We start from the raw sequence: 284590 nt of genomic DNA on the forward strand, positions 1-284590 counted from the left end.
AATAGTAACTTCCAATCTGTTTCATAGAGTCTGACTATTGTACGTGTTAGTTTACATTCGTCTGTTAAGAGCATTTTTCCGGTATCCCACACCTCTCTAAGCTAAATTATGGAGATTTTAATTCTGGGCCGGGGCGCTGCCCCGCAGTTCTCGGGCATCGACTGCTCTCGCCTGCCCTCCGTCGCCCCCGGCGGCGGTGGAAGTCCTCGTCGGTCGGCTGGCGCTGCCTGGCGGCGTTCTAGCCTCGGCTGCTCGGGCCTTGCTCCCGCGCTCGGCGCCGCCGCCGTTGGGCCCCGCTCGGCGCTCGGCTGGCCCGCCTGGCCGGAGCTCGGCGCGGCGGCGGCGACGACCGACCCCGGGGCCGCTCCGCCCGCCCGGCCCGGCCCCGCTCCGGCCCCGCCGCTGCAGGTACGCTCCGGGCCTACGCGCGCCGCCGGCCCCGCGCCGAGGCCGCGCTGCCGCTCTCGGGCGGGCGCGGCCGGCCCCGCGGCGGCACCCCGGAAGGCGGCGGTACCGATCCGTGTGAGGCCGCGGCCGGTGGAACGCGGTCGGGAGGGAGTCGGGGAGTCGCTGCCGGGGGCTCTGTACGGGAGTTCCGGGCTCGCGGCCTTATGCTGGGGGGAGCGGGGAGGCCGGCGCGCTGCCCCTGGCCGGGCGCCGCGGCGGGAGGGCGAAACCCGCGGCGCTGCCTCCCGCCGGCCGGCGGGGACGGGAGCCCCGGGGAGAGCGGCCCCGGTCCCGGCGAGTAGCCCGTGCCCCGCTGCCGCCCTCTTGAGCGTGCCTCAGCCGGATTTTCTGTCCCAGCTCGGGTGCCTGGTGCTTCGCCGTCCGTCGCCCCGCTCGCTGTCCCCGCGGCACCGGCCGGGGCCCGTGGTCCGGGTTCGGTCCAGTTGCGTTCTAGGGCTGTTGCTTCGAGATGTGTTTTATCGTTGTTGGTGTTTTCCGGCCTTACCCAAATAAAATGTGCGGCAAGCGTTGTCTGCTCTATCTCTCCTGTTTTTCATCGTGTGTTGCAGAACGCTTGTGAAAGTAGTGTTTGGCATAAAATGCATTCAGGTGTGCCTCTGGTTACGCCTTGTCTTGTGAGGAAACGAACCCAGCTAATTCACCGGCTATGGGAACGTTTTTGTTGTCATCTCCCATATTTTTCCTGACAACACGTACATTTCTGTAGTGTTCTTGTAGTGGTTTTTTTTTATTACTTGTGATCCTCTCAATACCATGCGTTCAGCTGCCTTTAGAAAGCAATTTTTCCTGTACTTAATCAGTGTTTCGTCTTCAAGAGATCCTGTAGGTGGTTATGAGTAGCTTTTCTCACTACACACTTTTGAGTATTGTTCTGTGGTGATAGACAGATTTGTTATCTAGATGCAAGCCTGTCTTCATGAAGATAGGTTGTATGCATGTGAAGTCTGTAAATATGGTCAGTGCTCAGTGCTGCTCTGTTTTCTCCTCTGTATGAAGTGCTCTTTGGTCTTTATTTAAAAACCCAGTGTGTTTTTCTATATTTTTCCTTGTTTACCGCTCCACCCAGCTTGGTGTCCTCTGCAAATGTCATCTGGCTTCTTTGCCTTTGCCACTCCCATCCTCTTTCAAATTGCTGATGGGAATGTTAAAAAGGGACCTAAGAATGACCTGCTGGTAGTGTGCACTTATTGCCAGTCCATTACCGGTCTCTTAAGTTTGTTGTTGGGTCAGTTTTCAAAATGTAGTATGAGGTTAAATCCATGCAGATTTGAATGCTTTATGGGTGATGGAGGCAACAGGACCTGAAATTCTCAGCTAAATTTAAAACCCTTTCTTGTGTTCTGAAGGACTGTTGTAATGCACTTCCTAACATTCATAAATCTTCAGTGAAGCTTGTGTGCCAGTTCTGGAGTCCACAACTGGTGCTTCTCTGGGTAATTTTGTTTAAAAAAATTGGTCCATTTCTATTTTGATGGTCACAAATAAGTATGGGTTTTTTGTGGCAGTGTGGCTCTTAATGAGTAGGGCTGTCCACTAGCATTTATATTTTTCCTGATGCTTGGAATGAAGAATGTATTTGGATCCAAATGTTTGGACATGCCTTTTCAGATTGAGTTGCTGGGAGTTTCTGACGAATGTTTACTTTGCTGACAGCTTCTTCTCAGTTTTCTTTCTTTTGCCCTTTTCTGAGTCATAACTGACCCTCTGGATTCTTGTTTGGTGGTTTCCTACTTTTCCATTTTCTGAGCAGCACTTCTAACTTTTATGCAGCTGTAACAACCAGTTCTAAAGTAGGCAAGCAATGATCCAGTCTGCTGCTATCCCTCTGCCAGAAGTTTGGCATTTGAATAATGATTTTTTTAAAAAACTTCTGTAAAGAAACTCTAGTACTAATCTTTTATGCCATGGTTAGCAAACTGACAGAACTCATGGGTCTTGCAGAGTTGATGTTGATGTGAGTATTTACTACTAATGCAAACAGCACTAAGGTACTTTTTTTCCCCTCTTGGGTTTCTGGGAGCCTGATACAGGGCATAGTATATGATAATAGTTACCTTGTGTGTTTTTGTGTTAGTAGCCCTGTGCTATCCTAGCAAGGAGGGTAATAGAAACAAAATATTAGTAAGGTAAGGACAGAAGAATTTTGATTTGCAAAAGTGAATGATGATGTTAGATGCAGTGGAAGAGGATTAATATTAGAAATATCTTACTGGAAGGTTATTGCAGGATATAGTAGTAGCCTAATGAAATACCCATTGATTGGGTTGCTTGAATCAAGAGGAGACCTGCTTTCCTCTACAAGAGGAAGCAGTACTTGTCTGCATCTCAGGACTTACTTGGTTGTTAGGAATTCTGACTGGGATTGTTGTCTGGTAGCTGCTTGTTGCCTCCAGTTTTTGTAAGCTGTTTGTTGAAGGGGATGATGAGGTGTCAGGCTGGAGTGTGGAGAGCATCATCTTAATCCATGTGCTCACTCAGCTCCACTCCCCATGCTCTCAGTGAGGGGTTTTGGGTTGTCCTTGCAGAGTGATTCCTGCTTCCTTCTTCCTGGTATGTGTTACTAATTCTTCACCTTGGGCAGTGCAGAATTGCTGAGAGGAGTCTCTGACTCATGTTTTGGACAATTTTCCCCCTCCCTTTATATTTCTCCTGCAGACTCAGTCTGAGGCCAAGAAGGGCAAGAGTGTCAAGAATTGGCTATGTTTCTTTGTTCAGAATCTAAATCTTCATTGTCTCCCACCTCTTCTATAATTCTGATGCATCTTTGTGTGAAGACTTCAGCTTCTGTGTGGATAATTTTTGCTTTTTGTCTTGTTACTGTATTTCCATGTGAACAAGAAATTATATGACCTATATTTTCTAAAACATGTTCTTGGTTCCAGATGCTTTTTCTTTATTACTTGGATAAGGTGCATGTGCCTTAAGTGCAGCCTTGAATGCATAAAACACTTTGTCTTCACCTTGCGGGTATGTGATGCTGGTTCTGCTGCTCTGTAGTGTTGACAATCCCACATTACTATGGAATGTGTGATGTCACTTGGGCCACTTGGCTGTGGCCCTTGAGCTTGAAGAACCTTGATGTGACTGTTAATGTAAATAATGGAATTTTGAATTGAGAATTCCTTTGTCTTCCTGTCTAAATGAGAATAGTTTTTTAGGGGGTTAATCTGAATTCTGTATTGCTCTGTCTCTATTGCTCTGGTTTATCTTCTCTCTGTCCTTATTTCCTCCTGTGTATAGTACTTAACAAAAGATGCTATGGTTTGAGTGTGGAATTGTGGAAACCAACTGTTAATCTTCCAGATCTCAGTTCTTCTGTTTGACTTACCTTACAGCTTTGCGAAATCATATTTATTCTCTTCCTATCTTCTGGATTGAAACTAATATATCTCTTCTCAAGAATTCATTAAGTTTATGTGGAAGTTGTAATAATAGTTATGAAAGTGCTCCATATTCTCTTTCGTAAATGAAACTGTCAGACTCCAGACATGGGTGATCACTTACATTTTTTATTATTATTACTTCCCTTTTTATATTTACTCTTCATTTTCTGACCTTTAGGAGTTGAGATCTGCAAGTTTCTCTTCCATGTCTTCATCATTTTGCTGTAAATAGCCAGAATTTTAATGTACTTCTTTTGTCTAAAAAGTTCTTTTATGTGTATTTAGCTCATTTAATTCAGACTGGGAAGACAAATTAAGATTCTAATGGCAATTAGTTACTTGTTGCAGTCATACAGGATCTTGAAATGACAAAGTACTATTGACATCTTTGTAATGTAATTTAATTTCCTGAGCTGTTTGCAGTTGCAGTTTAAAACACAGCATTGAATTTTTCAATCATGAAGCACTAAGACAAGTTATTTTTCTTTAGGAATCCTGTTTTATGTGTCAACACTTATTGCAGTGAGTGCAATTTAGAGCAGTGTGTCTACTGCATCTACAGAAAATGTGCTTTTGAATTACTTTCCATCTCTCTCTGGCTTTAATCAAGGCAGAACTTCAGCTTACACTATAATACTTTGGGGAGTATTTAAAAGCTTGGAAGAGTAAAACTGGGTCCGTATAATGGAAGTGCCTTCATGGTATTAGTTTTGGGTTCTCTTGGATAGTTGCATCATAAACTTTCTTTCACTTCTCCTGACTGTTTTTTGTTCTCCATGTTTAGGGGCACTAACTTGAAGACTGACTCTTGTTCTAATTAAATTCTTAAATTCAGCAGCTTTTTTTGTTTTTTGAAGCATAATCAAGCACACAAGTAGAAACAGAAAAAACAATGGGTTGGAGTTTAGGGGTTTTTTTTGTTTTGATTAATCATGCTTAAGATAGTTGTTGTTACCCATCCATAGACTGTTTTTGTTTGTGGGTTAATCTTGTTTAAAGATTCTAGTCCAATGTAACTTTATTTTAAATTTTTGTTCATTTAGATATTACTACAAGGTGTCTTGGAGTTTGCTCTATGCAAAATGTTTTCTGGTGTTTGGGATTGGGTTTTCTGTTTGTTTTGTTTTTTGTTTGTTTTCGTTTTATTTATTTGTTTTTAACCCAAGAAGAGTTAATACGTCTATAAACAGTCTCAAGGTTCATCTGGAGGTACCACAAATGGAGTTAAGGAAGACAAATCAAATGTTGTTTGAAGTAAATTTAGACATATATAGCTAATCAGATATGTTGCCAGAAATTCATATGGCCCTGTCTTTTAAGAATGAACATAGTCCTATTCTTCCAATACTTGCATTTTGACCCATGCTACTATTTGGGATATGAGTCATATCACCTATTTTTACTGATTTTGTTGTTGTTACAGCATTGTTCAAATGCCAGTGCTACTGGTAAACTAGGATTTACCAAACTAGGACTCCTTGAGTTGTCTTGTTTGTTAAGCTGAGTTGATGCAATGCAAAGAGGGCAAATCAGCTTTTTAGTTTTGGTTTTACATAAACATTTTTTTAAGTTTTCTCAGTTTTTCGGGCAGAGACACAAAAAGGGTTAGTGGCAATGGCATGACATTTGATATGGATTGAATCAGTATTTTTAATAAAACTGCAGGTATAAGTCAGGTCTTCTATCTGGTGTAGTGTTTGTTGGGCTTCTTACATGATACAGTTTCATGCAATTTAGGAAAGTGATGGCCTCAAAATCTCCACATTGCAGAAGTCAGGGAAACACAGATTGCAAACAAGGAAGGGAACTAGAAAGTCCCTGGAGCTGTGTGATTGCTTCTTTATATTCCAAATGATGTTCTAGGCATCTGGTTTGTTCTTGGAGATCTCCTGTCTGGGTGTCAGAAGCAGATTTTATTGTTTTATCAATGAAGTGCCTGCAAAAGGAGGGGCTGTGTAGTTCATAGTCTTTGGCAAGATGATATTTGCTGTTTTCAGTGGGCACTTTTTGCTCTTTTGAACTTCTGAAGAGCACAAGGGGTCTTGGTAAGGCAGTTTGCTTTAAAATTAAGCTGTGTAAAATACAAGGGGAACTGACTTGAAGAAAATCCTCAGAGGAAATAGCCTGTCTTGTGACTGTAGCCTTCATTAGGATCACTGTCAGCAAAGATAAAGCATTTGGGCTGTAGTGCTGCATACACTCTTTTCATGCCTGTCTGATGATCTGATTGGTCTTGGAGAACTCACCCACATGTGCAATAGTGGGAATGCTAAATTATTGCTAGTATTTATTAAATGAAAGTTAAAAATACTAACATTTATTAAATGCAATAAACAATTCTCTTGAAATTTTTAGTATGTTGCTGGTGTTAAAGCCTGAGATGCTGCACTTAATTTGGAATAACTGCAGTGGCATTGTTAGGGCTGGACACGCTTCTTCAGAGCAGATATTTTGAAAACAGAAGTGACTCTGGCTTACAAGATAGGTAGGCACCTGGCCAGAACTGGGGGAGTTGAGTGTAATAATTTGTTTCCTCTTCTTTTCTAGAGACAAGTTGGCTTGTGGTTTTGCAGGACAGTGATATGCCTCATTGTTCACCACAGTTTTGCTTTTGTTGTGTTTTGAGTCCTTTTTTTTCCCCATGCATGTCGTTTTAATACAAAGTATACAGCCCTGGCCCATCAGCTGTGTGTGGATCAGGGCTCTTTTACAGTCAATACATTATGGAAGTCTTACAACTGACAAAGGAACTTGGAGACCAAAACTACTGGCATGTGCTTTTTTCCCCCCTGGTCTCTTAGAGGGAGTCTTATAAATGCATTCTCTCTGTGGAACCCAGATTGCAAAGTCAGTGACAGCTTTAATATTTCATTTCATATTGCCTCTTTCTTCATCAATCACATGAGGTCTCTTTGGGCAGCAAAATTATCTGAAATTATTTGGACATTTGTTTCTTCTGGATAGATCTCCCGTTGTAAATATCATTTACTGATTGCAGCTTTTTTTCCCCCTTTTTAAGCACTGATATAGCTGTTTACACTGACTCTGTGCACATGCATTAGGAAAGGCTTTTAGTGTTGGGCTCAGCACACAACCACAAAATTCTTTGCAGTGGTAATAGATTAGTCTGAGAGCTGAAGGCCACATGAAATAACAATTTTCCCCCATGAAGAGTGGAATAACTTGAAGGTAGTATTGCAATATTCGTCTTTGTATCAAAGCCAGCTGTGCTCCCAGCATGGTGGTACCAGAATAAAATTAATATCAACAAAGATGGGGAAGGGGCACATTAGGAAATGGAACAGTCATCTCTTTAAAGTGCTGAAGTTTTGAACTGGAATGGTGAGCCATTGCATAATGCATTAAATATTTTGACATCCTTTTTATGTGGTAAATTGAATGTGCTTCTTTTTATTCCTCTTCTCTCCCTACCTTTCTGTCAGTGTTTTCAGGGGGTCATGTACCACTACAAAGTATTACCAATTTGCTGCTTCACTTTGGTTTTTTAGAGCTTCAGCATCTGTAAAAGTGACAATTACAAGTAAGCCTGCATTACTCTAATGCTGGGAATTCTTCAGGCTTCTTCAAGGATGGCTGGTACAGAGCAAGTAAAAGGCTTGGGTTCGGGCTATGTAATGCTCTTTCCAAAACTGTAAACAGCCCAGCATGTTGTCCTGAAATGCCCTGAAGGGAAAAAACTCTTAAGGAAAGGAAGATGCTGATCATAGAAAAATTTCTTGATTCTCCATTTTCAGAATTTTTTGTGGTCATCTGCATCACATTCAGGGCATCAGCTAATCTTGCAGTTGTTGGACACTTTTGGTCATCCTGATTAAACCAACCATCCAAATCTCCCTCCCTCCCCCCAAAAACAAGTAAACAAAACTAAACAAACTCAAGAACAAGAAGAGAACACAACAATCCCAATCCCTCTTTAGGAGGTCAGCTGTTTATCACTTATGATAGTTGTGGGTATTTGTAATAGACACTGCTACTGAATCAGTCCACCACTCGCCTCAACAGGTTTGATCCAGTGAGCTGCAAGTTTTATTTATGCTGTGTCCCAAGAAGTATTTTCAAACCCTCTGCATTTAATTTCGATTTTGTTAGTCAGATGGCTAACGAGTGGCTGTAAATACAGTTGGTACTTCAATGGTTTTTCTGCTAATGGTATTTAATAGCATGCTGTCATTATTCAGCTTATATTTGAGCAAAATGTTCGGAGTTGGTGGGTATCTTTACTAAGTTAGAGAAAAAACTGGCTTCTTTAACACCCTCACAAAAAACCCCTACACAAACAAAAAAACTAAAGGAAAAACAAAAAACAAAAACTCCACACCAAAACAAACTGAAGCTGAACACATAATCCAATAGAAAGGTTAAACTCTTCCTGCTAAAATGAGCAAAGATAATAGCAGTGTTCACTGCATTGCCAGTGCTACACTACGTCTGTTTCTGCGTTTGAAGGCTCTGAGTTTCTTTGCCTTCTGAAATGTTGCTGAATGTGTCACCTGGTAGAGAAGCAGTTACTATGTTCAGGCTAACTCAGAGAAAAGATAAAGTTTGGCCCCTGAAGGATCCGAGGTAACACTGGAATCTCAGCATTACTCAAGAAGGATACATTTGGTGTTTTCTGAAGAGATCCTAGCATTTAAAAATGTTGAGCAGGTTAACAGGGTACTGTGAAGGCATTAGAGCCCTGGGTGTTTCCTTTGTTTACTTTTAAAATGGGATAAAGACATGAGTCAGAAGAAGCTGAAAAAACAAGGTACAGTCCCTGAGGAAAAAATGTGAAGTTAAATGCTCAGGCTCACATATGAAGTGTTTGGTATAGGCAGATTAGTTGAATAAATTAGGACACATGCAGAGATTTAGGTAAGCTGTCTTAAGGTATGTGCTTGGTTTTATATAGTGGAGATGACTTGGTCCTTCAGTAAGGTGAATACTAGAATTTCACTGACTGCAGTTGTAGGAGTTATCTCCCCATTTATTTTACAATATGTAAGCTTGTCCATGGCATAAATAAAGTCGCTTGTTAAACCTCTTGTTTTCCTTGTTGCAATTGTACTTTAGGGAACATTAGTTCTGATAGGACTGAAATGTTGCTAGGTTGTCAGAGCTTGTTCTTTCTCATGAGTGATTGTTATCCTGCTTGTACATTACCATGATCTCAAGTTATTTATGTGGTTTGTCCTTCACAGCTATTGACAGGCTGTTCCAAAGTTTAAATCTTTTTGAACTTCCAATTTATTCCAGCTGCAGGACCAGTCTTCCATTAGTGTCCTGTTTATATGTTTATTCTTGGGTCATTGCAGTCCAAATTCCTTGAATACACCCATATAAAATATTCAGCTACTGTTTTCTTAATTTTACTAGATTAAGAGTTAAACTAGATGTACAGTTTCCTCCTGTAAAGCAGACTTTTTGTTGCCTGATATTGTTCTGTTCTTCTCCTCCATTCTGCTCACCATCTGAATCTTGTAACTTCTGGACAGGGGTGCCTGGGGGCTGTTTGCAGAATCCAGATCAGGATTTATCAGCATTTAGCTAAAGAAGATTTTTAGTATAGGGATTCCTGTATTATATTGTGCTTTTGGATGTATCTGTTCCAGTTATCCTTCTAGCTTTTTTGGATATGGGCTTTTTTTAATCTGTACAGTTATTTTTAAGAACTCTCATGCAATATGATATCTTTCGTTTTTGTGTTGCTTTCCAGTAAGGCTTTGATTTTGTAGAATAATTCCTACCTAATGTTTGGCTAACTTTCACAGATTTTCAAAAGAAGGCTTATTGTGTATCATGGAGTTCAGCTTCTCTAAAATTCATTGTCCCCATGCTGTTCACATTAAGCATCAGGGAATTTCCAGCTAGCTCAAAATTCACTGTGGAGAATTTATTGTCTAGGAAGGTGGATGCCTTTACTTGTTAATTACTTCAGTACTCTTTATTTTACTTCTACAAATAAAAACTGGTGTGCTTTTTTGGAACTAATTTTCCTGGCTTATCTTTAGACAGCTCCTCTCTATAAGCTGCAGCTGTCGTAAATGATCTGTTCAGGAGAGTTTTTTTATGGAAAGTGGGAGGAAACAAAATATTGCTACTGACCATTCTGAGTTCTGTCATTTAACAATTTGTCTCTTGTGCACATGAGCCTTTTTTCTTCTTTATGTGTTGTTTTTTTTTTTTTTTTTTTTTTTTTTTTTTTAGTTTTACTTTTGGGTTTTTTTTGTGTTATTGTTTTTTGTTTTTTAAAATGGCTATTTCCTTCTCTATTGAATATTGATGGTTTTGTTCAGTGTAACATGAACTGAGCAGGGTTTGTCTTTAGATCTTCATGTTATCAACAGATGGCAGAGTAGTATGCACACTCTGCTGGGATCAGAAGGTAGCATTACAGCAGAGTTTCTTGGTTTATCTGTTCTAAAAAACTTTTCTGGAGAGCCTTTTGTGGTACTCCATAATATGACACCACTGAAAAGCTGTGTGACTTGGTTGTTATTAGAGTCACTATATTATTTATTTATTTTCTTTATTTAGCTTTTTTTTTTTTTTTAAGACAGTGGATATTAAAGCTTTCCTTTGCAGGTCAAAGTGTTCCAAAAGCATTATTCTTTGCCAGTGTGCATTACTTGGGTGAACTGCTGTTCTAAGAGTAATGCAGATTGAAGGGTGATGTGCAGGCAATGGAATAATCGTGGTGGAGCTGCCCCATACATCATTGTTTTAATATTTTTAAACTGTTGATGGAGTTGGAAATAATTTGGATTTGAGGTCTATCAGTTGTCTGACCTTTAGAGTCAGACCTGTTACTGAAATTTGAGTAGTTCCTGGAAGATTCTTGTGTCATATTGTCAGTATTGGTAAAACTGTTCCTCTGGCTTTCAGACACCCTTCCCAGATAGGACCTAAATCTTCAACGTGTAAAGACTGCATCTTCATAAATCTTTTTTCCCTTATTATATACAGCAAGAGATGAAGGGAAGGAGAAGAATTTGAAGGGAAGTTTTTAATTCTCCATATGTGTAGTGGGGCTAGGGCACGTGTACGAGGGAAGAACTGGATGCTTTTGAAGTAATCTTTGGCTGCAGAAATGTCAAAGTGGGGCCTTGATTATGGAAGCAGGTAGCAAAGGCTGTGTAGGAAGAAAGATTTGTCTCTCAAATCTAGTATTTTTGGGATTTAAAGCTTTTACTTCATCTGGGTAATTGAGGTAGAAGCTGCCTTCCTTATCAGTCTCTTATCTTTTTAGGTTTCCATGAAGATAAACAACTGAAATGTGGATAGCTTATTTGTAGCTTGGTGGTGGTTGTCATCTGGAACGTGCTGGTATCTCCTCTCAGTAGCAGGCGTGGTGTTGGCAGCTGAGAGCCATGAAGGTTGTCCCAGAGAAGAATGCTGTCCGCATCCTTTGGGGTAGGGAACGGGGCACCCAAGCCTTGGGTGCTCAACGACTTCTCCAGGAGCTGGTGGAGGATAAAACTCGATGGATGAAATGGGAGGGCAAGGTAAGGTTGTGGGATAGAGCTGCATAGCTTGATCTTGGAATGGGGGAAGGGAGGCAGGGATTTGAAATAAATTGTCTTGTGATTATACCTTTGATGTGTTACACTTGATATGCTCTCTGGCTCTGTTCAGTTCCTGCAGTGATATGATACTAGATATGTTCCTGCAGCGGGTTCCCCTTGTTGTCTGTGTGGCTTACAGTTAAAGTATTATCATATGACTCTTGCAACACTTCCTGCTTTGTTGGCTTTTTCAGAAAGTTGAGTTACCAGACAGTCCACGCTCCACCTTCTTGCTGGCGTTTAGTCCAGACAGGTAATTAACTCCTAGTTCGTTCCCTATTTCAGCAGTCTCCCTACACTTAGAAAAGTGATGGAGGCTTGTGCCCATTGAGTTGTCCTTTCCTGAACAGCCAGATGAAACTTCTGGTTCCTGACATGCATGGATGGAATGTGTGCACCTTCCTAATCTCACAGCTTCGAGCATAGTTGGTGTTTAATTTCTGAGGTACCCAGGTGATACGAAATTGTAAGGAAAAAGGATCTGTGCAGGCACCGTGGGATTTCATAAGAAACTAAAGGGAGTAAAGGATATTTTAATACAACATGCCCAAATGATGTGACACATTCACTGGGATATCTAGGAATAAAGAACAGAGCAGGATGATGTGTGTATTGGAAGCAGAAATGGAGGTGGGATCTCTCATAATATCACTTGATTTGACAGTGTGGAGAGTTGGGAATATTGATTTGCCCCAGACTGTCAGTCAGGAGTGCCTTCTGAGCTGCATGTTCACTCTGACATTCAAGGTCAAGTTTGTGCTTGCAGATTCAGATGAGCTCATGTTTGCATGGACCCTGAAATCTGGCTCAGAAAGCTTTGTGACATTGGTGCAACAGTAGCCTCTTACCCTTTGAGCTCTGTGTGGGAGAGCTGCTGGGTTAAGTGTGAACAGACCCCGTTGAGATGAAGCTAACCATGATCTAATTTTGCTGTATTCTTCTCATGCTAATGTTTGTCATACCTTCTGCATTCCCAGGACCCTAATGGCTTCCACGCATGTGAACCACAACATCTACATCACAGAGGTGAAAACGGGCAAGTGTGTTCATTCCTTGGTTGGACATCGCCGCACTCCCTGGTGTGTCACCTTCCATCCCACCATTCCAGGCCTCATTGCTTCAGGATGCCTGGATGGGGAGGTCAGAATTTGGGATTTACATGTAAGTCTTTCCTGAAACATATGTTCCTTTGATATTTGGTGGGTGGTGACTTTTTTTGGCTGAGTTTGTTTTCCAAATGTTACCTGGTAAGAGAGCTGTTTGGAAGCTTTTCTGGGACCTGTGTGTAAAAGCATAGAACAGACCATAGCCATCCTCTTCTCTCTAGAGAGGAGGTGACAGCTCCTTCATTCAGTCCTGCCAGGTAGGTCATGCTTCTCAGCAGCACCAGTTTTATTGATTGCAGTGGTACAGGTAATTCTGGAGAACACTGTGCAAAGTGCCTGTTTAGCCTTTGTGAGAGACATGCTGTTTGTTATTCCACTGAGCCTATCTGAACTGTTCATTAGAGAAGCTGCTGCTCTACCTAATTTGGTAAATGGCACAGAGACAAAACACATGGGCTTGTTTGTTTTGTTTTTAATGAAGCATTTTTACAGGCTGCTTGAGACACTTACCTACAAAAATACATCTGTGGTCATTGTTGCAAGTAGCATTACATTTTAGACATGGCACAGACCTTGTATGGCAATAGCTGTTGTTGCCGAGGGAGCGCAAGTTCACTTGCGATGCTTTAGGCGGGCTGGGAGGTATGGCAAGTACATGGAAACTTAATGATAGCAAACTTTGTGACAAACTGCTTGTGGTTCTTGACTCCTCACTCTAGGGTGGAAGTGAGAGCTGGTTCACAGATAGCAACAATGCCATTGCATCACTTGCTTTTCATCCTACGGCTCAGCTCTTGCTGATTGCCACTGCCAATGAGATACATTTCTGGGACTGGAGTCGTCGGGAGCCTTTTGCAGTGGTGAAAACAGCTAGTGAAATGGAGCGGGTCAGGTGAGCTCCTACTTCTGGGTGAAAAGAACTTGTGTGTGAAAAATGGTCAGGTTTAGAAAGTGTGTGTGAGGTTCCTCTGGGATGCTGCACCCTGTGCACTCAGGCAGTAGAGTGTTGCTTGCAGCTCGTTGATTCGGCTGGTAGAAAACCAGTTCTGTGGGCAGAAAGAAAAGCAATTGAAAGTCATAGATCAGCTTGGGTGTTCATATTTGTAATATGGCATGTGTCCATTAAATGTCCAGAATCTACTTCATGTTGAATTGTAAGCTTAGTAATTAAAACTTGTCAGCCATAAGGATGAAAAAACCCAGGAACTGCTGGAACAAAATGCTGAGCTATTACTTTAGCACACTTGTAGAGGAAACTGGATTGCTGGAAACCTAACGGCTGCTTATGAGCAATTTAAAATAAGACAAAGATGTGGCATCAAGGCACGTTAATCTCTCCCTTTGTACCAATTCCATTTTGTAATCTAAACACTTGTATTCCTTTAAAATTTCTGGCTATTTCAATTGATACAGCAGTACTTACATCCAGCTTTTAACTTCAGTGTAATGTTGCTGTGCACTATAAAATAACTGCAGTCTTCAGCTCGATAGGTACATTTTGTTCTTCTTAATGCATAAACTCTTTGATGTCCTTCATAAAAATATGGTGATAATGTAGTAATATTCTCACTGCAAACATGTCATGTGGGGTTTTCTTCCCTGCTGTGTTCAGCTTCCTGTGTCAATGTGGAATGTGAACTGATGATTGATATTCTGGCACTGCTTTTGTTTTAGGCTGGTACGGTTTGATCCCTTGGGACACTACTTGCTCACAGCGATAGTTAATCCTTCTAACCAGCAGGTAAGGGGAATGTCAGGACTTGTATTGACTGGCTAGCTAAAAGGTGCTCTATGTACTTTAGCCCTAGTCTGTTTCTAAGCAGACTTGTGTTTTTCTGAAAACCTGAAGTCTTTTTAAGCTGAGTTCTGTCTCACCTTGTTTGGTGATAAAATAACAACGTAACATGTTCTTATGTGCATGGCTAATAAAATGCTTTCCAAAGTGTGTTTGTTTTGCCCTCTCTGTCTGACTAATGGTGGGAAAAGGTCTCAGTGGTCTTGTTCTTTCAGTTCTTTCGGTTGTGATGTTCTTTTGGATTTGAAGCTATTTGAGGTATTAACAATTCTTCCCTCAGCTTTTGACCCTCAGACGCTGATACTTCTGTTTGTATGAGCAGTGTATTGTGAAAGCTCACTGGGCTGTAGGAAGAGGTTGTCTAGATCCATAAAATGAACTGAGAAATCATCTCAACTAATTTCCTCCAAGTCAAGGCCTTTAGGAAGGGATTTATCACATCCTTTCATCTGTCTGGGCTGGTAGCTGATTTCTGCTGTTTTTCTGGAAGTATAGGATTTTGCCTTGAGGTGACTGAACTTTGCCTGTTTCCTTCTGCAGAGCGATGAGGAAGTGGAAATCTCCGTGGACAGCACAGAGATGCCGCATTATCGTCAGCGCGCTATCCTTCCATCTCAGCCTGTGAGGCGCACACCCCTCCTCCACAACTTCCTGCATATGTTGTCCTCCCGCTCCTCTGGCATACAGGTGGGAGAGCAAAACAGTGTTCAAGACTCTGCTACCCCATCCCCTCCACCGCCTCCACCACCACCACCTCCGCCTCCAGCCAGTGAGAACACAAGGGCATCTGTCTATAACAGGCTCCGGGAGCGAGTCAGCTATCCCACAACAGAGTGCTGCCAGCACCTGGGGATGTTGTGCCTTTGCAGCCGATGCTCTAGTGCAAGACTTCCTTCTTCTCTCTTCCCACACCAGGAAAACGCACCCTCCACGTCTTCTGGGGCCACTGGCACTTCCTTCTCCTCTGTGCAGACAGAGCCTTATCAACCCCCAGAGCAGGCATCCGTAGCACAGGAGGAGCAGGGGATACTTAACAGGCCCTCTGCTTTCAGCACAGTTCAGAGCAGCACTGCTGGCAACACCCTGCGCAACCTTAGCCTGGGCCCCACACGGCGGTCCCTCAGCGGGTCCTTGGCAGGCCACCAGTCCCGGTACCAACAGTCTGCGAGAGAGATGGCTTCAGGCTTGGGTGGGTCTGACTGGTCCAGGACAGTGCTGAACATGAGCTCTCGGTCCGAGCTGGAAGCCATGCCTCCCCCTAGGACCAGTGCCTCCTCCGTGAGCTTGCTGTCCGTGCTCAGACAGCAGGAGGGGGGTTCCCAGGCTTCAGTCTATACCTCTGCAACGGAAGGGAGGGGCTTTCTGGCCCCAGGGGCTGAGGTGAACAGTGGTAGTAGTGCTGGCCCGAGCAATCAGGCCAGCATTCGTAATGAGCTCCAGTGTGATTTGAGGCGATTCTTCCTGGAATATGACCGGCTTCAGGAGTTAGATCAGGGGATTGGTGGGGAGCCCAGCCAGTCGCAACAGGCTCAAGAAATGCTCAACAACAACATTGAGCCTGATCGACCCGGTCCCTCCCATCAGCAGACTCCACAAAGCAGTGAAAACAATTCCAATTTGTCCCGGGGTCACCTGAACCGCTGTCGTGCTTGTCATAACCTGCTGACCTTTAACAATGACACGCTGCGCTGGGAAAGAAGCACGCCTAGCTACACACCAGGGCAGGTCCAAAGCACATTTGAGGGTGTGCCTCCAAATACCAGCCAGGTGCAGCCTGCAGAGAGAACCGAGGGCAGAGCTCCTGCCTCTAGCAGACTGCAGCTGGGCAGCTCTTCCACCCCGCAGGAGGAGAGGACCGTGGGAGTGGTCTTTAACCAGGAGACGGGGCACTGGGAAAGAGTTTACAGCCAGTCGGCTTCAAGCAGACCTGGGAATGTATCACAGGAGGCCTTAAACCAGGAAATGCCTGAGGAAAGCTCAGAGGAGGATTCACTCAGGAGGTAAGATACATGCTTGCCCTTCCTCCTCTATTTTTTCTTAAACCTTTCCCATCTAGTCTGAGGTTTTTCAACATTTTCAGAGTTAAAAACCTTTTCTCATATGGCCGTGTGCTGTTCATGTAGATGAAAGTAAAGATGTTGGTGTTGATGTGTTCATAGCTGCCATTGTCATGCTGCAGATGGGTTCTGAATATTGTAAGGGCAGACTGGACCTCTCAGTGGTAGTGCAGACAGGCAAAAGGATGGGCTATTTTAGCAGATCTCTGGGGTGAACTGTGTTCCTGGTGTTTCCGAGACCCTGCAGAAGCATGGAAACTCAGGATATGTTAATGCTGTCCTTTATTCTCCCTGTCACACACCCTGTCATCACGTGCTATGCATGGAGAATCTGCCCAGGGTTGGCATGGAAAACTGGGCATGAGTAAGTTGTTAAGGTAAAAGGGTTAACAATAGAGTTTCCTTAGAGTTGCCCAGAGGGGGAAAAAAGTCAAAGCCCTGTGTCAGTGGTTTGGGTTTGCTGCTGATAAGAGAGGTTAGTTTTGAAAGTGGCTCCTGTTGACCTGAGCTGGTTGGAGACATGCTGATCACTGAAAATTTTAGACTTTGCTGTCTTCTTTTTTAAGAAGGTGATTCTTTTTTTTGGAAGGATATTTTTCTTCTGCTTCAGATATGATACAAGAAACTGGATAAGCTAAATTGAACTTGTGTCAGGAAAGACCTGTCCTTTGTGTCAGAGTGTCTTCACTGGCTTGTGTGGATGATTCAGCTACATTGGTATTTCGAATGGGGTTTCCACACTGGGTTTCAGTTTCACATCTTCTCTGTCAAGTGGTTTGTGCTCTCACCAGAGGAAAGGTTCAGTCTTTCTGTTTCTCTGAAACAGATGCTTTGAGTGTAGAAAAGCAAAATTTCCAGGTTGCATGCAGATGTAACTAAGAAGGCTTTGTACATAGGAGTGCTTGAGGAAAGGGAATTCTTTCCTCTGTCCTGCAGATAAGCTGATTATACTGAGGCTGGAACAGTGACTGCCTTTCTTGTTGTTGTAGTTGCATAGCAAATAAGTGGTGGTGGTCATAAAATTATTAATCAGTTTCTAAATCCTTGCCCCAGTTTTTACTTTTGTTTTTTTTTAATAGTCTGCCATAATAAGACTCTCAAGCTGATTACATGGGAGCTACTTTTTGGGCCTGAACTTACCTACTGTTAATTTAAGTCAGGTATCCTCTTGTCTCCTATTAAAGGGCATAAGAGTAATAAGGAGCTGACAAATTTAGCTTTAAAATGGCACTTGAGTAAGTCTTGTGTTATCTTTCTTTTGAAATAGTGGTACATACTTATGTCATCTCCACTGTGTCTCGTTTTCTGGGATGAGTCACTGTAGTGTCAGAAATAACAGGGCAAATAACCTTCTTATTGATTGGGCACTTGGCGCGTGTTTGGACAATGAGATGTAGTGGGATATGTAGATATGATCTTTTCTGTGGTAACTATAATTTTAAAATGCCCTGAGGCATATAATTGATCCACCCCAGCCTGCAGGAGTCTAAGGAGAGTCCTATGACTAAATCTCTGGGTCACTTTGCCTGTCATCCATGGTGATTGCTGCTGTCTGCTCCAGTGGCTGTAGCATTTATGAAGGGTTACTTGCCTACCTGATCAGCCGAGCAAATACGTGCTTTTTGCTGAGGCTTCTGATTTGGAGTGGGTAGTTTGATGCATGAGCTTAATTCCAGAGGAATTCCTGTAAGATGAAACCTTTAGTGAAACCTTTCTGGCAGAGGTTGTTTCGAATCTCCCAGGGACTCTTTTGTTTTCCCGATCTCCTGCTTCTGTTATCAGGCCTTTCTAAAGAACAGGCACCGCAGGGGTTTCAGCTTCCCTTCTAACTGAAGTTAAGGTTATCTGTAGAGTTCTGAAGCAAGAAGCTGGAAGCAGTGGGCAGTCTGGTATTAAATGCTTGTGGCAATTTCCTTGAAGTAAAACTTTATTTCCTTTCTTGTTAAACACATAGGGTGGGTTTGGGGCTGGCTTTATGAAATCTTTTCCCTTAAAAGGAACCCTACATGCAGGATAGCTCTGTCCTGCAGATGTAATTTTCTGCCATTCTCAAATTAGCTGTTTATATTTTTCTTTATAGAACATGGGAGATGAGATTAGCTCAGTTGGGTTAGAGCGTGGTGCTAATAGCACCAAGGTTGTGGGTTCAATCCCCATACAGGCTGTTTACTTAAGAGTTGGGCTTGATCATCCTTGTAGTTCCCTTCCAACTCAAAATATCCTGTGAATCTATTAACAAGTCAGCAAGCACCCACTTACCTAAATTTTGCACAGAGTGAGCATCTCGTACCAAGCCTTTGTGTCTCCCAGACCTAGGGCATGCTTTCACAGTGGGAAGTGCTGAAACCAGGTCTGCACAGCAGAGTCCAAAATGTCTTTTAACCTTTGGAGCTACAGAAGCATGCAAAGATGGGATCTGAGGGTCCTGAGATATAAGCTGTGTAATGCTGAAAGTGCTGACGAAATACAAGGGGGAGGATAAACCTTCAAACCTGAGGGCAGAAGTGGTACCTGTATACACACTTCCAATTAATGTAATTTTGTGCCTATCAGAGTCTGTCTAATTCTTAGTGTTGGAATCCAAGATGTGCTCATAACCTGTTTTATAGTTCTGTTCTTCTTTGTCTCTCCATTAGATGTCCTCATTGGGCAATTGAGCTCTATATTCTAAGGTCAGCCAAAAAACATAAGATAAAAATTGTGTCTGGAAACTGTGTATGTTCTCATTCCCTGTCCATGGGCAGGATTCCTTCCGTGACATGACCTTCCTAGTAGAGAAGTAGCTTTCTGGGAAACATTGCCATTGAGGGTCAATTAAGTTAAGAGGGTAGTTTAGTGAAGGCTATTCTTTGAATTCTGTTGATGCAACTATGTCAGCTGGGTAAGGAGAGAATTCTACTCTTTCTGATGGTCCTAGGCTAATTATCTTGGAATAATCACAAAACCATTAATAAGCATGTAATGGCGCTATTCCTCACTAACAGCTCTGGCACCTCTGTTAGGAGAAGCATGTCACTAGGAGCCTCAGCAATACAAGGAATCCCATCACGTTCGGCCTGGCCTGAAAGCAGTGTGGCATTGAGCTGTGTGCTTCTTGAAGTTGTGCTGGCGAGGCATGAATTTGGGGAAAGTTTATGGTCTATGTTAAGCACAGATTCTTGAGACTGAGCTTCAGCTTTTCTGAGTTTCTCCACACTGATCTCATTAATTCAAATGTAGGGAGTTTTCCCCTGTGGATGTCTTTGCCTCACTTTTAACATCGAAGTGAAAAGAATCCCAGAAATCTCTGAAGTTGCCATGTGAAATGTGCTGCATGAAATTGGTCATAGAAGCTGTTGGAAAGATGTGGATGAAGGAAGGATAACTGAGCAACAGATGACAGCTAGTTTAATTTTTTTATACCTAGCTGTTAATTTAAAAATGGGTTCAGGAGGTCTTGTATTAATACTGTAATCTCAGTGAAGAAAACGATCCTCTAAGTACTTAAAGCTATTGTTGCTTTGTGGGTCAATTCAGGCTGATAATGAAAAGTTGAAAGGGGAATGAAAGAGGATTCTTCCAGTCAGCTGCTTGTTTGAGAGGAGCTGGTGCCACTTTCTTAAGACAGTGATACACAGAATCTAGCAGTGATCCCTGCTGAAATATTTATCAATTCAGCAGTTAATGCTAGGTATGGTGCAATGCTGGCTAATAAAACTGATTCAGATTTTCTCTTTGGCTATTTTAGTATGACACAAGTAACATCTGCAGAATTAGTGTGGGTTTTTTCCGGAAAAAAAAGGAAAATAATTAGGTTATGAATTAATTTTTGTTACTGAGTTCTGGATGCAAGGAGCAAGTAGTGATGTGTGTCCCTGCTAACATATTTCAAACCTTATTCAGTGAAACAATTCCTACAGATGCAGAAAAGAGGGAAGAGGAGAACTGTCCTCTGTAGATTTAGCTGCTTGTAATACATGGAGGGGGACAATTTTTATATGGTTACCTGTTTATTTTGAGTACATAACTGCAAATGAAAGATGTGTTCTGTTCTATTGTCAGGCAGGTTTGCATGAAACTTATGTTTCACAAGGAAATGCTTATTATCCTTATTCTTCCATGAAGAAGCTTTGTCTGGCAATTATGTTAAACTTCTCTAACCACTCCACTGCACTCATTCCAGAGGTCAAATTCTGTAGGCTGTGGTATGAGTAACTCTGTGCCTGCATTTTATGAATGTATAATGTTTTCACCTGGCCTCACCTATGTAGTTTTACAGACAAGGTACATTATTGAAGCTACCTGAAAATCTGAAAAGTCTTTTGAACCATCCTGAGTGACGTTTTTGTCATGCATACAGGCAGAAAGGAGTGAGCATGTGTGAAGTGGGGAAATTCTTGTCTGGGGACCCTTGTATAAACTCCTTTATTTTGTTTGTGAGTGTATGAAAGGCAGAGGCCACTGTGCTGTGCAAATATTTGATCTGTTGAAGTTGGCACGGCTTACTAAAGGCTTTGCTGTATTTTAGTCTGTTGGATGCAGTGTGCACAAGTGCCGTGTGAAACCATCTTCCCTGGAACCACGTACCAGGGTCCAGGGACAAATCTGTGTCTTTCATTTTGTCAGGTCTTGTTTGAGGACTCTGGTCCCTCCTACCTTGTTCTTGCTGTGTGATGTGGACCCAGTCACATGTAGTACAGTGACTCCAGCTCATCTCCTCAGTGTTGATGACCTTCTGGCCGCATACAGTTCTCCTTACAGCAACTATGAAGAGAAACACCTAGTCTGTTCCCTTTTGAATTTCTCAGACCTCATTTCCATATTGCTTTGCTGCCACAAGGGGGTAATGTTGCTTCTACTCCTTTCTGTCTCCTTTCCTAACCTGAAAGTTTCTGAGTTCTTGTGCGATGGGTAGCTTGGGGACCCTCTCCACTCCCAAACCGCAGCTTATCTCTGTAGTAACCATACAATTGCAAGTTCTTTAGTGTTTGGAGAAAGGCGTAAATGCGGGGGATCCAGACGGGAAATGGCTCTGTTACAGAATGCAAGCAAGGGAGGAGCTTATCCTTTTGGCTTTTGTAAGGGTTTGAAAGAGACAGATGTGGATCTAAGGTGAGGCAGGTATTTTGTCTTTCTGATATGTAAATGCTCATGAGTTAGAGCTCTAAAAGACGTCGGCAGCCTTGTAGAATTCGTCTGGACTTCTTGCTTACTGCCTACCAAGCCTATCTTTGGAGTCTCCCTTCTCAAAGGTTTTGTTTTTATTTTAATGGCTGTTCACCCTCTCGGAGGACTTTTGTAATACGGAGCTTGTTTTCTGGAGGATTGCTTGGCAGATGTTGGTTGGATTCTGGGCAGTCACTTTTCCCCCAGGGCTCTGTTTATTCTCTTCTTCAAGTATGCCTTGAGCTATTACCTGAATTTTGGAGCTTTTCCATAAGGCAAAGAATATGTTTGGGGATTTTTTGTGTTGGGTTTGGTTTTCTTCCTAGTGCAAATGTGTATGGTTTGCTCAATGCCTTGAGGGGATGCCTCTTCCTGCTCTAAGTTGTAGACACAGTGCTCACTTGTGATTGAATTGGGACCAGTCTATGGTTAAAGTAGATTGACAGGGTAGGAGCAACCCCATTCCTGCCCACCAGTGATCAGTGCTGTATATGAAATGGAAAAGCATACAGTCACTTTTGCAGCTTTTGTTCCTGAGTTCGTGCTGGTGGAGCCTGAGCTTCTTATGTGCAGCTCTGGTTTTTGGTGTAAATGACCAAGGCTGATGGGATCTCTGCATGTACCGAGTTCTAGTAACTTTCTCACTGTGCAAAGCACTGAATGAAAGGGTGTATGTCACTCATATCCTTGCTTTAACAACTAAACAACCAGAACACTTCCTTGTCCTCTGCCATGGATACAGAATTGCCTGGCAAGACACGGTTCTGTGACTGACATTGACCATCAAAATCAGAGAGGAGGGTAGTGCTACTTACTTTACTTTTTGCGGGACAGAAACTAAAACAGGAGGGAGTTACCTTATATAAAGCTACAAGTGTCTCTTATGGTGAAGACAGAACACATACCTAGTGTATTCTGCCTTTTGTCCCATTCCTTATTTCTCAAAATCTTTGTAGTTGCTATTTTTTTCCTAATTGCTTACAGCAGTTGTGGCTCACTTATTCAAGTCTTTAATGTATATTGTGGCAGTGGTGTTGAGTTCACGGAGAAAGGGAGACTTGAACAGAAGGGCACACCTGAGCTGTGGACAAGAGACTGGCTCAGACTGCACATCTGTGGGAATGTGGCCTGTGCTGAATCTAGATCTACCCAACATAATTTTCTTGACTCTTTTGTTCTGACCCATTCGTTGTGGAAACCTTGCTAGCCTTGTGTCCTGCCATTTGTAGTTTGAGCTCAGTATTTTGTTTAAAGTTCTGGTGTGTAGACTCTACCGGTGCTGTGGAAGGAAGGATTTTTCTGACAAGTCTTGTAGGCTCCATGTGCACTCTGATAGTTTTGGAAGAGTTTATACTGGGCTGTTATCAGGCTTGGTAAGAAATAATTCCAAAGATGCTTTGTTACTGTTCTTGAAAGTGGTGGTGATAGAGATAAGTAATATCTCAGCAGTTAGTGAGGGTATTGGGGTAAACAGAAGTTATAAATGGATTTGCCAGCAGAGAGAAGAGGTTTGGGTTTGTGCTTGGGAAGATGTGCTTGAGTAGAGAAAGCCAGAACTGTGTGATATGGGAATGATTTCTGTAAACGTTAGCCAGGACACATTAGAGTGAACAAAGATCTAATTTGTTGTCTGTTGTGAGCATAAAGTGAAATGATAGTCTGAAGGTGACATGAGCATTCAAACATGATAATTAGCATTGTTTATGTGTGAGATGTGCAGGCTGTGGACACACTTGGTGTGTATTGTTTGTTTGGCCTTTACAAAAACTGGAAAATACAAATTCGTTTTATCATGAGACTGTAAACATATTGTGATCTATAGGAAATGCTGCCATGATATCTAAATGGTCAGTTGATGCCTATGTGAGCTCTGGGTAATTACAGTCACCCTTCCAGCTTTGTGGTTTTTCCCCAGACCAAGCCTACTGTCTCTGTGTGGGCAGGAAAGATCGTTTTACTGAAGTTCTAAAAGTTTGAGCTCCTTAGTATGCTCCTAGTGAATGAAAGTGAAAGAAGTGCCTGTTTTCTTGCACAAATATTCCTTCCCCTGCCTTTGCTAGTTTCCTGATTTAAGAATAATGTAAGGTTGCTAGAGCCCTATTCTTCTTCACTGAGAGTAGGTGGGCACGAAGGATGATGCCTTGTGCTTTCCCTTCTTGCAGTAACTGATGGAGGTCACGCCCTGCTGCTGAGTTTCCCCCAGTGCTCTGGAAAGCTGGACATGTACCTGCAGCCTTCGCCAAACTTGCAGAAAGGCATAAGCTGCTTTTTCTTTTTCTTGGCCTGAATTTAAATATGCAGCAATGGCTGTAGCAGAGTAAAAGAAATTCATTTCCCCATGTTCCTCTTATAGCAGCTTGACTTGCAAACTAGGCAGATATAGAAATAACTCCTTCTCAAATACCTTCACAGTATTTTCCCATTTGAACCACTGCCCTTATTCCTCCTCTCTTCTTAGTCCAGGCACAGCAATGAGAAGTTCACCTATAAAAGAAATGGTTAAAGTTTGTTCCTCTGCAATCTCCGTGTAATAGAAACATCTTTCCCTACAAGTGTCTTTTCTATGGGAACTGTTCTGGAGTTTCACCTGCTGCAGTGTGGCAGCAAGGAAGCTTACTGAATTTGAATTCAAGTGATGTTTTAGTGAGCATGGAAGAGGTATATGCTTCCAAACTGGCTATTATTTTTGCTTCTGTTGACATCTAGAATTGGGTGGGGTTTTGGGGTTTTTTGGTGATGGTTTTGTGTATGTGTGTGTATGTGTGTGTGTGTGTGTGTGTATGGGTTTTTTTATTGGGTTGTGGGGGGTTTTTTTGTTTGTTTTTGTTATTTGGGTGGATGGGTGTTGATTGTTGTTAGTTTGGGCAGGTTTTTTTGTGGGGTTGTTTGTTTTTTTGAGGAATGCATATTAGAGGACTGTAGACCAAAGATCTTGAATAAACACACATTGCTCAGAAGTTTAAAGACAGCTGACTTCAAACAGACAGCTGTTTGAGGATACCATAAAACATATCAGTTCTCAACTTTCCTGCAGAGAGGGAAGAAATGTGAATAGCTTCCCGCTCTTGAAAGCCATTCTTTGTTAGGGTGTCTGTCTCTGTTGTCTGCACATACTTCCCCTGCAGCCATCTGATCCAGCTGCTGCAGGGTGGCAGCATGTCCAGACAGGCTCGCTTGACCAGGTACAGTTGCTCCTGTTTCTGTTCTTTTACCTATGTGTCTTGAGTTCATGTAATTGTATTCTGTCTAGGGGATGATGCTCAGTTTATGATTAATGGAGGTCTGTGACGTGCTTAAACTATCTAGCTGTGATTTTTAGAGCTTATAGTCTGGCTTCAGATAAGTCACATTAAAACAGTGTCTAAGTTTCAATTTGGTTTTGGTTTTTGCCAAGAAACAAGTTTTGGGCAGGCTCTCAGACCTTCTGTTTCAGATTTGCTTGCTCATCTAAAAGCTCTCTGTAGCTTTCTTCACTGTGGGGAAGAGCTGGAGATGTTGGCATTGTAGTGTGCCTTTTTATTGTAATACAACCCCGTAATTTTTAGATATGTATTCAATTTACATGTACTTCATGTGTGCACTCACTCTTCACGCTCTTTAGAAATTCTCACAGTGTGGTGTGTCTGGAGACAAAGTGCCTGTATCAAATTATTTGCTTCTTATTACAATGAAAATCTGGGCTGGAGAACTTGCAGTAGGGCAGCATTCATCTAATCTGTGGGCCTGGAGCAAGAGGAGAGAGGGAGACCTGTGGTCTGACTCAGTAATACAACTAACCAAGAGAGTGATGACTCTGGATTTCTCCAGTTGAGCTGTTCTGGTCTGTTGAATAGCTAACATGCATTTTAAACATTTTCCACATACATATTTAACTGATTGCACCAAATGGCTGTTTGTGTGATGATGTAAGTGACCTCCTCCCTTGCTCTTCTTGAGAGAGCACCTGCTGAAACTGAAGGCTGTAAATAAACAGGGTTCTTTATCTGCCAGGAAACTGACTCATTTTTCTGCTTGAAATGCATTAGTATGAAATCATTCCCATCTTCCTGAAGTGGAAAGGCTGGACTAAGTGACTGAACTACCCTGACAGTCATTTGTTGACCTGACTTTCTTTTTTACTCCAGCGTGAACAAGAGCATTTTAAAGGGATTGCTTGAGTTGTGATGAGACCTCTGTTTTCATAGCGTTAGAAAGCTATGGAGATAACAGTATGGCTTCTGCCCCCTCAAGAAAGACACCTCCTCTTCAATTCCCTATGCAGAAACATGAGTTATATGTAATTATCCCAGAAGCTGACGCAGATCTGTGTGTGTGGGTAAGCAGAGATTTCTGCTGTCCACAGAGTCTGTGGTGTTGGGAACTCCCAGAACAAGGAGAATTTGAAGGAGTCATACAGATGAAGGTAGGCAGAAGAGCCCTCAGAAGAGTAAAGCTGTCTGCAGGCTGAGGGAATTCAGTGTGTTGGCTATGTTCTGGCCATGCTTTTAAACCTTATGATAACTAGAAACCCATTACCTCCAGCTGAATTTCTGGTATAGTAGCATGTTGTTAAGAGTCTAGGTGGAGAAATGTGATGTCTGTCTTCTGCTTGGTGCAGGTACCTGCCCCATCCTGAGCACTGGTGTGAAACTGCCACTGTAGAGCAAAATAGCATGTGCAGTAGCTTGAACTGATTTTAATTTCTTTCCCCCTCCTGTCCCTCAAGCTTTGCCCCTGCAAAATGAAAGTGCAAGACCTTTCATTGTTTTTTTCATGTTGGACTTACTGCCAAAACTAATCAGTGCTTCTTGCTGTAGCTGGTCTTTACCCTTTTAATGTCTGTCATGGATGTGTGTTCCCTCTTGCTTGTTGAAATGATGAACTAATAATTCCCCAGATGCTGTATGACGAAGACCTCTCCATAATGCTCATTCATATTTTGTTCTGACACATGGCCTTTTTTCAGCAGGTGAAGTAATACATTAGCAGTGCAGCCTTGAGTCTTCTTAAAAGAATTTGTCACTTTCTGTAAAGTGACTCGCTTTCCCTGATGAGCTCTAAAGTTGCTGTGTAGTTCTTGGAGCAGAAAGTGGTAAATGGAAATTGGAGTTCCTAGTCCAAGAGGAGAGGTACAGTAATAGCACAATTCATCATGTGGTATTACTTTCTAGTTACACGGAAGTAACTTTAAAGGGTTAATTAACCATATTTTTCTTGAAACTCTGCTCCCCATCTTCTAATTAGAAGAACTCAATATCCAGTGCTCATTTCTGCTGTTCAAACTCTTACTGACACTTCCTTGTTTTGTGTAATTGTGCACTTTTCTCTGCATTCCTTCCCATGTTGGCTGAAGACCTTATGTGCTGTCTCTTTTCTGACTGAGAAAACCAGTTTGTTTTTTACAGGATTCTTGCCCAGAATCAGCGAAGTCGAAACAATCACTTTCTGTGGTAACTTCTGCCTTATATCAGACCTACTCCTCTGAACAACTCTGCACCTCCAGCTGGGAAGGATGTCTTCTCTGTCCCTAGTTGCACCTTCAGAGTTAGCACAAGTTCTTTCCCACAAGCAGGCCAAATTGTTCTACAAAGGCTGTGTTTGGAAGTTGTCTCTGATCACATATTGCATCTTTGATTTCCCTAAAAAAAGGAAATTATCTTGTAAAGGCTTCTCATTGTATGGAATAACTTAAAAAAAAAAGGTGATGAAAAGGATGCCTAACAGGGTTTGGATAGAAAGACTGCCACCAACTCTAGTTCCTCACTGAGCATGAGTTGTTTGGCACAGATGTGAACAAGGGGATGGAGGAGCTCACTCTGAACTTTAAAAGTGGCTGTTGAGGTTTTAATGAGTAGTGATATTTTCAGGTTATTTATCTCTTGCAGATGGTTAGAACTATCTTAAGAAAAGCTTGATCCTTTTGTTTGGCTATATTTTCTCTCTTGATCGTCTGTTTCTGACCTGTCTTAATCCAGTCTTGATGCCAGGCTAAATATGTCCAACCATAACCATGTGAAAGCTGAAGCAGTCTAGAAATGTTAGCTTAGAGGTATCAGAGCAGATTATGTTAAGAACTTAATTTTAGAACTCATTTTTTCAGGCAATCTTTAGAACTGCATACTGATTGCTTTTTTATTTTAAGCTTGAATATGAAACTGGTGAAGAGCAATAGTGTTTTTCTGTTTGACAAGGACTACAAAACTTTTATGGAAAATGAAGCTATGGAACAAAATGCTTGATGGTTTCTGCTTACATGATTTCAATTTGCTTTTTGAAAGTAGGCAACGCAATACAGATGTCTGAAATCATTTTTTCCTATTCCTCTGAGAAAAGGGAAAGAAAGAATATCCAAGCCAGTGCATTTGGTTGTTTGAGATTTTTATTTAAAATAGTTTTCTTGTGCTTTATCAAGGCTATAATTGATCTCCAGGAATGAATTTGGTTCGTTAACAGTTAATTGAGTTCAAGGTTTGAGGGAGGGTATTGGTGTTATTGGATACTGAAGAACATTCAGCAGTTCTCATGCTTTAGTTTTCTTACCATCTTTAGGTTACGCATTGCCTGGCTGTAAGAGGAAGATGATTGAAGGCAATCTAGTTTTAAACTGTTGCTATTCTTTACCTTCTTATGAGAAACCACAGGAGCACATTCACAGGGATGAGTGCTCAGGGGAACTGAGAGCTGGCTGTAAGTTGGAGGGCTGAAAAAGGGATGTAATATGTAGTGTGATAATTTTCACCTCCAAATGGGCAGTATGCAATATAAAAGTCTTTTCAGGAAAGACATAAAGCCAGGGGAGGAAAATCAGAGGCTGCCAAGAGTCATCAATATACTTTTCCTTCAAAGGATAACTAGGAATTTTCTTTTTAAAGCTCTGCTCATATCTGAAGACTGGGAGTAGGGGAGACATAGGTGTGATTGCTGTCCTTAGAGTGCTTCATTTTATTGGTTTGCCCTGGTTGTTGGTGTAGAGCAGCTTAGGAGGATGGCAGCTAAATGAACACCCCTGTGATTCTAAAGAAACAACCTCAGTGCTGTTTGTTAACACCTCCCTTTTTGGGGAAGAAAACCCTTCCCTCCGTGTCTCTTGGAGTAGCGTTACTCAGTAACGCTCATGCTGTGACAGCAAATTTGAGATGTGGTGTAGGGCTGCATGTCCTTAGAAACTATTGCTGAAAAGTGAAATTTGCTGCAGTTAAGTATCTTCTGAAATGAATCGCTCTGTCCCAAAAGGCTTTGGTGGTGATGCTCCTCCCTGTGGGGAGAAAGGGGGTATAGTCCAGTGGCTGATGTGCTATGAGGAGATTGCTTCATGACCTTTTTCCCCTTGAACTGCAGCTTCTGGCATTCAGCTTCACTCCTGAAAATTATCCCTTTTCTGCTTATAATGTCTTGTATCTGTGCACTTTTTCTCTCTCCCTTGCCTATAGGTGTCCTGTAACTTGAAGTCTGCTTCCTTTACCCCTTGCTAGTGATTGCTGCAGACCTGAGTTGAGAGAGCGAGTGTAGAGCAGCAGTTTCAGAGCTGTTGATGTCTGACAGAAAAGGAGCCTGATCTTAATCAGAGAGTTGAGATTTCAATGCTGCTGAACAGAGGCAATTTGTATCTTGTAGTAGTTTTAATAGAAAAAATAAACTCAACAAAAACTACAATCCCCCTCCTTCTAATTTAGCAAGCTGAAACAGAAGCATTTCTTAGGGTGAGCAGAGTTAATTTTCATCATTTGCAGGATTGACTGACAACCTGGAGGATGATAATGGGTGATTTTTTTTTTCCGGGTAAGCGGGGGAAGAGAGTAGAAATTGCAGTTTCTCTGCTAATTGTACTTTATATGTCATTTGTGACAATTTCATATTGTCTAGACAGAGATAGTGGAGCAATTGCTTCCATAGAACCTAGTGTTAGCCCGTTACATATCTGGATAGCAGAAATGGGGGATGTGGGAGAGGAGGAGGTTGCTGTAAGCTGCAGAAAGGATTCAGGAGTCAAGCATGATCTACTGAAATGTTTCAAAAAGAGATGCAAGCAATATGCATTTCTATTCCCTCTTTTCATGCTTCTCTGTTGGAAACTTAAATGTTTAGTGGCTAACAGTTTACGGAAACAGAGCTACTTCTCTTCATCCACGGATTATGTTTATCCTCCTTAGCAGAATTGCTCCCAACCTTACATTTACTGTGGTAGGATATTGGACTACCTTACACTTTGGCTTTACTGAAAACAAATAGTCTGTGTCTCTTTTGGGATTTCAGGTGCTAGAAGCTGTGAGTGTAACACCAAAGACTTGGCAGAATGCAGCATGACTTACTTTAAGAATCTTTATCTGCACCTTCCTGAGGGACAATACGTTACATTGCAGTGACACAGATGAGACGCTTTGATGATTATAGCAGAGTATCTATTATTGAACCCATTTGACAGTACTAAATGCATTTGGATTTGTAACTTTGGGGCTCAAGTGCTAAGTCTAGAATGAGTTAGTTAAAAATGGATTTAATGTGTGCTTAGTACTCTGCCTCAGTACAAGTATTGTTGTTCTGTGGAGCATTAAGCAGAGATGGTCTGTCTGGATCTCATGAGCTTGCTTGTTTCCTTGGATTGGATTTTTTGCCTGTTATGTGTATTTAAATCTCTCTGTTCATTGCTCTGTGATCTGAGAGGGCATGGCTGTAGGATAATTAACTACTAAACAGACTTAAAATCAGCTCTGGCTTTTAGCAGTTATTGTTAACTGAATTAATTATCTTTGTCCACGTGATCTGAATGTGGCCCTAGTATGTGGCCTGTGTGCCTCAGTGTGAGGTAGTGCAGGAGCTGGATTTGGTTTTGGCAGGCTTGGAAGGCTCTACTGGAAAGGCCATCTTAACTGAGACCATTCAACTCCGACAGTGCAAGCTCAAAGAGGGTTCTGGGTATTTAACAGAGTGTTTGTAATCCTGTTCCTTACAATCCAGTAACTACTGGTCTTCCAAGGGAGCCCTTCTGGTGAAGGAGATGCTCCTGCTGTAGCAGCTTCTGTTGCTGCATGGGATGGAGTTGCAGCCTGTTCAGGTAATGTCACAGGGCTGTTGAAGCCTGGAGGAAGTCTCTTTACCTGGACACTTGGCCATCCCGTGGCTCAGGCAACTGTTGGTTACTAAGGTAACCTGTACCCATTCTCATCTGAGGTTCCAAGTACCTGCTATTGCAAGACTCTTCAAATATATATTTCAAGGATCTATTGCAGTGTAGTGGTGAGAATTATAGATTTCTGAAAGTGCTGTTCCCAAGCCAAGCAGAGGGTCTCCTGGCAGACCCACACCAAGTTACAGTGGTGTATGCCCTGCCCCTGCACCCTTGTGGTGTCCTCTGCTTAGTATGCATTTTGATTTCTTTCAGCATAGCTGCTAGATGCTTTCTAAAGGTGATCCCTCAAAGTCAATGGTCATCTTAGGCAGTTATCAATTTTTCTAAAGGTGAAATGACAAATATGGGGGGAGAATACCAGGAAACTTCTTTCTAATAATGTTTGCTAGGCTGTGCAGCATGTACTGGTTGTCTTCCCTTGTGGCTTTGATTTTACTGTGTCACTTAGTGGACAGATACTGAAGGGCTGGGAAAGGAGATGGGATGTGTAGTGTGTAGGCATCAAGACTTTTTACAGGGGTGAGTTTGATGATTATTTGTGTGTACATATTATCAGAACACCATAGGCATTGCTGACATTAGGAGGAAGCTGCTGTTTCCGTTTCAGGTTGTGACTGTCAGAATCTGCATGCTCTGGAAGCTCTTTCTCCTTGGCTAAGTCCAGTGATCAGGCAGGATGTTCCAGCCTTGACATATCCAAGTTGCTTGCAAAATGCTGGTTTTGGAGCAGCTTAGAAAAGCAGATTTCTCAGAAGCATGTTGGTATTGCAGTGGCAGTAACCTAGTCTCAGAGCCAGTGGTTTAGAAGGGACCAGCTGCCTGAGTAGGTAGAATATCCCTTCTGCTAATTTTAATCTGTCTACCTTTCCCCTAGAAGGAATTAAAGCAGTTTATATGTGATGCAAGTAATAGGTATACCTGTATACCTCACAGGTATAGGACTTCAGGTATACCTCATAATCTGTAACACTGTTCATTCTGGATTGGCTGCTTTTTGCACATATGTAGTTGGAGCAGAAGAAAGGGTTTGGTAAGACGGAATTAAAGTATAAGGACTTTTTTGGTAACTGAGGGATTCAGAATATCTGGCAGTATTGAATGTTAGAGCTTTTGACTCAATAACCTAGGAACCAAGAGAATTAATTAAACTCAGAGTTTGAGAGATTTAATAACTGTTCTTGAATAAGACAAATGGTTGCCAAACAACTTTGTGCTAGAAAGGACAGGATTTCTTGCCTTATGCATAGTCCCAGTCCTTTGCAGCAAGTTTCTCAAGCTGACACACACCTTTCCAAGTGGGAAACTGAAGCAATTGCTTGCTGTTTTCTGTATTCTAGATCTATAATGTAATTTGAAGTAATTTTATTTTTAATTACTGGCAGACAGTAAATATTTTTCTTGAGATCCTGATGGCTAGGCTGCTGCTAGGAAAAAAGACTTATTTGCAATTCTGCTGTCTTTATGTGGCTAGAAATGGGAGGTTGGGTGTGGATTTGATCTGGTCCTTCTTCCTGCTTCCTGTGTTGATACTTGCTGTCCTGCACTGCCAAGGCTAATGGATTATTATGAGTGTGGGGCTGAAGATTCAAATCTTTCTCAACAGCTCTGTGTGTGTGAATGAGTAGAACAGATGTGGTGTTAGACCTCTTTGATTTTCAAACCACAACCACTTTCATTAAGTTACAGACTAGAAAACAAAATTTAGCAGGAGTTCTGAGGTAGAAAGGCTTGAAAGGCAATTCAGCAGTCTTATAAATGTGAGAGTTGTTTTTTCCACTTTCTGTACCTGCCCCAAATCATCTCTCTTGTGTTAATCTAATGGCTGCAACATGTTGGCCATGAGTCAGTCTTGAAACAATGCTGTCCTCTGGTTTATGACAGAAGCTAGACAGAGGTGCATGCAGAAGCCAGGGTGGGGGACATGTTCCTGCTATATACTTTTGATTCTGCTGCCTTCATGACTCGGTCTCACTTCTCGTATATTCAGGCTGTCTGGCTGCATTTACATACATTTATTTCTTGAGTGAATATTTGGTATCTCCCCCTGTGGCTGATTACAATACAGAGGAAAAGAATATTTTAAATTTTTGTAGTTTTGTAGAAAAGTTCTCTTTCAGAGCCTGAGACTAAGATTCAAGATCTTACTATGAATAGACACCAGTGGTGCCCTTAAAGTCCACATGTTTAACGTGTGTGTTCTTTGTCCCCTGCTCCCTGGCCCATTCCATGTGTAGCCACCTCTGAGTAGGTAAGAATTTGACAGATGGCAAATGCAGTGGTAGTGTTTATGGACCTGATATATTGGGATGGGTTGTCTCCAGAGGAGTGACATCTACATCTTTCTCTTTGAACTTGGAAGTGGCTCTGGGACCACTCTTCTTCCTTACCTGAGGTGTTCTTTCTCCTGTGCAGCGAGAATACAAAACTTTGAATACCTCTGTGGTGAAAACACTGATGCCGTCAGTGAATGGTTAAGTATGTTGCAAAATTCTCTGCACTAGTGATAGAAATAGTCTTAAGAGGTTTCAGAAAGTAGGTCATATATAGGAGGGATGTTCCTGAATGGTCTTTGATGTTGTAATTTGTTTTTCCTTTCTAGGAGGTTGCTGGAGTCTTCCCTCATTTCATTATCTCGCTATGATGGAGCAGGATCCCGGGAACATCCAATCTACCCAGATCCAGCCAGGTAAGATCTAAGTGCAGTCTAAAGGCATTTAAGTTTTACATGCAAAAGCATAACTTCAATAAAACTCACTGAAACCTCTGGCAGTAGATCTAATATTGGGCTTATCTCCTTAATGACTTGCCATGGGGAAAGAGCAAAACAAGTGAGCAGATGTTGTTAAGTCTGGGGGGAAGTGAGGAAAACAGGAAGGAATTGCTGTTGAAGTAAACACATAAGAATTCATGAAATCATTTGGGGTGGAGAACACTAGGTGGCAAACAGGTCCAACAGTAAATAAGCTGTATCAATATATCAAAAATCTCTTTTGAAGAAAAATGAATTAAAAAACAAATAGTCTTGAATGCAGTAAAGGGATTTAGGAGTTAGTGTGAGCAGACAACGTGCTTAGAAGCATGAATTTCATAAATGTATCTGTACAAGAGAGAGCATAGCCAGAAGGTTATGTATACTTAAGAACAAAATACTGACAATTATTTTTTGAGAAGTCATGAATCATTGACATTAGGCATAGAAGCACCTGTAGTGCTGCTTGATCTTCAAAAGAGGTGGGAGTGTTTCAGAGGACTAGAAAAAGCAAATGTGGCAGTTATCAAAAATGGAAAGAAGTGATCTTTGCAATTTCTATTTAGTACATTAAGAAAGCAACAGATGGGGTAATGTGACCCAAAGACTCTGTCAGAAGAAATGATAGAATCGTGAACAGCAAGCAGCTTTGGAAACTTTCAAAGAATAAATCATGACAAATAAGCTTTCTTTAGATGGGTTTAGGAAAGCTATGAATGAGGAAATTCAGTAAGTGTAAAATATATCTGATTTAGCCTTTTGGGGAACCTCTTGCATAGTTGTGTGAATTGAAGGCTACTAGGATTTATCATAAATACCACTGAAATACCACTGAAAATTAAATAGTGAGTTGCTGAAGGAGGTTTGTTGTTTTGTGAGGTTTGAGGGGGGGGAGGGGGTTGTTTTCATAATCATTAACCAGAAAATGTGCATTTTTATACAGATAATACTCTTAAGTACAAGTTCTGAAATAAAAGGCTGTGTTGCAAACTGGCCAGATATTATAGTTGTGTTGGTAAATAACTCCTTACTAACTGTCTCTGTGGATAAAGCCTCGCAGGGGTGAAATCTTATATTTGGCTTTTTTCCATTTATTGTGAAGAAAGTTGCCTTGTCAAGTTAATTCAAAGGCTTAGGAATGATGTAAACAAAACTGTAGTGAAGTAAAGTAAGGTGGAGTATGCTGCCTGTATATAAGATCCTTGGGAAACCAACCTAGATGACTGCTGAAGGTCTTGGCAGCTGCATGTCAGAAATGCTGATAAATGTAAAAGCTTCTAAATGGCAGTTGGTTAAATGACAGGGAAAGAGATTGATTTACCTAGAAAGAGGAGAATGATATTCTACAAATGTTAATTTAAAGCTATTATTACATTCAGATTAATTTTTGAGTGCCAAAAGCTGCTTTATTGCTGGAAGTACACCATTCATTGTTTCTGGAATGCCTTGTCCAAAGCAGGCAGATTGATAGAGCAGAGATTTTAAGATCTCATTCTAGCTCTCCGGGAGCTGCCTTTTAAAAAAGAAAAGGGGAGCCTGCCTAGGTATCTGAATTTTGTTTTCCCCTTTTGTAAATGTCTACTGTGATGAAGCTCAATAAAATGCAAGAAAATGGATCAATGCCTGAGTCATTTCCTAGCATAAGGGGCATGGTCAAAGATATTTTTCTACTTGAAGCCATTTTAGAACTGATACAGTGCTCTTCATGTGACAGTTCAAGTGGTTTTAGGTTGTGGTAGAAGCTATAGTAGCTTGAGTTTATAAAGAGCTTTGGAAGAAAAGTCTAGTTTTGAAACTCTTCTAAGAAGGTTAATTTGTTCTGGCAAATACCACTGTTCTTTTCAGAGGATGAGATTCATGGAGGCGTGATCAGTACCAGCTAGAAGTTTGAGTGGGATAGGATTAGAGTCTTCCTCCATAAACCTTACTGGTGTGCTGGGTTAGTAGGATATTTTTAACTGTCCCTTTAACTAGTTGGAAATTGAAAAAGTGATTAAAAGGAGTGTTACTGCATTTTGAAGGGTTTTTTTGTAGCATCATGAGTTCCAAATATAAAGTTATGGCTTTGAGAAGCTAAATAACAAGGTAGAAAAGTGAAACATAGGTGAAATAAACACATCTGTATCTATTAATAAGCATCTATATGTGTCTGTGCGTGTTTATGTGTTTTAAATATATATACCTCCTTAAGACCATGCTGTCCCCAATGGAGTAATTTTTTAAAGAGTACATAAACTGCATGATCTGAAAACTTATTTTTGAGAGCATGTGTGTGTGTTAGTTTTGTTTCTGCATTTACTGTCTGTAATGGTGCTATGTTTGAATAGCCTGGGTCAGCAGTGAGGCAGGGAGAATATTTTTTGAAGTTCCTTCAGATTTAGAATGAATATTTTGATGTAGACTGCAGCAGTATTTTTCAGTGGCCTTGCTGAACTTCACTGAGGTCAGCTTGGCTGTTCTTTCATTCTCCACAGTTTCCATATGTACTGGGCTCAGAAAATAATCTGCAGAAGAATTAAATTAGGTTATCATCAAAGAACACCTACAATAATGGTTTTTGTAATAGAAATACTCATTAAGAATTATATATGCTCCCAGACTCCATATATATATATATATATATGTATATATATAAAGCATCACTGAGAGTTTGTTGGAAATATCTCTAGAAAAAAATGTAAGCAGCTAGAAAGTATTTTATTCCTTACACCTTTCTCTCTGTGTATCAGACTTAAGCTTCTTGTGTTGTCTTTGGAGATCTTTTTCACAGTCTATTCAATGCGCACACCATGTGCTGTCAGGAAGCTGAATGTGACATCTTGTCATTGGTTATGGCCACTCTTTATTACCTACTCTTTCTTCTATCAGGCATCACCGTGTTTTTCTTCTGGTGTCCTGCATAATTTTAGAAGACTGCTAAACTCATTCTTAATATTCTTCTGTAAAATTCTCCCTTGGTGTGATATTAGGGAAAATAAAAGTTTCAGTGGTTACACTGCTGGACTGCTGCAACCACTGTTCATGTTTTCCAGTGTTTGTCTTGTTCCCATGTTTCTTTTTTTTCTCTCTGAATATATTTTGATGTCAGTTTTTTTAGGCATGCACAAAGACTTTGGCTTATGGAAAAGCCCAGAGAAGAGAGCAGCTCCTCATTTATTAATGTGCATCTGTAATGCCTTGCTTTTTTGTATTTGGCCTATTAAGTCTTATGGGGAGTAGAGAAAAGTGATGTGTTTGTCCAGCAAAGCTGCCTTCTTTTTGTAGGCATGAACAGGTTTAACCTGTTAAACAGTGCATAAAAGATTCAGGAGGAATCAAGCTGAGTGTGTTGTTCCTCTTACCCTTTTGATGTTTATTGGCTTAAGTTTTAACACCCCTGAACCTGTAATCTGTCTCCTAAACTTGTCCTCCCCCCAAATTAGAATTCAAGTCTTAACCAAATAAGGCTAATGAAATGATAAATCCAGCATCTGAGATGTCTGGATTTTAACACTGAGTAAGTGTGTCACAGAAAACATGTGTGAAGAGCTGTGGATATACACAGGGTGGGAAAAGAGAGTATGTGTTCACTCTCAAGAGAGTGATAGTGGTGTGTGATTGCTGATGCAAACAAATGCTAGGTTATGCATGAGAGAGAATTAAGAGTTAATTGCAGAGGAAAGGTTTCCTTTCAGGTGAGATGCAAGGCTTTTTAAGCTCCACTTAACATATTACCTAGTGGATCTGATAAAATTGCCACTATATAAAATCCCTACCATTTAGATTACAAAGTAGTTAAAGATGTGAAACTTTTTTTCTTCCATGGTACTCCCTAACTACCATCAAAACAACAGCACCTTCCTTCAGTGTTTATTTGAACAGTGCTGCTGTTTGGCATTGCAGGCAGAGTTTACATTGAGACTGGGCTTAGTTCTTTTAAGTGGTGCATGATGAGCTTACATGAGTGAACTGGTAATAAATGAATCAGTGAGCTCCAGAGAGTACCAAGAAGCAAATTTCTCTCTTCTGTGGATGAGCTTTTTGTCTGTAGGTACTGTGTGGTGCTTCTGTTTGCAAAGGGGATCATGTGGGAGTGTAGCATATAAAGGGAAATTACTTTTCCTTGGTTTCTGTGTTTAATCTATCTTACAGATAAAATACAGTCAACCTTGCGATAGGCTGTTACTGACCTGGTGCTTGCAGTTCAAAAGGAAAAATAGGGCTGGCTGTCATTCTATACTTATGTAATGAGTATTTGTGTATCTTTTTCTTGCTCAGGTTGTCTCCTGCTGCATATTATGCCCAGAGGATGATCCAGTATCTTTCCCGGAGGGACAGTATTCGACAACGCTCTATGCGATATCAGCAAAACCGTCTTCGCTCTTCCTCCTCCTCTGCTTCCACTTCAGAGAACTCAAGCCCATCTGTGGAGGGAAATGATCTGGAATTTGAAGATTTTGAGTAAGTGTGTGTGCTGCTAGCCCTCTTGCTTGCCACTGTTGTCAGAGGTCTGCTTTCTGGTTCCCTACTTGGGAATAAACCATATTGTTTATCAGTCACAGACACCTTAGGCTTCTTGTAGGAGCAGGTTAAGTAATTCAGTCAATAATTAGAGCACTGATTGCAAGAAATAGGTCTTGTCATTTTTGTTATGAAAATTAAGGATGTTGTAGGCTATCTTCAACACATTAGGTATCTCAACCACATTTAGAAGACTGCTTAAATAAAGAAAATGAGCATCTTTTTCTCCAATGGAACAGATGGGGAGACAAGAGTTTTACTTGAGTTGTCAAATCTTGAGACAGAACAAGAGTCACTAAGAGGCTTTGCAAGACTTAGTTCTTTGGTCTAAGGCTATAGGAGACAGACAGACATGTCCTGTAGCTTTTTCTTGCTCTATCTCTGTAGCTTTGTCCAATTAGATGACATTCCTGGGATTGGGGTTTTTTGGCTTGGTTTGGGATTTTTTTAAAATTTGATTGTGAATCTGTGTAAAGGCTTCGTTTTCTGTAAGGAGATAAAAAAGCCTCTTGTGTTAAAGTGAGGAGTGGATCTGCATCCAAACCTTAGAAGAATATTCCTGTTAGCCACTGTATTTCCTTCTGAGTAGTTCTGCTGGCAAACTTTTAAAATTTGTTCTCCAGCATCTGCTTTTGGACTTCCAGTGATATGCAGTGTAATCCCAGCAAAAAATTTATTGCAAATTTCTAATAAATGGAAGAGTATAGTAATGTATTCTTTAGATGGCATGTAGACCAAAAGCACAGGAATTTAGATTAAAATCCATTCTAGCAGCAAAGAGACTATAACCTTTCTAGCCTGTCTTCAGTAATTTCCTTTTAAATATGGGATTTTTCCTGAGTAACCTTAAGTATTTCACTGAATTTTCCCCCATTTGTGTATACTGCAATTAAAATATAGGATAATTCTGAGCATGGTTGTAGAAGTAGTCTATGGTTATACTGTAGTATAGTAGGGTGGTGTGTTTGATGGGAGCTGTGAACTCCTCAAAAAATCTGGGTTGTTATGTTGCAGCTGCCAGCAAAGGATGCTGTCAACTTCCCTACTATTTTAATTTGCACATTCACTTGCTGCAGTGGTGCATACTTGAGATCACATGTTATTAAAGCTCCATGTCCTTTGTTTCAGGATAAAGTCCCTTTCTGAAGGACACTAGCCACACCAGCTATTCCCAAAAGCAAGATATTAATCCCTTTCAGACTTTCAAGTGGTGGTGGACTATTTTTTTCTTAGAAAGTTGTTCTGTGAAGCTGTCATTTCATGCTCCAGCAATTGAATATTCTGAAGTACAGGGTCAGAGAATGTCTTTCCCTCTCATTGTGGCTTTGTTTGTGTAAAATGTAAATGAGGGCAGATAAGCTATTAGGCAGTGACTCTTCTGCATTTTCTCAAGCATCCTTGTGGTCTGGAAGAGCAGAAACACGGTGGATGCTGGGTCTATTTTTGTGAAGTGGGCGTGTTGCAAGCGTAGACCTTACTATTTCCATTATTCCATTTTATTTGTCTGGGGCAGCTTGTTCTGCTGGAGAAGTAAAAGATGGTATGTTCTTTGTTCACAGAGCCAGGCAAATGCCTGTAGAGAAGTGTGTTCCCCTGCAGATAATGTTCACACAGTAAGAGCACCCAGTCAGGGAAGCAATTCAATCAGCCATACTGAGGTTGTCTTTCATTTCATACTGAGCAAAAAGAAGTGTTTATTCCTTAAAGTGCAGTGCCTGAATTTGTTGGTTGAATATTTCATATCAAGTTCTGGTCTGTGCATTCAAGACCTGCTGCCTTTTTACTTCTCTGCTTCATTATTTCTCTTGGCTGATTAGAGAGGGCTGCTATGCGGGGGTCCTTAGAGCTGGAACTCCACGTGACTCATTTGATTTCTTCTGCTGAGACTTCACAATTAAATGTCTTACAGAGTTCTTGCTTCTCCTTTTGGCTCCTGTATCCCTCCTTCCTTGCTTGTTCACCTGTGCAGTCATGTATTGCTTCATGGATGATTTTTCTTACTGTGGTTTAGATGCTCTGATTTCCCCATGTCTTCAGATTTGATATGGGGAAGGGTGGTGTTGCTGCTGTGTTTAGCCGTCTGCAGCTCATGCTTTTCTCCTGAAATACAGGGAACTTTTTTTTCCATAAAAGCCAGAAAATTGCCTTGGTACTTTATCTTTCTAATCTGGCTAATATAATTGATAAATAATCTCTTTTTGTTTCACAGAGATAAGGAGAAGGATGTGAGGGACATTAAACACCAGTATGTTTCACTGTGCATAGAGCACTGGGCAAGGAGTGAATCCCGTGCTTGTGCAGGATGCCTGGGAGACAAGCCTTCCTCTGCTTTCATATTTTTTGGAATTCAGAGATTTTTTTCTCTTCAAAAATTCATTTTGTCTTTTTTTCAGTTTTCTTTACCTAATGGCCTATTAAGGGAAGAACTGGGCCCCTGTACTGTTTTGTGTGCTTATGGCCTCTAAATTTAAGTTAAAGCCTCTCCTGTGTCAGTCAAGGGTGAATTCATTCATAAATACATTTAGTTTGTGATGACAATAGAAGTAGTGTTGGTATAAGAACCTGAAGTAGTGTTTTTTATAGGTGTTAGTAATATCCTTCTTTTACACCAGCTTTTATGGACAGTAGAGGAGGAAGGAGGGAGACACACTATACCTGTGTTTTTCAGTCTAAGATGTTCTTTCTCTCTATGTGCTCCCTGTGTTTAATCTGTCGCTGTTGTCATCTTACTGCTTATTGAATGCAACTGTCAACTGTAAACTTAGTCATGTCTACATAAAAGCATTTAATACAGTTTGTAATATATATACAGATTGCAATATTAGGTTATTGCCAGATAGATTGATATGAGTGGGTTTTAAGTTTAGCTTTAGTAGAATCCTAAGCTAAAATGAAAAGACTTCCTGAGTTGTGGAATAAGAATCTCTGAATGAAGAATGACATCATTTTAGTCTTCCACCATAACTGGTAAAAATAGATTCTTTATAGACAAATTATACATGTTGAACTTTCTAATTTCAAGTTCTTATTTGAGTATGTCATGTTTGCATCACACAGTAAATTGAGATTTTTAAAGCTAAACTATTTTGACTTTTTCAAGAATTTTGATTTGATCTCTTCTATAGATTTCCTTTAGTCTAGAACAGCTCTCTGATGTTGAAGACTGTGGGTTATGCTTCTATGACTCCTTAGATAGTGCAATCTCTGTTATTTCATTTGTAATTCTGAATTTGTCACCATAATAAGAATGTGAAGGTGTTTCTGGAGGTGAATTTTGGCCATCTATGTCCCTTTTTGTTTGAAGTAACTGTGGGAACAAATACAGAAGTACAGGTTTGTTTCATCTGTCAGACTGAAAAGCAGATATATAGGAGAGTGTACCAGCTCTTAAAGCCTGAGTCAAACCCCTCACTACAGTTCAAAAAAGGCTCACAAGCTAAGGCTAAAGGTGTGACTGTGGCTGACTCCTCTGTCTGCTTTTGAATGTGGGCTGCCTAACAGAATATAGATAAGAAGGAGCTTGGAGATAACACTATTTTCATGTCTCCAACTTTTCCCTGTTCTGTTTTATCCTTTCTCCTTCCCTGTGGGAGGGTTTGTGCTCGCATGGGTGCACTCTGTTGTGCCATTGTCAAAGGCTAGGAAGGTCTTTATTGTGCCTCTATTACAAGATGGGCTTTACCTCACACGCCTGAAGTCTTGTTTTAGTGCTCCATCTGTTTAATTTCTTTTGAGACACCATGAGCATCCAGACAGAAAATATGAGAACTGTAGGCACTGTTTTACTGAAACCCTAATGGATCTTCTGGTGTTGCTGGAAGCAGGCTCTTGCTTTGTAAAGATGATTAATCACTTAGGGAAAGTTTACAAGATTCAGAGTGATGTTATTTGGCTTTATTTGTCACTTTAAAATCCTTTCAAGGTAAGTTCTGGACCAAGAGTTGTGGTTTTTCGGATGAGTGTCTTGCACGGGTCTCCTGATAAGTGCATGAGATACATAAGTATCCATCATACTTGCCTCCTGCCATTTTTGGTTGCTTTATTGACACTATCTTGGCAAGAACTGCCAAATCTAAGTTCTTCCAACAGCCTCTTGTCTTGAAAGGTTCTGAGATTGCAACCTGCCAGCCAACTGCCTTCTATTAAAGCTGCAAGTCTTACTTCCAGTGTCTTGTATGTAATTTTCATTCATTTTGGAGAATAGTGTGGTAGATTCTTTTTGGCCTCTTTTATAGGTGAAAAGTTTGGTTTGGGAGTCTGGTTTGTGTCATAGTTAGTGCTCCACTTCCAGCTGGCTTTCTCATTTAACTTTCTGTATCAAGAAGAAAAGTGCATGTCTGGTTAGACATTTGTGTGAGATATCCAGGCAATCACTCTTCTTTTGGAAAGTCTTCATTTAAAGTATATTTTGTTGTTAACTTGTTTAGGAACCTTAACTGGGGCACTAATACTTGACAATATTAATTAGTAACTCTCTGGATGCAATCATGTCTGAACTAACATAAAGCACTGTGAGAGAAAAGGGAAGACAATGGCTGTGGCAATGTGGTTACTCAGTAGTGTGTATTTGGGTAGAAGGTTTGGTTTTGGATTATGTTCTCTGTATTGCTCCTCAAGTGGAATGGTAGAAGTGAGTTTAGAGCAGGGATTTGTGTGTCATGGTGAGAATAAGCATGTGGTTTTCTTGATGGCTGACACAGAAAGATTTTGGAAAGTTTGAGTGAAGGGAGAGGTTGGAGATTGCCAGTTACTGAAATAACTTCTTCCTTACCCTTGTGACAGAAGTCCATGCGTGTGTTTAAATCCAGTCTCTGCCTTTTTAGCAAACAGTGATACACAATCAGACTGGAGACACAGTGCAATGGGAGTACTAACCTGCAGCAGTGCAATCAATTTGCTCTGTACCTTCTGACTTCTCTTAGCATACCATCTACTAAGAGCACATGGGTAAAACTTGGACTCTTTTTATAAAGTCTTGGTCTCCGCTGCCCTTCTTTACAGCTGTCCACCGTGCACTCATTTATTTCAGAGTGGTTTTTTTCCTACCTGGCAACCTTCATTTTCTGCAAAAGAAACTTCTTCAAATAGTAGCCGGGTTTTCTTGTCAAGAGAGAGGAAGGAATGGAATGAATAAAGCTTTTTTGTGACGTTTTAAATAAGTATAGAGTTTTTGATCTACAGCTCCAGAATGCTGAGACAAGCTCTGTCATTATGGAGAGAGAAGCATGAGGAATCCCAGAGGTAAAGAAAGAGGTTGACTTTGTTGGGGTCTGTAGGTTGATGGTATGCCAAGTATTCAGCTCTCATAGGACATGGTGAAGATGGATAAGAGAGATGACTTGATCAGTGGTACCCTTTTGTTCTAGAAATAGTAGTACCACATCCAAACTACAAGCATTTTAGAAATGCTTTCTAAAAGCATTTAGGGTGGGGTTTTTCATTTTTCTCCTTGCCATCCTGATGTTTACTTCTGAAGTTAAGAAAAGACATATAGGAGATGTGAGAATCTTAATAGGCTCTTCATGTCATTCAAGTGCTGATGGAAATGGATTTTTAGGGTCCATGACAGGTCAGTATACTGCAGAAAATGTAGCCTTTTTTCCTGGAAATCTTAGATGAGACAGTTTGTTATCTGTCTTTCTGGAACATCTACAAATAATGTTCTTGCTAGCAATTTGCTGTTTGAGTTCACATAAAGCAGGATCGCTATTTGTTTCTTTCTTCCCAGAGCTCCTTTATCTGTTTTTGTGGTTTTTTATCTGCCTTTGTTTCTTGCCTCGCATGGCACTGCATCATTGTTTTTGATGAAGACGAGCCTTTACAAAACTGGCTTTCAAAGCAGATGCAAATATGTGTAACTTGGTGGTCACTTTCTGGTTTTTTTTCTTCTCTGCTAGAGGTTTCTGAAGCAGTTACAACTGGGTTGTTGCTTCCAGGTACACAGCAACTTATGTTAACTGTATTCATCATCTTAAACACAATTTCAGGCAAGACAGTTGCAGGTGCTGGATGAATGGGAGTGATACTCAACCTACTCTTTGAACAAAATTTTTCAAGGATTAGTTAGAGTGTTAGTTTGTCTTGTGATCTACTCATAGTAGCCTGCAGCTTCACTTTCCCTATTCTTTTATCTTATATCTTTTGTGACAGTTTTCTATATCACCCTTGTCTTGGTCATAATGTCTAGTAATGCTGCATCGATACAGTGAACAGGCAATAACTGTTTCCTTGCAGCAGGACTGCAGGATTTTGCTAACCTCTCCACCTTAATGTTGCTTTACCATTAAGTCACATCCCAGCAAGGCAAGTGTCTTCATATCAGAGTGGTGAAAGAATGTGTGTCTTTAGAAAAGTGTCACTTGCCAGAAAAGCACCGTCATACTCTGTACTGTTGGTTGCCCGAGTCCGTAGAAACAGTTTGATGTCAAGATGGTACTTCTGAGTTTTTCTGACAAATCTAAACTCTGTCCATTGTTTTCCTTTTGCTTTTATTTTGTATCTGTGCAACTCAGAAGTCAAACAAGGTCACCTAGTAGGTGAAGTTCGCTGTTAATGAGAGTAATTAGGAAGCAAGCTGTTACTGGTTTGTTGCTGGCCATGCAATGCAGTGGTCTGCATTCTTGAAGCCCATAGGTCTAACAGATTAACGTTGCTTGTGAAGTTATGGTTTCAATTCTGTTTCCTTTGCAAGCATAACAGTCCAATATATTTTTTTAAAAAGAGACAAAAGTTGATGCCTCTCTAGCTTTGTTGGGCTGCCGATGTTTCTGCTTTCTAATGATTCACTATAGCTACAAAGTGTATCAGTCTTACTCTAAAACAGCATCATCAACTTGTGAGCCCACCACACAGTGAGCTGATTAAAATAGAAATAACTGGATCATGTGCCTAGAAAAGAGTGAGTGCCTTATTCTAGTTCCAAATCAGTCTTTCTCTGAAGCAGTTAATCTTTGGCATTTTACAGGCAAGTACTGCTATTTCTCTTACCTCTCATATGTGATACTTTTCTGAAACACTTGATCTTCTGAAGTGCCATTTTTAATCTTGTAAATACGTTTTCCCCTGAGCAGTGCTCTGAGAGGTAATCAAGGCTGGGGGGTTTGTTTCTCTTCAGTCAGCAAAGCCATTAGTAACTCAGCAGTCTGCTATTTTATAGGAAGTTTTAGTTGATATATAGATACACATTTTCTCTGGTGGTCCTTTCAAAAAGCTCCAAGTGAGAGATTGGCATTTCAGCCTTCAGAAGAATGCAGAATGATGGAAAGGCTTGAGTGACTTGTCTAACTTCTTTATCAATTACTGTGTTAAAAATCTATTCTAGTTCCTGTCTCTCCAGCTGGCCACCATCACTCTTAGTAGTTTCTCTACTATTTTTATTCTTCAGTTGGTTTTGGCTTCCAGTCTTACACTTGGGACTTCACAATCATACATTTAGTGCCAGGAAAGTCTTTTCATGTAACAAATGCTTTTTTTTTCCTTGTTTTTCTTGTTTCTTGTTGTTTCCCTCAGTTCTTCCTTAAGTACTTCTTCAGTAATGACTGTATGCTTCAAAGATGGGTTTATAAATGTATAACTTTTATTTTTACCAGATTATGTGTGTTCTTTTAGATATACTTTAAAAAAACTGTAGAGTAGTCATTTTAATGTGTGGATGTCAATATTTGTAACCTTTTTGCTAGAACCTATGCTCCTGGCTTCCTTCTTTGTATCTACTTGTGGAAATAACTCTCCTCTTAGATAAGTTAGTTGTCTTTAATGTTTCATCTTTAACATAATCCTGGTTTTAGGTGAGATACATTTATCCAAGGAGGCAGAAGTAGGGTGATCCTCTTTTCCTGGTTTGAGTTTGTAACTTCTCCAAGCCTTGAGGATTTTGAGTAAAGTAGCACATACTGTATGGAACGTTTATTTTTGAATAAGACACTAGTCTAACTGATCCAGGAGATATTATTTTAGCTACTATGCCCCTATGCGGAATTACAACTGTCTTGCAGTGTGGCTTTTTCCTTTTGTCTTCTGGGATGCCTGTCGCTCACTAAAATATTCAGGATGACAATGTTTTATGTTTGTGTTTACCTCTCTATTTTGAGAGGCTTATTTACTGGAAGTGCTTCATTTTTCTCTAAATTGATTTCTGTTAGATGCTCAGGATCTTGCCAGATCAGACAGATTAAAGTGTTAATATCTGGTATTTGCTTCTTCTCTCAGTGGTGAAGTTAGTAGTTAACTTTCTGTCATAGTGTTCCCAGCACTGTATGTTACCTTACCCATAAGGATGGTGCTGGAAAGTAATCAACATGTTCTTAGAACCACCAGCAAAAGTGATGTTCCCTTCCTCATCTTTTTTCCTACTTCTGTACCCTTTGTAAAACACAGTGCACACTTTGTCTTGGAGTACTATGTAACTCTACAAGAGTACACTCTTCTGAAGGTATATGTCATGTGTTTTCATTCAAATCAGCACTGAATCCTGTGAAGTGAGTTGCAAGATTTCAGGATCTGCTTCTGCTTTAGTATGGGCAGTTTAATATGACATCTTCCAGGAACCCTCTTTAGAGGACTTGCAGTGAGACCTGACCAACCATTAAAGCCAAATGAGTTTGCAGTGTCTGGTAACCTCCTCTGAGCTCTTGATAGGACCTTTGGGCTGCTCCTGCCCTCTGTCCTATCTCCTCTGAAGTAACCTACTGCAATTAGCAAAAAAACAAATACAGCAAGTCAGTAGAGATAATTCACCTTTTCTCAGTGCTTCAAACGTTGGTTCCTTCTGCTACATGGAGATGGTGCAACTTCCAGTGTCAACCTTAAAGGAAAGTAGTAGATTCCACTCAAACAATTATTTAGCATTTCTGTTGTATGTGAGTGTCTAACCTCTGCAATACAAATTGATTTAGCATTTTAAGTTGGATTGCATGAAACGCGATAAAATGCTGAAAATATGAAACAATTGGCTTGGTGTGATACAATTTGATTCCTCTGAACTTACATGGCTTACTGGTGCTGGCTTTGATAATTAAATGTCTTTTCAAAATGGTCATTGTTGACCTAATTCTATTGGCAGTGTAGTCAGTGGGAGTTTTAATATTGACTACAATGGGAACAGTTAGACCAACAGATTGCATTAGAAATCCCATGCTGTGTGTTTAATTTCACTTCCTGATACAACAATCTCTAAATATTAAAGTGAATTCTTGCCAAGACAGAAAAGCAGAACATGGCACTTTTTTTTGTCCTTACTGTCTTCTATATCCCCTGTTATTAGTGCAGTAGCCAAGTTGCCAGATGAAGAAGAATGCCTTTTTCTCCAAACTTTAGGATGCAAAATTTTGTATCTCTTTCTCTGTTTTCAGAGCTGGTATTGCTGGTCCATTAAATTTACATTAGTCAATTTTTCTCTCAACAAGCAAACAAGACAACAGGGGGATTTGACTGTCTTATCCAATTTAGGATAAACTTGCATCCTTCTTATGCCCTATTAAATGTCCATAGTTCTCCTGAATGTTTGGGAATTGCTTTCTTTCATGCTCCATTGTAGGTTGGTGTTAATATTATTTCTCCCCTACCAACTCTAATTCTCCACATCACTGTTTTGATTTGTCCCACCATGGTATCTGAACAAATGATGAATAACCTGAATTTTGAGCCAGACCTTAAAAGTTATTTTGTCCATTTGTTGGTTCTTCCAGTTTTCCTGCTGAGACAAATTAGTCTGTTAATAATTAGAGTATTACATTTCCCTTGTCGCCTTGCTGTGGTTTATTTCATTTACTTTAGCAAGGTTATTGAGTTGCTTTATAGCAGAGGCTTTTTTTTCTGTAGACACAGACACACACACACTGAGGAATTTGCTTTCCACTTCTGCAGGTAATGTTAATTAAACTATCCAGTGTGAATCATTAGCTAATGAATCTGTAGGTAGTTGACACTAAATAGAAAGTAGAGCATTAGATCTTCATCAGTACTTTAGGGAGCCTTGGAAACTTCTCATTTCTTGCTGGAGTGCTTCACGCTGGCACTGCAGTGTGCTAACATCTGCTCTCCTCCCTCTGTCAGCAGGCTGTATGTGGTACAGAAATAACACAAAGTGCCACCCATTTTCACTGATCGGTAGGGCGTTCTTTATTTTCCTTTTTAGAGGGTGCAGAAATAATCTTCAGCTGGCACCAGGGTAATATCAGCAGTTCTAGCTTTGCAACACTAGACTAGACACTCTTTCATGTAGTTTAGATATAAGTGGGAGCATGGGAGTTTAGATATAAATGACTCAATAAATTAGTAATTCAGAGTAATGTTTAGTAATATTCTTCTTTACCCCAGGGGAGAGTATCTTACACTTCTACTTACAGTAAATAGGAATTCTAGCATTCTTGAAGGATAACCACTGTTTCTTACTCCCTACAGTCTTGAGTTATAGGACAGGTGGCCATTGGGATGTGGGTTTGTTTTTTTTTTTTAAAGGGATGTTAAAAATATGTCTGTCTTTTGCATTAGTAGAGGCTGTCTCTGTCATGGTGAAAACTGAAAAAAATCCTAGTCTTTATTTTTCTCTTTTAGGCATTTTCCCATATTGTCAGGAGATTGTGTGCACAGTAAATACATAGGGAGGTACAGGATGGACTTCTCACATCAGAAAGTCACCTTGGTTAGAAGATGTGTTTGAAAGTGTTTTTGTGGATGCTAAGACCTGTGGCTAGTGGCAATTAAAAAAACTTGAACAATTAGTTCCTCTAGGTCTCTTGATTTAGTCTGTAGACTTTGCCCTTTTATCTCCTTATGTTTGCTGGAGCTAATTTCTCATTCCTTTTGAAACCTGCTGCTGAGATTCTCTTTAACTGGAGAGTTCTGTAGAGTGTAGTCCTGCTGTTGTTGCTCTTGCTGATATTTGTCCATTTCAAAAGTATCTTCCAATTCTAGTAAATGTCCAAAGTAAATACAAAGCCTGAAAGCGGTTTTGTTGCTTTTCTCACAGGGTTGCATATAAGTATCGTTTCAAAAGCTGCTACATGGAGGTTTTTAAAGAGTGTTTCTTGTCTTCTGCTAGCTCTTACTGTGTGTGGTAAGATCTGGAACATGACAATTTTTCCTTTGGTCTTTTCTCTTTAGCAACAAAAGTTGATATGTCAGCACTCAAGTTTGCAGGATTCCTTCTGTTATTGATCTCCATCTTAATAGGCTGGAGGCCTGTGATAAAAGAACAGCAGTAGCTTTTACATTTCTGATCTCAGGAACCCTGCTGGTTACACAAAATCCTGAGGGTGAGGTACTGCTTTGGCTGTGAACTGCAAATGCTGCATCTACAGTGGGAGGAGAAATGGAAGCTTTGAGCTTGGATTCAGATTTGGTTTTGGTGAAATAGCTTGAAACACTAACGAGCTTTGCAGAAGAACCTCTGCTTTTGTGTTCCTGGGTTCCTCAAGTGTGTGGGAAACAGCCACGTAATAGACTTTCTTCTCAGCCCACGTTTCTTGCTCACTGACTTCACAAAAGCAAAACGAAGAAAAATTATGAAATGCACAGCTTGCTGGAGTGGATTAGAAATGTGCTGCTAGTGCATCGCATAAGGAATATGTTGTTTCCTAGTGATTTCAAGGCTCTGCAAGTAATATTCTCCCTGCAACTGCTTGGGAAGGAGACAGGGCTGCAGTTACAGATGGGGATTTGGAATCCATGGAGAGCAGACTTGTTACTGGTGCAAGGTCATACAGAGAGTTAGTTTCTGAACAGAGAAGAAAGCACTGTTAAGGTCTCTTTCAGAACTCCAGAGTCACTAATGGAGTCTCATTATTTTCCTTGCAGTTTTTTAGTGCTGTATAATTACAAGACCCCTTATGGCCTAGGAATGCAATATCACGAATTGTGTGTGATGGGGATTCTGAAGGTCCTCCACTTTGATCTCCTGCTCGTTGTACAGGTGTCATTACCAAAATCAGACTGGGCCACTCGTGAGTTTGTCTAGCTCCTGTGTTGAGACTTACAAGGATAGCAGCTCTGCAGCCTCTCCGTGAAAGCCTGTTCAGTGTTGCATTGCTGGGGAAGTGCCTTCCTGTGTCTGCTGTAGGACAATAGATGCTAGACCCTTTGCCTTGTTCCTCAAGGCCCAGAAACAGAATTGTTATTGTGAAACAGAATGAGATGTTGTTAAGGAGATGCAATTTTGTCTGACACCACCTAACACTTCTGATTTAACTGGAAGAGCTTAACAAAAGTGAGATAGTTTTAAGATCTGGTGGCACTTAAACTGGACCTTCAGGGAAGGAACACAAAAGAATAGTTTGCAGATTATGCTTTTTTGCCTGCACTCCTGGGATTGAAAATGTGAACTTTAACACATCTCTTTGACTAACAGCAGGTTCTTCTGAGGACTGGGGTGAGCTTGCCTTTTGCTTTCCTGGTCAAAATTCTGATGTTTTTCTTTAATTTCCTCAGGTGCTGACATTGATTCATTGACTCTCTGTGGTTTTGTTGATACTTTTGAGACACTGTCAAACAATGAAGAAAGTGAACTTTAAGGTTACCCTTACATAAAACAGGCAGAGGATTTGGTACAGTTACTTGTGTGAATTTGGGACATTGGAAGCATAAGAATCGTTGAATCTCTGTAGCATACTCAGGTTGACTAGGTGGTGTCACTGGTGTTTTGTTTTCTTGGAAAATACTTTTATTACATAGTATTTTTAATGTACAGTAATTTTCTTTCTTTTGCTGAAGGGACAATGGAGACCGATCCAGGCACCGAGCTCCCCGGAATGCCCGCATGTCTGCACCGTCGCTGGGGCGCTTTGTCCCGAGGTAAGGCATCTATGGGTAAGAGCAAAAGGTGTGGAAATCCTGGAGGTACCAGCAGTACAGCTCTCTGGTTCTTTCAGGTGGATTCCTTTTCTTGGACAGGGCTTCTTTATCCATGGTTTGCATTTTCTGGGACTCCCAGGATGGCATGTTAGTATGAGCTGCTCATCCTGTGATGTTTGAAAGATAGCATGGTCTTAGTGCTTTTTACATACACGTTGAGGTCACAGTGTGAAGGCAGAATAGGAGGAGAAAAGAATCTTATCAGAGACTCTCAGCACAATGTGCTGGTTTGAGATGAGGAAACTATTGTGGGAGGTAGAGGATTTGTTTAATGCTGATCTTTGCAGCCACGTTGGTCAGAGGAGGATCTAATCTGTAATTTACTTTTTGTTTGAAGCAGGGAAGTGGTTGGCTTAGCAGAGGATTCCAGCCTTCCCTCTCCTGTAGTCTGCTGGAATGTAGTCATATTTCCTCAAAGCAATTGCAGTGGCTCTTCAGGGCTGTAGTACACAGGATGGCTTTCTCCATGTTTTACTCTCTTTGTTTTGCAGACGCTTCTTGCTGCCAGAGTACTTGCCTTATGCTGGGATTTTCCATGAACGAGGACAGCCTGGCTTAGCCACCCATTCCTCTGTCAACAGGGTCTTGGCAGGTAATGAGATTTCCTTGTTTGCAGTAGTCATGTATATTAGTGGTATTTTCTCATGAATCTGAACAGAGAAGGATTGATAAGGAAAATTAATTCCACCTCTTGAGGTTCTATTTAAGTTGTCTGAAGCAAGAGAAAGGACTTTTGGATTGGTGTAGTAAGCTGTCATTCAAGTGCTTGAGCATTGCAGATTCCATGCTTCAGGTATGTGTGGAAGTGTCTGCATGAATTGGGGACGGGTATTAACAATTCTCCCTTTATTTAACTTCTTTCCCTATTCCTAGATGTCTTTTTTTAAACAACCTGACAGACTAATGATCAGCTTGCTGCAGGTCCTTCTAATTGAATTATAGGGTGCCTTGTTCATGTTCCGGCTAGGAAGACGCACACAAGGCAATGTGGGATTCAATTAGGATCTTAATAAGCGCATATTAAGAAACTCAGCTGCCACCACATACAGCACACAGGCATTTGGGAGCCTTAGAGGGCAAGCGGAGGTGGAAAGGGAGGTGGGGGAAAGAGGAGGAGGAGTATGGCAGTCTGGCAGCTCATGAATGAGATGGTTATAGATGACACATATCTTGAGGGTGAGTCTTTTTTGGCTGGGTGTGAGTTGCTCTGTAATTAACCCCGGTGTGGGGGAGTAATTTTGGAGCTTGGGGAAGAACAAGAGATGATGTATGGACAGGTAGGTTGGGATGTGGTTTTTCTCCTTCCTTTAGGACCATCACTGAAAGGAGTGCTGAAAGGTTTTTCAAGAGGCTGCATGACTCTTTATCTTATCCTAAGGCACAATCAACTATGCCTAAGCCATTTTTGACAGGATTTATCTAACCTGTTTTTACTGGAGATTTCCCAATAATTTTGGGGTAGAACTGTTGCTGGTTTTGCAGTGCTGGTTTAATATGGCAGTGGTCTTGTCTTTGATAATAGATTTCCATCATCTTCCAGACTTCTCTCTCCCTGGACATTTTGGGCTGAGTGGTTCCCAGTGCCGTTGAGTCGTAAGAACTCAGCGAAAGTCTCATTCAAAGGACCTGTGCTTGTATCCCTTAGGAAACAGCGGAACTAACCTATAGTGTTAGCTGACACATGTACTTGCTTGTGCTTGCTGCCTGTGTGGGCTTTGGCTGTTGGCACGTGGAAGCAGCACACTGGCAGATAATTACTTGCTGCCAGGCAACACTGCAGAACTCTTGTGTCGCCCAGCTTTGCTGGAGACACCTGCCTTCATCCTCCTCCAGGCCTCCTTGGAGTTTGCCTGTTCCACTGTGGCTGGGAAATAGCCTGGCTTTTTCATCTATGCTTTTTGGGGAATTTGAGCTCCAAAACACATATGCTTGCTGTTTCTTGCACATCTGCCAAGAATAACAAAGACAGAAACTGTAATCATGGAAGTTTCAAAAATCAAGATCAGTCTTTTCTGTGTGATGCTGTGCTTAGCCTTCATAAGGCAAGGTTTGTTCACTCTGGCAGTGTTGTGGAACCTCACAGTAGGAATGGCTGGGACTCCACAGTAAATGCTTTCATTGACCTAAATATAAAATTTATTCTTCAAATGCATTAACTGCTTGTGTTCTGTTGGTTTAGTATTTGGTTTATTTTACCCATGCTTTCAGCTTTCAAAATGCTTTTATACATCCAAGCTCAAAAACTTGTTCATATGTTGCGGAAAAAAGGAGAGTTGAAATTGCAAATATTAGGTGGAGGCATGACAGGCAAGAACTAGAAGATGAGGTTGCAATTGTGGAATACCCAGAGAATTTCTTATACCCGTTATGTTGGTCAGCAGCATTGTAATTTTCAGTATTGTATTTCAGAGCCATTGAAAGTTACAGTGCTGATAGTATACTTTCCTTTATATTTAGCCTGTGCCAAGGCTTGTGGTAGCTCTTTCTTCAGTATCATGCTGAAAAACCTCTATTCAAACTCAAAAGTACTTTAACCCTGGCCTAGTAGTTATGGGTGAGGTTAACACCCTTGGCTGAGGAAAAAATCATCTATTTTCCCATTAACAAAGGCTAATCTAAGCTTGAATGCTTTGAATTGCTTCATTCTACCATGTATCCAGACTGTCATTTTTGAATTATGTTTAAATGCAAAAATGCCAAATGTATTTCTTATGTAACCTCTACATCATTTGAGAAGAGATACCAAAAAAACCTGCCTTGCTAACTTGACAGTTTTCTAAAAACTGACAGTAGACTCCTGTGATCAAGTAAGACTGAGAGCTGCTGTTTGGGAAAATACATCCAATTGTCCTTCTGCTCCTGTCCACTGCCCCATTTACTGCTATATGCTGAGAGGAAGTCAAAGGAGCAGATGGAGATCTTAGTGTGTGAATTACTGTGGTGTGCTGACTAAATTTCTTAATGTCAGAGCTCTTGCTGTCAAGTTCTGTCCATTTACTTTCAGCTTTCTGCTTAATGTGAACAACTTTCTGTTGTTAAAGTGTCATTCTCACGCAAGTGTTACACAGACAATCACTGCACTCTAGGGAGGACTGCCTTGAGACTAAATCTTTACAGTCAAGTTTAATGAACCCCTAAAAATTACAGGTTGTCTCTGCAGATGGACTAGTCCAGCAATGCAGTGGGTTGGGCAAAATGACTAACATGCCAGGCAGACCTTAGGTCAAATCAGAGCCCTTTGTACTAGTTGGGACTGGTGGCCATCCTTGTGCCGAGGCACTTCCCGGCGAAGCATGGGAATGGTGGCAACAGATGGGTAGAGTAGGTGGGAGCCCAGGGGGAGAATGAAGAGATACCAGTCAACATGATAGACAGGGAGATCTCCATGCCAGCAGCCTGATTTGCATGGAGCACTGGAAGAGCAACTCACCCCAGTAGCACCTGCCTGCCTCATTATCTGCTGATGCAGTTCAGATCTCTCTGCTGATACAGAATGCTGCATCACTGTGCTTTCTGGCACCAAGTAAAACACCATGTGAAAATATATTACATCAACATTGTTACCTTTAGCATTGAAACTTGTAATCACACCAAAAAGTGTTGGTAGTTTGACAAGTTATATTTTTCTGTAAAGTCTGCATTGATTGGCAGTAATTACACTGTCCTCCTTTAATCCTTTATTAACTGAGTCTTATATCAGCTTTTTCATTATTTTGTCTGGAATCAATGTCAGGTTGACAAGACTGACAGTCTCATCCTATTTCAACCTTTTAAAATACTGGTATAACACTAGCATATTTTTCAATCTTCCATATTCCCCTGTATTTCAAGACTCATCAAGAAGCCTGAGAGTTCATTTGGCAGCTTTTTTAAGGCTCTTGGTAGTGTGGGCTGCAAGCCACCCTCTGCACTCTCCTCTCCTTGGTGAACTGCCCTAAGTGATGGAGTTGTGGTCTCCAAGGAAACATCCATACAGTGAAAGCTAGTTGAAGTGGTTGGTTGCTAAAGTGATGATGAAAGCAGTAAATATATTTTGGTTTCTCACTTCATATGGCTGATTGATTGCATGTGGCAATGTAGGTGGAATACTGCATCTTGGGGCCATTTCAGTCTTAAGAGTCTCTTGGGTTCTCTGCCATTTGTGGGCCAACAGAGTGGGGGTTTGATTTTTGGTTTGGTTTTCTTTTTCCTTCTTTTTTTGAATGTCTTTTTCCCTTCTACACTTCCCAGGAGATACCAAAAAGATGTTCTGGGGGATGAGATTACACCTTTTCTAGTGGGAGTTAGTACTGCTGCAAAGCTCAGCAGCGTTAATACGTCCAAGGAACACACAGCTCAGTATTGTGTTTACTACCTCTTACTGCTTTTTTGAAATGTTTCTGTAAGCTGAGTATTTCTGCCCACTGTTTTGTTTAGGTTTGTTGTTTGTTTGTTTCTTTGGTTCATTTATTTGTTGGTTTTGGTTTGGTCTTTTTGTTTGTTTTTTTAAATAAATTTCTCTTTGTCCTAAGTTGCATTGGGAAGCAGGACACTGTGGTGATGGGCAAGTTACAGATATCTTTTGGCATCTGGTAGCACAGACCAGGATGTAAATTTTAATATCTTTCTTAAAATCCATAGATATATTCAAAAGAAAAGGTCTGCATCATTGCCACTGAAGTGCTTGTGACCTCTTGTTCCCCTCTGTGAACTTTTGCCTCAGGCTTTGTAGTAATTGACTGCTTTGGGATGGACAGAGACATGCTAATAGTACAGTGAAACAAAGAAGGCTTTAGTTTCAGTTCAGTGGAAGCTTAGGGGAAGAAGAGAATCAGCGTTTCCCAAGGAACTTTGCAGAAAGCTTTAAAAATTGACACAAATACCATTTTGTTGGCATTTCTGTTACTCATTAGGCGACGTACAGATGAAAGTTTATGGTGGAGTTACCTAGCTTTGTGAAATGCTTCTGTCTTGCCTCACTTTGTTTTAATAGGCTTCTATTCACTTATGTGTGTCTCAACAAACAAAATATTTTTCCTTGTGTGGTCGTAGGTTATGTTTATCTGTTCTGGCTTTGCCACCAGTCTTTTATCTGTTTAAACACAATCCAGCACAGTTGCTCTGAGTCTTCTACCTTGTGGAGAGATCCAGATTCCGCAGGGCTTAAGGTTTGAGTGATACAAATTCTACATTTACAGTTTCTGAATTATTTCGTTGCTATCTCAGGGTAACAAATTCAGACCAAAGACTGAACACTTACATGTAGTCAAAGAATGAGCTTGATTACAGATTTTTCCATATCCCACACCTATTCAGGGTATAGCCTGCCACAAGAGCAATAATGGTTCAGCTTTTGATATCTCTGCCGGCGTTGCCAAAGCAAGCTGTCTGTAGCCTTCTTACACTGGGGTGGGGCTGAGGCTATTGATGAAGCTAAGAATCAGTTGATCCATTTAATGGGAGTCTAGAATTTCGAAGTGTGAAGTCTGGCTGTTGTTTTCCCAAAATCCTATAAGCTATGCTGTTCTTCAGAGCTTTACTTCCTGGGAGAATTCAAAGTCACGTGTCTTCTGGTGAATTTCTATTCTTCAGCCAGCAACTGCTAACACACAATTGTTAGAGTGTATGAAGTTTCCTTGTGGTGAAAATTAGCTAAGATGGGTAATGTCATCCTTCTGGGGCAGGAAGGATGTGATTGAGCATGTGATAGTTCTCCTAATAAGAATTATGATCATGGCCTCTCACCAGTGACATGCACTAGTTAAGGTGCCTCCTGATGCACATTCCAAATCTATTAATCACTCTAGCTGTATTTAGGGCTGTTGTTCACAAGTGAATGGCTCTAACCTAAAGCCAGCTAAATGGATATCATTGAGCCTGTGGTACATGCAGCTGCATAGACTTTTGGTTGCCATTGCAAGTTGAGTTAGCCCTACAGTAAGCTTTCACTTCTGCTCTAATGATAGAAGTGATCATGATAAAAGGCTTCTTTGCCTTCAAAACCATGCTGAAGGCAGATCTCCAGTTCCTCTGGCATTTCAGGTGTGATTGCCTCCTGTGGCTCAAGTCATCTTGACCTAATCCTGTTCTGTCATGTACAGTATGCTGTTAATTCTGTTCTGAGATGCTCCCATCCCTCACATGTGCTTGTAGTGATGCACAGCTGGGCAGGGTAAGACAAAGATAACTTGAGAGCTCCAGAAAGCCAGCAAAAGTTGGTAGGAAGACTGATTGCCAGTTGTCTCTGATGTACTCATGTTTTTCTCAGTATTAGTAGTTATGTATTTTCTGTACAGTTCCCTGAGATTTGAGTGTTATTCTGAATCTGTACCTTTAGCTGTCTATCGCTGGCTTATTGATATTGGCTTGCTTCTGCCTTTTCATCCGAGACAGCTGTATGAATTTGTGTCCTGATCTAATCCTGCTTTTCACAGTAGAGAGTTCTGTAGAATAATAGAATCAATGAACATAGCTGTGTGGCTTTCTATGCTGCTTGTTTCTTTTATAAGTCTATTTGGTACTGCTAAATATGGAAAGATGTGAAGCTTTGGGTAACTTTATGGTCTTTCTGTGGTCTACGTCAGTGGACACTAAATGATATAAGAGGCTTAAAGTATGCCTCAGATTCTTCTGTGACTTGAGAGCTATAGATACCTGTCACCTTCATCACAGACTTGAGAACAGTTTATGATTTCTGTGAAAGTGCAGCCTTTCATGAAGAAATGTAAGGAAAAAAAGAGGCTGTATGACTGAATTGCAAATGAATGAACTTCTTACAGGAGGGAATGATGGAATGTTCCTTCATGGGACTGGTGAGAGGTATCCTCAGAGTTGTTGGTTTCTTCAACATAGTACTTGAGCTTTTGAAGATTTTGTGGTAGGATTTTGGAAATGTGGCAAAGACTTCAGTTGCATGACATCCTCTTGTCTAAGTGTTCACTTAAAAATTTGCTTCATGTATTCTAAAAACACACTTGCAGCCCTTGAGCTTTCACAAAGGTTTATTGCAGCACCTCAGCTCTTATCTGTCTTTGTCTCTCACTAGCTGGTGTTTTCCTAGATCAGCCTTCAACCATGAAAGTTTTTAATGTTGCTGCTCAATTACAGTAGAGTATCTCAGATAAAATCTCCTGATAGTTCAGTGTCCTATGTGCAGAATAAAGTCATGTACTGTGAGTTAACTTTCTCGTAGTATTAGATCCCTTCTTGACTCCCAGTTCATGGATTCTGTAGCTGTGGCTACAGGATTTTACATCATCATGATTATGGTCAGAAGGTGAACTTCTTATCACACATTCTTCAAATTAAATCCATCTCCCAGAAGATGGAGGACAGTTTGTCAACGCTTAAAAAAACAAGTGTAGAAAACAACTCTTAATACACAACTTTGTGGTGACACTGGGATCAGATAGCTGATCCACAGATGCTACATTCTTCCTTAGCAGGTCCATCTTTCTAGTACTTAAGTAATTTTTCCCTATATTGCAGGACACCAGTGAGTTTGTTTTTTCCGGCTCTGTGCTTTAATTGGCAGTCCAGCTGCCTCTTTTCTGGTGCTGTAATCTGTGTCATCCTGGATGTTGTACCTTGGCACAGTGAAGGCTGATAGGTAGTTGATGCAATTAGCCTTTGTATGACCTACAGGCAATCTCTTCTGAAATGCTAGTCCGGTGCAGAGACCCCCAAAAATGTACCAAAGCTGTTGGCATTCATTTTGATGTAGATAAATACTCCTCTGAGCTAAACGGGATTTAGTATCTATCTGTGTATCTAGATGTCTCCTGAAAGTGGGTGATAGGTGGTGTTAAGAGAAAGCCATTAACATATGCATTTATGTGATGGAAGATTTTGTGTGTGTTGTTTCCAGTTAGCCTTTCCCTCCCATTCAAAATACCAAATTTTGCATTGAGAGTCTGAGCAGTTACTCATCCTTATTTTGCTGTCCGCTCCTGCTTACACTGTCATACACAAAAAGCACAAACAGCCAGAAGGTGTCGGGGTACTTTCTGTATGGAATAACTTTACTCTGACTGTCTGCTTATTATGCCCTGCTTGCTCTGTGTCACTGTTCACTTACATCTTCCACTTAGCAGCAGACCTGCTCTGTGGTCACATAGAGTTCTCTGTTTACATCTGTGAACAGGTACATTTTGAATTATTTGGTTGAGACATTAAGAGTACAAAACACTAGAGATTGTGGGGCAGATGGAATGAACTTCCATCACAACCCTTGTAAAATATTATCCCCTATTTGGTTCCAGAGACTAGAGTACTCTAACGCTTGAGTGATTCCAAAATCAGTTTAATTTCTGAAACAGATTTTATGTATCAATGTTTTTGTATGCGAAGAACCTGCACACCTGACAAGTGGAGATTTTCCATGAGTCTCTTAAATATTGCACAGTAAAGGGTAGCTAGAGTCAAAATCATACTATTAGCACTTTAAAGCCTACTATTGCTCAGTCCTTTTTGTTCTTGTCTTTCCTTTATGCTTTTGTAACTCAAGCCATAGATTATCACAATCTGCTAAGTCTGAGAATGTGTTAATTGGGAGAACTATGAGTCAACTGGAAATAAGAATCCGCAGCTATGTGCACTATGGGAGGTATTTACACTGTAATTTTGGGGTCATCTGACTTGGGAGGCCAAGCTTCCTGTGTAGTTAGCAGAAGAAAAAAATACCTCTGCTCTGAGGATTCATCACCTGCAGTGAGCTGAAAGGAGGTGCTCTGAATATTCTGTGGAGCTGACAATATATCTAACACTGATTAGATAGGGAGTTTTGGAAGAGTACTTTTCTGCTGTGGGTTACTTAGATGCCTAAAATTAGGCAGGCTACATCCTGCTCTGATGGCAGAAAGGATGTTATCTAGAAGAGGAGATCTTCATTCATCACTTGGATGAGGGATCAGAGTACACTCTCAGCAAAACTGGGAGAAGTAGAGGATGAACCTGAAAGTTATGCTGCTGTTCAGTGGGGCTTTCATAGACTGGGAAATGGACCAGCAAATCTCATTAAGTTCAGTGAAGAGAGATACCAAGTCCTGCACCTGGGGGAGAATGACCCCATGCACCAGTACAGGCTGTGGACTTACTGTCTGGAAAGGAGCTGTGCAGTGAATGACCTGGGGGTTCTGTGGACAGCAACTTGAACATGGGCCAGCAAACGCACCCTTCAGAAATTAAGGCCAGCAGTGTACTGTGTTGAATTAGGAAGAGCATTGCCAGCAGACTGAGGGAGGTGATCCTTTTCTTCAGACCTGCTAAGGCCACATTTGTAGTACTTAGTCCAGTTCTGGACCCCAGTGCAAGAAAGGCATGGACATGGAGTAAGTGCAGTGAAGGGCCGCAAAGATGAGTAAGGGTTTACAGACTGACTTGAGAAAATAGGTTGAGAGAGATTCAGCCTGGAACTCTTCAGCCTTAGGAAGAGAGGGTTTGGACTGCATCTTGTCAATATGTATAAATAACTGAGGGAATGAAGAAAGCCAGACTCTTTTCAGGGATGCCCAGTGAAAGGACAAAAGGCAATGGACACATATTGAAATTCCATTTGAAGAAAATTTTTTCTTTCTGTGAGAGTGGTCAAATTCTGGAACCATTTGTATGTGGAGATTATGGGGTCTCTTATCTTCGGAGATATCCAAGTTTGACTGGAGAGATGTATGTGAACAAACCAGCAGTTAAGCTCTCTTAATTGCTGTTGACCTTTCAAAGAAGGTGTTTGGGATCTGGGGTCAATCCACTTCTGACTGTAGATAGTAAAATATGGAATGTTAGAGTGGCAGTCAAAATCTATTTGCTTGGAGGGCCAGTCTTTCCTGCTGTTGCTTTGTTCCCAGTGGTGATCCAAGCAATGATACCATTGTGACTATTATTACAGCCCAGAGTGAGATAAGGTACTTTGGGACCGGTAATGTATATCCTATTTGCAGTTTGTGACGTCTTGTTTTGGGCAATGTAGCGACTTTGCAAATGGCTTTGGGGAGCTGTGGGTGAACGCATAGAATATGAATTCCTGTCATGATGCTACAGCTCTACAACCTTATGTAGGCAGGCAATATCAGGGAGTATGAAGCTACTGTTATCTTTTTTATATAGTCTTATTGACATCATTCCAGATGATGTTCAAGTCAACGTGCAACTCTTTGTGTCTACATTTCAGAAGGACTTAGTATAGCTGAAGGAAGAATCAGCTGAGGAAAACTTCAGCTATAGAATGACATAAGCTTCATGTACTTAGCTAATCAAAGAAGTAGTAGGTAGTTGTTACTTGATTGGTCTAGATATAGCTGTGGGGGAAAGATGTCTGATAGAGCACCCTTTAATACAATAGACAAAAGGCATAGAAAGATGCAGAACCTGATACCAGAACAATTTAGCTTGGAAGAAAAAGCGATACTTGAGCAATGGTGTTGGCAGTTTTTAATTTCTTGAAGTTCTGCCACATAAAGTTCACCATTTGCCTTGAGGTAACTGATTGCTGAAACAGGTTTTTTTCCAGTAGATGGGGGGTTTAAACTAGCAAAATTATTGCCTAGTCTCAAAGGAAAATTTATGATCGTAGTACTGGTCTCAAAGTTCCTGGTACATGTACAGGAGTTTTCATAGGGTGTCTTCAGGGGTCCCTTTGCTGGAGAGGTTCTTCCAGCCATTTGCCTCATGTCACAAGTGCTGCAGGACTGGAAGCAAGCACTGCCTCTGAGAAAGCTTGTATAATGTGGTTTCTCATGCAAACTGTCCCAGTAAGCCTTTCTTTGTATTGGTGGCTGTGAATCTAAAGCTGCTTTTGAGATTCAGAAAGGCATTGGAGAGAAGTGATCATGTTCTTAAAAGTGAAGGGTGCAGGCTGATTCCTTTTGTGTGCATTGTTAAAGAGATGAATTTCTAGATATCATTATATCAGAATGGGTAAGGCTTTGCAGAAGTGCTCATCATTTGTGGGCGGTGAGGCCCCTTGGGGACCTGTCTCTTTGTGGGTGGTAAAACTCACTTAGCCATAAAAGTATTTTCCCAGAGCTTGCTGCCTCCTCTTAAAAGGGGAAAAAATAAAAAAATTACCCATGTTCCAGAGCGCAGAGGGGAGGCAGGAACCCGTGCTGTGCAGAGGGGTAGGAATCCTCAGTGGCCTGCCACATTTGGCTGTCATCTTTGAAGAGATTAGTCATGATTTTCACTGATGTGTTTTATGGGGCAGGGAGGGACCCAACACCACAAAGCAAATCCTAAGACAGATTTGCTGCACCCAGCATAGAATATTTTCATAGACATTTTTATAGCTACCTTGCCATAAAGATGGAAGAAGTTTTTGCTATGGCAACATAGTTGTGTGTTGAATAATGGATTTGGTAAGAATGCCATGTGATGATCTCCTGGTCCCTTTTGCAGGTAGATAGGTTTGTACCATTGGATGTTTTATTTGTAATTGAGCATTAAAGTCTCAATCTGTTATCACTTAATGCCTAAAATCAAAGGTTGTGTTAGCTATTAGGTTCTACAGTAGTGGTTTTTCCTCCACATAGTGTCATTACTCAGCTGGTACTGTTGGTTTTATGCTCCTGATCTGCTGGCTTTCCTTGATTGTGGGGGAAGATGTATGGGAAGATCTTGGCAGGGTTAGTAACAACTTGCTTGCTTTCTCGGAGTTAGTTTTGACTTGTGGGTTTATCTTACCTGGATATTTTACCTTAACATGAGCTGCTATAAGTAGCCCCCTGTGTGGGACCTGGAGGAGTTTTAGAAATGCCTGTGGCAAGGGCAGGGCCTAGGAAATAAATTTAGGCTTCAGACTTTCCCCAAAACATAAAGGCTGGATTTGTCAGTGCTTTTGGGTTGTTAAAAATGTGGAAGATGTTAAGTGTCTTGCATGAGATGGGGAAGTTCTTGAAAAAAAACTGAGCAGAGAAGCCAAACAGCATTTGTGCAGTAGCAAACACAGGCTCTAGTCAGGATAAGAGCACTAGGTGAGTTCATATTAGCTTTTTAACTCTTTGCCTCAGAACTCAAAAGTAAATGCAGACAGCAGGAGATTCTGTACACTAGAAAATATAAACAGGATCCAAAGGCGTACCTCACATGTGTCCCTCCATGCCTTGTTGTTTTTTTTAAATGAGTGCACCCATCACCTCTGGAATGTGGCTGAAGTGAGAATGGTCTCCAGTGCCTGTAGGAGCTCAGCGCTGGTTTTGAACTAAGCAAGAGATGCAATGTCGTGCTACTAAAGGAAGCTGTATTTTGCTTTCTTGAGCAGTAGGTTGACACACTCTCCTGTTGAGCTCAGTGTGGGCTGTAATCCAGAAGCCCTGGCAAGCAGGAGCTGTTTTGTTTCTGAGAGCTCAAAATCAGTGAGAGCTGTGAGCCAGCCTCTGCAAATATAACAGCTGTGGACTCCGAGTTCCCCCATTACCTGGCTTCTGAGTTCTACTCTTGCTGCTCTGGGAACCAGATTCACATCTCTTTGCCTTGCTTCAAGCACTGCCTGAAACAAGGTACAATTTCAGCTGTATCAATGTGCTTCAACCCACCAGGTTTTGCAGCAATAGGTGGGAGGGAGTAGTTAGGTGTGGCTCATGGCCCATTAGATAACTTCAGGGCTGGCAGCAGAGTATGCAAGAAGTTGGTCATAATTTCTTGGTTGTCTCTTTCAGCATCTTTGGGGTTGGTTAGAGTGGTAGTGGTAAGTAGAAGCCATTCACAGAAGGCAAGGGAAGAGCAATCAAATAATCAAAAATGTTAGTATCTTTGCTAAGAAAGAGTTAATGAGAATAGTAAGACTACTAGTCCTGGGTTTTGACCAGCAAGGGGATCACTAGAAGTAGAGCAGATTCAGTAGTAGTTGAGATGGAAGATATGCTGGAGCGGAAAAAGAAGAGTGACTGCCCAGAGTTCATATACAGTTTGCGAGCTAGAGGTAATAAGGACATATGGGACAATGCATTTCCTCTTCTCATCTTGGACATCCAAACCGTGATCCAGAGTCACTGAGAAATTTAGAGACACAAGAAATTGATGTATATTTGTATTGTGAGAGGGAGAAGAAGAGCGTACACATGTTTACCAACAAATGGCAAGGGATAGAAATTGATAGAAAAGAGGGAAAAATCATAGAGGCTGGTGGAGTGCTTAGAAGGACTGGGAACATGCTTGTGTCTGTTATGGGAAGAATTGCAGGAGGGGAAGGGAAGGTTGAAAAGGTAGAGGAAGTAATGTCACTTGGTAATTTTCTTACAAGCAGCTGAGATTCTGCGCAGAGACAAATGGAAGCTGGAGGAGGGGAGGGTTTGAGGAATGAGTCAAAGGTAGCTGGGATTGCAGGCGTGGGCTTCAGTTAAGCTGGAGAAACACTTTGTCTTCTTTCAAACAATTGTTCGTGTTAGCATTCATGGTGTGGGCATGCATGCACCCATCCATGTGCTGTCTCCTGGTTGCTGCACACAGAAGCTGTTTGAGGATCTGTCTTTTGGTTCACCACAGACCAACCAAGTCAGATCCCAAGGCTTCTTCGAGGTGTCAGAGTAGAAAAGTGTAGTGGAGGGAATTGGTCTGGTGGCAGTTTTCATTAGTGTTGTCTTGCAGTAGATGGAGGAATGGGTACTGGTATCACAGGTGGGTCAGGCTCAAAATCTGGTAGGGAGAGAAGGAGGCAAATACCCAGCATGTACATATACATCCCCACAACCCCATTATGAGGACACTGAAAAGTGTAAAGGAAACCCAAAAGTACTTTGCCAGAGTGGAAGGAAAAGAAGGAACAGGAGAAACAAGGCTGAGGGGAGACAAATAACTGACAGTGCTTATGGACTGGAAATCATAATAAGATGAAATAGAAGACAAGGGCTGGAAGATATTAAGTTGTGACGGAGAGGGACTCAATAATAAAGTTTAGAGAAAAATCTCAGGCCAAATGGAGTGAGCAGATTTACAAAGATTTTGAAAAGTAAGGTGAGAAAGCATTTTGCTGAGGTCTTTCTTGGAATCTGTATGTGGAAGTTATGTAAGGTATGCAAGGGGAGTGTGTTTCTATATTTTCCTGGCCCAGCTTGGCTGATGAGGTTCCATAGAAAAACGCTATTCATGGGTACCTGTCTGTCTGTTGACACAAGAAACAAGGAAAGCTGAAGGCAAAGCCCTGTCATAACTTCTCTACTTGCAAAGAAACTAGCTGTAGGTGGATGTCAGTCTCCCTGATCACTCCTGTGATTTTAGTGAACTACTGCTTAACTTCTGCTGTCCTATGACTTGTGAGGCCTAATAAAATTGTCATTAGGAACTGTAATTTTACACTGAATCCTAGGACTGAGAGGTTGGCTTGGAGTGTTCATCATCTTCTAGAATGTACCACTGCTGGTTCTTTGATGTGGTAGGAGCTGGACCTCTGACTGCTGCTGTGAGGGTGAGATCCTGGAACATTTCACCACAGTTCCTTTTTAGTTTGTGACTCCTATCCTCATGTAAAGCATGATTTGGCTTACTCCAAATCTTGATTGTGTATAATTGAAAATTTTACTGTAAACCAGTTGTCATTGCTGTATTTTCATCATATGAAATTTCCCTCCACTTTTGCTTGTAAATGCTGTATGGAATAGCTGTGGTGGTTATTTTGTACAGCAGCATCTTGGGGAGGTCTACTTAGGACCTTCTGGAAGCATTATGAGCTAATTCAAGATGGATTAAGGTCAAGTCTGCCCTAAAAAAGAAATAAAACCCACTTAAGTATCCATTCACTGTGCAGTGCAAGACCTGCATGCTGAGTGTCTAAGTACTTCTGCTGCCTTAGTTTTTCTGAATGTGTCTTTGAGTTTGCCTTTTAACACTTCTTAAAAACAATGGAATACAGTGGTAGTCTCCTTTAATCTTGGAGTCAGTTTTGTAATTGCAGTGGGTTGGAACTGTCTGTGATGAGCTGAGCTGTGGCACAGATTTTACAGAAGTCACTGCAAGGTTATGAGTTTGGCCAAACTTCTTGATGGAGTCCTGACTTCTGGGAGCCCTTATGCTGTGTCACTGTTCCAAATGTTGCATGGTTGCTTCCACATAGTTACACTTGGTCTGTCAAGTTGTGGACTATCGTGCTGTGTCCGTGCTGCTCTGCATACTCTGGGATCTGGGTCACCCCTTGAGCCTGAGTCTCTGCATTGGCTTCAAACAGAGATCCCTGCGCCCTGGCTGGGGTGCAGCAACGTGCTTTATGCATTAAAGCTAGTGGCAATAAGGAATGAGTCTTGTTTCCATTGCTGTCATCTACATCATGCCAAACCACCCTCAAAGTGGGTGTTCCATGAGAAAGTGTTCAGAACATTGTGATAGTGAAGTACTTTATTTGCTGTAGGTTTCTTTTACTTCGTTCTGTTTCAGTTGGAATAATGTGGTCTCCATATTACATTCTTCCAGCCTGGGCTTCCTCCTTTCCATCTCACCATGCTTTAAATTTAATCTATTTTAATCTGCCTTCACAAGAGTTAAACTCCCGTTAGATTTTGTGCTTTCTCAGCTTGCTCACTTTCTGCTTTCTTTAGGTTGTGTGTCTGTTCACTGCTTTAGCCAGCTAACAGCAAGTCTGTCTGCTTAATTTGTTTCTGTCCTGCCTTTTCTTCTTGTTCTTTAGATTGGTGATACTTTATGATGTGTCCTGCTCAGAAGATATTATTCCTGTGAAAATCCACCTCTGAACATGTTTAGCTAGTGCTCTGTATTGTGCAGATTCAGTCTGTGTCGCTAAACTGACACAGTGTTTTCATTACAGGTAGGGGGTGCACAGGGCTGGTGCTGTAATACAGCAGTCCTGAAATATGTTTAAGGATAGTAATAACTTTTGCAAGTCTTCCATTCACTGGCAAGTACAAGCCTTTGAATACATTTTTGTGCTTGGCACTTCTATTAATACTATGTGTGCTATTTCCACAACAAAAAGTGGCTCCAGTGTGGAAGCTTGTTGTTGTACTGATACACAGTTAAACCTGCAGAATTTAAACCCTTCCAGGGAACCTACTGCTTCTTGAATTAGTAAAACTTTGTATTTTTGCAATGTGATGGTTGATAAGGCATGCAGGTGCTCTACAAAGACATTGCTGAGGTTTTCTCTCAACTGCAGATGGGTGTTTTGTTATAAGACATGCACATTTCAAGTTGTGCTAAGCACACATTCTTGCAGTAAGAGCTGCAGAGGTGGTAGCTGGAATTTGGCTTGCTGATTTGTTTGGATTAATAGGTTTTCATGTAGTTAAAATGCACACTCACAATGGAAAGGGCTTTTCTGTAGAAAGCAGTTTGACTTGTTATTTTTGTGTCTATTCTACATCTGTCTGTTGGTGTAGCTATATTGGTTAGATGGGAGCGCTGTTAGAACATTATTTGAGCCTCTTAGGAAGGGGAATTACTTAGTGTGAACCAAAACTGTGGCCACACTAACAAACTATGGAATTGATGGATAAAGTATAACCTGAGTGGAATATATGGGCTAGAGGTGGCAACGCTCTTGGCACACGGTCTCAATGACAAGAAATTGCAAAACCTCTCAATTATCTTAAATTATATACAACAGTTTTGGCAACACTGGATCAGTCTGATACATGTTAACATCTATGTTAGATGAGTGAACTGCAGTAGACCTCATAGACAGTGCGATGTGGCAACTGTGGAGGGGCCAAGCATTAGCCTTGGGTGGTAAGGATATTCTGGTTAAGTGGCAGCAACCCTCTGAAGCAGTTTTTTGTTGCTACACTGGAATCCAAACACTACTAAGCTAGAAAGGCAACTTCTTCAATGGCTTTTGGCAGCAAAAATGTCTTAATAGCATACTGATTCAGTTTCTCAGTGCCTCTGTTACTGGCCGAGACCCTGCTAATGGAAAGGGCAACTGTGTGGATGTGCCAGTGGGACCTTAAAAAGTTTTTCTTTGGTAAGAGAGCTGATGTTGGGATATAGACAGGCAAATGACCCTTAAAAGATAGAGATTTTGCTTTTTTCTTTGACATATAGCAGCAGTATTTGAGGACTGCCCACCCTGAGTCAGGTCACACAATAAGCTCAGGTATGCTCTTGAGCTGGGAGGGCTATTTAGGCAGGAGAGGATAAGTCTTGGAAGGCAAGTCCCCCTTTCTGGTATAGCTACTTGTGGAAGTTTGTCCTTGTGTTCTTCAGAAATGTGGCAAAATGAGATGGGAGCTCTGGAAACCGGAGAGCTTAAGAGTCTGGTGCCTGCTCACAGCTGCTTGGTGGAAGGATGCCCCCTTTGTCTGGTCTCTGCGAGACTCTCCATCTGCAGCAATTAGGATTAGCAGGCACATTTCATGCTCTGAAAAGTCAGAAAAGGAAAGAAGAAGGAGTTTTACAAAAGGAAATGCCTGCCAGGCACAGATTCCACTCTGGTTTTGTGCAGAGAATAAACACAGATGTGAAGGTTAAAAAGCATTTAATGACAGGCTTGGTAATGGTGCAAGGGACTTAGTGATGGGAGAGAGCAGAGGCATCACAAGTTGCAGAGTAAGCAGAGGGAGGAACCCCAGACACACAGACCACACATTAGCTATTGAGACCTTCCTAGTTCACATTGCCAGGGATTTCATTGAATTCTGGCAGGAGAGATACGACATTTTGATTTGGAGAGTCACCTTCTATTTCTGGAAATTGACAACGAAGCAGGGGTGTGAACATGCCTGCATGTGTGGATTCAGAGGTGAAGGAAGTGAATACACATTTCTCTAGAGACTGCAGAGTTCAGCTCTCTTCTGCCTTTTCATCTATCAGCATGTCTTGGACTCATTCACTACTTTCCCCACCCTGCCCTTTATTAATTTGCAAAACTCTTTATCCTTTGCAGAATCAGTTGCTTTGGAGCAGATTTCAAATGTATTATCTTACTGGTTTTTTAGTAGATGTGGACCTCCAGATGCAGAAATGCCTGCAACCCAAATTATTGTTTATCTTCACACTGACAAGATAAAGACTGTCTTCATTTTTCCAGTATTTTCCAGTTAGTAGATATCAGACTCCCATTCCTGGGCAGTAGCTTGATGGCTCTATAGCTGATTTCTTAAGATTTCAGAGAATTTTGTAATAGAAATCATGAAGAAAGTGTAAATCCCTTTCTCCAACCATTTACTCATTGTTTTATGTTAGGGGTTCTTAAATGCATACAGACAAAACGCATAAAAGGCTGCAAGTATGCAGAAAAGGTCAAACCAAAACATTAGTTAAATGAAATGCAGACTGGAATATATTTTTAGTGCTTGAATCTTTTCCCTAAAAGGCTGTACTGAAGGAAACATGTTTTACTGCCTGAATCATATGGTAGTGTGAGGCATGCTTTTAACACATGCCACTACCGTGTGGAAATAAAGAAGGGATCTCAAAACAAGTTTAGCAGCTCCAGCAGTTTGCTGATATGAAGACTCCAGCTTTGACTATCCTTCCCAGCAAGGGGCCTAAATGAAAAGAGAGAGAGCTTGTTTGACCACCCACTTCTCAAACAGCTTGCAGATTGTTTCAGCCAAGGGTAATAGGTGTTTCTTTTATATCCATAACGCTTTCCCGCTAAACTCTTTCAATGTTGCAGCATCTCAATTTGCAGAAAGATTTCTTTTCACTTGTCTAGACCCATGACACTTATTTTTACTTGAGAGCTTCATGGAGCACCTGTATCTCTTTACATGCCATTCCAGTACTGTATCCAGCATCAGAATTCCAGGAGTTTCATGATGGTTCCTAAACAACTGGTGGTTTGCTCCTTTAAACGTGTATGTGTGCCTGCTGTTACACGGTGTAAAGCAATAGTGCAGTGGAGCCTTCCCAAGGAACTTCCCATCCACTGCAGGTAAAAGCATCATAAATTACTAATGAGAACACAAATAGCTGAACCTAAACAGGATTTTTCTTATAAAGAAGAAAGTAGCATTTAAGACCTTCATTTGAGTTGTACAGATGTAAGAGCATTACTAAGACTTAGAGCTCTGCTTGTTTTGCAAATAAGATTTTCGGTTCTCTGGTGAATTGCGCTTACTACCCTGAAAGAATGGACTTGCAAACTGTGCATAAGCTAAATAATTATGTATCACTAACAATATGCAACTGTTACTTTCTGTTCACTTACTTGGTTTCTTGCCAAAATCAAGATCTCGGTTGTGTCATTCGTCCCTTGTCCTTTCTAGCACTAAGGTGATGTGTAAGTAATACACTGGCCTGCCCATGGTTTAGGTGGTATTTCTCTCTGTTTTGTTGTGTTCTGGGATTGGGTTTTTTTGTCTTTTTTTTTTCTTGTATGGCATAAGAGATTATGAATCTTGCAGATAAAAGATAGGGTGCAGATACTGTTTAAATCCTGTCAGTCTTTTATTGTGGCAGCACTGTACTTGGGGTGCTGATTGGTAGAGATGTGGGAGGTAGAAGGAAGGAATTCTGTGTATTCCTCACAGTTTGTTTGAGGTTTTTTCTGTTCAGCAGTGCATACCTGATATTGGATGGTTGGAGAAAGTTCTTGTCAGCTGGGAGACTTAGGCCACAATCTGTTGCTACCAGAAGCTGAGAGGTTTGATGTAGCTACAGCAAGGAAATGAAACTGCTTGTTCTTTATTGGTCACCCTGAGTAGGATGAGACCGTCCTAAACAGAGACATTATGTATACACAAAGGCTGTAATAAGAGAATTTATTTTTCACAGAGTACAGAATTTGCCTCATCCTCAATTCTGTGCAAATATTATTGGCTCAACTTTTGCTCTTTCAGGAAACTGTCTGTGCTGTTGCATATCAGATTTTCCAATTTTCATGTGTAGCAGGGTGACATGAGATGGGGAATCTCTGTAGTGAACAGCAACAGAGTGTGAATTCTCTTAAGGAGAAGAATTGCCAGCTTGCTTGATGAAATGCAAGCAACACAGGTAAGAGGGGATGCATTTGAAAAGGATCTTAATGTCTTCTAGTTTCCCTGAGGGAAAACTGGACTCTACCATCAAAGACAAATGCTTGCTAGACACATTTCTCTATTAATTGTTAGATGATCCAACAAAGAAATAAAATATAGGAAGCTAAGACGTCAAGAAGCCATCTTGACTCTGTTGAAGGTGAAGGCTTTTGGCCAGGCATCTGTTCTTCTATTGTTTATGCTTGTTGCAAATTAACTGATTTCCTTTTGAAGTCTAAAACTTGTGGCTGAAAAATTCCCTTTCCTATATGATGTTTGCATTGTTCTCAATATAAGTGGACCCCTTGGGTACTTAACTGGCTCCTATTAGGATGGTCATCTTCACTTACCTACAGCTGAGCCCTGCTCCAGTTCCCATAGCTGATAGGTCTGTGGAACTAGGCATGCTAAGCCTTGCCCCTTTTGAAAGGAAATTTTGCAGTGGGAATGAACATGAATGGGAAATTACATTTCTTCTTATTTTATACATCTGGAATAAAGAAAAAATAATAGCCTTTTGAAGGTTCATCCTTCAGAGAGCATAGACCTCTTAGAGGCTTTCTCAGTTAATGTTGAATCTCAGATCCTTTCAGTGCTTAGCATATGCTGAACTACTCTTAGTAGCATATTGTGCATCCATTCATGAAAATCATTTTGTCCGTTTCCTATTTACAGCTTGCTTGTACATTGAAGAACAAGCAAAAGAAATGGTTGAAAATACCAGGTTGCTCTGCATACTGTTTCTAGAGCATTAGCCCAGTTTGAGATAGATAGCTCATCCACTTCAAAGGCTGTGCCTTCGAGGTAGCCTGGAACAGAGATTTGCTGGGGCTTGTCAAATTCACATTCAGAATTTAATATATTTACTGTCTTCAAAGGTGGTCCCCTAAACTAGGCTGTCCCATAAAATACTTGAGGGCTGGAAATGTATAAGAACCTGTTGCATCTCCACTAGACTTTAGAAATCATTTTGCCAGAATTCAAATTGTTTCAAACTGGTTGAGAGAATCTGGTGTATTCTTGCAGCAGAGAGTCTTATGCTTGGTTTGTCAAATAGATTTGTTCTGTGTTTTGGACTTCCTGGAGCCTGGATTGTAGTAAATCTAGAATAAGTAAATGTAAAACCCATCAATTCTGACAGATCCTTTCTACAAGTATAGATAAACCCAGTTCAGCTACAGTTGCAAATGGTTTCATAAAGAGAAATTACCTTTCAAAGGTACTCATACTTTGAGATTTGAGTACTAATCAAGGGGGAATTTTATACCAGGGACTAGTCACTCCCTCAAACTGAGTCACAAATTAGCTAAGGGGTTTCTCCAGCTTCCTCAGGCTTATCTGTAAGCATTATAATAAAATTTTCTTTTATTACAAGGGGACCTGATAGATACTAACAAATTAAGGCTAAAGGTTCTAGCCTAGAAAAAATTTGAATTCTGATTTCTGTTAAATGCATGGAAAAGAAAATCCCATGCTGTGTAGATGTTCCATGTTCCCAAAATGTGTACCCCAAAGCCTATGTAGCTCTAGAGTATTAGTTGTTCTTCTGAAAGTTTGATAGTAGTATTCTGAAGTTAGCCTGCTTTTCACTGAGGGAGTGCTGGAGTGCCAAGGGAACTGGTTTTGCACCCCTTTTTTCCTTTCAGTCTGAACTCAGACATTGGCTTGCATGGCTTGATTCATAAATGAGCAATAGTTGACTGGCAAAGGTTCATTTCTCCATATGCCAAGATATGTTGGATCCTCTGAGGAGGTTGAGACTGATGGATAAATATCTGTCACATGTAGGTGGCCTATAAGAAAAGATTTGAGGATTTTTTTATTTAAGTCTTTGTTAAGACTTTCTTCCCCCCCAACTCTTTAAAGTCTTTTGTCATGTGCTGAGTGGGAGTGGATGGAGTTCAGGGTGGTGGAGGGGAAAAGGGGGGCTGCTGAAAGCATTTATCTTCATTTCTGCCATCATCCAGTGTTTATTACGCAGTGATAGACAGACGCAGGAAAGCTGCCAATCAAACCTACATTCACTGCATTTCAATTGGCCCTTGCATTGGATTTCAGCATTTTGAAATCTACATCATCTCTGCAGAAAAAGGTCGTTCTGTTCGTGAGGATGACAAGCCCAAGACCCTTGGGTACCCACTGCAGTCATTTGTGATCCCATCAAACAGTGGAAGACCCAGGAATCAGGACTGTCAGGTGCTTGTAAGAGCTGATCTGTTGCTGCCCAAATTTAAGAAGATACACTGTGTTGTTTGCCTCTAGGTTACATATACTTGACAAGCAACAGCACCTTCTCCTCTCATCCACACTGAAACCCTGACTGGGCAAACCCAGCTGAGAATGAGTTCTCATGCTGCACAGTGAACAAAAGCTCTCTAGTGAGGATTTTAACTTTCCTGAGTCTTCCAGGTGTAGTCTAAAATGTTTCCCATAAGCCAAAGAGGACAACACAGGTTAGGATGGCATATTTCTGTGCTACGGGGTATTTTCCTCCCCTAATTCATTGTCTGAAATGTTTACATGCTTTTAATCATCTTTACTGTAGGACAGTGCATGCATGTGGGAGGCATCTGGCAGGACTTGTAATACAAATGTTATTCCACTTTGTTATATGTATATAGATATAATTTAATAATTGCACTCCTCAATTACATAATTAGTATAAGTGGAGATAATTACTTAATAAAAGATGTAGATCATGGATTTCTGATTAGTGTTAGTTACACTGGTTTGAAGCCTTCAAGAAATGGACCAAATTTTTCTGAACATGACCTTTCACACTAAGAACTGTGTTTGCCTGTGTCCTAATCTTTTTGATAAAGGTATCTGTTACCTGCAGCATTAGCATTACTCAACAGCTTGTGCTAGCTCTGAAATTTGCGTGGGGCTGTCCTGTAGATGGGGCAGTACTGCTTTTTTCCACTGTTAATTTCTCTGTGTGCTTTTTTCCACTGTTAATTTCTCATGTGATGTGACTGCCTTTGGAGGTGAAGAGGGTGCAAGGTTCAAATGAACACCATAACTTGAAGGCTAGTTATGGCGTTCATTTAAACCTCGCATCCTCTTCACCTTACAGGGAAAGGGATGCAAAGATGAGAAATTTTACAGAAAAAAACCAAATCTGCTTGCCAGCTGCTTTTAATGGTACTTTTAGCAGTAGGTGCAGCAATTGTGTGAGCCAGATGAATTTACTGTTTGTGGAGCAGTTAGTGATTTTGCTAAGCTTCTCTGATGTAGAGGGAGAGCATGATTGTTCTCCTAAGGTAAGTTCTTCTCCATTTTATATTTTGCTTGTTACACCTGTGAAGGTTGTTCTCATTGCAAAACAGATGATGTAACTTTGTTACAATCATCCGTGATAAGATCAATATTCTGGAATTATGTGCCCTTGGTAGAATTTCTGTTGCCTGTCTTCACAGAGTGTTTTCCCTGCCTTACTCAGTCCTGTAAGGCAGCTGCTACCTTGCTTGTGATGCGAGTTACTGTTTCCCTGCAGGAGGTCCCACTGCTTCACATTTGTAGAGCACCTGTTTTTCTCTTCCCTTCCTGAGGGCTAAAGGCAAGACAGCAGAAGAGCTGCCTTTGTGTACCAAATCCAGTGAGAAGACTTTTAAAGATGAAGCAACATAAAATTTAATTGTCCTACTTCTGGTTGCCAACTGTAATTTCATTAATTCATTGAATCTGCTTTCTCCAGTGCATATCTTCTCTTCAGAGGAGCCCTTTGTTTTGAGGGATATAGAAAACAAGGCCTTGGGCATATGTTACAGCAATGGAAATGTTTTTAATTCTGCTCTCCAAGTGATCCGTGCATGTCTGACAGAGGCAGGTACAGAGATGCAGCAAATGTACAATGGAGGTTGGTTGATTGCTGGAGGCCTCTGGAGACAGAGTTGAGTGCACAGGGTAAAGCTGTCTGCTCAGACAAGTCTTCTTCTTGGTATATTTCTGAGCTTTCCCTAGAAGCAAAAATCAGGACTCAAGCAGCTTTCTTGGTGTATTTGTTTATCAGCACCAGTTTAGAATTTGCTTACTTACTTTGCCCTGCTCACCTTGTTCTTTGCTTTACTGAGAAAGCATAAAACCTGTTGATGTATTTGTGTGTTCAGGCATTTTGGGTTTCTTTCTCTTCTTTCTTTTCTTTCTTTCCTTTCTCTTCTTTCTCTTCTTTCTCTTCTTTCTTTTCTTTTTCTCTCGTGCCTGAGTGGTCTTTTGGAATTTTATAAGAAAAGTAACTATCCAGCCATCCTACTCTCTCCATCTTCCTCCACACCAGTTTAACTTAGTAGCAGGTAGCAAGCTCTTAACTCTGCTCAGGTGTCTGACGGAGTTGTCTAAGTGATGTCTCTTCTATTACTGCTGCTGTGGCAGCAATGTCCTGAGCCAACCCTTCTAGGAGAGTGAAGGCACTGACTTCGCTGTGTACTTCCCACAGGAGTGGGGAGATGCTGAAATACAGACTGTGTAGACATGGAGGCTTTGCTTTTAGTCAGTTGTGCTTGGGAGTGATGTTGCTTTGCTCTCCCTTACCAAACTCTGTGACACTGGATTTCTCTGGTTGCCAGGATGTGTGTGTAGGACATGGGTTGCCTGTCCATGAAGGCCTTAGAGACTGCAAATAGCATGACATTTTTGACTGTAGTACTACCATGGATGAGCTGTCTCTTGTCTCCATCTCCCTGGGAATCCCATTTGATGTGTCTCAGCTTTCTCAAATGTATGCTGATTTGAGTAACCAGTGGCTGTTCCTTTGTGCTGGGAAATATAGGTTCTTTGTGATAGTTTCTAGAATTATGCTTAGCCTTTTGATTTTAGGCTGTTGCCCAAATCCTGGGGCTGTTAGGAACAGTCATGGTGTCAGAGCAGCCCTTGCCTGCTGTAGGCTGGGCCACACAAAGCAGCAAAGGGCCAGCTCCTAGGTTTTCCAGGCCCATATTTTGTTACAACCCTTACTATGTGACAAATACTGTAAGCAACCTCTATCTTCTGAGTGAAGTTTACAGTAGGAGCAGTGATTATGTCCACAAATCTGTGTAATTTCCCAGGGCAATGCTTTTCCTCCGTTGGTATTCTGATATGCCTTCATAGCTGTACTAGACAGTTTTGGATCTGTGAAAATACAGCTTCACTGTTGATAAGTAGAATGCATTTGCACCAAATGAATTGATTAGGATTTTGCCTTGTGTTCCTGGGCAACTCTTATCTCTTATCAACTTTATTTTCTTTCAGAAATGTGTTGCAGGGAGATGCTTTCCTGTTAATTTCCTGTTCTCTCTGGCTTGTTGAGGCCGTGCTGCCATTTCTGTAAATAAGGTTACTTTAAAAATCTAGATTTTTGAGTATTGGATTTTGAAAGGTTTTCTATGGTTTTGTCTCCCCAGCTTTTTTTTTTTTTTCTTGTTATTCTTGTAGAGGTTAAATTGCTAATTATTTCCCCCTGTTCTGTAGGTGCTGTGATTGGGGATGGACAATCAGCTGTGGCCAGCAACATTGCCAACACCACCTACCGGCTGCAATGGTGGGACTTCACTAAGTTTGATCTGCCTGAAATCAGCAATGGTAAGTTGGAAAAGACACCAGTGCCTTATTTTAAGTCTATGCTAACCAGAGCTAGGGTAAGCTCTAGGATCTTTCAAAGGCAGCTGTGTGTTTCAGGTCTTGTTTGTTGTGTTGCATTGGGAACTGTAAAATGCTTAGTCCTTTGAGGAAGTTGACTAAAAGCTTGTAGAGCTGTTCCACTCTATATACCTTGTGTATTCTTGCAATCAGCAAATCCATGTGCAAACAGGGCTTGTTTTTTGTGAGCCTTTTCGCGGGCATGTACCATTCTCTTAGAATTCTGTATTCAATGTCTTCATTCTCTTACTAACAAGTTCCTAGAGAAATACTGTCTTTATAACTTTAAATTAGAACCTGCGCATGAACTGTGTATGATTTCTCTAAGTTATTGACATTCGTGTGTGTTAAAGTGCTGCAATACATTTTGGGAATCAGGACCCTACTCTGTTGCTTACCAGAGTGTTAGAAGCCCAGGGAACTAAATGTAACTTCTAGTCATTTGCAAAAGCAGTGATTAGTCCTGTTTCTCAGGTAAAAGCTATTTTTGAATCAGCAATATTTGAGCAATATCTGAGCAATATTGCTGATTTAATTTATTTTCTCATTCATTTTGTGAAAATTAGACCACAGTTTCATATGTGTTCTATGGCATAAGCTAGCCCTCACATTGGAAAAGACTTCGTTATGCAGGCACAAGCATGTTTGATACTTGTGGTCAGCTGATCAAAGAATGACATTTTCAGGGCTAAAACTAACTTGACTAGAAAGACTATTTTTAACCCAGAATGCAATCCTGATATAGCTTGTTGCACAGCTGCAGAAATGTTTGTGGCAGCCTGGGATGATGATAAGAAGTAGATATTCATGAATGTTCCTTTGTGCAAGTGATTTTTAGCTTAGGCCATCTCTGTGCATATGTGCAACTCACTGCTCGATTTCTCAGCAAAAGCAGATTGGGTTCTACTTTAAGGGATGGACTTTTTTAGGGAGAACAGGGATTGATTCTGTTTTCAGAAAGACTTCTGCTTTCACAGGTAGTCACTAAAATTAATTGAGAAGAACTCTCACAGTCCCAGATCTGTGTGTTCTACATTTCCAGAAATTGCATATCTGACAATAGATGTCTCTGTGGCGTAGTGTCCTGCTGCTTAAAGAACCCGCAAAAGGAGAATGTATGGTGGCACTGCAGTAGGAGAGATGCAGAGAATCAAAATCACAGAATCAAAGAATAGTTTTGGCTGGAATGGAATTTTAAACATTGTCTCATTCACCTCCCCTTCTGTGAACAGAAACATCTTTCAGTAGATCAGGTTGTTGAAAGCTTCACCCGGTCTGGCTGTCATGGTTTAGCCCCATGCAGCCACTTCCTCACTTCCTTCCTGCCTCCTCAGGCTAGGAAGGGCAAGCAGAAAAAGGTAAAACTTGGGGGTTGAAATAAAACCAGTTTATAATTGAAATAAAGTTAATAAGAACAATAGCAATAGTAGTAATGAAAAGAGGGGGGTGAGGAAGGGTGAGAGGAGACAGAGGGGAAGTGGGGCAGGGAATAAAACCCAAGGAACACAAGTGGTGCACAACTCACCACCCACTGACCAGTGCCCATCCCATTCTCAAAGAGTGATTGGCCCCTTGTGGCAGACTCCCCCAGTTTATACTCTGGGTGTGATGTTCTATGGTGTGGACGATCCCTTTGAACAGTGTGGATCACCCATATGGACCACATTCCCTCACGGTTTCTTGTAAGGGTTGGTACTCAAGGCAAAGTTTTGCCACATGGTGGCAATATTTTTGGAGGTCCTGCCAGACTCTGGAAGAGAATAAAGATGAAGTCAGAGGGGGAAGCAACTTAAATTCTTTGGGACTTCTCTGCGAGGTGTAGAGTGATTGAAGAGTGCTTCAGCTGCTCATAGCTTATTTTTTTGCCTCATCTGGCTGCTGAGGAGAAGGCTGTTAATTAAAAAGAAACAACAACAAAAAAAAACCCAACATAAGATGTTTGTTTATAATTTATCACATTCCATAGAAATTAGGAACCATCTGCTGCTCAATACATCAGTGTTTCAATCTTCTCCCTTTCACCTACCAGGATGCTTTTATTCTGAAAAAGTTTCCAATTAGCTGGAAAGTGGGTATGGTTTCTGTTGTCATTGTGTCCTTCTTGTGGGCCGCATTCCAGCTACAAGTCCATCCCCAGCCCTTCCAACTCCCCATGCTGTGCTTCATTGTTTTTGGCTTGTCCATTTTGTCGTGTGACCATTTGGAAATATTCATTTTTACTCGTCTTTTATATGCTGAGCGCAATCCTGGCATTTCTAGTCTGTTAACCTTATCTCCTGCCAGGGTGTAGTAGGGATGTATGAAGATGTAGCAGCTGTGTTTATTCTAAGCCAGGTATTTGCCAAGCTTGCCTAGGCACAGAACAAAGGCAAGCTGCAAGTTTGCCAAGGTGCATGACTTAGAGATAGGAGAGCATGGTGCTGAGAACATCAGTGTTGTGGGTTCAATCCACATATGGGCCATTCACTTCAGAGCTGGTCTTGATGATCCTTGTGGGTCCCTTCCAGCTCAGAATGTTTGGGATTCTCATAATCTCAAATGAGGAGCAGTGGATTGGATGAGTTTTTTGTGATTCTTCATGATATTGGAAATAAACTATTTTCTCAGTAAGGTATATGACTTCAGTAGCTCCTTTTTTTCCTTCCATTGTTTCCTATAATTCAGAGGTGGTCCTGTGAGATAATCTGCTTACACAGAGAGGTCTGTTGTACCTCCTGGGACTGGCTTAAGCCACAACTGGTTTGGAGTTCAGGCAGATGAAATGATGCAGCTGAAGTTTGGGACTGCCTGCCAGCTCCTCTCTCCATCAAAGCAATGACTCTGTGGCCAACCTCCATCTCTGAGCAGCTCTTCTTCCTGTAACAGTTAAACAAAGAAAAGATAGTTTGGACGTAGGATGTTTTCCGCTGAAGCGGATGCATCTGAGTAGGTGACAGCAGTGAGATTAGTGCAGTCGTGTGATCTCAGTGTCTGGGCCCCAGCCCTCTTGGAAGCCTTGGGCTCAGGATGTGGCTCTGCAGCAGCAACCTTCCTGAGGCTCAGTCCAGCAAGAGCACACAAAAGCAGATCCTGGCAGTCCTAGGAAAATGGCTGTGCAGGGACTTGAGGAATTTTAGTCTCAGCCCTGTCTTTCTCTGTTAATTGCAAAATGCAGAAGGATAGCTTCAGATTTCTTTTCTCCTTTTGCCAGTTTTGCTTTTAATAGCTCTGAAATAAACATGACCCGGTCTTATATTGAAATTGTCAGTCATATCAGCATTGGGGTGGAGAATTTATTTGACAGCAGAGACACTGCTATTTCTGCATTTATTTAATATTCTTCTAGTGAGTGTTGCATATCCTTAAAATTCCTGCAACTAAGTATTGAAAACAGTGAAAACAGGCTTTTCATAATAAAATATTTGAAGTCTTTCTCTCTTGTTTATATTTTTAATGTAGTTTCTCTCATGCTACTCACTGCTCATAATTTCAGTTTCTTGCCAGTTTCTGGTGTTGAACTGGTCTCGTTTAGGAATCTGGAGTTCATCCCGTTCTAATACTGCTTGGGTCTTGAGGAAGGTGATTTGATCAATAGTTACTGATCCACAGTGGAATGCAGGGTAGCTTAGTAGAAGAAAAAAGAAATATTAAACAAATTTTTAAATAGGAGCAGCTGTTAGGAGAGTTGGGAGCTATCTCTAAGGGTGGCTAGGAGTGGATGGTGTGTCCAGCACAGTTTTCCTTTGGCAAACAGTGCTACTGCTGCTGGCATTCCAGGCCTTTCCCAGCTTCAAGCATAATTAATGTCCAAGTTGGCACAACAGCTTGATTAATTTGTTCTCTGATGTTTCTTTTGATCTGTTTTGTCAGTTCTGTGGTTGCACTAACAACAAAAGAAAACAGGAGATAAAAGGGCAGTCTTCTTGCAGTAGTTTCCCAAAAATAGCAATAATTTTCCCCCTAAAATCTTCCTTATTGGCTTAATCTTCGTAGATCAGGCTGCAAGTTCAAAGAAATCAAATAGCCTCTGGCTTTGTTGAATGCATGGGTATGTTTATCTTTCTCATCTCTTGAGAACCTTGTAAATGCTGTCCTTAAAATGAAACCTTGCTGAGATTTCCACCTGTCACATTTAGACTTTTTCTGCTTGCACAGTAGGCTCTCTTGGTTCCAGATGTAGGTGTTACCTGAATCCTCATCCTTCGTAAATGAGGGCAAAGCAGATAACAGTAATGCCAGTGTGAATCAGGTGATGAAAGAGTGAAATAAGTAGCACTCTTTCCTGTTAAGCACAACTTGCATCTGTAATATGTTCCCAGCACACATCAAGGTGGAAAGACAGTTCTCTTTTGGCAGGAGGGCTCACCTATTAGGTTTTGCTAAGAGACATTCAACGTATGCAGCAAACTTTAAAAACAGGATGATATCCATTCATGTTGATCTTCATTGTGGACTGCTCACCAAAAACCTCTTTGCTGTGCTGGAAAAGGAAGCAGGTGTGTGGGGAAAATCCATTAGATAGAAAATGAGTGAACATGTGCTATGTGATTGACTCTGAGTGACTGCTGATCCAAACCCAACATTGTTGTAAAAAGACATACAGTAAATCCTAGATGAGGAAGAGAATTAGAGACCTGGAAATTAAAAAAATGGCCATGGAACTGTGAGGATATATACAAAACATGGCAATATCTCCAAATCAGTAAATGGTACACAATATAAACATTTCTTAACTTGCAAAAATAAAAGTGTGGAATTTTATCTTAGGAATGTCCAAGTTTGATTGGATTAAAAAACAAAAACAAGTTTGATTGGATTAAAAACAAAAACAAAAGCTGAGAAAAACATGGATTCTCTAGACTCTGATTTTTCAGTAGTTACAGAGAAATCAGTATCTTTCCTCTCTAAAACTTCCTGTACCTCTTTGAAAAGCAGGAGTTCATTAGTACAGAGTGGTCCCTGGGCTAAATAGGTTCTGTTTAGGATCTGTCCCTGGACATGCTGGAGCAAATCTACAGGAGGGCCACGAAGATGATCAGAGGGCTGCAGAACTTCTACTATGAAGACAGGCTGAGAGAGCTGGTTTTGTTTAACCTGGAGAAGAGAAGGCAGCCTTTTGATACTTAAATGGATCTTGGGAAAAAAAGTGGAGAGAGACTTGTTGTTTGAGCAGATGACAGGACAAGGGAGAATGATTTTAACTAAAAGAGGGAAGATTTAGGTTGGGTATTAGGAGAAAATTCTTTGCTTGGAGGGTGATGAGATACTGAAAGAAGTTGCCCAGAGAAGTGGTGGATGCCCCATCCCTGGAAATGTTCAAGGCAATGTGTGATGGGACCCTGAGCAGCTTGATGTCATCAAAGGTGTCCCTGCCCATGGCAGGAGGGTTGAAATGATGTGATTTTAAAGGTCCCTTCCACTCAAACTATCCTATGATTAAATGACACCCATACCTGTGCTCTGAGGAAGCAAGTCTATGTCCTCGTGACTTCTAACATTGAGCATCAAATGACAGTAATTAAGAATATTGAGAAGCCTTGGCTATCTCATGGAAAATGCAGCCAGACCCCAGAGGTGCCGGACAAACTTTTGTATCTTGCAGAATAAGAATAAGAACAGTTCTTAGACCCCCCAAAAATGGACTGGACTATGTTGGTTTTTTTCCCAATAATCAAAGTTTTTTTGCAGGGTTGGTGGTGGGACTGTTTCATAGATGTACCTTTAGCAAATGCTGTGCATGTGTGCTATGTTTTTTTGCTCTGTTTGTTGTCTTCTTGCTTGGCTCTCTTTTAAGTAAAGTCTTGTGAGAGTCCCAATACTTAACCTTTTTGTATGTTCCCATTCCCCCATTTTTTTCTCCCAATTTTTACAACACTGCTGATTAGAGTACCACTACAAAGGAATTGATGAGAAAGGACCCCTTATCCAAGGAGAGTAGTTCACTGCTGCCTTAGAGAATCACATACTGTAGTTCCTAAAATTCTGTCTTCTAATTGGTTAAATTCTTTGGTCCTTTAATGACTATTGAAAAGACTGTTTTAGAATCTTGCTATTTTTGTTGAAACCTTTTAATCTCCAAACTCAGTGCTTTTTTTTACCCACTTACCTGAGTAGTGGTCAGTTTTCAACATTATTTGTAGAAAATAATTGATGTTTTTCTGCCACTTACTTTCTGTAGTTTTTGAAAATACAGTACATTTCCTCCCCTCCCTTTATTTGGGAGGTGTGGTGTTGGTGTTTTGTGTTTGTTTGAACATAAAATGAATGTTTCCTTTTCCCCAGTCATCTTCTTTGCTGGACATGTTATCATTTAGGGTTTAATCGCTCTTGAACGTGGGTGGCCCAAACTGTGCCCAGGGGTCCTGTGTGTGGTCTCAGCACAAGGCTGTGTATCAGCACTGATATTTCTTCTGGAATTGTGTTCCCTAGTGCAGTTTAGGATTGCTGTCATTTTCACTATTACATTGGGTAATGGCTCAGTTTTTGCTACAATAGCCAAAGTTGATTCTCTCATGTTTTCAAGTTCCTGGGTGAAGCAGAAATATATAAATGTCAACACAACCTAGAGTTCCACTGTCAACACAACCTGGAGCTCCTAGAGTATAAATAGGACTAGTTTTGGAATGAGTCACTCAGAAGGAATCCTCCCAGTTTGACTGGGATTACAATGGTAGAAGCTGTTGTCATGTATCCTTTAGCTGGTTCACAGTACATACTGCAGTTCTTGTGTTGATGCCCATCTTCTCTTGTGGTGACATAATGAGTGTTTAAATAAAGCCTAGATTTTTTTTAAAGGCATGCATTTTAATTCTGTCTTTTTTTAATTAAGCAGTACAGTCTTTAATCTTAATTCTCTTGTCTTTCTGTTCAACTAGCTTCAGACTAAGCAGTCAGGAATTTTGTCATCTTTTGAACCACCTGTTCTTTAAGGGCCATGTATATTTCATGTACTGGTATTGCAGCCTTGACAGTGACTACAATTATTTACCTTTTTCTGTTCAGCACCTTTCTGTTTATACTAGGCTGAAAATGACTGTTTTTAGCAGCTTCAAGACTGAAAAATTGGTGGAATAAATTTAGGGTACAGGTGTAGGTGGTTTAGTACAGAATGTAATTACATAGTCCACTTTTAATCCTCATCTTCTTTTTCGTCAGAGTTTCCTAAATGGAACAGTAGATAGAAGTTGATACTCAGCCACAGGGGAAAGCAGTTCCCAGGAGAAAGGTCTTTGAGACCAGAAGAATTAAAGATGAGGTTCAGTGAATGCTTTAAATCGGCAATGCTGTATGAAGGGCAGTCCTGTCTGCTTCCTTCTTATGAGTACTTTTTGTGCTGCTGCAAGCAACTATGCAGCCATGGCGTGTACTGGGTTGGGAAACTGTTCTGGTTAAAAAAATGACCTAGACAACAATCAGTAATTTCTCATAGCAGTTCCCTGATGCAACTTTCTTCTACACTGGTGTTGGAAACAAAGGGTGGGATTTGTCAAAGTACTGAGTTACAGCCTTAATTTTATTTACAAGTTTGGACATTCAGAAATATGCACAAAGCATTCTTTTACTGTTAGTACAGGAATGGTACTGTTGGTGCCATTGGTACTGTTACTTGCTAAACTAATAAGGAATCTAGACTAAGGAGTGCCTTCAGAAACTTGCTTGCAATTGTAGCTGAACATATTAAGGCCTCTTCTGGGCTAAGCATAGTCTGTCTGATGTTTTTCATCTGAAGATCATTTCTGGACTGTAGAAATCAGCAGTGTTCTACATGGTGCTGTAGCTTCAAACACGTGAGACATCTTCTACCATGCAAACTTCCTATATTGCAAACATGGGTCTTATTTCTATTATTTTTAATATCTCTATACTCTTGAGTTTGAAAATACTAGAACCTGAAATTTCTCTATCCCAAAAATAGTATATGCAGGTTCAGCTTCAAATCTCCTGTAAAACTGAACTGCATTTAGTTTAGACTGGTAGAGTAGACATCACTCTAGCCACGTCTTAACAAGGTGCCACTGAACTGTTGGGGTTGATGGCACTTAGAGGCCTTGGAACCTCATTGTACTAGAGCTTGTAGTCTTCATATGCAAGGGATTAAAATAAAACTATTGTTTTGTGGATTTCTGCTCACTAGTCTGCTGTACAGTTACTTCACTGATACGCATGAGTGTCTCAAATACTGGGATAATTAAATGGAGGACTGGCTGGAGAAGTCTCTGCCCTTTCTCACTGACTTTATCCAAGATGGGTGTGGAAATCAGCTGTCAGAAATTAATGTCTGTATCTGCACGGAGGAGATTTTCACTCATCTCCTGTTTATTGGAGATGAGAAGAGCGGGAACTAGGCGCTCCACGAGAGAAGGGGAAATGAATTAAGACGTACTGTTTCTAATGAGAATGCTGCTGGAGTTTGTCAGTGTCATGATTTGAGACTTGTTTAAACTGTGCTGTCCTTTGCAAAGGATGCTGTTATGCTTAACAAAGGGCAGTGTTTGATAAAGTGCAATTGCTATTATTTCTTGGCTGAAGGCTTCAGGAGGTGAATAAATTTAATTTCCTGGGCTCGTTGCAGTGTCTTATCTCCATTTTGGAGCAAGTTATACATTAATCAGGGTACTAACATTTCATAAACTTTTGGAGGAAGCTAAATGTCTTGAGTACCTTTTTGCATGTACTGTCCATTGTCCAACATTAAGTTTACATCTTACTGTACTCGTTCAACCTTAGTGCTATAATCACTATTCATTTCTTTCTTTGCAGCCTCTGTGAATGTGCTTGTCCAAAACTGCAAGATTTACAATGATGCTAGCTGTGATATCTCTGCTGATGGGCAGCTGCTGGCAGCCTTCATTCCCAGCAGTCAGAGAGGCTTCCCTGATGAAGGAATACTGGCTGTATATTCTCTGGCACCCCACAACTTGGGCGAGATGCTTTACACAAAGCGATTTGGTAAGCATACAGCAAGAAGTCAGGGTGGGTGGGATGTGACAACCTCAGAACTTCAGCCATCAGTAAGAAATGCAATAGCTTGAACGTCAGTAATTGTAGCAGCAGGAAACATTTGGTTGCCCATGTAGCCAGCCACAGACACAGTACTGCTGGGGAGAGGCTTGTGATATGGTCTGGACAAGTATGGTGCTGGTATGAGGGAGCTGCTGAAGAATAGTTTTTAATTCCTTAAAGGACTTCATTGTCTTAGTGACAGAACACCTACAACAAGGAAGTGTCTTATAAAATTTGTAACTTGTGCACGTCTCCCTATTCTCTACCCCTTGTAAGAATGAGATTAATATGGCATACATTATGTGACTGAAAAAGCTGTGAGGATGAAACAAGGGGCAGGATGTCAACCCATGAGAGGAATATTCCCTCTTCTCTTCATAGGACCTAATGCCATTTCTGTGAGCCTGTCTCCAATGGGCAGATATGTTATGGTGGGACTGGCTTCCCGACGTATCCTGTTGCACCCCACTACAGAACACATGGTTGCTCAAGTTTTCAGGCTGCAACAGCCCCATGGTGGAGAAACCTCTATGAGGGTGAGTATATGTGTATCCTGCTTGTGTGTGTTTGGCTCCAGCCTAGTAGTTAGTTGTTGGGTTCTGACAACAGAAATAGAACGCTCCAGAACCACTGAATAATAAATACACAAAGGAATTTATTGCAGAGGTATGCAAACATGGCAGGAGAATGTAAATACAACAGAACTGTGAAACTTTTCTCTTGTTTTAAATATGATGATGAACAAATACATTCTGTGTTGTAATACATTCCTAGGGCTAGACATTATTCAGAGTACCTAGTAGGTCTTTTGTACTTTTTCAGGTGATATGCATCTTGCTTGTGGTACTACAGTTGATTTTGCTGAGGCAGCTTATCAGCTGAGTGTTCAGGATCATTTTCTATCATTCCTAAAAGCAACTGACCTCTAGGAGAGCAGCCATCAACAGTTTCAGGAAGGGTAGGGGCCAAGCTTCATATCCTACCTGCAAACTGAAGTTGACCATGCTTTTCCCAAACAGGCTTTGCTGGCTATTTATAAGTTAGTTCTTAATGCATATATAAGGATATTTGGCAATGGAATTATCTTTATGTTCTGTTTTGTGTGGCAGCTGAACTGTGATCCACTTTGGCTCATTTAGTACCTGAGGGAAAACCTTCATCTTTTCACTAACTGCCAGAGTTGAGAACTTGTATGTCTTGCTTTCTTAATGAGTGAAGCACAACAGCTGTTCAGTGATAGTTCTAGGTAATAAAAGCCATGTCTAGTTCATAATGCACAAAGAGAGTTAAGGAGTCAGAACTAAGTAATTTCTAAAGCTGAAATTTGGGTTGGATTCAAGTTCTAGACCATGTATTCAGGTGACTTGTTTTAGGAGATGAAAAACAAATCTTCAGAATTTTCACTTTGAGGGATAACTTTACCATTGTGAAACTCGTTCCATGAGAAATCTTTTTGTCCTGTTGTTTTCTTTTCTAAAATATTTTTTTTCTTAAAGGCCTCTGTAATTATTATTACTTTTGGCCATACACTGTTTTCTCAGTGTACAAGGGTTGCAGTGAGGCATTTGTCTAGTGACCTGATACTGGGGACAGACTTGTCGCTGGGTGAAATTCCTTGATTCACCTGATCTGAAACTCTTGTTTGTTGTCATCATCTGCTCCATATTATAAGGCAAGGGAAGATAAATGATAAAGGTATTCTTTGGTGCACCAGTCAGCACTTTTTCAGACCTAGTTCTGAGCTACCATTCTGGTATGAGCCTCTCAAAGAGACAGAAATTAAAATGTTTTTAAGAGAAAAAAGTACAAATTGGTTTACAGGTACAGTTGGTAAAAGCTGTGTGGATATAAGATTACAAGGTACATGGAATCACTCTCCTGTAAGATCATTTGAAAATTCTAGTTTGCCCTAGTACTGTTCCTTTTTCATCTATTTTAAGATCCTAGTGAAATGCGTATTTTTTTCTGCCAGAAACTGGAGTAGCCCTTCCCACAGTCTTTTTACCATATCATAAGTTAAGACAGAGAAGTCCTATTAGCAAAAATCACATCTTCCTCTCATCTCTCCTTTACATTTGCTCTAAGCTCCAGTTGCTATGGCTTCTAGCCCTTGTCTTTTGGAGACATTTTTCTGCAGCCAGCTAAATCAGCAAGCTCACTGTCTAAATGTTTCATTTATATTTCTTCATCTCTATGTCTTCAAATGCTTGTACCCCTGCTCTTAGTCACCATTTAGTGAAGTAATGCTTTGTATTCTTTAATCTTCTCTTGTAATTTAATCTTCCAGCTTTCTTTTTTTTTCTTTTGAAGTCTCTCCAAAAACCCCTTATTTTCTTTTTATTTTTTCTTTTTTTTTTTTTTTTTTTTTTTTTTTTTACCCCTTGTTCTGGGATGTATTTAAATGTACATAATGTGATAAGCACAGTTTTACCAGAAGCCCACAGTGGATAGTTATTTTCCTTTTGGATAGCAGCCTTTATTTATGCAGTCAGAAACCATTGAGGGGTGCGTTAGTTTTCAGGGAGGTTGCTGTTTTGGTGCACTGAAAATTTTGTACCATTTTTTCCCACTCTTGCTTCTTAGACTTGCTCCACATCATTGCACTTCTGTCTTTCTCATCTGCTGTAGTTCTGGATTTTTTTTTCTCCAGATGGATTGCATGTATTCTAAAGGTTGCTTTTTTCATCTTGCACATGTATTTATAGCTTCCAAAACCTTTCCCCCACGTTTTGAAATCCATCCAGTCTAGCAGGATTTGCTAACTATTTAGCTGTTTTCCCCTATTCCAGATAATGTTTAAAGATGTTAAAAATATCTTATTTCTGACAGCTTTGGACTTGGAGCTTTATGCATGTGTGACAGGGTCACAACTAGATCAGTTTGAATTAATTTGGTTAAAAAACTTTCCTCTTGAGTGATGTTGAATACTGTTTCAACATTTTGGTGTGCTGCTGGTTGTTGTTATGCAGTCCATAGGACCAAGCTTAGAAAGCATACAACTGTCAATTTTGTTAATACTGCTCCTCTGTCTAGTTGTAAAAATTAGTGCATCCACCGCAGGTATTTCCTCTGCCTTGAGTTTTGCAGTAAGACTCCTTCGTAAGTTTGTAATACTTTTCAAGGCATGCAAAATGAAAATAGAGTTTTAAGTAGGAAACTTCATCATATTCTTAGCACACTGTCCTTAACACAGCTGATATATTCATTTTCAGTTGAGTAAAAATCTGTTTATAGCTTGGCCAGCATGCAGAACAAAAAGGTTTAGGAAACCTGGTGAAACTGTATTCTTTAATATCTAATTTAATATGCACCTTAGAGAGAATCAGAAAGCATTTTTGTTGCCTCTCTGCCAACAGCTTGTAATACAAAGCACTTGTTACTCAAACTCTTAATTAAAAATGAGTCAGAGCCATGTTTGAAGCAATATTTTGTGGATATTTTAATTATACCCTACTCCAAAACTCCCAAAAGAAATGCTACATTACATTCTTTGAGAATTCTCATAAGTTGTTTGACAGTTCTTCTGCCTTCCTGCCTGCCTGCCTTCCTCCCTGCCTCCCTCTTGGCTTTGGATTTGCAGTCAATGAACTGTAGAGTAGGGCTTGGCAACATGGCCTCCAAGCCACTGCTGACCAGTGCAATGATTATTTCTGATTGTTTCTGATTCAGATTAACCTTTCTTCCACATCCTTCACTAGCAGTCAATGGAATGCCGATTTCTATTGCTTGGAGAGTTTCTTCCATCTTGCTGTTAAAAGTGAGGTTTGAAGATGCAGTTAATTAATTTAGTTACATGAAACTTTTATACATTTAATTGTACTAGAAATTCACTGGCTGTTGATGCAATTTTCTGAGAACTATAGCAATTTGGGATTGTACTAAGGAGCACCTTGGTTGTACAAGACTACATTGTCTGTATGCATCTTGCTGCTAGTATTTCAGAGAGATTGGGTAGAGTTCACAACAGGTCAGGGCTGTTGTGATTTGACAGTTACGAATTTTGTTCAGAAATAAAGTCATGAATTATCATCAAATGTGGTGGTTGTGAGGTAGAGGTTTAAGCTTTTTCTGCTCACTCCCTTCAGATTCGGCTGATTAGCATTTCACATGGAAACCTCGCTCTGCTAAAGAACAATTTTTAAACTTCAGTCTGAAAAACAAAATCTTTCTAGTAGTGTTGACTTTTAACAGGAAGGGTATGCATGAACATCAAGTGTTTATTACTTGTGTTCTTGGGGGATTTTTTTGCAAAGCTCTGAAATGTATCTGTAGCTGGAGAGAACAGGGAAGGAATTGCTTTTAATTTGGGGGTGGTACAGATAGCAGTGATGCTGGGAATTGTCTGCAATTTGAGTTTCAGAGATGGAAAGCTTGGAGACAGGACTCCAAATGTGGAGGAAGGATAGGTTTTGTAGCCTGTTTTGAAAACATAGGTGGAATTTGTTTCTAAATAAATAATGTCTGTTTTCAAGCTATTTGGTTTAGGGTGATTTTTGAATTCCATGTGCTTCCCAGCATATATGGACCTTAAAGGACTTAGAAGAACATGAAATTAGATTCTTGTATGGAGCTGAAGGTCCTTAGAAACATGGGATGAGTAAGGATCATATTGCCCTGGATCTGATAGCAGTGGGTACTAGTGAGAAAGGCAGCCAGAAGGTAGTTTTATTTCTAGCATTCACAAATGCTGATGCCCTTGCAATGTTTAGTGTTTTTCATTCTACCCAGAGGAAGATAACTTGTAAATATCAGCAAAACATGATTACTGGAATCCAAATTAAAATGAAACCTTGAAAGTAGCTTTTAAGCTGAGGATACGAAAAGTGAGGTAGGTGATAGAAAAATTTGATTGACATGAAGCTGAAGAGCAAATCATACAATTTGTGGGGATAAGGTGACTTAACCAATTCCCATGTCAAGTGCTGCACTTGCTTTGAATGTGGAAAAATTCAGGCTGTAGAGATGCAGAATTAGTTCTTGAAAAGATTGCTGCGATTTGGGAAACATTCTGATTAAGTGGTCAGTCAATAGCCTGGATGGAACAGAGTATGTGTACACTTCCATTGTAAACAGATGGAGCATTCCAAATACCACAGGAAGAAGGGCCTGAAACAGAAAGACTTGCAGAGTTTTAGCACAAAGCCAAGCTTTTTTTGTTCTAGCATATTAACTCTTAATGAGCACAATGCACAGTGAAAAGAGGCACAGTTTTCCTGAGTGCTGTTGCATTTTGAGCTTCATGCAAGTGTCAATAAAATGTATCCAGCGTTGTCTGCAGAGGTCACTCACTGATTCTCTGGGTGAGCTGTGCAAGCTCCTGCAGCCATAAGCAACCAAGCTTTAATCCTGAAAGCAAACACCCTGCACATCTGTTTCACTGGGGCAAAAGTTAGTTTTATCAGAAACCTTGGTAATGTGAAAATAAAATTGGTTAGGAGAAGATAAGGAGATGGCTTACTGCAACACATTACCTCCAGTGAAAGAGTTCGTGTGAACTAACATATTTCTGAGAACAAGAATAGTGTACAAGAAATTACCAGCCTCTTGCTGTGTTGTTGAAGAATGTGTTGGTATGTTCCCTTGGGTCTTCTTTTGCGAAAGATTTGACATCTTCAGGTCAACAGGGTGATCTTCTGACGACTCCAAGTAGAACTGCAAATAATATGTCCAATTACTGCGCAGAGAAATTTTTCGCTCTTGGCAGAAGTCAAACCACATAGATGTTTTTTAGCCTTTCGAAAGGCCGTGCAAAGTCACAGACTGCAGGCACTTGCTGATACTAGGAAAAGGGCATGGAAACAGAACCCTTGTTTGACTGAAATGGGAAATCCCTCCTTTTAATAGAGTGGAGCATAATTGTCTGGTTGAGACCTGGTAGTTTATATATTCTGTGTATTGGCAGATTCTGTCAGATATCTTTAGGAAAACAGGTCATATCTAAAACCCACGTTGGTAAACGCTGCTTATGTAGGGTACTGTAAAGAGAGCTGTATCCAACATCACTGGTAAATGCAGCACAACCTTGGGGGTGCAGATGGCATGAAGATTTGCAGAGATGTGCGCATTTGAGTATGGATGCAGAAATATGCAGGAATAGTTTGTTGTAAGACTTAGATATATTTCTGTGTTGACCAATTCAGCTGTGTCTGCTTGAAGTCTGCTAAGACACAGCTTAGAGGAAACTAAAAACTCATTAGAATCCTTCATAAGATACTGTGTTAATATCTCACGTGATGGTTTAACATGGGAGCAATGTCCCTTTTAGCAAACTGATGTGAAGAAAAAGCAAATGACATCTCATCAGGATGTTTTTACTTAATGGGATGTGAAACTGAGAGCCAAGACATTTTGTTTAATATGAGGGCCAGTATTTGGAGAGCAGAGCTCTTGCAGTTCAGATAGAGCCTTGAGCCTATTTGCCCTACAGTAGCTACTGTTAGCTTTGGTGCAGTTTGGTATGTAGTTTTAACTAGATTTAAGAAATTATAGCAAACATGATTCTACATCTGAGATTATTTATGTGCAGTCATCTTGCCCAAGTCATTTAGTTGGAAGGGAGCCAAAGTGAATTCTTACCAATTTGTATTGAAATTGTGCATGGGCTGAGAAGAAATTGCTGTTTGCTATTTCACAAAAACTTTCTCCAGTACTTCTTCTTACCATCTTCATTTAATTAAATTTGAACCAACTCTTTCCTCTTGTATTTATTCCTTCCAGACATGTAGGCAGCTGGATGTCAGCCTCTTTTCACCTAGATGAGGATGCAAGTAGCTCTGTCATCAACATATTGTTGACATTTGATTTGTATGCCATTCCACTGAGGCTCAGGAGACGGAGAACGGAGTGGAATGGCAGCTGTGCACAAATCCTTTGCTCTTGTCATTGGATTTTTAACATATTGTAGATGTCGCTGTTACAGTCTCAGCATGACATTTAATGAGGAATTCACAGATACTGGTTTTGGTTTGCAGTCTGAGTTAAGGGCAAAAATAAAAAAAGGTTGCCGTTCCTTTTGCCAGAGAAATGGCGGTATGTCTGTTAGATGGATGCAGCATTGAGAGCTGTTGGTGATTTTTGGAAGAGAGAGTAGCAGTGGGATACAGTCCTGTTTGCACAGTTCAGTTTTTTTGTGCATCTCTGCTGAATATACATACACGTGTATCTGTCTTCTGCCGCTCCAATCCCTTTGGCATTCCTGTTTCTCTCCTTTCATCTTTTCCAACCATCTGCATGTGCAAATGAAAAGATAATTGTTTTGTTCAACAATTTCTTGCTTACTCAACCCTAGGTTTCAGATCCCAGTTTGGACTAGTCCCCTAAGGGGGATTTTGGAGCTATACCCTGGTTTTACAGCATTTGAAAGACAGGTAGTAAAATAACAAGCCACTTCACTGCAAGTGTGTTATTTTCCTGAGTGAGAGCTTTGTTACCTAAGATGATCCATTTCTTCGTAAGACTTTGTTCCCATTGGTTAATTTTAAATTTAGTAGTTGCACGGCAGGCTTGTGAAATAAAGTACCAGCTGATAATGCAAAAAAGTCACCTAAAGAAAGAAAGAATTTAGGTGAACTTTAATGAGACTTCTCTGAATTTGAAATAGCAGCAATAAATTATGTAATCAACCAGGATCAGGAAGAACCAACAATCTTTTATGTTTGCAGAAAATTTTGCGATCCATCCAACAGGATTTTGTGGTGCTGGCCTGTTTTAGGAATTGGATCAGCTATCCACAGTTAAGCTTTCAGTTGCTGGAAATTAAGAGTTCTCATTTAATTTGCTGTGGCTCAGAAAGCAAAACTAGGATTTTCTGCATGGAAAACAGGTGCAGAAAAAGGCAGAGAGACGTTTGTTATATTGGTAAAGACTGAAGAAAAATTTTATATATAATCCTATTGCATCTGAGGAAGATAAATGGAGTTGAAAGAAATTTTATTTGTGCTGAGCACTGGATGATAAAATCCATTTGAGGATAGGACTGACAAATCCAAAAAGATAAGTGCATTATTTTTCACTTCTTCCATTTTAACAGAGAAGGTCTATTGGAAAGATGTGTATGTTGTTAGCAGGAGTCAGCTGTGGGGGAGGGGTTGAGCAGCTTAGATCAGCCTGCCTAACAGGGAGAGGCTGGGAGCAAGAAAGCAAATCTTATCCCCCATCTCATCATGGAAAATAGGTGCCCTTTTCTTTGCATCTGCATATAGGCACAGAGACTTCTTCCAAACAAAGGGGAGACTTTCTGTGTTTCAAAATGCTGGTATAGATTGTCTTATGAATAAATGTATTGAGCAATCAGTTAGTTATCCCAAGGAGTGTTTGTTTTACTTTCCTTTGTTCTGCTTTAGACAAGCTAGGCTTGAATTTTGCTGAAGAGGGTTCTGGAGTTTGTGACAGTGCAAGTCTTAGAACCTGAATTTCATCATATTTTGTGAAATTCATTAATAGGTGGCAGAGTAAAAAATGTAATGTAAGCTAAAATATTGTCTTATTTATTAAGATCAGGCTAGAATGTCTTTTTCTTATTATGCTTCTGGGCCTTCAAAAAACATAAACTAATTGAATGCATAATGCAAGTCAGTGCTTATTGGCAAAAGACATGTGGTGTGTTCAGTGGAATGGTAGATGCTTTATAGAAACTTACCTGATACCTTGGTGTCAGAGGTAAGCTAGTCAACACGTTGGCATTATAGAAATGTCAAGTAAGGTCTTTCAGTGGTAACACTGTATTAGGAGGAGGCAAAAAAAAATTAATTTGTTTAAATGCTCTCTTGACAAGGTTCTTGCAATCAAAAAAAATTAAGTCAAACTTGCTCTGCTTATGCCTTCATGTTGTCACTGCATCTTATCTGCTGCTCTGGCAAATACAATTGGAGTTGATAGTTTTCTGAATTTGTTTTAATGCCCCTTGAGTAGTTTCAGACTGTATGTAGGACTTGCTTGGAGATGTACTTTCAGTGAACTTAATACAGTGTTGTGGATTGCCTGGGATTTAAGGGCTGCAATGATAGTATAACCTGTACTCCTATGAAGAGCACTTTGCCCATACAAACTTTGCATCTGTGGAGGTGAGAAGTACATTTATTGGCTGCCCTTACAGTTATACTCATCTAGCATAGATAAATGGTCTTTTCTGAAGCTCTTCCTCAGCAATCCAGGTCAGGGTAGCTACAAAACTGTGTATTTTACCAGTCCTCCAAGAGGTTTCTTTAGCGTTTAACACATCAGATATTTCTTTCCCTGTGTGTTTTCATTGTCTCTCAGCCTTTGGTGACAATGTAATTCAGTTGAAAATTCATAATTATGTTTTAGGCTTTTTTTGTGATTTAAAAACCCACCTTATCTGCTTCAGGGATAGCAGGATCTCCGCATGTAAAGGAGACAACAGCTGTACCCCCACCCCCCCAGGAGTCCTTATCAAGGCTGATCTAATAGCCAGCTTACTGCTTGGCCTAAGCAAAGGTAATGGCTTGAAATTTATTGGCATCTCGAAGGCAGATGCATCTAGTCGAGAGCAGAAGTGTCTCTATTGAATTAAAAAAAGATAAAAAGCAAGAGTTCCTGCTGAGTTTTCCTAGTGCTTGTGCCAAAACTTTCTCTTCTCCAGCTTCAAAACATGTTAGTTCTTTCTTGTGTGCCAGAGAGAAGAAAGGTCTCACTCTGCCCAATAAGTGGTGTTCAGCACTCCCTTGCTTTTCATTGCTCTCTTTAGAGGTGGGAAGGCCTTGAGCAAAGCGGTGGCTGTGCAGATGATGCCTTGCCTCTGCTCTGGCCAGGCACAGTGGCTGTGCAGATGATGCCCTGCCTCTACTCTGGCCAGGCACGGCGCCGCCTGGATCAGTGCAGCACCGTGGCCAGCTGGCAGCAGGAGCACACACTTGGGGCAGCCTGCTGCTGCTTTGATGGCTGACAGCATCCTGGCAATTGCTCCGTCCAGCTTTTTAGTGTTGGCACATCCCAGAAACAGGGGGGAGAGGTGGAATTTAATTTGTTATTAAAAAGCAGCAACTTCCCTAGTACAGAATGGGAGGGGAAGGCAGAAAGACTAGCTCAATAATGAGGATGTAGCAGAGACTTCTAGCAAAAAGTTTTCTTACCTCTCCAGGGCAGGTATAAATTACCTCTCTAGCTCTATGCTTATGTATTGTGCCCTGGGCCTGTCAGCTTGACATTGAGGAAGAGATCATTGAGAAAGATTCCTTGAGGCTGTTGATTGTCATGCAGCCTCTCGTGGCACTCTGCCATAAGTAAATACCTAAGTTAGTGGCTGTGACAGTACTGATGTGACAGCAGTGACATGTTGGAGGGGAAGCAGCAACAGTGGGCTGGAGGTGGCCTTTGCACTCCAAATGCAGCTTGTTTGAATAATTTGAGGACCTATTTTTTCCTTATCTTCATGCATTATAGCCCTGCTTTCTTTGAGCCGTCTTTTCCTGTGGCTATGAAGCAATGAAAGCAGCTTTAGAGAGTTCAGTGCATGATGTGCATGCCTACTCCTGTTAAGTGAGGATGGAAAAGATGCACCAAAGAGATAAGTTGTTGCTTCTAGTACAGTTTTTGGAAATAGAAAAGTGCAGACAAAAATCAACCAAATCTTTCCCCACACTTCATGATTACAGGGATGTAAAACAGAAGCAATCAATCTGTTTCTCTAGTGACTATTGCTTTCCCTTGGTACAAATTGCCTTTTGTGTGGAAGTTTAGCTACCTAGACAGTTTTGGTTTTTCTAGACAAAGGCTTTTTACCTTTCTGACATGCCCTGAACTCAAGGAGAGATGGACTCCTTGAAATGACAGGAGACTGCTGGAATCCCTGGTGGAGTGTGGAAAGATCACCAGAGACAGAGTTTTCTACAAACATAACTACAGGTCAAGCAACTGCTCTGTGTAATTCAGGCTGGATCATAGGGCCCTAAAGGGAAGGAGTAGGACCTGCCATGTGTACTGAAATTATGTTTATACGTTATTGTTGTTGCAAGAAGAGAACAGCTTGCTATACTTGTGTTACCTGTTAGGGCTTAAGCTTCCATAGGTATGTTCTGAAGCTCACACACCTCAGACTTCACAGTGTTTGTTGTTAGAGAAACATACCATTCAAAACTATTTCAGAAGAGCATCTGGACATAAAGGCAGCTGTCAACTTTCTAAAATGCTGAATTGCCATGTCTAATGGTGTGGTCATGTATTTTTGAATTGGGAGTATAGTGATGCTAAGAGCAAGTTTGACATTGGTTACGGTGAAGAGCATGGAAGCTTTTTGTGACTACTGATGACGATTATGGGCTGATAAGGTGTGGTGCAATATGATAGCTTGTAACTGGAAGTGCCACGCTATTAAAAATAAGCTCTCTGGAAACTCTTGAGAGTATGGTGGGCATCTTTAAAGATCAATCGCTGCACTTTCACAACAGTGTTTCTAAACGGATTCCTGAACCCTTGGCCATCAACGTGGCTGTTACACATGGTCTGCAATTAATCTGTGAACCAGCCCTAATGAAAAGAAACTCTTGAATTATCAGCTTTATGCATTTGTATTGTTCATTTTAAGATTTTGAGGGTTGGCACCAGTAACTTAACCTAGAAGCTGGAGAGTTGTGTTTATGTAGGATTCCTGTTGTAACCTGAGCATTTTTCCTAGAAGTTCAGAATTACAAAGCCTGAACAATCCACAGCAAAGATGTGTGGTCAGTCTGTGGTATGTTTTCAGCCCGGCTACTTCGGTTGAAATATCTCAGTAACTTTTTATAAGATTTAACGATCAAAACAAGAAGACAAAAAAAAAGCCAAAAGGACTTAGCTGTGTTCTATGGCAAATAATGCTTCCTGGCAGAGTTCTGACCTTCTTTGAAGAGAAGGACCTGCTGATGTTGAAGGAACTTAAATTTTTTTTCCACTCTGTGTATAGAGTAGGGGGTCTTGTTAATGGATGCGATTGCAACAGACAGTCTGTATGACTGCATCAGATTGATTAGCTGGGTCCTGGTTACTGCTGTGAGTGGTGATTATGCCAGTACAGCTGCTTTCTCTTTTTATGTACTAATTACCACACGCACGGATGTCATCACCCTTAACACTGCATGGAGTTGTCCCATTAGCGTGGGAGTGGGAAGCAGCAGGGGAGGGGAGCTCTTCAGCATGACAAGCTGTTTAGAATTGAATGGAGTGGAATGATGAAGCAACTATTCTCATGCAGAATTTTAAAGCTATCTTGTCTCTGAGATTCAGCCCTCAGCCAGCACTTGCAGGTTGTCAAAACCAGACTCATGTCCTTGGAGGAGCATTTTCCATGGGCTGCTGTTTACTGCAAAGCAGTAAAAGCAGTAAAGCTCAGCTGTAGCCAGCAAGTCTCCTGCCTTGGTGTGGCTGGTTATGGAGCATGTGGGAGAACAGCTGTGCAAGCTGACCTGCCAGTTGGGAGAGCTTGCTGCTAGCCCAGGAAGGTGATGGCTTCCTGAGATGTGACAAAGTCATTCTCTGTAGAAGAGAAACTGACTTGCCAAGGGATATGATGGAAGACGCTTGCAGTTTTGAGAGATTCAGAATGCTTATTTTATGAATTTAAGCCTCTGGTTCTGGCAGACCCCTCCCTTTCCCCTCCTTCCTCCTCCAAATCCAATCTTCCCATCTGAGACTGCACCCTAATCTCCATGGTAACAGGTGTTAACCATTGTACAGCTGATTCCCCCCCTTCTATTTCTCCCCTTGCCCTTCCCTCCCTGCTGCCCCAGCAAGCAAGGCAGGGCAGGGGAATGGGACCGACATGACAGAGATGGGTAAGACATAGCTAAACCCCTAGAGACCTGTTCCTTCTGCCCAAATGCTGAGCTTCTCTGAATGCACTAACTGCTGAGTGATACAGCCAAGGAGAAGAGTGGCCAGCTTCTGCTATACAGAGAAATCCTTTTTTCTCGTCTAATGTGACCTCCTCAGAGGAGCAGTTAAATTTGTTACTGGTGAGGGGAAATAATGCAGCTATATTGTTTTGCTCTGACTTGCTTTGTGTGCATAGAGAATGCTCAGGTTGAGGGTTCTGGGTACTAGCTATTGGAGGGCACATAGTTAAGTACTCCTGACTCATGCTTCTCAAGTTAAATTGTCAAACAGACAAGATATGCAGTGGGCAACAGAGCTATGGAGTAAAATGGCCCCAGTTTGTTAAGATAGCTGATAAGTACCATCCTAATGACTTCTGATTATTTACTTCAAGTCATCTCATCAGTGCAGTAGTGGTTGATGTGCATTCCCATCAACATTCATCCTGTTGTTCCAGCATAACATTATTCCCTTCCCTGCTCACTGGTTCACCACCATTCCCTTTTTTGTGGAGTCTGGAGGAAATGTTTTGTGATGGTTGGATGCTTGCCCACTAGAAAATCTAGTCTTTCACTTAGATTTATCCCATTGAAAATCCAGATTCAAAGTCTGTTAGCTGTGGTAATGACAGTGTACTAGCTAAATTTTTGAAGAAATTCTCTTAATGATTTGGTCTTGTAAATGCAGTTTTCAGTCCTACCCTTCCAAAGTCCTGATACTTGAATGTCCCAGTACACTGAAGCATGTTGTCCCTCTCTATTCTAAGTAGCCAAACTGATTCATTACTGCTTTTTCTATTTCCCGTGGCTTTGTTTTTATGATTTCCATGTGTCATATTTTTGGGCTAAATGGGTTGTTGTCAGTATACCCAGTTTGGGTTGCTGGATGCCTCACAGCTGTGTGCCAGTCAGCCTATTAAAGATTTAAGGGCACATGTATGTGCATTTCTAGCAGCTGCTTACTCTCACAGCTGATTAAGTGATTGCCTGCAATCCTGTAAAGTGACATATCTTTATGGCCACCTGTGCTGCTGTGGGGAAATTTGTTTGAGCCTCCTTGGCTCTCCTGCCTTGTGTTGTCCTGTCAAATAATCTCCTGTTGTTGTTCCAGAGAGTTTTCAACGTTCTGTACCCGATGCCTGCCGACCAGAGGAGACACGTCAGCATAAACTCTGCTCGCTGGCTGCCTGAGCCCGGCCTGGGATTGGCATACGGCACCAACAAAGGGGACCTGGTGATTTGCCGACCAGAGTAAGTGCTTTCCAGGGGACACTACACAGAGCTGTAACTGCTTTTGCCATTCTGTTCTCAGGTAGTGGGGATAACATGGCTTTTCTTGTGCTTGAGGCATCCTAAATCCCCAATACCTGATACTTCCTTTGGACTGCCACAGTGTTTACCTGAGTCTCTTACAATCAGTATTTGTTTTGCTGATGGTGAACTTCAGAGAGCATTTGAAGTGCATCTCATTAACTCATGTTATTTCCCTGTCCTACTAGGATTTCTGGGTCCTTTATTTCTCATATGACTAGTGCAGTGTCTTTCAGCCTCTGTGGATTTATAGATTTCTGAAGGTTTACAGTGACAGGAAATTTGAGTTAGTTATATGCTTGCTTTCCTCAGCTTTCAAGGACTTCTTGAAGACCACCAGCCTGGTTGAAAGTTGCTGACCTAGAATCACCAAATACTTTTTTCAGTATTCAAGCAAGAGATTCTATGAACTGCAAAGATTTTTGTCATGATTATGAGCAAGCCAGTGAATTATTTTGGTGTCCTCACCTGAAGTCCAGTGGTGTGACATGTACATTTCAGTTCTCTTTAATTTGTATAGAGCTGTGAAAGGTGTAACTGCCCCTTTATAAGCTTACAATTCAGCACAAGCTAGTTTAGTTGTGGTCTGACACAGGTGATGACACTGACACATACTGCTTTCAGTGTTCCTGGGGAGTGTCTGCATCCTACTTTGTTGAAACCCTTCTTTCCATTGTGTTGTCCAAATGTTCTTTTGGGACCACATTTCTTTTATGCTGCAGGGACACTTCAGGAGTTTCTCTGCTTCAGTTATTTCCTGGTAGTAAACTACCTTAGTATTCTTTTGGGTTGTGCTTCACATGTTGAAGTTCCTTGGAACTTAAAAGCTGGCAGCTAGGAACTTACAGCACTGCTGGTGATCATACCACATGCATGTGGACTCCATCTGTTGTGCCATGACATCAGGCATGCAGTGCTTGAGGAGAGTCATATTGTCAATTTAGAATCACTAGCTGAAATCAAAATAAATATATACAATTGTAACAGTGACTAATTCAGCACAGTCTTCTGGTGAAGTCTGGTTGGAATTCAGATTGGACCAGTTTTGGTAGTACAGAATGGCAGTGCTTTTCAAGCAGCCCTCTTCTTCTCTTGAACATAATCTTTCATCAAGACCTTATTTATACATGAAATTCTATAAGATACCGTTACGGAATAAGCTCTAATCACTTGCTTTCAGGATAAGTGGATTTCTTTAAGAACAGTTGCTGTGTTTTCTAAGCAGAATTATTCAGGAATAATGGCTTTTTTCTTGAACTTGGGAATATTCAAAGTTATTTTCAGTATAGAAAAATGGTTAAGATTTAGTTTGCTGATCATGGTTCATGAGATGAACTTGAATGCGAACCCAGGGAAATGAAGTCTCCCTGAGGATGGATTCTTTGATTGAATGCTGCAGAGTCAAGCTTGATCTAGCTGTCCTGGCTTCACACACCCCACATTACATTTCTACTCCAGTTCTTGCAGTATACCCCAAAGCTGAGTGGCATGTCTCTTCTTGGCACCTCACTAATTAAAGAGTCAATATGAACACTTTTATGGTATGTTATGGAAGCACAATCAGCCCTTCTGCAACATCCGTGTACAACCTTCTTAGCTCACCGTGTTAATTATGCACTCTTCCAACAAAAATAGGTGTTTTGTATGTGAACATGAAACAAGGTGACTGTATTAGGTGGGAGATTTATTGGGGGGGTTGACAAAAGTGCTTCAGCAGGTTTCCTGCTGGTGGATTGGATGCTTCTGGTGATAATTGTAAACATCACATGGTCTGGTGGGTTCTTTCTGGAGCAGGACACCTGATGTGTTCTGTTCCCAACTGCACCATTTTATAGACTAAAAAGAGTCAAGAGTGACTTGTTAACCTCAGCATGAAGGTGTAGATACTCACTGAGCTGTATAATTTGCATTGAGGCACTAACATAAGAACACAAAGGTAAAGGAGGCTCTGTCAGAGTAGAAGTGGCTTGCAGCTGTGGTGTCTGTTCCAGATCTACTTGACAGATCCTTAGAGAAAGGAAAAATCCTGACATGCTGTCTCAGTAGCTCCTGGCTTAATAAACTTGTTTTGAGATTAGCATGTGTATTGGCTTTAACTTGAGAAGTGAGGGAGAAAATGAAAAACATTTGTGTGGTTTCCATACACAGTAATACAGTGGAAGACAAATACTAAATGCAGGATTCAGCAATTGATAGAGGAGGATATATTGATAATTGATATATGGAGGATAGTCTAGTAAACAGCAAAAAACCACTGTACTACTGAACCTCCCCACCACTGTTTTAATTTGGCAAAGAAAGCTGTGGTCAGTAGCAAACAACAGATATTATTATAATTCCCAGGGTCTTAATTCCCATATGCAGTGGAGGCATTTGAAACCAAGTACTGCAGGAATCATATAAACAGATTGAAATAGCAGCTGTTCCTCAAGTAAAGGATTTAAATGAGTAGACTGGAAGTATAAGCTGACCAAAAAAAAAAAAAAAAAGGAAAAAAAAAAGACCTAACTTGAAGCTCCGTGGACTCATAATGGGACGCTATGCAAGTAGTCCTCCCACTGTTCAAAAGAAACACTGGTTAAAAATTGAAATGGCAAGGTCATATTATGTTGTCAGTCCATTATTGTAATCTCAGTACACAAATTTATAGGGTAAATTTTGAAGGTAGGTAAAAAATAAAAAAAGATGGAAAGTGGGATCAAATGCATTGTGATTTGCCTAAAGTGGAGTACAGTAGGTTGTGTACCTGTCCTTGGAATTTTATGGTTTTATTTCTAATTAAAGACTCAGCCAGGGATTTGCTCTAAGTCTAACATATCTGTGGTTTAGTAAGGCAGTTCCTATATTGAAACTACAATAAATCTGGTTAATTTCTAAAGAATTAGAACAAGATCAGGTAAAGAGTGGGTGAAGTCCTGGCTAAAGGAAAGAATACAACATTATTGACAGCTCGACTCTGTCAAAAAAGAGGTCATTTGGCTTCTTTAAAAAAACAGTTCTGGAACTGGTTGATTAATACTATTTACACTAATGGCTGGTAAGGGTGCACTGAATAAATTTGCTGAGGATGTGACATTAGCTTTGTCACTGCAGAGAAAAATCAAAGTATTGCAAAGGAATCGGATTGCTGTTAAAGTGACTGGAGCTACAGAAATGAGAATTTAACAGTACAAAGTGCACTTAGTGACTAATTACACTGAGTTCAGTAGATAAAATGATGGAGGAGGAGAAAGACCTGAGGTTTTGGGTGATTGTAGGTGATTAAGCCATCAATACATGAGGCTGTAAGAAAAAATTTTGTTCTAGGATGAGATACAAGATGCTTAACAGCAGAGGTGGCAAAATATTAATATGGGTGTAGAGGAAGCCAGATATATAAGCTGGAATAGTTTAAAATTTGCCTTTTAACTTGAACAGTAGCATAGAGTGCTTGATAGTGGGATCAGGGGAACATTTTATCTAAGAAAATCTGCAGTGTGGAGTCTTTATCAGGGCTAAAAAGGAACGATAAGGAGGGGGTTATGTAGCCTTCCATAAATATCCAAGAAGCAAGAACTATTTAAATGTATATCACAGATTGGTCATGGTTGAAAGGGGCCATTGGAAGTCATCTAGTACAACCTCTGGTCAAGCAGCATCCCTTAGAGCACATAACTCAGGATAGTGACCAGATGGCTTTTTAATATTTCCAGGGAAGGAGATGGTGAAATCTCACTGACCAACTTGTTCCAGTGCTCAGTCACCTGGACAGTAAAGTCCTTCTTCTTGTTTTGGTGGAACTCTATGTTCCAGTTTCGGCCCATTGCTTGTTGGTCAGCACTGTCAAGAAGAGCCTGGCTCCATCCTCTTGACACCCTCTCTTCAGTCCCCTAGTCATGAGTGTAGCCCTCCAGTGGACCTGCTCCAGGAGCTCCATGTCTCTCTTGTCCTGGTAAGTCCAGAACTGGACAAAATGTTCCTGATTTGGCCTCACCAGGGCTGGGTAAAGGGGCAGGGTCACCTCCCTTGACCTGTCAAAGAGCTGTTAATGCTCTTTCTAATACACCCCAGGATTGTGGGGCCTTCTTGGCCTTCTTAGCCACAAGGGCACTGCTGTCTCCTGGACAGTTTGTCCACCAGGACCCCCATGTGTTTCTCCACAGAGCTGCATTCCAGCACACCAGCCCTTAGCCTGTGCTGGTGCAGGTTCCCAGGTTCAGGACCTGCACATGCCTTGTTTGAATTTCAGTCAGTTCCTCTCTGCCCAGCTCTCATTCCTGTCAAGGTCCTTCTGAATGGCAGCCCAGCACTCAGTAATATCAGCCATCCCAGCTTTGTGTCATCACTGAACTTGCTGAGGAGGCATCTGTTCCTTCATCTAAGTCATTCATGAATGAACTAAACAGTACTGGGCCCAGTATTAACCCTTAGGGGACACCACTAGTTACAGGCTTCCAGCAGGACTCTGTGCTGCTGATCATGTCCCTCTGAGACCTGTCATTCAGCCACCTCAATCCACTGCTTCATCCTCACATCCATCCTGCAGCTCCTATTTACCTGTGAGGATAACATGGGAGACAGTTACAAGGCTTGCTGAAGTCAAGGTAGACAACATCCACTTCTCTTCCCTCACCTATCTAACCAGTATTCCCACTGGAAAAGGCAATCAGGTTGGCTAAGGGTGGTTTGTTTCCCTTTGGTGAATCCATGCTTGACTATTCCGACACCTATATAAATGAAAATATTTCAGCTGTCATCCAGGTGAGCACATTGCCCCCTGGCTGCATACCCCACTGGGATAATGGGGCTAGCAGTTTGGATCTAGATACATAAATATATATATATATATATGTTTTTTATTAGAGAGCAAAAAGGCACAAATTGACTGTGACTAGGTTGTGACTGTAGATTAGAGGAAGGTGGCAACCAGGCGATTTCTGCAATAGCCTGTATGTTTGTTGGGTGGACGCAAAAGATTCAGCTGTTTGGAAATGCAGCTCAGCTTGCAGAGACAAGTGTATGACTTGAATACTTGTGATTAAGGGTGAGACTGAGCTGCTGAGCCATGAGGCAGGTTTTGGTATTTTAAACCCAAGGTTCCCATCTTAACAGGTGTTGACAAGTTGGCTCTCGGAGCTGTTGTGCTCTAGGGAGGTGAGAGCAGGTCTCTGTGACCTGTTAAAAACTTTGTGTACTTTACCCTCTGAATCTCTGAGGAATGGTCTGTGTGAAAGAACCCAGGGGACTGGATTCCTTTGCAGCAGGAACCCAGCTTTTAGAACTAACTTCCTCTACAAGTGACCAACAGGAGAAACTATTTACTGTTCACAAGTCTAATCTTGGAGCTGGAGCAAGAGGACTCAGGTCTGTGGTTCACAGGCAAATCCTGCTGATAAAAGAGTGTTGGCTCAGATGTGCCTTGGAAACAGGTTGCAGTTTTTATGAGGCTATGACAGTCATTTTCTTTTCTGAGGGTCTTGCAGTTCACTCTTGTCAAGGTTGCAAGCTGGTAGACTTGCATACCCATTAGATCATGAGTCTGCTGTCTGCTTCCACATGGCTTCAGATTAACCCATGGTAATCTGTGCTTTTTGGATTTAAGATGAATTTGTGTTCAGTCCAGAAGTGTAGTATTGAAAGGCTCTGAGGCTGCCATGTTTTTAAGGGTGGGCACCACTGAGCTAAATCAAGACACTAAATTGATAACAATGATATTCAGTGGAAGAGAAGTGTCAGATATAAACAGGAATCCCTTTAGGCATGCCACATGAGGCAGTGCGCTCCTTTTAGGAAGCGAAGTGAGCTACTATGTACTACTCAGCTGTGGCCTGGAGGTCCATCACAAGGAAGTGATACAGCAGTGTGAATTCCCCACTCCTCTGTTGTCCTGCTGCCCACTGACTTTTCTGCATGGCTGCTAGTGCTTTTTTAGCCTCCCCAAGGATGTTTTTCTCTTGCTACATTCTACCTGACATCCTTTGTAACTGTGACCAGTAATAATCTTCTGTAAATCTCCCTTTCTTGACTCTGCATACTTCAAGGTTTGATTCAGTTTCTGAATCTTTGGATTTGCATTATGGAATGAAATCCTCAGTGTCTGTCTTATATGGTAGAAACACCTCTACTAAATTAAAAAGGAATTTGATTCTTAATGTTCACAACCTTTCCTATCCTGTCACATCCCAACAACAGCTTTCCCCTTCAGAAACATCCCTGGTGGGGCATCTCAAACATGAACTGTCTTGCAAAACATAAGCAGGGGAGCAGACTGCATGCTGTCCTTTACTGTCTTTGCTTGTGGAGGAACACCATGGGAAAAAGGCAGGGGATCCAAATGTCAATTGTTTGTTGTTTCATTTTGAGTGTCCTCTCCCCTGTGCTCAGAAGCAGGTTCTGGAAGGGCTCAGTGCTCACATGCTTTTGCAAATACTGTTACAGAAACCTTGCTGTTCTGAGAAAATGTCGACCTCTTGAACCACCTTAAGGCTAGCTTTTTAATGCAAGCACCCACAAGAGAGGAAGGATTTCTTCAACTGTCAGAGCTTCTGGTAATGGAATTAATATACCCCTGAAGATGCATCTGGTTCAGAGGCAGCATTCCTTAGATTTTTCTCATTGGGAAGTAGGTGTGGAGAGTCTCAAACTGATTCAGTGTGCATATTTTAATTCTTTGGGGTGAGATCTGTCTCACATGAAATTATTCCAGGAAAATTATCTTTATGATAAATTCCTATGCTTTGCAAGCGATCACTGCATTTGTCTGTCTGTGCCAATCTTTTTTTTTTCTCTGAGAATAGCATATCCTCCTATCTACTGATGGGGACAATGTGTCTACATCTAGTTATCAGCGTTGGTAAAGAGATGGTAATCTATGCAGCTGCCTGGCGCATCATGTCTCCCTGCTGGCTGGCTCCATTCCTCAGGCTCTGCAGCCTCCAGCCATGATGCCCCCAGCAACATAAGCTACATCCTTTGCCTCTTAAGAATAGCTTCTGGAGGATGGAGTAAACAAGGAGACAGAAGGAGGAACTGTCGTCCTTCATGTGTAACCAAGGGATGTTAGCAGCCCTGCATAGGAAATGTTCTCACAACTGTTAACTGGGGTAGCTGGTGATACTATTTATGTCTGAGTCCTCCCAGCAAATGGCCTTTTGAAAGGCAGCATCTGCACAGGGCCTTTAACAAGGAAATTAATTTGTGTCCTGGACTTCTGCCGCGTGTTAACCACAAGATACATTGAATTGTCTAAAGGAGGATAAAAGATGCTTTTGATTGATGAAAGGACTGAAAAGAAGGAAAGATGGCCCATTTTGCACTATAGATGCATCCTCCAAGCATACATTTGGATTTTGTCATTCTTGCATTTAAGATAAACTAAATTAATTATTTCCAAATTCTGCAAGGAAACCTAGGTAACCTCAGTGCCAAGAGGCTTGGTCATTGCAGTTGCAGAAGTAGACTGCTAATGTGGAGGCTTGAAACAGTATTTGCATTCCAACACCATTTTTTATTCTTTTTTCCCTTTTTATATGTGAATGGGATACCCAGGATGACTGATGGGATTAGGTGGAAGTTGCCTTCGTAAAATTCCACTTAAATATGTCTATGATTCCTAAAGATAAATTTTGAAAGCTGTTTTAAGTCTTCAGTTGCTAGCATGTTCATTTCCCTCACCAATTCTTCAAGATATACTGTAGGACTGACTCCTTATTTTGCACCATGAGAAAGGGAGCTTGGCACAGAGCTCTGTGTTAAGAAATCATAGCCTGGTATTTACCAGTTTGTGTTCTGCATCACTGGTCATCTGCAAGTCCTATCTAGTTCTCCATTTCAGTAGAGCACAGCCACGTGCTGTAAAAACAGTTACCAAATGCTTCAGTTACATCTATTCAGATCACACCTGCCACCTTTCCTTCCTGTACTTTTTTCTAATTCTGTCTTCAAAAGCAGTTAAATTTCATGCAAGCAATTATTTTACTAACTGCCTACTGCATATGGCTCATTCTTTCATTGTTTCAATATATCTTCTTTTTCTATTTGTTATATTACTCTCTTTAAAGATAAAAGTTACACTTAGAAGACAATAATAGTCAGTTTTAAGTATGGCTTTCTTTTTGAAGAGTGCTGCTAAGTTGACTTTTTTGCCCTTTTGTCATTTCCTCTTTTTTTTTTTTTGTAATGTATTAAAAAACAGGTGCAAATGACTCAAAAAAGTTAACTTATTTAAAAAATTTTAAATGAGTGCAACTAGCTGCTATGTCTGGCATATTTCTTACTCCCTAATTACACAAGTACCCTTGGATATTTTAAAAGTGGAGACTTCAGAGAAGAGAGTTCAATACCTTGTCCACTTTGAAACATCATTGATTTTTGTCTTTAGCCTCACTAACGAATAGTCCTTTTTCCATTCTAATGCCATTTTCCTCATGTTTATTTTTAGAATGTCTTTTCCCTCTCTTGCAGCACGAGTTCCCCGCCTGTCTTTTAACCTTTTTTTTTCTCCACAGATCTATACTAGGCCTTCCTTGTTCACTTGTTTACTTCCTTGGCTTTCCAATAAGATTTTCTTTAATTTTCCAGTTTTTAATCCATATTATCTGGGGAATTTTATTTGGCGTCCCTTATGCCTGTTTTTTTTTCCAGCAGGACTCTGCTAATGAATCCAGCTAGCAAATAAAACAGCCAATTTTTTTTTCATTTTCGTTCCCTATTTTAAATCTGTCTGCAAATGGTCTTAACTTCGTGTCTACAAACTGTGAATAATTGAAGTAATAATTGCAATTAGGGGTTCTTGATGATTTTTTCCTTTTTTTCCTTTTTTTTTTTGGAGGCAGTTTCCCCTGTATGCTAAACAGAATACTTTTTAGTTGGATAATTTCAAAGTGGCTGAAGATTAAAAATATAAAACTTTGCTTGCCCTGTGGATCTCACTGAGACTTGACCAAACCAAGATCTTGGTTCTGGAGCTTGGCAACTTTGTGTGTGCACATTCCAATGTTCTATTAAAAATAAGCATTTGCTATGCTTGCTAATTTTAAGCATTTATTTTGATATTACTTTTTCCCATTCTAGATGTATTTTCGTGGTTTAGTTTGCTGGCATAGTGTCTACAAAACAAGCCTATTTCATCAATGTTAGCTTGTGCTAAAACAGTAATGAAAGTTCAAATATGACTTAAGAGTGACTTTGGCTCTCTTGTAGCAGTTTAAGATGTTTTAAAGCCTTAGAAGGCATAAACAATTTGCACTCCTCCAAACACTTCTAACATCCTAAATTGTCTAAGCCACTGGAAGAGCTGATAGATCATAAACAGCCTAAGATATTCTGAGGGTTCAAAGCTTATTTGGAGTATAGTCTGCCTGTAATCACTTTAAGCACTTAACAAGCCTTTAGATTTTTAGAGGACTTAAGCAAGTGGTCCATCTTTAGAGCTGGGTGGATGATAATATCAAGCTGAACTGTGCTTGTTTGAAGACCTTTAAGCTCTGTGTTCTGGAATCTGTTATTTACCTTCCAGAGGTGTCCCTACCTGGTACTTGGTGTGGTTGGAGCCAGATAGCAAAGGATACCGTGGCATACTGGCAAGATTTAGTGAGAAGAAAGTCAGTGAAAATTCAGAAAATTCTTATTTGGTCTGTTTCTGCCTTGTTTGTTCCAGGCTATTTGGCTTGGGTGTTGTGCTCTTTTTCTCATGAACATGATACAAGTTACAACTTCCTATGTCACTCTGTGTAAACACAGTGTGTTTACATGACTGTAGTGTAAAAAATTTCTGAGAAAATCACTTTTAAAAATTGTTCTGGTGTTTTGGCAAAAGAATGAAGGCTGTCTGAGAGGGACTTTCCTTGTCCTTATTCTCAACACAGGTTTTTCTCTTCAGCCTTGCATTCCTTAAGGGCAGCACTCTCAACCACAGTATTTTTACTTCAGTCCCAAGATAATCAAACATCCACACTTTCATACTAAACTATTTTCTTTCTGCTCTGTCATTGTCTTGGTGCTTAATTTCCGTTTGTTACTCCTGTTGGATCTGTTGGAAGACCGATTCTTAATTGAAGACTTCTCCCATGGAATATAAGACAAATTCCTCTTAATGCTTTCTGTTGGTGTGTTTCATCCATTTCAAATTATTTTATGAGTCTGTTTATCTTCTGCATGCAATCTGTAGGTAGGTTGCAAATGCTGACTCCTGGAACTCACTTAGTTTTTAGCTATAGTGGTCCTGTGGATCAGAAAAAACTATTCTGTTTGGGTTCTTCTTATTGTATTAATCTCTCTTTTCTTTCTCTCTGAAGTATCTGCCAGCTTAGCTGACTGATGACTCTCTTCCTTAGCTGAGATACCAAAATTTTACTGAGGGAAGATGGCTGTTAGGGATGTGCCTGCTGTCTAAATCTTATCCACTGGCCACAAGATCATGAACTGGATCCAGCCTTAAGTGTCCACTGGTAGACAGAGCAAACTTGTATGTGTTTACATTGTTGAGACAGAAGAGCTGCTGAATTAGCTACTGGTGCCACCAGCTTTATAAGACTGACCTCAAACAAATGGTGTGAATTTGAATACAGCATCTTCAAAAATCCAGATATTTAACCTGGCTGGCAGGACTGCACAATCAAATGAACAGGACCAGTTGTTTACAAAGTGTTCCAAGCTGAGTTGGCACCCTCCCTGAAGCAGGCATACAGCTACCAGCTGCACCAATCTGCTGCTGTCCTGCTTCTGCAGCACCTTGGACAATTCAAGTAGGTATCAGGGTGTGTTTCTGCGTGGTTGCTGGTTTTCACACAGGCAAAATTTGCAGGATTCTGGAAAATTAGTTGGTTGTGTCATGTGAGGAGTGAAAATGAGGCTGCTCTTAGATGTATCATTCATCTCAGTGTGATGGACAGGATGATGTCATACATAATTTTAATATCTGTGGTTGTCAATCATAAACTGCAGATCTTGTGTTCCTTGAATTCCTATACTTGATCTTGTGCCCTTCCCCTGGCTAGTTACACATGGGCTGGCCCCAGTGAAGCTGCCACCTCTTCTTGGTCAAAGGGAGTTACTGCCCTGCAGAATTACTCCAGAAATCCCCTTTGCTTTGGTTCTATACAGTTTGCACGGCAGCCAGTTTTCACTTGGATTTGTCTCTGCACGTGGTTCATCGCCTGCACAGAAAGCTAAATATTTATGAAGTAGGGCGTTAGAAATTATTGTTTTCCCATTCAGGCAGCTGCTGGGAGTGCCAAACTTCGCCTTGTACTAACAATACCATTGCCTAGCTAATCATGGGAGCTAGGAATGGGCTTGCTGTGCTGATCATCACCACACTGGCAGAAGAGATAATGAGCTGCTGACAAGGATGCATCTGGAATATGGCCTGCATTGCATTGCATTGCATGAGATACTGTGTGCTGCTTCTTCCTTCCCAAACCAGGACAATAGATTCCTGTTCCTTAGCATAGTGTCACCTTGCTCTCTTGTAGCTCACTCTATTTCCTTGATACAGTTTGAATGGCTTAGAAATTACAAGTTTACACAAAGGGAAGAAAGCATATCTTGGGAAATTCAAATCTTTGTAAACTAATCTGGTTTTGTATGCTTGCATTTAGTGATCTTGAATGGACAGTATATTTGAGAAATCAGCTTTAAGGAGTATTTCCTTTCGTGGAGAAAGCAAACTTGGCAGCATGAAAATCAAGTGCATTGCATGGCGTCAGAAAGGCAGCTTCCTTTCTGTGTTGAGCTTGCCACAGTCTTCATTTTGATAATGTTGTACTGATATTTTTGGATGGGATTGCAGGCAGCAATGTTGTAATCAAAATTTAATTCGGTGCGATAGCAAACAAGCGAGCTGTTGTTGGGCCTTTCCATGTGGCAGGATTTGAAGGAGGAGAGCAGGGCATTTTCTCATTGCTGCTGTCTTCAGATTTCACTTAAATTGTCCCCTGATGATACAAGTGGAAAGGTAGTAAGTGCTATTTATGCCTTCCTGGACATGCGTACGCCACTTGCGAATTATGGGTTGTTTTGTCTTGCTGTCATGCTCCTGACTCTATGGTTATGGTAGAGTTGGGGAATTTTCATCCCCTAATCCCTCCTCCTCTTCAACTCCCAGTTTTGGATATGCCAGCTGGGGGGGTTACCCACATGTCTGAGTCTGTTTGTGCTGACCTGTGCTTTGTCAATTTACCCTTCAAATACTGGTTAAGCAAGTGCGCTAAATTGCATTTCAGCTCTCTTGTAATTTGTTAACAATGTTGTCATTAATTCCTAGTACTTGGTCGTAATTTCTTCCTGGAGTCATAACTGAGCTGTGTAGGTAATACTTCTGTGTAGAGGGAGACGCTTGCTAAATTGTTGGCTCTTAATACTTAACAAGCTCCACTCTGAATCCTTATTTGACTTTCAGCAAAGCCTGCAAGTCTGCGCCCTTCATCCTCTCCAAGCTCGTTAATAATATGAGCTGGACATAAGCGTGAAGGAAAAGTCCATCTTAGAACAGATCCCTGCTGGGAAATCCAGGCTGTGAGCAGCTCTGCATGTAACAAAGCTAATGGAAATTTCCAGGGAGGGCTTAGAGAGCTTAGTGACAGCCATAAAAGGGAATAAAGTAAGAACTTGACTAAGTGGACTTCACTGTCCATGACTGACACAGTGCGGAGAATTGCAATTTTTCACCCTAAAGCCCTGGGCAACAAATGTCCTTTTTACTGCATCCACATCCAAGTGGCTCCATGCTACACCGAGCTTCTACCTTATGCCTTGAAAAATGTAAAGTGCTTCTAGCATTTCTATGTCTAGAGTTTGATGAAGCAAAAGTTAAATGCTTACATTACCTGAAAAATATTCATTTCTCCAGTGTAAGCTCTGCTTCTTTGGAATGAATCGTCAGGCCTTGATTTGCAAATCTCCTGGGAAACATACTGTGAAAGGCTGCTCATTTACAAAATTCAAGCAGTATTTTGCAATGGGAGCTAAAAAACCTTTAGGCTTTCTGAGAAGGGAGATTGCACTATTTTAAATAGGTGTGGCTAAACCAGAGCAAATCGTAAGCTTAATTGAAAATCTGATTTAAACCAAAGTAATTGTGGTTGTCACACACATGTTGTTGTGTACTGAAGTTGGTTTAAGGTCTGATTATGTGATCAAGTTTCTAATGCAAACATGGTGTTAAAACTGGCATTTAGCCCTCACAATAGCAGTATTTCTTTGATGAAATTTTGATTCATTAGGAAGAGACATGAACTTCATATGAAAGGTAGTGCCCAGCCAGTGCCCTCTGTTAAGTTCGGGTGTATGCTCTCCTCACTGTATCTTGATGCAGTCTGAAACATCTCTTCTATAGGCTCAATCAATCATCTAAAGGGTGGAAAACCCAATTAGGAGCAATCTTGATACTGATCTTAGGGCTGTAAAGAGACCACTGTGGATTCCAGCTCAGAGGTACCCAGATGCATACAAAAGAGGACAGAGATTGTGCTGTGGTCCTTATGGCTTTTGCAAGAGGTAGAGTTGGGAAAGGGTAATTTGTGTAGCTGGTCAAAGGAAGAGACTACTGAAAGGTAGCAGTGAAGGTGCTTGCTGCTGCAGGGAGTGCCAGCCGTTTATTCTGAGCCACTTCTTTTGCCCAGCAGGGAGACACACCAAACTAAAAAGCCAGGTTAAAATGGTGCTGAGAATGTTGAATTCCCATGGTGGCCAAGTGTAGTGACCTTGGCCTAAGCCTGTTTGTAGGTGTTTCCAGAGTCAACAGCCAGATCAGTGGCACCATCTGTACAGGTCCTCCTTCTAGGGAAGGAAGGCAAAGCCCTTGATTCTCTTGCAGTAAAGGAATAGCTAATAGGACCCTGGCAGCGAAGCTCAGCTGATAAATGGCAGTGTTTAAAACCAATATGAAAAGTTATGCATTCAATTGGAATGCCTGTTGATTTAACCATGTGCAAACTGACAGCATGAAGTTAGAGTGGACTTTGCTGTCCAACAACCCAACTGTACAGTAGTGAGACTCTGCAGAATAGGTAGGAACATGGTCAGGAGCTTTTCATGGGTGTACTGCATGTCAGCTTGGTACCATGATGCTTTTGTAGAAGTGAAATTGATCCACTCAAAGAAGTGTGTATGTAGGAGCTGGACTTTCTGTGTGTTACAGGAACGTGGTGTTTGGGGGAAGAGAGGAAACATGGTATTGTCAGCTCCCATTTTGGCTTGGGGGAGGCTTTGTGGTCTTCTGGTTTCTTGTCTTGAGAGCTGGCAAGCTGGCAAAGACAAGTAAGGCACACATTGGCAAGGAATACTAATAATGTACGTAGCTGTGAGGGACCATGCCTGTTCTTTGGGAAACATGAAGATGTGTGGGAGAAGAGGGAAAAGGGCATGGGTCAGCTTGGCTCTGTTGTGTAATAGCTATAGATACCAAGTACACTAGACTTTTTATGGAAATTTTGACTATGAGGTCAGAAAGTCTCTCTTGCCTAGGGACTGTGCTGCTTCACAGACAGCAAAGTGTGACAGCTAATCCTCAGCCAGTATATTAGATATTAGGCAGAGGATGGAGCAGCCAGAGGGACTGGCACAGTTTTAGTGACAAGTTACCATCTGTCAGTAAACTCAGAAACCTTTGTAAATCAGCATCTCACTGGCAGCTGCTTTCATGGGTTATAATGCAGCACAGGACTAGCTTAGCACAAAAAAAACCCAAAAAACCAGTGGCTGGTTACTTCTTGTAGCCTCCATGTGTGATTTTGTTGGCCAAATTTTGTTCATCTCTCACCCTGGGTCCTAACTGGTGTGCTGTCATCCTGGCAGTCTAGCCCCAGGCCTCCAGTACACACTGCTTTCCCATTGCAGCATGTCTGACCTGCAGCATCCTCTAAGCTGGGGTTCTTACCAGTTCTGCTGAGGCATTTCTTTACAGGGACAACAGTTTTTATATGTATGTAAAACATCTCGTTTGTGCCTGAGCCATAACCAGCTACCAACTATTTGCCGCGAATCCTTTCTTCAGATTATGGGACTACCCCTAGTTCTGAGCCTGCCTGCAGGGTGATGGAAGTCCAGCTCTTCAGACAGAGCTCCCTTGTGTCTACACAGGTCTTATTTTGTTGGTTTGTGGGTTTTCCCCGCCCACTTGCCTTTCTGTGACCACTGCACAGCAGTGCTGGCTCTCTACCCAGCACCATCAGGTGTGTGCAGTCCAGCAACCATGTGGTGGTGCACAGCACCATTTCAAAACTCCTAGGCAGCTCATATGAGCTGTCAGCATGGTGTGGCAAAACACTGCAGGAAGTACCTTCCATGCTAATGCAGCCCAGAGTGCCTCTGAAGGTGGAACCCAGCAGTAGGTGGGAGATCTCTATGCTGCCTGGGATTGCATAGTGAGTGCCTGTCCTGTGACATTTCTGTATGGCACAGAGAAAGCTGGATTTGCTCTCACCCTCTTCTTGGTGGGATGTGTACTTGCAGCATTATGGTGGTTTTGTTTTTGTGATTGCTTGTTGTCTTCAGGAGTGGTTGATACCCTAGTCTGTTCCTGTGAGTAGTAAGGCCTGACTTGGTGTAGCTTTTGGGGAAATGCTGTGTGAGAGGTTTCCGGGGCATTGGTGGTTCCGTTATACTTAGTAGCATTAGATATAAAATTCAAGCTTGGATTTTTCATCAACAGCCACACATGCTACTGATGCAGTACAAGCTCTTCTGTGGAAACTTGTTAAAATATCCTCTACACCTGTCCTTGCTCCACAGTGGCTGTCAATGAGAGGGATGCATAAAGATTATCTATAGGTAGAATAAGAATCGTTTGCAGAGAATTTAGATGTTGAATAAGGGCAGTGTCTTACTGACCATTACCTAGTGCAGGAAATGCTTGCAGACACCACAGGGAGAATTGGCCTTTCCATTTCAGTTCTTTGTTTAGTTACTTGGAGTTAGGGTAACCTGATTTTATACACACAGTTGTATGTCTTCATTTCCTGAAAATCTCTCTGCTCTCTGCTGTGTCTTGGTGCTAACACTGAATTGAAGTGAATGGAATATTCCAGAGTAATCTGGTAATACAACACACTATGTTTGCAAGGTCGTTTATGGTGATGAACCCTTTTAATGAAAATGTGAACTGTGAGCTAGATCTGCAGTTTCTGTGGGGCAGGAATCAACATTATTTATGTTGTGGGGGTGTAATGTGTGCTGGCTGGAGCACTGTCCTGTCATACTAATATTTTTTCCTTCTTTGGCATTTTAAGGGCCTTAAACTCTGGAGTTGAGTACCACTGGGACCAGCTGAATGAGAATGTCTTCACTGTGCATTCCAGCAGCAGGAGTACTGAGCGGCCTGGGTGAGTCTCCTGGGTGTTGGGTTAGAGAGACCTGACCCTTTCTGCTGTTTTTGTTAGCTGTGACATCACTTCTTTGTTCCCTTACCACTGGCAGCTTTAAGCATGGAATTTTCTCCCTCTTTGGTATTGCCTGCTTGGGTCACCTGGCCTTCTTCCAGGAAGGGATATTCAGTGCCCAAAAGTGCCAGTGATAGTAAAGTACATGTGTCATTCAGGGCCCCAGTAACAGCTGTGGGAGGAACATGTGGGGCTTGATGCATCAAAAACACCATGTAAAGCAAATGGCCTTTGGAAGGTAACTGAAGAACGGGGGAATTGGCAGAGATAAGGGCAAATATACGGTGCCTACCCAGTGATTGATTTTCATCTTTTTAATTGCTTGTCATGGGACAGTTGTTTCTCGGTAGTAAACTTCAAAAATAAAGCTAAATCTCTTGATGTCCCCATTGGCTGTTTCAGTCTGTCCAGTGATGCCCATGTTGTTGTTCTGAACACAAGGGTGATGCTGCAGTCCATTGCTTCTTGCCATAGTGACAAGTATTTCTCTGTAAGCCAGCTGTTCTCAGCAAGAGGGTGGTAGTTGTGTTTCTGAGTTGTGAGCTTCAGCATACCAAGGAAGTTGTGAGCTTGTTTACAGGGCAAATGTCTGGGCTGTCCTACGGCCTCGGTCTCATTGTGGGTGAAAAATAAGCAGTAGAGATTCTTTACTCTGCTGTATGAGTGGATGTTGCCACTACTTAAGTTTCTGATGGTTCATACTCAGTCTGATATAATGGCAGCTTGAAGACAGAAATACTGGTGCAGAATGAACTAGCTCAAAGAGAGAGCAAAAAAAGTGTAGCAGGTTTCAAAGCCTTATGAAAAAAAGGTTGTAAATGAGGCAGTCTTTCCTTGAATCTTTTGACCTTTCCCAGCACTTAGAGGTCAGTTTAGAAAACAGGGCTGTGGCATTGTGAAGACTCAGCTGCAGCATGGTACACTTCAGCTGTTTGAGTCTGAGAAGCTAATGAGCCTTGAGGTCGTTCCTGTTGTTTGCTTTTGAGGACACAGGATTTCCCTTGTCTGACGGGAATGGGCGGAAATGCCTGCTGGAGTGCATTCATGTGCGAAGCTGACAAACTAGGAAGTCCAGAGGAGGGAAAGGCTACAGGCCACATCCATGGGAGTTAAAACTGCCCTGCTGTACAGAAGGTTTTGTGTTTGTGCTTCTGCACTGCACGCTGTGGGCCTCCTCAACACAGTGACTCCAAGACCGTTGTTCTGCAGGCTTAATGATGCTGCAGGGATATCTCTCAGTGCCTGTAAGACATGCTGCTTCTGTGCAAGGGTGAGTGGACTCTAAGACTCTGTTGGCTTGAAACTCAAGAGATCAGTGTGTTTAAATAAGTGCAGGTCACAATTCCTTTCATCACCATCCTCATGTTGGCAAGCAGGTGCCTGGTTGGAGTGGAGGCAAGAAGAGCCTCTCGTTCATGTTTCAGTCTTGCTTGGGCATGTTGCCTCCAGTGATCCTGGTCTTAATTGTTTTTCTCTCTTTTCAGAACCAGCAGAGCTACTTGGAGGACAGACAGGGACATGGGCCTGATGAATGCCATAGGCCTACAACCCCGAAATCCCCCCACCTCTGTGACATCACAAGGTACCCAGACCTTGGCGCCTCAGCTGCAGAATGCCGAGACTCAGACAGAGAGGGAGGTACAGGAGCAGGAATCCACCTCTGCAGGGACTGGTGAAGGTAGGAGGTCAATCAGTGGTTTATCTGACAGAGTTTACCTCGTGATTTATGAGTTTCCACATATGGTCCACTGTCGCACGTCCTGGCTAGGTGGTGACGGGGGAGGGGGCGACAGTCCCCCTTTCGGGGCTCCGCAGATTCCCAGCTACCAGTGGAGGCGCAACGCAGAACAAAAGGCCACAGCAGCAGCACGGGCCTGCCGTGGCACTGCGTTACTTTATTTGATGTCACACTCCCCGAGTCTCGGGGTCCCAACAACAGCTTATAAAGGGGGGGCAGGTCTCAAGGGAGGATACAATGTTAAACTAATCAGGAGAACTGGGGGTGGAACACAAGGGCAAGGGATACAAGGGAGGAAAACTCCTTGGGACAGGAGGGGTTAACAACTGGATGTGGGAGGAAAGGGTTTGAAACTTGGCAGAAAAGTAGCTAAGTAGCAAAGAGATTAACCAACACCTGGCTCAACTGAATGACAAAGACAAATCTGTGTCACTCCAAAAGCAAGGGGAAAAAAGCCCAAAAAACTACCAAACAACAAATCAAACAATAACCTGCAAAATAAAAACACACTAAACAGTCCACATCCTGTCAGGGCATTTGGATACTCCTTTTATCTCTTCAGCAAAGATTTCTCCCACCAAATTTACCTGTAGCCAGGCACAGATGATTGGGAGAGTGAATCTTTGGCCATATGAATAGAAAAGTTGTCTTTTTCCCATGCTTTGAGGAAGGAAATTTCATTCTTCTCCAGATCACTGTCTCTGTGTAGAATCAACTGTACTGCCTTCATTCCTCACGCATCTCCTGATCTCCTAACCATCATCAAGGCTGCAAGCTGCAGAGAGTTATCCTTTCTGCCTCTGTGTTAGAGTTCAGCTTGATCCTCCAACTTACACCAGAGGTCTGCAGGCTTCACAAGCTCAACGTTTTGATACAAAATAAAATCACTTCTGTAAATCATTCTAAATCACTTCTCACAAAGCATCTTTGAGGATACTGTTTAGTTTGATTGATGAGGTACGTGATGAGTGCCCAGTTCAGCTATACAAAAATGTCTCTAGTGGTTAGCAGTCCAGGAAAACTTATCAATATGTAAGGAGCTGGAAACAGCTACTGTGCAATTCCTGTACAAAGTCACTAATCTGTTGAAAACATTGATTTATCCAAGCTTCTTGTCTCAATACTGTAACTTTGTGCTTTCATTCAGCTCTGAAGGCTTGGCTAGGTAGGGGTTGGGCAGTATATACATAGGAAAGACAAGAGAAAATCAGGGAGACAGTTTTGAAGTTGTTGGTTCATGATAAACCTCCTTGGCTTTGGGAAGTAGCCCACAACGTGCCTGTGTGTGCCTGTATGCCTGCTTGTTCTCTATCATTCTGAAAGTTACATTTTGGTATGTGACTCTTCCACATTTTCTGCTGTGTAGTATCCAGCATGTGTGATATGGCTTTGTGTTTCTCTGATCTCAGCTCTTCTGTACAAAGTTAAGTGGGAAATTCCTGCCCGCTGGGGTTGCCGTCTGCTTATCTCAGCAGAGCTGAGATTAACCTCTCTGGGAGGTTGGTACAATTGATGGCCTGTGAATAAGACTGGAACACAGACTGTCTGGACAAATGCTGAACTCATGGGAACTGGTTCTTCCACTGAGTGTGGAACACTGACTGAGAACATGACACAGTGTGGGACCTTCTTGCATCAAGGCCATGATGGCTGATGCTGCAGGCTTTTGGAATCAGTTAAACCAGGATAGTTCTCCAACACTGCTTCTCTCTCCTGCTGTTCTGCAATCATCTGACAGTTTCTTTATATTATTCTTTCTAACTTTTCAATTTCCAGATCTAGATCATAGGTTTTAACTAGACTGTTAATGAGACAGGGAAAGGGCTGTTCTTTACCAGTGCCTTGGCAGGATATCTACAAAGAAGAAAAATATGTAACATTTGGAAGAAAAGCAGTGTAAATAACAAGCCTGGGACAGGTACTTCTCTTCATCTCTCTTTCTTGCTTGGAAGAAGATCAGCAAGTTCCACATCTGGTGCAATTTCCATCTCAGACATTGACTTACCACATGTCCCCTTGCAAATGGCCACACCTGCAAAATGAGGTGTCACTCTTGTCAGCTGTATTGGGGCCTGTAGAACAAAGGAGTTACTGCAGTTTAAACATGTGCATCAGAGATGAGCCAAGGCGTTTTACCTGTTGTTGGTCAGTTCCTATGCCAGTTGCATCCTCAGTGGAAATTCCTGTGTAAGGGCTCAAGAGTAACTTGAAACAGGGAACTGTGAAGTCTATAATGGTCAGGAGGATGAAGGATCAAAAAATCAATAGTAGTACACAATAGAAGAATAGTACAAAGACCTGACATGAAGCAGAGAGACAAATTTTCTTCTGCTTTTACCGACACCTTAGGCAGTTAGCCAGGTGCTTGTGGCATTGGTGGTCTGGCTCATCTTTGTGCTTCACATTACGCATGAGCATTACTGGCTGGTTGTGATGGTAAGCCAGCCATTTTCCTAGCATCATCAACTCTTGTGATGCACATCCAGTGTGTTCCAGCAGGCAACAGGCAAGACCAGGTGCTGTGGTGCTTTCCTGATGGCTAATTTACCCACTGTATGTGCCGTAACTGTGCCTGCTGGAAGGAAAACTGTGTTTCCTAATAGCATGATCTAGATGTCAGGGGCAAAAAGGCAAAAAAAAAAAAAAAAAAAAGAAGAAATGTGAGAAATGTGCTACCAGTAACTTGGGGTATGACCCAGGGCAAATTATTAATCATCTAGTAAATGGGAATTAATCTTCCCGTAGTACAGCACACCAGGGGCTGTGGAGATTAATTCGTGTTTTGTATGGGGCTTTCAAGATGGAAATCACTGTGTAAAGGCTTAGCAGAATTATCATCAGCAGAATGGATAAATCAAGTGTGATTCTGAGTAATGTAAAGGAAAGTGGTCTAGTTATTGCCCTGCCATGAGGGGTGAAAAAGCCCTGACCAACTGACCAACCAACTGAAAAAAAAACCCTTGTAAGGTTTAAAAAAAATAAAAGAAAGGCTAATGCCACCCTGAGAGTGGGTTTCTGTCCTCTGTCCTGTCAGCCCTGCTGTTGTGGGGAATTCTGGCTCAGGGCATTTCTTGCAGATATGTGCTTACTGTACAAAAAAAAGAGAGTATGTAGAATTGCATCAGAAATCTAATTAAGTTCTGTGCGGGTATAAATAGTTTCCTTTTCTCATGCAAAGCTCTGCGGGGACTTTGCTGCTCTGATTATCTTTCTACCTCCTTTGGAGGAATGAATATATGATGACTTTATTAGAAGTGAATCCCTCTAATGTCTGAATCTTTCTGTTTTGCAGCAGTTAATAGCAGACTTGTGAACTCTGCTTCCATGCCACACATAAAGGAAAGGTAGTTAGAGTTGAGAGAAAACTAGGAGAGGTACCAAGAAATACTTAAAACAGTGTTTGAACTGTCTCCTGTTTTCTTTTAAGCTGACAGACATAGTGGAAATAGTGATAGAGTTGTAACTTTGAGGCACCCTTAATTAGAAACAATCTGTTGGGCGTTACACTATGTTTTCCTTGCAAATAGACAGGCATAATGGGAGTGGGATCTGTATTTCTGTATTCAACTGGCAGATTGAATCTCACTTAAAACCCAACAAAAATTCCTAATGAGATTTAATGGCCCAAAGTTTTAACCTTTAAAAATTGTAATTCCTGGTCCAGACTGGGTCAGGCTGTGGCTGCCACTTGTTCAGGCTGTTGGATCTTCGGAATACAGTGCAAGGGCAGTAACTGCAGGGTCTGCAATTGTGCCAAAGCTGCTGCAGGCTGAGGGAGAGGGACTTCTGCAGAGCTGCAGGACACTTGTTTGATAGTGGGCCCATGCTGTTCCCTGGCTGTTGAGAGATTACCTGTCTTTCAGGTAATCCAGTTTTTAAAGAGGAAAAAAAAAAACAACAACAAATAACTGGAAAGCAATTGTCATCTGATTTCCTACCATCTGCATTGTCTTTCAGGCTTAAAACTCAGTGCTTGTTGTGCAAGTAGGCACATGTTAGGAGTTACTGAAATTGTAGCCATCCGAATATTTGCTGTCACTGGGTTGCTACTTTGCCTGTCTTTGGAGGAGCAACATATGCTGTCATGCCATATACAGTTTATAACTTGCTGGGTTGAAGTGTTTACCACCAGCCAGTATAAATTTCCATCAGTTCCAACTGCTTTCAGAGGTTGCAGCAGATTCATTTGAGAGGAAAGAGGGTTGTAAAATGAAGGCTTGGGTTTGTGAGATTCAGTCTGTTGAAACTATTGATAGTGAAAAGACAGTACATGCAAGCAAAACTTTCCTGATATAAGCAAAGCATCCTGGGGATGCCTGAGGAGCACTTAGAAGCAATCAGTGTGCCTGCATGTGATGTAACTTATTTAATCTGAGACATTAGGAACACGTGTCGAGGGACTGCTTGGGCAGGAATACTTTGTCCCCAGCCGAGCCTCATGAATGCTGACAAGAAGAAACATGTTGTTTAATGTTAACTGAGCACGTTCTTGCAATGCTGTTGTCAGATGTGATGTGACTTTTGTGTAGTTAGTGTGGAAATTGGAACTGGGACACCAGAGATCAGCTTCCAGATCTGCTTTTCATCCTCCAAGTAGAAACGTGGGTAGATCCCTTAGCCTTTCATCTGCCCGTCCGTCTGTAAAATCTGCGTCATAGGTCCTATAGAACTGCAAGTTTTGATTTCTCTTTAAAATCCTCTGAAAACCACTACCGAAAAATAGACTTAGGTTCTAGAAGTATGTACGATGCAAGCCTTTACAGCGTGATCTACTCCAAGTACTTGGGTCTCTTGGGATTAAATTATGTGGGCTACTTTTAAACTCTCATTACAAAAGTAAGTTTCACTCATATGAATAGCCAAGGTAGATATTACTAAGAAAACTATTACAAGTTAAAGCAGTTGTATTTTTTCTGAGTTCTGTGGAGTTGTTTGGATTAACTACTTCAGAAAGGAAGTATGAACATGTTTCTGGGCTTGGTTGGAAAAAAAAGTAATTATTGTGGCATTAAGGGAGATATAATTATTCATAGCTGGTTATACTGTGGTGTGCCCCTCCCTTTTCTATTCTTATGCAAGGGGTGAATTAATGTAAAAATGCTGATATTTTTATCTTTGAGCATCTGAATTAGTGGGGCAGCTCGCACCTCAGAGCTATTATTTCATGTTCTCTGAAGACTTAGTTATCTCCGCAGTGCTTACTGTTCTAATTTTGAAGCTTTGTTTGCAAACATGGTTCCTAACTACAGCTGGTTTTACAAAGAGGAATGTTGAAAACAGAAGAAAATTCAAGAGCAATGTCAGTATATTGCACAGACACAGGGGAGTCTGATCTCATCCTTGCTTCTGGGGACTTTGCATTCCATCAGGAGTGTGCCATCCATGCCCAGAGATAAACAAGTTGTACTTCCTCTAATTACTTCCGAGTGCGCTTCCTTTAGAAGTGGAAATACCCTGCCTTATGCCCAGCTTCATCAAAAGTTTGCAAGATGTTTTGCCTGCATAGTTTTCTGTGTCAAATTCTTGTCTTGCTGGAGTAGCATAGAGGACTTTTAAAAACAGACGCATTAGCTAGGGAATATTTAGCGAAATGTTTGAGACAGCTACATTGACAGAAATCCTCTGGTCTTTGGGATAATTGCTCTCAAGAGTAATGTTTTGTTCTGTGTTTGGAATAGATGGGAGTTTGGACCTCTGGAAAGGTCAGTTTGGTTACAGTAGAAAACATTTGTAGGAGCACAGCACTGCAGCAAGCTAATATGTGTGTTGTTTACAGCATTGCTGTTGTTTTTGCCTTTGTGGCCACCCTGAACCTTCACCAAATGGAAGTCAGCTTATTTCACTTGCTCTGAATACTAATGTAGTCTGCATTGGCAGCCGGGTGAAAGAATGTGTGTGGGAGTCACCAGGCAGTAGGAACGGGCCGTGTGTGACTCTGTGCTGTAGCTCAGCTCAAGGCAAATGGCACAGCAAGCTTTGCTCTGAGCTAGTCAGCCAAAGTCATTGTTGAAACCTGAGAGAGGAAAAGGGGAGGACAGTCCCCAAAGCAGAGGTGTTTGTTGGCTGCTTGAATGGTGAGGCTCACTTCTGGCTCTTGATGGGCTGGAAATTTCCAACATTGCTGTATCTCTGGGATCTGAAGGTTCATGCCTTACTGATTCCTGCTGTGGCATCAGCCCTTGCCTGTCTTCTGAGCAAGTAGATGCCTCAGTTGGAAATTCAGCCATGGCATATGGTAATTTAGGGGCAGGGAAGAGCGAGGGGTGCTGTGGTGAAGCATATGTTTGTAATGTTGAGGAGCATTGGCTGGCTGGGAGTCCTTGCTGTTTTGCTGTTCCAGTGCTTCTGTACTGGACTCGTTTATAGTAAGTGATCTATCAAGAGTGCAGTACCTGCTGTTTCAGGAGTTGTGTAGATAGGCCTGTCTGGCATGTCTCTAGACCAGGTTGCAAATCTTGGCCTGGCTAGATGGTTGGTAATGAAGTACGACTATGCCCTCAGAAGGATGTGATGACTGAATCCAAAACCATGCTTCTCAAAACTTCCACTTAGTTCTGCTCATGATTAATGTTTCAGTATCCCTTGGCATGCGTGTTTCTCACACTGGAGTTTTCCAGTATAATAGCTGCCTCTGTCCTCAGTCTTTGTACTCATCAGCCAAGTTCCGAGTTCATGCATCAGCCACGTCCTGAATAGGATTTTTCTGCTAGAGTTGTGGGTCAGGGTCTGCCCAGGGGGTATTCTTACTCACTCCTCTTAGGCTGTGCTGCAGATTTTCATGTGGTTACAGGTGTCTCTGTGGTCTCACTGATGCTCTTATTGAGGGGCAAGGTATAGTGCGTGTAGCAGGTTTACTGCATTCCTAGCAGGAATCTACTTACACTACTGGTGAGATGTAAATTTGCCCTTAATGTCCATAATATTTCTGCAGGAGGACAATATGTCAGCAGACTTCCTTGAGGATGAAATTAACTGTCCTGTGGTGGGGGATGCTGGCAGTGCTTGATGCAAGTACCACTGAGCCCATGAGAAAAGGGAATAAGCTGTCACTGACTGCATGGCGTCTCTTGAGTGGCATGGTGTGGACTTTGCTGAGTATCTTAGCTCGCATGCTGGATATGTGATCATCCAATCATTTAGGTTGGAGAACACCTCCAAGATCATCAAATTCAACCTTTGGCCGAACACCACTGTGTAACTAAACTGTAGCACTAATTGCCATGTCCAGTCATTTATTGAATAGTTCCAGGAATTGTGACTCCACCACTTCCCTGAGCAGTTTAAATGAGTAACCACTGTCTCAGTGGAAAAAATTCTTCCTAATGTCCACCCTGAACCTTCCCTGGTGCATCTTGAGGCCATTTCTTCTTGTCCTGTTGCTGGTTAACTGGGAGAAGAGATTGGCTGCACCTCCTTTCAGGCAGTTGTAGAGAGTGATAAGGTCTCCCCTGAGCCTGCTTTTCTCCAGGCTAAACAACCTCAGTTCCCTCAGCTGCTCTTCTTATGACGTGTGCTCCAGACCTTTCACCAGAATCATTGCCTTTCTCTGGATGTGTTCCAGTACCTCAATGACCTTTCTTGTTGTGAGGGGCCCAAAGCTGGGCACAGGGTTCAAGGCATGGCCTCACTAGTGCTGTGTACAGGGAGACAATCTGCCCTGATCCTGCTGGCCATACTATTGCTGATACAGGCCATTGGCCTTCTTGGCCACCTGGACACACACTGGATCATGCTCAGCCACTGTCAGCCAGCACCCCCAGGACATTTTCTGCTGAGCAGCTTTCCAGCCCCCTTTCCCCAGCCTGTAGTGCCACCTGGGACTGTTGTGACTCAAGGGCACCTTGTTGAACCTCATGCAATTGGTCTTTGCCCTTGACCTAGCCTGTCCAGATTCCTTCTCAGACCCTTTCTACCCTCCAGCATGTCAACACTCCCAACCAACTTACTGTCAACTGTGAACTTAGTGAGAGTGCACTAGAATCCCCTCATCCAAATCATGGATAAAGATATTAAACTCCACAGCCCCAAGTATTTTTGTTTTCCTAGTCAGTGTGGCATTTTGTTTTTTATTGTGTTTTAACTCCTCCCTACATCTAGCCTTGTTGACATTTGTGTTCATTTCCTTGGTGCCAGGAGAGCTCACGGCTTTCTCCTCAAATCAGCACTGTGATAGCTTCATAGAGGTGGGAGTGAGATTTATTTCTTTAATAAGAATCAGCAAGATCCCACTGTGGAATGTTCCTAGCAGTTTATTATTACAGATTGTTCTCCTCAAATGCTCCGGGTAGGGTTTGTAGCAAAAGGAGGATGTTGAGAAACTGAACTGGAGTGAACTTCCCTGTCATGGTGTTTTAATCTTCTACATGGACAATTCTGTGGTGAGATTTTGTTCTCCTGAAGTAATCTTGAGCAACCAAAGTATCTGACGATGGTTCTCTCAGAGCTCACTACAGCCTGACAATAAAGGGAAGCCTCAGAGATAAGAGTAGACAAAGACTGTAGGTCTTGAGATGTTTTTTGTATTCCTTGAAAGATAGCAGTCAAGGGGAGCAGGAGCCTACACGCTTGATCATAGCTTATGTGGAAGACCATGTTCTGTAGCTGCTGTCTGCTGTTGGCCAGCTTCTTTTGTCCTCCCTAGATTGACACTGGGGACATTGCCAGTGTGTATCTGCCTGCTTCTCAAACAGGTGAATTAGGAAAAGCCATGGAGTTCTCTAAAAGCCATGGTGAACTGTTTGGTTTATTGCAGTGCAAACTGAGGTGTCTCTTCCTGTCCCCATGGGGCTGGCAAGATAATCTCTACAGCTGTGATAAAGCATCCTGCCTCTTTGGTTACTACCCGTTCCCCCATCTTCATGGCTAGATAAGAGCTGCTTTTCCAAGGCTTGGACATGAAAATCTCTGAGGGTTACCTGTGGAAATTACCAAGATTTTCTTGGCAGAATTCATTGCCTTTGTTTGACACTTAACCAAGTGGCAAGTTATGGAAATAAAATACTGGGCTCTGTCTGGAATAGAACCTTCATCTTCTGTCCCAGCACACGCACACTGCATGATGCAACTACTCTGCATGCTTTATTTTGTGTCATAGTTTGCCTTGTGCACCAGAGTTGCTTCTGCTTTCTTTTGCAGGTGAAGGTCCAGAATATGGGGCCAGTGGGGAGGATGCCCTGAGTAGGATTCAAAGGCTGATGGCAGAAGGTGGCATGACTGCCGTGGTTCAGCGGGAGCAGAGCACCACCATGGCGTCCATGGGCGGCTTTGGCAACAACATCATTGTGAGCCACCGGATCCACCGCAGCTCTCAGACTGGCACAGAGCCCACTGGAGCTGAGGGCACGTCAGCACAGCAGTCCACCTCTCAGCAGCTGGGCACAGAGCTGGAGGGACGGATCCTGTCGGAGTCCATGCAGCTGCCGGAGCATGGCCTGAGCCCGCGGACAGCCCCTAGTGGGAGTGAAGGACAAAGCGCTGGTGACCTGGATCTGCCAGAGCAGGCCCAGTCCTCCATGGACACCGAGGGACCAACTGAATACAGTGACCTAACTAACAATAACCATCTTCCTGACAGTACCAACTTCTGTAGTAATGACAGCACCAGTGGGGAGTCGAGGAACAGGTAGAGATTGAGTTGTGTATTGGTGCTACCCTTGTACTGCTCAGCAGAGACCTGTACCTCACAGCTGGCCAGGAGCTGGAAGAGCAGGGATGGGTGGCTCTAACAGGATGCTGGTGGTTCAGAGGGCTTCTCTGTCCTGGGTGATGGGGGAAGGGATAAGAATTGCAAGGGAAGCCATGGGAAAGAAAGCATACTTAACTTCCAACATTCCCACCGCTGAGGAGTTAACAGGAATACAAACCACACTTGCTGCACATCAGCCAAATTTTGAAGCCCCATGGCATCTCCGGAGCTAAGCCCTGCAACTTGGTGTGTCATCCTTTGTAAAGCCTTTTTCCTTTCCTTTTTCCTGCCCTTTTATACCCATGGAGCTGAACAGTAGAGTGAAGAAAGGGAATGGGGCCTGCAGCATCCTTCTGGAGACAGGCAGTACTGGGCAAACCCAGGTGTGATGCTCCAGCTCTGTTGCTGGAGTGGAGGAGTCTTCCAGGCCACAGTCCCTCTCCATAGCACAGCACTGCTCCCCCAGATTGTGGTGTTCTGAGACCAGTCCTGCCTATGCTGTGGTCTTTTCTGGGAAGAACTGGGCTTCACCAGAACCTGCATGGCTCAGGATATGCTCACAGGTGGAATCTTTCCTTTTTAGAGTTAGTTTAGGACTTGGCAGGAATCGAAGCAGAGATGCCATATGGATGGGTAGAGGGACAAGGGCTACTGCTCTCTAATCAGGATGCAGTTCTCACAAGGATATTCTAAGCTGTGCCAATATTAACACGAATGAGCCACTCCAGTGGTTTCGTGGTGCCAGGACTGAGCTGCACATCCTTGACAGGGGGCAGGAAGTCTCTTTTCAGCTCCAGGCCAGGGTGTGAGGTATGGGTCTGTGATGTAAGGTGTTGCATGTGAAATCTTGACCTTGTACATGTAGTTTCTAGTGGAAAAGTCAAGGCTCTGATACTTTGTTTTTAGTCTCAAATGTGATTTTCCTTTTCGTTTGTAACTCTCCATCCCTAGCAGGCTTATGGAGGAAGTACGGGGAGAGTGTGAGTGCTGACGAGGGAAACACCAAAGATCAATGTCATTAAAATATGGCAAACCCTTGCTTGACCTCCTGTCTTCATTTGTGTGATGGTTGTCTCTGTCTTTGGCCTTGGGGATAGATATATCCATCTCAGAAGCTCTAGGCAGCATGCAAATGTCAGATGATGACCACCCCTTTCCCCGGAGGAAAGCAGACTCAGCCTGTGAGTTGAAAGTCCAAAACTGGGAAACAAGGAGGTGCTTTTGGGAGTCTTACTTGCAAATCGCATCTTAACCAGCCTGGAGATGAGCAGGCACCTCTGCATTTCCCATCATTCAAGTACTGCACTAAGGAGAAAGAAGGGCATTTCACCTATCCTGTGTAAAAAGCTGTGTAGAGGTGCAGCACTGAACATCTTGGGCAAGCACAGAGTGGTCTGTCTTGCTGACCCCTTGATGCAGAAGAGGGTTGCAGTATCTGGCTGTTCTGGATAGAGGAATGCACAGTCCTCTGTTACCACTGTGGTGTGAGGGATGTTTCCAGTGCTGTCTGAGCACCTGCCAGCAGCTGCTGTGCTCCTGCCCAGCTCCTCTAGATTCTCTGCTGCTAAGACATTACAATAAATAAGTCTGTCATTAGGCAGCACTCAAGCTCCCAGTCAGAAGAGTCTGTTAGAGAACATTAAGCAAATCTTCCCTTAAATCACAGCCTGGAGATGAACCTTAAATCAAATCAGTTGCTGCCAGGCCTCATTGCTGAGTGTTAATGAGGCTCTAAAATCTGCCCCAAGCCAACCACATCCCTGATCTGACAGGAGAGCAGCCTGAAAAATGGGATTCCCTTGTGTGGCAAGGAAGGTTTCATGCATCCCTGTTTTGCCTTACAGTGGAGGGGCCTGAGGATGTGCTGGCAGCTGGGAGCCAGAAGAGCTATGTCTCAGATGGACAGACAAGGCAGTGCAGGTCTAGACAGAGCTGTTTATTGCTCTGCTTGAAAACAAACTGAAACAGAACCTGGAAAAAAACCTGCTTCAGCTCAGCCTGACATCACTTCTTCCCTCTCCCTGCATGATTCCTGGAAGAACCTTGAGGCCCATTCTTGGTAGATGTGTTGCAGAGCATTTATAGATATCCATTTTCAGAATGAGCCAAGCTATCTACAGAAAAATTTCCATCTCAGTTGGAGAAGTGTCTTGTGGGCTGCCTCGCCCTGTGCTGGCAGATTCTCAGAGCCTGGCGCGCGCTGTTGCTGGGCGCTCTGGCCAGGCTGCTGTGCAGAGCCTTGAAACCTCCTCTGCCCATGGCTTCCTCTTGGTCCAGACCTGCCCACACTGGAGACTGTGGCAGAGCAGGGGGCTGAGCTCCAGTGGGAGCCAGAGCAAACCACAACCACTGTCTTTGCCATTGGCATGGGATGTCTCTGGAAGCTCTAAAGCACTTTTCCATTCAAGACTTGAAGGGGATACTCTTCCTGATGAGGTAAGAGTGGAGGCCTGGTCAGAGCACGTAGCTTTGTAGCTTGGGGCAAAAGGCTGCTAACAGCTGAGCCTGACTGCAGCCTGCCTTCCTACAGGCTTTAAGCAGGAGCTGTGGGCACAGTGGGTGTGGACAGGCTTAATCTTCTGGTGCTGCCTTGGACATGTTTCTAGCTGACCTGTTGTTGCTACACAACTGAGCAGGCACTCTCAGTGGTGATGGGCTTATGTGTACAGAGAGCAGTGTTTTCAGTTTCAGACCTAGGAAAACTCAGATTATCCCTGCCTGAGACCTGATGGAGCTATGTGGGTGAATGGGTGAGAAGGGGACAGGAGGGAAAATTGAGCCCACTTAGGCAATGAGCTCACCCACACCCAGCCCAATGTAATTTATTTATTATGCCTCCCATGCTTCTTGTGGGACAGAAGTCTTTTTCTGCTTTGGACTACCCTGCTCCAGCCCAGCAGTTTTCCTCCGTTGTTTCAGGCAGGGCTGATCTAACTGTATCCTCAAGCAACACCCCTGAGTCTGTGTGGTGACCTGAGGCCTGGAGCCCTGCACAGAAGAGCAGGCAGTGGGATTGCCCATCCCAGGGACAGCAGCACAGCAGCTCAGGGCTCCTTCCCCAAGCCTTGCAACTTTACCTGCTCACTGCAGTGTGACAATGCAGCACTGAGGCAAATGCAGTGCCAGGAGCAACATGGAAATTCAACAAGAGCTGCTTCAGGAAACCAAACCAGAGCTATGCGTACTTGCTGGCCCAATTTAGGAGGCAAAGTGAGAGCTTTGCTGCGTAGGAGCAGGAAATAATCTTGAAAAGTGAAAGCTTTTCTCAGCCATAGACTGTCAGGAGCCTTTAAATGTGCTAACAAAATCCTTGGAAAATGAGAAATACAGTGCAGAGAATTTTATTTAGCTTTCAAAAGGCTCTTTTGATAATGTCCCTCACAAGAGGCTATTAAAGAAACTTAGTCACCTCAAGGGTGAGGGGTAGAGTCCTCCTGGAGATAGAAGCTGTGGGAATTGGAGTCAAAAGTAAGAGCCATTTCTTGGCATAGAATGAGGTTAATGGTGGGTTGGTCGGGTTCAGTAGGAGCCAGTGTTCTCTAAAAGCCCTAATGAGCTGAAAGAGAAGGGGAACAGCTGATGATACAAGATTATTTAGGTTAGCTAGGAAGGGAGAATGTGCCAGAAACCTGGGGCAGTGGGAGGAGGTAGTGGTTGGAGCTTCCTTGGTGGAAGGGGACTTTTTGTATGAATCCATCACAGATGGAAACCTGCATGGGCGCTGCTGCAGCCAGTGAATGCTCCAGCTTTCTGGGGCTTGGACCCCACCAGAGGGCGAGCACTGCCTGGAGGGAGACCTGGGATCCCAGAGAAGGTTGCTGAAGCCCTGCCAGGTGGTACAGTGAAGTGGTGATGCCTGCTTCTTCTTGTGAGTCCTGGGCTTTCTGCCCTCACTCCTTGGCTTACCTATTGCTCCATATCCAAGTACTTCTTTTTGACCCTCTCAGAAGTCCCACCCCACACGTGGCTGCTGTGGGGTGACCTTGTAGCTGTATGTGACCACCAGGAGATGTGCTGGGCAGGAAGGAGAGGCAGGGACCTGGTCACAGCTGGGTGTGTGGGGAGTCTCTCCCATCACTATTGATGCCAAAGCCAAGCCTCATAACTGGTTCCTCCAGTTGCTGCTCAGGCTGCTGGCTAGGGAGTAGTTGCCCTCTCTGTTCAATCCTAATCTGTCAGAGAAGTTATTTTTCAATAGGAAAAGGCAAATTAATTAAAGTGTGCAGCATGTGAACCATCCACCACTAACTGGGATCTTGGTGTGCAGTGCATAAATATCATGCCATTGCCACTTCTGCATGGAGGGGGTCCTCAGCACACGAGGGAGCTGGAAGGCAAAGCACTTTCCAGCTGCCACTCTGCCAGCCAATTAATGCCTGTGTCCTTCTCCCCTCATCTCCAGGAGCAGAGGCCTCTCCCCCCTCCCTGCCCAGCTCCTGCCTCATACAGCCTGTACAGCCACTCCATGCACTCTGCCGAGCACGAGGATTTGTTTTCCCCACAGCATCTCAAGCAGAAGTGCCTCTCATCTGCTCCCAGTGAGCTCCCTGGGCTCCTCTTGTTTTGCCTTTCAAGCAGTTGTTGATGGCATGCGGCACCAGTAGGAGCTGGCAGGGATCAAGCTTCTTCCCCAGGATGCTGGCCCTGGGCATCAGCTCTTTCTGCCAGGAGCCAGCATCCCAGAGAGGACACTGTGAGGCTTCCCCTTTGCCTCTGATCTGAAAATCAATATGCTGCTGCTTGGTCTCCAAGCATCCACCTTCTGTGCCAGGATCTTGCCTGCCAATGCAGGCCAGGCTGCTCCAGCTTCGTGGTGCCACAGGGGAGGGACTGGGGGTCCCATGCAAGCTGCTCAAATAACTCAGGAGGACAGGCAAAGTGTGAGCAGTGGGAGATGTGAGCACAGCAGGGAGCAAATGCCACCACTGGAAAAGGCAGCCAGACACAGAAGTCTCCAGGAGCACCTGTTGCTGAAACTGGACCAGTGTGTATGTGGAGTGTTGCAGCTGGTCTCTGCCACCCCACTGAGCCTTCACTTCAGCTGTGGCTGGCCAGCCAGTGAGCTTCAGGCAGGCACATGGATTTTGGCAGCTGCTGAGGTTTGCCTTTCTGTCCTTGCATCCTGCCCTGTTTCAGCTTGGCTGGTGGAGTTGGTTTTTGGAGTCCCTGCTCTTTCCAAGCTCAGGAAACACCCGAAACTCCCTGGCCTTTCACCCTTACCCTCTGAGCTCCTAGCTCTTCAGCTAGGAGTTCTTCAGCTTCACAGAGGCTAGGGTAAATAGCAAACACTGCAAAAATGTGAGATGTGGTAATTTAGGCTTGGTTCTTTCTATTTCTTAGGCTCATCTTCATGGCTTTTTCCTGGAGTTTAATGCTGGACCCCTGATACCATCACAGCTATTAAAGCTTGTCCCTCAATCCCCAGTTCAATAATACAGTAATAGCCTGATAGGATCAGGAGCTGGCTCTGGTGGCAGATGGACTCCAGTCCCTTCTCCAGCACAGCGTGGGGCACTGCCACCCCACTGCAGGGAAACTTTAATTTGCAGATTATCTGTTTTCACTGCAGACTTTGGGGATGGGGGATGAGTAAGTGGTGGTTGCTGGCTGCTGACCAGGCACTGCTGAGAGCCCTTTGCTGGCTGGTATCCAAGCCCAGCTTCTCTCCTTCCCCTGGCTCCTTGTCAAACTCCCCCAGGGTGTTGTGATCGAGGATCTGCTCTTTTCCCTGGGGGTCATTACCTCTGGGTTTGCTCGTCCAGCCAGACAAGGCCATACGACACCCAGGGGTCCATGCTTGTGCAGGGGCTGTAAACGCCTTCCCCCTCCAGCCTCTGGCAGAATTAGAAAAGGCTCAGAGGGGCTAATGAAGACTGACTGGTTGCCACTGGGGAGGCTGATACTAAAACGTTTAAGTGTTACAGCAGTACAGAGGATTGTACTTATCTGCCTGCCCACTGCAAAAGTTCCCATGGAAGCCCTGCCAGCAGCCCTCTGTTAATAACCTACATCAAAGGACATGCTAATTAAAACAATTATTTAGGGAGGGACTGAGGCTGGTCCTGCTGCATTGCTGAGGGGGGCACAAGCACAGCCATTAAACAGCAGTTTTAGGGCTCTGGTACCTAGTATGACTGGCAATAACAAGTAATAACTGAGAAAGACAAGATTTTTTCATCCATAGGGAGCACCTGGACCACAGGTCCCAGTCAAGGAGGATAGAGCTGAGCATGCAAAAGCAGCAGTAACCTGGCCCAGGATGCTGCCCTGCACCCAGCCTTTCCCACCCACAATGTGGGAGTAAAGATCTTGCACCACGAACTCTTTATTTCAGTGTCACGCGAGCTCCGCTGGCTCCTGGTGGGGGGTTGGGGCTGCTCCCCGCAGAGCTGCAGCCCCAGGCTGAGTCTGGGCAGCGCTCGGGGTGCAGTGACCCAGGAGAAGCCCTGGAGATGGATTTGCTCCGGAGGCACTGAGGATGGCTAAGCCCAGCATTGCTTTTTTGATGAGATCTCAGATTTGGTTGACAAAGGTAGCTGTGTTGGCATAATATGCTTAGGCTCCTGTAAGGTATTTGACATAATACTTCCTGACAGCCTGATCGGAAATTAGCCCTATGCAGTGCTCTGTGGGTTTAATGCAGCTAAGTGCAAGGCCGTATGTTTGGGGAGGCAGAATGTAGGTCACAGCAGTGACACAGGGCTGCACGGCACCAGCAGCCAGGCAAAGGTCAAAGCACCCGCTGGGGCCTGTCCCACACATGGACTGAGCTCATTCCCTACTAGGTACTTTGGAAATTAAACTTGAGAAATTGCTCAGCTAAAACCCCACCAGGACTCCAAGGTGCCACAAAGGAGCGAGCTCAGCGATACCAGCAGTCAGAAAACCACCAGTGAGCAGAATTCCCATCCAGGTCCCTCATGCTGCTCCCTGCCTCGGTGCGGTTGGTTCCTGCAGGGTTCAGCAGGATGGGACACCACCTTTCCCCTGGGTTTCTTCAGGCTCCTGTCCCCTGTTTCCTTCCCTGCTCTTTGGCTCTTACCCCTGCCTAGGTGGTTTTCTCTAGCAACCATCTCCTGCATTTTGTTTCCTCCCCCTCTGGAACATTATTTATCTTGTGCTTGTTAGTGTGCATGGGCTTTCCTTCCTAGGAGTGCTGCTTCCCACAAAGTTAATGGGACTAATGGGAGCAGGGTGTTCTTGATGCTTGCCAGGATTCAGGTCCATCCACTGTGGGGGTCACTCGCTGGTCATTTGAAGCTCTGCCTTTGGGCAGACCCACCCTGCATGGAACTCCTCAATGCTGCCAGCCCCAGCCCCACTAGCTGCACAAATGTTAGCTTAAGGAACAGCAAACAACCCTGAAACTGCTGAGGTTCCTCCCACCTCGAGCAGCCCTTGCTCTGTCTTCATCAAGGCTGTTTAAGGCTGTCCAGATGGCCTAATGTACCTCATCAAAGTACAATTTGTATCGCAGCGCGCAGCTATTTGAAGCATGCCAGCTTGGGGCTGGCAGTAACACTTTGGCCAGTGACACATCTGCCTCAATTCATTGGGGAGGTGATGGATGGAGGGAATGTGATCTGTAGCCCAGTGTGGGAAGGCTGGCCCACAGAGGGACCGGGGGGTGGCTTTTGCATGGCAGATGTGGGCTGGTTCTGGTTGGGTCTCCCCGAGGCATTGGCAGCTACTGCTGTAGGGATGGTTGGAGATGCAACAGGTCCCATCCTTTGGGAAGCACCTGGAAAAGCACTTTGAGACCAGCAGGAGCATGGGGTTTATCTCTCCAGCTGCCCTGATCCCACTTGCAGCTCCACTGGTTTAATGTGAGCCCTTTGCAGCCCCAAAAGGTTGTTCCTTTCTGCTGGCATCTTCAGCTATTTGGAGGAAATTTATTAAGCACTGCTTTGCTTTGCTTGCACTCTCTGGACAGGCTCTGTGTGCTGCAAGGGTTCTCATGCAGCCTTCCTCACAAGGCTGATGAGCTCCTGCTCCACAGCTAATGTGGGAGAGGTCTTGACTTCTGTGCTGGGGATGCTGCAAGGTTTCCAGGTGAGGTCTCAGGCCCTGAATGGGTGAAAAAAGTAAATTTTCATAAAATAGTTTTACCTTTCAAACAAATAAGACTACAGCTGCTTACTTTCCTCTTTTGAAATACTATCATTACAATAATGCTTCTTTAAATTTCAGTCATACAACCTATTTAGGGTCAGACACTCAAATGGGTATAAATTAATTCAGCTCATCAGAATGTGGTATTCCTGAGAAGAAAATTTGCCCTCAAAATATGTTGCTCTCACTCAACTCTGAAAATGAATATAGATTTTCCCCACTTTACCGTAGCAAGAGAAGATCCTATTTTTTTCATCATGCTATGGAAATGCCTGCCATCCCACTTCCCAGCAGTATTGGGGGATGCTGGCACACCACAAGAGCTGGGGGAGAGCAGAGCTGGTGCGAGCAACTGCCTTGGTGGGTGCATGAAGGGAGACTGGAGGAGTTGCATAAGGGTGGTTCAACCAAGGAGCTGCATGGACCAGCATCTGGAAAAGGTACAGCCAGAGTGTGGGGATAGGAGTGCTGTGAAATGGGGTCTGAATCCCCTCCACTCCTGTGGGGGGATCTCAGCCAGTTCCCCCGCAAGGGACAGTGGCTGGTAACAGTGCATCTCCAGCAAGGCAGTTGGAAGCACTTGCTCTCTGGAGGTGTTGACAGCTCCTCTCCTCACATTCCAGGTTTCAAGGCCACGTACCCAATCCCCTCTTGGAAGCGGCTCTGGTCCCTGACTGCATCTGACTGGGCTCTGACTCTGCCTGGCTGCCTAGACTCATCCCTATCTGCAGCTCCATCCTCCGGCCGAATCACCCAGGGGCTGGAAATTACCTCCCATCACAGGCTCATTTTCATTAATAAAAACTCCAGGCTGGGCTGGGATTTTTTATTTGTTTGCTGATGTGATTACCTACCTCCCACCTGTGGCTCCCCAGGCCCAGCCCAATGGAGAGGGGGATGCTTCACGTGGGTGAATAGGCTCTCAGGGGCACCTTTGCTCTATGTCATGCCCAAAATATCCCAAAGCTCCAAATCCCTGTCCCAGACAGCTCTTCAGCCCAGCCTCCTCTAGCTGCTGGGAAGGGAAGCTGCAGACCCTACTCCAGCTGCAGAGGAGTTGCTGTGCTGCATTGGAGCATCCCCCTGCCTCAGGTGAGTGTCTCAGCGCCAGGTCCCCAGGAAGAAGCACTTTGCTACCTGCCTGGCCAGGCTTGCCAGCCAAACTGCTGGCTGGGGGCTGCCATAGGACCTGTGCCAGGTGGAGCACAGCAGGCCTGGCCGTGGGGAAGACAGGAAGGCTGTGTGTGTGCATGTGTGTACACACCTGTGTGTGTGCGTGTGCAGGGGGGCACCCACAGAGCAGAGAAGGGCTGCAGCATGGAAGGATGGAGGGACAGAGCTGGGCTAGCAGCCTCCTGCCTTCTCCCTCTTGTGCTCTCTGCCCTGAGAAACCTTATTTAAATTTATGATAAAATTACCATGAATTAAGGGGAGGGATCAGTGCCAAAACAGACGCTGCTCATTTCCAATTTGCCCACATCCTCCAGGTTTTTCTGTGTGTCCCCTCTCCTTTTTCTGAGGTGTCTCTTCCTCTCACTGAGGTTGTTGGGGGGATGGTGACCTGCCTGGCTGGAGACTGGATCCCTTTTCCCTCAGTGTGAGCTTGCTCTCTTTGACTTTTGGGTCCTGTTGAGGGGGCCTGTGCCTCCACCTTCCCCAGGGTGCCCAGCTCTGGGGTGAGTGGTCCTGGGGCCGTGCCTTGCAGGCAGCCCAGGCCCCTCCACTCCCCTGCTCTGCAGCTGCCTCTGCTCGCCTCCCAATTCCCTGGCAGACACAGCAGTGAGATTATCGTAATGATGTCCGACAAGGCAGTATCAGGAATTACGCTGATAAATCTAAACAGACAGCTTACAAAAAACCCAACAAAAACAAAACAACCACAACTGAACCCAGGCTTGTAATTTAATACAGGGTTATTAGCCTGGCCATCAGAGAACAGAGCTCTTGCATCCTGCAGCCTCGAGCCTCCTCTGTCCCTGGCTCTGCCTTGAGATATGGCCTCTTGCCATAACAAAATACTTTTAGCCATGTTTTTGGCTTGGCTTGGGGTGGTGAAGTCTCCTTGGTGAGTGCTGGGGCTGGGTGTGGGGGTACAGACTTGTGGGGTGAATGCAAAACCCCAGTGGCAGCAGGCTGCCATCATCCCTGCAGTGCATGGCAGTTCGGTACCCATGGCCAACCCACGGTGGGCTCTTCTGCCCAGGGTAAACTTCAGTGGGCAGAGGCTGGGGAAAAGAAGTGAGAGGAGGGACAGCCTCCTGTGTGTGAGGTGTCAGTGCTGGGGGCTGCCCAACAAGGCACATGGGTACCCTGTACCCATGGGCACACAGTCACACTCAATGCCCACTAGATGAAGAAAAGTGACCCACGGCCTTGTACCTTCCCCCACACCAGAGCCAGGCCCCTGTCAAACACAGGGAGATGCAGGGCAGGGACAGGATCTTTCTTGGGAAAGCAATGATCTGCTTCATTCTGGCTGTACTAAATGTTTTCTTGACACAGGAACTGCTGACTGTTTTTCACCTGCTGTGCATTTTGCACACTTGCTGTGTTCCTCTTGGTTTCCTTCCCTGTGAAGGACACTGTAGGTAGCATTAACTTTAGTGGGGCCTCTATGTGAGGTAAATGTGCCCGTGGGGAGCACAAATTCTGTCCATGTGAGGGTCAGAGCTGAGCTGCCTGAAGTGAGATGCACACACATAGAGCTCTTTGTCCCCCAACAGTGTCAGCAATTACATCAAACCGAGGGAAATGCTCTTTTATTTAAAAGATACATTTAAAACAGGGAGTGCATTTATTAGACTGCATGTGTTTGGAAGCTAGGCTCTGCCAAGCTGCTCAGTGAAGCAAATCTGATGGCAGGGTGACTGTGCTGCAGGGCTGCTGGCTCTCTGCCCCTGCTCTGGAGAGTCCTGGGGGGCTGCAGGGGAGCCCCCAGAGAGGCTTGGGCTTGCCTCAGTGCCCCAGTGCAGGGAGGATGGCAAGGCCACCGGGAGGCTGGGCTGTGTGGCTCAGTGCCCATGTAGGGCTGGGGCTTGTCTCCTCATTTGGGATGAGTTTCTCCTCCAGGAGTGGCCACACATGCCAAAGATGGTCTCGGCTCCATGGAGGTTTGCCAGGTTTAGAGACTCCAGCCCCTGTAGCCCAGGGACCAGCGTTTCCTGTGGACGTCCTCTCCTGCACCTCTGCAACAGCTGCTGACATGTCCTGCAGAGCCCAGCAGAAAGGGTTTGCATGGATCACCTGAGCTGGGAGGTGTCAGGAGGGCAGCTGACTCCAGAGCCTTGGGAGGGCAGGCGGCAGCAGGCGGGCTCTGGGGACTCCATGCCATGCCAGGGAGGCAAGTGTCGTGTGAGTAACCATGGTGGGTTAGTGAATTCATGAATTAATGAAGTAGTGAATTGGAAAAGTAACTAATTAGACTAATCTGTTAAAGGGGCTTGAGCCCTTGGTTTCTTTTTCTCGGATGGCAGCAATCTGTGTGGGACAGTGCCTGGGAGAGGGCCCTGGGGAGCTCATGGTGACCACAGGCAGGCACAGAGTTCCCACACGCTGCCTGGCTCCATAGGCCAGCCCCAGCCCATGGGCACAGCAGTCACAGGGAAGATGTGCTGTCTTCTGTGTCATGTGAGATATGGCAGAACAGCACAAGCTTACACTCCTCACTTTTTTCTTAACTTTCTTCCTTTTATTTTTCTGTTGGTTTTTTTTTTTTTTTAATAATAGGTATAAAAGAAGTGATTCAGAAACACTTTCCCCCTTCCATTACCCAGAAAGCAAGTAAGAGTTGCAAGAGTGGGGTCTGCAACAAAACAATTACATTGAAATATTTGAAGTCATGCCTATACGGCAAATGTGACAAAACTGAGTGCAACCTTAAAATAGCAGCAGCAATTTTTTAAAACACAAAAAGCAGATGATTATTGACTGAAGAGACTGTAGTGCACCAGGCTGTGTGCAGGCTGTGGTGTTTAACTCTCTCCAGAGGTGCCACATCAGGCACAGGCTGCAGCTGCCCTCCTGCCTTTTGATGAGCTCAAGCTTCTGGCAGTGCCCAACAGGCACCTTTCCAAGCGTAGCATCGGGTGACAGAAGTGTGTGTCACCTGCCATATCCCCTCGCTTGATTTAAGGCTCTGATATTTGTGGCCAGGCTGAGAGCACAGCTGTGGTGCTCCCCTGGCATTTCAAGAATGCTCATGGGCCTATGGACTGATGTGAATTGCATGCCTGTGGACCAGCCTGGCATGGCAGGATGGCTTTCTGTATTAGTCACTGCTCTTTCATGCTCACCTGGCTTCCCTACATGTGCCAGAGTGTCTGTACCTTGCTTTCCTGGCTGTGCCCTGCCACAGACCGCAGGGTGAGTAGGAGCCTCTGCTGCCACCATCATCCCAGCCACTGGGGCTACACCTGCTCCATGGCTAAACATAGCCACTCCCTCCCTGGGGCTGTGGCTCTGGCATCCTTCGCTGGTGCTAAAAATGACATTTTCCAAATAATGAAAGAATCTTTCATTACGTTGTCTCTGCAAGCAACCTGGGAGGCTGGGAAGCAGCTGAGCACTAAGTGATGTGCTTAATGCAGCTTCCACATCGGTATTTTTTCCCTGTCTCCAGTTAAGGCATGCCATGAGGCATGAGAAGATGTGGCTGTGGGTGACTACTGGGGGTCTGGCTGAGGCAGCAGTGCATGGCTGGGTGCCTTCAGTCACCTTCTCTCCCAGGAAGGCTGCAGCAAACCTGCCTCTCCTTGGCCCTGCAAGTCCTCCCGCCCTGCTCCCTGCAGTGTGACTTCGTCCCAGCCTGGTCTGGGATCTGGCTCACCTTGCACCCATGAGTGACTGTACTCCAGCAAGAACTCATGTCTGGGGCTGTTTGTTCCTGATGTGCCCTGGGGACAGCTGGAATGAGGGGAAAGAGCTGTTCCTCTGGGGATTGTATTGATGGGGAAGAGGAGGGCTTGTGTACAGACGATCCTTTACCTCCTCAATGGAGAGAACAAGTGTGGGAGGCTCCAGGCAGATGTGGCCTGAAAGCAGCATTTATTTCAGACCTTTTAAACAGTTCTAAGTCCCTTTAAAAATGTCTCATCCCATGCCCTTAGGCAAATTATTAGGATAGAGACAAGTAACCATGAGGTGCTGGCCCTTCTCCCATTTCCCATAGGGATGACACTAGCCCAGGGGAAAGTTCCATGTCCCTCATGGCTGTGTTTCACCCAGCAGCACACACAGGGCAAAAGCCCACCCACAGGTGGCATCACCCTGTTGTCTGCAGCCCTGGGCATGGGCAGGGAGTCTGAGTTACTGCCCTGGCATTTAGACAGCTCTATCCTGCCAGGCAATGCCAGATCCGCTCCAGTGAGTGAAGGGTGTCTCCTTGCTTGGCCAAAAGCAGGCAGAGCAGCTGCCTCTGCTCCCTTTGGGGCACTTCACTCCTCTCACCAGCTGCTGAACGGAGCCTTCACGCCCATCTCCTGTGGCAGTGATGGTCCAGAGACCCGAGCCTTTCTCACTTGCCAGCTGCTTCTTCTCTCTCTGACTCTCCCCTTCTGAGTTGGGTTTATTTTGGTTTTGAGCAGATAGATGGATTAGCATTTATCACCAGGCTGACTACCAGAGGGCTATTAAAAGTGATTTGCAATGTAAATACTTTCGTCATCAAGCGCATTTTCTTTAGACTAAGGTTGACTTTTATGAATATTAAAGCCTTGTAGATGGGTTCAGCAAGTTTGTGGGAGTACGTCTGTCAGAGGGAGGGGGACTGGCTGCCTGCACTCTGCTGGGGAAGCAATGTGGATCCACTGGAGGGCAAAGGGATCTGGTGGCAGAGGGAGGGAAGTGGAGCATGAAAGGGTGTGTGAGGCAGAAAGAAAACCTGAGTGCCTTGAAGAAGGGCAGAAAGAAAGGAGAGTGAGCATGTGAGCATGAGCAGGATGGGAGGAAAGGCTTGGGCTGGACTGTCATTGGTGCAGGCTGGCAGAGAGTGTCAGGCTAGGGGAGGACTTGTGGAAGGAAGGGGGAGACCTGGCCAGAGTTGATGGTGAGTGGATTTGTCCCTGGCAGAGCTCAGTGCTGGAGGTGTGTGTCTGAACTGGTACTTGCCCCATGTACTACAGGGATGGGTGAAAACAGCTCCCTTTACTTGGGGACGCCTTGCCATGAGTGTAGGGTTGCAAGACCAGCAATGAATTCCCCAAGTGCCCCAGCAGGCACAGCCTGGCATTAGTCTGTGTGCCAGGAGCCAGTGCTGGCTGCTGCTGTGGCTGCTGTATGTTTGATTATAGTTACTGGGAATCTGTCAGGGATAAAGGGTGGATGTTCCTGGGCTTGTGGGGGAAGCCAGAGTAAATGACCCATAACAGCTTTTCCTGCTCTTCAGAAATATTCATCTCCTGAGCGCCTGCTCAGTGGTGTAACCACTCTGCCTCAGGAGAGCTATGGATGGGAGCTGTCACAAGCCAAGGTGGAGTATCAAGGTGGCCACTTGCCCTTGGTTTCTGTATATCCCCCACTTGAGAGGCAGAGGTGAGAGGAGTGGCTTTGTCTGTTCCTAGGTGTTTTTGGTGTTTTGGTGCAAGGGCAATTTTTGAGATGAAGGAGTGTGATGGATCATTGCCAACTGATAATGGAAGAGTAGCTAATGCTGATTAGAGAGCAGGCACAGCACAGCATGGCTGAATATAAAAAATAAGACAAAGAAGCCATTCCAAAAAATAGAGGCTGGAAGTAGAGTGATGAAAAAACTGGGAGCTGTGCAGTTACATGAAAAATAGACAGCTCCAGGAGTATCCCAGATCCCTACAAGGTGACAGATGCTGGGTTTACTGGCTGGTTACTCCCCTCAGACCAAGCTGGGTCAGTCCAGCAGGATAGCAGGAGTCTTGGACTGTCACAGGTCTTAATCCCAAAAGAAAGTAAGGTGGGCCCTTAATTTGCTTGGGCCATTGGCTCAAGCCCTTGCCTTGTGAGAAAACCACAAGTACCCTCCTGTCCCATGTCACAGCCTGTTGCAATGTACGTGGCCAGGGGAAGGGTTGGAGCTGAGGTCTGGTTCTGGTGTGGATTAACTGTTGTCCATGACCAGTGCTGATGTGGCCCAGGAAGGAATGTGATGTCACTTTGGTGGCTGCAGGAGAGGCTGGTGAAATTCGCTGGCAGACCATTAGAAGGGAATGTGTGAATATGTCAAGCCAAAAGAAGCAAGTGCTGCCTTTAATTGGAATATGTATAGTGAGTCCAGGCTTTCAGAAATTCTGCTTCTGACTAATGAGTGCATATAGCTAAGCTAAGAGCTAGAAGTTGGAAAGTTTTGTATTCAATTTGGTTACACATTTTTATCTCCATGACTGATCAGCTTGGGAAGAAGACATCTCACTTTTCATTACAGTCTTTTGTCTTTCTATGGGGATTTGTAGCTTGAAACAAGACTCCAATCAAATAACCCAACTCCAGTACAATCAAATTGTCTTTGAAGCAGATATTTCCTCAGTTTGATGAGTTCTCACAGAGCGTGAGAAAAGGTTTGTTTACATTCATTTTTTTAGCAGGAAAGAAGGAGGAGAGGGTGGTATTTATTTGAGGTCAGGACTTTGGACAAGGCAAGAGACTCCAAATAACTGGCTGGAGTCTTTGATAGGTTTTGGTCAGTGACTGCAAAAAGAGTGCAGGCAGATGTTAAGCTGAAAAGAGCCAGTAAAGCCTCATTGCACTCAGTGCAATCGCATGGCTCCACACCAGCCAACATTTGGAAAGCTTTGTCTTCTTGCTTCTCAAAGAAGGCAGGAAGGAATACAAACATGAGTTGACAGAACTCACTAAAGAAATGCTAGAATGTGGCCTATGGTGATTAAAATAATGGTGGCGCATCTGCCTCCCTGCTGTGGCAGGGGCTTCTTGGTGTGCAAAGGCAGCAGCAGATGCGAGTGCCAAAAGGCTTTAACCTTTTCAGGGTGCAGAGATGCACCTGGAGTGGGAGATGTGTCATCAAAGAAAATTGTCTGAATTACCTCAACAATGTTCTCTCTGCTGGAATTCAGAAATATGTCTCCATTGGCAGGGAGAAGATACTAGTTTGCCGGATCTAGGGGAAAGAGAGGTTCAGTCTGTGAACTGGACACATCTTTAGAGGAGACATTGACTTAAAATGCCATGCTTTTGTTAAGTGCTACCTCCCAGAGCCAGAGAGGCGTGAGAAGAGGGTGAGGGGGTGAAGGAGTGGATGGTAGGAACCCGTCTGCTACTGTAATCACTTCAAAGGAGGGTTACAGTGGGGCGTTTATTTGTTTATGTGTGTCTATACATGTGCGTGTGAGAGCCGAGCAGATGGGGAAATGACGCCCGTGTGTGTCTGTGGGACAGCACAAGTGAGAGGCAGAGGGTGGGTAAGGGAGTTGCTCTGGGTTTAAGGTGGAGGGAAGGGGAAAGGTGTACAGGAAAGGGAAGAATTTTTCCCCCCTTTTCCCTTTGTTTATTCTTGTTTGACACTTTCTCATGATCAGAAGGCAGACCTGGGGGACATCAGTCAGCTGGCTGTGGAACTGCCTGATGAGTTTTTTGGTTCTGCATGAACACCGCAGTTCCGAGTGTTAGTGACAGCCCGGCAGAGTTTTTGGGGACTGGGGAAGGTGTCGAGGCCTCCCTTTGCCAGGCCGTGAGGGGCCCCGCTCGGCGCCTCCCTGCTCCTCGCTCTCTCCGCCGTGGGACGCCGGTGCTCCCGGCGCTGCCGGCTGCCGCGGATCGGGATTTCTCCCCGCCGTGGGGTGCGGGGGCAGAGGGGCCGGAGCCCGGCGCCGGGGAGCGGGCGGTCCCGGAGCGCTGTCCGGGGTGCTGCAGGAGCGCTCCCGCACGTCTGGCCGGCGGGGACGGGAGGCCACATCCGAGACGGGGGAACGGCGGCGTGGGGATTGGCAGCGGCTCCCGACGGCGTGAGCCTCCCCTCATCCCGCCCCCGCCCGGTGCGTTCTCGTGGCGGCGAGGGAGGCGCACATCTGGGGGCGCACATCTGGGGGCGCACATCTGGGAGCGGGGGAGGGCGGGGGCGGGGGGAGGAGGCCGGGGCCGAGCCGGCAGCTCCGGGCCCTCCCCTCTCCCCGCCCCTCCGCCGCGCGCGGCGCCGCCGGGACCGGGAGCCGGGACCGGAGCCGGGACCGAAGCCGGGCCATGCCAGCCGGAGCCCCCGCGGGCGCGGCGCGGCACCATGGCCGCTGAGAACCGCTCGGCGCCGGGCGGCGGCGCGCCCTGGGCTGGGCTGCCCGGTGAGTCGCTGCTCGGGGCTCCGTGTGCGCGGGCGGGGGGCGCAGGGCTTCCCCCGCAGGGTCCGGGGGGGGGTCGGCATGGCTTTAGGGTGCATGGGGAGGGGGCTCCGCACCCCCGGGGGATGTGGCACGCGGTCGCCCCAGGAATGGGGGAGGTGTCTCTGCCAACTTTCCCGCATTCCTGCGTCTCTCCGGGAACGCCGGCGTGCCCCGCGGGTCGGGACCCTCGCGCTGGTTCGCTGCCCCGGGATGTCTGAAGCCGTGCAGCCCTGCCAGGGCACCGGGGAGATGTCTGGCACCCCCTTTCCCTGCTCCCATCCAAACCAACAGCGTTCCCGGGATCCGCCGCTCGAGGAACATCGGGTCCCTCTTGTCACCCAGGAAACAGCCTTGTCAGCACCCTGAGTAGGGAATACGAGCAGCCTGCGGCTCTGGGGGCAGGCACCCCCAGGAGGAAACCCAGGACGGGGGTTATTTGCTCCCCTGGTACCTTCTCTGGGAAGGAGACATTCCTGGACGAGAAACTACCTGCACGCTTTCTTTGCTTCCCTCGCTATTCCAGCAAGTGCAACAGGGAGAGGATCCCCTATCTTTTGGATACTTTGTCGCCATAATGGGCAAACCCCTCTGGTGCTTGTGGCCACCTCCCAGGACATGACTAGGCATAAGTTTGCCCCCTCTTCACAGAGCCCTTTACCAGATTGGGCATTGCACGGGAAACAGATCTTGTCCACTCTCTCCCCCAGTGTGGATCTCACCTTCCCTTCAGCCATTTCTGGCCCTGTTGCACCCCTTCTGCTGGTAATGACAGAGCTGCCCCGTGCTCTCTGTTGGCACATCATGGACAAGAGTTGGGCAGCCACACCCTTCTTTCTTTCCAAAATAATGACATTGGCTTCAAATCAGGGAACAGTTCTTATAATTTTTCTTAAATAAAAACAGCACTGGCTTCTGTCTGACTTGTTTTCAACCCCTCTGATTGTGCTGTGGATGAGTTTTTCTAGCCAGTCTTTGGAAAGCCTCAAGGCTAGGGAGATACTTCCCAACCCGAGGAACAGCTGGTGTTCCCCTGTGCCCGGCTGGTAGATGGGCTCTGTTTGAGCACTTGAAGGCTCCCTGCTTTATCACAACTGCCTTGGGTGATCTCCAAAGGTGGTTTGACTTCTGCCACAGCTTGCAGAGTGAACACAGGGGCTGGAAGTGTTGATACCAATGCAGTTGGGTGGCTTGTTGATGCAGGTGCTGTCTATCAAAATACTCAGGTGACAGGATCCCAGAGCCCAGGCTTTTGGTGAAACAGCACCAGAGACAATGCTCACGTTGAAATCACAGGTGACACCAAGATGCTTTCGCTCTCTCTACTGCTGGGCACCACCTCCTGCTTCCTAACGCCCTAACTCCTGTGATCTGAGCACCTGCTGCTGCTCTCCAGCCTGGCCTAGGCCCCCACGAGACATCCAGCAAAGAGCAGGGCAGCCAGTGGGGATCCCAATCAGCGACCCATCCCTGGTTCCCCCTTCAGCCGGGCTGGCGGCCCGTGGTGGGAGCCCTGGGTGTGGGAGGTGGGGATGGGAGCAGGGGTGCAGGGTGGGCAGCAGCCCTGGTTCCTGCAGGAGCCGGGCCAATGTGGCCTTGCTCAGAGTGGCAGCAAGTTTCCAGGGCTGCTGGATGGAGTGGCAGTGGCCCTGGGAGCGACCTGATGAGTGGGCAGAGGAAACCTGGCAGGAGAAGGAGGAGAAGGGCTACTAGTAAAAGTGGTTTGTTTATTCACACGAGGGGCATACCCATCTCAGCAGGTCAGTCTGTTTTCTTTCATAGAAGAGAAATGAACTGAAATGATTAATTAATGCTGTGATCCAATTACTCTGAGTTTGCAGAAGGAGCATGGTTTTACTCTTTTAACTGTCCCCACAAGCTGTGTCCCCACCCCATTGATGGCAGATTTTGTCATAGTTGGGGTTTTGTTGTTTTGTTCTTTAAAATTAAAATGACAAATATCTCCCTAGGAGAAAAACAAACAAACAAACAAACAAAAAACAGGAAAAAAGAAAAAAACAGGGAATAAAAATAGTGAGACTGGGAGGAGCAGCTGATGCAGAGCAGTCTCTAGCACACCTCTGTGTTGTTGATCCTTTCTCTGCCTGCCCTGCTGAGCCTTGACCAGCAGCATCCACAGAGGTGAAGAGGTTTGGTGAGCACCCAGCCGAGGTGGCAGATGCAGCTCTGCAGGGAGATCACTTGTGAGAGGAGAGGGAGATGGAGGCTGCTTGCAAGGGGCTGCTGCTTTGTGCACAAACACAGCTCCTCTTTCCACATGGACGGACACACAGCAACTGTTTCTTGTGTGCAAGCTGACCCCTTCTCCTTGGCATGCTAATTTAGGGCTTTGATGGGCATCTTCTGGAGAAGCAGGCATTGTCCTCGAGCCAGTTGCTCCTCAGTCTGACATGGGTCTATGCCCTTATTGCTCTCCAGTAAGCCAAGGGAGGAGATTTGCTTTGCATTTCAGCATCCGTTCTGGGCTGGCTCTAAAACGGCATGTTACAAGACATGGTTTGGGGAGATATGAGAGTGCAGGACCTGACACAGCGAGGAAATTGAAGTTTTGGACCAGATCATTCCCATGTACTTCCTCTTCTCTCTTCATTCTCATCCCAGCATCCCCTGCTGACTGCTCTTTAGCCTGCCCAAGCACCAGCACCCACCATGTGTGCCAGGTACCAGTGGTTGCAGTGAGGCTCCGCACCCAGTCACTGTTGAAGCCTCTTCAAGCTGGTGATTGGAACCATGCCAAATACATCCTTCTTCTGAGGGATTTGCGTGACCAGTCAGAAAGCAGACACCAGCTTTTAGGAAGACTCATGTGCTCTCCTGCCCAGGGCCCTGGCAGACCAGGAGGTGAGGGCCTGAATGTCTGGCTGTTGTCTAACTCAGAGCCAAGTGGAGGGGTGTACCAGCCTCGACTGTCCCCAGGAGCACAACCCACCATGACATCTTTTTAAGCCTTTAGGCATGGCACAGTCTTGCTGTATCCAGACCCTTGAACATACCAAAGTGGACCCTTGCCCTATATTCAAACAAATTCATTTACTAAAGCTTCAAGGAGTTAGGCAATTCCTGGACTAATTAATCTGGGGCAAGTGTTCCCTGGTCAGGCTGGCCCATGATTCCAGCATTTTGCTGGTGTATGAACAAAGGGCAAGGTGTCTCATATACAGATCCTCCCCTTGATGCCTAGACACACAGTTTTAGCAGGAGACACACAACCAGTCCCTGTTCCCCCAGCTAGAGACACCTCGGTGTCCTCACTCTGTGTGCCTGTTGGCAGCCATCCCACCTTCCCTGTGGCTCGATGCACTGGTCCTCTTGGGACTTTGTGCCAGGGCAACATCATTTGACCTGTCTTCAGGCCCTGAGTCCCCTGGCAGTGTGAGCACAGCAAGTGAGGCTCTGCTGGAGATGCTGCCCAGCCCCAGCCTCGCGTGCCGCGCACAGCTGCTCACACCTTCGCCGCGGGGCTGCTCTCGGGACCCTCCAGAGATGCCTTCAGCCCTGAGGCTGCACCACATGGAGGAGGAACTCTGGCAAAGGCTCAGTTTACACCTTGCATGATGCAAGTTTGCAGAGAAAATTAACATCACCAGCCTGTCCAAGCCTGCAAATGCAATGGCTGTAGGTACAGTGCTTTGTCCCTCTGACGGACCCAGAAATTGCTGCTGGAGGTCCTGCAAATCAGACCTGTGTGAGTGACAGTGGCTCTTCTGCATTGCTGTGACCCTGTCCCCATCATGCCTTTATGTCCTGTGCAATGTGTGCCCCATTTCCACTCGGTGCATGAGGCAGTGGCAGAGGTGCCCCAGTGCCCTGCTCCCTTCCCACTCCCCGCCCCAGTGTTAGACAGGTTGGGGTGTGCGGCTGCAGAGGAACCTCTCCCACCTGTTCCAGTGACTCAGAGAGAGCTGGAGAGGGACATGGGGAAGCTGTTTACTTGTCTTCAAGACCCTCGAAGAGGAGTTACATCCCAGGTCAGTTGGTGAAGGAAGAGCAGCAGCTGGGAATTTTGTCCTTTAAAGGCAGGACTCGGTGCAAACCATGGAGCTCCTTGAGCTCAGCAGGCTTGGCCTGAGCTATTGGAGTGTTACTGAGCTATTGAGGGTGGCTGTGCTCCTCCAGCCAAGAAAGCCAGGAAAAGAAGCAGCCCCTCTGGTACCACAACTGCTTTTAAATCTAGCATATTGTATAGCACCTTGCAGCTTGGCAGAGGAGGCAGTGGGGGCTGCTGACACCAGGAGCCTCAGCTGGATGTGTCTGGAGGTGAAATGTCATCAGCAGGGTTAAGGCTCCTGGTGAATTTGGTTTGCATTGGCCAGTTAAGGGGTTAATGTCTTCAGCCTTTTTAAGCAGAATTAGATTTATTTGCCTGTGGGAAACTCAGCTGCAGTTGTGCAACACTGAGGTCTGAAAACATGAGTCTGCAAACACGATGTCCCGGGCCCTGCATCCGCTCCAGGTCACAGAGCAGCTCTCCAGAGGCCTCCATGGCACCGTGCTTCACTGACCCCTCCCTTGCAGACCCTGCCAGTGTCGATGCCAGCTCCCAAGTCCTGGGCAGCGTGGCAGGCTGGCTCTGCTGAGGAGGGATGAAGATCCTTGAGGGACCTTGGCATGACTGAGATGGGAGAGTACCCGGCATCTCGCCATCTCTAGTGCCTCTGGGGTAGTTTGGATCCCTCCTCTGCTGACAGTTACATCATGTGCAGTCCCAGATAAGGCCAAAAAAGTGCATGCATGTGTAGAGAGAGGAGTGGAGAGCAATGCAACCCTTCTGGCATCTGCCTTTGCCTGAAAACAAGCATGAATTGCCTGGCCTTGGGCCTGCCTTTCTGCAGCACTTAGGAGCAGTGTCTGGCATGGTGGTCTCTATGCTTCTTGCAGAGCTCAGATAACTCACCAAGGCCCATAAATAATGCTCAACTCATGAAACCCTCTGCTACTATGTGCTGTCCCTGTCCACGAGGTGGCTAAAACCCCCGCCCTGTGCTGTGGGGTGAGCAGCACTGCATCCCTGACTGTCTGAGCTGCATCCCCACCCTATGGCTCATGGGGACCTGGGGGACAAAAAGGGTGAGTGTAGAATGCTCCAGGTCTCTGCATGGGGGCCAGCCCCTGCCTTATTCAGCACCAGCACAACAGGCAGGGGATCACCATCCTGCAGTGAGAGAGGTGACTCCAGGCAGAGCTGGGTTGCCTGAGCCAGAGAGCTGCAGCCCACAGAGGTTTCCAGCTCCAGCACGGCTCCCACTCTGCCCAGCAAGGAGCAGGTGGGAGTCTCCAGAGAAGGCAGTAGGGAAAGGTTTCCAGGCAATTTCTCTGTGTGAGGTCTCTCCTAAGAAGATTTTCTTAGGACTTTTCTCTAGAGGAGATAAGCAATGCCTCCCTGGCAGACTGAGACTATTCCCACCTCCCTCCTCTCCATCCCTCCCCTTCTCTGTTGTAGGATTTCCTAGCTGCTCTCCTCCCCTGGTACTCTGACCCCCACATTTTCCATTCTGCCTGTCCATGCCCTGGGCTCTCCTGCCCACCTTCTGCCACAGCTCCTCTTCCTCACTCTATCCCTTTGCTCAGGCATCACCTCCAACTCCAAATTCTCTGGCAGGTCTTGTGGCCAAATGGGGTCTCATATTTTCAGTTTCCTTTTTCATTAACACCCCAAAAATTCCCATCTGCTATCTACCCCCAGGAGCAGGGCTCTCATATACGCATCCATCCAGCAGGGTTCTTGTTCCTGCCTGATTTTCTGCCCTTGACTCAGCTCTTTTCTCTCATCCATTGCTTAGCTGGCTCGTTTGTCTTCTCAAAGCCCTGTGGAGCTGCTCCATGGGGCAAGGGGCTCTTGTTTCCATTGCCAAGTCTTTAAAATTTCTGATGAGCACATTACTGTTTGCTCCCTGCAGTGCCTCAGCTCTGGGATGAGCTACAAACACGTCCCCCTGCCAGAGCAGCATGCATCTCTGACTGCCCAAGCTGCATCCCCCCCTGCGGTTCATGGGACCCTGGGGACACAGAGGGTGAGTGCAGGGTGCTGCAGATCTCTGCATGAGGGCCAGCCCCTGCCTTATTCAGCCCCAGCCCAGGCACCTGGGACAGGCCTGGGGGGGCAGATTCCCCATGTGGGTGGTAGAGACCTGGCATGGGCACCTGTGGCTGTGTGGGGCCATGGCGGGGTGAGGGGGCTTCCCTACAGCTGGCTTCCCAAAAAGAGCCAAGTCCTTCCTCCTTGCCATCCCCAGGCAAGGCCTGTCCCTGGGGCAGGGGGAGCTGCTCTTCTAGGCAAACAGCTCTTGGGTGTTGCAGCACTTGCCCCTCTAGCTCTCAGTCGCTCCTCCACCATTCTCTCTCCCACAGGCATCTGGTCCCAGCCACTAAGCTCTCCCTGGGAAGAGCCCAGCTAATCCAGGCAGCCACTTGTTGCTGCAATCCTCTCTCTCCCCTCCTTCCTCTCTGCTGGCTGGTCCCAGAGCCCTTCCCAGCAGTGGGACCTGTAGCTGCAGCAGGGTTATTTCTGCTGTGCTGCCTTGAAACAGCTGGGTTCTGTTAAAGCTTCAGCCAGGCATATAAAAGAACATGAGCATCTCTCTGAGGCAGAGAGCATTAATGCAATGAATGGGAGGGGAGAAGTGTGGCTCCAGCCCAGGCTCAGCTGGAAGCCCAGCACCTTCCTAGCTCAGCCCCCAGCAGGGAGCTGCAGCCCTGGGGCGGCCGAGGCAGAGGGCACCGTGTCCCCCTGGTCCCGCTGTGCCATACCGCCGTGGTGAGCCTTCTCCCCCCGGGATGTTCCCACCGGAGCCAGTGCAGGAGGCGTGGGAGCTGCTGGGGAGCCGCCGGTGCCTGGGAGCTGCAGGCTGGGCACAGCAGGGTAAGGCTGGACTTCGGCTTGCGTGGCATCTGCCACGCACACTTGCTAGTAGTGTTCCACTGATAGGTCATTTACTTGGCCTGATAATTGGGTGGCAGGAGGTTAATTAATTGTCAGAGTGACCAGTGTGCTGGTAGACTATTTATAGGAGTGACCTTTCAATTACTTTTTAAAAAACACTTTCTCACTGGGTCGCTTCTTGTCTGGTGATGCTGTGGATAAATAGCATGCGGCCCCTTACACCCTGCAAAGGGCACATTAGGGGCACAGGCAGGTACAGGCACGTTTGGGCAGGGGGTGCAGCTGTGGCTGCTGTGAGATGCTGGTGAGCCCGCTGGGCTGAGCTCCACCTGCAGGAGCAGCTCAACATCCGCGGCTCGGCCGGCGAGCGCTCCCCACAGCCGGGTGCAGCCAGCCTGGGTGCGGCGCCTCGGCTTTGCTCTGACAGCAGCATTAACCACAGCGAAGGCAGGGAGGCTCCGGGCTTGCCTGGGGGGGTGGTGGGCTTACCCAACCTCAACACTCGCTTCTGGCCCTGGACACAGCAAATTTTACAAACCTGATGTGCAAACACACGTCAGGCACGGGGGAGTTCCCTGACCCCTCACCTCCCCCTGCAAGCTGGCTGCTCCTGTGCCACTGAGCTTACCGCTTCTCCAGCGGCTCCAGGAAAAGCTATCAGAGGTTCTTAACTTGTGGGGTGGAGGAAATTGCTTTGCCTCATGAGGACCAGTTGAATAGCAGAGGAAGAAAGAAGAATAAATTATTCAATGGAAAAAACAAATGCGCAGAACCCCATGTGTTACTGCCAAGAAACAATTCCTGTTCCACAATGGCTCAGATCTCCTCTGGAGCAGGATAAGGACTTCAGGGGTCCATTGATCAGAGGGGGGAAAGCGCAGCCACCAGCTGAAGCTTGAAGGCAGGAGGAGCCCTGCCATTTTAATGCAACAGATGCTGCTGGCCCCTCATCTCCTTTCTGTTTTTCTGGTTGTTTATTGCCTTCATCATCCCAAGGCAGAGGCACGGAAGCAGACCAACACCAACACTCCCCTGCCAGACACGGGGCCGGCCCTCCGTCTTCTCTCATATGTTGTATTTCTAAGGTGCCTGTTCCCAGCATCTAGGAATTCTGTTTTCACACTCTGAGGGGTGTGAATCTGTCAACCAGAACAACCCTTCACTAGTTGTAAAGTGGTGCCATGATTCAGGAACTAATTAACAGCTATTAGATAATGCAATTAGTGCCACAAACTGCCATCCTACCCTAAGTATACCTTTCCTTTGTGAGCATGAGCCGTAAATGTCTAGCGTCTTCTGTTCCCTGTTTATTCTCTCTCTTCTCCTCCTTGTGGTGGTGGCTGCACAGACTGCCCAGCCCCACATCACATCAGCAGTTTGACCTGACAGGATTAATTCCGTTAAGACTTTTACCCTCTCTGCAGTTTTAGGAAGGCCAAGACAAGCAGGGGGCTGGCAGTAGGGCTGCCTTGGCTCTTTCCAAAGGTCACACCAAAGGTGATGTGCCCAGGCCCAGCCTTGGCACCCAGACAGAGCAGGAGGTGATGTGTACCTTCTCCTGGAATGTGCCTGTGGTGGAGGGGGCCACCTTTCCTCCCTCCCGGAGCCAGGCAGCACCCAGAGCCCCACAGGATCCATTCAGCCAGAGCTGACAGCCACAGCCCCTCCCTCCTGTCCCTGGGCTCGAGGTCGCTTTCAGTTGCGCTGTTGCTCCAAACCCATGCAGAGCTAAAGCCCATTTCCTCTGGGAGCAGCTCACGCTCACAGGCGTCCACTAAAGCACGGCTTTCTCTGATTCCTCTCCCTCCCCTGGAACATCTCCCTCCCCAGGCTGGTGTGCGAGCGTGGGGCTTGCTTTGTGATGGGGTTCCTTGCAGAGCTCTGCTTGCTTCCAGAGGCAGAATGTCACTTCAACCACATGTGGACCAGACACGGCTTTGCCCTGCCTTGCACCTGCTCCCTGGGTATCCCCAGCCCTGAGGATGATGCTGGGATGGGGGCAGTGTCACAACAGGAAAGGAGATGGCTGGTGATGCCATGTGGGACAGAGGCTGTGGAGCAGAGGGCAGCTGTGCAGTACAGAGAGAAAATGTGGGGAACACTGGGGCAGGAGGGCTGCTTGCTCCAGGGGCTCATCCATCACATGGGTGTGTATAAATGCCAGCCTCTCCCATTGCCTTTGCTGTGCCATGCAGAGGGCAGCCAGCTCCTTCCGCATCAGGAGCAGCAGGGGCGGGAGGGAACTAAACCCTCCATCCCACGTGAGCTGAGTGCTCAGCAGGTGCTCAGTCACGAATGCAGCCGATGGAACACCAGCCTCCAGCTACTGCAGATTCTCGGTCACAGGATGGTCACCAGCAGCCCATGACAGGACTGTCTCCTCTCCTACCTGGCAAGAGGCTGCGAGGCAGTTTTAGGAGCTGACAGGCTGGGAAGGCTTGCTGGTAAGGCACATGAGGTGCAGCAAGGAAATAGCAGGAGTCTTCTGCTGTGGTCTCAGGCGTCACCCTGTGACAGAGCACTGGCTTTGCCCTTGCTCTGGAGTTGAATCCTCACACAAGAGTGGTCACATCCATGATTGCTGGCAGCAGTGGAGACCCTGCTGTGCCCACTGCCTGCAGTATTTTGACCCCACCCAAATTATAATTTTCTCTGCTTGGATCTGTGGCTGTGTGGGAAGGGAAAGGTATTTCCCTTGATGACACAATTGGTGATCACTGCAGCAGCCACAGAAACTCTTGGAATGGAGGATGCTACCAGTAAAGATTTGGAGTCTCCCAACAGCTTTGATGGACAGGAGAAAACCAGCTGTAAATCACTGCCAAAAGTCTGAGGGAATTTGCAAAGCCAATTGGTATCACAGGTAAGGGTGTCAGCCCTAGGAGCCCTTCTGAAGTGTTCTCTCAGCTTTGTCAGGGCTAGGTCTCCTCCCTGTCTGTGGTGTCATCATGAATGTAGGGTGCAAGCGGGAATGGAGACAGAGAGGGTGATGGAGGATGGGGGCTGTGAGGAGGGAGAGAGAGAAGGTGCACCCTGGAGGTGCAGGGAGCAAGCATTGGCACTGGAGTACATAGAGAAGGCATTTAGTGGAGAGACACCAAGTCCTGGAGAGCTCGCTTGGTGTCTGGTGTCTTGGTGTCACAGCATTGGGAACAGTGATGAGGCTGGCATGAGGGTGGAGAGTTTGGTGCAGCTCCACAGCTCTCCTGTGTGCTCTCTCCATCTTTGGACACACGATGGGGATGCAGACAGAGGCGTGACTGCCTGGGGGCTGTGCCCCCACTCAGGCCCTTCCCACACAGCCTGGATGCTCTCCACCTCAAAGGCAGAGATCTGTCCCTAGTGCCCATTCAGGCATGATGCATGGCTTGGTCAGCTGCACAGACCTACCCAATTTGTCGCATCCTTGGCCTTCTCCCAGCTCCAGACTGAGCTGCCTCCTCTGCTCAGGAAGGCAAAGGCAGGCAGGTCCCAGTGAGCTCAGAGAGGGTGTCGGGGGCAGAAGAGTGAGACAGGGGAATGGAGAGTAGAAGATGGGGAAAGAAGGGATATGCTGGGGTATGGCAGAGACTAGCCAGGGGATCTGCGGCAAGGGTGAGCAGTGCACACAGCTCACACCTCACACGTGTTGCTCTGTCCGTGTTGTATGTTATCTTCACACCCTCAAGCATTTTCAGTCCTCCTCCTTCCCTCAAACAGGGGATTGCTTTATTTTTTGCTATTAGGTGAAGGCTTATCGAGTTTAAGTGCTCAGTGTTTAAGCCCTCCCCCCCGAGGCGGCCGCCGCCTCTGCCTCCTCACACCAGTTTGCAGCATGACCTCTGGGTGGCATCCAAAGGCTCGCCTGTGGGGCTGCCGCCGCCTTTTCTCCCGTCTTGGGACACGTACAGAACAGTTCGGGCTTGAGATGGACTTTTCTTACTTGGGGTAACTGAGAACACAAGCCTCTGCTAAGGCTGATAATTAATTAGACACGCTTAGAAGAGGATGCCAGTTCATGAACAAAAGTGAGAAAACTGAAACCCACATTTTAGCAGAGACGATGGAAAGGTTTCTTTTCAAGACTTTCAAATTCTTCTTGGAAGAGCTGGGGTAGATGTCTGCATGATTGCTAGCTTGTCTGATGGGTTTGATTAGCTGTTACAAGAATGACAGTTAAATCTCCCCATCTCACCAAAGTGAAGAAATTAAAACTCATTTCTATTGTACTGAAACCAACCCCCAAACTGCCATGATTATATATTTCTAAGGCATTTAATACACTTATCACCTCTTCTCACATCCCTGGCTGCGTGCCCAGGAAGGATGGCAGCAGAAACCTCTTTCCCTCTCCCTTGATGCATCCCTTGTGCTTGGAGCTGGGTGCAAAGTTCCAAGCCTGGGCAGTGCTGCCAGGCTTCCTCACCCCATCCGTATCTGGCATGTAGCATCTACCAAAGGGCATTGCTTTCTTTTAAAAGCCTTTTGTCTTCACAGACATGCTTAGAGGATAATGGTAGAGAGGTATTGCTTTGTCCCTCACCCACTTCTTTTCCTCGCACCTGTAAGAAGAGCTCCATCACTATCGCAGCTGTATCCTTGCTAATGCAGAAGCTGCCTAAATGGCTACATCAGAACTGGCTTTAGCATCTCAGCAGCCACATTTCCATTTAATTAGACCTGTATCTCTTTAGAAAGTGCTTATGTTAAAAACTTGGCTATTTGCTGATGGCAGACATCTCCTACCCTCACCACAAATGAAAGATGAGGACATTTCTTTTCAAATACTCAAAATAGACAAACTGATCTCAAAGCCTGACAGGCTCTGTTCAGAAGAGGTGCATGTTAAAGGCACATTTATACATTCACCAAAATCAGCTTCAGGAGTCCTGGGCATTTGGAGCCATCTCCCAAGCCAGAGACACACTGTGCTGAGCATTCCCGCTGTGGGGACACTCGCTGGCTCCTGCTGGTTTCCTGGCAGCAGCGCTCATGGGGCTGAACCCCTGCCCCAGGCACCAGGAGCAGCTGCTGGAGGGGCTGTCCTCCATGGTCTGGCAGGGTTGGAATGCCCCCAGAAGCCAGGGTGAGGCTGGTGAAGGCCCAGCATATTTTGGAGGCCTGGATGGTGTGGGAGAGGGTAGGTTCAATTGAAAGATCTTCTGTCCAGCCCAACTCCCTCAGTGCCTTTGCTTTTCCTTTGCTTTCCAGGAAATTCTCTTTCATCTCAATACAGCACTTCTCATCTATTGATTTTTTTAAGGTCCATTCTACTCTTACCTTGGGTGATTAACTACAGGCATCTTGGTTTGGATGAAGGCAGTAATTCTGTCCATAATTCTCATCATTTTTCATAAATAATTCCGTGTATCATACTGAGGTGTCTGACTTCACACTGTACATCTGGCCTGGGTGGCTGCAGCTGCACTGTGATGTGGGACTGGGGAAAGGGGTCATCACTTCCCAGCATCAGTGACTGATGGCACTTGTGCCGCTCCCTCCCTTTCCTGAGCCTTCTGCATTGTGCACTGGGCCACACCAAAGCACCCACCTTCAGCCTTGCTTGGCTTTTCAGCATTTGTATCTCAGCAGTGTCACCCTTTGGTCAGGGCCACCTCTGTTTGGACAGGCTGGTGCCCTCAGTAAGATGTTGTGGGATGCACACAAGCTGTGGTGTAACTTGCTGTTTTCCTTCTCCCAGATTTCGTCTTCCAGAAGGAGCTATTTGCTGTGGGAGACACAGGTGAGCTGAGCAGACCATGGCACGGGTTTTGCGGGTTAGGCCCCTCTTGGGGAGTGCTTTGGGGAGGTCAGTGGAACATGCCTGGGGCATACCATAAGCCTGCTCTCATCCCTGGGGCAGGGCACTGGCTCCATGCTGTGCTGTTCTGGCAGTGAGTGCTGTATGTGCATCCCCCTGGCTCTGCAGTCCTCTTTACCCAGCCCTTTGGCCCCTCTTTGTGCCTCTCTGGGCCACACGAGGTTGTGACTGTCCTAGCCCCATTCCTCCTTTTCTCCCTGCAACTCATTTGCCTCCTCTACTGCTGAATAGGGACACAAAAAATGCCTCCAATGGACTCCTGGAGTGGCAGAGAGAAGTCCAGGAATGCCAGCAGATTTTTGAGCACTAGTCAACAGCAGTGCTGGCCTGGGAAACTGAGGAAATGATGCCAGGACAGGCTGGCAGGTCTGATATTCTCCCTTTCTGTCCTCGCTCTCCTTGCAGATCCCATGCACAACCTCTCTGCTCAGCCCTGGCAGGCAAAGATGGCCAACCTGACCTATGACAACTTCACCCTGGGCAACCACTCCGAGGTGGCCGTGCAGCCTCCCACCAACTACAAGACAGTGGAGCTGGTTTTCATCGCCACTGTCACTGGCTCACTCAGCCTTGTCACCGTGGTGGGGAACATCCTGGTGATGCTCTCCATCAAGGTGAACCGCCAGCTCCAGACTGTCAACAACTATTTCCTCTTCAGCCTGGCCTGCGCAGACCTCATCATCGGGGTCTTCTCCATGAACCTCTACACGGTCTACATCATCAAAGGCTACTGGCCACTGGGGGCTGTGGTGTGCGACCTGTGGCTGGCTCTGGACTATGTGGTGAGCAACGCCTCTGTCATGAACCTGCTCATCATCAGCTTTGACCGGTACTTCTGCGTCACCAAGCCCCTGACGTACCCAGCCAGGAGGACCACCAAGATGGCAGGGCTAATGATTGCGGCCGCATGGATATTGTCCTTCATTCTCTGGGCACCTGCCATCTTGTTCTGGCAGTTCATTGTGGGCAAGAGGACAGTCCCTGAGAGGGAATGTTACATCCAGTTCCTCTCCAACCCAGCGGTCACATTTGGCACAGCCATTGCTGCTTTTTACCTGCCTGTGGTCATCATGACGGTGCTGTACATCCACATCTCCCTGGCCAGCAGAAGCAGGGTAAGGAGGCACAAGCCTGAGAGCAGGAAAGAGAGGAAAACCAAGTCCCTCAGATTCCTCAAGGGCCCCTCAATGGTCAAACAGAACAACAATAATTCTCCCAAGAGGGCCATGGAGGTGAAGGAGGAGGTGAGGAATGGGAAAGTGGATGACCAGCCATCTGCACAGACAGAGGCCACTGGCCATCAGGAGGAGAAGGAGACATCCAATGAGTCCAGCACCGTCAGCATGACCCAGACCACAAAAGATAAGCCCACAGCAGAAGCCTTGCCAGCAGGGCAAGGACAGAGTCCAGCCAACCCCCGGGTGAACCCAACTTCCAAGTGGTCCAAGATTAAGATTGTCACCAAGCAGACTGGGTCTGAATGCGTCACTGCCATTGAGATCATCCCAGCTAAGTCAGGTGCCTCTAACCACAACTCCCTGGCCAACAGCCGCCCAGTCAATGTTGCCAGGAAGTTTGCCAGCATCGCCAGGAGCCAAGTACGGAAGAAGCGCCAGATGGCTGCCCGGGAGAAGAAAGTCACCCGCACCATATTTGCCATCCTGCTGGCCTTCATACTCACGTGGGCACCCTACAACGTGATGGTCCTCATTAACACCTTCTGTGAGACCTGCGTGCCCGAAACAGTGTGGTCCATTGGCTACTGGCTCTGCTATGTCAACAGCACCATCAACCCAGCCTGCTATGCCCTCTGCAATGCCACTTTCAAGAAAACCTTCAAGCACCTTCTCATGTGCCAGTACAGGAACATTGGCACAGCCAGATAAACTGGTACTCAGGGACCACTTCAGTATCCTTATGGAAACCCTTCCCTTTGCCTTGTTTGCCGGCGGGGGTCCTTCTGCTCACCACTCACAACAGTGCAGACTGTGCAGTGATTGCAGAGGATGCCCTTCATCCAACGCTGACAAAAATCCAAGGCATTTCTGAGCTACAGGTCCTTCCAGTCACCCTGGGCCTGGGGACTAGCTCAGGGAGCCAGCGGGAAGGCCAGAGGCAAGAGGAGATGTGGTCACCAGGAGCCCTTCCCAGCTCCATGCTCTTCAGATTGGCCAAAAGGCATCAGTGTTTCTCCTAAGACTGGATGTACCTTTTTCCCCAGCTGACCATCTCCATGGCATCAGAGCTTGTCTGCATGCAGATGGGCTAATGCTGGATGCTTTCCATTGGCTTATAAAGTGTTTATTACCCAAGAAATGAAAAGAAACCAGGGTCAAACATTTGCTAGACATCTTGGACCAGGCTGGCTCAGGCAGGCTAATGGGGAGTCCTGCTGGCCCAGGCAGGCCCCCTGTGAAGGCAGTCAAGATTGGACCCTAACAGATGTGGCAAGATGCTTCCTTTCCCTTGAGAGTGCCATTGGGCATCCTCACCCAGGGCCCTGGGGCAGAATTTTTCCCTGGGCTCTGGCTCTGCTCTCCCCTTCACGTCCTTTCTGCCCACAGACAGCAATTTGCTGGAAAGACAGACAGATAAACCAAGGATTTCACTCCTGGGTAAGAAGTGTGAAACCCAGTTGCCTCCAACAGTGATGGAAACTAAACTGGAAAGAAAAGCCCTGGTGTGGTGCAGGACTTCGTTCCACAGCCCTGGGGGAATGGGGACCCTGAGTAGTTGGCAGCAGTGACTGTGAAAATAACTGTCCTTGGGAGAGACAGCGGAGACCTGGGGGTCTCAGAAGGGTGGGAAGAGGGTCTGCAATGTGGCCAAGGGGCCCCGTGTCTCATCTGGGCCACAAGCAGGTCCCCGCTCTCCCTGCAGTGGGTGTGGGAGGCCTGATGCATGGCTCTGGAGGCAGGAGAGGATGGTGGTGGCCTCCAACCCCCTCCTGCCCCGAGTGCAGGGGGCCCCTCCAGGGAGGCCAAAGGAGCCGGTTGCTGAGCTTTGTACATGGATGTAACGCTGTCATGGTTGTTGTGGCAGAGCCCTCAGCATGCGGGCTTCAGCCAGCATCTCCAGCCTCCTCCCAGCCACCCCTGTGTGCAGCCCAGAGCGCCCTGGGGCTGCTCCCCAGCTTCTCCCAAAGCCAGGTGCAGGCAAGAGATGGGATGGGGCCACTCGAGCACTGGCAAACTCTGTGTCTGTATGTCCTTCCCGTCATCATGCCAGGGTGCAACCTGCAGAAAGGCTGCCCCAACCCAGATGGGAGCCCCTCCATCACTGCCTTTAGGGGTACCCAAAATGCCTGGTGGGTTTCTGGGTATTTTTAAATAGTTACAACTGCAGCCCAACACACTCCAAGACAAATAAAGACCTTGGACCAGGAAACTAATGTCCATAGTGTGAGGAATGAATGAGTCATCACCCGGGTGGCTCCTTCCCTGCTTCCCAGTGTCACCCACTGGTGACATTTCCGGCAGCCCATCCCTTCTGCCAAGAGTAAAGAGGGGCAACCGGAAGCATTGTTGCAAAGAGGCTGTGAGGTCTGGTGCTTTGTCCAGGACCACGTGCATGTGGCAGCCAGGCCAGCTGCATGGTAACTTCACTGCTGGTGCCAGTGGGGTCAGCAAAACTGGGGTCTGCTGGGGTTTCCAGCACAGCAGCACCTTGTGGGGACAACAGGAGAATTCTGATTTTTTTTTAATATTTTTATTGGAAAAGAAAAAGAAAAAATCCAAAAGGAGAGCTCCCACCCAGTGCTGGTGTTGGCATGGCAAAGGCAGAGGGGCTGCAGCCCCAGCATGGTTACACACATGGTTACAAGTGACGGAGAGGAGACAAAATTGCTTCTCAGGGTGATGGTTGTGTTTTCCTCAACTGCTGCAGGTAAGTCATGCCTCAGCCAAAGGGATGCTCGAATAAACCCCCTGAGGTGAGAGCAGTCCTGAGTGAGAAGCTTCAGTGATGGGGTTACTCCGGCATTCAACACCCAGCCCTTCCCTCTGGCACTGGTACCTGATGGAGGAGCAAGGAGGCTCCTGGGCTTGCAAAAATATGTGCTAAAGGCAGCTCATTTGTGCTGGAGGGTGGAAAAATGTGTGTTCCATCCCAGCTCTCTGAGCACATCCCAGTGAACCCAGCCCAGAGGAGGTGAGCAGGATGCACTAGTAGTGCCCATGGGGCAGCAAGGAAGGAGGCAGCCTATCCTGCAGGGTGGGTAGGTTTGCTCTCTACAACACTAATGATTAAAACAAGGCATCTCAGTGAAAGAGGAGGTCATGGGAAGGAGTAAGGATAGGAGGAGGAAGACTGTAGTGTGGGCCAGCTACAGCTGGACATCCAGTCCTGTAGGCACCATGTTGAGGGGCCGATGAGGACGCTGGTTTCCTGCTCTAGTCCTTCCCCTTGCCTTTCTTTGCTGCATTCAAGAAGCACAGGAGACAAGAGTTAGTGCATCTGCTGGCAGCTCACAGTCCCCAGACACTGCTGTGGTAGAATCATAGCCAGCATGGCTAGCTGAGCACGGCGCAGTGGCCGCGTCCCTGCAGGCAGCCTCCTGCCATGCCAAACCACCTTTTGCACCAGTCCTAGTGAGGAGAGCAGGGAATCCCCATCCCACCAAAGATGGCAGTGGTTTGTGTGGGGACCAGGGTTTTTCCTAGTAGCACCTCCCACCCTGCCAGCAGCTGGACTTCACAGTGCAAAGGAAAGAGCATCCTACAAAATCCAGCAAAGCCAACTCCAACAGGCCAAGGTACCTCTGAAAAACCCCTGGCCAGGGTTGCCACAGGACCCTTCTGGGGACATGAGTGGTGGGAACTGACCTTTGGACTTCGACTTGATCTTGGAGGAGCAGGGCTTGGTCACATAGACAGTCTCCTCACACTGGGCATTGTACAGGGCTTTCTTCAGGATTCCGGAGCGAGTCTTCAGGCCTGTCTGAGCACTGCAGCCTCCCCAGCTCTCAAATTTGTACTTGCAGTCAGCTGGATGAGAGGGGAGAGGCATCAGAACTCGCCAGGACCTGGTGTGACATTAGCCCCGGTCACCCAGCACAGGGTGGTCCCCACCTCCATGTACTCACCTCCAAATTTCTTCTTCCAGTTGCAGGGGATCTTGCACTTGAGCTTCTTACTCTCATCTTTGCAAGTTCCCTCGCGGTAGCCCAGGCCACAGTCCTTACTGCTGGGAACACAGGGTCCCCAGCGCCAGTCCTCGCACTTGGAGCCATCCTTCTTTGCCTTTTCTGTGCGGAAAAGTGGAGTGGGTGCTCTCTGCAGGGACAGGGGAGCGTGCCCCACTCTGCCCCACTGCCCCAAGCTGCCCCTCACCTTTCTTGTTCTTGCTGGCCTTGGCGGTGGCAGCCACCAGGATCAGCACCAGGAGGAGGAAGAGACTCCGAACCTGCATCCTGCCTGTGGAGGAAGGAGAGAGTTGGGTGGGTGGGAGGCTGGGGTGCAGTGTGGTGTCGAGGAGGGGCATGGTGGGCTGTGGGCAGCCTGTGTAAGACAGGAGTAGCACACACTCACCTGCATGTGTGTGTATGCCCCTGTGCCCTGCTTGTTGCCACCCAGTAGAATATGTTCACTAATTGCAACAGGAAGGTTAATTGTGTACCTCAACAACTGCCTCCCACCAGGGAGCTGCAGGGCTGAGAGATTGTTCCCACCCCTGCAGCCACCCCAATGCCCTGTATGTGGTCGAAATGCTCTCCATGGGAACCCCACAGCCCACACAGCATCTGGGGAAGGACCTACACTTGCCAGCCCTTACCCTCATATTTCTCTGTGGATCCTTTATCCATGACCCAGCAGGCTGCTGCCCCATACCAAAGAGCCTTGGGGCCAGGGAACACAGCTCCCATAGTACCTTACTCCAGTTCCAGAGGATGCCAGGGAGAAGGAAAAAAGCCCAGGAAAACAAACCTGCTTTCATGAGAGGTCTGAAAGTTATATCAGTGGATTAAACACCAAAAAAAGCATCCACCAATGTGGGAGCTCATTGGAGGGATGGAGCCTGCTGCCCATGCCGCCCATGCATGCAGGGGGTGAGTGGGTGTGCACACACCTGGGAGCAGGCTGGGGACAAGGGTGCACACACATAAGGGTTCAGCTCTGGGGATTGAGCCCTGTCTCCCGCCCCAGTGGCCTTAGACCATGTGACAGCTCCTCTCTGGCTGCCACCACGAGACTCTGGGGGAGGTTGCTGGCCACACTGGGGTCCCAGATCCTGCTCGCAGTGGGAACAGGAGTGCAGGCATGCAGAGCCAGCATTTGAAATCTGGAGACCCCATCCCTGTTCCCCCAAAGCCTTTTAAGATGCCACCCATATCTGTGTGGCAGCAGCCATCCAGAAAACACATGGCACCTGCCCTGGCTCTGGGCAGAGCTTTGCAGAATCGGGCTGTAGAGGACAGGATGAACCACAGGCCCCAGGGGACATACATGAAGGGAAGAGCCCGGGATCAGCGTTTGCTCCCTCCCCTGGGCTCTCTGGGCAGCATGCCAGAGAGAGCAGCATCCCACATTACTCAGGCTCCAGTGCACTCACCTTTCATGCATCTGCCGCCAAGCTGCCAGCTTTGCTCTGCATTGAACTGTCACAGGGAATTACACAGAATGGCTGGCTGAGGGCACAGTTGTGGGCTGAGATCTGCCTTTCCCCTCACCCAACCCGGCTGGGAGCCATCCTGCCGAGCACAGCACAGCTCAGTTCTGCTCCCACCCATCTGCCTTCAAAGGCGACAAGGGCTCAGCCAAGATGGGCTGGTTACAGATGACAAGGCTGGAACTGAGCTGACTTACACACATGGCTGTCCCACTTTCTGCAGCGGCTTTTATGGGGTAGCTCCTCTGACATCCACATTATTCACACCATCACCCTTGTTTCACATATTCTGTTAACTTCTCCCATCCTTTGCTGCAGAGCATTTCCCTGTGCTCCTTGCACCTACCTCCCAGCCCAGCACCTTCTGCTCAGGCCCTTCTGACATGGTCTTCTCCAGGGCAGTCAGCCCCAGCTGCTGTGCTCACTCCTGCCTCACCTCCAGGCACAGACTTCCTCTGTTTGCCACGGGTGCAGTGGGGCCCTGCCCACATAAATTGAGGGATGCTCTCTGAGGAGATGACCAACTACAGCCCCAGGGACCCCTGAATTTGCTCCCAGGCTCAGCCCAGCACGTCACCTTCCCCAGGCAAAGGTCTGCAGGGACCTTCAGTCATGGCTCATCCTAAAGCATTCATAAGGAAAAGGGAGTAAAGTTCCCCAACTGGTTTTCCAAACAGCCAGGCAAACAAGAGTTTTTCCTGGCTGGGCTGACAGCACCTTCAGGCATGCTCGCAGAGCCCTACTCCTCCTGCGTCCCTGCGGGGCCCTGGCTTCTCTCCTCCTCAGATGCTGGCTGGCTCTCACATAATATCAGTCTCTGTTCTCCCTTCCCCCTCCTCTAGCTGCTCTGGGTTTTTATGATCTAGATTAGCTCTAAAAAGAAAAATTAAATCACCTGGTGAAGCTGAAGCTCAAAGAAGAAAAATCACCTGGTGAAGCTGAAGCAGAGCTCAAATACCCACTATTGCAATGGGAAAGCTTGGATCTCTCTCCAGACACCATTCCGGGGCAGGTAGTGCCACCGACTTCTCCCAGTGCAGCCCACACATCCTCCGCAGCTCCTAATCCCTCAATGCTGACCCCATGCGCTCCCGGAACGGAGAGGCGGCTGGGCTGTCCACCCTCCCTCACAGCCCTTTTCCAGGAGTGGGACCTCTCGGCTCGGCTTTGCTCGGCTCAAATTGCAGTTGGCTCTAGCAGTGGTGGGCGCAGGGCTGCTGCGCCCTCTCCGGGGGGCAGCCCGGCACCCGAGGAGCCAGCCCAGCGCTCGGGAAGCCCGTGGCCTGGAGCGACAAGCACCGCCACAGTAGGAAGTTCCCTGCCGCCTGGAAAGGGGACACCGAGCGTGTGCCCGCGAGCCAAGGCGTTGGCACGGCCGGGAGGCTTTCCCTAGAGGTGCTGAGGGAAGCACGGGGGCTGTGGGGCTCTCCAGCAGGCGGTCTCACCTCGCAGTGAAGAGAAGGTGCTCCAAGGGAAAAGGGTTCTATCCCTACGCTGAGGGCAGAGAGGGGAGGAGGCAGCGCCCTTCCGCACCTCTGCCCTCTGCTCCCTCCTCATGGTAGATGCGGTGCCGTGAGCCCCCGTAGAGCCTCCGGAGAGGCGGGCAGTGGTCGATCCCCGCTCCGGGGCAGCTCCCCGGGCTCCGATCGAAGGATCTCCACCAGCTGAGTTCTCCCCGAACCAGTGTGGGGTGCTTACCCGGAGAAATGGGGGGGTAGGATACCGGGCCACTGACTCAACCCGTCTGCTCTCGAGGAGCCCTGACTCCCTACGAAACTCCATCCTTCTGCATCTCAAGGCTCTTCCGTGGCTCCTCTCAGGCGATCCCGCACCGGCGGGCACCGCCTCGGTCCTTTGGCCCCAGTCGCCCTTTTCTGCAGGTCCTCCCCAGCCGGAGCCTATCCCCCACCCCGGCAAAGCCCCTTCCCGCTCCGGGGAGCCCTCAGCCTGGATGACTGCCGCCTCCCTGGGGAGGTGATGGACGGTCGCCGCTCGCCTCGCCCGGGGCGCCCATCTCGGTGGGGCCCGAGCCCGAGAGCTGTGTGTGGGGCCACACTCACCTGCGGAGCGGAGCGGAGGGCGCGGAGCTGCTGCCTTTGTGTGGCGGCCGCGTGCGGAGCCCCGCGCGGCGCACAGCGGCCCCTGACGTCGGGCTCGGCTGGCAGAAAAAGGTGGGTTTTTAGCCCAAAACTTTTGCAAGCTCCTCCTCTGCCCCCCGGCAGGCACAAAGGCAGGCGGCGGAGGGGCGGCCCGGGGGCAGGCTGGCCCCTCGGCCGCTGGGGCGGGGGCAGCGGGGGCCCCTCGGCCGGGGGTGAGCTGGGCCCGGGCAGCGTCAGGTCCCGCGGGGCACGGCTCCTGTCCCTTGTCCCCTCTCATCTTCCTGCTGTGCTCTCCAACCCGTACCCGCAGTGCGCTACCAGGGAAGCTGTGCGGGTTCAGCTGACCATGAGCCCCAACATCAACGAGTGGCCAAAGGTGCACAGCTCAACAGCCGGGCAGCGTCTCCCCTGGGGGCTGCTGCACTGAGTTCCGATGGAAGCTGGCCCCGGGGGCATCCCCGCGCCTCAGTGGAGTAAAGGGAACCACCCTGTGTCTCCACCAGCTCCGTGGATGCCTCCTCCATCAAGGCCACTGGCATCAATGGACCGATCTTTCATGATCTCTGCCCTTTTCACTCTTCTCTACTTGCTCTGCCCCTCGTGGGAGGTTGCCAGGAAAGGGGTACTTGCTCAGCACCCAGAGCAGCACATCACTTACGCCCTGTCCTAAGCGTCTCCCCTGTTCCGTCCCTTGTGACCCGCCTGCCTGTCCCCAGCTCAGACATGCTGCAGCCCTTGGACCCAGCAGTGGTATCCAGCTGCTGGTGGGGGATGAAAAGGACCGTGCAGATGTGACTGCTCCTTTCCCCATCCACCACCTTTTCTTGGGAGGTGAGCAAGGCAGCAGCAAAGCCAATTCCCTTTTGGAGTTAGCAGCCAGAAAGGAGAGTGTCATGCAAGAAAAATGGGGCTCTGGTAGGGAATGGAGCCATTTCTCCACTTCTTGTCCTGGAAGAAGTCTGCTGAGAGCAGGGCTGCCACAGGTGGGGTTGCAGGGCAGCACTGTTTTTTATGAGCTGCTTTGAAACCAGGAATCACTTTCCAAGAGATTGCCACATTTAATTGCCAGTCTGCCAGCAGTTTCCTAAGCATCTGCTGAGGTTTTGAGGAGAGCTGGTAAATGTGGGAACATGTCATCTGCCCTTCCTGCTGCACACACAGCAACAGGTACGGCTCTGTGCGGCAAGGGATCTGGAGGTGCCAGGCTGTAGGTTTGAGCCCAGGATGCAGAAATGGATCCTGATAGCTGGGCAGGTAGCAAAACCAGTAACCTCCCCCCATTGCTGGGCCTTTAAACTCAAGCTGAAGGAAGCTGCTGAGACAAACTTCAATGTACAAAAGAAGGACCTAGGTGTACATCAGGTTTGCACTTCTGAATCAGAACACTGTGATGAGCAAAGCAAGGCCTATAGAACTGTTAAAGAACTAGGTGTGGAGCAAGCACTGCTGCTTCTCTTCAGCTGTTCCTGGCCAGGAGCTGAAGATCTTGCTGGAGTCCCCAGAGAACAGCAGCATAAGGTACAGTGAAGCCCTGTGCGAATTTTCACTTGTTCCAGGGGACCAGAAGACAAGTGCTAGCTGTGTGAGAGAGCAGAGATGCATTGGTGCACTGCTGAGAGTGCTCAGCAGTGGCTGTGCTTGGTCCCTTTGGGCTCCTTCCCCAGCTCAAATTAGCAGCAAAAGGCCGTGACTGCAGAAAAGAGGCCTCATACTGAGGAAAGGAGGAAAAAAGAGGGAGTGTGACCAACCCAGATGCATTTCCCTGCAATTGGTTAACTTGAGCTTTTTAACTTGAACTCTTAAAATGTCCCAGTCTAATTCATGGCATGTCAGCTCTGCATTTTCCATCCCTGGTCAAAGCCTGGTCCTTGGGGAACTGGTAGTGGATGTTGCTGCAGTGTCAGTGCAGGGATGCAGCCATGCATGGAAGAGAAACGACCTTTTCCTTGTTGAGGTGTGTGCCAGGTAATCATTAACAGGGCCCACTGCTGTCAGCCCAACTCTGTTTAGCTGGGGCTGGGCTTGCATTGCTTTCTCCAGCCTGCACACGTGCCTACACCCCAAGGTGTTCTTCCATCCCACAAGAGGGCAGACAGACCTCCGAACTTCCAGCACCTGACTGAAAAGGAGAAAGAGGGGATGTTGACACCCTTTGGAGAGAAGGGCAGGACTCTGCCCCGAAGGTACACTGCCCCTCTTCCAACACTCCTCACCAGAGTGATCACATAGGAGGACTGCTTTTCTTCCCCACGGTATATTTGACACTGTGGCGACTGGAAGACTCCAATCGCCATGGTTACTGACAGCCTCCCTGCTGAGATGTGGGCCAATTGCCAGCATTCTGGGGTCTGGGCACTGAAGCAGAGCGGGCCCCCTCCTCCCAGTTGCACGTACACCTGGTCCCTGGGGAGGCCAGGACAATTTGGTGTGCCTTACACCTGCTACCGATCCTCACTATTAGCTCTGGGCAGGAGCTGAAGTTTGAAGACCATGAAAGAGAGGCACAGTGGGGGTGGAAGGGACAATGCAGGCAGGGAAGGCGGCTGCTTCTCCGGGCAGAGAGGGGCTGGCAGGAGCACTAGGCAAGCTGCCAAACTGCCCCTAGAAATACAAGTCTGAGGTATGAGTATAGCTTCTCATCACCCACTGGCTCTATCACCAGCATGCCATCGGCCACTGCAATTGCCTCCTTTTTCAAAGAAAACTCCGCAGGATAGAAGTGTGTAGGCCACAATCATCCTTATGAGTCTGAGGCTGGAAGCAGAAGTGTCCCTAATCCTCTGCTTTTGTAATCAGAGAGCGGTCCTTCCACCAGAGTGGCAGAGACAATCCCTGCCCTCACTGCTCAGCACTGGAGGCAGAAGCCCAAGACTCCCTGGTGGAGCTGGAAATGAATAGGAAAAGCCCCCGGCAGGCTCATCTCCTGCAGAGCAGTGTGGCTGGGGACAGCTCACCACAAAAAAAGGCCAGCAAACATTTTGAAACTGGAGGCTGGATGCTGCTGTAGTATCCACTGACAGCTGTGGCAGGTGCTGGGGCTGCTGCCTTCGCCTCAAGGAGCAATAGCAGGCTGCTGACTCACACTTCCAAGGCCTTCTGGATCACTTGGGAAGGCAGTGCGCTTTCTCCTTTTCTCATATTACACTTGAGCATTGATATATGACGCAGAATGGAGGAGAAGATCCTTCAGGACAAAGACCCTGTATCTAGCAACAGTCCCAGAAGGATGCTGTGCTAGGAAGTGAACAAGGACATGGGCCAGCAGGGAACTCCCAGAAGCACCCCCAAGTTTGGACAGGGGCAGAAGCCTTGGGATCCAACCTTGTTTGTGCCATGCAGGGCATCAGTTGTGCGGTGCCTGCTGCAATCTTGCTGATGCAGCAAGGAGACAGGAACTAAAACATCAATCTCTTTATTACAATGGCAAGAAACAACAACGTCCAAACAGTCGAAGTTGAAAAGCAATGGGAATACAGGCTCATGCCAGGCCCTGGGCTAGCTGGAGCCAGCACCCTCACATAGTTACAAAAATACAATCCTACAACAGTGTCTAAGAAACACAGATCCAGGTATTGCACAGAACCCCTGCCCTCAGGGGGCAGGTTAACCAACACCCCCTCCTTCTTCACCAAAATATAAGCAGGCTTGGAATTGCACAGCAACTCAGCTCACAGGTGCACAGAGGGGCTAAGCAGGGAGGGGGACAGTGCGTCTCTCAACTACCTGTACAAAAAACTGTAAGGGAGAAAGGGAAAAGCTGAGGCTTAAATGCCTCTGGGCCAAGTTGGGCATTCCGTCTAGGACAGCAGTGGTGTGGACCTCTGAGAAGTGACAGTGCCTTGTCTATTAGTGGCCTGCCAGCAGTGCTGATGAGAACTCCAGGCACTTCTGGAGTGTCCCAGCTGTCAATGCATTAGTATACTATCATTATTATTTGCCAATACTGACACTGGCCCCTGGGCACCCTGCACTGCCCTGTGCCTCTGCTCCCCAGTACAGCATCCCCATCCTTCAAGGAAACCCTGCCCCTGGGAAAAAAGTCTGAAGGGTATTCTGGTTCCCTACAGTATCCTCATACCCTTTTCTTGGTAGTAGGAGGGATTCAAACAGTGCCACCCAGCATGACCCAATGGGCACAGCTGCATGTGAGTGCAGAGGGACTGCACAGACCACACATGGCAGCAGCAGCATCCTCTCCTAGAGCAAAGATGGGAACAGCAACCCCCTTCACAACCACTGCCCATCCAAAAGTGCCAAGCAAGTCTGATAGGCTCAGAGCCATCAGCTTTCCTCCTCTGTGGGCACCTCCAGGTCTCAGAGACTCAGTTCTGAAAAAGCCTTGCTTAAGGCCTGGCTTGATGTCTTGGCATCAAGTGCTCACAGCATCAACATGGGAGATGGATTGTGGTGCCTCATGCCCCATGGCAGGTGATTGGTGAAACTCTATCCCACTGTAGGCATGACTCAGGGCTAGGAGCCCTGATGGTTCCTGGGAATCCAAATCCTTCTTTCTACTAAAACTGGAGGGTGAGTTCATGGTCTGCCCACGTGGGTTGGTGAGCTCCCTGCAAAGCCCTGTGCCCAGTCTGGGGAATAGCAGGAGTCAGCCTAAGGGAATGCATGTTGCCAGGCTGGGGGGCTGGAGGGGATCCCTGAGAGGAGCACTGACCCCAGCACAGCCCGTCCAGCCCCGTGCAAAGTCTAGCATTGAGGGGGAAACTGAAGCAAGGAGGGCAGCTGAATCTAACTCAGCCTTTGGGAAATATAACAGACATCACTGCTGCCACTGCACCAGTTGAGTGCAGCTCTCCACCATCCTGCAGCGTGCTCACAAAGAGATGCTCAGCAGAGTGGGTGTGCAAACTGTTCCACCCAGCCCCATGGAGAGAAGCGTGGTGGGAGGGTTTGGTAGCCTTCCTCCATGCCATCGCAGCCCTGAGTCAGACTGCTGACTGAGCACTGAAGGCCCATCAGGAGAGCACCTGGTGCTCTACTTCCAGCTGCACCAGACCCAGATGCTCAGAGGAAAGGCTGGATGCACAAGTGACTTCCCTCCTGCTGCAGAAGGCTCTGGGTAGGGCAACACAGAGACGTGGTGCAGCCCCAGGAGGGAGGAGAAAGCAGGGCCAGTAAGTTGTGGTGCTTCCTTTGGGGCAGTCTGTGGCTCACAGCCTCTGCAGTCTGTCCATGCAGCCTGTGCCTCCCACAGCTGTGCCAGACAGGAGAGGAGGAACAGGACACAAACCTAGCCAAGCATCTAAAAGAGGGGCATTGCCAGCAGAGAGAAGGACTGAGCAATGATATCCCATAAGGGTTATAGGTAGGAGCCTGTGGAGGGGGCACTGGAATTACTCCCATGAACAAGGGTGACTGGAGGCTTCAGCCTGGCCTGCTCCAACACGGCTGGAGGATAGAGCCCTAGGGCAGGGAATGTGGTGAATGAGAGGTGAAGGGCACACACAAAGAATCAGGCTTCAAGTCTGAAATATCCATTGTCCTCATAAACAGAGTTCCAGCCCGCCTGGGGCAGAGCTCTTCTGTGTCCATCTCCAGGGAGCAGGCTGGCATCTGGGGAGGGTTGGGGCCAGATACAGCTCTGCAGTTGGCATTGTACTCTTCTCATCCTGAATGAGCTGGCTTGGGCTAAGGCACGCCAAGCACTACACAGCTGTCTCCTGGTCCTCCCGCTGGATCATCTGGTAGTGCTGTCGGTTCTCGAGGTAGGCAGCTAAGTCGGGGTCATTGGCTTTCTCAGCACGGTGCTTCGGGGTGTCTCCCTGTGCAGGGGAGGCGACAAGTCAAGAGCGCCGAACGCTGCCTAAAGGCTGCTTTGGCACCCAAGGCCGTCCCCATTCCCCCATGTGGCTGGGTGCAGCAGAGCCTGCAGCCAAACCCCAAGTCAGGTGGCAGCCAAATGTCCATGTGCTCACCATGGGATCAAAGTGTGCTCCTGAGGAGCATGACTACTGCAGGCCTGGGAGCTGTCCCCTGAAGGGCCATCAGCTCCAGGCATGGGCTAGGACATGACTGACCCTGGGCAACACAAGTCACCCAAGAAGAGACAAAGGCTAGTCCCCCGACCTGCTCTTCCCCTGTGCTGGGGAGGCTGCTGGGGAGGCAGGCGGGAAAGGGTGAGGAATGAGGGGTATGTCTGGGGAATGCCCAAGCATACCAACCCCCCTTCCCTCTCACAGCCTGGCTAGCGTGCTCCAGCTCCCGAAGGAGGATCACATTTCACCAGCTTATTGCAGCCATCTGGATTGTGTCCACTAATGAACTCCCACACTCCATAAAAAGCAAATCTGTTAACAGCTCCCAGCTCTGTCTCCTCTCCCCCTTCCCTCCCCCTGCTCCTTGCTCCACCTCTCCAAGTGCCCGGGCTCTGCTGTGCCGCTGAGAAAGGCCACAGAAACCTGGCGCTCTGCTGCTGCCATTGAAAACCAGCCCTGAAGGGATACCCGTCCTGCCTGGCTCGTCCCCTGGTGCACAGCAGGACACAGGCAGCTGCAGCAGTGTGCCGGGGCCTCCGAGCAGCCCCCAGCTATATTTCTCCATCAGGAATAATGGTCAGATGTGCAGAGTCCTCCGCTGGGCCTGGATGTGGCTGTGCACAAAAGCCCATCCATGTGTGGCTGGAGAGAGGTATCATGCAGCAAGAAATCTCCTTGGGATGTGCACCCCAAGACTGGGCACACCCCGTGGTCCTGCACACAACCCACAGCAGCCACACCATCAGGGGATGGAGATCACTCTGTGCTTTGGTGCTGGCTCTCCTTGATGGCCTCCTCCCCACATCCCCTGAATGCAATCACTCATTTAACAGAGGAGGAATTAGGCTTCTTTCCTGTTCCCCTGCAGAAGCCCCTCTGCATCACTGCCTGCCTGCAGCCTGAAACCGGAGCTGCCAGGGCCTCCCTGCCCGGCTGGGCTGAGGCACTCCAACTGATAAGGCTCAGCCTCCCTCACCACTGCAGGGAGCGGGATCGGTCTGCTCCAAACCACTGCTACAGGTCTGCTGCTAGGGTTTCTAATGAGGTGGATCCTGCCTGTGAAGGCAGGCTGTGACCCTGAGCCCCTGAGAGGTCAGTGCAGCAGCACAGCGGGGTCCCCAGGCAGCCACAAACCCGACATGCGACCTGCTTTTGCACAGGCACGTGCAAACCCATTCCCTGGGGCAGCTGCATGCCTGAGCAAGGCCCCCTTTTGTGCTGGCAGGCTGGGGGCTGTTCCTCTCCTTCAGGAAAATGATGGGGCTGGGAACAGAGAGGGGCCATGCACCCTAAACTGCCCTCTCCTCTTGCCTCTGCCAGCTGAGTCTCCATTTAGGCCAGCCCCCCTCTGGGCACTGTGCAAGGCCTAAGCCTTAGACAGGACCAAGGAAGAGAGATGGGGAGCCAGAGATTATCTGTACTGCATTTTCCTGGCAGCTGGCAAACAGGAACGTGTATTGTCTAAATTGAACCCCAAGCTTCACCACCACCAGCACTCCTCAACTGGGCTCCTAATAAGTGTCCCAGACCCACAGATTGCACCTTCTTGGCTTGTTCTACATCACCTCTGCTACAGCCCATCACTACAAGCCTCCACCAGAGAGATCTGACCACATCCTCTCTGCCATATGCCAGCCCTGGGAACCTCCTATACCAAAATACGACCCCAAGCCCTCCCCTTTTGCATCTCTTCTGCCAGGGCTGGCACAATTCCCTGACACTAAGGCACAGCTCAATTAACTCAGCATGTGAGAGAAAGTGCTGCAACTGCTTGCTCCTGCTCCCTGCAGGCCAGCTTCACCTGCCAAAAGGAGCTCCCAGATCCCTCATCATGACCGTGGTGGGGGAGAGCGGGGGAGTCCTGCAGCTGGGAGGGAGAATGTCCTTGCTCTAACCCCTGAGGGTGGGAAGGGGGAGACAGGGATGAGACATTCCAGCCCCTTGCTGCTAATTTAATAAAACAACAGGGAGAGAAGCACCAGGAGAATAGGAATTTAACCCCTCTGTAGCTGGGCTCTACTGGGCAAGCATAGGTACTCCATGTCAGCCCCTCTCTGACTGGCAAACACCTCACCCAAATCACCCCTGCTCTGCTCCCCTGCTGGTTCTGCTCCTTGCCAGCCCTCTGGTCACCCTAGAAAGCCCCACTGCCACCATTCCCACTGTCACCTGCAGGTCTGTCTTCATGAGCGAGGCCCCAGCCTCCACGATGTAGTGGCAGATAGTGCGCTGGCGTAAGGCTGCAGCCTGGTGCAAGCTGGTTTCACCACTGAGGAGGAGAAAGCAGGAGATGTGAGATGTCCCCCTGAACAGGGACAATCAGCACATGCAGGTGGCAGCAAGGGGCAGCAATTCAGCGGCAGCAGCAGCTGATGGTAAGTTGTGTGTTTGCCCAGGTAGAGGAGGGGGTGCTACTCAGGGGCAGTCTGTCCAAAATGGACTGGGAATCATGGCTGGCAATTAGAACAAGGGCAACTGAAGTGCCCCTATAACTGGTCACTTCACAGAAGGTCTGGCCAACAAGTAATGCAAGTCAGGCAGCGACTTACTTCTCCTCCTCTGTGGCATCAAGGATTTCTGAAGGAGCTGTGGAAAGAAAGAGTGCAGGTGAGTTAGACCTGGCTCTGGGGCAGAGACAGACCTGCCTACTCCCTGGTCACAGTCTGCATCATTCCATAGGGGCTGCTATTTTCATGCTGCCTGCAAAAGTCCTAGCTTCAAAGAACTCAGGTCAGCAATGGCATCTGAGCCCAGCTGATCCCAGGAAAAAAGTGGTTGTGGACTCACTACAGAGAAATATCTAAATAAAAATAAAGCTGTCTATATTTCAGTGGGAACTGCCAAAAACAACTGGTCAGCTGCCCTGAAGGCAGAAGCAAGACACTGAGGAATGTTTCCCAGAGACATGCTGATCCCTGCCAGGATGCAGCAATAGCCATGAGGACACCCCAGTACTGGCAGACAGAAGCCAGGAAAAGCCCATACACCAGAAGGATGACATAGCAAACCCAGAAGGAAGGGATCTAAGCCCAGGAGCACTCCCTCTGAGCAGAGGGTTGATTTTTTTTTGCTGCCAGGCTCCTTTGCTAAGAGTGGCACTCTGACTCCAGCTCACCATTCTCGATGATGTATTTGACGATGTCCTTGCTTCCTGATTTCACAGCATGGTGGAGGACAGTCTGGCCCGAGGAATCTCGCACCATCAGGTCTCTTCCAGCTTGGTGCAGCTCTTGGAACTACAGGATTGTCAGATTGCTCAGGATGAGTTGCATTTCCCCAGCATTATGTGCCTGGAGTGTCTGACAGGTTGTGTGGATACTTGGTGCTGGTGGGGAGCTTTGTCCAGCTCAGCCATGTTACCAAGTCCCTTCCCTTCTCCTCCCTTCCCTTTGTGTCTCCCAGGAGATGAACCAGAGCTCCTTGCCAGAAGCCTGCCTGGTTTCTAGCCACCACTCCTGAAGGAAGGCCTTTGACAGGCACTGCTCCAGGGCAACTGGGGAGCACAGCTGGCAGGGCTTCTCTCAGCCCAAGGGGCACACCAGCCCAGGAGCCAGCCTTGGCTGCTCATCGCACCAGGCTGCTGGAGCACCTACCTTGCTGAAGTTGCCACTCTTGGCAGCTTCTATCAGAAGGTCATCTATAAAGAGAGATGCGGCAGGGTCAGAAAAGTCAATCTGGAACACTGCTTATCTAATTTTGGAAACAAGACCTGGGCACCAGATGTGTGGAGCAGCAGCACAAGCTCCTCCAGGGATTAACCCTTTGGTCAGACTGCATTTGCACGGCTTCTCCACCTTCAGGAATGTAAGGAACAAGCCAAGGAAAGGAAAGAGACACCACGTAGCTAGGGGTGCAGCCAGATCTCAGCCCCAGGGACCCAGGGAGATGCAGGGGGAGTAGTCTCTGCCCTTGGGCAGGATAACTTATAATGCAAATGGGGAGCAGGTCTCCTGGGCATCAGCCAGCAGCCAAGATGCTTCTCACCAATGACTCACTCACACCTCCAGGCTCCAATCAAGTTTCAGGAAACTCTTTCCACTTGTTCAGCTTGGTGAGGCCCCTGATCTAGTGCTCCCACCTCCTCAGGGAGAGGCAGAGACAGCCTTCCAACCCAGTCCACAACGCTCAGCCCTGCAGGTGGGGGATTAACTCCTTCCCACATAATTTCCCGCATGTTGGAGCTGGGAAGGCGTCTGGCTGGGCCACTCCACAAATCACTGTCAGGTCTCTTGTGCTCACCTCTGGGTCACCTGCCTGCAGGGCTCCATGTTTCAGAACACATGAAACAATAGGGCTCCTCCCTGCTCACCAGGGAAAGGATAGGCCAAAAAAACCCATGGCAGGAAAACAAAAGTGCAACCCAAGAGGGGGTATGACCAGGGGTAGGACTCCACTCACCTTTAAGTGGGAGGCAGTGCTCAGGCTCAGCGCTGGAAGGGAAGAAGAGAAAGTGTAACTAACCCTGCCAGTCCTGGCAGCAGATGACCCTAATGGGCATGCCACCATTAGAGGGATGGAGAAACCTGCCTGTAGCACTCCTTCTTCCCTGATCTGGGTTCTTCCCCATCCCCACTCCCATTTCTACTGCTGCTCCTGATGCCATTGCTCCTCCATACTCATCACTGGCCTTGGTTTGGCTGAGAGACACCCTTGTCCTCTGCCCTGTGGCCCAGGTGCTGGAGCTTGACCCAATGGCTGAGCCACCTGGTGATGGTGGCTACTTAGGGCAGCACTGGCAGAGGAGCAAGGAAAACAGGACTGCATCTCATCCCCTGGCCTTACTCAACACTGAATTCCTGCTTACTTCCAGGGAGCTCTCCTGTAATCTGGCCCAGGGATCAATGCTGTGAAGCCAACCCTAGCTCTCCCATCACTGCCCATTCTTCCTGAGGCCTAGAATCCCCATTTCGGACTCACCTGGGGGCAGGAGAGGAGGGTGGAGAGGAGGAACAGGAAGGAAATGCAAAATGGTGCCCAGGGGGTGTGGCAGATGAGTCCACAAGGTCAGGCATGGCAGGAGAAGTGCTCACAGTCTGAGTGACCACTAGCTCTGGGTCCAAGACATAGAGCTCATCCTGAGAGATCTCTGTCACATAGTTGAGGTGTTCCTGAAAGACACAAGTCAGGACATGCTTCCTCAGAAGCAAAACCTACTTCTGCAAAACTACATCCCCTCATATCCCATTGGGTGAGTTTGTGGCCCACCCATTTGCACAGCAATGGTGGCTTGAACAGTCTTGCGCCTGGGAGCCTTTGCATCTCCTTGTTCTTTTCAGGCTTCCTGTCTCCTGCCACCTTAGCAACCTCGTAAACCTTATCTCCACACTCCCCTCCCCAGATCATTAGGGAAAGTATCTAATACTGGTGAAGATGATCCCAGCTGGCAGGTCCCCTGGCCAGTCTTGCTATGTTTGCTATTCCTTACCTGCTGCACTGGAGGGCCCTGCAGGCAGCTTTCAACCAAAGGTTCTGCGCTACCACTCAGGCTTCTCCCCTTTTCTCTAGAAACCTGGAGGTGCTGAGCCTGGTCCTGGGCCAGGCTTGTCATGCCATCCCTTTGGGGGATGCCAAAGGCCAGGGCAGCATTGTGAGACCTGTGTGGCCCTAAGGCTAAGCCTGCCCGTTGGTCTGTGTGCAGGTGGGACACCCAAGCATGTTCCCAGGGGATGATGGTGCAGGGTGAGGCTGCACTCACCTGTGCGCGGTCTATCCTGTAGAACCGATCGGCCGTGGTTGCTGTAAGACAGGAACAGAACGAGACAGGCTGACCCTCGGTGCGAGACAGCGTCTCTTCCCACCACCAGTGACAGTGAGCTACCCAGCCACTTCATGCCTTGCACAGAGGGTACAGCAAAGCAAACAGCAGCCCCTGACCAGGAGCAAACCACTTCCCTTCATGAATCTGCTGGGGTCTTCACCCTAGAGGCAGCCCCTTAGGTCCCCGTGAAACGCGCCTTTGCTTGCTACCTTCTCCTTAATGACTCCTGGCAGGGAGCCACAGGTAAGGCACGAACACAACTAGCTGATGCCATGGCCTTTCTGGGGGCTTTCAGGTGCTCCAGCATTATCCCGAGCAGATGAAGTTCAGGGCTATGCAGTGCACATCTCAGCACTCACTTATACCAGGTGAGAAACTGCTGTGATTAACATGGTGCACCTTGTTGAACAGTGCTCAGAAATGGGGGCACTACAGGAGGCTGATAAAAGAGAGGGCTCAGCCTCCTGCTGACTTGACTAAGGACCTTCATGAGGCCACTCAGAGCATGTGACTGCCAGGCACAACAGAGCATGCCACCACCAGCTGTAGATCCAAGTCCCTGTCTCCTAGGATGGCAGGAGAGCTTCAAACCAGCCTCCAGCCTGAGTGCATCCCTCTTCTTCAGAGAAGAGATCACCACAGAGAGAGAGGAGCTCCAACAGAGCAAGTGGTTATGCTGGAGCCAGACACACACGGCCACCACCCCCAGGGGAGCAGGGCGGGGTTATGGATTAAGGGCATCACCAAAGGAGACCAGGACAAGTAAAAGCACAGTGCCAGGACAGCTGGATTCCTGTGCAGGGCAGCATTTCCCCAATATCCTGACAGGCTGCTGGTGCCAGTCCAGGAGAGGTTGCTGCAGTGGGATTCTTGCAGATCCAAGGAAGTCTCTCTGCAAACAGAGTGGAGATGTGCTAGAGCAGGTGAGAGGAGTGAAACAGCCATGTTTATCCTGGATATTTGCATCCAGGGAGCTACTGTTCAAGGCCTGTAATTCAGCTACTTGAACAAACCTGTGCTGTGTTGAATGAGACTTTAGTCTCTTTCCTGACATATTTTCCTGAGCCCAGAACCTGCTACTGGGAGACTGGCAGAAGGGAAAGTGTCCCTGGTACAGCAGTCCTGGTAAGTGACACCGGGGAGCAGCACCACCAGCAATACCATACACAGGGCTAGAACCTTGAAGGGAGAAGTTGCACCCTCTCTGCCTAGCACGAGGCTTCCCAGGCCCACTTTGCAATCCATGGCTGTGCTCTGCTGTGGTCTACATGCTGCTTGCTGGGGTATCAGAGAGATGAAATGCTACAAATGGGCATTTCACTCAGCTAGCTTCCAGGTACAGAGAGAGGTACTTGGTCGGAGAAGGCAAAGGGAGAAGAGAAAGGTACTTTCAGGCAGGGGAGAAGCAGCAGCTGGAGCCCAACAGGGAGACTGTTCTCCCATAACACTGCTACGCTCATGGTGAGCCCAGCTCCGGGCATGATGGAGCAGGGGGGCCCCCTGCCTGCACAACACAGGAGAGCATCCCAAGCAGTTCTGCAGTGACAAACACGTCACCAAGCTGCCTTCAGCTCCAGTGGCAAGAGAACCACAGACTCCCCTTGCTCCACTCTGGGTCAGCAGCCAGACATGCAGCCTGGGGGAAAGCACTGCTATGCTCAGCCCCAAAGACCCCAACATCCATGAGTCCCAAGCCTCAATGGTTCCCTGTTGCTTGTCACTGAATGTCTGTTCTCTCACTCCCCAAATTAATTGAACCACGGAATGATCCTAAAAATTGCTTCGGTTGGAAAAGACCCTTAAGATTGAGTCCAACCATTGAACCAACACTGCCAAGTCCACCACTAAGCCACATCCCTAAGTGCCACATCTACACATCTTTTAAGTATCCTTAGGGATGGGGACTCATCTACTCCCCTGGGCAGCCTGTTCCAATGCTTGATCCCCCTTTCAGTGGGGAAAAAAAGCCTCCCTGATGCAACTTGAGGTCATCCATTTCCCTTCATCCTCTTGCTTGTTATGTGGAAGAAGAGACCAACACAATTTCACACAATCTCTTTCCAAGTAGTTGTAGAGAGCGGTAAGGTCTCCCCTCAGCCTCCTTTTCTCCAGGCTAACCAACCCCAGCTTCCTCAGGTACACCTCCTAAGATCTGTGCTCCAGAGCCTTCACCAGCTCCGTTGTCCTTCTCTGCACATGCTCCAGCACCTCAGTGTCCTTCTTGCAATGAGAGGCCTAAAGCTGGATGCAGGATTCCTGGTGTGGCCTCATCAGGGCTGAGTACAGGGAAACAATCACTGCCCTGGTCCTGCTGGCTACACTTTTCTTGATCCAGGCCAGAAGGCCATTGGCCTTCTTGGCCACATGGACACTGTCAGAGACTGAAATAATTCATGCATCAAACACTGATATAAAGTTTTACTCATTATAACTGTATAAAAACTGGATAAAGAAGTTACAACCAAAGAAGCTTCCCTGAAGATACCTGACTGGGACTTTGGACTGAAAGTTAAACTGCTAAGATTAAATAAAGGGAATTCTTCAATCACCTGAAACAAACAAGTAAACAAGGACAAGAATGTGAGCCCAACCCAGCAGTTATGCTAAGAATCATCTTTGGCTTGCTTTGGGATGGGGGAGGCTGTAGCCCACAGACCCATTTGCTGGGAGCAGGTTTGCACAGATTTCACCCCCCATCTGAGCGTGAGGAGGAAGTTTTGGTGTGTTGTAACCTCTGCTCAGGGGCTGTGAACCCATCGTCCCTTGCACAAACTGGCTATGGAATCCCCAACCCTCGGAAGGCAACATCCATGGGACATTCATGTGAGGGGCAGCTGAGGGGGTACACTAATCCATCAAAGCCCCCCCAAAGTGCCCCCACAGTCATTCCTGAGGCCTTGCACCACAGGACTGCATGTAATGCAATAAATGTGGAAGAGACAGCGGCAAACTCCCCCCCTGCTCCAGGGAGGTAGGGATTTTCATACATAGCCTGAGTGTGTATTAACCCATCAGATTCTATTCTTTTTGAGGGAACCTTCACCACCAAAAAGACCAGCTGGAGAGGATCAATGGAACATCACTGGGATCCATGGAGTGGTGATACTTTCCTTATTCTGTCCCTGTTACTCTCTTTCTGTCCCCCCATCTATTTTCTATTTCTCTCTCTCTCATATTTACAGTCAAAAACCCATACTATTGTCACTGACATATGGTCTCATTTTCACCTTAATTTGGGCAGGGGCATTCCTAAGAACCTTAGTAATCAGATATTGACAGACATACACTGAATCATGTTCAGCTGCCATTGACAAGCACCTCCAGGTCCTTTTCTGCTGAGCAGCATTCCAGCCCCCATTCCTCCAGCCTGCAGCACTGCACGGGGTAGTTGTGACCCAAGGTTAGGACATTTACTTTTTTGAACCTCACGCAATTGGCCTTGGCCCATGATCCAGCCTGCCCAGATCCCTCTGCAGTGCCTTCCTGCCCTTCCACAGATCAACACTCCCACCCAACTTATCTTCAAGTGACTGAGTTATGCCTGATTTCCTCATCCAGACTGATAAAGACAATAAATGGGACCAGGCCCGATACTGAGCCCTGGGGATGACCACTGGTGACTGGCTACCAGCTGGATGTAACTCCATGCACCACCACTCTCTGGGCCTGGCCATCCAGCTGGTTTTCTAGCCAGTGAACAGTGAACTCATGTAAGCCACGAGCAGCCAGTTTCCCCAGGAGAATGCTGTGGGAAACAGTGTCAAATGTTTTACTGAAGTTCAGGTGGACAACATCCACAGCTTTTCACTGAGCAAGTCATCTCAACATAGGAAGAGATGAGCTTGGTCTCCTTCCTTGCCTGTCCCCTCTGAAGAGTTTATAGCCATCCATTGCAACACCCCAGCTGTGTGACTTGTCCTGCCATGTCTCTGTAATGGCAACTATGTCATAGTTTTCTTGCTCTGCCATATCTTTTCGCTCCTCCTGTTTGTAGCCCATGCTGCATACATTGGTGTTGACACACTTCAGTTGGGCTACTGATTTCTCCACATTTTTGGGCACAGGAGCTGTAATTCCTATGCCCTAATTCTCAGGTGCTTCTGTGGTTTCTAAGGCATCAATAACCCTTGGATCTTTGCAGCCACATGGATCTCCATCCCCTACCTCCACTGAGCTGGCAGACCAAAGGACCTTGCCAGCACATCATCAGACCCAGCTCCTAGTGGAGGGGGATACTCACAGTCCAGGAAGCACCACTTGGGTGACAGCTTCTGGAATGACACTGTCTTCGGCTTGGCTCCATCACCCTCCTGCATAATAAAAGAGAGGATAAAGACATAGCTTATGGCCTCTGCATCTCCCTTCAGAGCATTGCTCCTGCTTTGGGAGGTCTCTGCAGACAAAGAGGACCACAGGCACTTGGATGAAATTGAACACAGGCACAGCACACTGCAACAGGGAGCACCATGGGACAGACTGGAGCTGACTGTAGAGCAGTGTCACAAGATGAGCCCCTGAGACTGGCACAGTGGACATGGCAGATGGGCCCAGAGGAGGCCATACACACCTGGAAGAGCAGGCGCTGTAAAGCAGAGGGCTGCGCAGGGAAATCCTGCAGAAAAGCAAGGTGTCCTGTTACAGCCTGTGTCTGGGCAGCCCCCCAGTCCCCCTCTCATCCCACTGGAGTTGCTTGATGTGCTGCCATATCTGGCTTTACAGACTGTCTGGCCAAGGTACCTGGTCCTTGCCTGGCTTTAAGATCAGAGCATAGAGCATACCCAAGGAGTGAGAAGAGGTAAACCATGAGGTGACCAAGGAACACCAGCCACACTGCACCATTTTAAAGGTGCAAGAGATTGCAGGAGCATCTGTCTACCACACTGACACAGTAGGAGAGCATTACTCTGTGAACCCAGGAGCTGCTAGCCATGTGCCTGCCTGTGTGTCCCCACCAGTGCCTGGGCACAAACTGGGCAGGGGACACGCATACAGAGCAGGCACAGCAACAGGCAGATGCCAGTGTGCCAGCCCAGGCAAGCAGCTCTGCAACTCAGCTCTGACGGACTCTACACATGCAATGGATGGGATTCCCACAGGCACAAGAGCCAGCTAACAGCAGACTAAGAAAAGTCCCTTCAATCTTCAGTGCAACAATCAGATTGAGCAGTGCAGCACCAGAAGCCACACTATGGGCTTAGAAGGCATTGTTCACCAGGAGTAAGAGTAACACAGTCTGTGTACAGGTCACAGACATGTGCTAGTACATTGGCAAGGACACAAAAATTAGTGCTTGCAAATGAGAAGAGTGGGAGGGGTTATAAACCTAATCCAGGCACCTGGAGAAGGCAGAGCTGTGACAGGAAACACAGAGCCTGTGAAGGGTTGAATGGTTATAGCCCCCCACAGGATGTGTGCTGGCTTTTTATACTACCCTGTAGTTTTTCAGAGTCACTTTCTGGGCTTGGAGAACAGTCAGAAGAGGAATGCTGAAAAAGAAGCTGTCAGACAGCAGGGAGCAACAAGGCATCCAGCTTGGGACCCTGCCTTCAGCCCATGGTGAAGGCAAACCATGACCTCTAAGCATGACCCAAAGCAAGAGTGTGTATGGTGGTGTGTGCAGGTCAAGGTGGCTTAGAAATCCTTTCTCTGAGTCCCTTCATCCTCAGTATTAAGCTATGACCACTTTTCACGCAGACTCACCTCCTGTAGCTTCTCAATCTGGGTCCGGCACAACTCCAGGTCACTGTCTCCTGGAACCACGATGATCCCCAGTGGCACAGCTGCAGGACAGGGCACAGGCTCAATTCAGGGAGCAGCCCGTGCCTCATTCCCAAGACCTCACAGTTTAGCTACAGGCTTTGTCAGACTTGGGGACTGCAGCTCCCACCCCCGGTCACTCAGCTGGTCACTCACAGGCTTCCTTGAGCTTCTCCTTGTCATAGTTCAGTGCCTCATAGTCGCGCATGCTGATGCGGCTCACCCGGATCCGCAACCGCTCGGGCACTGGCTGCTGGCTGTGTGCAGGGGGCAAGGAAAAAGGAAGATATCAGAAAGTGACACCCTGCTTTCTCCTTATTCCCCTAATCCCTCCAAAATAGGCAAGAGTATTGTATAGACTGGTGTGGGGAGCTTGGCACCAGCAGCTTCTCCAGCATCAGGGCCTTCTCCAGCATTGAGAGACCCACTCCCTTCCCAGACCCAACCCAAGAAAGGACTGAAATGCCTCTGCCAGTCATGGATCAGTCCCATCTCTTTCCCTGCCAACCATCCTTCCTTGGAGAGGAGGTGGCAGATCAATCTGAGGAACCTACTCATTGAGCAGAGGCATGGAGTTGCGCCGCTTGGTCTTCTGCAGCATGTTGGCTTGGTTGCGCAGAGAGATGTGGATGCAGGAAGCTGCCAGCTTGCAGGGCTCTCCATCTACCTGCATGGGGATGGCCTTGGATGTGGTGAGAACCACCTGCCGGCACTGACAGAGCCGCTCCCCATGGCCACCGACTTGCAAGGCAGCCTGTGAAAGGGTCCAGAGTGAGAGCAGAACATGGACTGAGACGTGGATGAGGGGAACATCCATTGTCATCTGGTTGTTACAAGTGAACCAAGTTCTGAGGGTCTCAGGTATGATTTCAGTGAGAAGGGACTCACAGAGACCAGGGCATGACAACACCTCACCTAAATCTTAGAGAGCAGACACTGTCATATAGGCCAGCACCACAACTCTCCCAGAGAGGATCTGTGGAGCTGTGGGCTGGCTGACACATGGTCAATGGGACCATTCACTCCCCTGACTGCTACCTACAACCGGCAACAGCACTAACTCACCAGTGATGTCATGGTGAAGCCGATAACTTCAATGCAGCCATCATCATGGCGCTGGGGCTCGAAGTCATGGTGCTCCCCAGGGTTGCCCCAGGGCATGGTGCCTGCACAGTACCTGTGAAAGGACAAGAAGAAATACCTGGACTGGCACCCCAAACCCAGGCAGGGATCTACAGCACAGGTGTGAAAAGCCCAGTGTATGAAGACAGGTCCTGAGGGTGCTCACCTTGGGATGTTAAGGAAGACCAGGCACTGGGGCTTCAGGTCCTGAATCTTGGAGGTCAGGTCTATCCCATCACACTAGAGACAACACAAGGGTGTTCAGGCTGCTGTAAGGAGGAGCCTGGTCCATCCTACTCACTTAAGAAGAAATGGCCTCCCTCCTCTGCTCCCTACAGTGAATGTTCTCCAAGTCAGGGGAAGCTGATGCTCCCAGGAAGCTCCCCATTCATTCCCCAACCCTGACATACTCAGTGTGCCAAGGGACATTCTTCACACCTCCACAGCTCACCCCCTCCCTGGACGAGAGCACCCCAGCATACTCACAACCAGCCTGACATGCTTCGCCAAGTCTTTGGAGCTCCCGGTGAGGAAGTCGGAGAAGGCCGTCTGCCAAGGTAAGAGACAGAGTTAGTGCCCAGGTGTTCACCAGAATGGGAAGCCAGGAAGCCTGCCACTGACCTGCAACTCAGCCTGCCACTGACCTGCAACTCAGCCTGCCTCTGACCTGCAACTCAGCCTGCCTCTGACCTGCAACTCAGCCTGCCTCTGACCTGACACAGACCCCAGCTGATCAAAGCTGCAAACCCCTTTTTCATCCACTGTCAGAAGTCTTCTTCTCCAAAATGACCTGATCCATTCCCCCTGCTATTTCGCCTACCAAAAACCTTGAGGCACCTTCAGTAACATGCTCTAGTATTCCCTCGCCAGCCCAGTCCTGACTTTAGGGAAGAGCTGACAAGATGAGTCTCCTCCAGTGAGAATCAAGTAACAAGAGACAAATTCAGTCTCAAGCTGAGATGAAGTACCACCAAACAGAGCTGAAGTGACCCCATCTAGAGATTCCAGGAGGGACAGTATGGGTCTCCTTTGGGCTTAACTGTGCAGACAGCAAAACAGACACAAGCAGGACAGATGTGAGATGGCACAGAGCAGCACTCGGCCTTCAGTACTGCTCGAATACCAGTCACCAGACACATGGCTAGAAAGTATATTGAGGATGGGGAGACAGAGGAACAAAGACGATACTGAGACACAAAGCTCTAGAGGTGAGACACAGGAGGGTGGTGTAATTAGTCAGGAAGCTGTAACTAGTCCAAGGTATATAATAAAAGACCAAAGTAGTGTGCAGACTATGGAAAGGCTTCCTTTTCCTCTCCAGAGGGGACAGTCTGCCTTCCCACAGCTCCAGGGAGGTCCTGCCTGGGTGACCACCCGTGAGCTTGAGATCAAGAACAATAGTGGCAGGAGATCAATACAGCAACTGTACTGCAGGCCACAGAGCAAGTTGTACTGCCAACAGCACTCACAGCCAAAGGAGAGCTGTGACTCCCAGCACTGCAGCATTTCTCCAGCAAATTTCCAGCTTCAGGCTGGGGGCTTAGCTTGGGTGCATGTGACGGTCCGTGTAGCTCAAATGGGTGAGTTTAGGGTGTAGGCAGGAGGCAGGTCCATGCCTGTGCTGCAGCTGACGTTAAGGCTGCTATGACAGCAGGCTCAGATATCCCTCACACACTCACCCCAGCATAGAACATTTTATTCCGAAACCGGCTGTTGAACTTCTCTGGGTTGGCCTCTAGGGAAAGGAGAAAAAAGTCCAGGTCACTGGCCTACACATGGAAATATTTCACTTGCCAGCTCTCCTCAGACACAGCTCTCCAGCCAGCCTCAGCCAGGGGTCTGGCCCCAGCTTATTTCCTGTGCAGGCACCCCTCTTCCCCCTTTGCAGCTTGGACTTGCTCCTCCTGTTTCACCTCCAACTCTGTCCCTGAAGCAATTCTCGTGTTCCCTTTCCTGAGGAACCCACAAATGAGAACAGGCCCATCCCACAGACCCCAACCAAGTCCTGCCACTGTCCTGTACCTCGAGATTCGTGGAACTCCAGCGTCACCCGTGCATCAAAGCCAAGGCTGAAGTAGTTATTAAAGACATCCAAAGGGAGCTGAAATGGAAAGGAGAAATAAGGATGAGGTTGCCCACATGTGCCCATGGCACAGATGAAGTCACGTTACAGCAGAGCCATTACAGTGCTCATGAGGCTGAGGGACCCTGCTTGCCTTTTTCCTAGGAAAATACAGAGGTCACCAGCCTGAGATGACGGATTAGTTCCTGGCTCCTAGGGGTAAGGGAAATGATCCAAGGGGACACACTCTGCTATCTGAGGTTTCTGTAGTTACCCATGTTTCTGTTAAAGAAAACAGTCTCACAGAAAACTGGGCTTATACCTGTTGTAAGTTGTGATTAAAAACCTTTGGTAGGCATTTAGTTATGAACTCTACATACACTCTTGCTATGAATGCTGTGGCTCAGAGCCATGAACAGAATGGTGGAATTGGAGGAGTGAGAGGGAAACACCAACCCAAGAATGGAGCCCCAAGTGCTGGGATTGCCTGAGCCAGTGGCAGAAGAGAGAATGCAGACTCTAGCACAGGGAACATGTGCTAGACATGGAGAGGAGGTGTCCCACCTTGTCAGCAGCTGCCTCATCCTTTTCCTCAGGGTTTGTGTCAGGGTTTGGCTCCACATGGAGATTCCAGCGATCGAGCTGTACTATGTTCCCATCTTCTACATGTGATAGGATCTTGGACAGAGGCTCATCTGTGTAACCCTGGTGAAGAGAAGGACCTGGGGAGTCTCATGCCTACCTCCCAGAGAGATACCCCAGACAGCAGGCTTTGGTAAGGCATCTCAGAGTAAAAGATGTAGAAGAGATCAACTCTACTTGAATGCACAACAAAATGGGACTTGAAATTTAAAACAACACATCTTCCTTCTAAAAATTTTCCAAAGTTTGAAAAGGCAATTGCTTTTGTATAATCTCATGCAGAACCATTCAAATGTCAGAAGAACAGCAACATCGAAATTGCACTTATTTGTTGGTCTGTATTTACAGGAAGTTGAAACATGAGCCCATGCAAATCTCCAACCATGTGCCTGAAACAAGGATTGAAGCACTCAGCCCTGCTCTGTCAGCAGTGGGTTCTTGTGCCCATCACTTACCCCACCCCAGTTCAGTGTTCTGGCCAAGTCGTTCCCTGTCCCCAAAGGTAGGATGGCCACAGGAGGAGGTGGGTTGATGCGTAAGTGGTCCAGAATGGAGAGTATCCAGCCCACCTGCTCAAGCAAGACAGTAAAAAGAAACCATTAGTTATCTTAGGGACCAGCAGGCAGGCAGAGGCGACTTGGAGCACTAGTGATGGCAGAGGAGCAGAGATGGGGTCTCCTTAGCCACAGTTGAGGCTATTCACAGTCTTTAACGCTCTAATCAGGTGCTGCAGGATATACCAGTAACCTCAGTGAGGACACTGGCCCTCAAAAGGGCTACAAATCCACACATGTTAGACTAGCACTCCCTGGAACAGTGCACGAGGGGACCCACAGCATCTCTGCTACCAGCTGAACCATGGATGCAGTATGCCCAGTTTGTCCTGTTCTGGATTGCAACAAGGAGGGCTGCTGTCTGCACTGGAAAGGCCTGGGGGAAGGGGCACCAGGGGATGGAGGGGCTGGAGACTCACCGTGCCATCTCCCCCGCACGCCAGGATCCGGAGGTTGTGGACTTTGCGGTACAGCTCCAGCCTGTCGGAACAGGGAGGTTGAGGAGGGGAGAGTTACTGGAGGTGTTACACAGCAGCTGCCTCTCAGAGGCCTTGGCATTCACAAAGCCACATCCATATCTCCCTCTATGAGCTGGGGGGAGAGCTCTCGGAAGGAGTTCTGGGACACGGATGGGGGAGAGAAAGGTGCTGCCCCCATCAGTACTCACGCCTCTTTGGGTCCACCCTGGCTGAGGTCAAAAACCTGCCGTGGGTTGAGATACCACATGAAGGATTGGATGATCTTGGCTCCCTATGGGGACAAGAAAGACTTCAGGTAATACTGAGTTCCCAGTGGACAGCAGAAGGAGGGATATGGTCCTGCCTGGGAACAGGCTAAGACAACACCATTCTGGAGGGGACACGGGCAAAGCCTGGCTGAGGTAGGAACTGCTGGGCAGCAAATTGGCATTGTGGCCTCTTGTGCAGCTGAAGCTTCACCAAAACTATGATGACAGCTCAGCACTCAAATGGCAATGCCCTCACAGAGGTGTCTTCTTAGACATACCAGACAAGGCCATACCTGATTCCCACCGCTCTTGGGGTTCACAAACACCAGCAAGGGCTTCATGAGAGGAGCTGGCATGGGCTTGATGACAAAGGGTTTCCACCTCCCTTCCTGCAAGAGATACCACAGATCCTTCAACAAAGCTGGGGAAATGCAAACTGCCACCTCCACCTGAGCCCTAACATCATGCAGGTCAGAAGCAGGAGGAAGAAAACATCCTAGCCACCCCATAAACTTTGTTTCTGGGATATACCCTGCCAGCAGGAACGCTCCCTCCACCTCAACCTCTTTGACGTCAGTACAGACCCAGAAAAGCCCACTTTTATTCTCAGCCTTGCTCCTCACTGTTCAGTCCCTCTGCCCTTCCAAGACAAGGTCATTCCCAGTCCCCTCATATCTTACTTACCTCGGCTCCCTTTTTGCTGGATTTCCGCTTGAATGATGTCCTCTTCTTTTTCTTACTAGATTTCAGTGGATTCTAGAGAGAAAAGGAACAAACACAAAAACTCTGTGAGGAGCCACTGGGCAAGTGGTAACTTTGAGAGCCCCAAGTGAAGTGACCTACCTGGGGCCGCCGGACCCGCAGAATCCAGGTGGGAGGAACGACGACAGCAGCATGAGCCCCCAGTGAGCAGGGCTCTTCAATGTGTTGCAGCATGAAACACGATACTTTGCTGTGATACTGGCCAAGGAGAAGACAGAGAGAAAACTCGGCTGCTCAGTTTGCTGGGCACAGCCACAATCTCCTCCTCTCAGGTTCCCCATGCCAGTGCAGGGAGTGCTGGATGAAACCATGCAGGAATTTTGTAACGGGAAGGCAATGAAGAGAAAGTTTCTCAAAGGAGCTTGCAAATATCATAGTACAGCCTCTGCCAGCAGGGGGAGCTGCTAAGGGCAGGCTGCCGAGCAGCAGCTGGGGGAGCCCCGGCAGAAAGCAGAGGTCATTAGTGCAGAAATGACTGCTAAGGCATTCAGGGGGGCTCTGCTCACCGCTTGTTTGCACCAGGAACAGCTGATGGCTACAATCTCTTTGCTGTGGAAGGCAAACTTCTGCTGAAAACCCTATTGAAGAAAGGACAAGAGGCTTAGGGAATTCCCTGCAGTTTCCTACCATCCAACAGTAAGAGACATTAACAAAGAGAGCATGCCTGCAGCTGGAGCCCTCCAGATCTGGTCACACAGTCCCAACCACAACAACAGCACCAGGGAGGCCACTGTGCTCTGTAGGGGTGTCCTTATTGCTCAAGGAAAGCATGTCAGGAAGACAGTCCCTTTCAGGATTAGTTGGGCCCAGGGGAAGAACTACTCTATGTGGGAAGCAGTTACATAGTGCTTCACTGAGCAAAGCAGGGCATGTGTCTTGGTTTGCCGCCAAACAGGAATGGTGGGATGTCCCTGGTTCCAAGCCCTGTGTGTGTCTCTGGCTTGACCTTAGGTTTCCTTCAGGCTGAGAAAAATGCCCAGGATGCCCTCTCACCTTGCCACACTGCCGGCATTTCCCTTCCTGCCGCCTCCGGTGCACCCAGTGATGTCGGACAACAATGGGCTAAACGGAAAAGAAAATAAGAAAATCGGAAAAAAAAAAAAAAGAAGTAAAGGGCCCAGTGCATGAGGGAACACAGGAACAGGGAGAAGAAATGGATACAGGCCAGCCAACCTCTGCTCTCTCAGCAAACCCACTGCTCATAGGGACCAGCCCCCCACCCGCTGAGAGAAGGCAAAGCCAAAGAATCAGGGGACAAGAGGCCAAACTAAGATGCTCCAAGAAAAGGGAATTAAAACCAGAAGAAATAGGAAGGAGGACAGGGAAACTGAAGACTGAGAATCACACAAAGCAGATCCAATGGAGAGTGGGTAAGCAGCAGCACATCTCTGTTCCCTAACATCTCTGCCCAGATGCCCCTAGTGCCAGGTGAAAAATGTGCTGGTGGATGGCGTGAAAATCCTTGAGAGACACAGTTTGTGCCCACAGGGAGAAGATGGAAGTGCTTGCAGCTAAGCAGTGAACCTCCTCACTCCACATTCCTCGACAAGAGTGGCAGCCCCAGAGCCCTCCACACCCACTTCCCTCTGCTCTTTCCCCAGGCCAATCCTGAGCTTGCTTCAGTGCCAGTGTGGGCAGCAAGGCTGCTCGCCAGCACCTCTGCTCTGCTTGCAGGCTCACAGTGGGTTCAGGGCTGGGACTTGCAGAAGTGATTGTGAAGGATTCAGAAGTTTTATAATGAAGTACCACTTGCCCTAAATCCTATCCTATTTTTCCAGCCCTGGACTGGGAACGGCACTGCAGAGAGAGAAGCAAAAAGAGAAAGGGAGTGCGAGTTCACAGGCTGGCATGACAGGGCCCAAACATCCTGCTCCTGACAGCTTTTGGGATCATGATGATGAGAGACAGAAACTGGCAGGAGGTTGGGGTCAGCTCCAGTGTTGCCTCCTCTGAGTGCAGCACATGGGAGGGGATGAAGAGTCTTGTTGGCTTTAGCGGATATTAATCCAGTAGGAGCGGAAGGAGGGCTATGCCTTGAGCTCAGCTCTGGGTCCAAGCAGGTACATCTAGGGAAAGGGCTGACCCCGAAGGAGATCCCTGGCACCACAAAGGCCAGAAGAGCACCTTTTTAGGGAAACAGGAAGGAAGAGGCCTTGGAGGAACTGAGAAGCACTAGAAAGACAGGATGGAGAAGCAGAGTTTGTGAGAAAAAAGAAAACACAAGGGGAGGGAGAAAAGATTTGTAGAGGGTGGAGAGAAGAAAAATAGAGACAGACAATTGAGCAGAGGCAGCAAGCTGTTAGCAGAGCCCAAAAGGTAAATGAAGCACAAATAAGGGAGCCAGACTAAGAGCAATATGGGAAGGAGGCACAGAAAGAAAAACAAAGCAAGAAAGGAAGGTTTAAAGTGATGCTGAAAGCTTCCCTTTACAACATCATGCCGGCATTTCAAAGCAGGCAGCCCTGTGTTTGAATATCCTTCCCCAGCTAGGTCTGCTGTGCCAGCACAAACACAGTGTGCTGGGGGCACAAAATGGCCCATGACTGAGCCACCCACACCCACTCCAGAGCACTGCACAGGCTACACTGGCTCCACAGGCTGGAGGGTGAAGCATGAAGGCTGACAGCTGCTTCCACCAGTGCACGTCAGCAGATAGGTTCCAGGCCACTGCTTATGCCCATCATGGGCTGAAGGGGTCTGATACCACTACTGTGGGCAACTTCCACTGCCACCTGTGGCACCTAGGTCAGGGCTGAGTGATAACGCCAGAAATGAACCCATACTGCTTCCTTCCAAATTGCAGGAGACTTGGGGACCTGCTGTTTGCCACAGCCTCATCTATGTGCCTGAGGACCCAACACAAGCGTCAAAATTTCTCCCAAAAAATACTGTCTGTAGGTTCCTCCCATGCAGATTCAGAACATGCAAACCATCGGATGCTCTGCATCTGCTGCCTGCAAACTTCTCACTCTTCATACTCAGTCTGTGCTGCTGCCTTGCAAAGAAACATCCCTTTTATGGCACCACCCCCTTGGAGCAGGAAGGAACATGATGCCTCCACTTGGATGGGCAACACGCTGGCAGTATCTGGTGTCTTTACCACTAAACTGGAAATGGGAGATGCAGATGTGGGCAGAGTCCAAGGCACGTGTCTCACCTCCCGTATGTTCCGGGATCCTGACTCCCTGAAGGAAGGCTTGCAGCGGAAATTTATCTGTAGGAAGAACACAGGAGAGGAACCAGTAAAACCATCATACCTGAAGGAAATCTACTGGAATTTACTGCACTACAGTAAGGTTCAGAACCTCTGGAGTTGTTTGGTACTTGCCACAAAACATGTCTTGGTTACTGAACAAAATGGGGCCTGGGGTCCCAATCATATCACTAGATCCTCATTTTGGTACTGTCTTCTCAGAAGACCCCTCTCTGCAATTACACGTTGCAGTTCCTCAATCTTTTTGTGTTTCACTGCCCAAGAAAAGGCTGCTACAGTTTTGCAAGCTGCAGGGAGGGCTTAACAGGCTCTACTCACTTTCTCCAGCTGTTCGATGCAGGGTGTATGCACTACGATCTTGCAGGCTGCACACTTGCGCCTGGAGAGAGGTTTTTGCTGAAGGGTAAGAAAAGGGGAGAAAAAATATACATGTGAATGAAAATATGCAGTGTTCAGAGCCTGGCAAGCTCAGCCTCCCATCATACCTCCTTCTTATGTACTGGGATACAGTACAAGCTCTATTGCAAAGTTAGATACAACCTAGACTTCTTATCTAGTGAAGGGGTCTAAGCATGTGCCTATGGCAGATGTTCCCAAGCCTGGGACAGAGCAGGGAGGTACTTTCCCTACTGTCCTGTCCTGCAGCATTTGTCTTTTTTTGACACTGCCCGAGAGCACCATGGAAGCTGGTCTGGGAGGCATCTGCAGAGTGGCATCAGTGGCAGGCACCTGCAGGACAGCAGGCAGAGGGTGGCATTAGTGCTCCATATCCTGCACTACAAGCAGGACTGAGCCTACAAACTGGGACGGAGGACTGCAGGGGCAGGAGGCAACAGGCCTGGGTCTCCAGAGCTCACTTTTCTCCTCTATTGAAAGGTCTTGGATTCAGATTGTCCTTCCAAGGGTGTGGAATACCAACAGCCTCTCTCTGGAACCCTCCAGGCAAGAGGCAGCCCTGCATCAGGTTCCCATTGCAAAGTGAGAGCCAGCATTGGCAGAATCTGGGGACTAGGCCCTCCGGTATGCAGAGGCAGGAGGGACACAGTCCCTGCCTCAGCAGCTCCCCAGACCCCTGCATGGCCTCCAGCAGCAGCAGAAGCAGCAGCAGCAGCAGCAGTGCGGCCTCTGAGGTCTCCCCATAAGGTGACAGCACAGCCGTGTTTGTGGCCCCAGGTGACTCACCAGAAGCTTTGCCATGCAGTTCTGTTCCCCAACGTAGCAAAAGTCCCCAGAGACATTGGTCTCAAACCAGATGTGCTCCCCATAGACCGCAGCCTCCTGAAACACACAAGACAACACAAGCTCTGAGAGAACCCCCAGAGAGAGGCATCTGAGCCCCTAAAATACTTTGTGCAAGGGACAAGATAATGGACAATGCTGGGAGGTGGAGGCCAGGAGACAAGATGCATGCAACAGCCAGGGACATCTGGAGAGAGGAAGCCTCAGAAAGCTGCTGCCATGGCCCGCCTGCTGTAAACAAGAGGTCCCCAGGAAACCAACTCCAAGACCTACAAACCACTTGTAGTGTCGTGCACAGGGGAGCTGCTTTAATCAGCCCGAGAGGAGGCATCAGGGCAAACTCAGTGCAGGGGACACTCCTGAACCAGCCTCTGTTCTACAGTCTGAACGAGCAGCTTAAAAGCTGCGGGGCATTGCCTGTTAAGGAGCAGGGGCTTACTCCTGTTGCTTGGCCCCAGCCAACAGATCTTGGCTGTCAGAAGCAGAAAAGCTGGGAGTGGAGTACTTATGCCATCCCTCCAGGAACCACCTGTGCCTCCACAGCCTCTCTTTTGCAGCATCCAGTAGTGCTGCCAGAAGCACAGATGCTGGCATCAGCTGGTGGCAATGGGAGAGGCCATAAATGTGTCAGTCATCTGGGAAGCCTCAACCCAGGGAAGAGCCTGCTGCTTCTTGGCCAAGAGCCCATTCCATGCAATGCCCAGCAAAACACAGTACAACTTACGCTCCAATCCACAGTGCTGCGTATCTGCCTCTCCGAGTCGCTCCTCATGGCTAGTGCTGGGCTTGGCTGGGCTACCATGTGTTGGAGACTGGATTTGGCAATAGCTTTCCTGGAAGACAAAGGAGGGCTGGCTATTAAATATATATGCAAAGCACAACCTGCTTCTAAGATGCAATGTGAGGCTGCAGCAGAAAAGCCTCCTCAGGACCAAGTGGCTGGAAATTAGGTGAATTTCCATCCCAGGTAGCTGAGAAGTACCTGTTTCTGTGAGATAGTCCTGTGGGATGAAGAAGTACTGGCCACGTTGCTGATAGCTCAGCCAGACAGCCTGTACCCAACAAAAGGCACAGCCTGGGCCTGCTGGGTTAATGCCCTCAGGGATAAGAGCTCCATTGTAAAACACCCTGGCAGTGTCCACGGAGCTGCATTGGTGGGACTGCCTTTGCAGGGACAATAGAGCACCTGTCCAACAGTCTCCCTGCATCTCTCAGAGCCTGGGGTGTTTCCATGGACCAGTACCACTGGCCAGAATAAAAGGAACTGTTTGTTTGGGGCTAGTGAGCTTCTCACAGATGTGCTAGGATGGAGGAAAGGAGCAGGAAATCCAGCCAACCGGAGAAAGTGTGCATCTCCAGCCAGTGACCAGGCCTACCACATTCCTCTGGTCCCAGCCTGGCAGGAGAGGACACCCACAAGCTCCAGGTGGAAGATGCTTATGGTACACCAGCAGCACTGCAAGACACCAATGGCAGCCAGGGCCAATGGCGCTGAGTCTCTTCCCTACTTCCCCACCAAACCTGGGTCTACACTCCCCCTGTCCCCTCCGCAAGGCATTGCCTGCTTCCACGCTGCCACCATACATACAGCAGCCGGGGACTCCAGCCGTCCAGGGTGGTGTGGCAGGTGGGCTCCGGTCCCAAAGCCTTAACGAGGGTGGCAGAGGGGCACTTGGTTCCAGCCACTCCTGCACAGCGCTGGGCCAGCAGCCGGGGGTGGCCAGAGGGGAGCAGCCCAGGCTGAGGGGCATCGCTGGAGCGCCGGCGCTGGCTGAGGCGGCGGTATCGGCCTGGCAGGCCGTAGGCAGCCCGGCCGTGCAGGGCCTCGGTGGGCAGGCGGTGGGAGGAGGCGCGCCGCAGGCAGCGGGGGCCCCGCGACAGCAGCCCTGCCTGCAGCGGCCGCAGCTGGGGCAGCATGGCCAGCCACATCTCCTCAGCACTATGCTCGTGCTGGCCCCCTTCAGCTCCTGCTGCTGCACCACCGTCCTCTGGAGACTCAGATGTGGAGCTGTCAGCGCAGTGAGCCCCATCCCCCTCCTCTCCCGTGGGAAGGAGGCTGGCCAGGAGGACAGTGGGACCCAGCAGCTGGGCATCAATGGCTTGTGCCTGGCCTCCGCGCTTCTTCTGCACGGCAAACCTGGGGCTGAGGCAGGGCGGCGTGGTGCTGGAGCGCCGACGTGTGCCGGGACGCCGGACCAGGCCCAGGCAGGAGAGGGATGCCGCAGCGGTGCCTGAGCTGCGGCGACACTGGGCCAGTGAGGCGGAGGGCAGCCCCACCTGGGAGCGCCGCCTGGCCTTGCCCGTGGGCACAGCCATCACGCTGCTGCGCCGCAGCCCCTTCCGCCCAAAGTGCCGCCTGAAAAAGGTTTCCATTGCATCCAGATGGTGGCTGTTAACACAGAGACCAGGGATTAAGTAGCCCCCCCTATGAGTCCCAGGCCAGGCTGTGGCTGTCAGGGCAAGGGGACAGTGGGAAGCAAGGGATAGAGGGCTGAAGCAGGGAGTGGGAGACGTGGCAATGCTACCTGAGGCATGTGGTAGTGTTGCTCCCCACAGCTTTACTGCTCCACAAGTCTCACAGCTCAGCCCAGAGGGCTGCAATGGCAGGGGAGGTGACACTGCCTAGCCAGGACCCTCTGCATTCCCTGCACTCCACTAAGCAGAACCCCTGTGCACTCCGAGGTGCCGACCAGCCCTGGCACCTCCATTACCCCTACCACTCTCCTGATGCTGATCCACCGGGTTTCCACACAGGAACCACTCTAGTTAGGTATCAGTCCCACCAAACTTGTAGCAAATTGAAATTAAGCCCTTGTGAGTCCTACAGAAGAAAATCGACCAGGCCAGTAAAACCAGGGCAGGAAAATTTGGTAGAAGAGGTCTGGGAGAGTTGGAAGCTGGGAGAGGCTGAAGCAGGGCAGAGGAGAGTTAGGAAGATTATCCCATCTGTCCTAAGCAAAACTTCCTTCTCACGGGAGAAAGAGCTTTATGGAAAGCTCATGCTTTCCCTGCCCAGCTCTCAAAGCTTGACAGGCTGCCTGGACATTGCAGCAGTCTGTTGAAAGCCATGGGTGGAAGGCACTGCAACACTTTCAGTGGCAGTGCCTCAGCACACAGAGGCCTGAGTGGAAGGAGCTGAGTCTGGCTAGCTCCAGTGCTCCCCTCCTCCAGAGACAGTGCTTCATTTCCCACCCTCCAGCTGCCACCTCTCTTCAGCTGCTAGAGGATTTATTCAAGGCCAACTTTAAAAAACCCACCAAAACCCATAGTTTGGTAGAAGCAAACTTCTCTTCAATTGCTCCCAAGGCAGGGGACTTGATCATGGCAGCCTGCAAGCACACACAAGTCACCACCACCACTCTCAAGGACTTCCATGCTGTGCAAGGCATCTACCCACCACGAGAGCATGGGCATGCTGCTTACCACACAGACTGACATCTCCTCCCCTTCTTCTATCTTCCTCTCTAACCATGCTCTTTTACATTCTTATGGATCAGTAATATCAGAGAACATTCAGGACATCACTCTGGCCCAAACTTCCAATGACCCAAGGCCCACAAAAACAGGTGAATTTATCAGAAGCTTCTTCCCTGTTTATTTGGGAAATGCATGTAAGATGGGACACAGGTTTTGTCTTCTGGACAAAATGGAGTTTTTGATCGTGCTTGTAGCACCAGCACCACATTGGGCTGTACCTCTTTTTAATAGATGAATACAAAAGTGAGTTTGTATTCTTGGAAAAGACAATGCTTGGTTTGGTCTCCTCCACCCTTGCAGACAAGGAAGCCAGCTCTTCAGTTTCTACAGGCTTATCACCATGTCTGTACTCAGTAATGTAGGGGAAGGAGGGATGAGTGAGGAAGGGAGGGAAGGAGGCAGGAAGGAAGGCAGGAAGGCAGGCAGGAAGGCAGGCAGGCAGGCAGGCAGGAAGGAAGGCAGGCAATGGCCTCCAGAGAGCAGCATCAGGGCAGCTAAAGCCTGGCTGAACTGAAAGCAAAGCCAAAGCGTCACCTCCTCAGAAGTATTTCTCAAGTCCTACCACTGCAAGCAATGCAGGCAGGTACTTGGTCACCAGAAGATTCAACCCACCCAAGGCCCATGGAGCTTTGCAGATGGCATCAGCATTTTGCTTCCAGTCTGTTCCCCACACTGCAGTGCTCCATTCATGTACCCTCTCCATATTATCTGCAAGATGATGCACAGTAAACAGCATAGAATCAGAGAATCTAAACTTTCCCTGGACATTTGGAGGCCATTTCCTCTTGTTCTATCACTTGTTACCTAGGAGAAGAGACTGACCCCACACCTTGCTACAACCTCCTCTCAGGTAGTTCTAGAGCTCAATAAGGTCTCCCAGGAGCCTCCAGCTTCCTCAGCCATTTCTCCTAAGACCTCTTCCATAGACCCTTCACCAGCTGTACATCTTCTGGATGTGCTCCAGCACCTCAGTGGCAGGAGGAGGGCCCAAAACTGGACACAGCACTCGAGGTGTGGCCTCACCAGCGCTGAGTACAGAGAAACAGTCACTTTCCAGTCCTGCTGGCCACACTTGCTGACACAGGCCAGGATACTGTTGGCCTTCGTGGCCACTTGGCACATGCTGGATCATGTTCAGATGGCTGCCAATGAGCATCATCACCAACAGGTATTAAAAACTTTCGGAACAAATAAAACATATTAAGAAACACAAGCAAGAACACAGGATGTGGCACATTGCAACAGACCTTTTTTGGTCAGCTTTAGCTCCTGGGGGAGACATACTGACCAAAGGCACCTCAAATGAGCTGAATGGCTCTTGCCTCCCACCCCAGATATTCCACCAGCACAAAGCTGCTCCACCGCTTACTGTGTTGCTGCTGTGGGCAGGAAGATCTCTTAATACAGCTTCCTTCCTTTCTGCACCAGTCTCATGAGGAAATCTGCTACAACAACCTTGGTTTGACATTTATGTTTGAGCACTAGCTGACTGCGGACCTTTTTATCTTCAGGGCTGTCTGCAAATGGCACGTGGACTCAAGCTCTGACCACCAGTGGTGAAGGTTATTACAAGATTGCCATCTGACAGCCCATGACAGCAGCATGTGGCAGCTCAGATATGCTGGGTGAACATATCCCCACCTCTTGCATCTCACCTCCAACCTGAGCTCCAAATGGTGTATTGCAGGTGTGAGAGCTGCTGCTGGTGGAGCAGATGGATAAACTGCCAGGGCTGCCCATGGTTGATATGCATTAGCAGAGCTGCATGCAGAGCAGCTGGGGAACCATGCAATAGGCAGAGAGGAGCCTGAAAAGAGCTAAGCCTTGTAAGGCCCAGACTTAACACCAGCATATTTCTGGCATCTCCATTGTTTGTCACTGAGAAAAGATGGAGAGGAGCCAGCACCTGTGGCTGCTCGGTAGCGCACATTACTCGGCTCAGTTAGATAAGGAGGCTGGATCGAGGCAGCCTGGCATTTGCAGGGTGCAAAGTAAGAAGTACTGCTGCGTGTACTGAGATACCAACTCTACTTATGAGCAGATACACACTGTCTTTTCAATCTCCTTCTGTGAATAAGGAAGGAGACAGCAGCTCTGCTCTGCTCATGATCTGCAATCAGAGCTCTTGAAAGGTGGGGTGTTTTTTACTACCAGACTCCTCAAAGCATCTTACACACCCTGCCTGGCCTCGGTACAGAGATGCTGCTGAAGCAGGAACATGTCCCATCAAGATCTAAACACCCTTGGAAAGCACAGCAGGGATCTAAGAGGAAAAACTTGCATCTTGTAACTGCAATGGACATAGAGATCCAGATCTCCAGATATCCAGCAGCTATCCCTCATTTGGTGATGATGATTCCAAAACCAGACAGGCTGACCCTTAGGGCTAAACATGCAGTGTTCCCCATGACATAATCTTTGCCCACATCATGAAGAGAATCTGGATATTCAGTTCCACTATTCTGCTTTGTTTCACTAATCTAGAGCAAACTCCCATGTACCATACTTAAATAACTCTGCTCTCTGTGATAGGCAGAGGGATCCTGTGCCATACACCTTCTTGGCCCTTCCTCTGCATCATTATTCCCTTTGTCCCTCCAGCAGCCTGGTCTATTCCTGCCAGTGCCCAGAAGCAAGAGAGATCTCAGGTTACCTTCTTACAGTGATAAATCTGGCACCCCTCTCCTGGCACCACAGGAGGCAAGAGGACACTACTGCAGGTTGTTGCTGATAATAAATGCACAAGCCTTGAGCCACAGAGAAATCTGGACATAATAATACCATCAGCTCCTCCTGACCTTTCAGCAAACCACCAGTTAGTCAACTGGAAAGCATTTTTTCCATCCACAGGACTACCAGGGAAACAAGTCCGAGAGCTTTGCCCCGTTCCATGACGAGCACCTGTCCTGATGGCAGCTGGCTGGATTCCTGCATCCTGGCTAGCTGTGGGTGCTGGGGAGCTGCTGTGGCACTAGAACTGGCAGAGTGTGAGCAGGAGCCCACTTCACTTTGCAAGCTGTCTTCTCCTGGCAAAGACACTTGACTCATACAAATCAGCCATAAGGAAAGTGTGTTATTAATAGGCACTCCTGTGTCACAGCAAGATCTCCTGGGCTTCTTCCCTGCCTTCTCCCTGCCAGGGCACTGGAGGGACTGAGGGACCCAGGAGCCCATCCAGAGAGCTGTTGCTCATTCCCACCCTGCTGGCACACCACTGGTTGCCTTCAGCCTCTGTTTCCATCACCAGCTTGTACAACCCACAATGCCCTTTCATTGCTCTGATATTCAATCTTCCCATGTACGCTACTGTCCTTACACCAGCCCTGCTGAGATCCTGTCCCCACTCTCCCGTCCTGCTTCCCATATATCATCACCGACCTCTCCTCTCCCTGGGGCTCCCCAGCCAGGCTTCTCTGACCTTACAAGACCAACCTGCACAGATGAGGTCTGCGGAGGAGGGTGCCCCCATGCCAGACGGGGAAGGGAAAATGCTGGCCAAGATGTGGTGCAGCCCTCAGGCTTTGGTTGCAGTGAGGTGTGCAGTAATCAGCAAGTTCCCATACTGTGCACTTTGTTTCTACTCAGAATTTCCATTCCAGCTGTCATCTCTCCTACCATCATAAAAATAAAACTGAGTCAGGAGCTTCCCCACACTGGGTCCAGTATAAGCAAGGAGATGGGGCTCCCCCCAGCACAGGGATGGAGAGGCTCCATCCAAGCCATGAGCCTTTCAAAGCACCATGTGAGGTGAGCTATGGGCTATGCTCCTCTACTTTAGGATTCATACATTTGACCTACTGCAACAAGTGCCACCACCTATATGGGCCACTTCCAGGCTTCTGAGCTGCAGGAGCATGGTATTCCCAGAACAAGGACAAAGACATCCTCAGTTGCACTGTCACTCTGCAGAGGAGGGGATGGATTACTGCTGCAACTGTAAGGTTGCCCCTCCAAGCTGCAGAAGCCAGTTTCTGATCCTAGCAGGGGACTCAGAGGGCAACACAGCTCAGCTTATCTTTCAGTGAGTCCTGGGCCTGATCAAGATAAATTCAGACCTCTCTGCTAGTAAGAAAGCAAGGTAAGTGCTTAGAAACCAGCTGGTGGTCAGATGCATGCAGCTCCAAAGGACCTCCTCCCAGCCCTGTGGTCCCTGAGGTCCCGGCATGTGATGCATAGAGGTCCCTGTCAGGGCTACTGAGCACGGGCATGAGAGCAATATCTAATCATGTTTGCCAACTTGCTCAGAAGACTGTCAGTGTCACTGGGCACTCTGGATGGCCAACCTGGAGGTCCCAGGACAGCACTGCTTCACAAGGGACAGGCAGCTATATCAATGTAGACTCTCTGTATCCATCTTGTACCTGGCTGAGCAAGAGCACAACTCACAGCCAGTCAGGAGCTGGAAACACCACAGGGAGGAGATACAACTTCTAAGATGCTTTCTTCAAATGAACAAGTCAGGGTGACAGATGCAGCACCAAGGACCGGCAGCTGCCTTGGGGGACGATTGTAGAAAGGCAAATAAATGAAACATCACAGTTTGACAGTTTGTCATGGTAGTCTTCTCCAAGTGGCAGAGCCAGGTGGAAGGACACTGCCTAGCCATGCCTCAAACAAAGCAAGGCAAAGGCCATCCCACCTTCATGCCTGGCCCTCCACAAGAAAATGCTCACATTTGGTTTTCTGAGAAAAACAGGGGCTAGGAGCAGAAGGGACTGAGACTAATACAGTTCCTAGCATTTTCCCAACACTCTTCTCGTGGCAGCTCCATCCCACCTCACCCCAAGCTCTGCATGATGCCATGGTGCCATCTCCTTTTTCACCACCTTCTCAGGGCAAACATGAGATCTGTTTTAAAGCACATCTGCCAGAGTAGCTCAGATCCTCCACAGAGACTTCATAAAGTGAAGAGTTTGCCAGCCCTAATATTCAGAGTAATGTTCCCATTACAACAATGTGATTTCCTTCCCAAAATCCATGGAAGACAGTGTTTTATCTTAATTTAAACCAAAACTATCTCCTTGGAGCCTCCTGGGCTGACTCTGGGCATTTATATCCCTTGACAACTTTCCACCATCATAATGTTATGAAGTTTATATGCCAGTACAGTAAATAATCTGCCTCCCAGCAATCAAGAAACCTGACAGCACTGATGCAAACAATCTGTTGCTGCATTTGGCTGAGGAGCTGAACAGCAAGACTGACAGCCTTGAGCCATGAATTAACCAGCGCTGAAACGCAGAGGGTGAGCCCTGGACTCACAGTCACCCATGGTGCTGGGGCCGAGGCTGAGCAGGGGTCGGGGGAGAGGCTGGCCACACAGTTTCTATTTTGGTCCCATCAGCAGGACCAGCGATGCAGGCTGGGAAGGAGTTGGAGAGTTTCTTCTCTCTCTCTCTCTCTCTCTGAGCTTCCTTTCCAGAGTGACACGCATGAAGCCAGGCAGCGGGGGCCTCAGACAGGGTGTCCTGGTGGTTTAGGTACTCAGACCATGGTTTCTTTTGCAGATTCCCATTATCACACCCAGTGGTGGTCCCCTCACTCAGTACACACAGCTCTGCTCCTCACAAGGAGGGATGCACTATTTAAAGGGTGGCCAGCCCCACAGCCCAGCTGTTGGATCCAAACTTCCAGAGCAGCCCCAGAGTTTCTCTCCAGCACACAATGACAAAATCCTGGCACAGAAATTACTACTGGCCACAGTGCTGCCCCAGGCAGGGCAATGCATAGTGTCTGCCCAGGGCAGCAGCCCCAGGGAGGAGGTGATGAACCTTGTGTAACAACAAAGCTGCAGTGCGGCAGATACAGAACACAGGCAGTGATTCCCAGGGCTAGTAAGTCTCTGCACCTCCCAAAGCGAAGTCGAGAAAACCTCAGGCACTCCACAACATGCATTGATCACTGATTAGAAAGATGGGACTCACATGCCTCCCTCCAGCCCACAGCAGGGATCAGGAAGGGCATTCCACTGCTCCTGGCATAAGCAGGGAATCACAGTGCCACGAGCCCCAGAGGATATGCTAGGAGTCCACAAATCTGTCCTGCTTTCCTAAACTATTCCAAAGCAAAGCAACTGAGGGTCCTGGCAAGGCACAGGCTAGCTCCCTGTACTCTGCTACCTGCAGATTTCCTGCTGCCACCCCTATGCCACACGGATGGCAGGACGAAAGCAGCCGAACAGGTGGCTGGAAATACACCACTGGCAGGGCAACCGTACAGAAACAGCAGCCAAGCACCACTGAGTGCCATGGTGGCTGTGTTTTGCAGACCCCTCGCCTGAGCCCTGGGGACTGCTGTGGATCAGCTTTGCTCCAGGCTCTGGCAGCAAACAGTGCTCGACAGAAGCAAAGCTGAGGGTCTTGGGGGTGACTCTGGGGTCTGCTCCCCCTGCCCTTCACAGTGGTCTGGAACCAAATGCCATACCTACAAACTAAGGGCTGTCTCTCCCCCCAGGTCCCCTCCCATCCCCCACCCAGCACAAACAAAAGCAGCAAGCGTGAGGGAGAGGGACAAGCAGAACAAGGAAAGGGGAGATAGAGGGAAAAAGCCCCCGTGACCTGATCCGGAGTGGTGCAGGGGTCCTGCAGGTGCCAAGTGGGCGGCAGCGGCCGCACCGCAGCAGCGGGCCAGCCCTCCCCTACTAAGTCCTAGTTTGGAGAGAGTGCTTGGCTTCTCCCTCCGCTCCTCCCCGTGCTGCTCTCGTTAAAATAGCCAACTGCACTTCCTCTCCGATCAGCCCCAGGCCGGCTCGCCCCCAGCCGCAGGCGCATGCACCACAGCAGGCCCGGAAAGAGAGGGGTCCCCACGGTGCCAGCTGCTCTCCAAACACTCAACTGCAGCTCGGGGACGGCGCAGCTTCCCTGGCAGCGGCAGCAGGAAGACACGGGGAGAATGCGCCAAAGTGGTGATTCTCTCCTGCCTCCTTGGAAATTGGATAAAGGGGTTTGCATGGCTGATGAGAGTCAAGCCGCCTGCCACGGAGAGCCTGTCTTCATGCACAGGAGGTAACTTTCTTCTGAGCTAGGCTTCACAGAAGTCTCAGGAGCTTTGTGTCTTCCCTCATCGTGAAAACCCTCCATGGGACCTCTCATAGCCAGGCTGGGGACTTCCCCATCATGCTTCACCACTGTCTGGGTTCCCCAGCTGCCTCTAGGGATCTGCTCCCAGCCAAATACAACCCATCTCCCTTTTGGGGTCACAAAACTCATCTCCTCCTTGGTCTTTGCAAAGACAAAGGGAAGGTCACGCTAAAGGCCAGCTCACCCTACGACGCTGTCACCAGCTATTGTTTTTTCGGTCATTTACTTGGGCGATGAGAGCCAATAGCCACACACAGGACATAGTGAGTGAGTCAGTGCGGGTGACTGCAGCTGAGATTTTGTCTCTCACACCCTGCCCCCTCCTGCCTGCCCCTTCCCCTCGCCTACATGTCATGGCTAAAATTAGACAGCTCTTCTCCTCTGTGTGTAGGAATGTGTGTGTGTTTGGACGGTGCCCAGTGCTCCTTGGGGCCTGGAGCAGGACTACAGTAACACAATCATAACAAAATGTCACAGAGGCTGCAGCCAGTGTGGCAAAGGCAGCCAGCTGCCTTCCCTGATGGGTGTCTTGAAAGCTGTTCATAGAGGGTAGCCAGGCCCAAAGGCTGAGCTACCACCATTGCTGTCATCATCATCCATCATGGCAGAAAGAGCAAGTGGCCCTTGTGAATCAGTGAAAGAGAGGGGTGGGGAGGACACATGAGCGAACCTGTCCATTGCCAAAGCTACTGAGGATTTCATTCAGCCCTCACAACAACAGAGAGGAAAGGGAGCTGGAGATACCCAGGGCAGGCAGGAGGCGTTCACCTCGGTCAGTCCTCTCTGCCCTCGAAACTGCTAGCTGATGAAGGATGGAAAGTTCTGCCTCCTTCCCTACACAGGGTATCTACACATCCTTCAGAATTCCCTTCCCACTGCCGGGAAAGAGCCAGCTGCCTCTAGAGGTCAAGCAGGTCCCAGCACTGTCACAGCCCCAGGGCAGCTGCCGGGTGCAGAAGGGCCTCTAGGAACAGGCCCCAGTCCATCATTGTTAAGACTCACTTACTGGGACCAGCAGGATGTTTTATCAAAGAGAAAATTAAAAATTTGCTGCAACTAGTCAATCATTCAGAGCAAAGTAGCCTGGTAAGAGATATGTGCGGTTCCTCGCCAGCCACACCTCCAGCCAAGGAAGCTTAGCACAGAATCACAGAATGATTTGGATTCGAAGAGACTTTAAAGGGCATCTCATTGCACCCCCAATATCATAGTCAGGAACACCTTCCACTTGACCAGGTTCGTCAGAGTCCAACCTGGCCTTGAACACATCCAGGGAGGGTTCAAGCTTCCAGCTTGTCTCCAACTGCCCCATGCCCACCCTGCTCTTCCTGTCCCCTGTGGTCTATGCATAGCAGAGACTCCTGATGATACCACTTGCTGCTCCTCACAGTCACCACAATCGTATCTCCTTCCTGGGCTGGCAGGACCTAGACTGACAAATGGAAACACCCATTTTTTCCCATGGAAACACCATGGAAAGGTGACCATGGTGGATTCCAGGTGGCCCCAAAATCCCTTTCAAGTCAATGTGACCACCAAGAGATCAGGGCACTAATTCCCCAAGTCCCTGGAGGCAGCAGGAGCAGGAAGCCTAAGAGCCCTCTCCTCAAGTTCAGTCATGCAAACCTTGCTGCCATTCTCCTCCTACTACCGCGACTTCGTAAGCCATCAGCCTGTTAACATGCAGACAGGTGAATGGGTTGTGATGGAGACCAGCAGCTCCTGCTGGTCACATGTTTCAGTCTGCTGTGTTCAAGCAGAAACTACTGCCCTAGGCCAAGAGGCTCCCCAGGCCCACGCAGCCCTGAGCAAGACTTTCCATGTGAGGAGATCCTGGTCCCACGCACCTGAAACCACATCACAAGTGGCAGCCCCTGCAGTTGTCTGCAAGGGGGAAAACTGCTCAGCGTCCCTGAGAAACCCAGTCCCCAGTGATCTCTCTACACCACAAAGCCTGAGACAGGAAAGACACCTCCCAAGCCTTCATCATGACCCTGTGACTAAGCAAAGCACATGCTGACATGCCACACAAGTGGCATTTGTTAACTGTGCCCCTGTTAGTGATATCATGTCTAACCTTTGGTTTCACTTTTTCACCTCATGGCAGCAAGTGACTAAGTCTTTTTCTCCCGCACCTCACATCAAAATTGAAGTAACTCCTTTTAACAATCTTAAATCTACTATTGGCTTTGCTGAATATCAGCTTGTCCCACTGCAATAAATGGGAGGGCAGGAGGAAAAGTTGGGGTTTTTTCTCCTCCACCCTTTTTGTTCTAAATGCCCTCAGCATATTTGGTCTTACGTGCTTCCTTTTCTTCTTTCATCTTAACATCCCCAGATCTGCCAGAATCACTGATGGGCTTTTTTCTCCCATCATCCTTCAGAGAGGGGAAGAAGCAATGTCCATGCAGAGAGCAGATCACTGTCCCCCTTCCTGGAATGGACCAGTACTTTAGCACAGATCAGTAACACAGGGCTGCCTTGCTCTGCTTCCTGAGTTTCTCGGCTCCTCCTCTCATGCCCACAGAGACACTGGGTGCTCCAGAGACTTGCTGTGTGGGAGGAGCGACCCAGACTCCAGGTGCAGAAGTTGGGTGGCTGCCCTTATGAGGCTCTTGTGGTACCAGGACACGCAAGCCTGTGCAGTGGGGAGTTGGCTGACAGCTGCCTTGGCTGGACGCTTGCCTCTGAGCATCAGCCAGCCCATGGCAGCAGCTGACCAGTTTAAACTATCAAGCTCACCAGCCACTTCAGCCACAGCAGCATAAAAAAAGCTCTATGCAGCATAAAAAAAGCCCTATGCAGATGCTTTGCCAATCCCTTTCCTGAAGAAGGGAGGAAAGCAAAACCAGGAGCGATGAGTCAAGGCCAGCAACCCTGCAGAAGGGACATGTCACAACATCCAGCTGAAGTCAGCTGCAGGGGAAGGGCTGGAGTTGCACAGCAGAGCACCAGAGCTCTGAAGAGCGACCGTGCCCTCTGGTGTTCAACCCGTGGCTGTTTGGACTCTCCAAAACCCATTCACCCCCCCCTCTGAAGAGCACTAACTGGCCACACGGCCTCTTGCTCCCAACACCTCCAACCACAGGACTCCCAAGCAGCCCTGGGACAAGATTTTTGCGTCTACAACATCAGACAAACAAGAGACCGAGTGGCAAACTCAGTAAAGCCTAGGATGCCATGCAGAGAAACTGTGTAGCAGAAGCCAGGAGGAGCAGTAAGGGTCTTCCACTGTGGCACTCACACACGTGTAGCCAAATCCTGACCGGGCTGATGTGCTGCTCTACAAAGACCAAGGCATAGGGAGCCCAGGAATGGAACTCAGGACTTGTCCCTACCTCCACATCTCCTCAGGAGCACTTGTGAGTGAGGTAATGGCTAGTCCCAACACCATGGCTAGCCTAGGAACCGGCTCCCACACAGCAACTACATCCCAGCCATGGTGATTATTTCCCAGGCCCTGTTTTTCCACCATTTCTGGCAGTCATAGCCTTACTGAACTTCAGACTGTTTCAGTTAAATTTTATTATTTATTATTATTTAATTTAGTCATTTAGCTAAACCACTCTCAGTGCTGTCACCTTAGGTCTTCCAAGCATTCAGCATGCACTGGGTCTAGGTGCTCATGCCCACACTGGCTAGGACACAGAGGAGGAAGAGCTCAACTGACCTTCAATCCAAACTCCAGCAAAACAGAAGCTGCCATGTTAGTCGATCAAAGTCCAGTAGCAAACTGCCCTCTAGAACAAAGACAGTGACACAGACATAAGGCAAGCAGCCCAGCTTTCAGTGGCCTTGGTTAGTACTGACACAAGAAGGTGAAGTGGGGTGAGATGTGGGTGGGAGGGAGGAGAGCTTTTCAAAAGAAATGTTGCAGCAGCTGCTGGGACTGCACAGCCTGTGCAAGCCAACAAAAATACCACATACTTATACACCGCTGGCCGGTGCTTTATCCTCCTGGATCCCCATCGGCCGGGCTGGCTGCCCTGGAGACAAGGGAAGACACCTTTGTGGGGCAGGTGGAGTCTAGGGACACAAAGAGAGTGGTCAGCAAGCCATGAACACACCTGGCTGCTCAGCACACAGCACTATCCTCCCCCGCCCCAGTGCCATCTCTCCACCACATGCTCTCCCCTTGCCTTGGCACATGCAGATCCCAAGGGCTCCAACGGCACCTGTGCCACCACCCATGCTGTCAGCCATGGAGGTCAATGCAGGCAACACGCCCATGAAGCTGGAGTCAGCAACACCGTTTTTCCCTAAAGAGCCAGTCAGCAAACATGAAGCACCACACTCCTGCGTCTGGGATACTACCCCAGCCCAGTTCAGACCCAGCCAACTGCCCACCACCAGCCCAACCCAGCCAGCTGCAAGAGAGCATACAACTCGGGGACCAGCGCCAGGCTGGCACAGAAAGAGAGCCCTGCTTCCCTTCATCCTTCCCTGTGCTGGCCTGGTGCCTGGCTGCCTTCTTTCACCTCGACTGCTGGGTCCATGCATGGATTTGAATTTCAAATAAATCATGAAGGCACTCTCCATGCCTTTCACAGAGAAGCATTGTTTGGGCAGGGCAGAGCAGTTCACCTGTTCCCAACTCTCAGGCCCTTGTGCACGGGCACCAACCCTTAGGAGCCCCGACTACCACCAACCAGGGGCTGGGTAGCAAAGCTCTTGGTGACCCAGTGCAGATGGGAAGTGTCATTCTTGGGATCCCTCTGACACTCACCTCCACCATATCTGCTTCCTCACTCATTCAAACAACAAGAAAACTTGCAGGTGGGTAACGTTGTTTGAGCCCAGGTGGGGAATCCTCAGCCTCTGCTGGAGAATCTCCCGGCCCCATGCCAACCTGCAACCCTGCCAGGAGCCAAACTGGGGAGCAGGATACCTCCTTCCATGCATCCTGGCAGCTCTCACAGGACAGCAGCCCTGTACCTTCATAATCCTGCCAACTGCCAGCCTCACACTGGTGCAAAATCTCTGCAGAGAACACACACCCCACCCCCTGGCACTCTTCAGCAGTGGCAGCTGCCAGAGCGAGCCCCACGCGGTGTCCTCTTCCGTGGTGACCTCGAGCTTGGGCAGTAAGAGGCTTAGCCCTGGATCTGCGAGGCTCCTGGCCAGAGCCAGGGTAGCGAGGCAGGACGATGTACAGATAATCGGACCAAGTGGGAACTTTTACACAGAGGGGTGGCACATGGCCATCTGCATTGCCCCCTGCTCCCTCTCTTGGATGGCTACAGGCCAGAGCCAGAGGCTAGGAGCTCAGGAGGAGGCTGCAAGCCATCTTACGTACTTCTACCCCGTGATTCTCTATCCTCATCCCGTTGGGGAGTCCTGCCCTAGAGTGGAGGTGGGGCCCTCCACAGCCAGTGGGGAGCAGGCAGCAAGGAGTCCCCCTGCTCTCTGGCTCTGGATCCACACCTGGGCTGACAACAGCAAGCGAGGGACAGGCTGTTTGGCACACACGTTTCCTGTGGAAGTCAAGCTGCACCAAAACGAGGGGAAAACCTGCAAGAAGGCTCTATGTTAGTTGCCCTGACTTCCTGGCCAGCCAGCTGGGACACATGACTTTCTTCAAAGCCATAGCATGTGCTAGAGCCAGGGCTGCTCCAGCCCGGCAAAGAGATGAGATGCTGCTGGGAAGCAGGGAAAGGAAGACAGGGTAAGTGGAGCTGGGAAAAAGGCAAACACTAAGCTCTTGCCCATTGGTGCTGGGTGGGATTTTCACACCCTGGCTGGGTGTCCCCACGTGTGGCTGGGACTAGAGCCTGCCACAAGCTGGCATCCTGCAATAATGTCAGGGAGCCAGCAACAGCCCATGAGACACACCAAAGGAATCTCCCACTAACACGGGGCACAGAGGACAGAGCAGCAGCCAAAGCATGGGACTACCTCCAGCCAGACCTCCTTCTGCTCCCAGAGTGGGGCTTTCCCACCAGTGCCATGTACCGGCCACCCTGCACACACAGCTTGGGCAGCATCCTGCAGTCCCCCCAGAGACAGGTCTCCAATTCTCACAGCTGGGCAGGGCTTCTCTGAGATGGGGCATGCTTAGCTCATTTCCCCAGTGGTTCCCTGAACCACTGGGAAGGGCTGACAGCCGTCAGCTGGGCGAAGCTCAACCAGGCAATTTCCAGGCATGGGAGCAATGGTCACAGGTAGAAACTGGAGCTGACAGCCTAACCCAGACAGCACAACCTGCCCAGCAGGCAAGGCTGAGACAGGTGGCCCATTAACTCCTACTGTCTGGGACAGCATGGAGTGGGAAGAGATCCTCTCAGCTCCTCATCCTGGCGCAATGAGGAAGAGCTTCCCCTGGGGGCAGAGCTCACAGTTAAGTACAGAATTAGCACCCTAAGGCGTCAACCCCTGAACTGCAGGCAGGAGAAGAACAGCCCTGGGTCTAACACATACGTCTGGGGTGAACAGGACTCCATCCCTGCTGGGCTCCGGCCCGGCCAGCGCAGCCTCACTGCTTGCCTTGGCAGAGCTTCACCCTCCACCTGGTGTCCTGATGGGGAGAAGAAGAAAGCCTCCCAGCTCCCAAACACAGACTGCAGCTGCTGCTGGATCTGCAGGTTGCAACAGAAGCACAGAGTATACTTTTGTATTACTGGAGAACTGTCATAGAGAAAGCTCTTGAACTCAGAATTGCAAAGACAGAGCCACTTATTATCCCCGGAGCCTGGTGCCAACTCAAGAACCAGCAGGACAGGTTTCCCCTATTTCCGTGTCCAACCTGCGTTGCCAAGCCAGATCTGCACCAGAGTCTCTACGTCCAAAATTCTCCAGCAGAAGCCATTCACCTCCTGACAGTACTCCATCTATTCCAGAAACAGATTGTTTGTGGGCCCAAGGGTCAAGGAGTCTTAGCCTGCAGCCCTTGCTCTACTCTTGAACTCAGCATCTCAAAGTCAGCACTGGTTTAAAAGAACCAGCAAGCAAGCGAATGCATGGCTAAGAGATAATTCAGGAGCTTCAGCTCACAGAGTCACCTGGGGAAAAGAAAACAGAGCCCCACTAAGAGCAGACCTGCAAATTAAATTTAGAGGCTTTGTCAAGTCTCTGGGGAGATTGGCTGTTCCCCAGGCACTGCATGATGATGAATGAAGGAAATCCTACACTGTGTCTCCCACCACCTGCCAGAGCTCAGGTTGCCCTTCGCGAGAGCATTGCCCTCATTGCCGAGGGCTGGCCTCCCTTTACCAGCACCTCCTTAGTCCCCAAGAGAACTCACACAATCAAAGAGCTCAAACTCCCACTGCTCATACCACCCACAGCTCTGCCTCTCCCCTCTCAACACTGTATCCTTGCAAAGACCCGGCTCCACTCCCAGGGCCTGACTCTCTTCCTATTGTTTTTGTTCAAAGGAGGGAAGCAGTCCCTCATCCTCCCTCCTTTCAGCCCCTTGAGGAGATTACAGTGTTTCCTGGAAAGGATGCTCCAACTCCTAAGAAGATTAGTGGAAGGTGTCCCTGCCCATGACGGGGGGGATTGGAACTGGATGATCTTTAAAGTCCCTTCCAACCTAAACCATTCTACGATGCTATAATTAAAGGTCTTGACACCTTCTCTGAGCAGGCACATGTCACTGTAGCAGTCTCTGCTATGATCTTGGGGAGCTGCCAGTGGATGCTTGGGACTGGAGATACAAGGCAAGTGGCAGGTCCACACCACGGAGGACCTCAGCCTCTGGAAGCAGTCAGACCCCCTATGATGATCCTTCCCTGACCTATCTCACAGCCCCACTGTGAGCTGGCAGCTGTCCAAGCCTGGCTCTGCTGTGAGGCTGCATTGGCTGCCAACAGGTACAGCTGCTCAATGTACCCAGTGCTTTATTTTTCCCCCGTTGAGAAAAAAAAGTCCCTGAGCAGAGATCACAGAGCAAACTCAGCAGCGGAAACAACTCTCTCGGCACATCCCATCTGCCCTGCAAACAAGCCCAAGTATCACTGCAGGGGACAGCTGGGGATTCCCAAAAGTGACACTGGCCCAGGCCCAGCCAAAGCTACCCAGCCATCACCTCTGAGCAGAAGCTGGAGGGTTTCAGAGCTTGAGGCATACAAAATCTGCATGCATGGAGGAGAAGTAGGAAGATGATTGCTCAACAGCTAGCTGGCAGCAAGGTGCTTTGTGAAAAAGCTTGTCCCAAGGGAAACACTGCTCTCAGTCCGCCAGCCTGCAGAGCACAAACTTCAGGCTCCTCACTACCATCTGGTCTTCCTGCAGGGCACCTGGGGCTTACCCCACTGCATGGCCTCTCTACTGCACCTGCACCAGGGAAAGCGAGCACAAGGGCCGGCAGCTTCAAGGGCACCCCCACACAGCAGGGATGGAGAAGGCTGGGCTGCTGTCCCACTGGTACATCATTCTCAGCTCTCACACAGATGTAACATCAAGCTGCAAGAAAGAAGTGACAAGCGACGTCCCAGAAAGATGTAGGCGGGTGCTCGGCTCCGTTTGTTGAGTGCCGTTTACCCACAGGCTGTGCCGCCCACAAACCTTTCCTGGGGCAGTGGCAGGCACCCCCAGGCTCACCTGCAGGCTCCAGCACAAGACCTGCCAAAGGGTCACAGCCAAAAACTTGGCCTTGTGCTCTGCTGGACTACCATCTGCCAGCTGCCCCACTGGTGGCTACAGCCCTGCTTATGCTATCGCACCAGCCATTCCACATAGTTCCTTTGAAGTGGGATTTGTTACAGAAGCTCTGAAGCCCACAGGGGCGATCCATTTCACTGGCATCCCACTTCACTGGCACAGGGATGAGCAAGAAACAGACACTGTCCCCAGCACTTACACTCCCTCCCCAGTTCCTCCCCGGAAAGGGTAAACTGCAGTTCAGTCATAGCACAAGAAACAGGGCACCTAGAAAGGCAATTTAATCCTAACCACCTCTTATCTGATCAGCCCCAATCTCTTTATCAGCCCAATTAAAAGAATTACCCATCCACGGGCGGATGCATGTATTGGGCACTTGTCTCTGTCAGCTCTAGAGCCAATTACTCCACCCTCCTGTAAGGCAATTACAAGGTACAGAAATAAGCCTGCTTGCAAAACACGGGACTAATGTATCATACCACCGGAGGCCAGAGCTTGGGGGCTCACCTTTCTGTCGCTTCAAACCCCCTGAGGGCTCACCTGCCCTGGAGACAGGACAGGCTCTCTTGCCATTTTGCAGACCCCTACCTCCCTTGGCCATGCCTCCCAGCGCTGCTACAGGCAGAGTCCAGCACAGAACGTCCACCTCAGGAGACCTCTCTCCTTGAAGCCAGGGCTCTCCACTCATGTCAGTGAGCAAATTCCTCCTAATTACCTAAGCTTCCTCTAGACCTGTTTCCCAGCCACAAGCTCAGAATAGAAGTGGGTACAAATTTCCTCACTGTTGGAAAACATTTGGTGGGTAGGGGCTGGCTGTACTTATTGACAAAAGGAAGCATAGCACAACCTTCCCTCTTAATCCTCTCAGAGGAGGAGAAGAAACTTCATGCCATCCTCTGCTCCAACACTCAGGTGGGCATAAATTCAGTGGCGTGCAGCCAATTATCCTGCATGACTTTCCATCGAGTTTACCTCCCACTGGTGTGTGTGGGAGCCCCTTCTGTCTCAGAGGTCCATGGGAATCTCTCCTCATTACCCTGCAGCTCTGGGTGCTGCATTCATCACCCCGAGCCAGGGGGAACTGGGTCCCTCCATCAGCAGCAGAAGGGCAAGAATGCACTAAACAATCCCATGGCCAGTTCCAGCTATCCTGGCAGGCCTACTGGCCTCCTTCAGCTCCTCCTGCCATTTCACTTTGCCTCTCCCCATGCGTCCACAGTGCCAAAGGTTGTTCACATGTGGAGAACTTCCCCTTGGCGCTGATCTACATTGCAGCAACAGCAGCCTGAAGCCCCAGGACTCAGAGAGAGATGCCACACAGTATTTGGAGCAGGCCAGAGACTGCCAGGAGCTCAAGGCAGCCATTGGTGACAGCTCTGAAACCAGAGCAGAGAACACCGCTCTGTGGTGGAGTGACCTTGCAAGCCATCCACTCCCAGGCCTGGCTTGGATGTGGAGGTTGAAATTGGAGCCTTTCCCCTCCATTCAGCATGTGTGATACCACTCTGGTGGCACTGCATCCTGCTTCAACTGCTCCCATATACCAAAAATACCCGTGAGACGTAGAAAGTTTGTCACAGGGCCACCAACACGGCTGGGGGTAAGAATTATCAAGTACAAGGAGAGTATGAGATAAGGGGGGCAGTTTGGCCTGCAGACAAGTTTGAGGGGGAACATTATTACTATGTCCAGCAACCTGATGGGAAAGTACAGAGAAGATTGGGTCAGATGCTGCCCAGACGTGCACAGTGACAACTGAAAGAGACCAGGCACAGGCTGCAACAATGGAAACTTAATTGTTATTAGAGGAAAAAAATTCCTGAGTAGCTGAAGCACGGGAGTGGGCGTCCATGTAAGTTGTGTTCTCTACACCCTGGCAACACTCAAAACTTAACATCAGTAGCTTCATCAAACTCGACTCTGCTTTAAGACAGCAGTGTGGACCAGGCAATCTCCAGAGGTTCCGTCAGACCTCAGTTATTCAGTGTTTTCAAAGACCTCCAGATAGCAGAGGTACCAGGCTGTGGTACTTCGAGGTACTTCGCTTACACGGTCCAAATCCCCACGAGGCCAACAGAGAGGCTAAGGGAGGCACAAGGAGCCCAGCTAGCTCTGGGACAGACGCATGAGAAGCCGGGATCCCAGCCGGTAGCACGGGACGAGCACAGCCATCCGCCGGCGCGGCAGGACTGCCAGAGTCGCAGGCGAAGCACGGGTCAGGCATGCGGGGATGGAGACAGGCAGTTCAGGGCGGGTGGAACCGAATGCCCAAGAGACGAGGCTCCGATTCCACGAGGACGACAGCGCACGCAGCGAGGGCAATGCTCCCCAACTTCCCATCACTCGTGCAACAAGCTTGAAAGGAGGGAAAAGCAAACTCACCCCGCTCCATCCTCACACCCTGTCTCGTATGCCCCTGCGGCTGCGCTAAGCCGGGGTGAACCCCTCGACCGGGCCTGGTGAGGCGGCTGCTGACGGCTCAGCGGGAGGAGGCTCTTTGGGAGCCGGTGCTCCGCCGCCTCCGTTCCGGATGCTCCAGCCGCCTACAGCCAGCCCTTGCCCGGGAGCCTAGCTCCCTCCGGCCCCGCTCCGCCGCCAGGTGCCGGGGCGGCGGCGCAGGCACCACCGGGAGCTCGCCCGCCCGGCGGGACCCGCCGTCCCGCTGCCCGCCCCGCCCGGTGCTCACCTGCGCCCGAAGAGCTTGAGGCCAGTGAAGCGCTTGTTGCTGTGGCGGCGGCCCAGCGGAGGCGGCGGCGGCCCCCACTCGGGCTCGGCGCTGCCTGACGCCCCGGAGGAGTCGGCTGTGGCGGCGGCTGTGTCGGAGGAGGCGGCGGAGGGCGAACCGCCGGACGGCGGGGGCCGAGCCGCCTGCATGGCCGAGCTCAGGGCTCGGCGCCGCCGCCACCGCGGTTCCGAGCCAGAGGAGGGCACCGGAGGAGGGCACCGGGGGCGGGCGGGGGGCGCGGCCGGCTCGGGCTCCCGCCCCACCGGGGGCCACGGGCAGGCGGGCAGGAAGTGCGGCGCTCACCGGTGGCACCGGCGGCCGCGCCGCCAGCGCCGCCTGCCGAGCGCGGGGATCGGGGCTAGCGGCGGAGCCCGTCCCGTGGCCCCGCGCCCGGCGCCGCCGCCTCAGGAAGCCGCGTGTCAGCCCCGCCGCCGCCCCGCGCTCGGAAGAGGTTCGGCGGCAGAAGCGGAGCCTCCCCCTGCCTCCGCCTCCGCCTCCCATTGTTCACCGCCGGACGGAGGGGACGGAGCCAACAGTCCTGCCGCCACCGCCCTCTCCAGGGACCGGGAGCCACCGCCGGCCTTGTCGCCGAGACCAGCACCGAGGCTCTTACCCAGCCCGGCGAGCGCCTGCCCCGCTTCTCCCCGAACCCAGCGACGCCGCTGGCTCAGCGGGCCGCGACAGGGGCAGGGGCTGGCCTGCTCGCCATGGTTGCCAGTCCAGGCAAAGAGCAGCTCTTTCAGCCCTCCTCTGCATGGAAGATGTGCCGGCCGCAATGACAGCTTCCCCGCTTCCCAAGGGTGTGGAGCCAGGCTGAAAGCAGGGGCTGTGGGGGCCTGGCTGCCCACAGCACGGTGCTCCTGCCGACCCTTAGCACCCTGGGTCAGGTCCCACTGGCAGACCCAAACACCAGCTGTTTCCAGGAGGGCTGGTGGGGATGGGGACGCACTTGCCAGTTTCCCTGAAACCGACAGCTCAGGCAAAGCTGGGCTGGCCCGCTCCGCTCACGGGCTTGGCGTCAAAACCGCTCGCGCGGCCCTCTGACATCCTGGCTGGGAGGTTGTGCTGCGCAAGCCCAGGCACTAAGAGAAGAGGAGGGGATTGCGGGCAAGGCGCTGGCCAAGCACAGGAAGCCTTTCCCCCAGCCCCCAAACCACGGGCTGTCAGCACTCGCCACAGCACCTTAACCCCCCAACAATAAGAGGAAGGCAGCGGAGCCCAGCTCGGTGGGTACCTTATGTGTACGTCCCCCGGAGGGCTCTGGGGAACGTCCCAGGAGCGATGCCGCCACATCTGCCGCAGCATGAGCTGATGTGCTTAGCCAGCCCGGGGTTCACTCTCGCTCTTCCTCCCCCAGCAGCCGCTTTCCGGAGTCATCCCGAGGGCAGGTCCCTGGCAGTGCTCCGCCGCCGGCCGGGGCCCCGCTTTGTTTGCAACCTCCACCTGGTTCCTCTCTCTGCACTTCCTGGAAGTGTGAGGGCGGCTGTCATTGCAGCCGGCTGCGCGGCCTTATTCCCACGGCGCTGGCCACCTCCTCTGCTGGGTCGTCTCCAGTGAAGCGTCGTGCGCACCCTCAGCAAGCAGAGGCATGTCCTGGCACGCTGGGCTGCGCGCCGAGGAGCCGCACCTCCCCTGCTGGGTGGTTCTTTGAATGCCCCCAGAGTTGAGACAGCCCCCTCTCCCAAAGCTGCCCCAGCACCACCGCGCACACCAAGGCCGTAGCAGTGGTGTTGTCCTCCTGCCACCCACCCTGGTTCGTGCACGTCCTTACCCTGCAGGGCACCACAGCACTCACAACTCCTGGGTGTATATGTCCTCCCTGTGTGGCAGGCCTGAAAACAACCTCCAGCAGCTGCTCAATCTGCACTGGAGTTCATTGAAAAAATGCTTTGGTAAACCAGGAATTGGCAGTGTGAAAAGTAGAAGCATGTAGGAGGCTCCTGGCCAGCCTCCAAAGAATGGAGAAACAGCCTGACATTCATCGTCCATCCCCCAGTCTGGGCTGGCACAGCCTAAGTCTGCAGGCCCAGCCTATCCCCACCTCAAAAAACCCCAGCTCTTCACAACCAGATGCTACTTGGTATGCTGTGGCTCCAGGAAAGCTTCAGATCACCAAGAGGCTCTGTGGTCAGCTTCTATGGGCCAGAGAAAAGCAAGCAAGCAAAGCTGGTCCTGGCAACCTGCACAGATGGCATTTCTAAAGGGGCACATGGTCTTGCTTTAAACTCCGTCATCAAAAGAAAAAAAACCACATTGACAGACCTTGATCTCACCAGGCAAGCTCTGAAACTGAACGCAACCCACTGCATTAATTACTGTGCAGAGAGAGGAAAAGGCAGGTCCTGGATGCCTAACTCCAGCTCAGAGATCAGGGAGGGGAGAGTTTTGTTATTGCGGAAAGGTTTCATCATCCCTGCTGCTTTGCATGCCATGATGGGTTAGTTGCATTTTCTCCCTGCCTGCAGACATTTCCCTTTCATGTTTCATGCACTGTCTTGTGGTGTTGGTGTCTAGTCTTACCCAGGACCATCAGGAGTATTGGGGCTTGGTGGGGCTGTTGGAGAAGTAACACACCCTGCCCTGAGTCCTTCACCATCGTCTGTGTGCTGTGTCCATGTGTCCTTTCACAGTCCTGTCCCTTGGGCTTGGTTCAAAACTGTGGAAGAACCCCTAGAAATCCCATTCCTGGCTGTTCTTGGTCAGAAGACCAGAGGAGACAGACCGTGCTGCACAGGCTTCTCTGTAGGCAGCGCAGGAGAGGGATGGGGATCACTGTGCTGGATGTTACTGTGAACTGGCACCCTTGTCTTCATGCTAGTTTGTGCAGCACCCTGGTACTGAAAGGATTAAGCTGCTTGCTTCAGCCAAACTCTGCAGGATACCTGCCTGTGGGATTCATTGTGAACAGGGATCAGATAAGGGAGGGAGTGGTCAGGGGAAGAGATGGCTCTTGGTTCAGGAATGCCAGCTCTCCCCACACACCAGTATTTGGATCATGGTTGGAATTGCCCCTAATCCTGGTTAGTGCCCCTAAAAACCTCCCTGCTGGCCTACTCAGGGAGTCCCACCCCATGGTCCCCCAACACACCTACACCACGTGCAAGGCTGAAGCTGTGGTTGTGGGGACAAACAGGGGAGAGAAGCTGTGTCCTGCTGCCTCAGAGAGCTGACCAGGCTTGCCTGATGTGGAGAAGCCACAGCAGGAGGAAGGGCAGGATCATCCCCTCTGGCAGCAGCAGGGTCTTGGGTCAGTTTAAAGCAGGGAGTATGCCTGGTTTAAGAACGGGCTTGGAGCTGCATTATGCCATCCCTCTCTGACCTGCTGCAGGTATGTCTCCACACTGCCAGGCTGTACCTACAAACTCAATGTTTCTCCAAAATTACTTCTTTGGATGTTTCTCTCTCTTGTTACACACGGTCCCATATCCAGTTCACCACTGCCTTGCGCATAGGAAGATCCAGAATGAGAGCCAGAATGAGAGGGAACGCACACCAGCACTGTGCTCCAAGCACAGGGTGATGCCAGCTCCAACCCCATCCCACCCCTGTGCCATGCACTACAGCCTGTGTCTGACAATGGGGCCCAGCAGAGCTTGTCCCTGGTTCTGGAAAGAATCAAGGCAGGGGATAGTGAGACACTTGTCACCCTTGACCAAAGTCTGTGAGGAGCCACCTGCTCATTTCTAGCTCTTCCCTCTGTCTGTGCCACCCATCTCCTCTCCCCTGCTGCACAGAGGCATGCGGAGACAGATGCCTCTGTCAGAGTGGAGCAGGCTTGGCTTGCTGGAAACGAATGGGAATTTGATTATGCTGCTCTGCAGAGCAGGGCTAACACGATTAAAAGGCCAGCAGGCAGGACTTGGAGGAAGGAGATCGCCTCTCTGTCTCTCTCTCCGTGCTGACAGTGGAGGCTCTCCTTTCCTTCTTCCTCAGCCCCTGCACTGCCGAGGCTGTCCTGAGACTTTACAAACATCCAGAGTCCAGATCTGAAGACAAAAGGAAGAGAAGACAGCAGAGAGTTGCAACCATCTTCCCCTGGGCTGCTCAGGGCTCCCACCTCCCTCTCTCCAGCAGCTCCTGCCAGCTCTCCCCTCTGGCCTGCCTGCTCTATGACCACGCTCCCTTGCTATTTACATTACAAAGCAGCCCCCTCTGCTCCACTCTGCGGGTTATATTTAGCTCCCTGGCACAGAACAGCCTGTGAGTTGCATTAGCTGCATCCTATCTGCCAGCCGGGGACCACACTGAACTGCCGAGGTGCCTCACATCTCCCTAGCGGGGACGGGAGCTGGCTGGGGGAGCACAGAGGGACACAGGACCCCCCTTCCCGCTGCCAGAGATGGCTGTGTGGAGCCCTCTGGTGTGTGGGCTGGTCTGGGCGCTACCTCTGAAAGTGACCGAGAGCCAAAGAGTACGACCTGGCAGAGCCTGCAGAGAGCTCGTACAGGAGCTTTTGTGCACTTGTGGTTTCCTTTCTGGGTAAACACCCCTCCCGACTGGGTTGCTGGGTGCAGTGGCAGTGACAAAGGTTACTGCTGCAAGTATCACCCCGAAAGCAATGATGAAATAGAGAGGGAGCCCACAACTGCTCAGGAGGGGTTGCAGGGCGCTGCTGTGACCTGCCACCACTTGTCCCAGGCCTCTCTGGCTCCAGGTCAGCTTTCTCTACAGCAAAGTTCTGCCAGCCTCTAGCTTGCCCTATTGCCACTGGAACTATCCCACTCTGGGAGCTAGAGATGATCCTGCCCCACCACAAAACCTTGGTGGAGACACTCAAGGCAAGCAGGAGCTGACTTTGGATTCCCCTTGGCCGAAGTGACTGTCTGGAGATTGAGGCACACAACCCTGGTGTTTGCTCTGGGTTTGTTGTGGTGACAGAGGGCATTGGGTCCTTCTGGTATTGCAGAGGACCTCCCTACTGGGCAAATTGTCCCAGAATGTGGAAATCTGGTCACAAGCCAGCATCATTAATAAGTTTGGCACGAAACTGCTACTCAAAGCCCTAAATATAACCTGAGTGCCGAGCTCTCTTCCACTTGCTCAAGGCGCCTCCATACACCGTGGCAGCTATTTATGGAAGGAACTTTATTTCCATGGGATTAATATAATTTCTGCTCATTTCAAAAGCTTTATATAGCAGCTTATGCCACCTGCCCCTCGTGATGACTAATGGGTCCCAGCAGGAGCAGGTAGGTTGGCAGCAAGGGGACTGGGGCCTCCAACCTTCAGCTGACATTGAGGATAATTGTGATGCCCACAGCTCGTGGAGAAGGTCTTCCAAACTCTGTACCAGGGTTCAGTGTCTCCAGAGCTAGACAGCACAGCAAGGGAATTTCTGTCGGTCCCCTAGGACTTTCCATGCTGCAGGAGGGGCACATGATGGAAGGTTAGCCCACCTCTGGGTAACAGTTCCATCACCACCTGACCTGCCTGAGGAAGCAGCCAGACCCAAAACTACATGGGTGTCACAGGAGAGAAAAAGCAGATATCCACCCCCAGACACTTCCTCTCCCATTTCTTCCTCCCTTTGCTTGGCCATCCAAAACACAGGGTGGAGGAAGCAGCTCATCCCAATCACCGTTTCTTCCTTTGCTCCTGGTGTGCAGGTTGCTGCAGCATTCCCTCCAACCTCTCAGAATCATCCCTTCTGCAAAGCCTGCATTGGACAGGGCAAAGTCCCTAGCAAAGAGACCCCTTGTGAGGGTTGTGTAGAACAGAGGGGCTTTGTGTAAGGGTAGCACAGGCTGGAACCTGTCAACTGAGCCACTTGCTTGGGGTGGCTGGGGTGGGATGGGCAGGTTGTATAAAATCCCTAGCAACCTTGGATAATTCCAGAACAAATTCAGGCTGATAATTTAGGTTGCAATATGGTCCCTTCCTGCCCTGGGGAGGCTGGAAAATTGCAGCTGGCTAATCTGTTCACAAAATGCACTGTGCACATCTGGAGAAGACAGCTAAGAGGAGAAAATCCTTCTTTGCTTGGCACAGTAATTCCTCATCCTCTATGCCATCAGGGCAGAGACCCTCACAGCTCTGTCTGGTGCCCCAGTGAGCAGCCCTGGGTACAGAATGAGAACCAGGAGGGCTGTGTGTTGCCCCAGCTTGTGGCAAGGCTTAGGGACACTGGGTACCTGGGGAGGTCTCTGCCACCCTGGCTTCTGCTTGCCACCCACCACACGAATAACAAGTGCTGGGGATGACTCAGCTTTGAGGCCCCTCCTGCTCTGCAGGCACTAATAAGTTTTCCCATTAGTTCCCATTACTGCAGTATTAGAGAGCAATTTGCTCACAGCTTGCACTGAAGCCCTTGCAAGGGGGGAGAAAGGGCTGCTGTATATATGGGAGTGCAGGTGGGGGGGCCTTGACCGACGGCTCCTGCCCAAAATCTTCCCCCTGGCAGAGCTCTGCACCCCAGGGTCCCCAAGGCCCAGACCAGAGGTGGGACAGCTCATCCTGCCTCTGTCTGCCGTGGCAGTGGGCATGGCACCAAGATCCTCCATGTCAGGTTTCCACCTGCTTGTAAACTATGTGGCACTTGCTGAGCGTGGCATGACATGGTGACATGGAGCTCAGAAGGACACAGACATCTCTGTGCCAAGCCAAATCTGGAGAGTGGTAAGATTTCAGCTCTTCCTCTCAGTCCCAGACTCTCACAGCAGTCCAGGGTCAGTCCTGCAATGCTCATGTCCAGTCTGGGCATGTGCAGGGTCAAAGGATTTCTCCTCACTTACACCTGAGAGCCATTCTGCAAAGATGGGGAGTAGTAAATCATAGAAGGGCTTAAACACCCTCCTAGCAAAAGAAAGGACAGGGTAGTACAGCAGACCTTATTTGTTGTGACAGAAGAATGGAGTTGAAGTCCTGGACATACTGACCCAAGCAGGATTTCGGGCACTATGGTTGGAGTTGGGAACAGGAGCTCACCTGGGTATCACCAGGCAGTGGCTCCCATAAGCCCCGTGGGAGCTGTGAGAACCACTCTTTACCTCTGCCAGCTTTGCTTGGTGATAGCAAGGGTGGGAAAGCACAGGAGTTGCAACAGAGGAGTCACACCAAAAGCCAGGACAGATCTCCTCTTGCTGCAAGGTCCTCTCAAAAGGCCCAGACCACTGCCTAGGAGGCATCACAGTCCCAGGATGGGAAGGGGGAGCTGGGTAGAAGGAAAATAAGGGGGTCTGCAAAGGTGATAATGAGACTGCCACCGCAGAGGTGGCTGTTGCATGCAATGGGAGGGACTGGAATAACTGGTTGCATGGCTCTGTGCTGAGATGGTTTCTGGAATGTGCTGGTAGTCAGTGGAAAGAGACAGCTCTGACCCCACGAGAGGGAGATGCCTCAGTGACAGGCCACCCCAGTGCCCAAGTGCATCCCTGACACTTGGAGACCCAGCCGTTCCTACCTGTAGGAGACCTGCTTTCTGATGGCCAAGTGCAGGAACTGCTCCTCCACCTCCGCCACGGCCACTGCTCCTCTCATCTCCTCCCAAGCTGGATCCATGCTGCGGAGGCCCAAGCGTTGTGCTTGTCCAGTGCTCTCTGTATCTGCTGCTCCCTGGAAGTTTGCTGTCGCTCCCCTGGCCACCTCAGCATCACTCCTGGCAGGGGAGAAGTCTCTCCAGCTCCCGGGACCTTCAGCCATGCTGGAGTGAGGTGTCTCTCTAGGCAAGGAGTCCCACTTTGCCCCCAGAACTTCTTGGGCAGCCTGGTCTTGTCCCACGGAGTCCCACAGTGCTGCTCCGCTTCGCCTCCCCAGGGCCGTGGGACAATTCCAGCAAGGCGTAGCTCCCTGAGAGAGCACAAGCACGAGAAAAAACAGTGTCCAACTTTTTGCACTGTTATTTATTGGCCTCTTGATAGCAGCTTGAATAGCTCAGACGCAGCAGCTCAGCCTCCTGCTGTCTCTACTGCCCTGCCACTGAAGCGGAGGAATATCTGACACACACCTGGAGATGTTGGTGCTGCTCCTCGGAGGCGCTGGCACTGTGAGAGCAGTGGGGAGCACAGCGCTCACTGAAGAGGCACAGTCCAGGGATAGCAATGCTTGCAAATGAGTGAAAAAGAGCTTGGATTGCCTTCTGCAAGGTCCCTCTGGAGCCAGGCACATCCGTCACTGTCCCCAGCGGCAGCAGCTGAGCGGGAGCAGCAGGGAAAGGTAGGCAGAGAGGAAAGTGCCTGTGAACAAAGCCTGGAACAGCTCTCAAAAGACAAAGCAGAAAGTGAGCATGAGTGTGTGCTGTGTGCGTGGGGAGGGGGCTGCGGGGAGCTGCATCCAGCAGGCAGCCTGGTGTCACCTTAGAGACACTTGAAACTGGCACTTAACTCTTCAGAGTCTGGGAAGGCAGAGGAGGGTGGCAACTCAGCTGCCCCTCTCTGCCCGCAGTCCAGCTGGCATCTGCCTGCCTGCAAGGGCTGCTCAGGGAGCTGGGTCTTGGTCACTTGTCTTAACCAGACCTGCTGTCAGGTGAAGTCAGGTAGCCTGGAAAACTGCATGACAGCAGCAACCCCAGCAGAGCAAAGTACCTGCTGCTATATCCAATCATCCACCATGGATGACATCTGTTCAGGGACAGGGTCCCCAGCTGTGGGCAGTGGTACCCATCTGAGCAGAGGTGGTGCTGTAGCATGGCCTCTATCTTTCCGGTTGGCTCATTCAGCTCCTTACCACTTAGGAGGCTATTTTATTCCTGATTTTTCCTTATTCAAGTCAATTTTTCTCCAATCTTGGCATCCAGAGGTAGAAACGACCTTCTATTCTCTGCCCACATACATCAGAAAAGTTGCATCATTTATTCGTCCCAGGCTGCAGCTGTACTTTGTGACCCGAGTCCAAGCCCACCCTCATGCTGTGGATGTCAGCTGGGCTAAGAGATCCCTACAAAGCTCCCATATGTGCCTGATTTGTTCTGTCCCAGATTCACATGCTGTGCCTTTACCTGCTAGGCCCTGGAAAATTCAAAGTTCCTGTCTATAAGAGCCATCCCCTGCGTCATGGCAAGGTCCTACAATCGTGTATTGCATGAAGAGCACGTTGCAGTCACCTGTAATCCCAGTGTTTTCCCATGAAAGTCTGGCATGATGGGGGCAGGAACCTGTCCTCAACCTGCTCTGTTGTATCACCATGGAAGTCATCAGGAGCATCTCATCCTTCGTGCCAGCACTCTTCATTACCTCCATATGGCCCTGTGGCACGTCTGCTGCAGGGTGCTGTGGAACAGCATGTTCCCATGCCGCTTTTCACCCCAACCTGGGAAGCAGCAGGGGCTGAGGAAGTGCTGTGTCTTTTCTTGGTAACCACAGCCCACTGGCACCTCCAGTTCAAGTTACTGAACCTTTGTCTGGCTCTAAAAGTCACAATGATATCTCTCTCTGGCTGCACTCCTGGGGGATTTGTTTCTCTCAGGGGCACAACAGCCCCCAAACCCACTCCTCCACAGAATCGTGACTGGCAGGGAGCCCCCACCCTCCTCACTGTGTGACTCAGCCCCTCCAGCCCCCACAGGGGTTTTGTTCTTCTTGAAAGCTGAAGTGCTGCGGGGTGAGCCCTCCCCCAGCAGCACTGCACAAGCACAGCTGGCCCGGGGCAAGCAGCTTCATCCTCCCTTGCAGGGACACAGACCTGCTTGGGAGCTTGCCAGCACTCCCTGCATGGATGCATGGCCCTGCTCCATGTCCTCCTGCTGCCCACAGAGGCTGGGAGCAGGCTATGGAAAGGGAGAAGCAGCAGGTACCCCATGGCACCTGTTCTTCTCACCACCCACAGTGAGATGCTTCTCTTTCTGCCCTGGGCTCTTCCTGGCCTAGGGAGCCTCTGTTGCCATGGAATATGGGAGCCACCTTCATCTCTGCCAGCTGGGCTGTCAGGGCAGGACAAAGATGAGCTCCCCAGAGGAGCTACAGGGGATGCAAAATGCTGGTTCCCTCTTGCTCCCAGGGAATTTTGGGAAACATCTGTCTTGTCCTTTATGGTTAAAGAAGTTTGTGGCCACCAGGCTGAGGAAGTGGATGACCAGTCAGGGATGGAGACAAATAGGAAATTGGGTGAGAGCAGGGTTGAGACTTCCAGGTAGGAAGGAAGGCAGAGCATTTCTCACTGGTGTTTGTGTCAACGCCATAGGAAAGGAGCTTCAGGGTGGGAAGCAGAGACCCTTATTGCAGGCACAGGAGACCCCTGAGCCAGGCACAGCAGAGCCCTGAACTAACAGCACCTTTGGTCAAGTCAGAGTAAAGGCCTGGACAGTAAGCGCCTCCTGCATTCCCAAGGGGCCTGGTTTCTTGCTCCACAGAAACCCTCCTGTGGGGAGAATCTGCCAACAGGGGATTTCTAACTTTCTACCCACATGCCAGGTTATATAGCTGTCATACAGGCAGGGCAGGTCAGATTTTGTTCGTCTGGAGGAGACATATCAGGATATGCCTGCATGAGGTGATGTAATGGATCACACAGACTTCTGCATCTCTCTCTGCCCACCTGACTCTGCTGGATGTTTCATGTTTCTCTCATGAATGGGGTCACCCTTCACTTGGAGCTCCCTGAAGACTTGGGAAGAGCAGGCAGATGCTGCCTGAGGATGATGGGGCTGGACAGTAGGATTGGGTCAGTCCTGTCCTCCTGGCACCCTTCAGCTGAGCCAAGTCACCTGCTTACCTGGTGCTTACCTGTGTAACCAGGGGACACACAGGAATGTGCCTCTCCTGTGCCCTGATTTCCTTCTGTGTGGGCATGTGGGACAGTGCAAAGGCATAATGGTATTTACCATACACACCCCATCCTTGTTTTTGCAGGCGTAGGCAGGGCATGAGCTTTCTAGGAAGCAGCATTTCTAGTGAGTAAAGCTCTGTGAAGGTACAGTCGTCTTCCCTGCGCACAAGAAAAACCTCCACCCTGCTCACCTCTAAGCCCCATTTCAGCCGCCAGATTAGAAAATCAACACAGATTTGTTGAGGCAGGCCGAGTCAGTGTCCATCCAGGTGCTAAGCCCCATAAGCACCTGGGGGATGGGTGCAACTGCCCCATTTTCCCCAGAAGTTGTCCAAAAGCCCAGGCTTCTTGCCTGGTAGCGGGAACAAAGCCTGTTTATCCCTTGACGGATATGTGAGACAACTGCTAGCACAACTCCCAAGAAGGAACAGCAAGAGGGATCATGCAAGGCTTGGAGAGCATGGATACTCTCCCGAGAGCCCTAACAGCCCATATCCTTCTGAAACAAACAAAACATACCCACCAGGCTGCTACCATGCACTGCCAGTAACCCTTTTGGCAGCAGCAAGCCACAAAACCTAAGTATTTTATCTTTTTTTGTTGTTTTTAATTGGCCTGGTAACAGAACAATCGGGAATAATTTGTCTCTGAAAAACAAAGTCCATGTTCTGTTAGCATTTTTTTGTTCAGGGCTTGTATGAATTGACAGTGCAGAGGCTTCTGAGAAATGTGACCCTGACAGAAGCCCAGCTTGCTGTGGCAGAGCTCAGCTGGGGCACTTGGAGCAGACCAAACACAACTGAGTGAGGCTGAAGGTGACTTGTAAAGAAGGTGACTCTTGCTCTGCTAATTCTCTCAATCTGCTCTAATTAGTTGCTGTAGCCAAATTGGTAGGTGTGATTGGCTGGTGCATTTTGGGAGGCATAGCGGGGATCAAAAGATCCTAATGTGTCTGCTTTGAGCAGCTCAGAGATATCTGGTAGACTGCAGAATTAGGAGGATTTGTCAAGATGAAGGGAAATTTTCTCCTGATGGAAAGGCTCTGATTGGTCTGGCTGTGTTAAAGGAGCCAAAGCCTGAAAACTCATCCTTTTAAGAGCTTCCCTCTTGCATCTGTTTTGGAGTGTCTATGAGGGGTGCAGGCCAAAATCTCCCTGGAAGGCAATTCCCAAAGGGCTGTGTGAAGTTTCACAGGGCTGAGCAAAACAGGGCTGAGCCCTTCCTCTGGGTGAAATCTGATGAGTGCAGGGAGCAGCCCCACCCCATAGTGGGGGAAGGTGCATCATACTGACACAGGGTTAGGAGGTGCTTTTGGATGAGGTACTGCAGGGAAAACATCAGATTCTCAACTCACAACTAGTTCTGACCCAGGAAGAAACTGCAGGGCAAGGTCAGGCATTTCCTTGCATTGGTGGGTGGGCAGGGGGAAGGGAGCTCTGCATGGGTCTACAAAACCATGTCAGACTAACCTGCCATGGATCACACATCAAACTCCCTGTTGGTAGTACAGACCTGGCTCAGAAGAGAGAGCTCCCGTCTCTCCCAGATGCTGTTCAATGGCCAGCTCAGTCAAAACAGCGAGGCAATAGCTTTACTCCTCTCCACAAAGAAATTATAATCTGCAGAAAGAGACTTTTGTAAGCCCCAAGCCTTACATTCTGCTGTGGCACAGTCCTGCTCTACCAGCCCAGCCAGAGGATAGCATCTTTGAAAGGCACTCCTGTTTAGGCTGCCTTCCAGACATGGAGGGCTGACTCCAAGGACTTGCTTCAATGGCCAAATTCTAATGAACCCACTTGAAGCTTGCTAGAAAATGAAAATTTGTTTTCTAGACCCTGTTACTTTGTGTTTCACACACAATCAGGACAAAACCTATCCGTTTTTGCAAGTGTAAATGGACTGTCAGAGGTACAGGCTGACAGACAGCCAGGACCCAGGTCGTTCCCCATTTGAGTGCAGTTGCTCTGCTTTTAGAGTTAATGAAAAGATTTAGGTATTTGTTCAGACAGGATAGGACATCATGCTATGAGCTATGTCTTTGTTGTACAGACCCCTGCACAGCCTCTTCATTGAAGTAGCTCTTTGCTTCTCATGTACTTTCTTCCATGATCTTTCTCCTTCCAAGAAGATGATAGTGGTATTTCGAGGGGGGAAAAGAAACTGAGGCAGAAGAGTTCTGACTTGTTCAGAACTGCAGAAGAAATTACAATGACAGTGCTGCTGGAAATAAAACATGCAAGTTTGTTTCTAGCCCCTGACATGGAGCATGAAGTCCCAGTACTGAACCAAGTTGCACATGGCCAGGGAGCAGGAGAGGGAGCAGGAGGTGAAGAGCTGTGATGTGGGCTGGTGTGACAACCATGCTTCAATGAAAGCACCTGTCAACCCAGGGCTGATGCTGCATCTTTTTATTTTATTTTTATTTTGCTTCATAAAGCAAATGCAGAGCAAGTGATAGAAGGAGGAGAAAGGGTGGCTTGAAAACAAAACAAAACAAAACAAAAACCACAAAAAAAATTAAGAGGGAAGAAGCAGCTGCTGGAGTATAAGTGGAAAGTGAGCTGCTACAAGAAAGAAGTTCATAGATGCCAAGCCCGCACTAATTCTTAATAAAATACAATACTGAAAATAGGATCTCAGAGTCTCCAAAATACAATATCTTAAGGGATCGGCAATAATACAAAATAAGTTTCATTATGTACAAACGAGTTCTGCTCTTGATCTCTGTACAACGGTGGGAGCGGGAGGCATGGGGACATGCTCAGTGGAAGTGTTGGGGTGGAGGAGGGTGTGCTTGGGCCCGGCAGTGGTTCTTTGTGCTGGGGTGGAGGTGGAGAATGGGGAATGCAGTGGTATCTGCTGACCAGTGTGGGCAGAGCAGAGCAATGCTGAAAGCCTTCCTCTTCATCACCCCACTGGCCATGCATGCATGATTGCAGCCAGCTGTGTCCAAATTTTCCTAAATTACTTGGAGGGGCAAAACCAATTTTCAATAGGGAGAAAAGAAGGATGTGAGGGCTCTTCCCTCACCTCTTAGTCCTTGAGCAAGAGCCATCCCATCCTTCCTCTAAAGGGAGCCTTCTCCACTCCCAGTCTGGGGGGAAGAGGAGAGGCTGGGGCAGTGCAGAGTGAGTCGAGGGTGCTTGATGAGAAACAAGCAGAAGAGGAGCCTGCTGTGAGACCTGGCAGAGTGCACAGGGACTCCCGTGTTACACATGGGGCAACCTGCCACATCCCAGATCTCCGACACTCATGTCCCACATTGTCCTTCCATCAAATGGCAGCTGAGGGAATGGAGTGAGGAGACACTTCTGCCTTTTTGCAGGACTTCTGCTGGAGAGGAAGAAGGGTCAGAAATGGGTGCCTGGGTGCTAAAGAGAATGGCATAGGCTTGAGATGATATCACTTCAACACCAAACTTGGCAAGGCTGGCCTGAGAGGTGGTGTGGTAAGAGTTTGCTATCTTTGCTGTCAGCATTTAGAAAGAAGAGGTCTAAAAATGTCTTTGGTGACCCTGGCCAATTCCAACATACCACCTCTTTCCTGTCAGATGTACCTGTCTCCAGAAATGCCAGTATGTCCTCAGTGGCTTTCACAACACTATTGTGCACACAGAGGATGTGAGGGGAATGATGGCTAATCTGACAGCCCTCCAATGGGTTGTAGAGCTCTCCTTGGTGGTTCCTAAGACCCCATTAGGCATGAAGCAGATTCAGGGATGGAGAGCTGGGATAGGGGTTGGGTTATGGGAATGTGTTTTTCTCACTCACTCTCAAAGGGGGAGGCTTGCAGAATGGAAAGTGAGAAGACCACTGACCTGGCTAGCACTGCACTGTAGGGCCCAAGCTGGGAACAGAAAGAAAAATACCACCCCTGCCAAAACAGGGGTGCTAAGGGTGGGGAGAAGTGGATTGTGAGGGAAAATTGCTCTCTCTTTCAGAGCTCTGGTTACCCAGAAGCTGCTGGCTAATTTTTATGGTGATTTATCTGTCTGGGATCTCTCTCCCCTACTCCGTTTGTGTGCAGATCTTTGCAGATAGTTGGTGTTGAAGTTACGTAGGCATGTCCATCAAGAGAAAACTAGAGCAAGGAAGAACTAGGTTTTCTCTCAATGGAAGCAGAAATATACTAACATATGGAAGGCAAGGAATGAGCTCAAACTCTCCAGAGCCATCTCTCCAGCACCAGCATCACCCACTCCTAAAACCCTCAGCAGGACAGTAAATCCAGCACTTTCTCTCTCCTTCAGGTGCATCTGATGTAGCCAAGACCTACACATGTGGGGACAGCCCCCTTGGTCTGGAGGCTTTGGGGAGTGAGCTGAAGAGTTTATGGGCTTCCTCTGATCTCCCTCCTCTCCAAGGTGAGCCCACATCCATAGGGTAGTGCTCATTTAAGCAGGAGGTAAGGCCAGAGAAGAGGGAGTCTCAGGGCTTCTCCAGACACTTATTGCTGGTTCTGGCAGTCCTGTGACTCCCCTCAGAGAGATCAGCACTAATGGGGACAATGGGGAAGGGGAGGAGCTGAACCCAAGGCCAGTTTAGGAGTGTCTAAATGCAGTGTCCTCTCCTGCCAAGTCCCCTCAGTTGCTTGGTGAGGAGGGAATCCTGCAATCAGACAGATGAGGCCTTGAGGTCCAGCAGCTGCTACAAGAATTCAGTTGTCTCACTGGAGCTTGTCTCCCTGAGGAAAAGAAAAGACAAGGCATCAGTCAAGGTTCATTGTAGCCTCCTATGCAAATCCACCTCTCTGTGTGCCCAGCTAGTTTGCTCTGACCAGGATGAACTCCTTCCCCAGGGCACTAAATGGAACACAAACCTGGGACCATATGAGTCATCCAGCCTTCCACATCTTTATGCAAGTGGGACACTGCTTAATGGACAAACTTTTGCTCTAGAAAATGAACTTGTTGCACTTGTTCTTATGCTCCCTGCCAGCACTGGCCTCCTCCAGCCACGGCTCTAAGCTGATTGCCTGTCCTGGGTGGCTTAGCTGTCTTCAGCTTGCAGCAGAGGGTACAGATGTGCCTGCTGCTTACCCCTAGACACTGTGCTGAGTTTTGGGCTCAGAAGGTGGCCCCACCTGCTTACCTCTCACGGAACTGCTCTTTGAGGTGGCTGAGAGTTGGGTCAGTTTGGTTCTCGTCAGGACCCCCCTGGGTTTTGCTCAGATATTTAGCTGTCTCATGTGTCCTGGCCAGATGAGGCCTTCCTTCTTCAGACTGCCTTTTTTTGACTTCCCACCCCTCAGGATGGTCCATGGTTAGGAAGGAGCTATAGCTCTCTTCTAAGGAGCCAGCACCCTCATCATAGAAAAGGAGGCTCCGTGACTGAACTGGAAAAAAAGGAAAGCATTGGTTAACAATGAGGGCAAGATCTCTTGCAATGGGCGTGGGTCATGATTGTGGTTTCAGCACATGCTCACCCAGCCTTGTCCATGTGAACTGTGCAGGATACCCTCCTCCCCCTAGCTTCATGAAGCAAATGCCCCCCTGGATACACAGCCTCTTCAGAAGACAACCATTCTGTCCTGGGACTTTTCCCTCATGCTCCTTCCTTTGACACTTGTCATGTTTTGGGACAATGGTTAGCATAGAATGACAACAGGCCCAACAAGGAGCTGTTATGGAGTTTGTACCACAAACAGATTAGGAGAATTCCCTTGCCACAGTCCCAGCATATGGGGAAGGCACAGAGGTGAGGATGCTATGCCTGATCAGGGAGTGTTGAGAGAAGAGCTGGAAATGGTTTGACAAGTTGAAATGGAGGAACACATTAGACTCACTCTTACTAGTTGTGTAAATGTCTGGTGCTGGTGTTGCTTTCACGGTCTGTGATGCTGAAGAGAATTCAGGGAGACAGGGCATCAGGGATCCCAGGATCAGAACGAAGCAGAGTGCCAGCACCTAGAAAGGAGATCAGCACAGAGTCAGTGCCACTAGCCATGAAGAAACACTCCCCCCACAGCACAACAACATGAGGCTGTGTAAGAAGATCTGGTCAGACTGACAACTGGGTACCTGTGGTCCCCCAGACAGGGAAGGGGCTTGCTGTGCTAATCTCTGTTGCAAATTCAAGAAGGGAAGCCAGAAACTTCCTCTTGTTGCTTTATTTGGAGTATTTCTGGTTCAATTGTGAGAACTTGCATGTCCTAGGAGACATGCAAGAGGACAGATAGTGGAAGGCATAGCTGAGAAACAAGCTGAAAAAAGGGAGACTCAACAGAAGCGACAAACTTTGCCTGGACCAAATGGAACCTGACCATTGGCTTAGCAGGACCTGTTGTGAGCTGTAAAGAAAGCAAGACCACTGGGAGAAATCTGTGAGGTACTACACACAGAGCAAAGTGAAGCTACTATCCATGCAAGGACAGAAATGACAGCAGAACTGCAGTTGCCTAATACCTGATAGTAAAGATGCAGAATTCTAGGAAAGGTTAAATTTATGCTTGATGGGTAGGTATGCAGGACCATGTGTCTGTGCCTTCTGTTATCAAGCAGAGCAGTCAGAGCTACTAGGCAGTGATAACAGGAGAAAGGTACATGAAATCTCCCCTGAAATCCCTCAGGTAGGTTTGGAGCTATCTGGAAATTCTGCCGTAACAGTGAAGCTTCAGAGTGAAATGCCAGTGCTGATCATAAGGGACTCGATAGAGCTTAGGGAAGTGCCAGCACAGAGCAAGAAGGCACATATGGGAAATGTACAGAGCCAAATTACTGAACACTCATGCACCATGCATGGTCTGTAACTACCTGCTGCCAGCTCAGTGCTCAAACTGAGCAGCCAAAGAGGCAATGCATCTGTTGGTGATTTCTACTACCTATGTATAAACTAGCAAATTTGATCTGGGTGGATGCCTGTGGGGACAGCCAGCAATTGCTTGACTGCTTTTCAGAAGTCACCTATTTTAGAATACCCGTGCCTAAGTAATGCACAGAAGCTGGTACATCAAGTTAATTTTGACCACCAGTGGATTCCAGGAAATGTGGAAGATGAAATAGAAACATGGGGATACTATGTTATATAAAGAAAGATTTTAATTATCCAGACTCCTCATGGCTGGCTTTAAAGTAAGGACATTAAATGAAGGCAGCATAGATGCTAAGTGTGTCATATCAGGCACATGAATTTAGAATACTTATTCAACAAAAACAGAGGAAAAAATAAATTCTGAATGGATGTTGCTTGGAATTATCACAGCCAAACACACAACTTGGAGAAAAGGGAGCCAGCCCTGTAAAGTCTGTTCTTTCCTTCTAAAAAAACCCAGGCTTTTTGGGCTGAGAAAGAGCAGTATACTTAACATCTTGCTTTAACATGGCTTTCAGCTGGGGTTTTGCAAAACAGCACTGTTTTTACTGTTTTGTTTCAGGTTAACTCTGATGCTCTGATTCAGACCTAGTTCAAACTCTATAACAGTTCAAAACAGTAACTCTTGCCTTGATTTGGAGTAACATTTATGTCACAGCTTTTGACCATCTTATTATTTGACCTCCTAACATTGAGGGAAATTAACCTAGAGAAGACTACTGCAAAACCATTTGGAAAGGTGAAGGCAAAATTAATAATAAAATAAAAGACATACTGAGAGTGTATTTATCAAAGGTTCACTGTTAAACTGTGAGGAAGTAGCAGATGGAGTAGCAGAGAGATCTGTTACAGATCTGGCAAGATTCAGTGTTTTTAAGCTTGACTTAAATGATGGACTGTATCAAATCTGCAGATGGGAGAGACTACAAGCAGACTGGCTTTTGGTCAGTATTCAAATTTGAAATGATCTTGACCATGGGAAGAAATGGTCCAAGAGAACAGTGGGAAGATATATACAGACAATTGTGGAAACGTGCTGAGAGCTCTGAGGTGGCAGGAGTGATTAACAGAGGAAATACATCAGTGGCTATGTGTTTCAGCTGTCCTACAGAAGAGGCTCTGGGAGTTAAACTGATGCATAAGACGGGTCCAGGCCAGTGTTACTTTGCAAAGGGCAAGTCTCAGCCCAAGCATTATGAACAGGCTTTCTGGTGGATTTGTACTGGCCTTCAGGTGGAACACTATGCCCAGCTTTAGGCCCTATACTTCCAAGAAGATGCAGGGCCATTGGAGAAAATCTGGAATATAGCTCTGGGAACAATCAGTGATTCAGTAACTCAGCCTTCGAGGGAAAACTGAAGAAATCATGGTGATTTAGCAGACCAGACTGAAGGGAGTTGCTCAAAAACAAGAGTTTTCAAATATATAAAATGCAGCTGCCCAAAGGGAGAATAAACAGATATTGCTCACAATGGGCAGAAGAAGTTCTAATAGGCTTAAGCTGCTGGAAGGAAGATTGAGATGAGATAGCAAGAAAGCTTTATCTGGGAAAGATAACATAGCACTGGAATGGTTTGCCTGAGAGGCTGAGGACTGCTCACCACTGGAGGCCTTCAAGGAGTGGCAGTACAAATATTCAGGAGCAATGACACAGGGCTAAAGAAGAAGGGTGGCCTGCTCCACTCCCATGCTGCAAGACACAATGATTCTACATATCTGTCATGATAAGGAATGCTGTATTTAAAAATGGAAAATGAGAACTCAGAGGCTTATGAAAGGAACTGGTCAAAGATAGAAAAGCAAATTACAAATTCTTGGAATGCTTCAAAGCTAGGAAGTCAGAGTGGGTGTGTGGGCTGGGATGCCTGCAACAAAGGGAACAGCAAGGAGACACAGGACATTGTTGGGAAGCTAAATTAGATATTATATCAGCCTTTAGCACAGGGGTTGTCTGCAAGGCACCTCTTCTAAAATTGTTTATTCCAGGTAGTAGCATTGAAGAATTGTTGGAGCCAGGGGTGCTCTGATGAGCTGCTGCATTAAGGAGCAATGAGTCACTGGGCTCAGCTGGGTCACACCCAAAAATGTGGAAAGAACTTGGGAATGAAGACAGAGAGCAGGGACAAAAAAAGACAGTCATTAAAATCTGGTCTGACAAGGGGGCAGCAAAGAGTAGCAAAAGGTTGAGCAGATTTTGAAAGGAGAAAGTGCTTGAAATTACAGAGCAGGGGCCCTGGAACCAAGGAAACTCATTGAACCAGGACCAAAAAACAATCCCTCAGGACACTGAGGATGCTGAGAAAGTGGGGCAAGTACCTCACCATCTGTTTGTATTTTGTGACTGCTAACAGTACAGAAGTGATAACAAGATATAGATAACTAACTGACAAATTTGTCACAAGCAGCTACTATGACAATCCTACAAAGACATCACAGGGGTGAAGATTATATTTTTACTATGGACCATAAATTTTCCCCAGAAAAAAAAAGATATGAAGATTAAGCAATTTGTTCTATTTATGGCTACACACTGGAATGCTCTAAAACTCCTCAATGAAGCCAATATTTATTAACCATGATCCTCCACGATGAGGCAAATGGGGATTACCAAAACAACAGACAACCCTGAATTATTATGGTTAGTCAAAAGGACAAAGAGAATTCCAGATGGATTTAACAAAGCCTATGTGCAGGCATATCAAGAACAGATGCCATTTCTTGCTGATAAACACAAGGTAATGCCCACTGGGATGAATACTTGGAGTGTTCATCTGCCCTGCTGAGTTAAACATTAAGCATTACCAGCTCAGCAAAAGAAAACTCTGCCCATTAACAATGGAATCTCATTGAAGATTTTTGCTGAATGGCTAATAGCTAATGAAAAGCAAACAAAGTGCTTTTTTGCCCAAAGAAGAAGGTAGTGAAAATGCAGGAATTATTCTAATGTTGTTGCATAAACAACTGATGTATGTATGACACAGGGCCCAGCTCTGGTGACTATAAAACAAAAGGAAAGAGCAGATGTAACTGACAACAGAGCTGGACAGCAGGGAAGAGGGCAGAGACAGGCAATCAACAAAGCTGTCTGAAGAAGCATGGCCAATAAGGAAGATGGAAATGAAGCTTATACCATTAGACAGGTCCCAGTCTGCGTGGAAGCCATTTTATAAGGTCTGGAGACTTTCCCAGCTACCAGAGCCTGAAGCTTCTGTAACTGCTGGAGCAGAGTCCTGTGATAGGAAACAATGCATATCAAAACTTAATAAGGAGGTAGAAGCCAGTAAGTGAGTCAAGAATACCACTACCTGCTTCACATTGTACCTTGGTTTTCCCTTCTTGTGAAAACAGGTATCTCCCCTTTGCTGTATATTGCTTAAGTTCTCTGACCAAACAGGCTTGGGAAACAAGAAACAAAAAACGGTCTTATCAGTGGATCCACCACCACCTTCACTGCACCTACCCACCATTATGAATGACTATTATTTAGGGCTCCTGGGTGCCTGAAAGCCCAGCCAGTCAATTCCCAGAGCAGTGGAGAGCCAGCATACCATGAAAACCAAGCTCTGGCATGGAGGCTGAACTTTGTAGACAGGTCAGACCTTTCACACAGGCTTGCCTGCTCCCACTTCATTCAGAGACACGTACTCTGAAGTTCAACTTGTGCCCCAAACTGTGGTGGAGAGAGAAATAAGAAACAGTTGTGATCCCCTTGAGCTTCTTCAGTCTTGGCAAATTCTGCAGAGGAATGTAGGCAAAGCCAAATCTTGAGTTCAGCAATTAATTAATTCTCTGACTGCCCTGGTTGGAACACATGCTAAGGTCTCTCTGCCCCATTTAACTGTTCATGGGCATCTGCACACACAATACAAAACAGTGGTAGGTGTTACCAAGAGCTACTGAGCCCTTCACTGAGCTGGTGAAGGAATCTGGGATGAGGGAGACTACAGAGTGCACAGTTCCCAAGAGTTGCATACTATGAAATGGAGACTATTGCTGACTTTCCCTCTGGGAGCACTGACTGTTTTACACAAATATGTTTGAGCTTTCATAAAATGCCAGGTCCTGGAACCAGGAGACTGCAGGAGATTCCCAGCTTTATCCCTTTCCAAATCCTGTTTTGCTCCCTGTACATGTGGAGGGAGAGAAGCACAGAGTGTCCCACTGGCAGTGCTCAAAAACCAAACCCAATTAGAAGGAACACAATGTGTATTTTAGGGGAAAAATTAAAATCTCTTGGCTTTTAGGACAGTGTCCTCATTTTTCAGGGTGGGGCTCACACTTTTTCAGCAGGAGGGCTGCCCACACTCCCAGAGAGGCCAGGGGTAAGATGTGCTTAGCTGCATGACAGCAGCTAAGCAGCTGTATCTCTGGCAGACAGGAGACCTCTGGCTCTCACACACCTCAGCCAGACCATGCCTGGCAAGCCCCAGTCCCAGCTCCAGTGTTAGGCCTGGAAGCCAAGGCCACTGCACTCATGTGGTGGATGGGAAGAAGGGGTGCAGTGAAGCCCTTAGGAGTCCTCCATGAGCTGACAGAGCAGCTGAGGAGTGGGTGAGGAACTGGCTCTCTGGCTGTGGCTCTCCCCTGCAATTTGAGCTGATAAAAATGGAGCTATACAGACAAGCATCCCCTGCAGTTTACCCTGCCCTTGCTCACACCTGTTGTGCCCAGTAAGAGGGAGCAGAGCTGGGCTCTCCTCTAGCTCCAGCTGCCCTTCCCCGCTGCAGGGTGGAAATCTTCATTATTTGCTTCCAAGGAAACAAATTCCCCTGGTAATTGGTGGGCCAGCCCTGCATAATAAGAAGTACAAGTGCTCACCAGAGCTTTGAGTGAGGAAACCCAGAACCTTGGGTGAGAGAACTTTAGAACTTTGGGGCTGTGGGAACAAGCTTGCTCCTTTCAGGTGAGCAGTAGCAGCAGATGAGACAGAGATTCTTTGGCCTTGCTTTGCCCAAAAGAGGCTGAGAAAGGGCTGGAATACCACATGCACAATGAATTGCCCTGGATTTGGTGGGAGTTAGGATCTCTACTTTTATTAGAAGAATGGGCTTTCCCTGTATTCACCGAGTCTGTTCAGCTTTCTCAAGAGAAACCTGAAACAGCCACAATATGCTCAGGGCCTTTTATTTCTCTGAAGAGCCCAAAAGCAGAAACAGTGGGTCTGAGATGCTGCTGTGGGGGGCCTCCATTAATGCATCTGCCCTGGAGACAGAGTGAGCCCTGGAGGGGAATGGAGAAGGCAGCATGAGCCCAAAGGATTGCAGGGAGAAGGACGCAGTGATATGGGAAACATGCCTTCGCTCCCTCCCTCCCCTTGCTGCCGAGTGTCCTGGCAGTTTGTCCCAACACAAACATTCCAGGCTCGCTAACCAAATCCAGCTGCCTCCTTGCTGTCCTGGGCTCAAAAGCAGCGCCTGGCCAAGCAGCACCGTGCAGGAGCTGGAGCAGCCTGCTTTTCTCTCCTTGTCCCCCTGCTCCAGTGTTCCTGACTTCCCTTCCTACCCACCCTGCCCTACCCACAGAGGGCCAAGTCTAGCTCCTCTTACCTGTTTGCATTTTCTAAGGTCTCCACTTTTTTCCAGAGTTCATTGTTTTCTGTTGTATATGTCTCTACCCTATGGGAATAAAACCCATAGCCAGTTAGTCACAAAGGCCAGAGAGATTAAGACAATGGAGTTCTTGCTTTTCATGGGGCATGGAGGCTCAGTGGCTTCATCTGTCACCTGCAGATATGGTCCTGAAATCAAATGTTACTTGTCCCACCTGACTGCTGCCAGCCCCAGTAGAGCAGGGATAAGACTGCAGGCGGACAGTTACATGTGACAGTTCCTAGTTCAGCATCTTCGGAGGGTTGGGAGAGATAGTAGCACCTGGTTACAGGCAGGTCAAGTCAGGACAGATCCAAAGTTATGCAGGCATTTCCATCACTTCCAAACCCCCCTAAGAAGCATGAAAAAGGAGGAGGGGAACAAAGTCAAACCCCTCCCTGAGAACCTGCCCTGGGCTCTGCACCCTGGCTGTGAAATCCAGGCTGTTCTGTGCAAACACTGGACCAGCTCCGACTGCAGGCACTTGAGGGCAGCAGAGAACCTGCAGGCTCCTTCCCACATCTTCCGACGGGAAAGTGGCTGGGCTGCAGCTGGGACAAGGGAAGAGGAGTGCCTCCAGGTCGGGAGAAAAGCAAGCCGGAGAGAGACACAGCCCGATCCTGCTGGAGGTTTGCAGCACAGCCTTTGAACCAGGCGTTCCGTGCAAAAACTGGGCTTCCAGCAAAAGTGTCAAATTGAATGGGGAAGGGCCCAAGTACAGGCTTTGACAAACCACTTTTTAGTAAGCCAAGCTGACCAAAGACATGTTCTATTAAAAAAAAAAATCGCTGAATGCTGCTTTTGGTTCACATTTAAACCTGGCATTGTTTGAAAGCCATCTGTCATAGCAATGCTCTAGCGTAACAAACTGCTTAGTACATACAGGCACCACAGCCACATCTGGGGAGGAGGCCCCAGCACCAAACGCCCTGGACCTGCCCTTTAAGTGAGGTCAGCCAGCTCCCCAGCCCCGGCTTGAAGGTCCCCATATGGGACACTAGCTGGAGGTGACGTGCTCTGGTGCCTGGACGTACTCATGCACACTGAGGCCCCTTGAATCATCTGCTTTAATTGAGCATTTCTGTGCAACTAGAGAAGATAAATAGCATCCGGGAGAAGAGTTAATTAAAGTTGGGTTTGGGGGTTGTTTTTTTCCACTTGCTGATCTCAGATGGTGTTAGTAACTGGGAAGAAGATAGTAATTATACAGAAACATGAATTTGTGCCTGGATTGCAGCATTCTTCTTTGCCTGGGAATGCGCATTAGGGGTTGCTAGCATAGGAGTTATTTTCTACCCAGTCAGTGTCATGTGACTGGGTTAGGCCTGCCATACATAGGAGAAAAACAAGGTTGCAAGGAGAAAAACAAAGCTAATGCAGAGTGGAAGTGGGGGAGAGTGGGGAACAACTGCAATGCAAGGTTTTTCTTGCTGTCAAGTGTTTGTGTGTCCAACTTCATAGGAAGAGAGGGGGAAAAAGCCATGATCTTTGCCCTCCAACAGCTTGCCACTTATGGGACAGACAAAATAGAGGCACCTTCTAGTGGGGAAACCCAAAATCCCACCTTGTTGGCAGCCAAAATGGCCTGTCTTTTGCAGGGGACCAGCCAAATGAAGCAGTTGGAAACACAAAATTTCCTGCCCAATCTTTATCCCGCAAGAGGATTTCTAGGAGGGAGGAGAGTAGGGGCAAGATCCCAAACCAAACTCCTGGGCATCCAGCCTTGCAAGGAATTGTATTTTTTGAGCAATTCAGAGACAAAACATTAGAAAGGCGGCCTGTGCATGGTCAGGATTCCTTTTTTCAAAGTAAGACTGAGAAGAAGAAACTTACTTTTTCTCTAGACATTCCACATACTCTTTCTTCTTTCTGCGGCTCTCCTGAGCAGAGATCTGTGAGGGGGGGCAGAGGGGAGTCAGTATCATAAGCCTCTGGATGTTTTTTTGTGGCTCATGCATCTTGTCTGTCTCCTGCACACACAGCACCCTAAAGGCAAATGGGGAGTTGCCTTCCTGCTGATCTCTAGGCCAAAACTGAGGGGGATTGATGCTGAAGGTATGTAGCCCTCCTTGACTTGTAACCTGCAACCATTTGTTGCATTATGCCCCTCGCTGCTGAGAGCATCTTCAGGGCTGCATTCCACTCCACTGACTCACATGTGTATGCGCTGTGGCCATTGGGGCTGATTCTGCCCCAGGCCACTTCTGAGTCACCGGGTGATTAGTTCAGTCTCACCATTTCTCCCACAGGATGCTTTCTAATCCCAGTCTAAAGTATCACAGTCTCTGCCTGGCTAGTGAACACTCTGCATCACCCGTCCGGCACCATGCAATGGCTTTGGTTTCCCTGTCCTAGCAACAAGGCCTGACCTGACCAGTGTGTCTGATTTGTGGACCCTATCCCACACCACACACTCCCAGGAGCTGTGCTGGAGGCCACACTTCCCAGGTATGGCTGTATGCAAAGCATGCAAGCAGAGATGCCCTTTGGCACCATTTTTGTGGGTTGGGAGGCTCATGCTAGTGTACCAAAGGCATGATCCCACTTTTTCTGAGCTGCCGTGGCACTGAGGAGGTGAGGGTAACTACAGCAGTGGTCAGCTGAAGATGCTCTGGAATCATGGGAACTGAATGATTACATTTTTTGTAGTCACCTTGTTCTTGATTTTCCTCCTGACCCTCTTCAGTGCTTTCTCCTCTGCTTTGGTGAGGGGCAGCTTGGTAGGAATGGGATAACCCTCTGCAATCAAGGTGCGCTTCTCCTCTTCAGTCAAGAGCAGTGGGCCAGAGGTTCCTTGTAACTTCTGAAACACACAGAGATCATTCATCAGTGTCAGCAAGGAGCTCTACTCCAGTGATCCTCCTTAAAGCCCTGCAGAGCAGCCAGAGGCTGTACACATCAGAATAGAATACACTGCTGCCCACTGACACCAAACAGGTGCAGGGAAGTGCTCTTTCCTACTCTCAACCTGATCTGGGGGCACAGCTCAAGATGAGGGCATCTTGTTCCTTCACAGTGAGGCTGGCTACACACTTGCACTGCAGGACCTTGCCAACAAACTTCTGGGCAACAGTTAAAGTGGTCTGGTTACTGGAATTCTCAGTAATTCCTCTCTCTCATTAGCCTTCTCAGAAAGTCCTGTTAGTGCATAGGCCACTTCCCAAAGTATGGATGAAAGACAGGACCTGCAAAAACAAGGTAGCTGCTGGTAGATATGCAAGATTCATTGTGCCTCTTCTCACTCCCGTGAGCATTTATCCTTGTGCTAAGACATCACATTGCCTTGACAGAGCATTTCAGCTTGGAGACCTTAGCAAGGGCAGGAACCTCCACAAAAGCCCTGGAAATCCTACAAACCCCTCTGTGTAGCAAGGAGCCCTGTGTCCCAGCCCTGTTGCCTCCTTACATGTGGTGCTGTGAGGAGAGGTGAGGAGGAGATGGCAGTAGAAGAGCGAGCAGCAGGCCGGGCTGGGCTGGAGGGAGGCAGGGACCGAGGGCTCTGAGATCCGTCACTGTCACTGCCATGGCTGCTGGGTGGAGTTGGAGGCATCTGCACCAGGTCATCTACTGAGGAATAAGGAGATCAAGTCAATGGCTCTCATGTCAGCCTGTTGGTACAGGGGTTATGCCCCCTGCCATAACACAGGGCTGAAAAGAGAGGATGATGAATTCCGCAAGATGGGGTGAGCCTGAGAAAAAGGCTTGACTGAGCACTGCCCAAGACAGAGGTTAGACTGACCTCAAATGTGCTAAACTAGGAACTGCAGAGGAGCTGGCAGGGCTTTGCCAAGGAACTGAAGGTATTTATAAAGCAATAAGGTGCTCCAGTGTCAACCAAAAAGAAGTAAAAAGCCTGTGATGTTTTTGCTCCATAGCCTGTTCACAAGTACAGGAAGCTCTGTGAGAGCAAAGCTCTTCCAAAAGCACTGCAGGGCTCACACACTTGCCAGCACACTTGATCCAACGGAGCTCCGGTCACTCAGTTGGTTTCCAAGCACTTGAAAACTGTCCCCACTTTGTACTGGAGAGCCCTAGGGGCCTTAATGGAGGTGGGAATATGCCTAAGGAATGTCTCTCTGCGGCAGTGGGAGTTCCCATAGTGCTTTCATTTGTGCATCGGCAGATTTTCAGATGCTTGGGTTTTTTTCAAATTAAACTGGATCCTGAATTTCCTGACTTTCATATGGTTATTTTTGGATAGCTCTACAGTCTCTCTGAGGATTTTAAAGGCACTCTTGCATATTTCCAACTCTGAAGTAGCCTGTTTTGCCTGGGAGTCCCTGTTTGAACAATTTTGTTTACGGCTCCTGATGCAGACACTGATCTGAGTTAAAAGAGTGCAGTGCCCACTCTTCTGGTGTTCTCTGCCCCAGTGCTGCCTTATATGCACAGCTCTGCCTTAAAGTGTTGTCTTTCTGCCCTGTATAATAACAATCTCTAGCTGAGTAATATAGTTGACCAGGAAATTCTATCTTCTTACCTGTAGGTACATTTAGAAACTGGTTCACCTCTTTGGGTTCAGCTTTGATCACAGGTGCTGGAGTCATTTGTATAGGAACCTGTGGAAGAGAAGCAGGAAGAGCTCTTGGCCACTGCCACATCCCCTGCTCAGAAGGCTCCCACCAGTTCTGTCCATAGCCACTGGTCCCCTGCTGCCTGTCCTGCCCCATCTCACAGCTCTGCCCCAGAGGAGCCTCTCACCATGGAGGAAACCAAGAGTTCAGACATAAGCCCCTGAAGTCTCAGTTGCTGGGCACACAGAGTGCAAACGCATTTACAGAGGAAGTGGCACTGGAAGATGGATGTGCTGCCAAGCAATGCACTGAGCTGAGTATCTCCAAAAGGGAGATGACCTTTATTCTTGGCAATTCTTCCTTTGATAGACCCAGATGGGCTAATTTAAACCAACCCCTGCGTGACCATGGGAAGTCCTTCTTTGATCTGCCTTCATTATAAATGGGAGTATAGAGGTTGTACAGAAACAGAACAACCATGCTGTCCTGTCGGTGTGACTTTCACCAGGGCCACTGGGCAACTGTTTCCAACTGGAGGGGACTGAGAGCTGAATAAAGAGATTTACTCCCGTCTGTGTTATCCTGCCCCTCAGCCTCCTGGCTTACCAGCCCCCAGCCCACCATAGGGTGGAGTTTTTACACTAAACAGGCACATTGCAAACTCCTCCAGACTGTAAACACAGCTGAGAGTGCACCATGGTATGGCTGCTGAGCATACACAGCAGAGATTGGAGGGCACAGCAAGTTCAAGCTGTGTAAATAATAGAGGAAGTTTGTGCACAGTTTTGGCTGGAAGAACCCATTTGTTTTGGATGGTTGTTTAAATAGGAAGATGTTCAACATGAGTGAAAAAAGGAAGTGAACCCCAGAGATGCTCTACTGTTATCTACTGAGCTGCTACGAGATAGGCAAGGTCTGTGTAAGACTGGTCAGACCTTCTCATCCAACACAGCTGGACTCAAGGCCAGCTGAACTAAGCCCTCAACTTACACCCACATACCAGTGGCATAAAGTGAACCTCCTTCAGACAAACAGACTTCTTAAGAACCTAGATATGACCAAAAGAGTTGGCCCCTTGTTACACAGAAATAATAAATCCTGCTGCTTCATAGGAAAAAGTAAGCAGGACCTGGAGTGGGACCAACATTTCCAGTGAGCAGCTACAAAGAGTGAGAGGCCATGTGACAAGTCCAAAGCCATGAAAAAGACAGTGGCAGAGCAGGGGTCTATATGGAGGAATAGTGAGGTCACTGGCATCACATTAATTGACACTGTTCTCTGAAAAATGAAAATAAGCCAAGAGTGGCTACAGAAATATTGGCATATTGGAGGGGGCAGATGTCCAGTAGGTGCAAGCTTAAAGCTTTTGGCTTTTGTGCCAAGGAAATATGCTTATATTTAACCAAGATTGTAAAGCCTTCTGTGCTGCCATTTCAAGAGGAGAATGACAAATAATACAGTGTCTGGGCTTTGTAACATCTTCTCCTGTCTGTTCAGTAGCTAAATCACCTTGCAGGACCCTGCAGACACATGTCTGCGTCTGCACTACCAGGGGTGCTGCTGTGTGAGAGCCCAGGTTCCCGACAGATCTTAGATGGGCTCACCTCCTCGGGGAGTGGCAGTCTCTGCAGAGGGTTGAGGTTCAGCACTGGTATGGAGCTGGCAGGTAGCTGGGACTCAGGCAGGTCTAGAGGCAGGTTCTGTTCCTGTTTCACCATGATGGAGCATAGTTTGGGCCCCAGGGACCACACTCCATTCTCCAGCTCTGAAACATGCACAACATGAGAGTCAAACTCCAGCAAGAGGGCAAGGAGAAAAGAAGCCATGCAGACAGCTTCCTCTGACTGAGGAGGCTGCCTCTCCAAGTTCAGCACTGTCACCACACAAGCATGTGCAGGCCCACAACACAGAGTACAAAAGGGAATGAACCCCCAGTGTGTCCTCCTCAGTGTGTGGGGAGCAGACAGGACAGAGATAGAGGAATTGTGTCTCTGCTGGGGTCTGACTGTACAGCCCAAGCTCTGGAGGACAGTTGCAGGGTTTCTTCCCCCAGTAATGTCTAGGTCTCATCCTCTGGATCTTATTTATATTTAGGGCTCAGTGAGAGGAGGATGCTGGGCTGTTGCTCCTTAGGCAGCACGGCCAGCATCACAGGTCTGCCAGGTGATTTACCAAGAATAGCACCATCTCTGTGCTGGAAAGCTGGTGAGAGAGCAAGCATGATGACAGTGAAAGGCTGACAGTGCTGCTTTGGCCGCCTGATGATGTTGTGCCATGTACCAGGGCTTTGGTGCATGACAGAAGAGGAGGAAGGTTCATTTCTGTGGAAGGAAGCCCACTGCAGACCTGCTTGTGAGGCTGCTTCCACAGCTGCTCCCCTCAGTCTCACCTCTGAGACTCTCTTCTCTACCCTGAGCTGCTCAGGGGACTGCTGTCCACAGCTGTACCCTGCTGCCATTGCTGGCAGGGACAAGAAGCACCAGTGAGGGAAAGGGAATGTCTGAAGAGAACTGAATGGAGCCATGGGGACATGCTCCCCTTGCCTCCTGCCTGCTCTGTCCCATGCACATCTGTGGTGTGAGCCTGGCTTGCCATTGGAAGTAGAGATCCCAGATAAACTGCAGATCAGATGGGAAAAGGACTGCTAGGCAGGAGAGCTATCTGGGCTCTGCTCTAAAGTTTTGGTCTTTGTTCTACAAATACTTCAGTGTGCCAAAAGGCTACTCCCAGACAGCCTGCAGCCTTGCACCCTCCTTCCTAATCCTCATCCATTCCCATTATCTGACAAGTAAAAATACATTTGGCTTGACATAGGACAGACTATTGCTAAGTGTGTCACCAGAGAGAGCTCCAGTTGCCTCCACAAGGCCACAGTCTGACTCACTCTCTAATCTCTCTGCACTGCTCTCTGCATGCAACACTCTCAGTCAGGCCCAGGGATGTTGCCTAGCTGTCTGCTGCCCAGAGCAGTTCCGGAGTGCAGGCCTCAGCCCAGAAGATGTCCTGGCAAGAAGAGAGAGGGAGAAAGGTCTTTCTCTGCTCCAGAAAAGCCTGCACAAAGAAGAGTACAAACAAGCAGCCGTTCACATGGGAGGTGCCATCTGATCTAACTTAAAGATATGTTAACATTGTCTTTGCCCTACTCAGCCTCTGTTTTCAGGAGAGGCCAGGGCAGAATCCTGCCTCTGGCCTTTGCTTGGACAGAGTGGTGTTAAAGCCCAGACAAGAATTATATATGATAACACAGTGTTGGCCTTGCCAGTGGAATATGTTGTTTTCCTGACTTTGGTCTAGCACCTCTTATTTCTGCCTAGCACGTCTCTCTAGCAGATGTTCATTCCTTCCAGCTGCCTCTGCGACTGGACGTTGTCAAGCACAGAGGCAGCTCCTGTGGCTGCTGCGTGTGTGTCTCAGCTGGGTGTGCTGCTCTCAGTGCTGCTGGATTGCTTTCTAGAATTTCCCACAATGCAGCAGGGTCAATGTCATCAGGCAGCATCTCAGGCAGGGGTGCACTGTACAGCTGAGACAACACAGAGCCTACTGGGCAGACACAGAGTGGATTGTGTTTTCTCTGTCCTGCTAAGGACACTGAACCCACAGCAAGTAGTGAAGTCCTAGTTACCCTGGTATGCAGACAAATCCCTTCTGATGGAAGGAGGCAAAGTGTCACACAGCCACAAGTGTTTGTATCCAGAAAATTTGGGCTGACTTCTGCCTTTCACAGAAATGAGGGACCCTGAGAGATCTTTCAGTCTATCCTACTGCTCTAGGCAAGTTCAACTAAACCTATGTCAGCCCTGATAGATGATTCACTTGAACCTACCCCTTTGAAAAGTGTTGAAGAGTTCACAGCATCCTCCATTTAAACTCTTCTGTGGTTTTGTTATGCCCACTATGGGAACATTTTGCCTACTGACTACTCTGAAGTTCCTTACTGTCATTTGAAGCCTTTTCCTCCTCATCCTTTTTGTTGCAAAGATCTGCATTTCGCTTTTTCTCAGATGTGTGGGGTATCTTTCTGTGAGGGCTGCTGCTGAAGCAAGTTATCAGACAAGGGAGAGCAGACCACCAAGGGCTCTCCCTGACCAGACTTGACTCAGTGAGAGAGCAGCCCCCAGTGCTGTCAGTCCAGACAGGCCAAGGAGCAGACACCCAAATAAGTATGTGCTGTCCTCCCATTTCCTGTCTACATTCTGACCCTGGTCTCTTTCCCACCCTCGGAGATTCTTCTGGGGAGTGATTGGGTTACAGAATCAGAGACAAATAAGCCATCAGAGGGTCAATGAGGGACTGAGGAGTAGGCATCTTTTGCAGAGGCATCTAGGTTCTGCTGCCTGAGAGGATGTTTCAGAGGTAACACTGTAACACTGCAGATTTCACTGTATGTTGGTGGATGAGGCATGCCAAGACATTCCTCTGCTTTAGATATTCTGTAGATGTTCTGTACCTACTGGGAAGAAATATGGCTGAGAGATATCTGTAGCTGCCCAGGGTTCAGGACGTGAGGCAAAGAGCAGTGAGAAAGCAGGATCTGTGCAGGAGAGCAGGCACTAAACCGAGGCTGGTCCAGTGCTTGCTGTTCTGCACAACCCTGGCTCTCCCTGCTCCTGGCATCAAATCACACCCTGCAAAACTCAGGGCTGGTACTGAGGGATGAAGCAGCCAATCAGTATGCACAAGCCATCTGGAAAGCAGACTCCACTGATAAGCAGGGTCACAATGCACCCAGTGGCTTGCCCTAACTGGCCTGTGTTAGTGGGAACCATGTGGGAAGGGGCAGGATTTGGAAGAGTTTTGGAGATCTGCAGAAAAGCTGCGAGAAAGCTGATAAAAAGCAAGCCTCAGCCAGCCCCAAGCCTAGACAGAGCAGGGGCATTCCTGAGGAGCTCTGCAGACTGAGCAGAGCTTGCTTAATGTTAAAGAAAAACCATTTCTGGGTAATTAATTGGAACTGAATGTCTAAAAGGACTGAGACTGGATGAAGCGGTGCCAAAAGGACTGCACAGTGCTGCAAATACTGGACCTGACTCAGGGTTTCACTAGAATATGACTCACATGCAATTATGAGCCAAAAAAGCCCTGGAAAGATGAGCTGAATTATCTAGCTGCAGCACTGGGTGCATGGATACTCCTATGCCTGCCATCATAATGCTAGGCCTTACTCCCTTATAAAACTGACCTGCACTCTCAGAGAGCAGGTCCATCTCAAACTCTCCTGGGTTATGCACTGTACACCCTATGCTGGCCTCTGCTCAAGGATCAATGTCACACTCCATTCAAGAGTTATAGTCTTGCCTTTGAGACATAACAGCTGAATGAAGGGGATGTATAGACACAGTGGAGAGAAGGAGAAGTGGTGCTGAGTGTCTCAGAAAGGAGTTCTGGAGATAGCTTCATGCTGGCAGTCTTCATCTCACTGCTTTCTACAAATGCATTCTTTTGGCTTCTCTCATTCTTATCTCCTCCTATTCATTTTCAGGGGCAAAAGAAAGTTGTGTTTATTTGTTCATGATGGTTTGGGGTTTTTTTGTTAGCTGCCCCCTCCAAGACTGTACTGGGGTTAAAACTAAGGAAAAAGAAATGCAAATTGAAAGCTTTTTTTTGGTACTAAGGCAGAGTTGCTTGGCCTGCCATAAACCTCTCTCCCAGCATCTCTCTGAGATGCCCCTAAGGAATGTGGCAGATGGTTGTGCCTTTTCAAGGACCAAAGAGGTAGCAGATGCCAGCCTTCTCTCCTTCTGCCTTGGCATTTGTACCAGAAAGCTGGGATCATTCTAGTCATGAGAGGAAGCCTCTGTCCCAGGTCTCACTGTTGCTCAAAGGAATAGCTGTCTTCTGTGTAAACTGAGCCTGTGCCACTGCTTTTTCAGGCAGCCTGGTGTCCATCAGCTGTTGGGACACCCACACAATCCCACAAATTACAGGACTCTCTGCAAGGATAGCTCTAAAAATACCCAGCCATCATAAATTATCCTGAAATGAATTGTTTTAAAAATAAGTTTTGAAATGACTGTTCCCCTCTGTCTCCTGCTAAAAGATCTGCTGGTAAAGAAGCCACTTAGCTTTCCACATGTACCAGCACTGGTTGCAGCCAGAGACTCATGCTTCCTATGTGCAAGCCAAAACCCTGCTGCCTGATGCCAAAACGGAGCTGGATCTAGGGCATCCACACCCAAGTTTGCAGGGTCCTAAAAAGACATTGCCTGTTGCTTGTCAGAAGCTGGCAGCACACTAAGCCACAGCCAATTACCATCCTCGTAAATAACACTAAGCCCAGCAAAGGAGTAATGTGACTATCCCAGCACAAATGGAAGGGGAAAATGTGGCTGTATTTGACAACAGCAAATCAAATTCTTCCCCATATTTGACATGTGCAAGTCCAAGGAATAGCCAGTTTGTCCTTATATATATGAAAGCCAGGATGAGCCTCTGCTAACAGAGGTGCCCAAAGCAGAGCAGTGTGCACATCTCGCGCTCACCATTAGCATTATCTTCAGTCTTGACAGGCACAAGGGGGCTCTGGGGAGCAGAGTCTCCACTGAGGGAATAGCTGTGCTCTGCCTGGATGCCTGGAGTGGGTGGATCCAGGTCCATGTCCAGCAGAGGGTTCTTCTCAGACAGTACTGGGTCATCGAAGAAGCTGCTGAAGAGGTCATTGGAGAAATCCTCCATGTTGTCAGAGAAGTGATCCAGGTTCTCTGAGAAATGCTGAGGAAAGACAAAGGGAGAAAGAGCATTAGTGTCAACTCCAAGAGGGATCTGAGAGCCTTCCTCCTCACTGAGAGTCAAACCTCAGCATCAGTTCCTATTCCTCACCTCCATCAGTCTGACAAAAACACCTCGAATTAAGATAGAAAGGGATGTTGTGCTGTACATCACTGCATGTTTATGTATGCCACAAACACTCATGAAACTTTTCTACATCATCTTATCTCCCCCTTCCTTTGTGAGTATCTATCTGTGTCTTATAAACATGATCTCACTGTGACAACAAAACGAATAGAATACAAGAAAGAGATTCCTGTGACGATAAAATGTAAGTGTGGCACAAAGTCATGGTCTTCAGCACCTGTCCTTAGTGACAGACACTTTTTCATGTTCTCTGCCAGCAGCAATAGGCACATTGATGCCCCAGAGAATATCAATCCAGCTGCTGATTTCTATCAGAGAAAAAAGATCAGTTGGATCAACATAACAGGAAGGCCCCCTGTTGTATTTCATTTCCTCTGGGATTTAACAGCCCCTCTGTAGACCATATGAAGCTGTACTTCAGCCAGATAATGCCTGTGAAATTCAGCTCCCCGATGAAGTTTAAACACTACAGATGGGCTGTTAACAACAAACAATCATTCCACTAATCATTCCAGTAACAGTCAGTAAATCTGGCCAGTGCTGCTGCAGAGCTGAGCTCCTGATGCTACAGGGAACCTTCTTCCTTTGAGGCATATCCTCCTATTCAGAAGTCAAATCACTAACTTTTCCATTTGCTACAACAAAGCATTGGTTGGGCAGGGAGAAAAATGATGGCTGCCAAACACCAGCTGAAAAATTATCCCATTTGTTGGCAGATTGAGGCTTCTGGCTCAGGGAGAGGAAAGAAAAGACAGATAGATTCAAGTGACTATATTACACAGACAGAACTGTGTAACTTAAATGAACTGGAGAGAGCTCAGCAGAGTCAGACTGGGTCTGTCCCCCCACCCCCTGCCTGGAAAAGCATCTCGGTGGGCAGAAAGGCATTGAAAGCAGTATACTGAAATACCAAGAGCCACAGGGTATGAATGAGAGTGGGAGAGACCACATAGGTCTTGGAGTGGAGACATGAATGCCAATGAATTCCAGGGTGAGAGCTCAGCTCAGGAGAGAGCCTGGCTTCTAGGGAAGCATGGGGTGTGTGCAGTCCTTTCTTTCCCCAGTGCTAGGACTGAGGCAGGAGGTGGCCAGAGGACCCCGGATGCTGGAGCCTGTAGGTTCCTGCTCCTACTGGAAGGTATATTTGTTTTACCTGAGCACAGTACCACTCTGTCAACATTCCACTGGCTGGCAGAGCTTTGGGGTGAGGCTGGGGAGTGAAGTAGGCTCTAGATGAACACACCCACACTTCCCACCAAGTGGGGGAGGGAGATGGTAAGGGGCAGCAATCTCCAACATGTCAGTGCCTTTCACCCTCCAACATCATCCTTCAGCCACTCCATTTAAAACCTCAGATGCTTACAGAGCATGCTGGAAGTGGGGGTGGAGTCCCTGCCACCTGCATTCTGCCTGACATGAGATTTCTCTCCATTCACTTCCTTCCCACCTGTCCTCCGACTGCCTGGAGTGACAGCCCAACACATGACCATCCAAGGCTTCCCTGGAGACCAGTCACTGCGCGTGCAAGTAGGGTGGAGAAGGCACACTCATGCTCAATCCTAGTGTTGAGGCCCTCCCTGCAATGTCTGGGCTAAAGTTTTCTCCACTTGTTCCCACAGCAGAAGCAGAGTTGGCGGGGTAGTTTGGTAAAATCCACCCAGCCATTTCTAAGTTGCCTAGGAGCATTTTTGCACTTGAATCAAGTAACAGAAAACACCTACCATCTGTGGGGAGTGTAACTTCAGAGGAAGCTAAGTCAGCAGATGGAACTGGGTTAGATAGTGATCTAAAATGCACTGGAAAACCAGGTTTTGTCCTATCCTACAGCATAGAAAGATAAAGAATTTGGAGTCCTGAGCATTAACCCCAGAGAGTGCCTGCTCATGTAACAGCTGTTCTTTGTCTTGTGTTCTCTAAACAACACAAGCAAACACAGGATGTGAACATGATAGCCTTATGGTAAGGGCGCGAACCACAGAAAAGTGAAGGGATTCAGAGTGCTGGCTGCTAATGCACCACAACACAGCAGAGCTGAGCTCAAATCATATTTCATGTTGTAACTCTGAAAACTAGAACAACTGTGTAGCCATGGAAGAGAAGCAGAGGTAGATGGACAACTGTGCGGAGAGCTGTCTGTGACACTGCCACGTGCTTCCAATTTCTTTCACAGCTGTGCATTAACAAAGGCAGAGGTGGGATTGAAGAGAGTCAAGAAAATGCATCTGTGCAGTAGTCACACAGATTATCTTTTAGCAGCATCCCACCCAAGTTTAGAACAATGATCCCTTGGTCAGTCAACAATCCCTCTATTGTTGGACAAACCTACCTAGAGGAAAGAGGCAGAGATGCATCTCTGGCTTTATTCTGAAACTAAAAAAAAAATCACCCCAGCAGCTGCTGAGGGGTGAGAGATGAGTAATGAGTGCAAGGGACTGAGTATCAGAGCCTTAACACAGGCACCAACATTGGCAAGAGTAATTTCAGGTTTCTCATTATTTTAGACACCACACAGCAGACTTGCTGCTGGAAGACCTCACTGTTTGGAAATGAGGATGAAAGCAACACTGTTCTCCCAGAGGTGCAGGAGTTCAGGTCCCCAAGAGACCATTCTCTCCCAAGAGACAGAGGCTTACTGCACAGTACAGGAAAAACATGGGTGATGAGCAGAGAATGAAACTTGCACCCCTCTCTGGGAATCTAGAAATGTTGTGGAACCTACCCCCCTCTGGGCTTCTGGGTCTTATCCTCCTAAATACTGGCAAAGCCTTCTCATCAAAGCAGCCTGTTTCAGCTCTCATCACTCACACATATACCAGTCCAACATCTCCAAACACAGTTGATGGAGAGAAGGGAGCTAGCCCATGAGACTGGCCATAACTATAGTTATTATCAAAGGGGGCACCAAGGATGCAATACCGTCAAGGAGGAAGAGCACCTAGAGCTGACACAAAGCTGGAGATTGTTGTTTTACTCAAAGAAGGTGGCAAGAAGCAGAGGAAAGCAGCAGAAGGAAGAGTAAAGCAAACAAAAATAATAACATGGGTTTGTAGCTGGCTATACCCATAATGGAAACTATGGGACCAGCAGGAAGCTGTCACCACATCCCAGGAAGACTACTGGGGCTCTTGGGTTGACTCTTCTCTTCTGAAGTCAACAGGTATTGTTAATTTTAGACTTCTAATTTGTATAAGACAGCTGTGCATGCAACAACACAGTAAGAAGAAAGAGCGTCCTCTTGTCAATATCCAACTGGGATGGACATAGTGAGGAGCAACCCAGAGTTTATTTTGGCTAGATGGCATCAAAAACACTACTAATTAGTTTAGCTTGAGCCTGTTAATGCAGAATATGCAAATTTTGTCCCACCCAGCCTAATTCTGGGAGGCGCACTTATCTGGCAAAACTCAGAAAGCTTCAGCTATACTTCTCCTTTGCTTGTGTGAGAGAGGGTTCAGGGAACTAGGATATGGTGACTCAGGGCTGCGTACATCACAGCAGCACATGGCAGGGCCAGTGCTCCAAGCTTCTGAGCAATGAAGAGAAGCAGGTTTAACACCTGACCAAATGGATAGAAGCTTTATCCTTGCTGGAATGGAAGGTGCTGGGTGGTCACTAGCCCTCCGTTCCCACCCAGGCTGGATCCAGCACAGTTAAAGGTCTTCATGTGCTGCCACAAAATGACAAGACTAGGCCGGGCTTTGAGGAGACTTTTGCCAACATAATGGCAACAAAGGTCTCAGTGGACCAAGGAAGGTCCAAGAAAGAGTCCATGGAACTTGGGTGTGAATGAAGGTGGGATGGACAGAGATTCACAAGCATAGCAGCCTCATCCTCTCGCAGCTTCTTCAAGACCAAAGCTCCTTGAGAGTGCCTTCCAACCAGGCTGAGATCAGCCAGATCCTGCTCCTCAGAAGAATGGCCAAGAGTTTCTAATTGTGACAATGAAGGGCTCAGCAACTGTTGAGATTCTCCTTTAAGATATTTCAAGTAGCTTTCATGCAGATGGGTCTCGCTTTACCAAGGGGGACCAGTCAACTGGGAAACTTGACCCTTACCATCCTGGCCTAGAGGGAGTGGGTGTGCAGTGTACTGAGGGAAAACAGTTTCCAGATGGGATACAAAGCTCACAGCACAATCTCATTTTGCATTATTCGCTCCTGTTATCTTCCCCTCCCTTTCACACTTTCCTTCCTTCTTCTTCTAAGTATGCTCCAAAGCCAAGAAATAGCACGAGATGTGTTTCCAAAGCTGTATTACCAGTGAGCGGTCAGGGAGGGGGCAGCCAAGGGACAGAAATGCAATGGCGAGGATGTGCTGAATTTCCTGATCCAAGCCTGATTTCTGGCTGCCTGTCCCCCTCAAACTCTAGGAGGACAGGGAGGCAGCGCCCAAAGAGGATGAGCCAGTGTGTACAGGTATGGGGAGGCAACAAGCATTACATCTCTAGGCCCTACAGAGAGCCTTACCCTGATGCCACAGTAGAATCTGCTCAGGCTGAGGCCACCTCAGGCATGAGGAGAGAGTGAGAACCTGTCAGCTCCTGGCTTCTGCTCCCTCCCACTCCTGGTGATCGACACAGGCACCGACTCTTCCAAACATATTTCCACCACATGTTTTCATCCTGACCTCATGCTTAGGGTTGTCTAAATAGCACACTGTATGTGCGTGCGTGCACTTCTCGTTCAAACACCCTTTCCTGTTGTACAACAGTTATCTTGGGAGCTAAGGCAAGGCATCCAGACATCCAAATGCAAGCTCTACATATACCCCCACCCAGAGATGGTGTTAGAACTCTGGAGGCCCCAAGGAGAGACTGAGGCACAAAGCCTTCTACTCTGCCCAGTTGCACATGGGATGCCTTAAGGTAGCACTCTTGTAGCCCAGTGGCACCATGCGTGGCTGAGGAGGTGATGACTTCCTCCCCCTGGATCCACTTCTCTGGACTCATCCTGGCTGCATCTGTCCCTCCTTTTCCCTTTCATGCTTCCATTCTTTGACTGTGACTTTCTCCTTCCCACCTCCAGCTGAGTTGTTTGGACAGTCTTCCTTCAGGATCAGCCTGGTTCTCACAGCCTCTCTCATCCCACCACAACGGTCTCGCTCCAAAGAGAAAGCAGTGAGGGGCTAAATCCAGCTGGGCGGCAGCCCAGGCCCAGGAGACGAAAGGCCTTTGCAGGTTGGAGGTTCTGCTCGTGCTGGCAAGCAGTGAAAATGGGGAGGGGATTCTTCTGAGTTTTCTCTTTTCTTTTGAAAATTTTTTCCTCTTTGCTTGCCAAGATAAATCTCCTGTCCCAGCTGTGACATCTGCATTTCCCTTCTCTGCTTTCACTAAGGAATGAAGCCCCCTGCACTCCAGCTGCACAGCCGAGGTTTTCTTTACATTCCAGGAAAGAAGAGCCCATACACTCCAGACAGTCCTTCTGCTCTCTTTAAAATGCAGAGAATTTTAGACCTTATGAAAGTGAAGTTCTCAACTGTGTTAATAAGATTCAGACAGGATGGATAAATGCTATGCACACTTCTCCACACAGCCAGACAGTGCATGTGCACCCCAAGGGGCACAAGTGATCATCCAACCACCCCTTGGCTGCCACCACTCTGCTGCTTCTCTATCCTGAACCCCTATTGCTCTTGTACCTCACATATCACAGGTCCCTGCTGATCCATGCCTGGTCCACCCAGGCCCCTGGTGTGCCTGAGCAGTTTGCCATTGACCTGCTACCCCTTGCTGTTGTTGCTTCTCTGTGTGGTATGGCCAAATCACCAAAGGCCAAACTGCCTGTGAACGCCACTGTCATTCCCCTCCAGCAGCAGGACCGCATCCTGAGCAGCAGCACCCCGTCTTTCCCAGGCACTGCATCAATACCCAAGTCACCCATGACTACTTTCAGCATCACAACCTTGGCATATATGGTGGACCAAACACACCAGACACCCCAGGGTGGCAGGGTTTGACTGAACCCAATCTGGAACTAGACCCAGAATTTGCTGCTGTCTGTAAGACCATAGAATCACAGAACCACTTCGGTGGGAAAAGACCTATGAGATCACTGAATCTAAGCTATGACTGAACACCGTGTCGACTGGAACATGGCACGAAATGCCACAGCCAGTCCTTCCTTAAACACCTCCAGGGATGGTGACTCCACTACCTCTCTGGGCAGTCCATTCCAATGTCTAATCACCCTTTTTCTGAATAAATTCTTACTAATGTTCAACCTAAACCTGCAGTTTAAGACTACATCCTCTCATCCTCTCATAATTGCCTGGGTGAAGGGGCAGACCTCCACTTGGCTACAACCTCCTTTCAGGTACCTGTAGAGAGTGATAAGCTCTCCCCTGAGCCTGCTCTTGTTCCTGCAAGGCACAGGCACAACTGGCTGTAGAAACCTCCTTCCACTGCGCATCCGTGCCAAGGGCCTGGATTTACAATTTCCAGCGCTAGGCGCCACAGGAGCTAGGAGGGACCGTCGGCGGCTCAAGGCACGGCCGGGGGAGGGCGGTGGCGGGCGCGGCGCCCAGCCGGGCGCAGCAGCGGCGGAGCAGCCGCGGCCGAGGAGCCGCAGCCCCTCAGGGCGGCTCGGCCGCGCGGGCACGGCGGCGGCGGTTTAACGGTCGCCGCGGCGCGCTTCCAACGGCCCGCAGCCGCGGCCGCCCATTGGCCGGCGGCGCCGGGAGGCGGCCAATGGGAGGCGGCTGGCGGAGGCGCGGCGCGGCGCGCGGGAGGAGTGCAGGGTTAGGACGGAGCGGCGCGGGCCGGCCCCGCTCATCCCGGCGTGCAGGCATGGGGAGCGCTCGGCACATCGCCGCAGCCCCTCCGGCACACGCGGCTCCCGCGGCGAGCCGAAACCTCCCTGGTAGGCAGGAAGGCTTCGTGGTGTCACGCCCTCCTGCCCTACAATCCCGGCAGGGGGGACAAACCTGACGGAGCCGGTGATGTTGTTAAAAAACGTGCACGACACAGACCGCATGGAAGTTCCGTGGCCAAGACTGCAGAAGTGTAATACCAGCTCAGAGTTCACACGCCTGCAGTTCACTGGGGAGAATCTTGAGAGGTACTAGGCTCAGGGGAAGAGAGCGACTTAAGTCTTTCACTTAAATGCTTCTGCCCCTGAAAGAATGAAAAGGGAATAAAAGGTATGTGGAAAGTTGAAATCTGCTAGCCTGTGACTGGATTCCCAGTGGCCCCAACGGAGGATTTTGAGTGCTGCTAAAGTCATGGACACTGGTGTCTCCATACCTGGCACCAGTGTGTTCAGCTAAATGGGATTAGCAGTTGGCACACAGCACCACGGGCAGTACAGAACACAGCCTGAGGTGGTTCACAAGACAAGTGGCATTGTAGCGTCGGCCAGAGTGGTGTGGCCATTTGTGTGCTCTCCTACCACCTGGTAGGTGGGTGCCAGGTTCAGAGCAGATATGCATGTGCAAGGGAGGAGAGGGGGAATAGCAGCCTCTCCTTAGGCAAAACAGGCTCTGCTGGCCTGGGGTGGAAAGCAGCTACAGTACATGGTATGCCTATGGCATGTGACTAGCTGAATCTGGAGAGACGGAAGCACCTCTCCTCCCAGCAGTGGCACCCTGGAGGATAAAAAGGAATGCCTCTGCTTTTCAGCATGCTTTTGCTGTGTGTATGCTACATATGCAATGAATGTACCAAATTTCCTTTGGCTTACAACTGCCTTGCAGCTGACTCTGATAAAAAAAAAAAAAATTAGAGCAGGACTTAAACCACACGCAGAACTGGACACAACTCTCTCAGGATGAAACATTTGGATCTGCTGCTCTTAACCCTCATTTGGCAGAAGATTTGGGACAAATTTCTAGGAGTTTGTGAAAGGTAAATAAAAAGCTTGTCCTGCTAGGCTTTTTTTGAGATTGGAGAACTGAAGACAAAACTTGCTTGCTACAAAACAAAGCCACCCTTATTTCTAAGCCATTGTGGTGGCAGCTGGGTTGTGTTCAAACAGAGATGCGTAGGCGCTGTTCTCCATGGGAATGCAGGTATCCCTGGGCAAGCTGGTGGGGATCTCTTCCTCTTCTTTGCTCCTTCCCAAGCCAAGGTCAGTCTCCAGGCAGAGACTTCACATGAGCAGTAGCCCTTAGAGAGAGAAGCTGTATTATCATCTCTGTCCCCAGATCTCTGCTGTCTTGGCTGAACTGGTGCTTTGCCTGTTTGTGTGAACATGGCAGCCTCAGCTGCGTTTGCATCAGGCTCCCAGTGACACCCTAACTCCACACCATGATGGGGCTTTCAGCTGCTGTAGCATCTGGGGGTGGGACCTCATGTGAACTTTGTGTCCTTATGTGTGAAAATATAATCCATCATTTTTGGGAAGGCCCTATCTGCTACGTTAGCCTGATCCACCCCAACCCAGGTGTGCCCTTGCAGAGCCCATCCACCCTTCCTCAATCCCCACAGAGGCACAGCAGCCAGAACACAACTGGGTGTCCATAGTCATGTCTGCACACTTGAGGGATACATCCCCAGCCCAGCCCTGCAAATCTAGAGGTGAATCTACCCTGAAAAAGCCTACATGGATTTTATTGTGTGTGGCATGTCTGCCTGGCCAATTTAGAGAAAAATTCTGCTTAATGGTGAGGGATGCACAGTGTGACAGCAGGCAGGGCAACTGAAAGGAAATAATGGTTTATTCTGTGTGACTTTGTGAGCTATATTGCCATGCTGATGTGAAACCATATCACATTATCACCAAAAGACATGAAATGCAATAGACATGAAAGTTTAATACAATTAAAATAAATTAGAGAGGTGCTGCTGCTCAAGCCATTCACCAGTCAGTGGGATGGGAAAGTTTATTCAATAACCAAAATAAATTGGAATAAATGCCACTCCACAATTTCTTCTATCTTTTTGGAAGCTTCTGGCCCTGGCCAGTAAGGAGTTGAAGCTGCCAGAGTTAGCAGATCTTTGCTCTTACACAGCTTGTAAGCCCCATGCCATTATGGGCCTTTTTTTCTGCATCTTGCAAGAAAGCATCAAGAAAGACACACTGGTAGATAGAGGAAATCTGCTCTGGGAGATAACCAGAGGAGGAGGAGGAGGAAAGGTCTGAATTATCTTTACAATCATCTTCATTTGTCTCATTGAAACTGTTTCTGTTTAGCTCAGAGACCAAAATCAGAGATAATTCACATTTTGTCCCCTGGCAGGTCCCTGGAGACCCATAAAGAAAAGCAGGCCTTGAAAGAGGAAGAGCTGTACTCTGTTCATGTCCAAAAGCTGAGGCATGCAGCTAATACCAAACATTACTGGTGGCTTTCATTCCTTGGGCCTTTGTAAAGGGCACTTAACAGAGCAACTAAGTCTGGGCCAGCTGATTTGTGACTCAAGGATGTGAAGGATTTTCACATAAAATCTTGAGAGATCAAGAGCTGGGACTCTCTTCAGTGGCCAGGCTGGGCAAAAGTTGGGTTTTGCAAGCAGCAGACTGAACAGGGTTCTGCACCAGGACAGTTTTCAAAGCAATTCAACTTGGAATGCAGATTTCTGACCTTCTGCCAATATCTCAGTGGAAAATCTGTGCCCTAAGCAGCAGATAGGAAATTAATCTTCAGCTCCAATGCCGAGTGTACCATTTTCACCTCAACAGTGTAGCTGCAAAAACCAGAGTCTCTGGAGAGTAGGGAAATCCTTCCTAGGCCACAAAGAGCAGTAAGGCCTCTCAGACCATTTGTCACTACGGGGGTAACCTGAATTACCTCCATCCTGGGGTAGAATGAAGATGTGATGCTGGTGAACCAGCGGTAAAAGCCCTGCATTTCCAAAGATAAGGATAGATATCTGACTGGTCAGAGATCAGGCAGTCACTTCAACCATGGGATGAAAATCATAGCTGAAGGAGAAAAGGAAGCCAATGAAAACCCCTTCTCAATACCTGGCTCCCCAGCTATCCCTTCTTCAAGCCGGACTTCTCCACAACAAGGCCCAGCAGCCAAGGACCAGGTAGCTGCTGAAAAGAAGTTGAAATATGGAGATACATGGTATCATGTACTCAAGTAATGTTAGAAGCTTCTGAGAAGAAAAGATCCCATGATCATTTAAAGCCAGGAAACCTATTATGCCCTGAACTCCTGCTGTGAAAGCTCCTGCGTCTGAGATCAAGCAGACATCTGCACCCCAGCATTGGAGTGGTCTCTGCAGAAGCTGATGGATTTGGGAATCCATTTTCTGGACATCCCTGGACAAGGGAGATGATGGATAGCCTCATGGGTTTTAGGGCTTTGAGGAACCACTCTGGTAATCAAATATGGCGCCTTACAAAGCTGAATGTGTCCTGCTTCAAATTCATCATCTGCAACTGAGCTCAGTTTAAAGACTCCAGATACATCCAGACCTTAAAAAAAAAAAAAAAAACAAACCCAAAAAAACCAACCCCAAAACACAACATAAAAAAACAACTGTTGTAGAAGAGAAATACAGTTACCAAACAAATGAGTCACTGCAAAGAGGGATTCTCTAGCTTAAGCCTCCAAAATGTTTTCTCAGGCTTTTTACTCTTAGATGAACAAGTCCTTACTACCATAGATTTTCCTGAGAACAAATCCAAGTCACCTTTTCATCTGTGGTGTGTGGTATGGCATGGCCACCTTGCCAGGTTGTTCTGGAGGCAGGGAGAACTTGAGGAATTCTCTACTGATAGCAGGTTGTAGACATGTAACTCCATGTTAGCAGCATATTCAAAGATTAAATTATCTTTCTGTGTAATTAATTGCTTTTATTATTATTTTATTATGTTAAATAGATGTTAACATAATTTAATCACAGGTGGAAGTGAGTGATTCCTGTGGCAGAAGAAGTTACATCCCTGCCATGGTGGCCAGTGCTGCAAAGCAATAATGAAGACTGTGTGAGCCTCAGAAAATCAAGACAAAATCTACAGCAGTGGTTTGGCTTCTGGACATTCTTTCAGACAGAGCCTTATTTTGCAGACATACAATTCAGCACAAGAAGCAACCTTTCAGTATCCATCGCGGTTTTATGTGCAACAAAAGAAAAAAAGCATTAGTGGGATCTTCCCTCTTGGCTCCTTAACCTTGATGCTAGGTGAATTTTCCCAAGTATAGTGTTCTTGATAAACCTTTCACAAGTGCCCAATATGTGTCCCAGCAAAAATCAAGTCCCCTGCTCCTGCCTGGATCCTCACAGCATCTGGCCTTGCATGCCAACCTCTTCCCTCATGCCTCTGCTGCTTGATACCCCCCCGCTTCACTCCTCCTTCATCTTCCTCCTGTCTCTCTCCGAAAGGGTGCACACATCTGGCTTGCCTTTATTGTGTGATAAATCTCACCCTGCATCTTGGGTTTATTTTCTGAAAGTTTTGAATGGTGTCTTGGAAATGCTGTTGGACAATAGGAGCTCTTTGAACCCAGGCCAGCTGGATGGGACTCCTTGCATTGCAGCTGACATGCAGGCTTTGGCGGTCTTTCTCAACTCTTTCCTCTCTTTTCTTTACAACATTTGAGTTGTCCTCAAAGTTTATTTTTGGAGTGGGCAGTGCATTTCTGAATCTTTTCATCATTATATTATTATTCATTATGGTCATAACTATTTCTCTTTCTGCTGGCACTCCTGGGTGGATCTCTCCTCTCTCATTTAATATCTTGGGTACGACTACCTTGGCCACAACCCACCCAAGCAGTGACTCAGAATCCCTGGCCTGTTCCCAGGAGAGATGCAAGAGTTTTGCCAATTGGTTTAAAAAGACGCAATCATTTTCCAGAGCTACTCTCTCACTCAACAGAGCTGAGCTGGGTGGAAAAGCTCAGCTCTGTGGTTCCAGGGAGTCCATCCCTGGTGGACAGGCTGTCCCTGGGTTATTATGAAAGCAAAGCCCTGCTCTCTTCACATACAAACAGGATGACTTCTGAACCAGGCAGTAGGATTCTCCACTGAAAACATTTTCATTCCCTGGGGGTCACTGCACTCAATTTTCCCATTCCCAAGCCCCTGGAGGAAACAAAGCTAAGGGAGGCATGTGGGCAGGATGAGGCATTCATTGTAAGGGAGGGCGTACTGGATGCTCAGGTCAAACTGTTGCTTAATGTATCATCCATCACACAGCTACCCACATCTTGAGTCAGAGTGGAGAGTGGCATAATCTGAAGCAGGCCCTCGTATTGCTGGGTTTGAGGTTTGCTTGCAGCAGTGGTACATGGTAGAGAAATCCCATCTTCTTCCTCTGAGAGTCTCAGACTTTCCCAACCATGCAGGAGGGTGGGAATTGCTCTGATTCTAAAAGCAGGAGGGGATGACAGTCTATGGCTTGACTGTTTGTCCCTCTACACATTTAGTTTAGGTAGTGAAGAAGGCTGTTTTGTTCCTGTGTGGCTTCTATGACTTCAAACTGTGCTCTTATGGAGGCAGACGTGCAAATCTTCTTCATTTCATGTGCTAGGAAGTATATAAGAAAAAAAGAGATGGCTAGTCTTGGTGAGGCATGGCAGTCTCCCACAGAACATGGTGGCAACCTGAGTGAATCCTTCTGAGTGGACAGCACTGCCTCCTGCAAATGGCACTGAGTGATGGAGGGAAGGGGATGACAGGCCTTCCACTATCAAGAATGGGTACTTGGCAATGTCAGACCAGATCCTTTCCACCCTTCCTTCTTATGTGCTGGGAAGCCCACCTGCTTTACAGGGCAGTCAAGAGCCCTGGTGATCCCTAGTGCAGGTATTTGTAAAGAGGGACTGAGATCATCAGTTGCTTTTTACTCACATCTACTGAAGGGAGGAATAGGTCTTGAGTCAAGGAAAACTCTCCTTGCTCCTGTTCTGCTGCAAGATCCAGCAGGGCAGGAAAGCCCAGGAACATCTGGGAACAGGGGTCCCTCTCTGTGCTGGTGTTGAAGCTGAGCTGACTCCAGAGCTCAGCTGCCGTGGTCCAAGCACCAGGCAGAGGTAGGTGTCACTCTCTCTCCAGCTGCAGCACGGTGCAAAGCACAGCTGGTTCCACGTGCAGGGCTGCCTCTCCTGGGCTGGCAGGCTGGCTGCAGCTGGCCTCTGCTCCTGCTGGCAGGGTGGCATTGCTGCTTCTGCTTAAGGAATGCAAACCGCCTGAGCTGAGTCTGAGGATCGGCCAGGAAAGGTCCAAAAATAGCAACAGGAAATGAAAATACCCGCTCCAGACATGCAGTAGATATGAGGCCATGCAGCACAAGGAGAAAAATCAAATGCTGGACAATGAAGATTACATCATGCTGTGGATGAACACGTGAGCCCATCCAGATGGGGCTGTGCCAACAGGTCCAGATGGCTCAGGAATGCTAACTGCATAGCTACCTCTCTCATCTTTGCTTTTTCGTCCCTCTTTCTTTCCCTATTTTCCATCCCTTTTGGCGTTCTTCACTCTTTCCCAGAATAAGTAAATAAGTCCTCTGACAACTCTCTGTAATTCGATTTCATCAAGTATCAGAGGGGCATCTGAGACCAGCGGATGGGCAACTGTTCTGGACATGGGTCTCTGGCACTTGTAGGTATCAAAGGTGCTGGGTGACCTCACCACACTGTGTGGCTCCTGGACTTGACACAATAATGTGTGCCTTCACCTCACCTGGGACTTCAGCTCCAGGTCACAAAGAAGGAGGTTCTAAGGGCTGTTTGCCTGGAGCCTGAAGCATGCAGGAAAATTAAGAAATCAGCATTACTCCTGCTCTGCTGCAGCTCACCCCAGCTGCTTACAGCTGCCACTGACTGCTCGCTGTGGCTGCAGCTACAATGGGAGGGAGAAAACAGTTTTTCTGTCCTAGCTAGCAGCCCCTACCTATCACCCTGGTACTGATTAGCAGCAAAGGAAAGCACAGCAGCCTCTGTTCACTCCCCAGTATTGACCAGAGCAGCATCTGCTGCTACTCCGCTCTCTCCCACCATGATAAAAAAGAGCTGAAAACCATGTAAGAAAAAAGTGAAAGGTATGTGCTTTGCCAGGTCTGAAAAAGGGCTGCAGGCCATTTGCTCATTAATTACTGCTAATCCAGCTGCTGGACCACTGCCAACTATATTTGACAAAACCTGAAGAGCAGGAGAAGGATCAGAGGATGGAAAAGCAACCTCTGCATCACTCTTCCCAATGGGTGATGGCGATCCTAACTTTACAACAGGCCAGACAGAGTTACTGTGAAGAAAAGGCACTTCCAAAGAAAGGGAAAGTGCAAAAACATGTGCTGAGCAGCAGGAGGGACTGACATGGGTCTTGGCTATCATGCTAGGGACTGATAAAGCCATGACATTCTGGTATTTTATGAGAAGGAGCTTGTTACCTCCTTCTCATTTACAAACCAGTAGAGAAATAGTTTGGGAGCCTGAGAACTCAGCCCAGCACTGACCATGCAGCAGCTTGGGGCAAAAATAAAACAGGGTGCTCTCAGCAAGTTGCACCAGACTGACGGAGAAGCTAAGTTTTGTGCCTGAGCCAGGATCTGGTTGTACAGTGGAGGATGAGGTATGAGTACAGCCCATTCACTGGATTTATAAAGCACAAATTGTTTGGTTTTCAGTAAGGCCCAGAATGGTCAGGCCAGTAACAGCATGGGCCAAAAGTACTTTAGTTTAAATCCTGATGCTGACCAACGCAGTCATTCATACTGACACAGAAAGATTACTCTGGATTAGCTTGAAGTATCTGAGGTCAGATAGAGACATGTGCAGTCCACAGGGATAAGAAACAGGAGAGGGGTGAAGGATAGCTGGGATATCAGTGGAGAACAGATCAGCCAAACTGAAAATGTGGCAAATATCATGTAGCTGCAAAGTCATTGAAAAAGAGTCCAACTAGGGAAGCAAAGTAATAGCTCCTATGGACCTTTCCTGGCAGATACTTACTAGGAAAACCCCACTCCAGTCTTAATTTTTGTTAGTCTGCTTCACCCATTGGTGACACTGCTCCTTTTCAGTAAGAATAAGGATGTCCACCTTTTTCATAGTGATCAAAAGCTGCCTCACTGCAAGTGACACCCTGAAGATCATACACTAAGAAACTGGCAGAGCCAGGACTAAAATACAGTTCTCCCATTTCCAACAACCTCACTGCAGCACTGTCCATAAAGACAGAAAAACACAACAAAAACAAACCCAACATCATTCAACTGGCAATTCAGTATTTGTGGCTCAACAGCACCTCATCAACTGTGAGAGTCTGCCACATTTGCTTGGAAAGAAGAGCCATATTTCCAGCACTCCCTGGGCAAAGAGCTCTCAGATTGAGAGACTGAAAAGTCTTTGAAAGAAACCTTCCATCAACAGTCTTTACAAATGTCAGAGCCGGTTTCCTTCTCCCTGAGCTGCCTGGCTTGTAGTCCCTCCCCCCGGGACAGCAGTGAACTTAGCCAAAAGCACCTGCCCAGCTCCTTCCTTCAACTGTCATGAATTTAGCAGACTCATTTAACATCAAGCTGCTCTGACATGCAGCAATTAACTCCTGAGGCTCTGGAACTGGGTCCTTTTCTTCATCCTGGTCTCCCTCTACCTTTTTCTCCTTCTAGTGGGGAAAGCTCTCCTCCAAGTAGTGAGAGGGCTGCAAATATTGCAGAGCCAGAGCAGATTCTCATGGTAGAGCCCCTGAGCCTTGAACAGCAGAGATGGATTATTCTTGAGCTGCAATGCTCCCTCTGGATGTGCCATGCCATCAAAAGGAGATGCCAGTGACCCCATGACATTGTGGTGGGGAGCCAGCATGGAGGATGTTGTTTGGGCTTTGATCTAACAAAGCTCACCTGCAGGAGGAATGCTGACAATTCAATAGGAATGTCCACAACCAATGTAGCATCCAGCTCCCTCTTGTGTAACACAGCGGATGTCAGGCTCCAGTTGTAGTACTCCTCCAGCCTTAGCTGCCAGGTTTCTCCCAAGGGAGCCCTGACATTCCTGTTGCAGGGGAACTCCTGGCACAATTTGCTCAGCTGAAAGCATTATGTTTTGCATCTATTCTAGGAAAAATGCTAAGTGCATTTTGAGCAGGCTTTGCTAATTGGGTCAGCCAGACCGACCTAAATGAACATTTTTCCTAATCAAGACAAAGTCACAGTGTTAAAAAGCCAAAAGCAACTTTGCTGAGGCAGTCAGGGGTGAGTTTCCTCTGGAACAGTCTGGACAGTGATTGTAATAAATGACCTCACATGAGGCATCACCTTTGAGCTCTAAAGATGGTACTAATTACTTCAGTGCCGGTTTAGATTACGTAGTAGTTTCAGGGAGAATAGCCTTGCTCAGTGCTCTATAGGGAATTTCTCCAGTCTTAGAAAGTGAGAAGATAAAATAGGACAAGAAAGAAAGGAGTGAAAGAGTATGTGGATATGTGCACTTCTAACTTTCATGATACCTTGTTCGGGCTGATCAATGTGTTAAGGTAAGTGTAACGCATCTATCATTTGGATACAGACCAGACCAGAGCAGCACCACGTGATTTCAAAGGCAGATAGCCCTGGATAGGTTTAAGAAAATAAGAGTGAAAGGAGAGATACAAAGAAAGAGAAAAGAACATGGATAAAGAAGTCAGAAAGGGGTGGTTGAGAGGATAAGGCTGCAGTGTTTGGGTCAGTTCAGGAAACTACAGGAAAGGAAAACTTTGAATGATGTAACCATACAGGAAAGCAGAAGTAAAATTTGTTTTCTTGAGCAGCTGGAAATAAGCTGGATAGATGTAAACACTGCATGGCAGACATGGGGAACAACTGGGTTGAAAGACACAGCCTGCCTTTCAGCATGCTACTTGCAGTCCCTTGCCACTTTGGCCATGCAACCTTTGGCTCTTCACAACCTTTCAGCTATTTCTGCTCTGAGGAACATTGCAAAACATGCAGACACCAACCTGAGGAAACACCTAACAACTTACAACACAAGTTGAGCTCCAGATACAGGAAAAAGTAAGAGACGAGCTCCATGTAAGCACCCACTCTGTCCTAGTGCCAGGCTGAAAACTGGATCAATGATTTCAGTCAGGGATACCAAACTACACTGAAGTCGCTCGCACAGAAGTCACCTGCTGCAGCAGGAAAAAGATGGTGCCAGCATGGGGAGTCAGCCAAGAAAGACGGCTTTGGTTCCACCTTTGCTCTTACTTCTCATCTCCCATGTGGAGACATGAAGTCCCAGCAGTTCAGATGTGAAAATACAGTCCCTGGCAGAAAGTTGGGATTGGTAGGATGTAGTAATCCCAGGACTAAGATTGGTTTAGAATTGAGGACCTAACACACTTGGCTCCTCCAGCAGACATGTCTCCTGAAGAAGAACAATGCTCGCCACAAGGCTGCCTGTGAAGCATGGGTGACTGCATTGTACCTTGCTGCACAGACCTGGAATTTCCTGGGGAAATCTCTCAGCCAATTAGGCCAAGAGACAGGTTTTTGGCATTTCTTAGGAGAGGTATAATAGTTTGCTTCTTTGCTGGTGCCCTACCTGTTTTCCTGTAACTCTGCAGCAAGGAGAGTCACCAAGTGGCTTTTGTGAGCCATCTGGTTTCTTCCAGTGGACTGTCCACAACAGGACAAGGATGCATAAGCTTTAGTGGGTTGACTCATCCCTTCCTTGACATGCACTGGAACAAGTGAGTCTTAAGAATCAAATTGCTGTATCAAGAACACAATCCTGCCTGTGGTTGTGTGCAGAGGATCTGCCATGTGGCCATCTCAAAGACAACTCCAGGGAGTTAAGCATTTTCATTTGCTTCCTTTAACACTGAAAATTCTTTAAATAGTAAATAAGTAATTATTAAATGCTAATTAAATACTACCTTAAAACCTATGGAGAAATGCTGAAGAAAAAAGGGAGCAAGCACAGGAATAACTTTTCTCTGAGGAAACACAGCAGTAAGTCACAGAGGTATCAGCCTGGCCATATTTTAAATAGTGCAGCTACAACTGTGGCTATGAAATCCCTAGTTCTAAATTCCCCTTCAAGGGGTTGCTTCAGAAAATGCTCTTCTTTCCTAATCCCTGCTCTACCAGAGACAGCTCCATTCCAGGCTTCAGCAAGAACAGTGCAGCACCAATGGGACCAGCACAGCAGCAGTCATGGATGAGACCAGAGCAGCACAGGATAGGACGAGCTGAGCAGCAGAAGACATTTTGCATCAATGAGTACAACACATTTCATTAAATTCAGAAGCTACCACACACTATGGTGGCTTCTGGAGCCACCATACAGTACAAGTTTGTCCACTTGTACTGGTACCAAGAGAAGGTACAGTGGGCCAGTCTTAGAGGTTTTCTACAGTCTGATCTATACAAATGAGACCTCAGTTTTGTCCCTCTCTGAAAGTGGTGGTGGTGGCATTGAAAGGCTGCCTTATGCACAGGGGATGAGGATCACCTGGCAGACATGGACTGAGCAGTACACAACTCCAGCATCTCCCAGCTGGTGCTGATCCCTCGGTGGGAGCGGACTGTGTGCACAGATGTACTTCCAACTCCTGCCAAACCCTCCCTTTGTTTACTCTGCAAGCATTTCCATGAAGACCTTCCTGCTTCTCCCCACCAAGATGATGGCTCTGTCTCCACTGTTTAACCCTGTTTTGGACATATGCCTTCCTGCACTCCTGCTCTAAGTTGCAGCCTCTCTCCTAGTCTGGCCCAAGAGCACAGTTAATGGGTTCTCCCACTTTGGCTGAGATGATAATTTAGGACAATGGGTTCCCAGCACATGCAGGCATTTGTCCAACAAATGAATGTGTTTATTTAGGAAGAGTATCCCAAATGTTTATCAATTTCCTGGCAGATAGCACACACAAATGATCCACAGTCTCTGGATTAAGTATTTACCTAGAGTCTTCCAAATTCAAGAAGTTCAAGTCTCTTCCCCTCTTCTTTATCAAAAGGGAAACATTTTTGCTGGTGGCGACTCTACAGTGATGATGCTCAGAGACCCAGACTCAGAGATCCATGGACCCATGTTCAGCTCTGGTTTCATCCTGCTGCTAGCACTTCTGCAAGTGTAAGTCTCATCATGAGATAGTAAAGAGCAGCAGGGCCATGAAGTGTAGAAGCCATGAGATGGATCCAAAGAGACTAATGAAATAGAAGGATATAGGATTATTATCTTTGGATTATCTTTGGATTAATTTCCATCAGGCCCCATCAGGTCTCTGTATCCGTGCTCCAGATCCTACAGGAATTTGGTTGGTGAGTTCCAAGAAAAATTTAAAGAAAATAGCCTTTCCATATCCAGTACTTGGCAGACTAATCATAAATGTGTTACTGACCAAATTTTACCAGGTACAGGACTAGAGGGCCAAAATGTTTGCTGCATGTGTCCCCACAAGAGATTAGTCTCCATCACTCCTGGAGACCCAGCCTCCTATTACAGCAGAGCTCCCCTGTCTATCAGCTGTAAGGGATACGAAGTGGGTGACCAAATCTGCCTGTGCTCTCCATCCTCACTGTGCACTGAGATGGTGAGAGGGAGTTTACAGAGCATGAAACTTGCTCAGACCAAAGGTCAGTCCAACACCTAAGCACCACTTAAGTGCTATTTATGTCCCTGTAGTAGGCATAAGAGGAATAAAAGTGTGTACAGGCTTCCTGTGAGAGTGACAGTCATCCATGGAGAATAGCCTCTCTTCATCTTCAGGGGAAGCTTCCTCTATGAGTTGCACCAGCATCACTCTCAGCCTACTCATTATGTACAGTCCTGCCACTCTCCTCCTCCTGCAGGCCAGGACAGTATTAAAGGAAAGAGCACACAGTAAGTCAAACACCCAGTTTGCACTCAAGGAGCAACCCCACAGAGACAGGCAGTTCTTCTCCCATTCTGCTGTCCCATTGTAGGCTCCAGAAAATTTGTCACATTGCCTGGGCATACAGGATCACACAGTAAAAGAGTGCATTAATGTGCATTCCCCAGAGGAGCTGGGCTAGCACTCCTGAGACAGCCTGAACAGCCATTCTGCAGCTTCTAACTGTGAAGACCCGAGGGAGCATGCAGGCTATTTTCTTGCCTTGATGTCTCTTGAAGGAGGTAAAATATATGCTTTGAAAGGCATGGAGTCAAAATAAAGCTGTGTTTACATAAATATCCAAAGTCATCTTTGAAGGTGTTTTTTTGCACTATAAAACACAGAAGCAGAGGTAAGAAACAAACCCACTGGGGTACTGGGCTAGAAAGAAGCACATGACTCCTGTTTGGTTGGTTTATTCTGGTTTCCTTCTGACACAAGTGTCACAAACCTAGTGAAGCACAATGGTGAATCTGACTCAAGAGATAAGTCTATTGAAGAGTTTCACAGCACTGATAAGAGCTGAATGAGAAAGTAAGAGTTCTCTGAGTGCAGTTGTAATAGACCTTAAGCAAATAGATGGTTGCTTGCAGAAATGATCAGATATGCTGGGCTGGGCATGACACAAATGGGTGAAACTGATAAACAGGCACTGCATGAAGGATTAGCTTTATATATAATAGGTCCTTCTGGGAGAAAAAGAAGAGCAAAGTTGCCTAAGTTCAAGAGTAGTATGTGGCCTCTAGAGCAAAAGGAGACTGACAGTGCTGTTAGCAGCCATCCTGTGTAAGTGTGGTTAGCAAAAGTTAAGTGAAGAGAGGCATTTTGTGTCCTTTGGAGATTTCCTCTCCAGTTAAGCAGACACCACTCTCCATAGGATTTTCAAAAAAAAACAACCTAAAATCCTCACAGTGATAAATTGGTTCCTTAAACCCAGTCTAAACTTTCTCTGTTCCAGTTTATGACCACTCATCCTCCTGCAATGCACTTATGAAAGAGCCTGGCTCCATCTTCTCAGTAACTTCCTCAGCCGTGCAGGTAGGCTTCTGCTAGGTCCTCCTGGAGCTGTCTCTTCTCCAGCTAAGGAAGTCCAACTCCCTCAGCTACTCCTCACAGGAGAAATTCTCCATCTCCAAGTTACCTTGGTGACAACCCCCTTGATGCACTCAGATTTATCCATGTCTTTCTGCTATCAGGCAGCCCAAAACTGGACACTGTATTTGGGGCACAGTTTTATGATTTTCAAGAAAAGGGGGATAATCACTTCCCTGTGTATATCTATCAGGTCACTCCTGCTCCTAGCTGCCTTTGCTACTGGGGCCACACCAGTGCTCCATGACTCCTGGTGGGTCAGTCTGTCCATCCATCCATCCATCCATCCATCCATCCATCCATCCATCCATCCATCCATCCATCCATCCATCCATCCATTCACTCCAGGGCCAGTAGCTGGGATTTGTTCCTGCTGAATTTCATGAGGTTTCTGTCAACCTATTCCTACAACCTGGGCAGATGTCTCTGAAAGGCAGTTCCTACACATTCAATTTTTTTTCCTGTTGCAAGCACACAGATCTTTCTGAAGATGCACCTACAGATGTGCCTTAATTAATTATTTGTCACAGCTTCAGATGAACAATACAGAGAATCATTTTTTAAAGACCAGGATGACTCATTAGGACTGCCAAGGTTGTGGAAAAGAGAGTAGTTTAGACATGCAGTTCTTGCCCCAAAGGAGCACAGACTCTGCAGTAAGGTTCATCCATCTTTTTTTTCTACTTCCTTTCTGAAAAAAGGAAATCATACTCATGAAAATTTCATACTGACATTTTATGGCTGAAACTCCTGGCCTGTTTTAAGAAAAATGCCTGCTGAACAATATCTGGAAAAGTTTGCCCATCTTTGAAGCAAAGGCACTGGCAACTTTATGCCTATTGTGCACGGTGATGTTTTGCACAGTTCTGTGTCAAAAGAACTTCTCCACACATTGCAAGATCCCAGGAGATTTGCTGGATTTAGTAAGAAAATCCAAGTGTATTTCTTCCATCCTTCCCATTGTCATGCAGAGTGAGAACAAAGAGGCCGATGTATTATGTTCTGGCTCTTGTATCACCAACAGATTTGGTAGGCGAGAAGTGGCTACAGAATCTCTTATATGTATAATCTGCAAGAAAAGAAGGTTTCAGCTTGATTCTCTCACTCCAGCAGAAGTTTGTGGTGCTGGCAGTTGGGAAAAAATCCATAGGGAAATAAAAAGCCTTTAAAAAAGTGCCTTTCTGCTGTCAGCTGAGCACAACAATGCCTGAGTCACTGCAACATAGTTAAATGAGAAGACAACTGCAAGCTGCTTCCAGAAGCAGCTCTCCAAGCAGAAAAGCCATTTAAATGACGCAGGACAGAGCCAGCCTGCCCACAGCCACCACACACTTTAAACACACTGTCCTGGCAGGTGGCACCAGATGGCACTCTTACACAAAAGCTTCTTTTTCACAGGGTCTGCTTGAGAAGGCAGAAGTTGTGTTTAACTGTAAAAAGATACCACTTATATTGGTTAGGGGTTCCCTGACTTCTGCCCACAGCCCATGTTGCACCTGGTAGAAGGGCTGGTGCCAATACATACTATTTTCATTTTGGTAAAGGAATAAATGGTCTTCGCATAAAGCACTTCCTATCAGCATAGCTTCATCCACACTGGATGTATACAGAATTAGGGAAAGCACAAAACTCCTAACAACAGGTCTCTCAGATATGAGCAGGCGAGGCAAATGCTCAGTCTTGGGGTGATGTGCCATTCTAAGGTCTGCCTGAACACTGCGGACTCTGCTGCCTCTGGTAGAGCCCAGTGGAATCAGTCCTCGAGGCACAGTGCAATCTCGGAAATTAGGAGCTGGCGAGATCTCTGAGGGATGGGGCTGCCTCCATAATCTCTTTCCCAGACCCTGTGTCCCTCTGCTTGGTGCAGTGCATTTAATATTTATGCAAATTCTGCATCTCTACCGTCTCCCTCACAAAGCAGGCAACATAAAAGGCTTTAAATATCTTTTGTGTAGCAAAGCAGAAGTGGATTCACCAGAGGATTCGCCCTCTCCCTGTTCCCTGCTCCCACTGCCAGGGTAGCCCTCAGGGACTCTCCCAGTGCTACACCGGGAACACGGGAGGTGCCAGCACTGTGAAAGGCCAGTTGCCATTGCTCAGATCTCTGGCCGGGGCAGGCACACTGTCCCACGGCTGCAGCCGCTCAGAGGCTGGCGGAGCCTCGCGTCCAGGCAGTGCTCTGCTGCCCAGCGCCGGATACCCTCGCTCCAAAGCACTCTCGGGTGGGGACCTTCCCACTTCTGCTTCAGGGCTGGGTCCTGCCGGGCAGAGGGGCTGCAGGATCCCATGGAAACTCCCACGGAGAGCTCGGGCTCTACAGCAAAGAGTCTGTGCGTGTTCTCAGGGAGAGCTGCTGGACTGAGAACTCGCCTGACTCCTGGGAGAAACTGGGCAGTTTCCCTAGAGGTGAACAATGCCCCTTTGGTTCCCTGAGACTGGCAACACATTTTCCTCCCTAGTCACTCTTCCCCCTCACCCTTCTCCAAAGTAAATCAGTCCAGCCAAAGCGCCAAGCGGTAGACGCTTCATCTCCCAAATGCCACTCTGAGGAAAAGTTACAGGCAAAGGAGAGAGGAGGCGCTGAGCCCAAAGCTCTCCCGACGGCAACCGGCCGTGCCTCCGGTGCTGCCCGAGCTCACACACGGCAGGTCGTACATTCCCCGCCTGGCACCGCACACTTCTCCCCAGCCATCAGGCTCATAAAACCATAGTGTACAACAGCCCTGAGATCCCCGGCGGGGTCTCCTCAGGGTAACAGCGGCCGGGCCAGTCCAGCGGGGAGCTGGCCGTGTGCGACAGTGGGCACCCGGCTGCCTGCATCTCCGGGGCACGCCGGGGCAGGGCGGGGACGGAGGAGAGCCCGCCGCCGGGTCCCGTCGCCGCTGCCGGGGTCGGGAGCGGGGGTGCTGCCGACGGTCTCTTACCACATTGCTGAGAAAGTCGGCCTCGCTGAAGTCGCCGAAATCGAGGAAGCCGGTGCCGGCGGCAGGGAAGAGCCGCTCGGCGGGGAAGGGCTCCAGGATACTGTCCATGGTGCCCGCGGCGCCGGGGCTCGGCCGCCCCCCGCGCTCGCCGGCCGGACTCACTGCGGCCGCACGCTCCCGCCCGCCCCCGGCGGCGGCGGCCCATGGGCAGCGGGGCGGCAGCGACCGCCGGGCGGGCACGGGAGCGGAGCGCCGCGCCGGTGCCGCTCAGTGCCCCGCTGCCGAGGGGCCGGCGGGCGGCCGCGGCACGCCCCCGCCGCTCTCCGGGAGCCGCCGGGGCGGGACTTCCAGCGCAGACACCCCCTCGAGGCAGCGCCCCCGCCTCCCGGGCAGCCCCCGCACTGCCGGGCGGGGCGAGGCCGGTGGCTGCCCGGGGCCCCCGCGCTCCTCCCGGCGCAGCGCAGGGACCCGAGGGCGCTGCTGGTCCCCGGCAGAGCCGTGTCTGTTTGACGGACTGAACAAACTCTCCTTTCAGCAGCCGGCCGGCTTTGGTGGCTCCTCTGCATCCCTCGGGTCGCAGCGCCGGGAAAGCGCGGGGTCGGAGCCTGAAGGGCAACAGGCAGGGAGGTCTCCTTGCCCCCGCTCCCCTCAGAGGGATTGCAGGTAGGCCTGGCTGCAGCAGCACATGTGGCTGCTCTGTAATTAAAGAGCTGGGCACTATTAAAGAGCTTCAGGAAGATTATATGGCTTCAGATAAATAGGATTATGGATCCGTGTCCTCTCTGATCATTACTCCAACCAACACTCAAGAAAACCACTTAAAATAATCCCGTTGAAGAAGCCCTCATGTTTTATTAATCTGTCCCGATTTCCATGGCTCCACAGAGAACAGACTAGACTCCCAGCTCCAAGGAGGGGGCTTTCTTGTTCACAGGCATCTGGAGAAAAAAACCCCAAAGATAGCACTGCATCTCTCCTGGGGGAAACCTGGCCAGAAGTTGCCAGTGGTGAGGGTTCTGGCAAAGAAGTGCTGATTTGAAGCTGGCTGGAGCCTGTGCTTGAACTGGACACAGGGTTTTCATCCATCCAGGCTCTTGCTCCACATTCTCCATGGCTGTCAGAACTAATAGCACAACCCCAGGTGCTTCTTGGCTACTGGTTGCACAAGCAGCCACATCCTGCACACAAAAGCCTTTATACTTACACACACAATGAGCTCTTTCAGTTACATTTACTTTTACCTTATGTTTCAGTCAAGTGTAAAGAGCCTTTGGGTAAAAGGTCAGAGACATAAATTCAATCAGGATGGAGTTGTGCTGAGAAAATAATGCTGCTCTTACTTCCTAAATGGTAAAGAAACCTCTTTGTTAATGTGGATGCCAGTGGGTTTAAAGGAGGAAACACAAAAACCTTTGCCACTCTAAGATGGGAAGAAGAAATACGTCCAGATCCTTCAGCAAGAAGTAAATGGGTCTCCAAGTAAGAGGGAAGATGTCTTTCCTTTAACATCCCAGTCAGCAGGGTTCTCAGCTGCAAGGAATAGACAGACTGAATCCTGCCATAGCAATGGAATGACAGCCAGGGTCACAGAGCATGGACAGAGCCACAGCAGGGGCAGCTTCCTCTCCTGCCACTAACCAAACACGGATATCGCTTCCCTAACCATGGAGACTCACTGGTGGAACCAAGAGCTTCTGGTTCAGTGCCTCGCCCAAGCTAACACAAGGAAGCCTCTTCTCAGGACACACACTGTATTTATCCTCAGGCCGAGGAAGCTCAGATGGTGTCAGCTCCGGTTTGCACAGCATGGGTGGCAGTGTCATCAGAAAAGGTCAAGCAAAGTAAACCTCACTTGTTTGTCTGTGCTCTGAAGGGAAAATGCTTTGGCACAGTCAGATAGGAGCTGTGAAATCCATTCTGGAGATTAAAATATCTCAGAGAAAAAAAAAAAAAGAACTTGCCTGGTCTGAAACCCTGCTTCTATTCAGTGCTTTTAGTACTGAGTGTAACTGCCCAGATGCAGCTTCTCTGCCTATCACTGCTGCACCTTTACAGGCAAAGAAGAATCATAACAAATACCCCATTTCGATGTTGAACAGGAAAGCTGCTCTGTCCCATCTTGGAGAGCTCTGATGGGAGCCCTCATCCCAGCATTTGTGTAGAGCTTTGAAATGGATGCTTTGATTATGTCAGGCATGAGTGCAGTTCACTAAAGGCAATGGAAATGTCATCTAGGTGGTCAGAGGGTGTTGCTACTGACCCTCTGGAGCCAAAAAGGAGAGTTATTTCTGCAGGCAAACAGTTTTGTGCTCCAGAAGAGACCTGGAGACAGGTAAATTGTTGATGGGTGAGGGGAGGTGATTGCAATTCAGAAAAACTCAGACATGCTGCTGCAGCTGGCCATGGGTGCCTGCAGCAAAGGGGGAAAAGGACAGGCTGAGTGGCACTGCTGAAGCAGAGGCCTGGGGACTGCAGCGCTTGCAACACTTGAATGGTGCATCACCCTTACTAGAGCATCTTTAAAACCAAATTCTGCAGCCATCTCTTGGGACATAGATACAGCAGAGCAGGAAGCAACCTTGGGGCAGGGGCTGAATTACATGATCATTCAAATTCCTTCTCAGCCCAGTTTTGTCTGATTTTATACTTAGACTTATTTGCAATCCGATTACAGCAGGAGATTGAAATAGCAATGAAGTATGTTCAGGCTGAACAAGTCAAACTGACAACAGGTAACTCTTCCTGGCCTCACAGTATTTGGCACTGCAAATACACATATATGACCAACAAAGCTAATTTTATCACTGCTGAGAAGTGAATCATCAGTCTAATTCTCAGAAGAAAGGGATCCTGCTCTCCTGTGCTCCATCCTGCCTGGTCCTGCTTCCACTGCTTGCCTTTATGTCCATAGAGTGAGAACTGCAAGTCTCTCATCATATCACTTTGCATTTGCTTTGCCTTCACCCTGCATTGTTGTGAGCAGGACACACAAGACAAGGTAAGCAAGCCCTGGGCTTGAACACGTGGACAGCAATCCAGGCCATTCGGCTACAAGCCAAGCTGAAGCTTTTGGTTCCCCCACCCAGGACTGTGCCAGGAGGTTTCACAGACTCTTCAAGGATGAGTGTTTCTTGAGGAATGTAGGATGAAATGTCGGTGATTTTTGGTCTGCTGCATGCAGGCTCTGTTGTTACAGGAGGGGTCATCTGTGTAGTGTTTGCAGCCTGGACAGCTGGTATGGAAATGATTCATGCTGTTAGAACTGCTTTGCTTTGGAGGTCAGGCTGGCTCTTTAGGACTGCCACCAAAGAAAAGCTTTTACTTCAAGTCTGTGAAAGATACCATTTGTCCTGTTTATTTTTCCAGCGTTGGTGTTCATATGGATGAAATATACAGTTTCTGCCACAGCCTGTCTTCCTAGCCATGAAGGTTTTCTGGAGTCATACAGTCTTGCCTTCATTTCGCTTTGTCTTTTCTCTGGATTCGATTTCTTCTCCATACATTGCTTTGGTGAGATTTTGCTCTGTTTTGTGCACCACAGACAGAAGGAGCAACTGCTGCATTACAGGTCCCCTCTGCTCCTGAAGGCCCACTGAGAACAAAGTGAGGATGGAAATGGAACTTTCAGCCTAGTTCAAAGAAGAGGTACTACAGTCCCCAGACGAGCTCTTACATATCCAACCCTTTGGCTGTGATTTCTTCATTTAGGTTTTTATGGAGGCAATTAAAAACCCAGGAAAAAGTCAGGAGAGAGAGTGATACAGCAAAACATTCTCTAGCAAAATGTAACTTTTGAGGAAGGATTTGCAATCACTGGAGGCTTTCTTTGCCCTCTGATCCACATCCCTGCCTCATCCAGGAAATGTGTCTCCCTTTGGATTTCCTTCCAGTGGCTGGTTTAAACTCTCTTGCACACACCTCTCTCCAACCAGCGTCAGCTGCTTTTCATTTCCTTCTTCCTGTTGTATGTACTCCCAGCCAGGTACCCAGCACACCTGTTCCCACCACCAGCAAGCAGCAGTGGGACAGGGAGGGGAGCCAGTGCAAAGATCACACCTATTGCAGCTCCCTGCTAAAAACAAAGAGGGTATCACCTGTGAAAAAAGAGTGTTCATAGATCTGCTGACACAACTGAAAGAGGGAATGAATTATGTTCTGCATATTGCTTTGTGTGCAGCTACACAGGACATCAAATTAAATGTCTGCCTGCAAGCAGACACACTTCTTTAATGACCACCAAATCCAGGTAGGCGTGAGCCATGCTGAAGCACTGCAGAGAAGTGCAGACACGTGTGTGTCATAAGGAAATGTGCACCACAACTTGTGCTTCCCCCCCCCCCCCATATTGCTTAGGAAGTAGAGGGGAAAGTGAAGAGCATATTAATTGCATGTTTGCATATGGCAAGGATCCATGAATGCTGTGGTTTCAATGAGCACCCTAATGCTATGTGGGGAATGAAAGGGAAGCCACAGAGCTCAACACTACAATTATTATTCTTTCTGGGGTAAACTTGGGGCCCTTGGATAGACTTAAGTCAGCCTTGCAAACAAGGAGCGAGTGACAGACAAGGAAGGAGGGAAGACCTCGGAAAAGGAAAGCCTTGAGTACAAGATACCAGACCCTAGGAACATCCCTTCACAGAACCCCTTTAGTCTTCTGGGAATGTGGCTGATCTGCCTCTGGCTGTATGTCTTTCTGCCAGTATGACAGAAAGCAAAGCCCCCAAATAGTAACTGGGTACTGTAACAAAATATGAGAAATGAAAACTCACCACTTTGGAATTAACTGATATAGGAGGAAAAATCTCTTTGTAATTCCTTCATTTCTTCACAGCAAGCTAAGACTGCTCCTTTGCCTTGTCACACAGTCTCCCCTTCCTGCTCTATACCTCAGAAAGAGCATAAGTTGGCAATCTCCCTGGGGAATCAGACAACTTTCAGGCTGACTGGATGCAGAGTAACTTCAATATGAGGGCATCTCCTTCCATCAGTTTGTTACCATTTGAAGACAGTATGTGAATGGGAAGCTGCAGGACAGCAGAAGAGGGTGGCTACCTCTGCTTCCTATGCACTACTTTTTATTTACTAGGTTTTTAGCCTTCATGGTTTCAAGACGTGCTTGCAGAAGGGATCCAGGCAGACTTCACAGGGCTGGAGACAACCTGAAGAGTCATTCTTAGGGGATGTATCGCCTCTTTTCTCCTAACCATTTCCTACAGCTCAAATCTTTCCCTAGGAAGGATGATGAGCTGCACACTCTGAATTTTACCCCAAGAAGATACCTTGCATCAAGGAGTGGGAAGCAAATGGCTTTGGTACAGGAGGCAGCTGAAGAGCTGCTGGAACAGCACTGAATGAGTCAGGGCAAGGGATGGCAACAATTCTGCTTTGACACATTGTATGTGCCATATAGAGTCAGCTCCAAACTCCCAGTTACCCACGTGAAAGACTAGATGCCAATCCATGCAGATTTGTGCCACTTGACCCCTCAAGCATGGTAGAGAAGTTGGACACTCACATCTTGGCTACATCCAACAGAATCTGCCCTGGTCAGAACAAAGTAGATAAAGCACGCACAGGCTGGTCAGGGGAGTGGGAGGATGATGTTCCCCGTACTGCCAAGGGTTAAAAGCAAGGTCCAAATCCACAAGAAATCCTGTGAGGAGAAAAGCACAACCCAGCAATTCAGGCATGTCTCACCCCCGTTCAAATGACATTGTTTCAGTGCTGTCTGCCTCACCCCTCAGTGGTAATTACAGACTTTCACTACAGGGGGAAGAGAACATGGTGGAAGAAACCTTCATTACAGACATCTCCTAGAGAAAAGCAACCCCAGTGTAAAGTCTCAGGCACATAGCCAGGATCAGCCACCAAAGCAAAACACATTTAGGACAAAAATAAAAGGGGGAGAAGTGTTAAGTGCTTTGGGAAGATCAGAAGCCCACCAGATTGGCTGCAGTACAGTGCTGGGTGTGGGGAGCACTTTGGAGGAACTGGAATGCTGCCCTGCTTTTAAGTGGTGCGGTTTGCATTTACATTCTTCCTTCCTTCCTCCTTCTCTGGGTGCTTGTTTTCCCTGATGTCTGCATGTGTCCCTTTGTCACCCCTGGCAAACACCAGTGGGCTGGGAATGGATGGTTTTCCTAGGCTTCCTAGCTGGATGTTTGTCAAAGGGGCATATAAAGCCGTAGGTGTCCTTGGCTGACCCCTCTCCCTTTTGTACACCTAGCTTAAGATATATACTCAAGAACAGGCTTCTTCTACTCAAGGCTGGGGGTTCCTTCTTACCTTGTGTATTTTACAGGGGCCCAAAGTTTGAGTTTTGTTACAAAGCATGCAAGAGGTTTTTCTTCCCAGTAGGTCGTGCATCTGTTACAGATCACGATCATTTCCTGTTGCTGTGGTGCATCTGTCAGACTTGGTGTTGACCATCCCTCAGGTGGCTGACACATCTGGCAAAAAAATGGTCTAATTCCTGCTGCTTTTCTTCCTCATTCCAACTTTCTGTTGACAAATGGCATAGGTCCAAACTAAATTGCTCTTTTTACCCCTGGGCATTCACACGCGTGAAACGGAGAACCACTGTCATGGCATGGTAAACTCAGTGTTTGTGGGAGAGGTCACTTCAGTGACAAAATTTTCCTCCAGAGCCCTTTTTTGTTGCTGGTGGTAGCACCTTGTTCTTGCAGGATCTGGGCATGATGCTACATTAGAAAGATCCTTCAAACCAATAGGCCTTGTCCCCAAGCAGCTAACAGCAGGGATGGGAGAGGACCAGGAGGAGAAAAACATTCAATCAGAGTGCTATTAAGATGTGTCTAGGGAACTGGCTGAATTTTAATTGTTCTTTCCTACTCAGTGAGTGAGCACAGGAAAAGATTTACCTTCTGGCCTTTCCATTTGGGCATGTTGACATTTCCAGGCGGCACTTTCCTCTGATGGAGAGGTTTGACGTCAGGTGGGCTGATTAAAGCCTGCAGTGCCTCTGACTCATTTGGCTATGTCCTGTGCAAGGGGATTTGTAATGTGTCTCTTGTCTTTCTTTCACTTGTTATGGTTGGTTTTAAATAAATAAAGCTAAGCTCAATTCACAACTTCAGGGAAGATGCAACTCGGCTCAGGCTCAAATATGCATTGCCATGGCAACAGATGCTGTCAGGCACACACACGTGTCACTCTCAGCAGCCAGCTCTCCTGCCCTCCTCTCTCTGCCCAAGCAGTGCATGGGGCTGGGGTGGGATGCAGGAAAGCCAGGTGAGGCTGGCACTGTCCATGCCACTTGGGCATGTAGCTGTTCCTGAGAACTGGCCTCGCTGTTCTCCCATCCTCAGGAGAGCTCACCTGGGCCAGCCAACTGCCCTCTTGCAGAGCAAGAACTCCTTTGGGGGAAGCCCTGGTGAATGAAGTTGCCCCTAGTGTGACCTTCTCAATTTGCAAAAAGGAGGGGAAGGACTACCTGGATCAAAAAGTCTCATATAGCTGCTGCCAAGTGTGGCATGCTCTTCATGCATGGACTGAGATCTGAAATAAAGAAATAAAAATTATCAGCTGCCTTCCATTAAGATCCACTGACAAATCCCTCATGATTGCTAGAGACATCCCAGCAAGGAAACAGAAGTGGGGAGAGATGTGGTTTCTGCAGCTTACTGTGGGGTGGATAGGTTAGCCAAGGCAAGGCAAGGCAAGGCAAGGCAAGGCAAGGCAAGGCAGTAAAGTCCCTGGGTCCTCCCCGAGTACCTGTGTCTCCTTGGCATACTGAGTAGGTCCCTTTGGTGCTGCCATTTCCTGTACAGCTTTTGATTCATCAAGAACTTGAGTGTAGCAGCAGCCTAAAACATGAAGCATGAAACATGGCCAAAGGCAGCATCACTCAGAAAGAGGCTCTTTGAAGTGCTCAAGAACTCCTTGCCTGTGGCTCTGCACCTGTGCATCTCTAACATCCAATGATTATACAACCATCAAAGTTGGAAGAGAACTTTAAGATAACCAAGTCCTAACATCCACCCAGCAGTATCACAGTAACCCTTAAACCACTAAACCATATCACTCAGAACAGATCCAGATGCCTCTTAAACACCTTCAGGGATGGTGATTTCACCACCTCCCTGGGCAATCTATTCCAATGTCTGACCACCCTAACAATGAAAAATCTTTTTCTAATACTTAATCTGAATCTCCCCTGTATCAACTTAAGGCCATTCCCTCTGGTTCTTTCATTGCAGGCATGGTAGAAGAAATCAGTCTCTCTACCTGGACAACACCTCAATGTCCTTTTTAAAGTGAGGGGCCCAAAACTGGATGCAGCACTTGAGGTGTGGCCTCACCAGTACTGAGTACAGAGGGGAGATCACTGCCCTGGTCCTGCTGGCTACACTATCATTGATACAGGTCAGGATGCCATTGGCATTCTTGGCCACCTGGACACACCCTGGATCATGTTCAGCCTCTGCTGACCAGCACCCCTAGGTCCTTTTCTGCTGGGCAGTTTTACAACCACTCTTCCCCCCAGCCTGTAGTGCTGCTTGGGGTTGTTGTGACCCAAGTGCAGGACCCAGCACTTGGCCTTGTTGAACCTCATGCAGTTGTCCTCAGTCCTTTGATTGAGCCTGTCCAGATCCCTCTGCAGAGACTTCCTACTCAAATCAGATCAACACTCCCACACAACTTAGTGTCATCTGCAAATTTACTGAGGGTGCCATCAATCCCAATATCCAAGTCATCAATAAAGATGGTAAATAGGACCAATCCCAAAACTGAGCCCTGGGGAGCACCACTAGCAGCCAGCTGCCAAATGGATTTAGCTCCATTCACCACAATTCTCTGGGTCTGGACATGAAGCCAGTTTTTTATCCATTGAAGAGACCACCCATCCAGGTTGTGAGCAGCCAGTTTTTCTAGGAAAAGAGGTACTAGAGAAATGAGACATTCTGGTTTGTGTGGCAAACAGGGCTAACAGAGCTGCCAGATCTTCCTTTCTCCAAGTATCTGACATTTAGCTGCTTTCTCAAAGCCTGGGCACCTGAAGTCCTGGAAAGGTGGAAACTTGCCTTCCCTGCTCTTAGGTGACTTCTGACAGTTGCAGAGAACTGGCTGAAAATGCGCTCTGCTGGCTCCAACATAGGCAGGCAAACCTAGGAAACCATCATTTACTGGTTTTAATCCTATTATTTTTAGATCACCCCATTGAGTGAGTTCTGAATTACAGTTTTTGGTTTGGCTTGTGGGCAAGCACAATGCACACAGGAAAGTGTTTGAGTGCTGTCCCACTGACCTGAGCTGCACCAAGAAGCAGCATATACCCTGTTGGACTTGTACAGGGGCAGGAAGGGGCACAAACCAACTGAGCCAAGAATCCAGTCTTCCCAAATAGATCTCTAGGGCTGGGGAATGCTTTCTAGCTTAATCCTCATTTTGTAGGTTTAATGCTTTCCCATGTGGGGTGCCATGTCTTTTTTCTACCACAGATGATTTGAAATTAACCTCACCTCCTACAGTCGCTGCACCCTGCCACACTGGGGAGGTTAATAACATCAGAAGAGTTTGAACTTGTGAAATGTTTCTATGACTGCATAGATTGAGCCACATTACCATGACAAATCACTGAAATCTGAGAAATCTAATTTACAACACAAATTTCTTTTTTGTGTGTGTGTCTTTCCCAACTCAAATTCAAGTCAGAGAGTGTCTGGAATGTGCAGTAACTCTAATCTAGCAGAACTGTGGGTGTAAGAAGGATGAAAAACAATTGCATGAGGTCTCCAGGGCTGGTCTACAATGACTCCAAACCCTAAATTGCTTATCCCTTGAACGTGGTTTACAGCAGCAATGGATCCTGGCGGAGCTGTGTAACCAGCACTTAAATAAAGGGGAGGCAGCAAGACCTCCTGAATCAGTGGCATCTGTTCTGGGAAGGGCTTGCCCAGAAACAGCCACAGCAAGAAGGTACTGAAACCCACTGTCTCCTCCTAGAAACAGAATTGAAGGTCACAAAGTAAAGACCCCTGCAACCAGCACTGGCCTCTGATTAAAAATAAATCCTTTCATGCACAGACAGTGGTTTGAGAAAGGAAAATATTGAACTGCAGTGAAATCTTGGAGCGTTCATGGCTGGACACCTTGGAGTGGAAACACCAGTAGCATCAATTCAGGTAGAGCTCTATACCCCCAGCCACTGGCATCAATGTACAAGAATACTCCCATCTCTCAAATTTAACTCCTTTCACAATAAAACTGATTTTTATGGTGCTTTTATCTGGGATGGTGTGAAAGTAACTCACAGAGATGAAAGTCTGCTTGGTGTCACCGAGCCACCTGTGAAGCCAGGAAAATCATGATTCTCTGTAAACAGTTAGTGTTTTGCCCCAGTATGGGAATTGGCATCATTATTTCCAAGTGATGGGGGCTGCCACTGTCTCTGCCAGAACAATAAACAAAACAAAGCACTGTGGTATGGTCCTCCTACCCCCTGTATTGTGCTCTCAGGACTAGCAGACAGCAGAGATATTTGGGCACTTAGCAGGTTCACTTCTTCCTTTAAAATGCACGAAAGGAAGTACTGGTAAAATACATTATATGAATGGCCCACATAACTTACTGCTGTCACTTATAACTGAGAAGGAACTGCAAAGAATGGAACTGATATTTATAGGGGTGAAAACATCCTTCTTTATTCTGAGAGCATTGCTTACAGTCCTATGAACCCTTTGCAGAATTCAGGTTTTCATAAAGCACCTGAAACAGGAGTTTGAAAATGGAGAACTGTTAAAAAACCTCA

General features: G+C 47.1%; 5 protein-coding genes across 11 annotated transcripts; 2 read left to right on the top strand and 3 right to left on the bottom strand.

Moving 5' to 3' along the window:
• The first annotated feature begins 346 nt into the window (after positions 1-346).
• Positions 347-135911, top strand: AMBRA1 (autophagy and beclin 1 regulator 1). 2 transcript variants are annotated; one of them, XM_030948594.1, is made up of 19 exons: positions 347-408; positions 11101-11356; positions 11611-11669; positions 12394-12577; positions 13242-13414; positions 14197-14263; positions 14858-16317; positions 33225-33311; positions 37632-37814; positions 50580-50663; positions 51215-51315; positions 76046-76156; positions 84953-85141; positions 85577-85731; positions 99113-99252; positions 115521-115613; positions 117155-117348; positions 126544-127030; positions 135829-135911. In XM_030948594.1, the coding sequence occupies exons 2-19, from the start codon at positions 11222-11224 to the stop codon at positions 135887-135889; spliced, it is 3963 nt and encodes a 1320-aa protein (XP_030804454.1). In that variant the 5' UTR covers positions 347-408; positions 11101-11221; the 3' UTR covers positions 135890-135911. The 2 variants fall into 2 exon arrangements, with proteins under 2 accessions (XP_030804454.1, XP_030804455.1); XM_030948595.1 differs by having other exon boundaries at positions 50583-50663.
• An 8432-nt stretch (positions 135912-144343) lies between these two features.
• Positions 144344-159085, top strand: CHRM4 (cholinergic receptor muscarinic 4). Of its 2 annotated transcripts, XM_030949838.1 has the most exons (3): positions 151293-151378; positions 157080-157121; positions 157605-159085. In XM_030949838.1, exons 1-3 carry the CDS (start codon positions 151294-151296, stop codon positions 159083-159085), a joined length of 1608 nt encoding a protein of 535 aa, XP_030805698.1. In that variant the 5' UTR covers position 151293. The 2 variants fall into 2 exon arrangements, with proteins under 2 accessions (XP_030805699.1, XP_030805698.1); XM_030949839.1 differs by lacking the exons at positions 151293-151378; positions 157080-157121 and adding an exon at positions 144344-144462.
• A 1806-nt stretch (positions 159086-160891) lies between these two features.
• On the bottom strand, positions 160892-166022 carry MDK (midkine). Of its 2 annotated transcripts, none has more exons than XM_030950441.1 (5): positions 165866-166022; positions 162530-162613; positions 162283-162444; positions 162023-162184; positions 160892-161616 (listed from the first exon to the last, which is right to left on the bottom strand). In XM_030950441.1, exons 2-5 carry the CDS (start codon positions 162606-162608, stop codon positions 161591-161593), a joined length of 429 nt encoding a protein of 142 aa, XP_030806301.1. In that variant the 5' UTR covers positions 162609-162613; positions 165866-166022; the 3' UTR covers positions 160892-161590. The 2 variants fall into 2 exon arrangements, with proteins under 2 accessions (XP_030806301.1, XP_030806300.1); XM_030950440.1 differs by lacking the exon at positions 165866-166022 and adding an exon at positions 163749-163763.
• A 3277-nt stretch (positions 166023-169299) lies between these two features.
• DGKZ (diacylglycerol kinase zeta) lies at positions 169300-215822 on the bottom strand. Of its 2 annotated transcripts, XM_030949111.1 has the most exons (32): positions 203766-204102; positions 195320-196120; positions 194456-194564; positions 193675-193770; positions 192811-192888; positions 192436-192492; positions 190272-190340; positions 189785-189856; positions 189360-189476; positions 189201-189272; positions 188810-188905; positions 188457-188539; positions 188209-188269; positions 187691-187804; positions 187158-187298; positions 186554-186632; positions 186211-186266; positions 185018-185080; positions 184698-184771; positions 184475-184586; positions 183964-184163; positions 183566-183666; positions 183353-183432; positions 181893-181962; positions 177590-177630; positions 176812-177002; positions 176293-176324; positions 175488-175531; positions 175010-175130; positions 174444-174480; positions 174064-174163; positions 169300-171681 (listed from the first exon to the last, which is right to left on the bottom strand). In XM_030949111.1, the coding sequence occupies exons 2-32, from the start codon at positions 196102-196104 to the stop codon at positions 171565-171567; spliced, it is 3468 nt and encodes a 1155-aa protein (XP_030804971.1). In that variant the 5' UTR covers positions 196105-196120; positions 203766-204102; the 3' UTR covers positions 169300-171564. The 2 variants fall into 2 exon arrangements, with proteins under 2 accessions (XP_030804971.1, XP_030804972.1); XM_030949112.1 differs by lacking the exons at positions 195320-196120; positions 203766-204102 and adding an exon at positions 215575-215822.
• A 12892-nt stretch (positions 215823-228714) lies between these two features.
• CREB3L1 (cAMP responsive element binding protein 3 like 1) lies at positions 228715-274022 on the bottom strand. Of its 3 annotated transcripts, none has more exons than XM_030949114.1 (12): positions 273817-274022; positions 249702-249930; positions 244827-244987; positions 243189-243267; positions 242115-242272; positions 241362-241511; positions 240542-240600; positions 238667-238735; positions 236251-236350; positions 232096-232216; positions 231402-231645; positions 228715-230994 (listed from the first exon to the last, which is right to left on the bottom strand). In XM_030949114.1, exons 1-12 carry the CDS (start codon positions 273922-273924, stop codon positions 230958-230960), a joined length of 1515 nt encoding a protein of 504 aa, XP_030804974.1. In that variant the 5' UTR covers positions 273925-274022; the 3' UTR covers positions 228715-230957. The 3 variants fall into 3 exon arrangements, with proteins under 3 accessions (XP_030804974.1, XP_030804975.1, XP_030804973.1); XM_030949115.1 differs by having other exon boundaries at positions 232102-232216; positions 242115-242275; XM_030949113.1 differs by having other exon boundaries at positions 242115-242275.
• Positions 274023-284590: the final 10568 nt, after the last annotated feature.

This window comes from Camarhynchus parvulus, chromosome 5 (genome assembly GCF_901933205.1).
Source record: "Camarhynchus parvulus chromosome 5, STF_HiC, whole genome shotgun sequence".
Taxonomy (NCBI): domain Eukaryota; kingdom Metazoa; phylum Chordata; class Aves; order Passeriformes; family Thraupidae; genus Camarhynchus; species Camarhynchus parvulus.

Coding starts and splice junctions, on each gene's coding strand:
- CREB3L1 (XM_030949113.1), bottom strand. CDS start 273,924: ATGGACAGTATCCTGGAGCCCTTCCCCGCCGAGCGGCTCTTCCCTGCC. Junction 242,276..243,188: donor GTTTCTAAATGTACCTACAG/GTAAGAAGATAG, acceptor CTTATTCCTCAG/TAGATGACCTGGTGCAGATG. Junction 232,217..236,250: donor AGACTGGGACCTGTCTAATG/GTATAAGCTTCA, acceptor TCTCCTTTCTAG/GTGCTGGCACTCTGCTTCGT.
- AMBRA1 (XM_030948594.1), top strand. CDS start 11,222: ATGAAGGTTGTCCCAGAGAAGAATGCTGTCCGCATCCTTTGGGGTAGG. Junction 51,316..76,045: donor TGTCAACAGGGTCTTGGCAG/GTAATGAGATTT, acceptor CCTGTTCTGTAG/GTGCTGTGATTGGGGATGGA. Junction 85,732..99,112: donor GTGGAGAAACCTCTATGAGG/GTGAGTATATGT, acceptor TTGTTGTTCCAG/AGAGTTTTCAACGTTCTGTA.
- CHRM4 (XM_030949838.1), top strand. CDS start 151,294: ATGTTCCCACCGGAGCCAGTGCAGGAGGCGTGGGAGCTGCTGGGGAGC. Junction 151,379..157,079: donor TGCAGGCTGGGCACAGCAGG/GTAAGGCTGGAC, acceptor TCCTTCTCCCAG/ATTTCGTCTTCCAGAAGGAG. Junction 157,122..157,604: donor ATTTGCTGTGGGAGACACAG/GTGAGCTGAGCA, acceptor CTCTCCTTGCAG/ATCCCATGCACAACCTCTCT.
- MDK (XM_030950440.1), bottom strand. Junction 162,185..162,282: donor CTGGAAGAAGAAATTTGGAG/GTGAGTACATGG, acceptor CCTCTCATCCAG/CTGACTGCAAGTACAAATTT. Junction 161,617..162,022: donor GATCAAGTCGAAGTCCAAAG/GTCAGTTCCCAC, acceptor TCTTGAATGCAG/CAAAGAAAGGCAAGGGGAAG.
- DGKZ (XM_030949111.1), bottom strand. CDS start 196,104: ATGGAAACCTTTTTCAGGCGGCACTTTGGGCGGAAGGGGCTGCGGCGC. Junction 184,587..184,697: donor GTCTTCCTTAACATCCCAAG/GTGAGCACCCTC, acceptor GTCCTTTCACAG/GTACTGTGCAGGCACCATGC. Junction 174,164..174,443: donor GATGCCACAGAGGAGGAGAA/GTAAGTCGCTGC, acceptor TCTCCTCCTCAG/TGGTGAAACCAGCTTGCACC.